The 288,358-nt window shown below is 38.2% G+C and overlaps 1 protein-coding gene across 1 annotated transcript; it reads right to left on the bottom strand.

The window, feature by feature from the left end:
• Positions 1 to 91,369: 91,369 nt before the first annotated feature.
• CHRNA7 (cholinergic receptor nicotinic alpha 7 subunit) lies at positions 91,370 to 205,347 on the bottom strand. The gene is made up of 10 exons (XM_060617888.3): positions 205,196 to 205,347; positions 204,786 to 204,925; positions 156,201 to 156,245; positions 143,462 to 143,571; positions 109,194 to 109,273; positions 103,414 to 103,581; positions 102,439 to 102,633; positions 101,353 to 101,439; positions 98,376 to 98,485; positions 91,370 to 94,064 (listed from the first exon to the last, which is right to left on the bottom strand). Exons 1-10 carry the CDS (start codon positions 205,239 to 205,241, stop codon positions 93,546 to 93,548), a joined length of 1,500 nt encoding a protein of 499 aa, XP_060473871.1. The 5' UTR covers positions 205,242 to 205,347; the 3' UTR covers positions 91,370 to 93,545.
• Between the last annotated feature and the right edge of the window lie 83,011 nt (positions 205,348 to 288,358).

Genomic DNA, 288,358 nt, shown 5'->3' with positions numbered 1-288,358 from the left:
TAATGGAAAAGAATAGAGAACCCAATAGAGAAGCCAGAAATAAACCCACAGAAATTTGCTCAACTTATCTTTGTTTTTACTGCAAAAATAATTCAATGTAGGAAATACAGCAAATGCTGTTTGAGCAACTGGGCATCTATAGACACAAAAAAATTAACCTCAATCTAAACTTCACACTTTTTAAGAAAATTAACTCAAAATGGATCATGTACTTAAATGTAAGATGCATCATTATAAAACGTTTAGAAATAGAAGTGAATCTTTAGGATGTGTGGATAGACAAAGTGTTCTCAAACGTGGTACCAAGAGCTGTGTAAAGTCATTGTGAAGGACATAGAAAAAGTTACATGTGTGGGACAAATATCTACAAACTGTATATCCAACATAGAAGTTGTTTCTAGTCTATATAAAGAACTCTCACACACCAACAGTAAAAACCACACAATTCAATTAGACAATAGACAAAAGACATATAAACATGCATATTACCAAAGAGATAAATAGGTAACATGCATATGTAAGATGTTCAACATCACTAGCCATTAGAGAAATGCAAATTGAAGGCACTGTGGTACATTATTACACACCTATCAAAGTGGCTAAAAAAATTGTGAGATCAAATGCCGGTGAGAAAGGAGAAAAAGTGGATCACTCAGACATTGCTGGTGGGAATGTAAAATGGAATAGTCATTCTGGAAAACAATTTGGCAGTTTCTTATAAAATCAAACATATGATTATTACATGACCCAACAATTCCACTCTGGGGCATTATCCCAGAGAAGTGATCATTTATACTCGCAAAAATCTTGTACAAGAATATTTATAGCAGTTTTATTTATAAACATGTAAACATATAAACATTTTATTTATAAACATTTATAATAGCTAAAAGCAGGAATCAGCCTGGATATCTTTCAATGGGTGAATGATTAAACACTATTTGCTACATTCATACCATGAAATACTATCCAGTAGTCAAAAAAGAATGAACTATTGATACACACAACAATTTAGGTGAATCCCAGGGAATTATGTTGAGTGGAAAAAAAAAAAAAAACACTCCCGAAAGGTTACATACTGTATAATTCCATTTACACAAAATTTTGAAATATCAAAATTTTAGAATAGTGTACACATTAGTGGTTATGTGAAATTAGGGATGAGGTAAAGGTGTGATTGTTGGTTGGGGAAAGGTGTGTTTATAAAATGGCAATAGGAGGGATCTTTTGGTGGTGGTGGATGGGACCGAAGTATCTTAACTGTGCTGATGGATACATAAATTTGCACTGATGATAATTTTGCAAAGCACTAAACGCACACAAACACAAAGACATGCAAATAAATAAAAGTTACACTGGGAAAATATGAATAAAATCAGTGGTGAATTGTATCAATGTAAATTCAATTAATGTAATTTTCTTTTGTTTGTTTCAAGTTTTATTTAAATTCCAGTTAGTTAACATATAGTGTAATATTACTTTCTGGATAGAATTTGGTCTTTCAGACGACACCAAGTGCTCATCACAAGTACCCTCCTTAATACCCGTCACCCATTTAACCCATTTCCCCCACACCTCCCCTCCAGCAACCTTCAGTTGGTTCTGTATAGTTAGGAGTCTGTTTTATGGTTTGCCCCCTCTCTCTCTCTTTCCCGTCCACTATGTTCACCTGTTTTATTTATTAAATTTCATATATGAATGAAATTATATGGTATTTGTCTTTCTCTGACGGACTTATTTCACTTAGCATACTACATTTTAGCTCCATGTCATTGCAAATGGTAAGATTTCATTCTTTTTTGATGGCTGAGTAATATTCTGTTGTATATATATACCAAATCTTCTTTATCCATTTATCAGTCAACAAATGTTTGGGCTCTTCTTATTATCTGGCTCTTGTTGATAATGGTGCTATAAACACTGGGGCACATGTGTCCCTTTCAATCAGTATTTGTGTATCCTTTGGGTAAATAGCTAGTAGTGCAATTGCTGGATCATATGATAGTTCTATTTTTAACTTTTTTGAGGAGTCTTATACTTTTTTCCAGAGTGACTGCTCCAGTTTGTATTCCTACCGACAGTGTAAGAGGGTTCCCTTTTCTTCTCATCCTCACCAACATGTGTTATTTCCTATTTTGCTAATTTTAGTCATTCTAACAGGTGTGAAGTGATATCTCATTGTAGTTTTGATTTGTATTTCCTTAATAATGAGTGATGTTAAGCATCTTTTCATGTGTCTGTTATCCATCTGTATATCTTCTTTGAAAAAAAAAAACTGTTCATGTCTTCTGCTCATTTCTTAATTGAATTATTTGTTTTTTGAGTGTTGAGTTTGAGAAGTTCTTTATAGATTTTGGTTACTAACACTTTATCAGATATGTCATTTACAAATATATTCTCCCATTCTGAAGGTTGCCTTTTAGTTTTATTGATTGTTTCCTTCACCAAAACTGACCACTTTCTCACACTATACACAAAAATAAATTCAAAATGGATGGAAGGCCTAAATGTGAGGCAGGAAACTATTGAAATCTTAGAGGATAACACAAGCCGCATCCTCTGACATCAGCTGTAGCAACCTCATACTAGATACATCTCTGGAGGCAAAAAGCAAAAATGAACTACTGGACTTCATCAAAATAAAAATCTGTAATGTAATTTTCAATTAAACAGCCAAAATAATATATACTTTTAAATGACATAGTTAAGAGAAGTCTTGTGAATTTACCTTTGCAGAGGAAGGGAACAGGAGTGAATTATTTCCACCTCTCTTGGGAAGATCAATAATTAACCAAGAGATCTTTTTAAGTCAGTATGCAACATTTATATCATGTATCCCAGGGGTGCTGGGGTGGTAAATGATAATGAGTTAGCTTTTACACTATTTACTTAGGACTTTTACAAGCATAATCTTAATTGAACTATATAATAGTACTGTGAGTTAAGCTGTTTAAACACCATGTTAAGAAAAACCAAGAGTGAATATGGCAAAATGCCCTCCTCATTGCCCCACAGATGGTAAGCAATAGGCAGGGAGTAAAATACAGTTCTTTATTCTTACATACCTACTACTGTCTTTGTCCTGTTCTTAACCAGAGGTTAAGAACCTATTACCTGGACTTGAAGCATTAGTGTTGGTCTTCTTTCTTCTATAGAAAAAAAATAAAAACATTTACAGTATTGCTGAAAGTGCAGAAATTTACTTTTTCATCACCTCAACGTTTAACCTTGCCATCAGCTTTTGTTGTTGATGCTGTGAAAATCAAGGATGGAGACCCTGAGCCTGAAGTTTTCCTGAGCAGATAGACCCAGTTTAGTCATGTAGGGTAAGCTTAATTGAGATTACTTCACAAAGTGAAGTGCATCTGGAAATGATAAGTAAAACTTAAACTATTTCCCAAGGTTGATAGGAGAGACCCACAGAAAACTGTAATGTTGTAACCAATCCCTGTGAAGAGTTAATAGTCACTGCTTTCTCATTCTATAAGCTGCCTTATAGCAATATATCCCTGAGCCTCATTCCATGTTCTGGTTTGAGTGCTCCTGGTTTATATATTGTCGTGTGTGTGTGTGTGTGTGTGTGTGTATGTGTGTGTGTGTGTGAATGCACAATAAACTTTTACTAATTGGTTTTATGTTGGCTATTTTTAACCTTTGACTTTTCATGGTATCAGAAGTGGACCGGTGTCATGGTGTCAAAGAGGACTGAAGACTGGTGAGTAAACAGGTGTTAGCACTCACAGGACCCACTGAACTTACTGCTTTCTTGTTAACCCTGGAGGTTGAAGGTAGGTCTCTCCTAGATCTGAGCTATGCTGTCTACATTCTCAACTTTCCAACTGTACTGTGCACACTTGGTTTCTATTTCTGTTTTGCATCTGGTTTCAGTTTCTGTTCATTGAAGCTCCTTGGTAAGTCACCCATTCTGTGCAAAATGGAGAAAACTGCGATTCCGAGTGTTTTAGGACAACCATTGGAAAACAACGGTCCCTCATACTTAAAACATTTTAGGGAATCTAAAGGCAACTTGGATTACACCTCATCCTTGGAAAACGATGTAGTGCCTTTCTGGAAAAATAAACTTACTTATAATTTGGAATCGCAATGGCCATTCTGGAGAGGCTTTGTTTTAGGTAAGTCCACCCTTAATGGCACCCTTAAAAAAGAGGATCCCAAATCTCCAGGAGACAATCAAATTCATTTTTTGATTGTTATGCAGAAGCTTCTAAAAGACAAAATGACCTCAAAAACAGTTCTAAAAATATTCATATACCATACAAATAGAAAATAAAATCTTTAGTAAAAAAATTTGGCAATCTGAGCATCTGAGCCAGTACTTTTAATTTATTCCCTCTACCAGAAACACAGTTTGGATCCAATTATTCTTTCAATTTTCGTACCTGAGACATGGCTAAAAGTTTAAAAGAAAAATATATAAAAACTTTGCATCTATCTGCATGTTCTCTCTCTGTTTCTCTGTATCTCCCTCTTTCTCTTTCTGAGAGACATGTTATAGATATATGATATTTTCTACCTCTGGATAATATAGACAAAATTAATTTGTAAAGAACTCTATTTAATTGACTTAAAGAAAATTAAGTATTTATATAAATTAAGTAGAATTTTGGGAACATACAAAATAACCCAAATGATTTTCAGTTCATGTGATCCAGCATAATCTTTGATAAATAAAAGCTAATTTAAGTTTATTGGTTTAGTAAAAGCAGGCATGCCTTCAAAACTTGTTTACAAGAAAAGTAACTTGATGATGGTTTTATCATCTAACACAAGCATAATTTTTGATGTCTAATCCAAGCATATTTTTTTAGAAACAAGTGATTTCAGTAAAGGTTGATAAGATCAGAGTTTATACTAAGTTAAATTAAATGATGGATATTTGTTGAATATCTAAATCATTTCCAGATAAGAAAAACATTAAATGCTAAACATATCTACTTTGTGCTTTTTAATTTTTACAGAGTTATATTTAAGTTATATTTAGTTATATTTATACAACTTATATATTAAGTTATATTTAATTTTTACAGACTTATATTTAAGTTTATTAATAAATATATTTATGCCACTTTGAAAAGATGTATTATGAGGAAGATTATACAGTTGGCCCTTGATCCCTGCACAGCTTAAAATCAACATATAATTTTTGACTCCCCCAAAACTTAACTACTCATAGACTACTGTTGACCAGAAGCCTTACCAATAACATAATCAATTGACACATATTTTGTATGTTTTATGTATTATATGTTGTAATTTTAAAGTATCTAGAGAAAAAAATATTATTGAGACAACCATAAGGAAAATGCATTTACAGCACTGTGCTGTATTTATCCAAAAAATCTACATATAAGTGGGCTCACAATTCAAACTCATGTTATTCAAAGGATCAAATTTACTTCTAAAAGTTTGAAATGCATTTAAGTTTGCTAATCTACAGTATGTTAATATGCGATAGTTCACAATTGCCTGTTTCCTGGTTTTCACTGGAAAGCCAAGATTACAAATAATTTTTTAAAAGTTGGAAGAAGGGCTGAAAATACAAAACAAACTGAAGAAAAAATTTCAGAGCACTTAAAGTAATAAGCATAAATTAACTCTACACAAACTGTGCAGTGAGGCTGGAAGAATGCAGGCAAAGCAGAAGGAACCCTTTTGGAAAATGAGAAGAAGTGAAGCTACCATGAAAATTTCCTCTTAATGTGAATGGATTTACTGTAACTTCTTGTTTTTCAAACTGTGGTCACAGGCCATTGGTGAGTTATGATTAACACCTATTTAAATAAAGAAAATATATATATTACCTATATACCCATGTATATATCTTCAATTTTATCAATATTTTATACATTGATTTATTATAGAGTTATTTTTAATGTTTATTGATTTATTTTGAGAGAGAGAGAGAGAACAAGCAGGTGAGCAAGGTAGGGGAAGAAACAGAGGGACCAGAGTCTCCCAAGCAGGCTCCACAATGTCAGTGTAGAGCCTGATGTGGGGCTCCAACTCACAAACTGTGAGATTTTGACATGAGCTGAAATTAAGTCAGATGTTTAACCAACTGAGCTACTCAGGCGCCCCAAGAATTATTTGCTATTTATATGTAAATAAAAGAATAATTTCAGAAAGTGCAAAATAAATTGTATGTATGGCATACGCCGAAAATAAGAAACGTGTCAGTTTATTAAACCTTTATTTCAGTTTCTTACATGGTTTTATACGTGTAGCATGTACTAAGCTATAATATATACTATTTAATATAGTATAGTATACTATAGAATGATCTAACATTGTTTTAAGTTTATTTATTTATTTTGAGAGAGACCGAGAAAAAGAGAGAGTATGAATGGGGGAGAAGCAGAGACAGAGAATCCCAAGCAGGCTCCACACTCTCAGTGATGAGCCTGACGTGGAGTTCAAATTCACAAACCGAAAGATCATGACCACAGCTGAGATCAAGAGTTGGTCACTTAAGGAGTGCCTGGGTGACTCAGCCCGTTAAGCATCCGACTTCTACCCAGGTCATGATCTCTTGGTTAATGAGTTTGAGCCCCTGCATAGAGCACTGTGCTGACAGCTCAGAGCCTGGAGCCTCCTTCAGATGCTGTGTCTCCCTCTCTCTCTGCCCCTCTCCTGTTTTCTCGCTCTCTCTCAAAAAGAAATAAACATTAAAAAAGAAAAAAAAAAAGATTTGGTCCCTTAACATACTGAGCCACCCAGGCACCCCAAATGATCTAACACATTTAAAAGGTAGTGCTCTTATACCACAGTAAATTGAGTGACAAAAGGGTCTGTGTGGTCAGCTGAAAGGGCCAATAGAAGAACATTCACCATTTCTGTCTTGTATAAACACAAGACAGTGATAACTCCTCAAGGCCAGGCTATAATCATTTTTTAATAGACTCATACTTTATTGCCTTGTCTTTTCAGATTTGCAACCAGGCAACAATCTTTGTTTAAAAGAACTTCCCCCATTTCTTCTAACTACCTGCAAGACTAGAAATTCTGGTGGCAGCTTCCCAGATATTTATAGCCGTGCCATCAGTTTAGAATATGTTATCCCATCTTTCAAATCTTTATTCTGCCTACTCAACATAGAGCAAACTTATTCAGCAAAAATGTAGGGATCCTGTTGCCTCTGCCTGTTCTATCAGTCCCAGCCTAGCAAAACAATGTCAGGATGAACTTATAAACATAAGTGAATCTCATACTGTAATTTCCAAAAGGTACATTTTTAAAAAATTATATTTTGTGGAAGGAGCTTATATCCATTTAAATATCTATTTAAGCAGCTTATATCCATTTAATGTCCAAAATTAATAGAAGCAAATATTCTGTCCTCTATGACATGCATCATTTCTTTTCTAGAAAAGGTTTATAAGATTTTGAAATTGAGAAGATAACATTTGAACTAATAAATTTGAGACTGTCAGCAAAAGAGTTTTTTTACAAACTACTAGAAATAATAGAAAATAACAGAAAACAACTGTATATAAAAAGGATCTGTGTTTTCTAGAAAAGAAGATATGAGAAATGAAAATGAATTTTTTAAAAAAATTTAATGTTTATTTATTTTTGAGATAGAGAGAAAGAGAGTATGAGTATGAGTAGGGTAGGGCAGAGAGACAGGGAGACACAGAATCCGAAGCAGGCTCCAGGCTCCGAGCTGTACCCACAGAGACCAACGCAGGGCTCAAACCCATGAACCTTGAGATCATGACCTGAACCGAAGTCAGACACTTAACTGACTGAGCCACCCAGGTGCCACAAAAAATGCATTTTTGATAAGGGAAAAAAATGAAGTGATTGTGTCATAAAGTAAAATGATTGTTTCAGAATGAGAAAAGAAAAAGATAGAACAAAACTTAAATGGATATAGAAAGTTGTAGTTGGTTTGTGGAAAAGAAATCTTAAGAAAGGAATTTTATATATGGCCAACCTGACTAAAGTTAGAATGGATGTATTTAAATTAATACAAGGAAAATAATACAAAGAAAATTTTTAATATAAAAATTACGCTGGTGCAGTTAGAATTTTATTTTCTCCCTGTTAAAAGGACAAAGGTTTCTTAGGTTATTGGTCTGCTCTTAATAAGAAATCGTAAATAAAGATTTTTCTTTTTTCAATTTTTTTAAATATTTGTTTATTTTTGAGAGAGGGAGAGACAGACAAAGAGCAAGGGGGCGGGGGGGAAGAGAGGGCAGGATACACAGAATCCAAAGCAAGTTTCATGTTCAGAGCTGACAGCAGAGAACCTGATGCAGGGCCCCAACTCACAAACTGTGAGATCATGACCTGAGCTGAAGTTGGATGCTTAACTGACTGAACCACCCAGGCGCCCCAAGGTTTTTCTTTATCTTTAATATTTTTCTGTAATCTGCCTAGTAAACAAAGATACTGTGTTTTTTCTTTGTCAGGTTTTTGATTACTTAAGGAATTGAGTCTTCTCTCTTAGAACTACTTTTTTTGTTTGTTTGTTTGTTTACAACTATGTACCTATTTGTATGTGTAAAATTTCATGAAAAACATTGTCAAATAAGAAATAATGCTAAACTTTCTTTAGGAAATATTTATATGGAAGTTATTAATATAAATGCTCCAGAAATTATATGAAGTTCCTGGAAACCTGATGTGTCCTCATACAACGTTATTATTCATAACTGCGGCTATTGTCTTAAAACATTATGTATCACAGAAATAACTCATTTCCCCTATCAACTGCATTATAATGAATTCTCATCTGATCTTGCTATTGCCACTTTAAGTTTTTTTTTTTTTTTTGTCATTCACAGATGATTATTGTTTTCCTCTGGATGCTTTTGTAAATATATTTCATCTTCAGATAAATTTATGGAAAAGACCCTTGTGAGTACTCTAGAATGAAAGTTTATGATAACTTTAAGATAATAACATTGAGCTGTGTAAGAATTTCTAAAACTTTGATGGAAAACTGACAAATGCATAAAGCTACTAACAAAAGATCAAGATCAACAAGAATTAATTACAGGATACTGATGATTGTAATTTTTATGATTTCATTTAAAGCATTGCTCACTCGTTAATATTTTGTTTTCCAGTTTTAAAAGTGCCTATATAGTCAATCACTATTCTTGCTACATTTATATAAACAATCAGGCCAAGTTTATTAAAACTAAATTTGCAGACAGATTAGTCTTGCTATGCCCTTTGATGGAAACAGAAATGATTATGGAGGAAAGATTATATTTCAGTAATACACCTTTATAGATATCAGATTCCGGTACTGGTCATTGTCTTTAAAGATTTTTTTTTTTTTTTTTTACCTGTAAACTGGATTGAATCCTAAATTCTTCTAATTTTCTCCAATATGTGGCTAGAAGTTTATAAGTAACATTTCCAATTTTCTCCCAGTATTTTGGTTTGGAATCACAATGCCACTAAAACTGCTCTTTTCCCAAAGCCAAGCAAGTTAAGCCGGACTTTTGACACACTCCTCAGAGGTGTCACAACAGCACACATATAGATGATCTTTATGGTGATTGCCATGTGACACTCAGAAAAATTGTCAGAGACATTCACAATCCTAACCAGGAAGATCTGTGTGATGCCCACTGCTTGCCCTAGAATCCAACATTAAAAAGCTTCTCAACTGGCTTGCCCTCCAAACTTAGAAAACTCAATTTGCAATTTGCTCAAACTATTAACCTTTGGTTTTCTGTTTCCGTAGAGATGCCTCTCATTAAATAACCTGATTGCTCCCATCATAAAACGGTCTAATTTCAGTGAAAGCCCACTTGCAACATTGCCTCCTGAAAAGAAGCACCCTGATATTCATTCTTTCCTATGTAATCATGAGTGTATGTCTTTGCTAATACATCATGTTGTGCCTATATAAATAACTTGAAAAGCAATTTGTAAATTGACTTAGAAAGGCAAAACCTGAATCTGGTTATAACCTACTTGATTTATTTGATTGGTTAAATCTTGGCTCCTGGGAATCTCTGTTCTGGGGAATTGTTCAATCCTTGGCTATTATGTATTCTCTTTATAGTCACCATATTGTGTTCTATACTCTCAAATGCATTAAATGTCTGTCAGCAGCTACTCACATGCAAATGGTATCCATCAGGATCAGACAACTAGACAAAACCAACAATAACCACATGAATGATGAAGATGGTGACTGCATGGCCCTCCAGCCTGATGATTCAACTAATAGAAACAGCAAATACATGAATCTTCAGCCTGATGTCATCAACAGTGGTAACTGAGAAAAACACTGTAATAGTTGGTCATGCTCTCAGCCTGCTAATAGAATGACTGAAAGGGGGGAATTGTTACAATCAAGGACAGATGGAGACCAGCCTTGAAGTTTCACTGAACAGACAGAACCGGTGTAGTCATGCAGCAAAAGCTTAACTGAGATTATTTTGCAAAACTAACTTGACCTGGATCATTTCTTGCTTGTACATCTGGAAATGATGAGTAAAACTTGAACTGTTTCCCAAGGTTGTTATGAGGGAGCCACTCATAACTGGCTCAAAACTGTAATATTGTAATCAATCATTATGAAGAATAAACAGCCATTGCTTTCTCACTATTTAAGCTGTTTTAAAACAGTATACCCCTAAGCCTCATTCTACGTTCTTGCTTGAGTACTCCCAGTTTGCAAACTGTCTTCTTGGTGTGTGTGCAATACATTTTACTAAGTACACTTTCGTGATTCATTGGTTATACTTTAGTTATTGTGAATCTTTGACAGTGCTGTGAACACTAAGCTCAAGCTATACAGTTGTGTGGACTCCAAGTGATGCCTGCTCCTGACATGGGGCTCATAAGCTGCAGAGAGAACTCCTTGTCCAGGTTTAGAAAATTCCAACAGTCAGAGCTCCATTTGTATGGAGCGAAATATTTCCTCCGTGTTATTTTGACCTGTGGGTCCTAGCCCCAGGCTCTGGAAATGCTACAACAAATGGAATTATCTTTTATATGACAGCCCTTCCAACCTTCTCACACAGTGTCCTGGGAGAAGTGGCTGGTGCTGCAAAGGCAGCTGTGAGCTGGAATGACTCTTGGGGTCATTCATCTTGGTGCACTGGGACCCAGAGGTGACAGCCTGAAGGTGCCTGGACTCTGCTAGCAGCTGTCATATGAAGATATTCAACTTGACAAGGAGGAAACAGTCATGTTTGGGGAAGGGTGGTAGAATTGCAAAAAAAAAAAAAATCAAGGAATACAGTTTCTTTATATTTGGAAAAATTACTTACATGTGTGTAAAGTATCTACTTTGAAAATATTACAAACTTATATTGATAAAGTACTTTGTTTTGAAGTACCTTTTCTCTATGTTCTTTTGTGTGATTCTGCCAACAGTAATGTGACATGAGCAGGGCAAGCTTCATGTATCTGGTCAGTGGCAGAGATGAAAATGAGACCCTAAACCCAATGCTTTTTTTTCCAGCACTTGATTCATTTCCCTTACTTAAGTTGTTCTGTCAAAATGCTGGCTGCCCTTGCAGTGTCCCAGACCTAGAGACCAGCTTAAGGCTGTCTACCTGAATGGACAGTTTAACATGTGGTCAATATCATCATTCTAGTTTTTTTTTTAATTTTTAAAAATGTTTTGATTTATTTTTGAGACAGAGAGAGACAGAGCATGAGCAGGGGAGGGGCCGAGAGAGAGGGAGACAGAGAATCTGAAGCAGGCTCTGGGTTCCCAGCCGTCAGCACAGAGCCTGACGCGGGGCTCAAACTCACCAACTGTGAGATCATGTCCTGAGCTGAAGTCAGATGCTGAGCCACCCAGGTGCCCCCATCATTCTAGTTTTAAGAATTCTGCCTAGAACCCCTTCCTTTCTCACCTCTCTGCCCACTTATCATTTCTGTATCATCCCACTTCCTTCCTTCTTTCCCTTTTTAAGCATTTGTTCTCTTCATCCTCATCCTCATTACAGAAGGACATGTCCTGGGTCCCTTTGCCTAGAATCTGTTTTCCTTTTCTGTCAGTGCTCTTTATCTTCATTCCTCTTTTTAATCTCCTCTACCCCTTCTTGCAGTTTGCTTCTCACCATGGGAGATGGAGACCTGTGGACACAGACACTGGTAGGTTTATCCAATACAGCCCAGCAAATAGCCACTTTGCTGCACATCTGGGTGTTTCTGGGTTCTTCTTGTAGCATTGGAAACATTGAGAATAAGGCTCTCCTTCATCACTCTCCTCTATTTGCTGCAAGTCAAGACTGGCACCACATACACCAGATTTCAAATGACTCAACATGAGGAACTCTCAACCCTTTTTTACATTTCTGTCACATCCCTTTCTGAAGGTAAATGTCCCTGCCCTCCCTTCTTCACCTCCTCCTCTTCAAGCCGTCCAAACACCAGCTCCCCCAAGGATTCATGTTCCAAGTTCTTAACCATGTGGAACAAGCACCAACCGCAACACTAACAGAGCAAAATGGACACCAACCAGGTCCCAGGGCTCCTTCCATACCATTGGTGTGGGGTGAGTAAGGCCAGGTTTTGAGGAAAGCCAGATTGACCAGAAGGTCCTGGGGAATCTCATTCTTTTAACAAATAGGCCACAGTAGCACCTGCTGTGTGTCAGATCTGCTTATCAGTGCTATTATCTCTTCCCCTACTTTTGTCCTTCAAAAGATAAGTTTGCAGGAGGGAATCTCTAGGCTCCCTTACTCAATTTCCCAGTCCACTCAACCACAGAACCATCTGTGACTGCCATCAGGAGGTGTCCCCACTGCAGCATCAGTCTGTAAAACCTAACCCCAACTAAGCTCTTTATCCCTAAGACTTCTGTCTACTCTTTCTAACCTAACACAGAGAGTAGTTGTCTTCCCCCTGGCTGGAGGAGGTTCTCAGAGCTACCGATGGGGCAAAACATCACAACAGGAACAAATTTCACGGAGGGCAAAGTTGCTGCAGCTTTACTGTGTTGTCTGTTCTACCTAAACATTACTATCTGTTGAAAAAAAAAAAAAACTCAAGTATTTAATTATGTTTACTTCATTTTTAAAGGATTTTTTCAAGCTTTTACTTAAATTCTAACTACTTAACATGTATGGGAAAATTGGTTTCATGTGTAGAATTTAGTGATTCGTCATTTACATATAACACCCAGTGCTCATCACAAGTGCCCTCCTTAAAACCCATCACCTGTTTTAAGAGGCTAAACTTGGGCAGAGGTGCCTCAGTCTCCAACCTCCTTTTTTTTTTTTTTGGTCCATAAAGAGCTCTAACCACTCTGAGATAAGACTTGTTGTTTTGTTTGTTTGTTTGTTTGTTTGTTTTTAATCAGTACATTCTCCTATTAGAATATATTGGGTAACCAAAATACCCTCCACATGGTATTCCTTTAAAATTCCATAAGTTTCTTAGTTTTCATGTCACCATAGGGATAGCAAATTTATTAGCAACCCACCAAAAGCACAAGATTTCCCAAAAATGTGGTATCAGAATTATAAAAATCAAGTGGATTTGGTTGGTTGATGTTGAAAAACCTGTGACTGACAGAAGTGAGAAAGAACATTTGAAGTACTATGTGGATTTTTTGAAAAGTCATATTTATAAGCTGTATTTGTGACTAGTGCGTGAAAACCCTCTTTTTTATTCTTCCATGAATTGGGTTAATTTGTCATGATGTTGATTGAGCAGATTTAAACTTGATCACAAATTATCACACTTTCATTCCTTTCTTTTCTGAATTGAGTGAAAATTTCCAGAGGTTTGTAAAGGCTTAAGAAAATTGCTGCTGACTTTACAAACTGTTTCAACCAAATTACAAGGCCCAAAGGATGAGAGCCAAGTTCTTTCCTGGGATGATCAATCATTACATTTAGAAGGGGAAGGCTGGACCCACAGCCTCACATTCACAGAGATGCTTGAAAAACATCTTTCTTGTTCAAGGTTTGGTGTTCAGCCATCTGGGAAGCATGCTATGCTGCTATTCTCACAGGTAGAATTTTCAAGATTTTGTCTCTCCTTTTTCTCTGAGAGTTTTTCCTCTCTCCTGGCTTGCACCTCACCTCTCTCTACAAAAATGACCCTCCAGTCAATCGTTCCTTTTTATACTAGTCTCTCCTAAGCTATTTCAATGACCTTATTTGAACTCTCTGCTTGCAGAGTGTTATGCATGAGAACAGTAAATAATTCTGCATACAATTGAAAGGTCTCCTTGCAGTTCTTTCTTTCTAGCTCATTCTCTTCAAAACTTTGCCCCAGTAGATCCCTAAAATGAGCCTACTATGGTGGTTTACTATGGCAACCCAGCAGTCGTGCAGCACAGCAGGGGGCTGGTATCCCATCGCAGCTGCTTCTTTGTGCAGGCCCCAGGGATCTACCTGACTTGTCTTTGAAGTGCTGACACATAAGTACTCATTGATATTTGTCAAATTATTTCCCAGCTCAAAGTTGGATCTCAAAGGTAATTTTCACTAAATTACAAAGCAATGCCTCCGACATGTCCCTGGAAACTACCAGTTTTAGCAGCCCACATGAAGGATATGACAGGAGACATCTGTAGATGTCATTAGGAAGGCAGACAGACCCAAACTTGTTGGGCCAGCCTGCATCCTCCCCTTTCCTGTTGCCATAGTCATTAGCAATCCGGACAAACTTTCCCCTTGAGATTGAAAGATCATCTTCCTGTGAACATCCTGATGACCTGTCTTCCTGTGCCTGTGTATAGATGCTCAGCCTAGCAGAGGAAAGTGCAGGCCCTTTGTGAAAACCTGCCATCAAATTTCACCACTTCCTGTAACAAGCATTAATTAAGTACTTTATGGCAGGCATTGGACAAGTCATTGCAGGTACAGGGGCCTACAGTCAGACAGTCTTTCTATAGTCTAGCTACGTGTAAAGAACATTCAATAAATAATTGCATGAATCATTAATAATTAGATTTGTGATAAGCACCAGAAAAAAGAAGTGTGTGTTGTCATAAAATATACGATAGGATGGTTTCCTGGATTGGGGTGGAGTGGAGGTGGGGTGTCCAGAAAGAATCTCTCCGGGAAGTGACATTTTAGAATATCCAGAGATAATGGACCTATGCCAGCCAGAAACTATAGGTGCTCCACACTGGACCCTGCAGTGGATCAAACCCAGAACATTGTGGGAAATGGGGGCTGGGGTGGCAGGGATAGAGGCCATGAAGGTATAAGGTTGTTGAGCTCAAGAAAGAATTCTTGAGACATTTTATGATGCAAAAAGTTGCTTTTGTTATAGCACAGGGGACAGCACCCTTGGCAGAAAGAGCAACACTTGTGATTTTGAGGTGTGACTGATTATATGTTTTAAAGTTGGGGGTGGGGGGTGGGTAGAGATAACAGAAGTCTCCAAAGGGATTTCTGTATGTTAAAGAAGGTTTATAGGATCCTGGAGGTCTGGCTATTGTCAAACTAAGGTTGCTTTTAGTCTCTAGCAAAACATTAACATCAAGGCAGCTGTAAGTTCCTTGAGGAATGTCACACTCTGCTTGTTTCAGGTATTTATCAATGGGTTGCAAGTTGTAAGGAAATTTGATTTTATCTACATTTCTCTTGCCTTTATTCTCCTCACCAAAGGGGGCAGGTAGCTGCTTGTAAGCCAGGGCTAAGGCTTTGGAGTAGGCACACATTGTTTTGGTGAAATTGAGTGAATTTGAGAATAGCAAAGGTACCAGGAATCCTTTGAGGAAAGAGAGAAAAGAGTAAATATGAGCTGCACAGGAGCCATAGCTACAAAGGTAGCCTTAGAAGGTGGACTGATTGTACTGAGCCTGGGGTGGTTGAGATTATAGAAGCTGCTGTCAGCTGAACCCTGGAGTCAGGAGCACGAAGTCCAGGGCAGATGAGAAGGGGAAAGGCCCACAGGAGGAAGATTACCAAATGAGGCCAGTGAGGAAGGTGGCTAAGTGAACTGATCAAATTTTTCCTAATTCTGTAGGCCAGGTCTCTTAAATGTTTTTTTCCTCAATTTTTTGAATATATATTATTACTGAAGTAAAATACACATTTACATGCGAAAATTAAGCACAAAATAAAGAAATGAGGTGAAAATTAAAGTGTACCCCTCATCTGCCCAACTTCTGGGACACCTGCTCAAAGGCAGCTATTATTTACTTTTTTAAAAATTTTATTCCTCTAAAGGATCTGGTTACCCCACAATTCTTGATTTAGACACTTTCTGTTACTACTCATCTATTCTCTCCCTTCACTCATTTCCAAATTTTTCATAGTTGTATTGTGATTTTTAGTTCTACTGGTAACCTTTATAACTTTGTATAAGTCTTATAAGCCTATTTCTCTTATTGCATCAATTTGACAATCTCTCTCATCTACCTCGTACCTGAGATGAGGAAATATTCATCCCTGTACCTCCCTCTCACCTCTAGCTTCTGCTGCTGTGCATGACTTTCACATTTACGATGCTTTAACACTTACACTCCTGTTTCTTAATCCTTAGTGTGTGTTTGCTCTAGATATTAACTAAGAAGCAGCTTTCACAGTGTTAGCATGATCTTAATGACTATCTTTGCAAACATGAGTAGTGTAGTCAGATGCAGAGAGAAGGAACTGGGTTTCTGAACTGATAAATCTGAGATGTATGTACCATAAAGGTCAAATCAAGTCTCAACATAATAGTAGCCTATCCAATACTCTAAAGCAGAAGATAGCAAATATTTTCTGTCAAGAACCAAATAATACATATTAGGCTTTGCAGGCCCATGTGTCAGAGCTATTACCCTCCAGTGGTGCAGCATGGAAGGAACCATAGAAACTGCATTATTTTGTAGTTAGCTGCATCCAGTAAAACTATAAACAAAAACAGCCACAGCCAACCCTTGATCTAAAGCAGTATTTTTCAAACTTTAATTTACATCAGAATCCTCTATGGGGTTTCCTAAAATCAGATGGCTGGATGCCACCTCCATAGTTTCTGATTCAGCAGATCTGGGATTGGCCTGGATATTTGGATTTCTAGCAAGTTCCCAAGTGGGAATTGCTGGTGATGCTGGTTCACACCACATGCTTGTTGCTTTGGATTAGAGCATGACCCTCTCGTACACATCTGTACATATATTCATGACATTCCTGATAGTCTTTTTTTTTTTTTTTTTTTTGTACTTGGCACCTGAATGCAACCTGTCACCAAGATTTTCCATCATCATCATACTTGTTATTTTATGAAACTTTTTTTTTCTTAAAATGTTTCCTCCCAGTACCCCTAATCATGAACTTTGGTAGACCAGCTGCTCTCTGAGTCTGTTGCTTAGCAGTAATCTGAAACTGTCCTTTATTTTCTCTAGGAGGTGCTACTTTCACACAGGTTCTGTGCCTTCTTCCTTCTGTCCTGGATTTATGTTGGTTTTGCTACAGCACATCACCAAGGATTAACTTTTTCACTGAAGATTCATGAGATGTATACTGAAACTTAGAATGACCGAAAATGTATTACTTTAGCACTCTAGTTAATAGAAATTTTTGACCAGGTATAGAATTCTAAGTTGAATTCTTCCAGGCTTTGAAGTTATTGCCTTATTGTATTCTAGCATCCAGTGTTCCTAGAGACAAATCTGATGACTCTTTGATTCTTTCTTTACAGATGTCTGGTATTATGTCCTCTCTGTTCTAAAACAGCTAGGATTAGAGGTGCCTGACTGGCTTAGTTTGTAGAGCATGTGACTCTTGATCTCAGGGTGGTGAGTTCAATACCCATGTTGGGTATAAACATTACTTAAAAAAATCTAAGAGTAGATTCTTTTTTAATTTCTTATGTTCAACTGTCAGTGTCTTTGAAAGTGTAGAAGTATTCACAATCCTCCCCCAGGCTCCTGAAAATGTTCTCCTAATCAGACAATCTTTGGTCATTTCCTTTCCAACATTTTCTCTGTTTTCTTTCTGGAACTCCTTGGACATCTTGGATTCAAATTCGGCTATCAAACTTTTCTTCTAAGATGTCTCTTCACTTTTTCTTTTTGATCTACAGGTTGAGTGTTTTCCTTAATTTTTTCTTTTGGACATCATATCTCTTTTTACTATAACAATCATAATTATAATGTGTAGGAAAATGTTCTTGTCTGATTTCTCCATTTTTGTTGCTATATGACCTTGTTTTATGGATACAATATTGTCCTGATTTTCTCCAAGGACACAAGTTAAGATTTTTTTAAGTATATTATATTTTATTATTTTTTTTACCTTCTTCCTCCTGTGTCACCTTTTCTATATTTTTTATTAAGGCCCTTCCTTTGTAGGTAGAGTTTACCTTCAAACAATGCAAGAGTTATGAGTATTGACACATATTAAAATGCCCATATAACTTTTAATTTCCATGAAACTTAACTACTGATATCTTACTGTTGACTAGAAACCTTACCAATAAATAAACAGTATTTGTATGTTGTATGTATTATATATTGAATTCTTACAATAAAGATGGTGAAATGAAAGTATTATTGAGAAAATCATAAGAGAAAATATATTTACAGTTCTGTACTGTATTTATAAAAAAAATCCTTATATAATTGGCCCATGCAGTTCAAACCTGTGTTGTTCAAGTGTCAACTGCAATCAGGTTTATTTAACATAGCATGTATTTTTTACTGATCCACAAGTTTATTCCCTCACCCTTGAATGACAGACTGCTGCCCAATGCAAATGTAAGAATGTATGTGTACAAGTCAATGATCATGTACAGAGCTCTAACACCTCCCTGCAGTCTATTCAGTGATGAATATATTGACTGCCACTGAATGCCAAAGTCAGTATATGCTCAAGTGACACCTATCAGACATTTGCCTGCAGAATGGATGTGCCACAAAGTATGTAGAATTACTAAAAATTATTTGGCAATGTGTTTTGGGAAAATAGTGTTGCATTTTCTTGAGCAAAACCTCAGCACAGGATCTGGGGTCACATCTTGGAAGATGGCCTAATGCAGATGGAAAGTCTGATTAAGCCTCTTAGCACTGTGATTAAACAAGTTCTTTGTGCTGGATGGGAGTTCATGGTTCACACTCCCCAAAGGGCTTGCAATAACATTTGGAAAACCACATAAAGTATATCTTCCCACTCATCCAACCTTTGGAGACATAGGCTATAACAAATTTTGCATGAAATAAATTTTACTTTGTTTAATGCATCATTTCATAAAAGTTCTTGGTTTCCTTTATAGAATCTATTTATAAACAACAAAAATAATATTCTGTGAAACTTTATAAAACAATATTTCAGTGCTGTTATTGGTGGAAAGTCACCAAAAGACCAAAAGAACCAAAGCTCATAATGTAGAAGGAAGTGAGAAGATAGGTCCAAGTGGAATCATGTTTCAGAAGGCACTAGACATTTACCTACAAACTGGAGAAAACTACCAAGTTTTCCTTCTCCTAATCTAGAGCCAGGGGAAGAATTCAACATGGGCCTGGAAGCCAAAGCATGGCTGTGGGTGCAAACTGAACAGAGGATACCCCTAATGGACAATCAGAAATTTCATATGTAGCACCCCAAGTAAAAGAAACCGGGAACCCTCATGGCTGAGGAAAGATATAAAGGCAATCCTGGGTGTTAAGGGATGATTGCATCCCTTCTAAATTTATGTTGAAGTTCTATCCCCTAGTAACTTAGAATGTGACTGTATTTGGATGCGGAGTCTTGAAGAGGTAATTAAGTAAGGTGTTCTCTAATCCAATATGACTGGTATCTATAGAAGAAGAGGAGATTAGGACACAGGAACACACACAGAAGGAAGATGATATGAAGATACATGAAGAAGATGGACATCTTTAGCCAAGAAAATGGCTTCAGTAGAAATCAACTTTGCTGACACCTGATCTTGGACTTGAGCCTCCAGAACAGTGAGAAAATAAATTTCTGTTCTTGAAACCACCCAGTCTGTGGTACTTTGTTATGGTAGCCTGAGCTAACACACAAAGGGAGCAGAACAGATTGGGGAAGCTAGATGGGATTAAAAAGCATCCAATAGCCAAAGAAACTAGGTTCAAAAAGCAAGCCATGGTTAGAGCCTATGACAGCTTAAATATGATTTTAACCCAACTGGCCAAGGGACAACATGACAACCAAGACAAGAATTTGGCAGATATTGGGCATTCCAGAACTAAGAGATTGGACAAAGCCTCAGCCTACATAAAACAGGGAAGGATCAGAGACTTACAGCCACAAGGAGTTCTTCAATGCTGGAGTTACAGCCATATCAAGGTAGGAATCCATGTGAGTAAATGTGGGACAAATAAGCTGATCAAAAAGTTATTCTGATAGGGTCTTGGATATAAGACACCTATAACATGAGGAGATCCTAAGTATTTCAAACAACTTGAATCTATTGTTATTAAACATATATTTGTGTTCATCAAAGAATTTGGAAATCAGGGGCAATATAAAGAAATTACTGGGGCGCCTGGGTGGCTCAGTCGGTTAAGCGTCCCACTTCAGCTCAGGTCACGATCTCACGGTCCGTGAGTTCGAGCCCCGCGTCAGGCTCTGGGCTGATGGCTCAGAGCCTGGAGCCTGCTTCCGATTCTGTGTCTCCCTCTGTCTCTGCCTCTCCCATTCATGCTCTGTCTCTCTCTGTCTCAAAAATAAAATAAACGTTAAAAAAAAAAAATTACTGCCACTTGGTCTCAGGGAGTCCAAATGCAAGTTTTTATGCATAAAATAATAAGATTGAATATACATTCCAGTGTTTCCAAGAGAGAGCTAACATTATAGGCCCTTTGCCAAATGCTGTCAAGGGAAGCCCAATATAAATATGTTTTTCATCTCTTTCTCTCTCTCTCTCTCTCTCCCTCAAAATAAATAAATAAACATTTAAAAGAAAAGGGAGCCTGGGTGGCTCTGTTGGTTAAGTGTCCAGCTCTTAATTTTGTCTCAGGTCATGATCTCATGGTTCATGAGATCAAACCCTGCATTGAGCTCTGCACTGTCAGCATGGAGCCTGCTTGGGATTCTGTCCTTCTCTCTGCCCCTCCTCTCTCTCTCTTTCTTTCTCTCTTTCTTTCTTTCAAAATAAATAAATAAAATTTAAATATGTTTTTCATTATGCCAATGGAAAAGTAACAAAACACATTCTGAAAATGTTTTTTTTTAATTTTAATGTTATTTATTTATTTTTGAGAGAGAGAAAGAAAGAGAGAGAGAGAGAGAACAAGCAGAGGAACAGCAGAGAGAGAGGGAGGCAGAGAATCCCAAGCAGGTTGCAGGGCAACAGTGCAGAGCCTGACATGGGGCTTGAAGTCATGAAACATAAGATCATGACCTGAGCTGAAGCCAAGACTCGGACAGTTAACCAACTGAACCACTCAGGTGCCCCTGATTTGGGTTTTTTGAAATAGCAAAGTCTGTTGGCCAAAGACCAGTTACTCTGGTTGAGAATGGCCAAGTCTTTAACGCTTGCTTCTTCAACTCTTTTACTGCTCACTTTTTATTTCCTCATCGTTAGTTCTTCTAGAGCATAAAGAAGAAAAGAACATAGAGGGAAAATGTACTATTTTGTGAGTTTTTAGCACACCTGAAGCAAGTATAGTAGGCATAAAAGCAAGGAAACCAAAAACTTTGCAAACTTAATGAATTACAGTTTTACAGAATGGGTATGCAAAGTTACACTAAAGGAAAAGTCTGGCTTCAGGCAAGAACAAGACACAATTGCATTCCAATTGATAGTATTGATCCACTGAAGGAATAATGTATCATTTAGAAGGAAAGAGTCCAGTGTGCATTTTCTCTTTTCACCATAAAACTTTCAAATTGTCATTTGACTTCTCTTAAGTCTATATGAATATGTAGTTCTGTGATAGTTAATGCCTTTGTATTATGAAATGAATAATTATTTTGCTTTATATATTGGTTTCCTGTCTGTTATTGTGGATTCCTTTCAATGATGAGACTGAGCCTCTGCTAGGGAATGGAGAAATGTTTTCATGTGGCAAAGAAGGTGTCAGCCCTTGAAATGCCATGACACAACTCAGGACTTACAGGAAAATTGCCTGTCTGGTAAGCATGAAGGCCTGCTTCTGGTAGCATCCTTTCACCTGACCTTGGCCTGCAATTTACTACAAGTTTTGAGGAAAAAATTCATGTTTGGAAGTGACAGATAATTTGAAGGGTTTATGTTGTTTCTAATTGTGTCTGTTCCTTGATTATTTTTGGCAAGTAGGATTGAGTTGACCATAAACTTTATTGTTGGAAGGTTCCTGGGAAAGGGAATTGTTGGACATATTAAAGATGATATAAAACAATGTGATTATTGTTTGCTTTGCAAAAATGACTATCTTTTTGGCAAGTATCTCAGCTAAATATTTACAGGTGTGTTTCTTATTTCTTGTGACTACAATTTTAAGGTGGTTTTAATGAGAAATAACTAAGACATGATAGAACAATGGATTTGCGATTTATTGATGAAATGGCATTTTTTTCAAAAAAGTATTTCAGAAAAGCCAATATTCTCTAAAATTATTAAGTTGTTCAAACTTTCCATAAATCTGTTTGTATTTGAATATTTAATTACAAGGATATAATTTAGAAATAGCCAAATGGAAGAAATGCATAAGGCAGTGTATGGAGAGGTGGAGGTTAGCAAAGAGCTTCCATGATCTCTCAGAATATTGATGTGTTCACCAGTCCAAAATCTCCTCAAATCTTGCTGTTTAAGAATGTTTATTTCAGTCATATGTGGAATTTGAGAAACACAACAGATGAACACAGAAGGGAAGGAAAAATAAGATAAAAACAGAGAGGGAGGCAAACCATAGAAGACTCTTAAATACAGACAACAAACTGTGAGCTGTTGGAGGGGAGGGGGCTGGGGGATGGGCTAAATGGATGATGGGTATTAAGGAGGGTACTTTTTGGAATGAGCACTGGGTGTCTTATATAAGAGATAAATCACTGGGTTCTATTCCTGAAGCCAAGACTACACTGTATGTTAACTAACTTGAATGTAAATTAAAAAAGAATGTTTATTGTAGCCTCATTATGTAGACATAATTGATGAAATAATTGGCCACGGAATTGAGCTCAATCTCAGACCCTCTTCCCTCCTCAGAGGTCAAAGAATGATACTAATTGTTCTAGCCCTCTCATCAATTTTGTATTATTTGGGAAATTGCAAGTATTTTAGGAGCTCTGTGCCAGGAATATTAGGAATATATATATCCAACAATATGATAGGAAGTATTATATAACTACATTAATAAATACACTATGCTATTGACAGAGGAATGGACTCATAGATCAATGGAATAGAATAGATACCCCAAAATAGACTCACACAGTTAAGCCCAACTGAGTTTTGACAAAGGTGCTAAGGCAATTCAATGGAGGAAGGATAGCCTTTTCAACAATAGGGACTGTAGCAATTGGGCATCCATAGGAAAAAAAAATGACTTAAACTTAATGGATTACACAAAAATTAAGTCAAATGGGTTTCAGACATAAATGCAAAATATAATTTTAAAAAAAGACAGAAAATTTGGATATACAGCTAGGAAAACATTTTTTAGACTTGTATCAAAAGGATGATAAAAAAAAGTGATAAATGGCCTTTATCAAAACTATTGCTCTGTGAAAGCCCATGTGAAGAGGATAAGAACTAAGAGACAATGTCTGCAAACCACATATCCAACAAATGACTTATAACTATAACATAAAAAGAACCCTCAATACTCAACAGTAGAAAAAGAATCAATGAGAAAATGAGCAAAAGATATTTCACTGAAGAGGGTATCCAGATGACAAATAAACACCTAAAAAAATGTTATTATCATTAACCATTAGGAAAACATAAGTGAAACCACAGTGAAACATCACCACATACCTATCAGAGTGGCTGAAAGCAGAAACAACACAAACAAACAAACAAAAAAGGTGATAACATCAAACACTGGCAAGAATGCAGAGCAAGTGGATCACTCATACATGATGTGAAATGATACAGTGGCACAGTCACTCTTGAAAGACTGTGGTAGCTTTTTTGCAAAACACAATATGTTTATTATACAACCCAGCAATAATATTCTTGGACACTTATTCCAGAGAAATAAAAACTATATTCACACAAAAATTTGTATATGAATGTTCATAGAAGCTTAATTAGTAATCACTGAGAACTAGAAATAACTAAAATGTCCCTTACTAGTTGAGTGGTTAAATTATGGTACATCCATAGCATGGAATTATCTGATCCACAAATAGGAACAAACTATTCTCAAAGTAAACAATTTGGATGGCTCTCAAGGATATTGTGTTGAGTGAAAAAAAGGAGCCAAAAGCTCTTATATACTGTATGGGTTTATGTTTTCATATACTGTATCCAAATTTTCATATGCTGTGATTGTATTAATATAACATTACTAAAATGACAAAAAATATAGAGATTGAGGGCAGATTAGTGGTTGCCATGGGTTAGTGACAGAGAGAGGAGGCTGTGGCTACAAAGACTAGTAAAGGATTCTTATAGTGGACTTGCTCTGTATCTTGATTGTGGTAGTAGTCACATGAATCTATAAGTAAGATAAATAAGGTAAAATTGCACAGAACTAAATATCTACACATAGACCAGTAGGTGCATGTAAATAGATGAAATATGAATAAGATCAAATAATTGCATCAATGTCAATCTCTTTGCCTGTAATATTGTAACTATAGTTGAGCATTGAGTTATCATCGGGGGGGGGGGGGGGGAATGAGGTGAATGGGATCTTTACCATTTTTTAGACCTGCATGTAAATCTACAATTATTTCAAACTGAAGACTTAGAAAATATATAAACTTGACATGTCCTGGTTCCAAGTTTGCAACTAAAATTTAAGGATGACTCAGAAGTTGTCTCTGAAATCAAGATCTAAGAACATAGCTAGGATGTCTGTTAACAAAGTTAGGTTCATTCATGAGGATGAATTACCTCCTAAATTCATGTTTAGGGTACAGCTTAGCAAACGTGGGAATGAGGGAAGGGCAGAGTTGAAAGATTTTGATAGTTGATTTTTTCAATTTTTTTAAAAAATTTAATGTTTATTTATTTTTGAGAGAGAGAGAAAGAGTGCAAGTGGGGAAGGCGCAGAGAGAGAGGGAGACACAGAATCCAAAGCAGGCTCCAGACTCTGAGCTGTCAGCACAGAGCCTGATGCAGAGCTCACACTCACCAACCACGAGATCATGATGTGAGCTGAAGTTGGACGCTTAACCGACTGAGCCACCCCAAGAGTTGATATTTTAATAGACAGATTTTGGTAGTCATTATAGGTGTTGGAGATTGGGATACAGAATGAGAGAGAGAAAGACAGAGAGACAGACAGGCAGAACAAATGAACAAATTAGAAAAATCACCATCTTGTAAACTTCAATAAAATAAATGTTTCAGACAAGGATCATCAAGAGATACTAAAATGCACTAGAGGAAACGTGGTGAGGAACAGCATACTTCTACTTTCATAAAATCACCCCATAAAGTATTTGCTAATTAGGAAAAAAAAAAACTACCTTTATGATGGAGCATGTAGGCTGTTACACTTAGCTATTTGATCAAATTTGCATGACTAAAAGAGACTTCCTAACTTATCTGCCTCCTGATGTGATGTGATATGAAATACATGGAAGCTGTATTAATGCCAAAAATCTTTAGTCTAAATCCAAACAAGTTTTTGAATTTAATTTTATAGTTTCACAAAATATGGAAAAGAGAAGAATCAACCATACAAATCCAGAATATGAAATATTCCATAAACTGTTTCTTCAATAAATCGTATCATAAAAAAAGGAAAGAGAGAGAAAATGACATGAGCAAGATGTCAGAATAGTAGTAGTTCTCTGTTTTCATTTCCCCCACAGATCATCAATTTTGATAATGCCTATGGACAAGAATCTGAGAGATTGTCCAGCAGAGAAATTCTAGCACACTGATGGAGAAAAAAAAAAAACACTGAGAATAGACACACTAAGGAAGGTAAGAGGAACTGTTTCGCTTTGCCCACATCACCCTTTCCCCAAGGCAGACAACTCAGTGCCAAGAGAAGCCTCTTCAGTCAGTGATTTCTCCCACAGAGAAAATAAGGGCATATGAATGAGTGAAAAGCCATATAAGATGCTTCCCAAGAAGACCATTTTTTCTTGCCTCGCTCAGATTATTGAGGTGATCTACAAGTCTGAGGGGTTGACAGAGGCTGGGAGCACAAGAGTCAGGCTTGGAACTCAGAAGAATGCTATTAACTGTTTCATGGTTCTTCCTACTAACCAATTTGTGGACTCCATCAAGAAGGCCACCCATGAGCCACTGGGAACATCTCATTTGCAGAACCTCCCAATCCCCAATAGTTTGCACACCTCATCCCAGCCACATCATTCTCCTCATCATGGCCAGCTAACCAGCACATACTCATTGTGGATGCCAAGTGGAACCAACTGCAGACAGCTAGTGATCAAACCCAGAAAGCCAGCTCAACTCCGTGGAATTGGAGGAAGGCTTATAAACTTGAGCATTTCAGGGCACTATCCTAGGGGGAAAAAATGGAACGCTCTCAGCAACTAGCATGACTTTGTGGTATTATGAGAAAGCATATAACGTCAAGAATTTCCCAAGAAGGAACAAGATGTCTAGAGTGGGAATATCCATAGAAAAGTTCTGATAACACCCCAAAATCCTTAACTGGACTGATTTGTGAAGTTATCTCTCAAAGCCAGTCAAGAAAGACTGGAGGAGGTGACTGCTTCTCTGAACACAAAGACAATAATGCAAGACTTCAAAGAGCATAATACATGCATACATACATACATACATACAGCGTGACATCATCAGAAGAACCCAATAATTTTCCAGTAACTAACTTCAAAGAAATGGAGATCTATGAATTTTCTAAAATAATTCAAAATAATTGTTTAGGGGCGCCTGGGTGGCTTGGTTGGTTGAGCGTCCGACTTCGGCTCAGGTCATGATCTCGCAGTCTGTGAGTTCGAGCCCCGCGTCGGGCTCTGTGCTGACAGCTCAGAGCCTGGGGCCTGTTTCGGATTCTGTGTCTCCCTCTCTCTCTGCCCCTCCCCTGTTCATGCTCTGTCTCTCTCTGTCTCAAAAATAAATAAATGTTAAAAAAAATTAAAAAAAAAATAATAATAATTGTTTAAAGGAAGCTCAATGATCCACAAGAAAACATAGGCAACTCAGTGAAATCAGAAAAACAATACATGAATGAAGCAAGAGGTCAAACAGAAAGAAATTGAAAACAGAAAATCTGGAGCTAAAAATACAATGAATAAAATGAAAAATGCCATAAAAAGCATCAGCATAAGACTTGGTCAAGCAGAAGAAAGAATTTATAGACTCAAAGATAAGTCATTTAAAATTATCCAATTGAAGAGAAAAAAGAAAAACAAATTTAAAAAATGAGGAAAGCCTATGTGAAATATAGGACACTATTAAAACAAACGATATTTGAATTTTAGGGGTCCCAGAAGAAGAGAAAGAAAACGGGGCAGAAAGCTTACTTTAAAAATATTAAAAAAGTCCCCAAACTTCCTAAATCTTGGGAAAGAGATGGACATACAAGCTAATGAAGCTAATGGATACCCATACAAATTTAACACAAAAGGGACTTCACTGAGACACATATAGTCAAACTGTCAAAAACCAAAGGTAAAGACAGAATTTTTGAAGCAGCAGAGAAGAAAAGAAAACCAAAGTAAGACTATAAGTGGATATCACAGGAGAAATCTTGCAAGACAAGAAAGAATGAAATGATATATTCAAGGTGTTAAAAGAAAAAAAAATGCCAACTAAGAATACTTATTTGACAAAGCTGTCTTTCAGAAATGAAGGAGAGATAAAGGCTTCCTGAGATAAATAAAAGTGGAGAGATTTATCACCACTTGATCTTCTATACAAGAAATGTTAAAGGAAGTACTTCAAGCTGAAATGAAAGGATGCTAAATAGTAAGAGGAAAACATATGAAAGGATAAAACTCACTGATAAATGCAAGTATATGGTCAAATTCAGAATACTTGATTACTATAATTATGATATACAAATCACTTAACCATACTATATGGAAAAAATCTCTAGTAGATACACAAAGATAAAAGAAAAGATTCAATCAACCATATCACTACAGCATATCAGAAGGACAATAGCAAGAGAGAAAAAAAGGAACAAAAAACTACAAATCACCCAGAAAGCAATGAACAAAATAGCAACAGTAAGTGTTTAACTATTAATAATGGAATGGATCAAATCCCCAATCAACAGATGGAGTGGATAAATGGATGACATGATCTATACTGCCTATAAGAGACACATTTCAGCTCTAAGGACAACACAGACTGAAAGTGAAGGGATAGAAAAAGATATTCCATGCAAATGGAAACCATAAGAGAGCAAAGTAGCTAATCTTACATCAGACAAAATAGATTTTAAGTAAAAAACTGTAAGAAGAGATATAGAAGGTGATAGATAGATAGATAGATAGATATAGATAATAGATAATAGATAGATAACACATCTGAAGAAATAAATAACAATGCAGTAATATTAGGAGACGTTAATACCCTGCATTCTTACAGCATCAACACAGAAATGTTGAACTTAAATAACACTTCAAATTCTTTTTTTTTTTTTAAGTTTATTTATGGGGCACCTGAGTGGCTCAGTCAGTTGAGCATTTGACTTCAGCTTAGGTCATGATTTCACAGTTTGCAAATTCAAGCCCCACATTGGGCTCTGTCTCTTGTGCAGAGCCTACTTTGGATCCTCTGTCCCTCTCTCTCTGCCCCTGCTCCACTTGTTCTCCCTCTCTCTCTCTCTCGAAAATAAATAAACATTATTTTTTTTTGTTTATGTACTATGAGAGAGAGAAAGAGAGAGAGAGAGAGAGAGACTGGGGGAGGTGTAGAGAGAGAAAAAGAGACAGAGACAGAGAATCCCAAACAGGCTCTATGCTATCCACATGAAGCTCAATGCGGGACTCAATCCATGAACTGTGAAATCATAACCTGAGTCAAAATCAAGAGTCGGATGCTTAACTGACCGAGCCACCCAAGCACCCCTTGAACACCACTTTAAACCAAATGGACCTATCAGATGTATACAGAACATTCTATCCAATAGTAGTAGAATATATATGTTTCTCAAGTCTTAATGGAATACTCTCCAGGACCCATCATATAGTAAGCCACAAAACAGTCTTAGCTAATTTAAGATTTAAATTAAATCAAGTGTCTGGGGTGCCTGGGTGGCTCAGTCAGTTAAGCGTCCAACTTTGGCTCAGGTCGTGATCTAGCAGTCCGTGGGTTCAAGCTCCATGTCAGGCTCTGTGCTGACATGACAGCTGAAAGCCTGGAGCTTGCTTCAGATTCTGTGTCTCTGTCTTTCTCTGCCCCTCCCCCACTCTCACTCTCTCTCTCTCTCAAAAATAAATGAACATAAAAAAATAAATTATATCAAGTATTTTTTCCAACCACAATGGTGTAAAACAAAAAAAATCAGTAACAGGAGGAAAGCTGAAGAACCCACAAATATATGCAAATTAAACAACCAATGGGTAAAAATTAAAAGGATCAAAAGAGAAATAAAAATAATACCTTGAGACAAATAAAAATGAAAATGCAATGTGCCAAAATTTATGGGATGTAACAAAAACACTTCCAGGAGGGATATTTATAGTGATAAATGCCTACATTGAGAAATAAGAACAATCTCAAATAAACAACCTAACTTTACACCTCAACAAACTAGAAAAAGAAGGATGAGTGAAGCCCAAAGTTAGTAGAAGGAAATAAATAACAAAGATCACAGTGAAAACAAATGAAGTAGAGACCAAAGACAAAAAGAAAGATGATTGAAACTAAGTGCTGTTTTTTTAAACAGATAAATGCAGTTAACAAACATTTATTAAACTAAGAAATAAAAGAGATAAGATTCTAATAAACAAAATTAAAAATGAAAGAGGAGACATTACAATCGATACCACAAACATATGATAGATATAAAAGGCTACCATGAACAATGATATGTCAATAAACTGGACAACCTAGAAGAAATGGATCAATTCTTAGAAACATATAACCAAGACTGAATCATGAAGAAATACAAATCTGAATAGATCTACAATAAATAAGAAGACTGAATCAATAATCAGAATTCTTCCATCAAAGGACTAGATGGCTAGAATTAATGGTAGATTAATTCTACCAAGCATTTAATGACTAATTATTGCCGATCTTTCTCAAACACTTCAAAAAATTGAAGAGTAAGAAATATTACCAAACTCATTTTACAAGGCCAATATTACTCTGATACCAAAGCCAGACAAGGACAAGAAAATAAAATTGTAGGTCAATATTCCTGATGAACATATATGAAAAAATTATCAAAAAAAATACTAGTAAACAGAATTTAACAGTGATTGAAAGAATTATATAATATGATCAAGTTGGATATAACCCTAGGTTGCAAGGATTTCAACATATGCAAATCAATTAAAAAATGCACCACATTAAGAGATTGAAAGGTAAAAATATATTATCATCTCAACAGATGGAGAAGAAGCATGTGACAAAATCCAACATCCTTTCATGACAAAAACTCTGAATATATTAGGTATAGAAGGAATGTCCTTCAAAATAATAAAGTCTATATATGACAAACCTGCACCTAACATAATACTTAATGGTAAAACCCTGAAAACATTCCCTCCAATTAGGAAGAAGATAGGATGCTCACTTTTGCTACTTCTATCTACATAATACTGGAAACTCTAGCCAAAACAACTAACCAAGGGGAAAAAATACAAATATCCAAATTGGAAAGGAAGAAATATAATTGTCTTTGTAGATAATATAATATTATTTACAGAAAATCCTAAAGACTCCAAGAAAAAACTTTTAGAACTAATAAATGAATTCAGTAAAGTTGTGTTTCTATATACTAAAAACAAACTATCTGAAAGAGAATTAAGAAAACAATCTTATTTACAATAGCATCAAAAATAATAAAATTCTTAGGAATAGAGGTGAAAGATATGTACACTGAAAAGTGTAACACATTTATAAAAGAAATTGAAGAAAACAGAAATAAATGGATGATATCCTATATTTATGGATTGGGAGAATTAATATTGTTAAAATATCCATCATACCAAAAGTAATCTACAAATGCAATGCAATCCCTATCAAGATTCCAATGGCATTTTCACAAAAATAGAAAAAACAAACCTGAAATTCATATGGAACCACAAAAGACTCCAAATAGCCCAAGCAAACTTGAAAAAGAAGAGTAAAAGTGGATGCATCAAACTTCCTTTTAAAAACTACATTATAGAGTCAAACTGATCAAAAACAGTATGGTGCTGGCATAAAAAAGAGACACATAGATCAATGGAACAGATTAAGGAGTACAGAAATGAACTCATGCACATACAGTAAATAATCTTTGACAAAGGTGTCAAGAACACACGGTGGGGGTAGTCTTTTCAATAAAGAGTATTGGAAAATCTGGATATCTATATGCAAATGAATGACGTTGGACCCCTATTTTAGACCTAAAACCATAACACATCTAGAAGAAAACAATAGAAAAGTAATTTGACATTGGTCTTGTGAATGATTTTTTGGATACAACACCAAAAGCACTGACAATAAAAGCAAAATCAACAGAGGAAATACAACAAACTGAAAAGCTTCACAGCAAAGGAAATCATCAACAAAATGAAAAAATAACCTACAAAATGGAAGAAAATATTTGCAAGCCATATATCTGATAAGGGACCAATATCTAAAATATATAAGGAACTCATACAAATCTTAGCAAAAATAATTAGTAATTAAAAAATAATAATCAAGTAAAAATGGAGAAAGGACCTGAATAGACACGTTTCCAAAGAAGACATCCAGATGGCTAATGAACATATGAAAAGATGCCAACATCATTCATCATCAAGGAAATACAAATCAAAATCACAACGAGATATTACTTCACACCTGTTATAATGGCTATTATCAAAAGGGCAAAAAATAACAAGTGTTGGTAAAAATGGGGAGAAATGGGAACCTTTGTGTGCTATTGATAGAAACATACATTGGTGCATCCATTATGGAAAACAGTATGGAGGTTCCTCAAAAATTAAAAATAAAACTACTAAATGACCGAACCATTCTACTTCTGGGTCTATATCCGAAGGAAATAAAATCAGTATCTCAAAAAGATATCTTTACTCCCATTTTTACTACAGCATTATTCACAATAACCAGGATATGGAAACAACTTAAGTGGCTGTTGATGGATGAATGGATAAAGAAAATGAGATAAATATTGTGACATATATTGGGATATGTGCATATAAAATATAACAATTGTATATTATACAATATACTATATATATAGTATACATGCAACATATATATTGTATAACATAATATTATATTAATTATACATTTTTATATAATCATACTGTATAAATATATAATACTAATATATATATAATGAAATATTAATCAGCCATAAGAAAGAAGGAAATCCTACCATTTGACAACATAGATAAAACTGGAGGGCATTATGCTAAGTGAAATAAACCAGAGGAAGATGAATACTGAATGCTATCAGTTATATGTAAAATATATATTTTATTATATATTTATATACATATATATGATATATATATCATATATATGTATATATCAAAATGATATATATACCAAAATGATATATATCATATATACATATATCAAAATGATATATATATCATATACACATATATCAAAATGATATATATATCATATATATCATATATACATATATATGATATATATCATATATATACATGTATATATACATGTATATACATATACATATATGTATATATCAAACTCAGGAGCAGAGTGTTGAATGTTGATTACCAGGGACAGGGCAGGGGAGAGGAGATGGTGGGATGTTGGTCAAGGGATAAAAACTTTCAGAATAAGTTGAAGATCTATGTACAGCATGGTGACTGTAGTTAATGATACTGTATTATACACTTGAAATTTGCTAAGTAGATTTTAAGCATTCTCACCACACACACACACACACACACACACACACACACGTGAAGTGAGGTGACGGATGTGTTAACTTGATTGTGGTAATCATTTTATAATGTGACACAGTATGACAGTGTACACTTTAAATATATACAATTTCATTTGTCAATTATACCTCGATAAAACTACAAAAAATTAAAGACTAAAAAAAATATAAAAAGAAAAAAGGATATAAACTTCTAGATTAAAGAGACATATTAACAAAATGTATTGTATGAATATAGATTTTTTTCTGGCTTTAACAAAAGTTGTAAAAGTCATTTTTGAAGCAACTGAAAAATTTGAATATGGACTATGTATTAGATAACATTAGCAAATTACCTTGAATTTTCTTATCTTTGATTATGACATTATGTGATTATAAGATTTTCTAATAGTTCACCAACATAAAAACACAACAAGAAAATACAACAAAAATGTTTACACCTGTTAATTCCAATGCTTATCTAGTACATGGTTTATCAATGTACTATCCTTCCAACTTCTTTGCATGTTTAAAAGTTTCATAATATTAAAGCTAAAAAAGCAGAAGAATCATACATAGGTGAAAGATGCACTTTGAGAGGTGTGAGCTCTTTGTCACTGAGGCAGGGGATGAATACCTGTCAGAGAAGTCATGAGGGAATTTCTCCACTGACTATAAAAATTGACAATGCTGCTAAGGTTGTGTCCATCTCTAGGGGTCTATAATTTCAGGATAATATATCATGTTGTTATAAACCAGTTTGTTTTAAGAGAAGATTACATGAGATAGTCTGTGTCTGGCATAGGTACTTTATTTGTGGGGAAAAGATGTCCTATATTAATGGATCTGAGCTTTCCAGGTACAGAAAGATATTATACTGAGTAACAGGAATATCCACTCTGCTCTTAGTATGTGTATAGCATCATTACCACACAGAAGGGAGGATTTTATTATTTCCTGAATGTTTTTGCATAAAGGCACATGTGCCTAGTAGTTACCATATTGGACAGTTCATTTCTAGAAGATAGAAAGAAATACAATACAATGTGTGTCCTCTCAAAAAATCCTAACACTGCTGAGTTATAAGGAACTGTAACCATTTTCATTCAGGTATGACTTTAATATCAAATATCATAAATAAGAAAGGAGAATAATTTCAGTTTTTGGAAATCAGAATGACAGGGAGAAAAAAAAATCTTGGGGTCAGTCCTTACTAGAACACTGCAAACTCCAGGGGGGTTATCATGACCAGTGTTTCCAGCTAAGAAGTCAATGAGGCTAGAACTCTTCAAACTCTTCAGCAATCTCAGAATGCTTTCTAAGCCAGACCTGATTGACGTGCACTTGATGCACTGGCAGTGTGCTTTGTGAATGTGATTTCACAAGGAACAGAGTTGGACGTTTAGTAAGTGCCAGGCCTTGTACACAGCATTTTTTTTTTTCGTAGATTACATCATTGAATCCTTACAACAATCCTGAATTGAAAATGCAGGGGGTTTTCTACTAAGATTATCTGAAAGAAGAATCATCTTTATATGAAATAATGGAAAAGTGTCTTTCTTAAAAAGAGAGTGAAGATTCAAAAATTGATTCATTATGGGCCATATAACTAACTGGAGGCTTAGCCTTAATGCAGAAGGACTTTTCAGAAACTGAACCCTTCTGATGACCATATAGACTCATTTTTGCCTTTAAGAGATATTAATAGTTTAAGTGACCCTAGTGATTTTGTAAGTTTTATGACTCTCATTCTTTATACCCAAAATATGAACTTGAACAATGAAAATTTAGACAATTCCTCCTCTACATTAAGTTTGAGTTCCTTAACTTCACATTTGGGTTTTGAATGAGTAATACAAATATGTGCATAGCCTACCTGTGATGCAGAAAGGGGAAAATCAGACAGGTAGAAATAAGAGCTATAACTCCTTAAAAAGCTGAATTAATGTTGTTCCTAATGCTGTTGTAGGTCTGGAATACTATTGTAGACAAAAAATGTGAGAGACCCATGGGTGGCTCAGTCGGTTGAGTGTCTGATTTATGCTCAGGTCATGATTTCACGGTTTGTGGATTTGAGCCCTTCACCGGGCTCTGTGGTGACAGCTTGGAGCCTGGAGCCTGCTTCGAATTCTGTGTCTCCTTCTCTCTCTGCCCCTTCCCCACTTATTCTCTCTCTCTCTCTCTCTCTCTCTCTCTCTCTCTCTCTCTCTCTCTCTCCCTCAAATAAATAAACATAATTTTTTTTAAATGTGAATGAGCCACTTCCTAAAGGTTAGGCCAATCTTAACAGTTTTATATAGCATCAAGCGATCTTCCCTAGGTATCTAAAAGTTACGACCCTAAAGTCATGAATGAAATGGAGAAAATATATTGGCTACAGACACTGGAGATAATCTACAATCTTCTTTGAATAGGTTTGATGTTTTAAAGTCTGTATCAAGGGGTGCCTGGGTGGCTTAGTCAGTTAAGTGTCTGACTCTTGATTTTGGCTCAGGTCATGATCTCATGGTTCCTGGGATCGAGCCCCACACTCTGCTCAGCTCTGACAGCCTGCTTGAGATTCTCTTTCTCTCTCTCTCTCTTTCTCAAAATAAATAAATAAACTTAAAAAAAAGTCTGTACTGAGAAATACAATCTTGAATTAAATGAGGAAATTAATTTTACTAACTCTTTTGAAATAAGGAAAAATAAAAATATTCCAGAGGATTGTGTGAGATTTCAAACAAACAGAATAATTTATGAATGAAGATACACAAGAAATGGGGGAAATTCTAATTTCTAATAGTTTGGAATACTTTGTTATCTGCTGTCAGTAAAAAAAAATAATAAAAATAAAACCATCATGTTGAATCTCATGCCAGGGACGGCCAAATTTCTTATCAGAGAGTCTGGAATTGCCATTACCTGCTGAAATGGTTCTTCAGCACAATGAATTAGTTTCCCCTGTAGGTATTGATTCAGAGTCTTTCACAGTTGAAGATAACGTGGCTCATAGATCTGAGTCTAGAAAAAGTGATTCATAAAAAATTAAAAGAATCTAATGGCCTGCAGGCTTCTTTTTCTAAAGAACTCCCTTTGTGTCCATTTTGTCACCTTCACTCCAAGAAAATCTACCACATTATATGACACAATCCTGTTGAACTTTTATTGGGGAAGTGAGTTAACTTTCACCAGTTAACAGAGTGCTGATATTCCCCCCCTTCCAGATTTTTAAATTATTTCCAGACAGGCCAAATTATATGATTAATGATGGAACTTAATGTGATTGTTGATAGTTTTGAGGATAAAAACAGCTACAGTGAGTTTTCCACTCCCTATGTTAAAGACAGCAATGCTGATTTATTATTTTAGAAGTTTTTAAAAAAATCAGAAGAACTATTATAAGTGGAAAGATAATACAACAGTATCCATACTTTATAATTTTATTTATTTAGTTTTATTTATTTACTTAGGTTTACTCAGAATGATTTGTCTATAATTATACAAGGGGAAATGATTTCTAGACAAAAATAATATAAATATTTACCAATGGATATTTACCAATATTTACCTTGCTCTGCCAGTTCCCTGATCTGCACTTGTGTTTAGAGCAACAACAGAAGTGTCCTCTGACAAGTATATGCTAAATCCTCCTCTTGTTGGGCATATTGATCTTGTTAATTTTTTTTGATCTTGATAATTCTGAACAAACATCATTTCAGAGAAAAGAGAACAAAAAGTTACTGAAGATTTTAGTAGCCCTTGATATGCTACTGTTATTGGAATACTCAAACCTAGGAAGTGTCACTTAGATTGTTTTTTGTATTTTTTTTTTGTTGTTTACATGCTTGTTTTCTGTCTGTTTTATTTATGTGTTTGTTTCTTTGAACACACTGCTAGTTGCCAGAAGGTAAGTGAAGCAGGGGGGGATGAGTAAAACAAATAAAGAGTGTTAAAAGGTACAGACTTCCAGTTATACAATGAAAAAGTCATGGAGATGAAAAGTACAGCATAGGGAATATAGTCAATAATATTGTAATAATGCTATATGGTGACTACACTTATCATGGTGAGCACTGAGTAATGCATAGAACTGTTGAATAAATATGCTATACACCTGAAGCTAATGTAACACTGTATATTAATTACACTTCAATTTAAAAAAGTGTCATTCAGAAATAATGTCAGAAGAAATTGCCTTACAGGAAAAATAGGATTTGAAAAGGAAACCAATTATGCCGATAAAGGATTGTGTCACCAAACTAAAAAGAAGCAGCTCTTCAAGATATTTCCAGCCATTAACCAAAATTTTCTAGTAGACATTTTCAAGGACCATAACTATTTCTTAGGATACACAGTGAAATTTTTAAAGTGTGTTTTTGAAAGGGACTTCATAAAAAAACATTACAGCACAAGAGTTTTTCACTAAAATGTGTCACTTCTGCATAGAGTCTAAAGAGAAAAGAGGAAAGAGAAAGAAACTGAAATTATACCTACTGGATGATATCCCTGAGGAGGATGGCTACAGGGCAGTGGCTCTCCAGCACCCAGAAAAGAGGATGGGGCAGTAGAACAGCAAGGCAAAAGAAGCTCATTGAATGGAAAGTGTGGGGGGAGGTCGGAGTGCTGGCACATTTTATGTCCACCAGAAGTCCCTAGGAGCAGAAGAGTAGAGTCTTTTGCCTCCTACTGCAGAGTTCTTTGAGAAAGTCACTGCCTCATTGCTACCACACAATGTTTCAGACATCCACGGGCTGTGTGCGGACAAAGCAAGAGACCGCTGCATGTTAGTGTTGTAGCCAAAAACTGAAGAATTCAGACACAATGGTGGTAATTCTTACCTGTCTGTGATTACAGGGAGAGAAAAGCATAGCCAGTGAGTAGTCATTGGCATTGAGCCAGTCTTCAGTAAATTCCTCCCAGCCACAACTTCAGGCTCTCTAAAATTAGACCATGCTGCTAGAAAGTCATGCTCAAGTAAAAGAAATTTTCTTGATTTAGAAATGTAAACGATTTAATAGAGAAACAAGGGCAGAATACATCTGCATCTTGAAGAGCCTTTTATGACTTCATGTTATATATGACAAATTCTATTAACATTTTCCTTAACACTGAGCAATTGATTCTTATGGTCCAAATGGTGAAACTGTTTTCAATAAATGAATGTATTAACTGTGAGACTACTCATTAAAATGTAATATTGAAGCTATCAGTTGGGGAATACATTATAAAAATTTTAGCCAGTATAGGAGAAACAAAATGTTTTTAGTTGTACTATAAAGAAAAAAAAAAATCCTGCTGTCAACTCTGTACAATTTATTGATTTCTTTTATAATTTGTTTTTTTAAATTTCTTATAAAACCATTTGCAAATTATATACTTAGTTTAATAAAATACTTCAATCACCACCCCCCTCCCGTACCCCTGCCAGATGGGTATTTATGTGTATGCCAAACAGGCATTAAATTGTCCTTGAAGAGAAGTTTCCTTGATCAGCCAGTTTGCTTCTTTAGGTTCTGCTGACTTTGAGGGTTTTTTTCCACCAGGGTCTTCTATAGCCACCCCTGAAAGGGTTTAGGAGTGTGTGTTAGTTTCCTAAGTCTTTTGTAACAAAGTATCACAAACTGAGTCCTTTAACCAACAAAAATGTATTGCCTCACAGCTCTGGAGGCTAGAAGTCCAAATTCAAGGTGTCAGCAAGGTTGGCTCTTTCTGAGAGCTATGAGGGAGAATCTGTTCTATGCCTCTCTCCTTGACTGTCTTCCCTCTGTGTATCTTCACATGGTCTTCCCTCCATGTGTGCACATATCTGTGTCCAAATTTCCTCATTGTATAAGGACAAGAGTCATATTGGATTAGGGTCCTTCCAATGACCTCAGTTTTCACTTTTATATCTGAAAAAGATCACATTCTGAGGTACTAAAGTTTAGGACATTGGCATATGAAGGGGGGTGCAAAATTCAGTCTATAACAGGGTGGATTCCCCTTCTGGGAGATGTTTTACCCATACTATCTCAGGAAGGGTACCAGGGTCAGGGAGCCGAGGAATTTGTGGGTCCTTATTTGCTGGGCTTGGGTTTCTTTCTTGAATGCAATTCCCCTGAAGCCCTACCGGCTGCCAGTTGAATTCCAATTCTAATTTCTAGTGACTAAGGCCAATCTTTTTTCATGAAGATCTGTAAGTGTATGCCTGCCCTCACAATATTTCTGACTATAAGTATGTGTTTCTTTACATTCCTCATGCCCCAGATGAATGAATTCTACCCTTCCCTCTGCCTTTAACTATAGGGAATGAAGTACCAGTCTCTACTTTCTGAGTAGACACCATGTGGCAGACTGTGTGTTCCTTACAGAAAATGTTCTCCTTTAGTCTTTCTTATAAGCCTAGGAGGTAGGTAATGATATTTCTGTTTTATAGATGATAACACTAAATCATAAAGAAATTAAGTGATTTGTTCAAGGTTTGTGTTTAGCCTTTCATTAAATGAAATATCATATCCATCATATCTTTTCATTTAGTAGAGACAAAATATCACAGAACATAGAAGAGGAGGAATTCTGAGAGAAGAGAGAAGTTAGAGAGGAATTTCATGAGTCTCCAAGATTAGGACCAACACCTATGTTTAAAAATAAACAGTATTTCATGTTCACAGTAACATTATTCACAATAGTCAAAGGAGGAAGCAACTGAAGTGCCCATCAATGGATGAATGGATGAACAAAATGTGGTATGTGCACAATGGAATATTAGTCAAACTTAAACAGGAAGGAAATTCTGATACCTGCTACTACATGAATGTAACTTCTGGACATTGTATCAAGTGAAATAAGCCAGACACAAAAAGACAAATATTGTATGATTCCACTTATATGATGTTCCTAGAGTCATCAAGTTCATAGGACATGGAAAGTAGAATGATGGTTTCCAGGGACAGGAGGAGTGGGGAACTACTGTTTAATGAGTACAGAGTTTCAGTTTGAGAAGATGAAAAGGATGATGGTGATGGTTGCAAAACAATGTAATTGTACTTAATGTCACTGAATTGTACACTTAAAGATGGTTAAGGTGGTAAATTTTATGTATTTTACCACAATTAAAAACATTTTTTAAAAAGGGCACTGATTCCAACCCATAACACTTAAAATAGTTTTGAATCTATATCTCCCTGCACTGATATAATATGGTCCTTTGACTGATCACTCAGAAGATCTACAGGAAACTCAGAATTTGTATAGAAGATAATAGCCTTAAGACAAAAGCAGAGTTTCTGTATGTATCTTCAGTAAACATTTGGGTAACAAATCCATGTTTCACTTAAAGGATGGTTTTAGGATCCATTGGTTGATGTGGGTTTGGCACAAATGTGCATACTCCTGAAGAACAGCTTTAAGGTGTGGGCTCTGGGACTTCTCACTACAGTTAAGTTCATTTTTCTTTTTTTACCAGCCTCTGCGCAGATGAGTCTAAGCAAGGCAGGTGGTGATAGGTAATGGAAATGGCCAAGGAAACATCCACTGATTCAGCCCTGACTTCAAAATGATAGGGTGCTTAGATTAAGGAGATAGCTAATCCTTGAGAGATTCATTCCCTGACCAAGAGTGGCACAGAGGGATGACCTAGCCACACCTAGAAAAAGGGTCCCCATCAATGACCTCTTTCTCTCCCAGTCCCTCTGCTATGGCTACCAAAATTTGGCCCTTATAAATTTTTGTCTAGCTTATTCTTCACAAGTCTCCTCCATTCAGTCCTAAAACATTCCAGTCCTTCTATAAATTGCAGTTAGGGTGATGATTATAAAATGTAAATTGAATTATACTATCCTCCTCTTAAACTCCTCCCTATCTCCCAATTTGCTATGGGATATGATTGAAACCCAATGAATTCATGTCAAGTTTCTGGTACTTGCCCATTCACTCAGCCTCAACTCTTACCAGTCATCACCCTGACATAGACTCACATACAACTCATAGTCTGCAGCACTAGCAAATGGTGCTCTGTCAGCCTGCACCCCAGGTTCCTCCCCTTTCTCCAACCAGTCACTTTTAGCTCAGACTTTAGCTCAGCCACAGTTAAATTTCTCTGTTTACCTTAGTCCTCAAAGTTCACTGGTTGGTTATGACCTCCACTGCCCAGCTCTGGAAGGAGAGCCCCTTGAGGGCTGGTCAATTTCTTTGTTTCTGAACTTCCTGCCACTGGCATGGTTCCTGCCTCTTCATGGGATTCAGTAAACAGTGAATGTTAAAAACATTGTGCTGAGTATTTTAGCCTCTCATTTAACCATTACAAAACCCTGTAGATTTTTCATTGTGCACCAGGCTCAAATCCATCCTTCCAGGTATCTTTGCAAAGCACTACTGTGGTGCAGTGCACAGACACATCAAGGACTTTTTAACCTTCATTATATATTAGGAATCTGAATGAACCCTCCATGGGACTTTTCAGATAGGTTTTATCCCATGTTCCTCTATGTAATTGGGTAAGGAGATAATAAGGGTAAAAGTAAATTGCCAGATTGGGAGACAAATAGGAAGTATAAGTCAGGGAAGGGGCTTAGGTATAGCAGAGACAAGAGGATGATCAAATTTAGTATTTTCCCATGGCAAAATTAACAACTGCATTTATGATCTGCAATCTTTCCTTTTCCTATTTAAATTCAACAATGGCAAAAGAGAATTCTTTTTCATGATGATGATGACGACAATAATTACTGACTATTCAAACATGCAGAAGGCTAGTTTCTATCAAGCCTTGGCTCTCTCATTTGATTGAAACATAAATAAGTGGCATTAGGTTAATTCTCTGGTCCTCCAACACCAATACCTCATGAGGGATTAATCCAAAGGATGATTTGTTGTTGTTCATTTGTTTCCTATAATGAGCACAAACTCCCTGCCACATTTAAATAAAAGCCCAATTATATCTCCATAGCCACAAGTGCTATTATCTTTTTGTATGGCCATAAAAGTTAACGAGTTTCCTATTGCTTTACAAAGTTTAGAAAAAGTGCTTCTGATAGATGCGGCATAAGGTAAGGTCTGCTCTGCTTTGCTCTTTTTTGGAGGGACCCAAGACCTCAATTACTACACCCTCTTCTCGTTTGAAAATATGGTCTTTGCATTTCCCCCCCTACTTTTTGCGTGTAAACATAAAAAAGGAATTAAATATAACTAGACAGCACTGAAGAAAATTATATCAAATCAGGTGAAGAGAACTGAAGTGTGTTTCTATGGACTACATGTTTTTGGAGGAGATATGCAAGGCTGACAGCCTAATAAAAAACTTAATAGCACAGGCTCACCCACTTACTGGGTGCTCTCAAGGTCTTCTGGAACAAGGATGCTCCTGGAAATTGCCAGAACAGACTCTCAATTATTAACCACCAACTAACCTCTATATTGAGGTATCAGGTCTCATAGTCCTGGACCTGACTGGTTTTATTTCTCCCTGAGAGCTTGCTTTTTAAGAATTCAGTTATTCTAGAAAAAAAGAAAGCCAAATAAGTATCTCTAGAAATTTTTATTTTTTCCCTTCATATTTTGAGAATCATTCCAAAAACAAATGATAGAGTTTATATTTTTATCTCACTGCATTTAGTGCAGTCAATTCATCTTACGGGCAAGGAAGCTGAGACTCAAACCCAGCAGCTGATGGACAAGTGCAGTTACAGTTGTAAATGACCAGTGAACTTTAGGGACTAAGGTAAGTGGAGAAACTTAGTTCATGCTTATTTTATGGTTATAAAAATAGCCTTTAAATCTTCTTTAAAAAGGGGTAAGACTAGTTTAGCATTCTTGATTTCTTCTAATCTTATTCCTCCTCCATTACAAGTCAGGGAAACGTGAGGCTGAGCATAAGAATTTATTCATTACAAAACATAAACTGACTTCTGTTTGAAGATGACTTTTCTTACTCTCACTGTCCTTCAATGCTCATCAAAAATATGCATAAACAACAACAAAATAATAAAGAAAAACATATCTTTCCTAAATAGAGAACAATTTCCTAAATAGTCACAATTTTAAAGGAAAAGCTTTGGCACCTTGACTGGAGCAAATATAAAGGCGTTGACCTCTGCTACCTGAAACCCCAGACCAGCCTAGATATGTTTCTAAAAGGGAGAGTCCATGGTCCATCTATAAGTTCCGGGCTTCAGATGCTTTCACCATTAGAAGAGAGCCAGAGATGTACAGGACACAAAGGGGGGGCAGCAACAATTACCAATGTCAAGGTGGAGAGCCTGGGAAGGACTTGAGAGGCTAGACCTGGTGGTGGGTGTTGGAGAGAAACATCCTCAGGGTATAAATAAATAAATAAATGAATAAATAAACAAATAAATACTACTGACTGCTCTCTCCAGAGATGAGTCAGGCAGAGATAAACAGCCTGAGCCTATGGATAAAAACTGCCATCAAGCAGCCAATCAGCTGCATCCTTTGATGAAGGGGGAAAAGACAAGACAGAGGTATATAAAAAACATAGATCACAAGAGCTATTATTCAAGGAAGCAGAAAGAATTCTGACCAATAGTTATTCATTGCTGCCAAAAATATTATGTGTAGCAGACAGCATGCAGTGTCCTTGAAATAAGAGCTCATGTAAAAGTTAGGATGTTTGGATAAGAGGCCTGTGCCAATGGGAAAGGATGTGAACAAAGGTTCAGAATCCAGTAGGAAATGGAAAGGAGGAAGAACACTGCAGAAATGAAAAATTTGTACAAAGCAACAAAAAAAGATTTAAAAACAAATACAAGGTGGATGATACAATCAGGTCTCTACAAATAGACCTGGAAGAAATCTCATAAACTAAGTCTGGAGAACTAGAGAATTTTGAAAATGCTTTTAGAAAAATCATGGCAGAGAAGCAAAACATGCAAGGGTGACATAGCTCTCACTTCATTGTTTGAAGCTTCCCAACCCCATGGTCCACACCACGGGCCTTGGTGGGGCAAGCAAATGCCCAGGACTACCTTAACTGCTGTGTATCCCTTTTTGGATGAAGCTGTTTTACTGGACTTGGCCTCCCTGCTTTCTCTGCCAGATAATATCCTTTGCTTTCCAAATATTTTCTTGAATAATTTTCTCTTGAAATATTCCCTGCCAACTCTGACCCCCATGCCCTCTGCAGGGGCAGTGAAAACAGCTCATCTCAAAGTTCCCTTCCAGCTTTAAATCCTTTGGTTCAGTGACCACCAGCAGAGTTGCCTTTAACCTCCCAGTTGCCCCTAACTGACCCTGAGTGCAGAGAGTGTCATTTGCCAGGAAAGCTGGCATTTTCTGTTCTGATATTTTCTTGACATGTTTCATGTCTCTCTCCACACTGGTCAGTGCCCTGGCCATTGTGGCTCTGATCTAGAATGAAAACAAGTTCAGTTTCATTTAAGTCAAAGGAAGTTTCCTTATGATGAAAAAGGGTATAATTCTCAGTGAAGATCTACCAGTCATGAAAACCTGTATCTAATTACATAATGTCAACATTTAGAAAACAAAGGCATAGAAAATATAGGAAAGAGTTGTAGGAGACTTGAATGCTTTGCACTTGGTCCTTGAGAGGGCAGTGTTGCCACCAAAAAGACTAGAAAACATTTAAATCACACAACTGACGAGGTAAATTAATCAATGTGGAGTTTGGAATTTATATACATAGTGACACTATATACTACACATATAAGTATTAGGTGAATTATACCACATGTACATATTTATATGTACATATATATATATATAGACACACATGTATAATTAATTGATACTTACATATATAAATATATACTTATGTGAGTAAGGTGTGTGTGTATGTGTGTGTATACATAATGTACACTCAGACTATAAAGAATGTACCACCATCCTTCCACACTCAGATATAGAGTATCAGCATTATTCCAGGTGATTAAGAAACATACACAAAATTTGACTACATATTAAGCCACAAAGTAAAACTAAATAAGTTCCAAGAAGTAAAAGAAACATAGACAAATTATTTTCTGAACCATTCCTGTGAAACTAAAATCTTATGCAAAAATATCAAACACAAATATCAGAAACCGGAAATAAAATCTCTTGGATTCAAAAATAAATTAAAATCAATAATATATAATATAAAGAAAATGATAATGAAATATACATATCAGGTCCTATGGGATACAGCTAGAACAATGCTCAGGGTAAAATTCACAAAATGCAACAAAATTAATTGGAGTGGAAAGAAGTCCTTAGTAAGGATAAAGGATTTTTTAAAATTTTATTTTAGAGAGAGTGCCAGAGAGCATGAGCAGGGGAGGAGCAGGGGAGGGGGGGTGGAGAGCGAGAGAGTGAGAGAGAGAGAGAGAGAGAGAGAGAGAGAGAGAGAGAATCACAAGCAGGCTCCATGCTTTAGCATGGAGTCTGACGTGGGGCTCAATCCCAAGACCCTAGGATCATAACCTGAGCCAAAATCAAGAGTGGGTTGCTCAACTGACTGAGCCACCCTGGTCCCCTAAGATAAAGGATTTTAAAAATAATAAAATAGTAATAGAAAAATTGTAGAACCAGGGCGCCTAGGTGCCTCAGTTGGTTAATCATCCAGCTCTTGGCTTCGGCTCAGGTCATGATCTCACAACTTGTGGGTTTGAGCCCCACATCAGGCTCTGCACTGGCAGCTCAGGGCCTGCTTGGGATTCTCTGTCTCTCTGTCTCTCTGTCTCTCTCTCTTTCTCTATCTCTATCTCTCTCTCTCTGTCCCTCTGCTACTCATGCTCTCTCCCTGTCTCTCGCTCTCTCAAAAATAAGTAAATAAACATTAAAAAAAGGAAAAATTGTAGAACCAAAATTTCAGAATCATATTCTTAAGGCTAAAATTCAAAACTATTAGCTAACATAATCAAGGGGAGGAAAAAAAAATCAGTTATTTTAATACCAAAAAGAAAACATTAATAAATAAGACTATTTGGCTCAATTTTATGAAAACATTTGGAAGAATATGAATTAGGTGGATGATTTCCTAAGAAATTTTTAGAAAAACACCAAAAATGATCTCAGGGGAAATTGAAAATTCAAACAGAACAATTTGCATAGAAAATTTAGAAAAATTTGTAAGTTATTCAAATACCAGCCCCAAATGCTTACATAGAGAAAAGTTTACCAAATCTTTAAGAACTGCATAAAATGCTCTTTTTAAGTCATTCAGTGGAGAGTATAAGAAGGTAATTTTTTAAATAAACCAAACAAAATTTATAGTAATCTCAACCAGTTAGAACAAAAAGATACATATCCACCTTTATCATGACTGAATGTAAATGTCCTAGATAAAATATTAGAAGCAGAAGCCAGCAGTATAGCATTATTCCAGGATTACCAGAATGGTTTAATACTGCAAAACCCATTTATATAATTTATTATATATTCAAATGATGTATTATTTTAAATGAAAAATGAAAAAAGTCATCTCTACAAATTCCAAAAAGATATGTTAATAAATTTTGACATAAATTCTTGGTTTTAAAAAGGAACTTGTAAAAAAATTATAACTGATGAAATCTATATATCAACCTAAAATCCATTATTATTATAATGGGAGAACAGTAGAAGCATTCCCATTAAGGGCATAAATCAGATTAGTATATCAAGCAGTATCACTGCTATTGAACACTGCTATGGTGGCATTACCTGAAAATTTTAGGAAAAAAGAAGATATTTGGAAACTGGAAACGAACAGATAAAGTTATATTTGATTGCAATTAATGTGATTATATACCTGGATAACCTAAGAAAATCAACTGATATAAGACAAATAAAAGAATCTGGCAAAGGGGCTGGGAAAATAATAAAATAAAACAAAATAAAATAAAATAAAATAAAATAAAATAAAATAAAATAAAACAAGAACAACAGATAGAATTAACCAAGATTTAAATAAGAAATCTGTAAGGCTTTTATGAAAAAAGAATTGTAAAGTGCTATTGAGGGACTTAAAAAAGTCTTAAACAAATAGAAAACCATACAATTATGTTGAACTGAGACAGTAATTAGACATTAATTACATTAAGCTGTATTTGAAATCCAATAAAAGTACCAATAGAATATTTCCTTTGGAACCAGACAGGTTGATTCTAGATTTTAAAGAGAAAAACAAAAAAAGAAAGTAGTTAGGAAAATTCTGAATATGAAAAATAATGAGGATGGAAAACACATTCAGGTATTAAACTGTATTATAAATATACACTTAATAAAAAGTACACTAGTGGTACATAAATCAAGAAATCCACAGAACAGAATGAAAAGTCCACAATACAGCACAATATGTAAAGACAATTAGTCAGTTATTATGGCAACATTTTAAGTAAGAAAAAATATATTCTTCAAAATATGATGTTGACAATTTGGATCTATCTGAGGCAAAAAAAAGAGTTAAAGCCCTACTTGACATGACACACAAATAAATTGTAAATTATTTAAGTCTCAAATCCTCAGAGAAAAAACATAAAAATACTAGAAAAGCAATGACATTTTCCATTAAGAAGTAGAATAAGGAAGCCATCTTAAACTACTTCACAACACCCAACCTATAAAAATATTGATTAATTAATTATATGAGTAGATAAATTCTCCTTAAAAATAGATAATTAAAAACAGAAATGAAAAACAGAGCATGATATTTGCAACTTATAGGACTGTAAAAGAGTGGCTCTACAGTCCCATAATATATAAAGAATAACTATAAATCAATGAGAACAAAGACCAAATGCCTAATAAAAGTCAGCAAAAGATAAGAAAACATTAAAGTGCATAGTAAAAGAATACAACTGCTGTGTTTCTTTTAACATTTAAAGATGCAAACTGAAACCAATGATATAGTTTTTGCTTATCAGACTCAATAAACAATTGGAGAAGCTATGGTTTATACACTACCAGTAGGAGTACAATTTGGCACACCCACTATAAGAAACAATAACATCCTGTCTTATCACAATTTAAAAATTCACATAGTCTTGACTAACACATCTACTTTTGATAAACTCACACCTGACTAAATGAGGTATGAACATGATTACTCTTTGCAACATTGTAATAAAAATATATCACTAATGCATATATATCCATCAATAGTGAGCTTGTGGCTTAAGCGGCAGTGAATCCATGTGACTTAATATTATGAAGCAAATAAAAAGGACAAAGATCTACATATATTGCAAAGGAATGAAACAAGTAAAAAAATAGTGAGAAGGTACAAAACAATGTGTCTGGTGTGAGCACACATGCTTAGAAGTTTGAAGACCCAAGAAACCAATCTCAGATGTTGCTTCCTGAAAAAAAAAAACAACAAAAAAAAACAAAAAAAAAACATTGGGAAGCAGGGAGGATGACCTTTTCACCACAGAATTTTGTTTTAATTTTGTACCATGCAACATGTTTCCAGTTTAAAATTAACAAATAAAATGGCTATTGGAAAGCTCAGTGGAGAAAAATACAAGCACCCACAATGCTTGTGGTTTATGACCATCTTTGATTAGACCTACTGTACCTGCTACTGTTTGTTTTTCAATACACATGAGTCTGTCATAGTAATGCGTGAGAAGAAGAAAATCTGCAGCAGGAAGCCTCGAAAGAATCAGGTATATGAAGGGATAAAGGAGCATGGGAAGAAATGAAAACAGACATGAGGACAGGAGCATGAGCACAAGAGAGTGTGGCAGCTCATTCAGGGTAGCCAGCCACATCAAAAATTTTGGTATTTGTTCTGAAAGTCACTGAAGTGTTCTAAGCAGCACCACAACAAAGTAGTTTTTAAAGAATGTTCTTAATGAAAAAAAAAAAAAAAACAGACTGGGGGAAAATATTTATAATATGAGTATGAGAAAAAGAGCTGATAACCAGAAAAAAAAAAAATTAAATCCCGGAAACAATACAAATGGGAAATTCAAAGAAAAGGAAATATAACTCACTGATAAACATTGAAAAGCCTAAAATTTCATGTGCTACCTTGACATCTTTGAACTTCACAGGGCCCCAAATGTCTAACTGTGGGTTCTCCCACTCTCACTAGACATGCCCCCCACCTAGTGGGAAAGATTCCTTACCCAATGAATTCCTGTTTCAGCTGGACAGGATGCACTCCACCTGGTCCTCACCCTACTGGCCTTCACTTCCCTGCCAGCCTACGACAATTATTCAAACAAGTCAACTGCATCCTCCAAAAATCCTGTCTCCAACAGTCTGCCTGATATTCACTCTTTTCCCAAGAACTGATGTGGACCTGTGTCGTACTCAGTGTCCTCCTCCCCAAGGCCATGAGCATATGTGAATAATCAACTGCTGTAAATCTCATCAGCCCAATGTCAGGTGTCCTCAGTCTCATCCTATTTAGGACAGATGATCACTTCCTCACCAACGGAATGAATAGCAGGTGATCAGAAGCATTATTACCTTTGTAATTAGAAGAACATTAAATGAAACAACATGAAATTTTTTACCCAACAGATTCACAAATTTATGAACAATTGATAGTAATCTGTGTTGGCAGTAGTTTGGATGGGCATATGAACTTGATGTTTTTTTCTGGTGGTATCTATTAATATATGTATATATTGTGACCTCTCATTTGCCTTCTATTTAACTTGTTAAAACCTTGATAACAGAGAAAAACTGGATAGGGTTTAGAGGTGCATCAACAAGACAATAGTCAGTTGAATTTTGATACAACCACCTGTATTTAATTCTTGTGGACAGGCTCAGTCATCATCATTTCCAAACTTCTTGTATGTTTCCCTGTACTACAGAGGCTAGAAAGATCAAGACCATATTTGCTAAGCTCCTTTGGTTACAAGTATAACTTAGGTCTGCCAATTAAATGTACTTGTGTGTGATTTGACTTTGTATCTGTGTTAAGTGAGATAGAGGCAGCATGAAGAACCATTAAAAAATAATCAATTTTTAGAACAGTGTTAGATTTATAAAAACAATTGAGAACATAGAACAAAGCTCCCACAATACCCTCAGACCCAGTTTCTTACATTTGTTACAATTAATGAACCAATATTTATTATTATTATTATTATTATTATTACTAAAGTCCATAGTTTGCGCAAATTTCCTTAGTTTTTCCAGAATGTCTTTTTCTGTTTTAGAATTTTATTCAGGATCCCACATTACATTTACTTATCATATTTCCTTGGGCTTTTTTATTTTTTGGCATGTTCTCAGCCTTTCCTTGTTTTATTTTTTTTAATTTGTTTAATGTTTATTTCATTTTTGAGAGAGAGAGAGACAGAGCATGAGTGGGGAAGGGGCAGAGAGAGAGGGAGACACAGGATCCAAAGCAGGCTCCAAGCTTTGAGCTGTCAGCACAGAGCCTGATGTGGGGCTCAAACTCATAAACCTCGAGATCCTGACCTGAGCCAATGTCAGCACTCAACTGACTGAGCCACCCAGGTGCCCCAGACTTTCCTTGTTTTTATGATCTTGAAAGATTTGAGGAGCATTTGTCAAGCATGTTATAAGATGTCCCTCAAGTGGAATTTGTCTGAAATTTTTCTCATGATTTTACTGGGGTTGTAGATTTTTAAGAGGAAAACCACAGAGGTAAACTGCCGTATTCATCACTTGATATCATGTGTACATACAGTCAATATTACCTATCACTGTCAATGTTGACCTTGATGACCTGGCTGGGGTAGTTTGTCAGGTTTCTCCACTGTCAAGTTGCACTCTCTCTCCCACTTTGGTATTTGGAATGAAGTCACTGTAACTAGCTCACACTTAAGGAGTAGGGATTTAAGCACACCAGAATAGTTTCTCCACTCTAAAAATTCCCTCTGCTTCAACTATTAAACTTCACACTCCTGAGCCCCTGACAATCACTGATCTTTTTATTAACTCTATAATTTTTCATTTTACAGAATGTTACACAGATGGCATCATACAATATGAAATCTTCTCAATTTGGCTTTAAAATTTTTTTTAATGTTTTTATTTATTTTTAAGAGAGAGAGAGAGAGAGAGAGAGAGAGAGACAGAGACAGAGAGACAGAGTGTGAATGGGGGAGGAGCAGAGAGAGGGAGACACAGAATCTGAAGAAGACTCCAGGCTCTGAGCTGTCAGCACAGAGCCCAACACGTGGCTTGAACTCACGAACCATGAGATCATGACCTGAGCCAAAGTCAGATGCTTAACCGACTGAGCCACCCAGGCGCCCCTCAATTTGGCTTTTTTTTAAATATAGCAATATTCATTTCAAGTCCATCCATGTCTTTTTTTGGTTTGATAGCTCATTTCTTTTTATTGCTGAAATAATACACCGGGTTTTGATATACGGATAATATTGGCTTCATAGAATGAGTTAGAAAGTGTTATCTCTGCTTATTTTTTTGGAGATAATGTAGGAGTTGGTGTCTTCTTTCTTAAACATTTGATAGAACACCGTCGGTGAAGCATACGTGGTTCTGGCTAACTATTATATAATCCAGGCCTGTCATTCAAAGGACCCACCCAGAAGAAAAAAAAAATGATATAACCCCACACCTCGGAACTTCTGGGCCTTTGTCTCTCTTGACTGGCTGGCTACTCTTGGAGTGTACTTTTTTTTTAAATGTTTTTAAATTTATTTTTGAATGAGAGAGAGCGAGATAGAGTACCAGCAGGGGAGAGGCAGAGAGAGAGGAAGACACAGAATCTGAAACAGGCTCCAGGCTCCAAGCTGTCAGCACAGAGCCCAACACAGGGGTCGAACTTGTGAATCATGAAATCATGATCTGTGAGTTGAAGTAGGCAGCTTAACTGACTGAGCCACCCAGGTGCCCCATCCCTTGGAGTGTACTTTAATAAAATCTTTTCTCTGCTTTACTTTTGTTTTGTTGTCATGTAATTCTTTACTATGGCAGTGAAAAGACAAAGACTTCTTTTCTTTTCCATCTAACTCTTGGTAACACTTTCTTCTTCAAATATTATCTTTGCACCTTTCTCTCTCTCTCTTCTCTTGAGACTGCCTCGCCATGTATATTGATCTGCTTGATGGACCCCCACAGGTCCCTTCGGCTCTGTTCACTTTTCTTCAATTTTTTTTTCCAGAATAGATAATCTCCATTGTCCTATCTTCAAATTCACTGTTTCTCTTCTCCTGCCTGCTAAAATGTGCCTTTGAACTCCTCTAGTGACTTTTTCATTTCAGTTACTGTACTTTACAATGCAATTTCTTTTTCAGTTTTGTATCTTTTTATTAATATTTCCATTTTGTTTATACAACATTTTGTTGACTTTCCTCACATCTTCCTTCAGTTCTTTGAATATCATTGAAACAGTTGTTTTAAAGTCTATGTCTAGTACAGTTGCCATCAGGTCTTTCCCAGGAACAGTTCCTGCTGACTTATTTTGTCTTCCTTTGAATGGTCTATATGTTCCTGTTTCTTTGCCTTGTGAATTTGGGTGGGGGATGTTGAAAACTAGATATTTAAATCTAATAACATGGTAACACTGCAAATCAAATACCCTCCTTTCTAGAGTTTGCTAGAACCCTCCTTTCTAGAGTTTGCTAGTTGTTTTTTGTTATTCCTTTGTTCATTTTGTTTTTAATTGTAGCCTCTCTGTGCCAAAATCAGCTCAAGATATAAACTCAAGGTATTCTCAGGTCTTTCCTGAGCCTGAGCAGTCTCAGGTCTTTTCCCTGGGCATTTTCAATCACTTTCTCATTTTCCCTGTACATGCAGGTGCTTTTGAAGTTCTCGTCTTTAACATCTGGCTCTCCCAAGGGGAAAAAGAAAAAAAAAAATAAAGGAGAGAGAAAAGAGTGCCAGACTTGTAAGAGCCATGGAGCTCACTTCAGCCAGAAAGAGGGGGGCTTGAAACAGATGGGTTAGATGCAACAACAATGGCCACCACTTTTTTGTCTGCACTTCTGTGAGCAGAAGCAGCAATAAGAGCACTGATTCCTGGTATTTGGAATATCTCTTTTGCCTATCCTGCCTCCCATAAGCTGTATGCAAGTTACTCTACAAACACATGCACAGCTGCCTACATGAGAGTAGGGCTGTACTATGAGCTGAAATGGACTGAAATTAACTGCAATTTACCAACCAAATATTCTCCTGGAAGTTGAAAACCTCCAACTTCATTTTGTTTTGTTGTCATTTTGTTCCAAAATAGATACATCAGACAATTTCTGGAGTGCAAATGTTGTCTAGGGTGGGAGACAGATTCTTAGTGTTCCATATTCTGCCATCATCCTCCACCCCTTTTCTTTTTCTTCATATTTAAAGGGAGTATGATGTATAAAATATATAATTGGCTATTTTTTAATCCAGTTGGACAATCTTTGTCCTTTAACCTGCTTATTAAGATATTTTACATGTGATTATTGATATAGTTGGATTTAATACCTGCCATGTTTACAACAGTTTTCTGTTTATTATAGTTCTTTCTCTATGTTTTTTTTTCCTCTTCTCTGATTTTGATTTAGCATTCATTCAATTATATTTTCCTTCTCTCTTTGCATGTAAGTTATACTTTAAAACTTAAAAAAATTTAAGGGGGGGGGCACCTAGGTTGCTCAGTCAGTTGAGCATCTGACTCTTCATTTTGGCTCAGGTCATGAACTCATGGTTCATGATATTGAGCCCCACATTGGGCTACATGCTGAGCATGGAGCCTGCTTCAGATACTCTCTCTTCCTCTTCCCCTCTCCCCTGCTTTCACACTCTCAAATTATTTTTTTAATTTAGTTATTGCCACACAGTTTGCAATATACATTAATTACAACTAATATAGATCTACATAACATGATAGATACCTCTTCATGGGTAGTACAGGTAACTTATAACAGAATATTCCTAATTCCTTCCTGCCTCCTTTATAGAATTGCTGTCATTTATTTCCCTTGTCCATATTATATAATCTCATAACATACTGTTCTAGTACTGTTATGACTTTAAACATTTCTCTTATATCAATTAAGAATTAAAAAATTCACTTTACTTTCATTTATTCCTTCTTTAATATACTTTCTGGTATTTTCAAAAAGTAGATCCAAGTTTCCAGTCTACCATTTTCCTTCCCTGTGAAGAACTTCATAATTTCTTGCTGGGCATTCTATTGATGATGAATTCCTTTCACTTTTGTTCTGAAAAAGTCTGCATTTCTTCTTCTCTTTTGAAAAATTATTTTTCTGGATATAGAATCTAGATTTGCAGGACTTTTTTTCTTTCAATACATTGAGTATGATATGTCTGGGTGCAGATTCTTGGTTACTTATCCTGCTTTGTTTTCTCTGAGCTTCCTAAATTTGTGGTTTGATGCCTGCCATTAGTTCTGGAAAGCTCTTGTCAGTTATTACTTCTAATATTTATTCTACTCCATTCCTTCTCTCTTCTCCTTCTATTATTTCATTAAGCATGTTACATCTTTTGAAATTATCCCAAAGTTCTCAGATATTCTGTTCTGGGTTTTTTTTTATTCTTTTTTTTTCTCCTTGCATTTTAATTTGGGAAGTTTTTATTGACACATTTTCAGGCTCACCAATTCTTTCTTTGACTGTTTCCAGTCTACACATGAGCCCATTAAAGGCATTCTTTATTTCTGCAACTTTTATTTTTTCTAGCATTTTCTTTTGATTCTCTCTTAAATCTTCCATATCTCTTTTAACATTATTCATATGTTCTTGAATATTGTTTACTTTTTTCCATTATTATGTTTTAACTAATTATAGTTATTTTTAATTCCCTCTCTGATAAGTCCAAAGTCTGTGTCAGGTGTGAGTTTTGTTCAGATTTGCCTTTAGTATAAGGTTTTAAATTAATCTGGTTAGAAATGTTTAATGTTTGCTGTAGCTGTAGATGTCAATGGTTTTAAATTTGCCTAGTTTTCTTGTTTCTGTTTCTCTTACTGCTTGAGTTTTCCTAAGACCTTTTTAAATAGGGTCTGATCCTTGCAGCAATTTTAGTACTTTTAGCTGTAACTCACTGTTAACATATTGTAGCCCTATTAATGTAATGACATGAAGTGGAGGAGGGAAAGTGTTCCATAATCATATGATTAAATGTCAGGTTTCGTAGTGGATCTGAGTTCTTAGGCATTAACCATCACATTTTTTAAAAAAATTAATGTTTATTAATTTTTGAGAGAGAGAGAGAAAAAACATGAACAGGGGAGGAGCAGAGAGATAGGGAGATAGAATCAGAAGCAGGCTTCAGGCTCCAAGCTGTCAGCACAGAGCACTATGCAGGACTTGAACCCACAAGCTGCAAGATCATGACCTGAGCTGAAGTCAGACGCTTAACAGACTGAGCCACCCAGGCACCCCTTAACCATCACATTTTTAAGTGAGACAGAAGGCCATGAGCAATTGCATATAAGTTTTATTTGATGCCAATATCCTGGGGTCACTTAATGAATGATAACAGGAGGGACTCATTTAGCTGTTCAAAGCTATGTTAGGTCATAGAGATTGCTTTCCCAGCCTTTCATGGGTTTGAAGGCACAAAGTAAGAAACACAAGATCATCAAGAAAGAAATAAAGTAGTTGTGGAGTTTGCTCACTAGCATTTGACTTCCTTGGAGAAGAAATGGCTTGTGTAAGATGTGGCACTTTCTATCTGTCCCCAGAGACACACTGGAGAATCTCTTCAATCCTTAAAGTGCACTGTTGATAATATGAAAATGTGTTTCTGGGGAGCTTTCCCAGTGGCTACAACTTTCTCAGATGACCTGGTGCCATATTAATAAAATGTTAAACCCACAAACTCCCCACTAGTCAATAAATAATGCAAGCTGAAATCACTAAATATTATGCCTCTGAGGGCTGTTTCATTGAAATTCACTGATTCAACCCTTTTCCAAGGAAGTTCTGCCTCATTCAGCATTCTTACTATACAGTCTGCCTGCCTGAATAGCAACGTCCTTCAAGGTTCTTCTTACTGCTATCACCCTTTCTCAGGACTCAAATGATGATGATATAAGCCTGGTTCTCAGAGAACTGCAATTGTATAGAGTCTCTAAAGGCTGGTTCATTTCTACTCAGTTTCCAAGTCTGTGGAAGGAAATCAGATATGCTCTCTCTCTCTGACCAGCAGATTTTGCTTCTTTCTACTCCTACCATAAAGTTCAAAAGCACAAATTAAGAAGCTTTAAAAGGCTGACTCAAAGACTTTCCTTCTGTTAACAATCTCCTAGAGTATTATATTTGGAATACTTGGTTTCATAATTATATCAGTGTTCTTATTCTGGAATTTCCAGAGCCAATTCTTCATAAACGGCTTATCTAGGAAGCCCGTGCTAGTTGTGTGCTATCAATATGTCTATTAGCACCAAGAGTAAAAAAGTTAACAACCCTTTTCATGTTTCCTTCCAGAGTGAGGCATGAGGGTGCAGATTGGACATATTGTTGGGAAAGTAGGATAAACACAAACCTAATCGCACCCTCAGAGCAACTGCGGGTGGGAACATGAATCACACATTGGAGAAAGTACCCTGACTCTCCACTTTCAAACTCCTGCAGCATCATGTGTTTTTCAGGTGTTGTGTGTTCCCAGGCACAGAGATGCCTCATACTGCCACCTAGGCATCTGTCTCTTTCTGTTGTCCTTGAGGAGGGGGCAGGAGGAGAGTTCTAGGGCAGGTTTGTATACTCCAGGCAGTTTGGATTCCCTGCAAATCTATATGTTGGTCTGCACACTTGTTTCTTTCCATTCCAGGAGTCAATGATGATTTATAAGCATCCTTCCAAATGCATTTGTGGTGTTGGGAAAAGACATGGGACCATTGAATTTAAAAAACAAATGGAGGCCAAAGTAAGACCTGAGCCTTTCCTTGTTAGTTGTGAGTTTGGGGACAGGCAGACCACTTCACCTTCTTACCTTATACTTTCTCACCCATGAAGTGGGACTAGTGACACTTACACCAAACATGGGTGTAATCAAAGGAGAGAATGGGTATTTTCAAATAATTGTAGACATGAGGGAAAACATAATTTACATCTACTATGCCTTCCATTCCCTCTGCACTATATTTTACATTTCTTATAAATCTAGTTATGCATGCTACAAGAGACAAGACTTCCAACAAATCAATTCAAGATTGACTCCGGGTAGGAAATTTTACAGAAAATGAAGGTTAAATGGTTATAGGCATGGATGCAAGGAACAGCACAGCTTCTGAAGGCAGAAGGGGAATTTGGTTAGGGTTGTTGGCCCTTCTCAAGGCTGACAGTCAGCAGAATGAATGTGAAGCTGGCATCTAGAACAATTTTTAGTCCATCAAAATTCTTTATTAAAATGCTAAAGCATTTACCCAGAATGCTAATTTATTCCTGGGACAAGGTTTATGCATTACATCATACAAAAAGTTCTGTTCCAGATCAGTACTGGAATAAGCCTTCTTTTATAAATGTTTGCCGAGTATCTAAGGCTCTGTTAGTAACCTGCTGAAAAGAAAAAGTCTGCACCAAGCTTTTAATTTGTATTTGGCTCTGAGTCTAGAGGAAGTCATATTGCCCAAGCAAACATTTAAAAGGTTTAGAGCCACCTGATGAACAGCACCAAGCAGGCTGCAATCTAGAAAGGAACACTTGATTTCAGGAGCTCAGTGTGCTAATTTGTAAAGCAGGATAGAACTCCTTTGACCCTAGAATGATGGGAGGGCATGCCTTGGCAGGGCTCCCCACTGCCTCCTCTACATTTAACCCCTGTCTTTCAGTTCTCTGCTAATGGATCCAGAAGTGACTGGTCATTTCTAGCTAAAGGTCAGGCTATGTAGACATAATTGAGGTAGGAGACTCATCTTCATTTCTGGTTGCATGTTTTGGGGTTATTTTCTTCTTCTCCTCATGGAGGCTGTAGAGGCAAATTTTGTGTAAAAAATCTAAACATTTTATAATTTGAAATATTGGCTTCTATCATCCTTATGCTCATTCTGTGGGACGTGTTTTCTTAAAAAGGTCATAATTCAAGAGTAAAGTTGCAGGTCCTGGCTGTATTCACAGGGGCCACTCAAATCTGTCTGCAAGTAACAAACAAAATAATAAAAACTCTCCAGACAATAAAAGGTACATCATACAGATGACCAAGCCCCAAGATACCATGATCCCCAGGCCAGCGATAGAACAACAATGAAGGCAGCATGACCCTCCTCCCCAACTCATCTAGACAGAGAGGTTTGAGGTCATTGCCTCAGGCAGCATGCTTTGGCATGGTCCATATCATGAGGCCACTCACTGAGGAGTTCTTGGACCACAGACCTACAGTTTACAGCCCAGCCCTGGGCCCAAAATGTACCAATTACTCATCCTTATCCTTTGGGGGCCCCACTTGGTCTTTGAGAGAGAAGGTCCAAGAGCACAATCATCACCTTATCACAATGAGGAAACTTGAATTTGAGTAGTTGTTTCATGTTGTCTTTGGCTATAGGTTTAATCTCCCTGACCCTCAGTTGTTTATTTATCCTTGTCTTTCATTGCAAAGAATGGATTTTAAACAGTTTCTAAAGCATCAGAGTTCTATTTCCAAATGAAAATTAACCAAGAATATGCATATGTACTCAACTTACATAGGTATGCACACATGCACATATACATATATATCATATGTGTGTGTGTGTGTGTGTGTGTGTGTGTGTGTGTGTATATATATATATATATATATATATGAATACCATATCATAAGAGCACATATGTACACATAAGTAGATATACATAGGCACATGGATATATAAAAGCACAGCTGTTTTGGGTGAGACTCAGTTTCTGCCTTCCTTGCCTCCCAGGCTAGTCTTCATGGTGACCCTAGGCACTATCACAAAATTCTTGGGCTCCACCTAACTCTGGTCCAAAACTGCCAAGCTTTACAATTCAAAGTCAAAGACCTGTCCCCACAAACCAGCTTGCCAGTGAATCTGAAAATGTGGACCTTCACATGAATCAGTGCTGCCTGAGCCAAAATCTCTTGAAGGAAAAGGGACAATTCTTCTATTTTGAGGAATTACATTTGGAAAAAAACAAACTTCCTTTAAGAACCTAGAGAGTTCAGTGATTGTGGGCCTTGGACACCCCATACCTTTAGGGTCTTTAGACCTTCCAAAATATCTTTGGCGTGGACGGTATATATTTCAAGCACTTTTTGTCACAAATAAAGTGTAGTTTTCTATTCCTTGTGCTTTTAGGAAAATTGCTTAACTTCCATAAGCCTCAGTTTCCTTAGAAGTAAAATGAGAATAATGAGAGCACCTATCTCATGACGTTTTGGTGAGGATTGTAGAGCTGATGCATGGAGAAGACTTAGCACAGTGTGTAGAACACAGTAAACACTTACTGGATGTTCTCATCTTTACAGATTACTGTTCCTGCTATGGTAAAAGAACTAGTGCTAGCAGCACTGGTAAGAGAGCAGCTGGCAACAATAATAAAAACATTTTTGAAGGAGAGTAAATATGAGTTAGTGACCTATCAACTTTATTGGGAAAAAGAGAAAGAAGGAAGCCTTTCAAGCCAGATGGAAGACATCTTAAGGGATACAGAAGCATAAAGTGATGGAATAAAAGCTCATCAAATGAGTGAAGAGGCACTAAGCCTTCAGTATGTGATACTAATAGCTTGGAGCCATGTGAAGATCTCAGGGGAGGTATGGTATGTGAGCAGAACATTTAGAAACTGAGGGGGCTTTTTGGTAAGTGGAAGGTAGTATTGGAGGAGGAAAATTGTGATTAAAATCAAAGCTCCTGATTATCACAGAATTCATGGGACTTGAGGAGTTTGCACTATGAAAGGGATAGTTTGTAGTCAGATCAATGAGAAGATGAGAGATGTTTGTGAGAGCTTCATTGTTGGATGTCTGAAGGCCTGTAAGGGGCAGACCGAAGGTAGAGCCTGACCTCTGAGTAGGGCAAGAATTCTGTTAGGCTGGGTTCAGGACTGAGTGAGGGAGGGCAGTGGTCTCACCCAGATTTGCAAATCTCACCCAGATTTGAGCAAATAAGCAGCTCAAAAGAAACAATGATGACCCCCTAGTTCCCCATTGGGTGGGCACCTTCTAGCAAAATTGATGATAATTTGTGTCACTTGTACTTTAAAGTGTGCCTGAACTTATACTGCATTTCCATGCTAAATATTCACATATTCCCATCAAAAGGGTCAAATGGGTTCTCTCTCTGTCTCTCTCTCTCTCTCTCTCTCTCTCTCTCTCACACACACACACACACACACACACACACACACACACAGAAAGAAAATACCCCTAGTTGCTACAGCCCTCATTTTGGTAACTGATCACAGGGTCAAATAGACAAATAGCTAATTCCTGAAGGGTCTGAGTCCTTAGCTGTCCCATAAAATTGCCGTTGTTGTTTGCATTAGTTTCCAAGGGATGCCAGACAATTATCATAAACTGGGAGGCTTAAAACAATAGAAATTTATTCTGTCACAGAATAAATCTGGAGGCCAAAAGCCCCAAATCAATGTGTCAGCAGGGGCAATTCTTTCTGTTGTTTCTAAGCAAGAAACTATCTCATGCCTCTCTCCTAGTTTCTGGTGGTGGCTTGCAATCCTTGTTATTCCTTGGCTTGTTCCTACATAACTCCAACCTCTGCCTCCATTGGCACATGGCATTCTTCCCATGTGTGTGTCTGTGCCTCTTCTACACTTCTCTCTCTCTCTCTCTCTCTCTCTCTCTCTCTCTCTCGACAGAGAGAGAGAGAGAGAGAGAGAGAAAGCAGGAAAGAGGGCCAGAGGGAGAGAGACAAAATCCCAAGCAGGCTCCACACACGGCACAGAGCCTGTCATGGGGCACAATACTATGACCTTGGGATCATGACCTGAGCTGAAATCAAGAGTTGGATGCTCAACCAAGTTAGCCACCCAGGCGCCCCTCTTTTACACCTCTTATAAGCATACAAGTCACATTGGATCAGGGCTCACCTTAAGCCAGTATGACCTTAACTTGATTATATCTGCAAAGATCCTATTTTCAAATAGGATCACATTCACAGGTACCAGGGTTTAGGATTTCAGCTTATCTTTGTGAGGGACACAATTTAATTCACAAAATTATCCACTAATATCTACTATTGGACATGGCAGAGACATTACAGAGCATCCTATGTGTTCCAGATAGAATCCTCCCTACCTCCTTTGTATAGCAGTTCCTCCCTAGTAATCATAATCAATCACCCTGGCCACGACAGTAATTCTCTTCTTTATAGTGGGATAAAGAAACTCAAATAACAGGATACAGCTTCAACTTCAAATTCAATGGATATATCATTGTGTTCTCTGGCAGAAGCATTTCTCCATTTGGAACTAAAACTTCCAAACCAGCAAAGCACAAAGTTATAGGGGTGGGAAGCCAAAATTCTGCAGAAAGAATATTAGACATAATAGTGAGAAGAACCATTTCCAATTATGCCTCTTTAATTTCCAGATGTGCATATTCTGATTATTGGTTGCTATCTCAAAGCATATACCACTTTCAGAGTGCTGTCTTCCAATTGGTGGCATAACACAGGCCATTCTGACATTATATCCAGCCAACTGCTTCTGAGTGACAGGGAATAAAGTAGGTAAATTGGGAATGAGGCTATTGCCACACTCCTTTGATTATGAAGTGGGTTCCTTGATCAGAAGCAATGTTATATGAAATAACTGATGGTGAATGTGGCATTCTAGATCCAGAAATGATAGGTTTGGGAGAAACATTACCAATGTGGGGAAAAAATCATAATTGATATCTGGAATGAGTATTTTCTCCAACAAGAACAAGGCAGTAATTTGGGAGAAATCAATATTGTAATATGCTTGCTACCATGCAACTAAATGGTTCCCCTTAGGAAGTAAATGTTGTTGAGCCCATGCATGGCCTCTGTCACTCCTGCATTAGCCACTTTGTACATGGCCTCATGGAGCCTTCCATGACAGCCATAGAATGTGTCGACTTGCCCACCTGATTATTGAAACTTCCCTCTACAGAGAAGTTGAATCTTTGGTGAACCTTCACATAGGACACAAATATGGCACCCAGTTTCCATTCTAAGAAGTCATTTGCATACCTCTTCTCTAGTCTATTCATCACTTATCATCCAGTTCTGTTCTTTTCCCATCTTTGCCCATCTAGTCAAAGTGCTGTGCATGAATTTGTGTAGATCTCTACTTTTGGTCATTTCTTTGGCTGGATAGTCAAAGTGAAAAACTAAATGTGCTGTTCAAAATTTTGTTCACTTAGAGAATATTCCTCTCCCTTGTTATTTAGGGTTACTCTTGAGTGAGGCTGAGTAGTCTACTTATGGTTGGTGCCAACATAACAGGCAGAACCATCTGTAAACCTGACTGTCATGGGAATCCCCATGAAGTCATAAACGTAAATTGTGAGAAAGATAGAGAAGGCGCACAAGATTCAGTAGGAGTTGGAGTACCAGACCATGAAATCTACTGTACCCTCTGGACTTGCTCAAACCTATTCTCTTACAAACAACTTCCACCTTGTGGCCTGGTATGTCAGAACACAGCCTTTCATGATGAGCAGCTTAGGTCACATGTCACTGGGTGCCATACTATCTATACAAAATTTAGTAGCACAGCAAGCTAAGACCTGATTCTTAATAATAATAAACATAGGACATGGCATTGCTCCCCAACCTGGATATTTACACTGTAATTCTCTCACTTGAGCTTGCCAGAAACTCCATACAGCATCCCTGTTGGAAACAGCCATTTCAATTACCATTATGCTGGTCCATTAGTTCCAGGACACCTGCTCCAGGTCCCATTCAAAATCTGGAATTTTGAAGATTATTCAACACATTCGTTCAAGCAGCACTTTCAAATATGGTATATGTTGTCTCCAAGGAGACCCACCCCAAACTGTCCATTTTTGAGTGGAAGGCCATAGAAGTAGCAACTTTTCTTTCACTTTGGAGAGAATGTTCCAAAATATTTCAGAACATCTGGCCACTAGAAAACTTCCCACTGCCTGGGCCCCTGAGGTTTCATGGGGTTTATAGCTCATCATCTGCTACACATGTGTCTCATTAAGACATTTAAGATTCTTGCTTTTCCTGCTCATCAGATTCATCATACCAGGGGATGAGTGTGCTCTTCTATAGGATGAATATTTCTGGGGGCGCCTGGTTGGCTCAGTCGGTTAAGCGTCTGACTTCGGTTCAGGTCATGATCTCATGGTCCATGAGTTCGAGCCCCGTGTCGGGCTCTGTGCTGAGAGCCCGGAGCCTGTTTCAGATTCTGTGTCTCCCTCTCTCTCTGACCCTCCCCCATTCATGCTCTGTCTCTGTCTCAAAAATAAATAAACATTTAAAAAAAAAAGAATGAATATTGTGACTGTACCAGGTGACTATTGAATCCTAATGTCACTGCACACTGTGGGTGATTGGAATTCCATTTTCCACTCGGCATTCCATTCAAGGTAAAAGACATAACCAAATCAAAATCCTGAAATCCTATATCAGATGTTAATAACAGGCTCACACTATCTGTATTTTACATTTATAACATTGTGTGTTAACTATACTGAAATTAAAAAAAATAGTTTAAAAAAAGGCAAAGGAGGTGGGGACAGCTCTAGGGTAGGAGGCCCATTGCTTTTGGAGTTCATGATTATTTTTAAGCTTTAAAAATAAAGGTTTAAACACTACTTACTGTATAAATGTAGGGGTATGTTTTAGTTATTGTAGATTTCCTGGCTATTACTATTAGCTATATTACCATGAAGACTCATCTTTAAGTACTTAAAAGTGCCCTTTTGACTTCATCCCCACCTCAGTGTCTTTGAATAGTATGAGCTGTATTATAGGTCAGTAAACATCTGTCTTGGTAATATCTGGAGGGCTGGCTACACCGTGTACCACATCACCCCCTGGCTTGTAGCTGTATATTGGGAACCTGCCTACAGCCAGACTCCAGTACCCTTACTCAACAGCATTGGCTGGATGCAGTCTGTGGTCTTTGTGAGGTCCGAAAGGGCAAACCTGGTTGACTTGTTTATTTAGAAGGAGCAATCTTAATATTGTTAATGTGGATTGTACCAATGAGGTTATTAAAATTCAAGGACTTAATAGATTTCTCCATCTACTACATCAATGGTAATTATAGGAATTAGGTAAAATGCACTACCATTTAAATGCAATGGAAAAATATTTTGTCTTGTAGAAGAACTCCCTACTGACACCCAGTTTTTTGATACTTAAAAGACTGAGAAAAAGCTATTACATCCAGAACATTTTTATTGTGTGTGCATGTGTATATATATGTATATATGTATGTATATGTATATAATTACATATATCAAATCTGTTTTAATTATATAAATAATTGTACTACATTCATATTGTGGAATACCACCTAACCAAACCCCTATTGATGAAATATTTAAATTCTGATGTTTCCTTAAATAAAAGATGCTTCAATGAACATTTTAATATATTTATCTGCGTTCACATATAGGAATATTTAAGATAGATGCCTAATGTAAGGTTCATGAATCAAATACACACAGATTTTATACTTTGAGAAATATATCCAGTTTTTCTGAAAGATGAAAATTTTTAGTTTTTCACCAAAGATGAATAAGAACAACCACTACTCTGAATATTTTTAATTAATTCCAATCTAATATATGAGGAAATATTTTTATTATGGTTATAATTGGCTATTTCTTGATGTTGAGTAAGACTTAACATCTTTTCATATGCTTACTGGCTGTTTCAGTCTTCTGTGGGAGTCATGTTCATATTCTAAGTATTTCTATTAAAATATTTTCCTGTCTTATTGATTTTTAGATCTGTGTACATTCTGGATATTAACCTTTTATTGAGTAAATATGTTGCAAATATCTCCTACCAGTCTATCACTTACCTTTTAGCTTTATGGTGGCTTTTTTTTCCTCTAAAAAAGATTTAAGGTTTTATGAGGGCAAATATTTCATTAGATTTATTTATGAATTCTGAGTTTTACGCTTCGCTTAGAAATATTTTTACAACACTCTAACATAATGCAACAACTCCCTGTATTTTGTTTATCAAGTGCACACTTTTGATTTTTATCTAGCCATCGTAACACTTCCATATTATGAAAACTCTCTTAATATTTTTTCTAAGTTTACAATTCTTCCTTTTATCTTGAACTTTGTTGTTTTTATAATGTATGGGGACATTTTTCTTCCATATGGGTATGGAATTAACAACCAATTATTTCTTGAATGTGCTATCCACTTACCACTAACTTGAAACACCCCTTTTTTATTATCATAAGCCACTATCCTATCAAGATATTTGTTTTTAAAATAATTTAATAATTTTTTAATGGCGTGAAAAAATAACATAATTTACCTTTTTTTTTTTTTTTTTTAATTTTTTCCCAACGTTTTTTATTTATTTTTGGGACAGAGAGAGACAGAGCATGAACAGGGGAGGGGCAGAGAGAGAGGGAGACACAGAATCGGAAATAGGCTCCAGGCTCCGAGCCATCAGCCCAGAGCCTGACGCGGGGCTCGAACTCACGGACCGCGAGATCGTGACCTGGCTGAAGTCGGACGCTTAACCGACTGCGCCACCCAGGCGCCCCTAATTTACCATTTTTAAGTGTGTGGATCAGCAGTGTTAACAACAGTTGTTGTGCAACAGATCTCCAGAACTTCTTCATCTTGCAAAACTGAAACTCTGCACCCATTGAACACCACCTCCCATCCCCTCTCATTGCAGCCCCAGGCAACCACCATTCTACTTTCTGTCTCCATGAATTTGACTACTCTAGGAACCTCATATAAGTGGAATCATGCTGTATTTGTTTTGTTTTGTTTTTGTGACTGGCTTATTTCACTTAACATAAGTCATCAGATTTCATCCATGTTGTAATATGTGATAGGATTTCCTTCCTTTTAAGTTGAATAATACTAAAAATATATTTCTGGGTCCTCTAATCTGTTTATCTGTTCTATGTATCTATTTTTTTTTTTTTTACCAATACCACTATGTTTTAATTATAATAGACCTATAGTGATAATGACACTACAGTGTCCTCTTTTTTTTTATTATTTTATTTTATTTTAGAGGAGAGAGTGCAAGCAGGGGAGAGGAACAGACAGAGGGAGAGAGAGAGAGAAAATCTCAAGCAGGCTCCAGGCTCAGTGCAGAGCCCAATGTGGGGCTCAATCCCATTATACTGGGATCATGACCTGAGCCAAAATCAAGAGTTGGATGCTTGACTGAGCCATCCAGGTGCCCCTACAGTGTCCTGTTTAAAAACTTAGATATTCTCTATCATATGAAATTTAGAATCATTTTATCAGCTTCCATAGAATTCAGTTAAGATATTGACTGAGATTTCACGTGAATGCTAGATTAATATTGGGACAATTTCATTTTATACAACTATATCTTTCATATAAGAACATAATATATCTATCTCTCTTCTTATTTACTTTTTAATGTCCTTCAGCAGACTTTGAAATTTTATTCACATACACCTTGTAGATTCTTTCTTACATTTGTGGCAGAATTTGCTAGCCATTCAAAATCTAGTTGGCTTTTCTTCTTGGGCAAGCAGCTAGACTTACTGCCCAGCATCCTTTGCAATTAGGTAGGGTCATGCAACTGGTATCTTAGTCATTAGAATGTAAACACAAGTTATGGGTGTTATTTCCAAGCCAGACCCTTAAAATATGCCCACACTTTCTTCTAAGGTCCGTCCCCCTCCTTCCCACCTGGGATGGCAATCCCCAGGAGGCATTGAAAGCAATGTGTTGTTCAAAGGTCAACTGTATTTGAAAAATGTGTATAAATTTCTACCATCTGGGGGGCCTCAGCTTAGAGAAACTAATTGACTATATACATATTTTATATATATAACCTTATGTATTTATTTTTTTAACATGAGAGTCACAAGAGAAAACATCTTTTATTCCCTCTGGGCCCAACCTAAATCATACCTGTGGTCACAATTTTGGAGGCAGGCTAATTCTGCAAGCCATTCTCCCACTTTCTCTTTCCCTCCCCTACACATTTATCCTCCACCAAAGATACCTCTAACCCCCTTGCCTGCACCCCAAAACCAGTGTGTGATAGCCAACAAAAACAGGAAAGATTCCTAGCCAAGAAAAAGACTCATCAAAGAGTGGCCTTCTTGTTCTGATCATTCCAAACTGTGAGGAGCTGATGTGACCAAACAGGGGCCCCTCTGACATGCACTAACAGTGGTTACATGGCCTTATCATTTCCTTTTGAGACTTTGAACTTCCAACAACATTCTTGGTCTTCATTTATTCAACTTTAAACACTTAAATACTTCAAAGAGCATGTGCAATGAGACATTGTTAGGCTGAAAATCTAAGGCCCACCTCTCCAAAGCCAAGTTGTTTTGAGCATGACCACAATAATCAGTTTGATTCCAAGTACAGCCAGAACCAAGAAATATATATACATATATATATATATATATATATATACACACACACATATATGTGTATATATATATATATATACACACACATATATATATATGTATATATATATATATACACACACACACACACACATATATATATATATATATATATATATATATATATATTTCTCTTTGGATGTTTTATCTAGAATTTCGAAGTTTGAACTGAAAGTGAACTTCATCCACATCAGCTCCATTTATTATACAAACAAGCATCTCTTGAGCTTTTTTTTAACTGGCATACATAATTCATATGCTGTTCATATTTTTGTCCTTTTCAGTGTATATCTTGAAGACAATAGATGTGTTCTAGCTGATGCCTGGGCCATGTTCCATGGATTTGGATTTGGTGTTATCACAGCTGTATATTTCTGAATAATCTAAAATTTTGTCATGATTTCCTCCTTAATTTGAGAATTATTAAGAAGGCTGGGCTTGTTAAAGGGGGATAGATCATATTCTTTTTTGCTATCCCTTTATATGTAATTTCTAATTTCATTGTTTTATGAAAGGAGATACGGCGTGTATCATTTTTACTTTCAGAAATTTATAGGGTTTTCTTTGTGACTGGACACATCATTGATTTTTCTGCCTACCTGAATGGGGTGGGTTTCATAAATACCTGGAGGCAGGAAGAAGAATCTTTAAGTATCTTAAAACTGGGATCAGTCCAGGCTCCTCAACATCTCAGCTGTTTGGCTTCAGGCAAGGAGTTTCAGGCTGAACCCCTGGGTTAAAAAATAAGACCTCTCATGGCTTCTGTTCCACTATCCCAGAACAAGAGCTGGGGGAACTACAGGAGCCCTACATCCGCCTCCTTTCTATGCAACTGTCTCAACAGTAATTTTTTTAATTGATATATAACTACTATATAATGTTATATTAATTTCACATTTATAACACAGAGATTCATTATTTCTATACATTACTCAATGTTTACTACAATAAGTGTACTCACCATCTGTCACCATCCGAACCATTACAATATTATTGACTATATTCCCCAAGCTATACTTTGCATCTCCATAATGACTTATTTACTTTCTGAGAGTTTGCCACACTATCTTGGAGGCCAGTACAATGACTCTGCTTATAGAAGCCCACATTCCCGGCATAGTGCCTTATATGAGGAGGTAGGACAAAGGAGAGGGAGGAGGATCAAGTGCTACTTCTGGGGTATGGTGTACTTTGAGGAAAGCAAGACTTTGAGGGTGGGTTTTTAGGACTGAAGTGTGACATAAGTGTGTTAGAATTCTAGGGAAAAAGAGCAACACATGTCCAGGATAGGTCCTTCACCACTCTGTTTCCTAAATATCAAGGTGTAACTTAATGCTAGTCATATGTCCTGGACTTGCAACATACAGCTTCTACCTATGTTATAATTAAGCAGAGGTGATAACTTGTTTATGTAAAAGACAAAACTAAGGGGGGTCTCTGGCCAGTCTCAGGCAGCGGGCAGACTACGTGTACTTCAGACTGGTGATAGTTACATGTGAATTTTGCCAACACTTATGCAGAAGTGGAGAAGGTAGAGGTGCAGTAAAAGTTTAAGAAGCAGCAGAGAGACTGGGGGCAAATCCTGATATCCAAATTTGCCCTTCCTGCCCCCAACTGTTTTAAATTACCAATTATCCGTATAGAAACCTGGAGACTCTTTTAACTTTGTATTTCAATTTGTGGTCATATTTTTGTCTTAGATAATTTCCTAACATTGGATAACCTGAAGACTAATTTATTTGCTTGTCACTTTCCCATTAGAGGGTTGAATTCATTTCTGTTTTCATTACTGGTACACAGTGACTTATCCAAAATTGCTTTCACCTAAGTCCCACGTGGACGGACTTACAGCATTTTAACAAGATGGTTTTTTGCTTTGGGAAGTATTTATAATGGATAAAATAAATCTTCTTATCTTTGAAGTAGTACTTCATTTTTGCCAGCAGACATACAGGGACATAGTCATAAAAGTTGGAAGGTTAGTTTGAATGTGAGACCAAAGTAAGTCCTTTATACTTCGCTGCATGATAATACAGGATTCTTTCAGTTCAATACTGAAGTTGTTATGCAGCATTTTATTGGAAGATAAAGAGCTCCCTTTCTTCATATATATTCTATAAACTGCTGAGTTGTCAAAGTGTTCCATAAATAATGCAAGCCTCTTGCCCATCATTAACAAAAGACGCCACTAAGTGGACAGAAAATTCAATGATTCCCTTTTATGGAGATCGTAGGACACATACTTAGCACAATTTGCTGACCTTGACATCAAAAAAATAATGTCTGCATAAACTCTGGCCTGGATATTTTCATATGGGAAATGGAGAGGTGGGGATTTTAAAAAGAGACATTGAACATTGTTTAAAACTCTGACTTCGCTTTAGAAGTGGTCCACTGAGAAAAAAATGGAACTATTGCTTCTCTTCCATTCAGAGCACACTCTTCTAGCAAAGGCCCGCTAGAGTCAGGAATCTGAGCTCTTTCAAGAAATCAGCTTGTAGTAAGCCCAAGTGAACTGCAAAGTCAGATCCCAGTGTGAGAAGTTATATTATCATTCATTATAGGCCATGAATCATCATTCATGTGTCTCATTTGCATGACATCAAATACACCAGTCGAGCAGATTCACTGTATATATGTCCCTGGTAATTCAGCTAGGGAAATGCAACATAGAGAACAGGTGACTTGGTAAGTTTATAAATACAAAGAAAACAGATGCCTATAGGGCAAATTTGCCTACGACAACCAGATATCCAGGAATTTGGTCTAGGGCATACTCTCCCAGCCCTAAACATTAAGTTCTGATGCTCCATTTCTCAATATTCTAAGCAGTAACAAACCTCAAGTCTTTGCTGACATCTCTGGTGAATTCATAGCATCTGGATACTGCCCATCTACTCCCTGATTTGGAATATTCCTCAGCAGTCAGTTGATCCCATATTCTGGAAAGTACAGTTGGAAAGATTGTAATGTAGAAATTCTAGTGGCCATTCCAGATTTATTTACAGCAAATGCACAAGTTAGACCCGAGGCATCCCCAAATGTCCTGTTCCACAACTAGGAATCCACATTTCACTTGTTTCTCTTACTCAAATAAGACCCCAGACTGCCAAAATTCTTTACCTGACTAAATCTGCTAAACAATCTGAAAGCTGTTAAGAATTTTTTGCCATTTTCTAATTGTATGGCCTACCATGATTAGCTTTGGTAACAAACAAATCCATGCTCTCAGAAGAAAAGCTAATGCTACATTCTAGAAAACATGCATTATCCTCTCATCTTGGTGTCTTTCTTTTCCATCCAGTTGTATCAGGGCATATTATGGGTGTGTTAAAAATTGGATTTCTGGTCTTTACACCTGACCTTCTAGGTTAAAAATATCTAAGAATTGGGCTCAGAAACTTTTATGTTTTATAAGCCCCCCCGATAGTTCTGTATATGCTATAGTTTGACAGCACTTGGGGAGAGTTTTCATCAAGACACATTTTTGTCTTAATGTTCTGTAGTTCTGGACACATCCAAAGATGTTACTGCATACCACAGAGGAGCAGCCACAAAGTTCCCTGCAGCCATCAACCACCCCATCCTCAGACCATTGCAGGACTGTGCTAAGGAATGCTTGGAAAGTTGAAATGGGTTTGTGGAATATATGAGGGCTGGAAATTATGAATCTTCATGTCTGAACCTAATGTCTGGCTCTGCAGTCATGAGTTATTGTGCTTAACCTTTCCATTGTTAGGTTCTCTACCTATAAAATGGGAACAAACACACTAAAGAACAAAACTCCTTTCCAGATTTTAAAGTGATTGACTGAAGCAATGAAAGGACAGGACCTTGTATATAATGATATCTGATTTAATTCAGTAAGTGTTAGTTTTCCTCTCAATTTTTCATTTGCAAACTGATCATGGAAGTGACTCCTGGTTGGTGGGTAGTTTTGAAGATCACATTGGTTGTATGTGAAGGATACTCTCTACAGATAAGATAGCTCCACAGGAGCAGAGAACCCTGAATTCCTTCCCTTGTCTTGAAAGAGTGACAAGACCACCACACCAGTTCAATCTGAGGGATGTGTGGTCAGATGAATGAGCCCTCCAGATGTCCCTGTCCTAATCCCTGGAATCTGTAAATGCTTAAATGGCAAAATGACTTTGCAATGTGATGAAATTAAGGACTTTGAGATGGGGAGATTATCCAGGATTATCCAAGTGGGTCATAAATCCAATCATAGGTGGCCTTCTAAAGAGAAAGGCAGAGGGAGATTTGACAATAGAAAGGAAAAGCAATATGACAGAGAAGTAGGGGAAGAAAGGACTGGGTTCTGCAAGGAAAGTGTAAAATCCAAAGAATGCAAGTGGTTTTCAGAAGCTGGAGAAGGCAAGGAAATGGATCTTCCCTGAGATGCTCCAGAAGGAGCCAGTGCTGCAGATATCTCAGTGTGCTATCTTCATGAGACTCCTTTCAGATTTCTGACCATCAGAACAGTAGGGGAATATATTTATATTATTTTGAGCCACCAAGTTTATGGTCATTTGTTACACCAGCCATAGGAAACTAACACAGGTGGGTTTTTAAATAAAATTATTTCTAAGAAAGTAAGGGAAATATTTTAATAATCTACAGAGGAGAAGTACCTGAAACTCTAATAAGGCAGTTTGAACTCATATATATTTACTCCACCAACATTGACAAGACCCTCACTAAGTGCCTAGCACACTGCAGTTCAATATCAGCCTGACATGATCTGCAATTGTCCATTTCCCCAGTCCATTTGCCCCACCTGAATGAAGCATCTCTGGAAAAAATGCTAACTACCTCTTCAAAATTCAGATCTAGGATAGAGCCAGAGCTCTATTTATGAGCTGGCACAGTTTATGCTAGAGCTGGGCCTCAGTGTCTCCAGAATCAGCTTTTTGGAAGCTTTTTTGGAGTTTCTCAGGTCAGCTCCCGTGACCCTGTTCTTTGAGGCCTCTGTAGGTAAGGAGACCCAGGAGGGAAGAGTAGGATATTTTCTCCCCATTCCTACCATTTTTTATACTGGCTATCTTTACCTTGTTTCCTTTTTGTCCTGTTTTTCCTCATCCTATAGAAAAGGTTGATTCTGTGGTTAAAACAAAGCTGATGCAATCCATTCAATGCACAGAGGCCCCTGGGCTAAGAATAGGATGATGGTGTAATTTATCATTCACAGCAGGACACTTCTGCATTAAAAGCAGCATTGCCAACCTGAGACAATGTATCTGCTGGAATTGGCAAGCTCCAACCAGACAGTGGCATGACCAGTCCAGACTGGGACTGCAGCTGGGACAAGGAAAATAAAAACAGGTGGTCCTTCTGTCAGGCTTCTGTGTTCTCTCATTCACACTGAACACTACAGACCTGTGGCTGTCTTAGGCTTCCAGGAGAGCCTTAGACCCCCAAGGATCTGGGGTGGAGAAGCAGGACACTGTCCTCTTCATTCCCTTTAACCAAGAACACCATCTGATTAGAACCAGACAGTCAAGAAATTTGTCTCAACTTAGCAGCACATACCCCAGCGTCCCATCCTACCATTCTAGGCTCCGATGGGCAACCAGAACTTTGTAGAGATCAGGGTTCTCTAGAACCCATCAACAGGTAATCCTGTGCCACACACACTGCTCCCAAGTTCTCTTTTGGCCAATCATTGGGTTCCTACTTCCTAAAAGAGCCAGCCAAAGCCTCTGGGTCATTTGCAGAATAGTCCAGAATCACACATCTGGAATGCCATCACAGACCAGACCATTCTTAATTTAGAACACCCCAGGATGCCCGGGTGGCTCAGCTGGTTAAGCATTCGATCTCGGCTCAGGTCATGAGATCACAGTTTGTGGGTTTGAGCCCCACATCAGACTCTATGCTGACAGCTCAGAGCCTAGAACCTGTCGCATGTTCTGTGCCTCCCTCTCTCTCTGCCCCTCCCCCACTCACGCTTTGTCTCTCAAAAATGAATAAACATTAAAAAAAAAGAACATCACTTCCACTTGTCAGGTTTTTAATATTTTTTTTGTGTGTGATGAACTCCTTCCCCCTTGTGTGGGCAGAGAAAACACAGAATACCCAGTGAAATTTTAATTTCAGTTGAATAACATTTTTTTAGTGTAAAGATGTCTCATGCAGTATTTATCTCATCCTGTATTTTTATTTTCTAAATCTACTAACCCTACCTTCCCTCATTACCCTCCCCCAAACTCAAGGAGATATTTTCCAAAATCATATCATGGTTGTATAATATCAAAAATACATGTTTAAAAGCTTTATTTGCTTGTTTGTTTAGACTGGTGTGTGAAGAGGGATACAGTGGTAACTGTTTCATGCCCACACAGTGAGTTCCATGAGGGAGGGGCCATCCAGTAGTATAAACCGTACGTGTTCAGATCTCCTCTATGTCTTATACTCCTGGGAGGGGTGAAAAGAATTACTATGCACAGCTGGAGATGTCTTCTGGAAGCTTCCCTAACTCCATCATCAACTCCAGACACAGAGGACATGTAGGGGGCTCAGGCATGTGTGTCAAAGGCTCCATATGATGTACAAAGTCTCCCTGACTTTGGATATCTTCCTTTGAGCCATTTCGCTAAAAGTCTGTAGCCAGAAACTTTAAGTAAATTTTATTTGTTTTTTGTTTCTTTTTGCTAACATTTAAAATTAACAATTTTTGTGCAGTTCAGTGAGAAAACTGGTGGTGAACATCCATTTTTGTGCCTTTTGTTTTGTTTTGTTTTCTGAAAAAAATGTTCTTTGAAAGCAGATACACAGTAATTAAAAACTAATGGAGTGTGCGTCTTAGGGACAAATAGCAGGAGAGGTGGGAAGGAGAGTTTACAGGCCCCAGGTGGTTCTCATTAGTCATTAATAGAATCAGCAGATTGATAGGTGAAGAAGATATGATCTCCTCTCTCACAAAGTTACCCCTGTTATTATCCAGACACCACAAAGATATGCAAGGATATTCTTAGTTCAGAAGTTAAAATCCTGAGTGTTCCACAATCCTAGGGTTTAACAAAAGTTATACTATAATGGTATTGGTGGCCAGGTGAGGGTGGAATATATAAACTGTTTTATATATGCCAAAGACCTCATGGAAATTAGCCCATGAATGCTACCTGAATATATTGTAAATGAAAATGTCCTCCAACCGGAGACCCCCAGGAACATGGTTGCAGGTGAGCAAGGTAGGCTTATTGTCCCTTGGAGCTAGAGAAACCACACATAGTGCACCCCATGGGGAGTCACGGGGCATCTGGGTAAGAGGGTGTCAGAAAGGACTCATTACAGGACTAGGGTTTGTGTTGAATGACTCTAGAGGAGTTCAAAGAAGTGGGGCTTTCCTCTGGATCGGGTGCTGTCAGGAAGCATAATGTTGCACTCAGGTATCCTAATAAATTACATCTAGAAGGAGGGCAGACTAGAGCGAGGTGGCATTGTTCTACTTATAAAGAAGCAGCACTCTCTCACTCTATCTGGGAGAGGCGGATATTTGGCCAATTTTGTGGTTTGGACAGTGTTCCTGTTTTGTTGGTATTCAGACATGATGATGTACTGCTTTTTCTCTCATCCTGATCCATCACATGCTTGGAATGGCCTTGCCTGACTTTGTGTGTGGTATAGTTGTTTGCATTCATTGGGAGAGCACGAAGGCCCAGCTGTGAGTGCCAGGCAGGTTCCTGCCCATCAACTGGGGCTGCTTTTCTCTTTCTCAAACCCAAGCAATAATAATCAATGCAAAATATGACTACATTAGCACTCTTTTGTTTTTGTTCACTGCAGGATTATTATTATTGATGAATAAGATATCAATGTTCTTTTCTTTAGAAACACTGGAATGTTATTAAGTGGGTAGTATGATATTTGAAATTATGGGATACATAAAGGAAAAGTAATTTAAAATTCTTGGGCTAAAGACAATGCAATATCCAAAGATTCCATTGTGATGCAGCCACTGAACGAAACCCCAGGAGACTACAGAGAGGGTACATCTGTCCCTATCAGTGCAGGCACACCCTTCTCCTGAGTGTGCCTCTCTCACTGTGGTTCCCTCACTTGGGCTGCCTCTCTGCCCATAGCCCCAGGGATATCTATCCAACACCTTCACACTTCCTGGACTCCATGGAATGTTCCCCAACAGTCCTTGGCAGTGCAGCCTCCCACCTCAAGGACAGTGTATGATAAAGACATAAGATGTCCATTTCACTCCCCCCATCTACTATCTGGGCAAGATGGGTAGACCCCTTCCTGCTGCTCCAAGTACAACCAGAAGCCTAGAATAACACACAAGAGGCAATCCAAGAACTGTAAAAGGTGATCAGAGGATGGAGGGCTGGTTTGGGACCCTATGAAGGAAGGAACACTGGCAGGAAAATTGGTGTCTCTCCCATCCAACAGAAGATCCCAGCACAGTGTCTGAAGGTGGCCAGATGAGTTTGCTCTTCCTCTGATTCAACAGGGTCCTTTTGACAATACTAGCTCAACACCACTAACAAGGTGGATGGATCCTGAGACCTGCCAGTGTGAATAGCCTGCACTCTTCTTTCTCACAAGCTGAGAACTTCCTCCCCACCTAGAAATACCTGGTGGATAAATAGCACCTGCAGAAGGACCCTGCCTGGGAAGCCTCTTTGTGCAGCACAGGACACCCCGCCTCACTGAGAGACACCCAGTGCTGGACCTGGGAAAACCTCTGCCCCTCAGGCAGCATCAGCAGGGACTACGGGAGCTCCAGGGACACCAGATAAACCCAGCAGGGGAAAATAACACGGCAGAGACTATGACACTGTCACTGAAACCACAGCCCACAAAATATGCCAAGGCATGCATGCCTAAACAGGAGACTGTCTGCTAAAAGATTTTAAAAGGACCCACAGTCCCCTACATGACAGACAAAATTTCTACGACACAAGGGAAAAAAATCACTCACCACACCACAAAGCAAGAAAATCACAACTTGAATGAGAAAAGACAGTGCAGCCAACACAGAGTGAATCAGATATTGGAACTGTCTGACAAGAACTTTAAAGTAGCCATTACAAAAAATGCTTCTACAATGATACATTTCCCTGAAATAAATGAAACACTGGAAAATCTGTCCTTCCCCTCAGCTCCAGGCTGGCAGCTGCTTTCTGTGATTCCCGCCTCTCTACACCTTAGAGTCCTTGATCACTCCTTCAGTCTCAGCTGCCTGCTTTTGTCTGTTCGATGGTTCTTCCTATGAAATCTTCCATGCTCGCATTTCTGCCTCCTGTCTGCACTGACTGGCACAGGGAGCTTTGCAAAGTTTAGAAAATACCACTTAGTGAGGTGGAGAAGAGAGTTTATATCATACTTATCTAGAAAATGCCTCAAAATCCTCTTTTCACTTTGTTTTTTTGTTTTTGTTTTTGTTTTTCATCTGAGTCCTTCTGTCCTGTCTTTGATTGTAGGTTACTAATTCATCAACCTAGTTGGCTGTGATCTTCCATCCCACATCCTGCAAACCTCACACAGTATCTCACCTTAAAAACTGGGGGGACTTCAGCTCCTGCCTTCAAACTTGCTCAGATTTTCAGCATAGTCCTCAACACCTGCCCTCTGAGGTGGAAATGAGGCGGGTATGCTGTCTCCCTTTATTCTGTCTTCAAGAATCTGAAGACAAATTGGATTATACCACTGCACTGCTGACAACTTTCTTTTTTTTAATTTTTTTTAATGTTTATTTCTGAGACAGAGAGAGACAGAGAATGAGTGGGGGAGGGGCAGAGAGAGAGGAAGACAGAGAATCCAAAGCAGGCTCCAGGTTCTGAGCTGTCAGCACAGAGCCTGACACGGGGCTCGAACTCACGAACCATGAGATCATGACCTGAGCCGAAGTCGGTCGCTCAACCAACTGAGCCACCCAGGCGCCCCTGCTGATAACTTTCAATGCCCCCTACATTGCTCTGAGGAAAAGCGGTGACACCCCAATGTCACACCTCCCAGCTCTTAACCTTACTTGATTGCTTGTCTGTCTGGTGCTGCACATGGTCAGGGGCCTCTGCTGAGCTACTGCCACTCCTATCTGTCCTTCTGGGTAACTCTGCTCATTCTCCATGTGCTGCACAAGGTTGCCTCCAGAGACACTTCCCTGGCCCCTTCTTTCCACTCCACTCTCCCAGGTCTTCACCCTGTCACACATATCCTGTCTCAATCATGTCCGTGTCCATTTAGGAGTTTCCCACCCTCCCTGAAAGCCTCCCAGCTCCACATAGATTTGCTTCTCCCCCTTTCCATGTGGGAATGTGCAGAACATGTAGTATTCAAGTACTTATTCTATGAGGGGGTCTGCCGCTTTTCATGTGTAATGATCTCCCCCTGCTGACCTGCCAGCTTCTCGTGGGGTTCACTGCCAAAGCCCTTTTCTTTATTTTTGATTTGTGCTTTACAGTACTGGGGTCTTGGAAAATACCACTTGGAAGAGACGACTGACACTGTCTCTCTAAACTTTGTTTTTTCTCACCAGAAAACATGTGGCTAGAGGCCCTTGCCCATGGGGTCAAGAGCAGTTTGTTAAACTTGAAAGGGACACCTGTGACAGAACAGCTGGGAAGCTGTTTGTTATAAGCCTTTATATATTTATTTTAAAGTTTATTTATTTATTTTGATAGAAAAAGAGACAGCATGAGTGGGGGAGGAGCAGCGAGAGGGGGAGAGACTGAGAATCCCAAGCAGACTCCACACTGTCAGCACAGAGCCCAATGCAGGGTTCGAACTCATGAACTGTGAGATCATGACCTAAGCCGAAGTCAGATGCTCAACTGACTGAGCCACCAGGAGCCCCTGTTATAAGCCTTTGAAAACAAGAATGGAGTGTTCCCTGTGTGAGATGATGTTTGATCCTGGTGAAAATAAATTTAGCTGACATTTCTGAGTGTTTCCTCTGTCCTGGACTGTATCGAGACACCTGTCTCAGCAGGCTCTGCTATTAGTCATTTACTCTTTACAGATGGGGACACTGAGGTTTCAATTAGGTGCCTATACAGAGTGTGCTGGAAGTCAGTCAGTGGGAGGCAGAGTTGGGTTTGCGGGTAAGACGGGCTGACCTGGGGTGGCCATTTCTAACCACTTCACTAGAGAAATGACTGAGGGTTTGAAGGGAATGGATTTACAAGCCACAAAGTGCCTTGGAGGGGTTTTCTTAATCATTGCCAACCCAAATTTACTAGATTAGCAGTGCCTTAACACAGCCTTAGAATACTCCTGGAAAGCTCTAACTACGTGGCCTCAGGGCATTATCCTCAGCCACCCCTACTGCCCAGGCTCCAACTGAAAGCACTTTTAGGAATGACCAATGCCTCAAAAATCATGGTATTGAAGATACATCTTTTGAAGAAAAATGGTTTCAGCACCAAATTTCATTCACAGCTATTGAAGACAGCACTCACCAGTAACAAAAACAATAAATACTTTGAATGGAAATAAAGTTGAGTTGACAAAGCAGCCATAGCATCTTCACATTTCCTATAATTCCAGATATTGAAAGAGAGGACACCATTCTTTGCTGCCGTTTCCAAGGCAGGCAGACATGTTTGGGGTTAATGAGTACAATGTTGGGACATTGAGTCTCTAGTCCTAATTCAAAAACAAGCATTTGTGAGAGACTGAGAAAATTACCAGTTTTGGCCTCAGTCTTGCTGTCTGTAGCCAAGGAGCCACCTTCTCTAGGAAGTCTTCCATGATTTCCCAAGGCCGGGATACCTTACTTCTTTTCTCTTATATCTAAGTCTCTTACTGAGAAAGAGCTCTTGTTCCAGCTAAGGGACTGTTTTTTCACATGACTGTATCTACTTTGCTCCTCAGAGCCTGGCAGAGGGGACATCATGTCATACCAAGCTGTCTTTATTAGTCTGCTGGGGTTGCTGTAACAAAATGCCATGGACTAGGCATTTTGCCATGGACATCAGAAGCTTATTATCTCACACTTCTGGAGGCTAGAAGTATGAGATCAAGGTGCCAGCAGAGCTGGTGTCTTATGAGGCCTCTCCAGTTGGTTTGCAATTGACCCTCTTCTCCACATGTCCCACATGGTCTTCCCTCTGTGGGTGTCTGTGTTCTAATCATCTGTTATTAGGACAACAGTCAGATTGGATTAGGGCCCACCTATATTGTAATCTAACCAATGTGAGTTTGCTCTCTGGTGAGTCAGAAACTGCACCAGGCTGAGCTGTCACACAAAGAAAACCTTTATTTGCAGCAAATAAGGATATCACGAGGAATAAGTTCCAAAGCCTTGACTCCTCGAGCAAAGGTGGATGGGTTCCTTTTATTTAGGGTTGGGATGAATATTTAGATATAAAAGGCTTGTCATCATATGTAGAGGTGGGCTTAAGGTCACACATGCACCTTAAGGAAACATGCCTATACATATATTGCATGTTATGTAAATGAGGCTGAGGTTCCCTGGGTGGAGATTTTAGTAAGTAGCTTTTGGTCATTCTAGACATCACTCTGTGGTCCATCTGCACAGGTAAGAGTCATGGGTGACACTCAAACTGGTCTGGGTGGTCTGGGCTGGTAGGAGGTCTGGTCTGGGCAGTTGCTATCGCTTAAGGGGAAGTTTCACTGTCCATTTGCCTGAGTTAAGAGATAAGCTGGAAAGGAGAGCTTAAGGAAAAATGTGGGACAAAAGTCAATGAGTACAAGCAGGTAGGCAGTGAAGGTCAGGTCTGGGGTCTAGTTGATGACAAACTTAACCTCGTTCTACAAAGGATTTAAGACACTCCTTTCTCAAATGCACACCCATTCTTCCCTCTACATAGAAAGCATGTGGGCCTTGGCAAATGCAGATGCCTGAGGTTGTCACAGAGGAACCAGAAGGCCAAGGATGACAGGGTATAGGGAGCAGGCTGAGGCATGAACAGTGGGCAGTCATTTTCTGAGCCTTTATTATGTTTAAAGAATGTAACAACAGTTTCTACTGTATAGTAATTACCAAAATGCACAGGAGGACCCATAAGACTCATTTTATCTCTGAAATATTCATTCCTGCAAGACTGTCTGTATCTTAAAAGATAGGTCAGTATGGCATGTCTTAAAAAACAGCTATGTAGTTAGTATTAATAGAAAGATATATGACGATACATGACCAGTTCTTGGTTACTTTCATTTACCATGGGGAGAAAAATGGGCAAACACAGTGGAGGAATACTAAGCTCCACAACTGCAGATGCTCCTTCAACATAAAGATCAACAGCTTCAACATAAAGTTAAAAACACCTGTCAGGATACTCTCAAAATATTGAGAATGTAATTTTCCACTAGCTTTGGAATTTAAGTAGAACACTTACTCTCCACACTCATTTTTCTGAATATAGGTCAAGCGCCTTAAAAAGGTGTTGTGAGTGGAGGAAAGCAGGACCAGATATGCTCCCTGCTGAAACAGCAAGAATACTAAACAGCAACAGGGAGGTAAGTGAAGTGACAAAGCTGCATGCCACACTCTTCAAAATACTGCAGCCAAGACAAGAGAGACAAGAGCGGTGTGGGTCTGCAAGGCACAGACCTTGCCTCAGTGAGACGCTTCTACATACACGTCCTATTGAAACACCTCACTCCACTTTCCCTGACCCTGCCACACCAATCTTGAGTGAGGCTGACTGAGAAGGGAAATTGTAATCCAGAGGGGAACACGTCTAGAAATCCCATGAATGCAGAATGTCCTGTTGACCCCTTGCAGATCTCAGCAGAAGCAGAAAACCCACCAGAGGTCTTCACATTGTCTTTCCCAGATGGACAGAAAAAAAAAAAAAAAAAAAAAAAAGGAATGTGATATTAACCACCTACAAGGCACAATCAGATAAAAAGGGAATGTTCCCATGTCCCACCCACTGGTGGGACTAGCAGCTCCATCCATGAGTATCTTTTCTTCTCTCTGTCCTGAGCAGAGTGGGTGTAAGGATAAGGTTTGGGCAAAGCTGCTGCAGAGATGAGCTGGTGGGAGGCCCCAGGAATTCATGCTGAATTTAAGAAATAAATGAAGTCTTCTCTCAGACTTGTACCTCAAATGTTACTGGCACTTAACAGACCAACAACTGCAGCAACAAGGAAACATAAACCCTAGATCCTCTATCCTTCCTCTCAGAACCTCAGGGCAGAATAGCAGAAAAAGGGGGCGGAGTGGGCCTTCACTTCAAGCTTGAATGAGAGAATAATTAGAGATTTGGGAAAGAGGGTCTGAGACCTTCTCAATTAGAGGAAATAGAAAGCCCACCCAGAGCTGCCCAAACTAAGCAGAAGCAAGATGAAAATAAATGGCAAGGCATCCATGCAAACATGCTCTTGGAGAACAGAAAGGAAAGTGTGGCCATGGCATGTGGGAGAGGCAAAGATTCCACTCTGTAGGGACAGAGAGCCAAATGAACAGAAGGAAATGCTCCAAAATTGAATATAAGAAGTTAATGAAAAATTGATTTCAATAAAACAAGATCTAAAAGATATCAGTGAATAAAATGAAAGGCAAATTGCAGAGCTTGGGAGACAAATTGAGAATCAAACCCACCATTTCAGAACACGTGAGAAGACTGGAGACAGGTTCAGATGGATAAATCATGAAATATAGATTTAGTTATGGTATGCAAAAGTATATACGTAGCCACTTTAAACAGATAGAAAGAATAAATCTTCAATTTTAACAAAAGGAATACCCATATGCCCAAAAGAGGGGAAAGAAAACCTAAAACATAGGATGCAAAAGAAATATTAACTACAGAAATCATTTGAGGAAAATTAATATTAGAAACAAACATATCAGTTGTATTAAAATGTAAATGAACATTCAAGATAGACCTACAAAAAAGTGACTCAAAAACAGTTAAAAATAAAGTTATGAGTGAGGATATATGAGGCATTAGCTCAGGAAAGGAAATCTGGGGATCTGATTTTAAGATCAGACAATTTTGTGTATTCAAACTAGACATTTAGGATAGAACCTAAATATGATATATTAATTGTTCAATATCAGATAGGGACAGAAAAGAAAACTGAGTGAGAAGTACTGTAAATGGGGAGAGCGACTGCTCCTGCCTGACTCTAACAGGTCAGTGTCTAAGGGTAGAACTCCAAGGTCGTACTCTGGGAAGGACCCATTTATACAAACTGATTATATTAAGAAAAACTCAAACCATACCTCAATAAGTTATAATTATTACAAATAGTACAGAATGCATGGTGCTCAAAGAACAGTGTGCTACAATTATAAATTAAATTTTAACTTTTAAAAAAATCTGGGCATTTTTAAAATGCTCAAAAAACCTCAGTTCAAAGAAGATATCAAAACTGAAATTATAGAATATCTAGAAAATGAAGGTTTAAAAAAACTACATATTAAAACATGGATTGCTGTGAAAGCTTTGGTGAGAATATTCAGAGCTAAAGGTACTTAAGTAATTAAATCAGAACTAATGAAAATCAATGAACTATATATCTACTGAATAAGTTAGAACAACAACAAAGTAAGCAATAAAAATAGAAGATAAGCTGTAACTTGGATGAACCTTGAGGACATCATGATAAGTAAAATAAGTCAGTCAGAGTATGACAAATACTATATTATTTCACTTGTATAAGGTACCTAGAATAATCACATTTGTAGAGACAGTAGAATGGTGACTGCCAGGGTCTGGGGAGATGGGAGATGGGGAGTTAGCACAGAGTTGGGTGTAGAGTTTCAATTTTGCAAGATGAAAGGAATTCTGGAGATGGATGGTGGAGATGGTTGCACGACAATGTGAATGTACTTAATGCCACTGAACTGTACATTTAAAAATGGTTAAATTCCTAAATTTTATATATCCTATATAATTTTCTTAAAAAAAGAGGATCATGGGGCTCCACGGTGGTTCAGTGGTAAGCAACTAACTTCGGCTTGGGTCATGATCTCGTGGTTTGTGCGCTCAAGCCCAGTGTCGGGCTCTATGCTGACAGCTCAGAGTCTGGAGCTTGCTTCAGATTCTGTGTCTCCCTCTCTCTGCCCCTCCCCAACTCACACTATGTCTCTCTCTCTCTCAAAAATAAATAAACATTAAAATAAATAAATAGGATCAATTTCAAGACTTACTATAAAGCTATAGTAATCAAGACAGTATGGTATTAACAAAAGAACAGGACATATTGCTTTGGGTAGTACTGACATTTTAACAATATTTATTCTTCCAACCCATGAGCAGGGAATATTGTTAAAATGTCAATACTACCCAAAGCAATCTACACATTCAATGCAATCCCAATCAAAATTGCACCAATATTCTCCTCGAAACTAGAACAAGCAATCCTAAAGTTTGTATGGAACCACAAAAGACCCCAAATAGCCAAAGTAATATTGAAGAAGAAGACCAAAGCGGGAGGGCATCACAATCCCAGACTTTAGCCTCTACTACAAAGCTGTAATCATCAAGACAGCATGGTATTGGCACAAAAACAGACACATAGACCAATGGAATAGGATAGAGACTCCAGAATTGGACCCACAAAAGTATGGCCAACTAATCTTTGACAAAGCAGGAAAGAATATCCAATGGAAAAAAGTCTCTTTAAAGTGCTGGGAGAACTGGTCAGCAACATGCAGAAGAATGAAACTAAACCACTTTCTTACACCATTCACAAAAACATACTCAAAATGAAGACCTGAACGTGAGACAGGAAACCATCAAAACCCTAGGAGAAAGCAGGAAAATCCTCTCTGACCTCAGCTGCAGCAATTTCTTACTTGACGCATCTCCAAAGGCAAGGGAATTAAAAGCAAAACTGAACTATTGGGACCTCATCAAGCTAAAAATCTGCACTGCAAAGGAAACAATCAACAAAACTAAAAGGCAACGGCGGAATGGGAAAAGATATTTGCAAATGACATATCAGAGAAAGGGCTAGTATCCAAAACCTATAAAGAACTCACCAGGGACACCTGGGTGGCTCAGTCCCTTGAGCATCCAACTTCGGCTCAGCTCATGATCTCACAGTTTGTGGGTTCGAGCCCCGCATCAGGCTCTGTGCTGACCAGACTCAATCAGAGTCTGGAGCCTGCTTCAGATTCTGTGTCTCCTTCTCTCTCTGCCCCTCCCCTGCTCATGCTTTGTCTCACTCTGTTTCTCAAAAATAAATAAATGTAAAAAAAAATTTTTTTTAAAGAACTCACCAAACTCCACACCCAAAAAATAAATAATCCAGTGAAGAAATGGGCAGAAAACATGAATAGACACTTCTCTAAAGAAGACATCCAGATGGCAAACAGGCACATGAAAAGATACTGAACGTCAATCCTCATCAAGGAAATACAAATCAAAACCACACTGAGATATCACCTCATGCCAGTCAGAGTGACTAAAATGAACAAATCAGGAGACTATAGATGCTGGAAAGGATGTGGAGAAACGAGAACCCTCTTGCACTATTGGTGGGAATACAAACTGGTGTGGCCACTCTGGAAAACAGTGTGGAGGTTCCTCAAAAAATTAAAAATAGATTTACCCTATGACCCAGCAATAGCACTGCTAGGAATTTACCCAAGGGATTCAGGAGTGCTGATGCATAGGGGCACTTGTATCCCAATGTTTATAGCAGTGCTTTCAACAATAGCCAAATTATGAAAAGAGCCTAAATGTCCTTCAACTGATGAATGGTAAAGAAATTGTGGTTTATATACACAATAGAATACTACATGGCAATAAGAAAGAATGAAATATGGCCTTTTGTAGCAACATGGATGGAACTGGAGAGTGTTATGCTAAGTGAAATAAGTCAGGCAGAGAAAGACAGATACCATATATGTGGATCCTGAGAAACTCAACAGAAGACCAGGGGAGAGGATAAGGGAAAAAAAAAAAAAAAACTTACAGAGAGGGAAAGAGGCAAACCATAAGAGACTCTTAAATACTGAGAATAAACTGAGGGTTGATGGGGGCAAGGGGAAAGTAGGTGATGGGCATTGAGGAGGGCACCCGTTGGGATGAGCACTGGTATTGTATGGAAACCAATTTGACAATAAATTTCATATAAAAAAAAAAGAACAGGACAGAATAGAGAACTCAGATGGAAGCCAGTGGAACAGAATATAGAGCCCAGTAGAAGACACACATAAATATACTCAATTAATTTTTGACAAAGGACCAAAGGTAATTCAGTGGGAAAGGATAGGTTTTTTTTGTTTTTTTTTTTTGTTTTTTTTTTTTTTAAACAATGGATGCCAGAGCAACTGAATGTACATATGCAATACAATGGAGCTAACAGTCTTTTCAATAAATCGTACTGGATATGCACATGCAAAAAAAAGAGAAAAAGATACAGACTTTACACTGCTCAAAAAATTAGCTCAAGATGAACTACAGGCCTAAATGTAAAACACAGTATTACAAAACTCCTAGAAGATAATGTAGGAGAAAACCTAGATGACCTTGGGTATGGAAATGACTTTTTATATACAATAGCAAAGGCATGATCCTTGAAAGAAATAATTGATAAGCTAGATTTCATTCATATATTTACTTTTAATTTTTTTAATGTTTATTTATTTTTGAGAGAGAGAGACAGAGACAGAGTGCAAGTGAGGAGAGCAGAGAGAGAGGGAGACACAGAATTTGAAGCAGGCTCCAGGTTCTGAGCTGTCTGCACAGAGTGCAACACTGGGCTCAAACTCACAAACCAACCATGAGATCGTGACCTGAGATGAAGTGGGTCACTTAACCCACTGAGCCACCCAGGTGCTCCTAGATTTCATTTAAATCCAAAACTTCTGCTCTGTAAAAAACAATGTTAAGAGAAAGAAAGACAAATCATAGATTGGGAGAAAATATTTTGAAAAAACATTTGATAAAGGTCTGTTATCCAATATATATACACGAAGAACTCTTAAAATTCAACAGTAAGGAAGCAAATAACCTGATTTAAAAATGGGCCAGGGTGCTTGGGTGGCTCAGATGGTTAAGTGTCCAACTTAGCTCAGGTTATGATCTTGCAGTTCATGAGTTGGAACCCTGCATTGGGCTCTCTGCTGTCAGCCCAGAGCCTGCTTTGGATCCTCTGTCTCCCTCTCTCTCTGCCCCTCCCCTGCTCCTGTGCTCTCTTTATCTAAAAAATAAATAAACATTTAAATAACAATTGGCCCAAAGTCCTTAGCAAACACTTCTTCAAAGATAGACATATGACAAAGAAGCATATGGATAGATGCTCCATATCATTTGTCACCAGGGAAATGAAAATGAAAGCAACAATGAGATACCCCTACTTTCCTTTTTTTTTTTTTTAATGTTTATTCATTTTTGAGAGACAGAGAGAGATAGAGTGTGAGTATGGGAGGGACAGAGAGAGAGGGAGACACAGAATCTGAAGTAAGCTCCAGGCTTTGAGCTGTCAGCAGAGAGCCTGATGCGGGGCTCGAACCCATGAACCACAAGATCATGACCTGAGCCAAAGTCAGACACTTAACCGACTGAGCCACCCAGGCGCCGTGAGATAGCACTAATTTCCTAGATGGCCCAAATCTGGAAGACTGACAACACCAAATTCTGGAAAGGAAGGGAAGCAACAGAAACTCTCATTCATTGCTGGTAGGAATGCAAAATGCATTCTATGTATTCTATGCAAAACTAAATATATTCTCACCATATGATCCACCAATCGTACTCCTTGGAATTTACTCAAAGGTGTTGAAAAGTCATTTCCAAACAAAAATCTGCACATGGATGTTTATAGCATCTTTACACATAATTGCTAAAACTTGAAAGTAACCAAGATGTCCTTTAGTAAGTGAATGGATAAATAAACTGTGATACATCCAGACAATGGAATATTATTCACCTGTAGGAAGAAATGAGCTATCAAGCCATTAAACGACATGGAGAGACCCTAAATTCATTATTACTAAGAAGCCAATCTAAAAAGGCTATATACAGTATGATTCCAACTATATGGCATTTTGGGGTAAAAAAAGGAACAGAATTATGGAGGAAAAGATCAGTGGTTGCCAGATATTGGTGGGGATGAGGGAATAAACAGAGCACAGATTTTTAGGACAGTGAAACTATTCAGTGTGTTACTGTAATGGTGGGTACATGTCATTACACATTTGTCCAAGCCCATAGAAAGTGTAATATCAAGAGTGAACTTTAAAGTAAACAATGAACTTCTGGTGGTTATGTTGTGCCAATGTATTGGTTATAACAAATGTGCCAATCTGGTAGAGGATGTTGATACTTGGAGAGGCTATGCATGCGAGTAGGTGGGGGTATATGGGAACTCTCTGAACCTTCCCCAATTTTTCTATACTTAAAACTGCTCTAAAAATAAATCTTACATAATAAATAAATAAATAAATAAATAAATAAATAAATAAAGGAAAAGGACCGAAATATTAAAATAAAAGCAGAAATCTAAAAATTATAAAACAGCAGAATTTGTTGATGGGCAGTATTTGTTAGAAGGCAAATTCATAAAAATCCAACACAACCAGAAGTGGGACTGATAACAAGGTTTTTGGAGAAAAAAAAATTACGAGAGTGTACAATTTTAAATGAGATATTGAAGAGTCAGACAAGAAAGTCTGAAGAACTGGGCAGAATTGTGGAATATTTTGCAATCCTGTGATTCCTAAATGGGGTGTGCTGAAAATACAATGATATTTGACCCCAAGAGTTCAAAAAGGCTGAAATTGTGGACAGTACCTCCCTCCTCCCAGGTGTGAGACATCAGGACCTCCTAACCATATTATGGTAAGTTCTGATATCAGAAAATCAAACCCATATGCAAATGAAGTAAGTGGTAATTAGAAAAGGAGCCAAGAGCAGTGAAGTCAAGTGTAGGGAGAATTTCAGGAGGGTTTGGGTCAGAAAGAATGTAGTAATGAGAGAATATTAAATTATGTAGAAAGAGTTACCTCCAGAAGCATGTGCCTCAAGATGGCTTCTGGTTAATTAAAGCTTTAGGTTGGTCTGTTCTCCAAGTAACTGTGGCCATCATATCAATACAATGGCTAATCATGTCTGACATATCTGTGCTGCCTGGCCTGTTTGACCCTCTGGCTCCCTCTGCCAAGTGAAGCTCCTGTCCTGGGCCTGGAAGCCAGCGAGGGTGGCAGTTTCTCCCACCTGTGGCTCCTCCTTGCACAGTGTGTAAGCTGTTCCAGAACAGGTCAGGTCAGTGCAAATCCAACAGGGGCTGCGGCCAGTTCCCCCAAACTGATGAATAAATCTAAGGGTTCGGTGCTTGAAAATACAAACACAAAATCCTTGGTGAGTCAAATCAATAAAATCAGAAGAAAGGAGAAATGTACACAGTTAGAAATAAAAAACTAAGGAATAGCCACCAATACAGAGGAAATTAAAAAATTCTAAGTGCCTGTATTGTAAATCTATGCAAATATGTTTAAAAAAATTGATCTTAACTAGTTTTCTTAAAACAATATGTAACTAGGGGCCCCTGGGTGGCTCAGTTGGTTAAGCGTGTGATTTTGGCTCAGGTCATGATCTCACAGTTCCTGGGTTCAAGCCCCACATCAGGCTCTGTGCTGACGGCTCAGAGCCTGGAGCTTCAGATTCTGTGTCTCCCTCTCCCTCTGCTCCTACCCCACTCACACTGTCTCTCTCTCAAAATTAAATAAACATTAAAAATTTTTTTCTTTAAAAAAATATGTAACTAAAGGTGACTTCAGAAGAGCTTGAGGACCTAACTGGCCCCATGGGAGGAATTCAGAAACATACCAGGGGATGCCCAGACAGCCACTAGGTGCTTTCTTTTTCACTTACAAAAATGATTCTAAAACCAAGTATCTGGTTGCAGAATGTAGAGATTTTTGTTTAGCACACAAAAGCAAGCAGCAGAATGATTAATTTCAATTATCAACATTAGTAGGAAAAATCACAGGTAGGGATCATCTCAGGAACATAATAGTGGTTTGGTCTTAAATCTATTAATATAATACAACTACTAGAGCAAAGGAGGAAAACCTTCTGATCATCTCCATGGATACTGAGAGGCTATGACAAAAATCTAACTTCCCCAGAAAGCCTTAATAGTTTGAGAATACAAGGATACTTTTTTATTATGACAAGGAAAATACATGTCTTCATACAAGTTGAATGGTGAGACACTGAACCATCCCATTAATGTCAAGAACAAAATAGGTATGCCACATGAATCACTATTATTTGACACTGTTCCCAAATGCAATTGCCTAAAAGAAAGAAATAAGGGAAATTATTGGAAAGGACAAGGCAAAAGAAAATCTTAGAAACAGTAAGAAATTACCATTAAAGTGTTTGATTATGACATTACTATACAAAATCAACTACATTCCTACACATCCAGTTAGTAAATAAAATGGAAGAAATCATTCCACTGAAAATGGTACCCAAATGATAAAATATCTAGAAATAAACAAGAAATTCATAGGCCTGTATGAACAAGACCATAAAAATTTACCAAGTGGTATAAACTTAGACTGAATACAAGCCTAGACTGTAGCAGTCTTAAGTAGGAAGACTCAATCTATAAATTCATTGTGACCTCAATTAAAAAAAAATGTGTGTGTAGGAGAGAGGGAGTTAGAGAATACAGAGGGAGGGGGATAGAAAGAGAGCAGAAGGGAGAGGGAAGAATGGTGGAGGGGATGGTTGTTTTGAAAATATTGATATTTGAATATTTGAATATTTGATATTAACATGGATAAAGCTTCAGATTTGAAAGGAATTCTTAGACAAATCATGAGTAAAAATAGCCCCAGACACTTAGAGAAACTTAGTTTACAAATGAGGTGGCATTTTGATCAAAATGGGGAAAACACTAACTGCCTTACAGGGATACCCCATTATATATTTTGTTGGCACAACTGACCAACCATTGGGAGAGAAAACAAATGCATTTTTACCTTAATTTCCTGTAATAAATGAATTCCAGGGAGTAAGAAGGTGTAAAGGTAAACAAATGAAACCATAAGAATTTAGAAGAAAATATGAGTAAATTTATTTATAATCAGAATGGGGAAGGCCTTTTAAAACTGGAAACAAATCCCAGGATCTACCGAGGCAAATATGGATAAATTGACAACATAAAACTTAAAACTTTATATATGCTACAAAATAAATAACATCAAAACACAAATAATAAACAAATAAAAATGTTTCTAGACAAATAAAAAAATATTTTCAAGACATAAGACAGAAAAGTTCCAAAGTACACAGGCAAATTAAGAAAAAGCCAAATAACCCAACTGTAAATTGTATAAAGGACATAAATTTACAAAAACTGAAATTTACAAAAAACATCTGAAAAGATACTCCATTTATAATAAAATTAACTTAATCAGAATAACATTGCAATATAATCTGTCACCAGATTAGAAAAAAAATATTAAGTTTGATAATAGTGTTGAGAAAGCTGAGAAATTGGCCTTTTCATTACACTCTTGGTAGGTGTATCCATTGATCGGTCTTTGGGGGGTAATTTGGCAATACCTACCAAAATGTTAAATGCACATGTCCTTAAATCCAGCAATTCCATTTCCAACTTAGAATTTACACCAAGGTATAGTCACAAAAGTATGCTAAAATATAAATCAAGGATGCTAATTACAGATTTGTGTATAAAAGTAAAAACTGGAAATATTCTATATGTTCACTAATAGACTAACCAAAGAAATTATATCCACTGAGACAATGGTATGCCAAGCAGCTATTAAGAAGAATGAGGTAGATCTTTATATGTTGTTATGTAAAGATAAAACACTAAGTGCAGAAAGCAAAGTGCAGAGTGCTGTGTGCATACCATGAGTGGTTAAAAAAAAAAAAAAAAAAAAGGAGTCTCTTTCCACACCCCATTTCTCCCTCTCCTGGCCTCCTTCCCTTTCTTTTTCTTCCCTTCTGGAAATGCCTCCTAGTCCTCAGAAGCTCACTCATAGGTGGTCCCTGTGGCCATTCATGCTTTTCTTTTCTTTTTCTTGCTCGTTCTTTCTTTCTCTCTCTCTCTCTCTCTCTCTTTTTTTTTTTTTTTTTACTACATGTGCATCTTTTCCTTATTATTACTTTTTAAAATGGCAGAGCATTATTTTAGTGGTCAACATACTTTTATTTGCCTTTTTATGTTTTTTTTGTATAAAATACAAAACCAAAAAAAGTTTTTTCCAAGGAAAAATGTTGTAGACATTAATTTTCAGATAGCAGTAACAAATGAAGCATTCTCTTAGATATCAAAACACCTCTACTGATTTCTAAAATAGAAAAAAAAATAAACACAAAAAGAAAAGATTGTGCATTGTTCATCTATCCCATGTAGAATGGGTAAACTCTGAGAACAGCCATACTCCCAATGGTGTGATGCTGGAATGCTTTTATTTAGCAACCGCCTTATAAACAAGGTATCCTCTCTGCAGCTGCACTCAGTGCTCACGCGCCCACATGCACAAGCCTCCACAGAGCTTACGTGCCCACAGAGCATGCACCAAGCCTCCATATTCCTCAGTGCAAACCAATCCATGCTCATTACCCAGAAATGAGTGAAATAAATGGCTGGAGAAAGGTATGCAATCTCTTTTCCTCTGAAAATCTAATCTTCCCTCATAATATATACCCATCTCAGGGGTTAGAAGCAAATTAAAGATCCCCAGGAGCTCAAAGCCTTCTGTAGTTTTGAGCTCCGAGCAGTTACTATATGAAACAATAGAACAGGAGAGGTTCTGTTGTGTTTCCCTCCGCTGTCATTAAAAAATAAGGAGAATGGGAAAAGGCAAAGTGACTTTTGTCAGCTGGATTATGTTAAGTGGTGAACCATGTCACCACGTAGGTTTAAAATTAAAGTTTCCCTGGCTTTCAAAACACTTATCTCCAGGGACTCTACCTGCTCAAGCCACTTTTCTGGGCTAACATTGGGGTAGATGAGCTGTGGGTAAGCAGATCCCTAAAAATCAGAGACTGGAGTTACTGGTTGTATAGCCATTTTTAGCCTGCCAGCCCCTTCTGTTGACTTCCATTGGCCTTTCATCCAGGAAAGCCAGTGGCCACATCATTCCCTTCCCAGTTCCTGCCACACAAGGGAACGAGAAGATGTCCCAGACCCTGCCCCTGGCCTTGACACATAAAGAAAAGCTTGGCATATTTTCATTTTATGTTGTGCACTTGTATGGACCCACAAGTTTCTAACACTAATCAACTCTAGTACATGTGAAATATCTAATATATTATTTAAAAAAAAGAAATACATAGCTGGTTTAATTTAACCTCTAGCTATTACACTGGGCTGGTAATTCTAATAGAACTCTATTTGTCCTTTGGGTGTTTCAGAATAGAGCAGACTCAAGTCCCCAGTGTCTGGGGGCAGCACAGGAAATGTGAGTCACTAGGAGCTATAGCAATCCCTCTGACTTGCCTGGGTCTAGTCCTAGTTCAGAATCAACACACATCTGTGTCTGTCCTAATTCCCTCCACAGGGCAGACTGGCAGGACTCAGGCTGGTAAAAGCATAATTTATAAGATCAACTGTGTGTGTGTGTGTGTGTGTGTGTGTGTGTGTGTGTGTTTGTGTGTGTGTTTTAAAATGTAGGAACAGCATAAAACTGTTTCTTTCTACCGTCTATGGTAGAGAAAAATAAAACCTGAATTGCAGAAAACACCAGCAGTTAGGTTTTTAGTTTTAGTTTTGTTTCCTTTGACCAATAATTTGAATGGATCTAGTGACTGCGGCTTATTATTATTATTATTATTATTATTATTATTATTATTTTCAATCTAGGTTTGTAAACAGGCAAAAGCATATGTTGAATTTTCATGTAGGCCTTCTTGGCAAGTGACATGCAGGCATGCAAACCAGGTGTACAGGCTTCCCTTGGCAGTCCTGAGCCACTCTGACCTCTCTAAAGGGCTCACCAGGCACTGGGGAATGGGCAAAATGACCTCTCAGTGGTTCTGGGGACCCTAAGGATGTTCCAAGGATATCAAGGAGCCCCTCTGAGAGGATGAAACAAAAACGTGCTGAGATCCTATTACTGAAAGGAACAAGGAGACTGTAACGACATGACTGACAGCTACGGGTACATCAGTGTCCTCACGTTTAGTGTGGCTGTGGGATTAGCACCCCAAATTATCCCCAAGCTAATGACATCACCTGTCTGTGCGTTTTCCTACATGCTGGGGACCAGAACCAGATTAAGCAAAGTCTTTGGACACAGCCTCCACGAAGTTTGGGGCGGACATCAGGATGCCAATGGTGCAGATGATGGTGAAGACGGAGAAGGCCATGAGACACAGGCGGTCCACCACGCAGGCGGCAAACTTCCACTCACTGCAGATGGCCTCGCTCTCGTCCTGGCAGCGGAAGCGATTGGCAATGTAGCGGACCTCCTCCAGGATCTTGGCCAGGTCGGGATCCCCCTCGGGGGGCTGCCCGCCATGTAGGAGCTGCTCGTCGTGCGTGGGGGAGCAGGCCATGCGGCCACACACGACGCCCGAGTCAGGGGTGGGGGCGCAGTGCACACCGTCCAGGCCGCGGAAGCCGATGTAGAGCAGGTTGCCGTTGGTGGTCGGTGGCCCTGCCACCGCGCTCATCTCCACGCTGGCCAGGCTGCAGCGGCGCGGCTTGTGCTGGCAGGCTGGCCGCACCTTGTCCTCCCCGGGCCTCTTCATGCGCAGGAACCATGCGCACCAGTTCAGAAGGATGACTCTGGTCTGGGGAGACAACGGGGCAGTTAGCAGGGTGGGTGGTGAGCCTCAGCTGATCCTAACAGCAAGGTGATCCTAGGACCTCAGCCCTACTTAGTGGACCCCAAGGGTGACATGCCCCTGCTCCTTCGGGTTAAGTTTCCACAGGCAGGCAGTGCCAACGCCTTACAATGGTTGAGTCAAATGTGAGCTACGCAGATGAAGGCAATGCAGAAAGGCCCCCCAGGATGGAGTGAATTCTCAGTGGCAGACACACAGCAATCTCTGGACAGATAAGCAGGTGGGAGGCGAGGGTTATCTTAGGAGAGCCCTGCCTGAGCTGTGTGAATAAGACCAGTCATTTTCCCTCTCCAATCTTTCCTCAACTGTAACTAACAGCCATCATACCTAACTGCCTGTGAGGCACCCCAGTGTCCCATGGCACACCCTTGGAGATTTAAAGATTTTCAAGGGTGACCCTGTGACACCTATCAGATGCTGCATGAACGCCTAACTTGAAGCAGTCCAGACTGAGACACCAGATCCCTTAGCGGTGATGACATATCATTACAAAGCAGTTTTTGTTGTCCTGATGAAAAGCAAGTGCCAAGAAAGTCAACATGGGACAGGAAATTAGGGTAGTGTACTCCTAAGATTTGAGAGGTTGTGCTGTACCAACAGGTGCTAAGTGGTCAGGACATAAATACTTATTAAGTTGTTTTGACCAATGTAATAGAGTCATTAGGTTGTTTGTTTGTTTGTTTTGCTCCGGGGGCTGTGAAAAAAATCCCTGGGACACTAAAGGTGCTGTGAACCAGGGAAGTTTAGGAATCTCTAACCTAATTCATCAGGACACAGTGAAGACTGAGTAACATGGTATGTGGGAAAATACTTGGAAAAATCTAAAGCAGGGGTTGGCAGACTTTATCTTTAAAGGGCCACACAATAAAGTCCATAAGGTCTCCATTGCAACTACTCGGCTTTGCTAATCAAGTACAAAATAGTCATAGAAAGCATGTAAAGAAGCAAACGTGGCTTTTTTCTCATAACATTTTATTTGCAAAAACAATTGGTGGGCCAGATTTGACCATCAGGGCCATAGTTTGTCAATTTCTGGTTTAAAGTGTTTTATCAACATATATCGCCCACATGCATACAAGATGCTCAAGAGAAATCACTGATCTTTGTTTTTCCCTTTAATGAAAAGAAGGGAGCCATGTGAAGACTCAATCCAGATTAAAAAAAAAAAAAAATTCTTGGAAGCCTATTTAGACAAGTGTGTGAAAAGTAGGCTCTTTCCCTGAAATTATCCAGATATTGATTTTAACTTTGGTTTATGATTGTGGGCAAACTCCATCAGCAACATAGCAGGTATGTTTCACATCTATAAGTTTAGGCAGTAAGTTGTAAAGTTCATGCCTGCAGCACTTTCTTGGTAATTGTTTTTATAACATCTTATCAGAGATAACTGCAATAGACCGGTCTGGAGAAAGGTAATGAAAGAACAAGAAGGCATAAGAGCAGGTTCACTTAAGCTGTAAAGATAACCTTTCGTTCATAGCAGATGGCAGTCTATATATCCTGCCCACACTCTATGGACAAACCTCCAGAGCCTGGAAAGGGCTTTTTGCAGACCCTGGAGGTTTTTCTGTGATCATTAAGGGGCAGGGCCACATGGCCCCACATGTGTCCCTCCACAGGAGGCTCCTAAGGCACGTCATTTCACTTGGGCCTCTCAGAGGTTCTGTGAAGTGAGTATAATCTCCCCACTTTACAGACAAAGAAACAGAGGCTTCAAAGAGGCTAATAAATTGGCTCAAGGTCACATAGTAAGCAAGTTACTTATGTGTTTAGACTTCCACAGCCTCATCTGTAAAAGGGTCTACAATGTCTTCCTCAAAACACCTGTGACTTCAGCCCACCCCCTACCCGCACTTCGAAGGCACAGGGAAGACTGAACCAGAGCTCAAGGGAGTGCAGTGGGCAATGAATGCGTCCAAACCCAGAGGCAACTGTGCACATGGAGAGCTAAGGCCAGGCGTGTCTGTGGTGGTGGTGGGGGGGGGTGGGGGACAGGGGGTGTTTGTGCATACCCTGGGGCACATTTCAAACTAATATTATCCATGCTGCCAGGTCTATTTTGAATTCCATGGCCTGAATCATTAGCTTTCAAGGCTAAAGCATCTCAAAAGATGAAATTATCCTCTTGGCACTTATCAAACTGTGCTCATGACCTCTTCTATTAGGTTATGGTTTTGTGTCTGGCTGTGCAAATGTCACATAATGCCGCTGCACCGGCAGTATCTTCTTCATAGCAACACATCATAATAAAAGTTCCTTGGAGACTGTTTATGTTTCAAATACACACAGAAAGAGAAAAATGCAGTAGGGTATATAAATTGAAAGCGAGACATACAAGCTTCATGTTTCATTTGCAGCCATTGGTTTGGACACATCTGTGCTGAGAGGTGAATAATTAGCATATCGTCTTAATTAAGATTTTCTTTCTGGGGGCGCCTGGGTGGCTCAGTTGGTTAGGCGTCCAACTTCAGCTCAGGTCATGATCTTGTTGTTCATGAGTTCAAGCCCCATGTTGGGCTCTGTGCTGACAGCTTGGAGCCTGGAGCCTGCTTCAGATTCTGTGTCTCCTCTCTCTGCCCTTCCCCTGCTTGTGCTCTCTCTCTGTCTCTCAAAATTTAAATTTAAAATTAAAAACAATTTTAAAAAAATATTTTTTTCTGGATACTAAAGTACTACCAGGTTGGTAAAATTGTTTTTTCTTCATGTCTTAAACATAAGAAATAATAATATATATTTTTAGCTTTACATTTGCATAAATAAACACTTGAAGGATAATGGAAGAATTAATTGAAATGGCCATCAATATTGGTGGTGGAAGCAGAGTGATGGGCAGGGATGAGAGCTGATATCCTTCCTTATAATTTTACTTTTATTTTGACTTTGGGAACACGTAACTGTATTACTTATTTCAAATGGAAGGATGGGTAGACAGAAAGTGTGTCAGGGTTATAAAAGTCAGATGAGAATGCAGGTGAATGTGGACACATGTGTCCAAGCTTTTAATGAGGGCACCTTCTGAAAACAAGCCAATGGACTGCAGTGATTAGACGTGTGTGGGAGATAACACCATTTCTGGGAGCTCACTCTACTGCTGATGCAATGAGCTATGAGGAAAGTTTTTGTTAAGTGTAAGAATTTCCTATGGAAGAGAATCTAAGAGGACACAGTAACTTGGTAAAGCCATTTTTTTTAAGTAGTTTTTCTTAAGTTCACTTTTGGGTAACTGTAAATTATTGCACAATGAATATTTTTAGAAGGCCTGGAAACTCCCTGTTGCTGGAGGTTCACAAAATGCATCTTGCTTCTTGCAGCTTCATTTTAGCAAGTTGGTGAGTCCTAGACTCCTTTCTGAACTTGGATGCAAGGTTACAGATCTCCAAAGAAAAACAATCTTGTTTTCACATAAGAGGCTCCTTTAGCTCCTACTGCCCTTAGGCTATGCTCTCTGGGGAAGAAGACTGGAAGGATTGCAGGGTCCAAGTAAGTATCTTGGGTGGGGGGCATCCCTCCCCTGCCTTGGGTGTGAGGTGACGAAAGCCCAGGACCCATGTGGCCTTAATCAAGGTTTCCTGAGTGTCAGGTGAGCATCAGATACTGGACTCCTAAGGAGCACAGCATGTGAGTAGGTAAGCATCAGCCTGCATGCCAGTGCTAAGCAGGTGCTGGGAAGGTGTGGCATGCTCTGGGCTGACACAATAGGCTGTTGTATTCAATCATTTGGTTTTCATCCTTTAGCTTTCATCCTATACTCCCTTCCCCACTGGTAACTACTAACCTTTATTTTATAGGCCTGTGGTAAGTTTACATTCCTACATATATTGACTACACAGGTTATTACATGGCTCACTCTTTCTTACCCTTTTACTCCTCATTCTGTTTGGAAGATCCAATCACATGGCTGTGTGCTTATCTTGTCTGTTGCTTCCAACCACTGCACAGTTCTCTGTGGTGTACATGCAAAAAGTAGTTTCACAAACACTATAGTAGCAAAATGTACAGAGCAGTCTGTGTGTGAGCCCTCTTCTGGAACGTCTGATTGTAAGAACAATGCCATGGGAGCCTAAGAGCATGCTCACCAGAACTGTCCTCTACATACAGATCATGCAATAATGTAGATGGGTGGGGTGCTATGAGAAATATGGTTCTGTTTAGGAATGCTGGGCTGTGTGTGGGATTTTTCAGATAGATAAATCATTCCTAGAGCCTCCCTTGGGGAGGAGCACTGACTCCCTGTGGTGAAGCACAGGAGGAACGCACCCACTTGGGCATCTTGCCGCCATCGGGGTCGTGGTGGTGATACTGCAGCACAATCACTGTCACGACCACAGAGAGGCCCACGATGATCATGGTGCTGGCAAAGTACTGGGCTGCAGAGACAAGAGACACAGGGTGAGACCCGGGGCCTCCATGGCACAATTATCACAGGGTGGCAGGCAGACCCAGATGGCGGTGACTGATTGCCTGGGGCTGGATGGTGAAGCCAAGAGCAGGGCAGGGCCACCTCCAGGCCTGCAGACTCCTGTCCACATTCCTGGCAGGCAGAGGCCAGCCCAGAGCACAGAGACCTGGTTTCCTATCCACGAAAGCAGCCTGGCCTACCTAACTACACTGTTTTGAACTCCGTCCATTGCCTCCTTCATTGAGGGTTAACAGCGACTCACCAGATGCTGAAATGATTGTTCCCAGGATAAAGGATGTGGACTGTCATGGAACTGAAAACACTTGGGTGGTGAGGGTGTGGTCACCACAGGGATGACTACAGGCTGTGAACGTGCTGGGGGTGGGGATGGAACAAGGGCAAACCTGGGCATCACCGGCTGTCTTATGAGGCCTGGATAGCTAGTATTAGGGAGAAAACGAGGCTGGGGCACCCGGTAGCTCAGTCGGTTAAGCGTCTGACTCTTGATTTCAGCTCATTTAATGATTCGTGAGTTCAAGACCCACATCAGGCTCTGCACTGACAGTGGGGAGCCTGCCTGGGATTCTGTCTCTCCCTCTGTCTCTGCCCCTCCCCTGCTCATTCTCTCTCTCTCTCAAAATAAATAAATAAACATTTAAAAACAAAAAAGTTAAGAAAATGAGTCTGGCCCCATCTAATGAGAGATAGGAGGAGGTGCCAGTTGTGTGAGGAAGATGTGGAAGGCAGTGACTTTCCAGGAGAACATTAGCTTCAGCTCTAATGGGCAACAATGGGTTTCTCCATCTTGGCCCCAAGGAGAAGCAGCATGCAGCATCCAAAACAGCCGTCCCCCAACCCCCTGCCCCCATCCAGTGGCTGCCATCTGTGAGTTTACATAGGCTACTCAGCCTGTTTGGGCTTTTGGTTATTCACCAGTATAACAGGGATAGCAAGCAGTGCATTCTTTGCAGGGTTGGTGCAAGAATTAGCAATTATATGAGCCCAGGATCTAGGAAAAAGTCTGACACAAGGAAGACATTCCTTGATCAGCAACTCTGATTATTAGAACTTTGGTGTGGCTTTCAGCTCAAGGGGGGTGAGGTTTAAGCAGAAGACATTCTGGTGCGGAGGCTAAGTGTGTGACCACACACCTGGTTAAGAACACTTCCTTCTCTCCAGGCAGGAAGGAACTAACTACCCCACTGTGGAGACCAAGAGGTACCTTGGTGAGGAGTTGCCAGAGATGGACATTTGAGGTTTAAAGTTAGCATCAGGGATTTCTAAGAAAGGGAAGGGTAGTAAACAAAACTCTTACTGGTATGGGCTGAACTGTGGCCTCCTTAAATTTATATGCGGAAGCTCTAACCCGTGGTACTTCAGATTGTGACTGTATTTGAAGACCATCCTTTTAAAGAGGTGATTAAGTTAAAATGGGGTCCTTAGAGTGGGATCTGATTCATTATGACTGGTGTCCTTATAAGAACGGGAAATTTGGACATACAAAGGGGTACCAAGGATGCACCCAGCAAGACCAATGTGAGGACACAGCAAGAAGGGGGTCATCTGCAAGTAAAGCAGAGAGGCTTCAGAAGATCTCAAACCTTCTGGCATCTTGATCTTGAACTCCCAAACCCCCAGAACTGTAAGCAAATATATTTATGTTGTGTAGGCCACCCAGTCTGTGAAATTTTATTGTGGTCTCCCTAGAAGACTAATACAATGACTTGTGGAGGTGTCCATGGTCAAAGGATCCCACAGCTGAAGTCTCAACAACAGAGGTCAGAGGCCAACAGCATCACATCTTTCTAGAAATAGGCTATGCATCAACCATGCTTTTTCCCCATTGGTTCATCAGTCAAGGCAGTTTCTGCCAACTGCCCCACAGGGAGTGCTTTCTGCTGAAAGTCTCTATTGAAAGTATTGCGTTGGAAGGTAGAAATAATGGGGTCAGACCCTCAAGTTGAAACATGGTTCCTTGCTCTCTGGATGGTACTGAGAGAACTAGGAACACCCACAAAGGCTTTTCATACCAACAATTACTCTCTCTGGCCAAACTATTACACATTAAGGGAACTCCACAAAGATGAGCCTTGGCTTCTTAGTTTGTGAAGCCTGGGAGTATCCATATAAGCTCCCCTACTCCTGTCCTCCCTAATTAACCACATATGGCAGCCCTCAGGTGGCATGGGTCAACAGGAATAATCATAGACTCCTTTCCTGTTTCTGATCTCCATCACCAAACTAGAGTAGGGATTCTTATATTAAACCTAATATCCACTGTCAGAACGTTTGCTTCCCATTCTCAAAACTGGCTGGAGGTCTGATTCCCTAACCAGGAATGGAACCCTGGCTATTGGTGAGAGTACCAATCCTAACCACTAGACAACTGAGCACCCCTTTGCATGTTCCTGCTTATTCCAATCCAGAAAGGGGTATAGCAACAAGTGATGCTGTCTTCTATTTCTGCTATCCTGCCCTGGGCAGAAAGTCATGCCTTACATCTGTCTTGGCCAAAATATATTTGTCCTGTTTACATTTCCTCACAAGCTTTAACTTTATACAGAGACATTGAGGTATCTCAGGAAACAACGGCTAAGAGTTAAAATGTGAGATCCTTACATTTTGACAAAGAATTTGTGGAAAAACAATGACTCAAGGTATAGTTATAGTCACTATAGGTATATAGTCACTATAGGTATAGTCACTCCTTATGGCAAAGAGAGGATTGGGGGCTCTTCAGGGCACGGAGGACAGATTTATGCTCTGTTTCCATGCTAGGAAATCCTGGGTACTCTCTAAGTCTGTGTCTTCAAGAGAGGCCCAACACTTGCTTACCTATCAAGGGCACTGAGTCAGATGTCGCAGGCATGATCTCAGCCACCAGCAACATGAAGACAGTAAGAGAGAGTAAAACTGTTATCCCTGAAACATAAACACAAAGGTGCCTGAGATAGAACAGATTATAGGGACTCAATTCCACTTAACTGTGCCTAACCTGACATTCAAATAACTACAGAGGTATGGGGGAGGGGTCAGTGACATCCTGAAACCAGATGCAGAATTCTCTGTACATATAGGCATGGCTATTTTTTCTGGGGACTTCTCATCATTTACCAGAGTCCTAGATAGAGATAAGTTTAGGAGCCAGAATTTTAGAACAACAATACAAAATGAATTACGGAACTCAACACAAGTATGTCTCATTTTCTTTATTACACTAGGATCTAGAGGTAGTTTCATATAGCATGACAAAACAAAACAAAAACAAAAAAAAAAAACATGCTATCCAAAGACCTGGCTTTTGGTCTTGACTTTGCTATTTACTTTGATAAGTCACTTAACGTGTCTGAGCCTTGCACTTAAGATAGGGGTTTGAGGATGATTTCTACATGTACTAAATATGATCTTGGTAACTCTTTAAGATGTTGAGAAATTCATCTCACCATTCCAAATCTTAGTTTTCTTATCTTTGTATTGGATCTTAAGGAATCACCCTGTGGACAGCAATATACAGATGCAAACTGGTACTAGACTAAACTGTTCCCTGTCCATAACAAATGCTGGTCAGTTGCTACCAAGGAACAGGATTGGGTGGCAGGAGAGGAGAAAGCAAGGCCCCTCAGGACAGAACTCAGTAGTCTCTCCCTGGGCATTTTTATATTCTATGTAGGATCACAGGATCCTTCAGATTCTCAGGAGGGCATGGACATCCAGCATGGAGCCTAGATCAGGAGCCTGTGGTGTCAGGAAGATGCCCTGGGCTGGCAGGTCAGTGTGTGATGCACCAAGAAGGCTCTGCAACATCTTTGCACTCAGAGCCATGACAAGTCCTGCACTGTCCACAGTGATCCCTACAGCACTGACCTGGAGGCAAGGCCTCCTGTCCTGTTGCAGACTCCCACCCAAGATCAGGACACTTACCCAGAGATATTTTCTCCCCAGAATCTGCAGGGAGCAAGAAGACGAGGAGGGCCAGCGCAGAGATGAGCACACAGGGGATGAGCAGGTTGAGGCCATAGTAGAGGGTCCTGCGGCGAATGGTCACTGTGAAGGTGACGTCTGGGTATGGCTCTTTGCAGCACTCATAGAACTTCTCACTCCGCTTGCCTGGGATTCCTCCATTAGCAGGGGGTGGGAAGGAACCATTGTCTGAATAAAAGTACCCTGCTTGTTTATTTTAATGAGCATATCACACAAATAACCATGGGGTTTGTTGAGTGCTAAAAACCTGGATAATCAGTGTTTGAATAAACTATTTGTTTATTCAAAGAGGCCCAGAAAACTCCCTAGTCTTTTCTATGTAAGAACACAGCCAGAAGACAGCCATCTATGAATCAGGAAGCAGGCCCTCAGCAGACACCAGATCTTCCAGTGCCTTGATCTTGAACTTCTAGCCTTCAGAACTGTGAGAAATAAATTTCTATTGTTTATAAGCCACCCAGTCTATGGTATTCCATTATAGCAGCCTGAAGGGACTAAGACACCAGGATTATAAATAATACATTATAAGCTTTACACCATTATAAATGTAATTATTGTTTTTCTATTTAAAATCATCAAATATAGTTTCCCACGAATTGCAATTTACTGTCCAGCCTGATTTTAGGAATGGAGCAGATTCTAATATAAAGATGCCGATACTAGTACTGACTTGTTTAACTACACACTTTTCATGGAAAGCATTGAATTTTCTAATTGTTTTTTTTTTTTTTTTTTTTTTTTTTTTTTGGTTGTTGTTCTCATTGTATAGCTCTCAGTAAATTACAGAGATTGCTGCAGGGTTCAATAAATGTTCACACTGAAAAGCAGAGTGGAAAATCCCAAACTTTTAAAGTCAGCACAGGAATAAAGTGGCTTTCTACAAGGCCACTGGTCTCATGTCTTTGCTAGACTTACCCACAAGGTCCCATTCTCCATTTGGGATATAGCCGCTGATATCTGCCTCTTGCATCTGTAGATCCAAGGACCACCCTCCATAGGACCAGGACCCAAACTTGAGTTTGCACTGCTGCACATCAAAGGGGAACCAGCGCACATCAATGTAACAGGAGCTCTTGAATATGCCTACATGGACAATGAAAATGGCCAGAAAAACTGAAATGGAAGGTGACTAAAATGGAAGGTGACTGCTTTAAATACACAGCATCTCACACTGTTGGTGGAAATGTAAACTGGTGCAGTCATTAAGAAAACTGTATGGAGATTCTTAAAAAAATTAAAAATAGAACTACTATATGATCCAGTGACCCCACTTTTGGGTATATATCTGAAGGAAACAAAATAATTACTTGGAAGAGATATCTTCACTCCCATGTTCATCATGTTTATTACAGCATCATTTGCAATAGCCAAGACACAGAATCAACCTAAGTATTCATTGATGGACAAATAAATAAAAGCAAAGATTATCAGATCTCTCTCTCTCTCTCTCACGCGCACATACACACACACACACACAATGGATAATACTATTCAGCCTTAAAATAAGATGGAAATCCTGTCATTTGCAATAACATGGGTGAAGATGGAGAGCACTGTGCCAAGTGAAATAAACCAAAGACAAATACTATGTGATCTCATATGTAGATTTTGAAAAAAAAAAAAAAAAAAAAAAAAAAAAAGGAAACAACTGAACTCACAGAAGTGTTGAAATGCCAGGAGCTGGGGGTGGTGGGGAAATGGAGAGGGGTTGGTCAAAGGGGACAATCTTTCAGTTACAAGATGAGTAAGTTCTAAGGCTCAAATGTACTACATGCTGACTCTAGTTAAAAATATCATATACTTGAAATTTGCTAAGAGAGTGGATCTTAAACATTCTCATGGAAAGCAAAACCAAACTCAGCCATGTGAGGGGATAGATATGTTAACTTGATTGTGGAAATCATTTTACAATGTATATGTACATTGTCATCATGTTGTACACCTCATTACATTTTCATTTGCCAACTGTACTTCAATGAAGCTGGAAAAAAATTAAAATATAATTAATATATTTTAAAATACAAAAAAATACAGGGGCGCCTGGATGGCTCAGTCAGTTAAGTGTCTGACTTCAACTCAGGTCATGAACTCGTGGTTCATGAGTTCAAACCCTTGCATTGAGCTCTGTGCTGACAGTTCAGAGTCTGGAGCTTGTTTCGGATTCTGTGTCTCCCTCTCTCTCTGCCCCTCCCCCACAATGCTCTCTCTCTCCTTCAAAAATAAATATATTAATGTTTAAAAATTTTTAAATATAAAAAATATATTTTTAAATTTAAAATATAAATAATTCAAATAAATAAATACATACATACAGAACAATCCCTTGATTTCGATCCTCAATATGCTGTTCATAATATGCAGTGCCTATTCTTCATGGCCTAGGAAAGGGCTGACGAGTTATACAATACATTACTTATGATTTCAGCACGTCTTTTTAAGGAGGGCCTCATGCACACATTGTTCTGACCCACCTGTGTTCCCTTCGAGAGGAGGTGACGTAGGCTTCTGGGCATCTAGACTAGGGGTGAGTAGAGAAGCATTCAGCCCCTGCTCCTCCAAATTACAGCTAGCCTGTCCAGAATAAGCTTGGAAATTTTTGGGAGATGTCTAGAAAGAAAGCTTGGGTGAAGCTTTCTTGTTTTTTTTAAAATTCAAACACAACACCTTTATGCTCCATCGAAGACTGTTCTGAGGGATTTCTGTGCAAAGAATTAGAAGTTCTGTAAAATTTCCATGCCTGTGTATCTTCAATCTCTAAATAATAAGAAAGAAGAATAGAAAAAAATCCCAGAGAAATTGATAGAAATGACAAAGGGTTTAGAAGCAGAATATGAAAGGGACGTATGTGTGTGTCTGTGTCTGTGTGTGTTTGTGTGTCTCTGTTTGGTGGGGGGGGGGGGGGCGCAGCGTGGGCATTTTCCTTATGTTAAAAATTGAGAAAATACTTGGTTATCTAGAAATGTATGTAGGGAATAATTTTAACTAGTTTAAATTCTAGATTAAGAACAGAACAAAGACTGGTAAGTTTAAATTGAAGGCATAGCGCTTTGGCACAAGTGACAGTTTCCATTGAAAAGAGTGATTCCAGGGGCACCTGGGTGGCTCAGTTGGTTGGGCATTTGACTTCGGCTCAGGTCATGATCTCACTGTTTGTGAGTTCGAGCCCCACGTCGGGCTCTGGGCTGACAGCTCAGAGCCTGGAGCCTGGTTCAGATTCTGTGTCTCCTTCTCTCTCTGCCCCTTACCTACTTGTGCTCTGTCTCTCTCTATCAAAAATAAATAAATGTAAAAAAAAAAAATTAAAAAAAAAAAAAGAAAAAGAGTAAGTCCAAGCTAAGACAAGTTGGGAGTGAATTTCTTCCAGGTCAGAGAGGAGACCAGATAAACCCTTCTAGGAATTTATATGCCCATGTACTCCTCCCTGCCCAGAGAAAGGCCAGAAGGCAAGAGAAGGCACAAAGAGCTAACTAAGGGTGCCTCTATTCCTGCGGACAGAGTCAGCTCTGTACATTTCTGCTACTAAATTTAAAAAAGAATGAATGGAGGAAGGGATGTAACAGCTTTGCAAACACAACCCTCACCCCACAACCAAGTTAGGAGAGGGTAATAACTTCCTATCCCCTCAAGTCCCTTTATTTATTTTTTTTAAAATTTTTTAACATTTATTTATTTTTGAGATAGGGAGAGACAGAGCATGAACGGGGGAGGGTCAGAGAGAGAGGGAGACACAGAATCTGAAACAGGCTCCAGGCTCTGAGCAGTCAGCACAGAGCCCGACGCGGGGCTCGAACTCCCGGACCGCGAGATCGTGACCTGAGCTGAAGTCGGACGCTTAACCGACTGAGCCACCCAGGCGCCCCCCCTCAAGTCCCTTTAAATATGATGTTCAGTGTTACACCCAATGTTCATGGGCATCTGGAAGTCAATACAGACACTGCCCTCCCATTAATGGGCTAGATCCCTTCAAACCTACATTGCCTGTAGAAAATGTAACTCTATAACTGAATTATTCCATTTCTATGAAATGGCCAGAGAAAGAGAATCTCTAGTGACAGAAAGCAGATCAATGGTGGCCTGAGGCTGGCAGTGAGTATGGGGATTAACTGCAGACCAGCACAAAGCATCTTTTCAGGGTGATAAAAAATGTTCTAGGAGCGCCTGGGTGGGTTAGTCAGTTAAGCGTCTGACTCTTGGTTGCAGCTCAGGTCATGATCTCATGGTTCGTAAGATGGACCCTCATATTGGCTCTACACGCTGATAGCTCGGGGTCTGTGTGGGAGTGTCTCTCTCCCTCTCTCTCTGCCCCTCCCTTGCTTGCACTTTCACTCTCAAAATAAATAACCTTAAAAAAAAATGTCCTAACACTAGATTGTGGTAATGGCTGTACAACTCTGTGAATTCACTAAAAATCATTGAATCATGCAGTTAAAAGCAGTGAATTGTATGATATGTAAATTATACTTCAATAAAGCTGTTATAAAAATATGAAATAGAAAAGAAGGTAATTTCATAACCAAGTCTCTATTTCAAATCTTGTACCCAAAACATTTTTTTTTTTTTTTTGCCTGTGCTTCGTTACATGAACAGAACATCATCCCAGATCTGTTCTACATGACCCCCAGGGCACAGTCTTGCTGCCCCAGGCCAGAAAGCTCCAAACTTCTCCTGCCAATGTATGGAAGACTCCCACACTCACAGCACAACATGCCTGTCCTTACCAGGCTCCTGGGGCCATGGAGGCTGGGACACAGGAATGAAGCCTCAGAGGGGGCTATTGCACACAGGCAGCTTGGGGCTCAGGAGTACTGCTTCTTGTAGCTGAAAATAGCTTCAGCCTTCAAAACAATCTGCAACACCATATTCTTGTATACTGATGACTACTGGAGATCGTTTTTTAAAATAGCCCTCATAATAAAAGCTGCAACTCACAGCCTGGTGAAAAAGAATGTCTGTGCATGTGATGGAAGGCTCATCCCATAGCTTCAGTCTCCAAGGGGCCTACTGTTAGGTGGAAAGCCTGCTTGGGCTGGGGGAGGGGTGAAGGAACTGGGGAAAGTAAAATGGAAGCACGTGCTTTAAGACAGAAAACCTGAAAATCTATAGCTCTTCAGTCTGTACAAACATTATTGAGAGTTACCTGCCTTTGATGGATTTAATCACTTACACATTCATTTATGGAGAGGTACCTGGTTGATTAGTGGTGATTCTAAGGTGTATAAACATGGAATCTGCCCATGGGATGCTTATCCTCCACTAAGGAGGAAGAGCATTTAAGCAACAACTCAGGAGGCAAGGCCAGCTTTGCTGTGCTGTGAAATGAATAAGAAGGTATACGTGTGGTGTACAGTGTGTGTATGTGGGGGGGTGTGTTATTGGTGTGTGAATGTGTGTGGGTATGTGTGAGGGAGGTATGTGTGTGGGGTGTATATGTGGGGTTTGTGGTATGTGTATGGTGTATAATGTATGTGTGTGTGTGTGTGTGTGTGTGTGTGGTGTGTGTTGTGTTGGGGGTGGTAGGTATGTGGGTATAGTGTGGCATGTGTGTATGTGGGGGGTGGTGTGGTGTGTGTAGGTGTGTGTGTGGTGTAGGTGTGTGTGTGTATGTGGGGGGTGGTGTGGTGCGTGTATGTGTATGGGGGAGGTATATATGTGCGGTGTTTTGTGTGCCTGATGTTCTATAAATTTAATCCACAGTGAATGCAAGTCCCCCTTGTCAGGTCATTTCCCATTCTCCTTAAAACCTGGAAGCTGGGCAACCCTGGACATTTTCTGGTAGGTGGTGTGTAATGTGTATTCATGTATGTGTTGTGCAGGGGGTGGTAGGTGTGTGGGTGTGGTGTGGTGTGTGTGTGTGTGTTGGTGGTGAGGTGGGAGGTGGTTGCAGATTGCCTGGGAGCAGGAAGTTAAATGGTTGCAGTGGGGAAATAATCCTGGAAAGAACATGTAAAAAATCATCTCAAAGATTTCTAAAACTCTGTTAATACCTATATGCCTCAAAGCATTAAAACCCAGGTTCCTCATGCTCTATATTATTCAGTGAACAGCCCAGGGCCCAGTGAATTGACAGAAATGATGGGCTTTTGGGAAAAAAAAAATCAATTCCAGGAAGCAGTTAACCATCAACTGGTTGGGAAGGAGAAGAGAAGCTCAGTTAGGAATAAGTCATTGATGAGCCCCACTTTGAAATCACTTGCTCTTATACCCAACACCCAAGTCCTCTGTAACACACACACTCAAGAAGCCAGCAAGTCCACCATCTTGCCCCAACACCTGAAGAGCAGCACCTGCCAAGATATGCAGTCTGGTGGGAGGGGAAATGGCGAGCTGAAATGGGTAGAGAGAATGGCCAGGGTTGCCCAGCTTGCAGGTTTTAAGGAGAACTGAAAATGACCTGACAAGGGGGACTTGCATTCACTGTGGATTCAATTTAAAGAACATGAGGCACACAATAAGAACATACGACACATGCCACCAAAGACAGTTTGAGCCATGACCCCAAGACAAAAAAAAAAAGGGAAAGATGGCATCATCAAGTTCAGGAAATACACGCAAGCACACAGGGAAGAAAACAGGAAGGGGTGGTTGTGAATGAGGCAAAGGAGGCCCACCACTAGTGTGAGCAACCATTGGGGGATTAGCACCCCAAACATGCTGAAATTGTCTAACTACAGGAGGACAAAGGAAGTGGATCTTACCTGGAGGGAGGTACTGGCAATGCCCAGAAGAATTAACTAACACGTTGGTGTGGAATGTGGCATCAAATCGCTCATCAGCACTAGAAACACAAAAAGGATTTCATGAGTCAGCACTGCCAGGCAGTGGGTTTCCCATGCCCTTAGGTCTGTCGTGACTGTGCTGGAATAGCTCTGGCAGGTGCTACTCTTCGCGCTTGGGTCATGCCACCATTCACAGCCTGCCTGGGAGATCTCAGAGCAGAGGTTGGTAGAGGTCAATGTCCACCACCACCCCCTCATTTCATATGAACTGTGATTTTCATATGCATATAAAACAAAGTTCTTAGCAAAAGTCAATCCTGAAGACAATTTCATGGGACAGGAGCAGATGAGAAATTTCTATCTATCTGTAGGGTAGAAGCTCTCTGCCATTGACAGCCCCATGCAGGCATGGATTTTGATCCACTGTCCTCAAAGCTCCAGTTCCAGTCTCCTGAATGTGCCCAATGCTTGGTTGATGCTTATCCAATACATCTTGAATGACTGAAGCTGCAAGCGCAGGAGGTTGCCAGGCATAGGCAGAGCCCAGAGGCATACTGGGCACCATGAATAGCAATGACGGGAATGTGGGCAGGTGAAGAGAGAAGAATTAGGTATAAGTTTTAGATAGATCCTCCCCAGGCCCCTCCCGGCCCATGTTCAGAAACTCCTGCAGCCAGCAGTTAACAAATTCTATAAAGGGGATGGGAAGAAGACACAAAACAGGAAGAAAGAACAACAATTAAAGCCAACAGCACTTATTATCCATGACTTTTATTTTCTGTATTATGATGCTTTGCTGACCCTGGATGAAGTGTGCCCCCCTTCCACTCCCAGGTTAGCCAGTTCCCAGAGATAGCAGACAACTTGTTCACCAGTGTATCTCTCAAATGCAAACCATCAAATCCAGAGCCCACACCCCAGCCACCTCCTTTATCAGGGTTTCATATTCTAGGCCTCTATCCCTCTGCCCTAATAACCAGAGGGCCAGGTACCAGACAGCTAGGGACAGCCCCTATCACCCAGAGCCCACTGAAATTATTCACACTGGCCAATCTTAACTCTGCTCATCCTGCCTCACCAGTTCCATTCCACAGAAACCACAACAAAGGCTCTTGCCCGTGTTCCCCCTTCACTCCGTCTGCCTCCTGACCCACCCCGGTGTTTTCTTGTGTGGGTCTGCATGGTGTGCTATGCCTCCTGTTTCTAGGGAACTGTGAGTAAAAACTGCTTCCTCCATGACAGCTACTTCTGTGTCTGCATCTCTTAGCATACCTCATTAAAACAAATCCTGGCTATCCTTAAATAAAAAGAAACAGAATTCCCTCAAGAAAATACAGGCAGCCGGGTCAAAACGCTAGCACCAAGGAGTTAAATTCCTCTCCTTTTAGCATCTGGGGACCTGTAGTAAGGCTGCATACTTCTGCAGAGGCTGGGGCAGCCTTTTCTAATCCTGAGGTCCTCTGAAAGGGAAACTCAGAGTCACAAGATATTTGAGGACAGCACTCAGCATGAGAGACACAATTAAAGACACAGAAAAGATCCAAGAAGAAGAAGTGAATGAAAGGAACAAAAAAAATTTGCTCCTTAAAAAATATCCTCACAGAAATTCAAGAGGATATTGCATTTAGTAAAACACAGCAATACGAAAATTAAATTTTGGCTTATGAAATAAATGTTTATAGACAGGTAGGAGGTCTGGCTGATAAGAATTACAAAGATGAAATGTGAGACATTGATGAAGAGGGCCTTCAGAGTACAAGGCCAGGGGAACTCAACAGCTGCTGGAGAAACAACAGGGGCAATGGGTGGGAGGGAAGGGTCAAAGAAATCACACAGAGAAATTCTAGGGCTGAAAGAAACCAGTCAAGCATGAAGGCAAAGAGAGGCACCTTCAAGAACATTAAAGGCCTTACAGAGCTTGTGTCCCACGTGCTAGATTTGAGGATGAGCTCTAGGAAAATGAGGGTGAATACTGAAAAAGAAGAAATAAACTTTTGAACTAAAACTAAGTATCAGGGCAGGTGGGTGGTTCAAAGGGTTAAGTGTCCAATTCTGGATTTCAGCTCAGGTCCTGATATCATGGCTCAAGATTTAGCACCTGCATGGGGCTCTGCGCCGACAGAGAGGAGCCTGCTTGGGATTTTCTCACCCTCTTTCTGACCCTCCCCTGCTTGTGTATACGCTCTCTCTCTCTCAAAATAAATAAATAAACATTTAAATAAATAAATAAATTGGGGTGCCTGGGTGGCTCAGTTGGTTGAGTGTCTGACTTCAGCTCAGGTCATGATCTCATGGTTTGTGAGTTCGAACCCCACATCAGTCTCTGTGCTGACAGCTCAGATCCTGGACCCTGCTTCAGTTTCGGTGTCTCCCCCTCTCTCTGCCCCTTCCCTCTCTCAAAAATAAACATTAATTTTTTTTAAATAAAAAATTATAAATAAATAAATAAATAAATAAATAAATAAATAAATAAAACTAGGGATCAAGAAAATGGATTTCCATGATGAGCTGTGCAGTAGACCTAGAAAAGGCACAGAGGGGGTGTGTTTACACATTACAGCAAGATATGAGGTGTCTCTGAAGAGACTGAAGTAGATTCAGAGCAATGGAGAGAAGAAATAAGCTGGAAAACACCACAGATTCTATTAAAGACACATTAAAAAAATCACTGTAATAAGAAAAAGAAATGTCAACCACAAACTGCGGAAAACACTGTACAAAAAAAGTCAGGGTTTGAATATGAAACAAAAATGTGATGATGTGCAGAGGAAGAAGGAAGAGAGAGAGACTAAGCCACCACAAAAGGATAATCCTTTGAGATGAAGGACACACCCACCTCCTTAACTCTGAGCACACACAGGGAGAAGGAGGAGGGGGCAGGCTCAAGGTGCAAATATTCTTTGCTTGACTGTGGTCTGTACCCCACTGTCTCAATGAATCACATGATAAACAGGGACTAGGCACAAAATAGCTGAAAATGTGGACCTTCACAAAATCACTTTATATCATATCATGATTTTCAAACTGAGTTCTCAGGAACCGTGAGATTCTGTGGATGTGCTTTGGAGTTTCTGTAAATGTTTATTCCAACATCTCATTTCCTTGTATTTAAAAATGCTAATAAAAGTCCAAACCCACTCAAATTTTTACAAAATTTTAACTCTTCAGAATAGACTACCTACCAGTGGATTAATGCATGTGGCCCATTTAACTCCTTTTTTGGTGGAAGTTTAAGCTAAAACTTCTCTTGGCATGGTTATGCTGCATTTATAAACCTCTTGTGAATGAGTTACCCAGTAAGACTTCAGTTTTGCACTGCTCTTTTTCAAACTTCACATTTGAGCCTACAATTCCAACTCAGAACCAGCACGTTTCCACCTCTGTAGCTACAACTGAGAGCACTGTGCGATTCATGACAGAGGATACATAGTTTTGCTTATTTTAAGCTTGGGTTTCTTCTCTGATTTTTACATTTATAACAAAGACTGTGAGCATCTGTTAGATCAGTGACTCAGTTCTGGAAGGAAAAAAAAAAATTCCTCCAAGCTCTTCCTCCATACATTTGGATCAATTTAATTGAAGACTCTTGAGATCACAAGACAAATGAGTAAAATCAAGATAAAAATCTGTTTCCATTAGCCAACAGTTTACCTATGTGACTCACTGATTTTTAAATGCGGTCCAACCAAAATAGAATATTGAAGACAAACAGAATTGTAACTCTGTCATCATTATCAAAATTCAAATCTTAATATTTTTTTGGCAGTTTTAGAATTCTTTTCCATTTTATACATAAATGATATAAAAGTAAACTCCTGTAATAATTGTATGTTAATACCACTTATCTGTTTTGGCCATGATAACTGGAGATAAAGTTTGAAAAAGGGCCCTATTGCTAAAAACTGAGTCTGAAAACAGCTCTCCAAGGCAAGTAATGAAGTTCCTATGAAACATGAGTAGCCGAAACCACTGCAGTGACACAGGAGGTGACAGTGTCAGTGCTGTTTGGCTTCCGGCCCAGCACTATGTGCATTCAGTGATGTACAATGGGGGGGGCAGCAGATAGTGACCATGAGGCCATGTGGTAACACAGCCTTGCAGCCAGCAGAAACTGATAACCATGGGTTGGGATGGGTCCAAGGACTCAGTTCATTCCTCTTTCTGCTCTGTTGTGCATGTGAACCTTTCTGTATTAAACAGTTTGAATATATATACTAATATATACTAGAACACGATGTGCTCACAGAGTTCTTGACAACTTAGGCACATGGCCCCTTCATTACCTTCGAGGGCTCCTCTCTCTAGCTGCCTGGGTCCTTGTCCAGCCAGCGAAGGGCAGACAGGCTCCCACCCCCACCACTGATGGGGCAACAAGGGCAATGGGCCTTGGCCATTGAAAAGTGACCATGGACAGGAGGGATATTTAACCTAAATATTCAGGGTTGAGGCCCTATGTCCTTAGTGGGGTGGTCAGGAAGAAAGGGCATCTGGATATGCTCTAAAGATGGGCAGAGCTCCAGCAGGTGGAAAGGAAAGTTGCTATATCCCCAACAGAAGGCATGATCTGATCACATATCTGGAGGTTAACTAGACAGAGGGAAACTTCATGAAGGTGTGGTTCGTCTAGACCCTGAGGTGAGTGAGGTATTGCCCCAACACCTTATCTTAGCACTTGCCTCAGCAGCAAGGCTAGCATGGAGGCTTGAGAGCAAACTGTGGGTGGCTATGACTGCAGGATCCAGGAGTCAATCAATGCTTATGGAATTAATTACAAGCTGTGCTTTCAGAAGCCATTGAAGGCACGGGCCAGCAGAGGTGAACCCTGGAGGTATGGGATTAGATTCCTTCCTGTTTTCCATTCCTTAGGGCTTGCTCTGTGCCTAGTTCCACCCCTGACTCCTGGCCTGGGAAGCAGAGCCTCTGAACCCAGCTCAGTGCAGCCTCCTGCTTAGCCTGCCCTACAGCAGTGACCCCCACTGAGGAGCATGGAGGAGCTCAGCCTCAAGCCGGGGAAAAGAAACTGAACATGCCACCCCCAGAATCCTTTGGTCCTGGAGTCTGGCTGTCAGTGCCCTGAGAGAGAAGAACAGGGTGACCAGCCATCAAGAAAGCCCAGAAAGTCAACTCCCAACAGGCCACATACTCACTAAACTATGATTCTACATACAGGTAATTCTGAAAGAAAGAGGAAAAAAAAATCCAGGGTCACCCTGCTGTACCAAAGAGGGTAGGCACTAGGTATGTGGGCTCATGAAGACTCTAATGAATAAGGATTCATGTACAATCCGCCCTATTCCCTCTGAGCTCACATTGTCCTTGAAAGAAGGATGGAAAAGCAGAAGAGATGAAAAATGATCTCAACTGTTCTTACCACAAAATGAAATAATGATTATGTGATGTGATAGAAGTATTAGCTAATGTTACAGTGGTAATTAAATTGCAATATATATTTGTATCAATACATTGCACACAGTAAACTTACATATGGTTATAGGTCAATTATATCTCAATAAATTTTTTTAAAAAATAAATAAAAACATTGGAAGGAAAAAAAGTAAAGGGGGAAGAAACAGAGAGCCAATCTATCTCAAAAGACAGTGGATCAAGGTATCATTTATTTTAAATCTCTTTTTTAAAAAAGCTATCAATTACATGTTAAGACATCTCTGATATAAAGTATGTTTAGATTTCAGAGGGGAAAACAGTCTGTTTAGAATAGATGAATTTTGTTTCAAAAGAGAGTAATATGAGACTCTTAAATACAGGAAACAAACTGAGGGGTGATGGGGAGGTAGGGGAGAGGGAAAAATGGGTGATGGGCATTGAGGAGGGCACTTGTTGGGATGAACACTGGGTGTTGTATGTAAGCGATGAATCATTGGAATCTACCCCCAAAACCAAGAGCACACTGCATACATTGTATGTTAGCCAACTTGACAATAAATTATATTGAAAAAAAAGAAAAGTAGTAAGTCCTTTTTCGGGATACTTTTAGTTCTGTATTTTACTCTAAAATGTTAACGGTCTACTACCAGCAATGTGGCCAGTCACAGTCTGTGAACAAAAAGTCTTGAGCAGAACTGAAATTTTATGGCCATTTCTACCTGTCAGAGATCCCAGGGGACAGATATCTGGGCATCAGCTGGAAGCTTCCAGAGCAATATATTCAATCCGTTCTTTATCCGCCAATTTACATGTTAAGTGGCATGTAACATGGATGTTATTATAATAATTGAATGTAACATTGGATGGATTATAACCATGTTATAAATAAGAAAATGTTATTACAGTATGTATCAAGTTTCTGAGCTCCCTATTTTGTTCCTTGAATTATATGACTATGTCTGACCTAGTACAATATCATCTTAATCACTACAACATAATGAAATGTTGGTATTTGGCAGAGTAAGTCCCCCAACTTTGTTCTTTTAAACATTGTATCACTGGAGCACCTGGGTGGCTCAGTCTATTAAGTATCTGACTTCAGCTCAGGTCATGATCTCATGGTTATTGGGTTTGAGCCCTGCATCCTCTGTACTGCCTGCTTGGGATTCTCTCTCCCTTCCTCCCTGCCCCTCCACAACTCACTATCTCTCTTTCTCAAAATAAATAAACTTAAAAAAAATTTTTTTAAATGTTGCATCACCTACCCTTTACTCATCATTGTAAATTACAGGATCCACTTGTCCACTCCCACTAAGACCTTGTTGAGACTTCAGTTGCAATCACATTAAATTTATAGAATAGTTTGGGAAAATTGGGCATCTTTGCAATATTCAATTTTCATATAAATATGATATAACTCATCATTTATTTTGGTCTTTCTTATATTTATTTTTATTGGTACTTATAAACACTTGCAGATATTGGAAATAAAATTTGTTAAATTACATTTTCTAATTGTCACATGGGTAAAGAAATACATTCAATATTTTTACACTTGTCTTATATCCAATATATTTTGTCTAGGTAGTCTCTAAAAGTTTTTTTTTTATGTAAAGAAATTGCATATTCTATGAATGATGATAATTTAGTTTATTCCTTTCTAATACTTGATGTTTTATTCCTTTGTTTTCATTACTACTTAAATTCATACCATTGTTAAGATATGTGATGACAATGATTATCCTTATTTGTTCCACATACAGAAACTTCTAAATGTTTGAACTTTAAATGGGTAAAGACCTTAAATCAAGTGAAATTAAGTTTTATTCTATTTCAGGGTGCCTGGTGGCTCAGTTGATTAAGTGTCTGACTTTTGATCTCAGCTCAGGTCATGATCTCATGGTTTGTGTGTTCGAGCTCCTCGCTGATAGTGAGGAGTCTGCTTTGGATTCTCTCTCTCTGCCTCTCTCTCTGCCAATAGCCAGCTTGCCCATGTATGCTCTCTCTCTCAAAAAAAAAAACTTAAAACAAAAGTTTTATTCTATTTCACAAGTGGATATTAAACACTGTCAGTTTATTTTTCTGCACTTACCAAGATGATCACATAATTTTTCTCCATTCTGTAAATAGGATGAGTCATATAAATGGATTTTTCTAAAGTTAAACAAAACTTATATTTCTAACAGAAAACTAAATTTGATAGGATTTATTTTTAATTATTGCTAGATTTGGTGAGCTAATATTGTAGTTAAGATTTATACATGTATATTCATAATTGACATTATACACTAGATGGAACTTGCCTATAAAACCCACCTTTTCCTTTCTTTTTCAAAACATATTAACCAAGAAAATGAAATTGCAGGCTTCAGATGTGGAGAAAATGTTTGAAAAAGACATACCTGATAAAGAATATAATCTAAAATACACAAAGAACTCTTGAAACTCAACAATAAGGGGGAAAAAAAAAACAACCTAATTAAAAAATGAGCCAGAAACCTGAACAGAGACATCAACAAAGATATACAGATGTCAAATAAGCATAAGAAAAGATTCTCCACATCATATGTCATTAGGGAAATGCAAATTAAAATGAGAAACATTTCTTAGATGGCCAAAACCCAGAACACTGACACCAAACGCTGACAAGGATATGGAGCAAGAAAAACTCTGATTCATTAATAGTGGGAATACAAAATGGTACAGACACTTGGGGCTATAGTTTGGTAGTTTTTTTACAAAACTAAACATACTCTTACCACACAATCCAATAATCATACTCCTTGGTATTTACCCAAAGGAGCTGAAAGCTTATGTATGTAATACACAAAAATCTGCACATGGATGTTTGTAGTAGCTTTATCCATAATTCCCCAAATTTGGAAGCAACCAAGATGTCTTTCAGTAGGTGATTGGATAAATCAACTGTGTTACATCCAGACAATGGGAAATTATTCAGCAAAAAAAAGAAATGAGCTAACAAGCCATGAAAAGACATGTAGGAACCTTAAATGCTTATTACTAGGCCAATTTGAAAAGGCTACATATGTAGGATTCCAACTATAAGACATTCCAGAAAAGGCAAAACTGCCAGGGGTTGTGGTGAGGGAGGGATAAATAGGTGGGGTAGAAAATGTTTAGGGCAGTGAAACTACTCTGTGTGATATCACAATGGTGGATATATGTTATTATACATTTGTCCAAACCCAGAGAATGTATATGAAGAGTGAACCCTAAATGAAACTATAGACTTAGGTAATAATGACGTGTTAATGTAAGTTCATCAATTGTATCAAATGTACCACTCTGATGTGAGACGTCGATAATGGAGGAGGTTATGCAAATGTGGGGGCAGAGAATATAGGGGAAATCTCTGTATTTTCCATTCAATTATCCTGTGAACCTAAAACTGCTCTAAAAAATAAAGTCTAATTATTTTTAAAAGTTGATTTATTTTTGACAGAGAGACCACAAGCAGGGGAGGGGCAGAAAGAGAGAGGGAAGCAGAATCTGAAACAGGCTGCAGTCCCTGAGCTGTCAGCACAGAGTCTGACAGAGGACTCAGACCCACAAGCTGTGAAATCATGACCTGAGCTTAAGTCTGACGCTTAACCTACGGAGCCACCCAGGAACCCCAATAAAGTCTATTTTTAAGAAATATATATTGATTCAATTTTCTTGTCTATTTTTTTCTATTTTGTCTAGAACCAGCTTCTATTTTTCTAGAAAAAGTTAATTCTGGCTAAATTTCCAAATTTATTGGCATAAAGTTGTCTATATTAATCTCACTTGTTTTTGTTTTTGTTTTTAATATATATTAAATTTATTGTCAAATTGGTTTCCATACAACACCCAGTGCTCATCCCAACAGGTGCCCTCCTCAATGCCCATTATCCCTCCCAACCCCCATCAACCCTCAGTTTATTCTCAGTCTTTAAGAGTCTCTTATGGTTTGGCTCCCTCCCTAACTTTTTTTTTTCTTCCCTTCCCCTCCCCCATGGTCTTCTGTAAAGTCTCACTTGTTTTAAAATGCCTGTTGGAGGTTATAAACCCTTTACATACCTAATAAACATTTGTTTGTATCTTCTTTATTTCCTAAATAATTACTCTGAGGTGTGTTCATTTTATTAGTTTTTAATTATCTTTATTTTTTTATTTTATTATTATTATTTTTTATTTTAGAGAGAGACAGCGAGCATGAGCAGGTGAGGGGGACAGAGGGACAGAGAGTCTTAAGCAAGTTCCACACTCAACATGGAGCACAACTTGAGGCTCGATCCCACAACCCTAGCATCATGACCTGAGCTGAATTCAAGGGTCAGACGCTCAACTGACTGAGCCACCCAGGCATCCCTATTAGTTCTTTTTAAAAAAAGTTTATTTCTTGATTTCTATCTTACTTATTTAATGTATTTCTACTCTTTGTTGTCCCTTCTATTTACTTAATATTAATATTTTTCTAACTTCTTGAGATTGGTGATTAACTCACAAATTTCCTTTTAAAATGTTTTCTTTTTGTTTTTTTTATTTTTATTTTTTATTTTTTAAAATTTACATCCAAGTTAGTTAGCATACAGTGCAACACTGATTTCAGGAGTAGATTCCTTAGTGCCCCTTACCCATTTAGCCCATCCCCCCCTCCCATAACCCCTCCAGTAACCCTCAGTTTGTTCCCCATATTTATAAGTCTCTTCTGTTTTGTTCCCCTCCCTGTTTTTATATTATTTTTGTTGCCCTTCCCTTATGTCAATCTGTTTTGTCTCTTAAAGCCCTCATATGAGTTAAGTCATATGATTTTTGTCTTTCTGTGACTAATTTCACTTGGCATAATACCCTCCAGTTCCATTCACCTAGTTGCAAATGGCAAGATTTCATTCTTTTTGATTGCCAAGCAATACTCCATAAAACCTTTTCTAATGTAAATATTTAAGGTTACATATTCCCCCTACATACACACAGAAACAAAGACACATAGACACACGCATACACTCTCACACTAAAGATATTTAGTTCTCCAGATATTTACTTTTAGTAAAACAAGGATAAATCTATTCCTATATCTGTGTCTATGTATATCTCTATTAACTATTATATTTATATATTGGGTAAGTCTTGTTAACTGTGTAGTTAAAAACTTAGATATCCTTGGTTTTTTTTCCTCTTCTTAAACTATCAATTACTGAAAGAAGTACATCAAAATCTTCTGCCATAATTATGGCTTTGTCTGTCAATTGTCTTTATTTGTTTCAAAGATATTTTGTGTTTATTGCATACATACATGTGAGATTTGTTATATAGTCCTTTTTTAAATGTTTATTTATTTTGAGAGAGAGAGAGAGAGAGAGAGAGAGAGAGAGAGGGAGAAGCGGAAGAGAGAATCTTAATCAGGCTCTGCACTGTCTGCATAGAGCCTGATGTGAGGCTCAATCCCATGAACCATGAGCCAAAATCAAGAGTCAGACACTCAACTAATTAAGCCACCCAGGTGCCTCATGATTTGTTAGAAACTGTTTCTCTTTTATCACTGACTTTACCTTGAATTTTAGTTGTTCTTTTTTCTTACAGTGTGTGTTGTGTTTTTTTGTTTTCTTTTTTTTTTTTTTTTTTTGGGGGGGGGGTTGTTTTGTTTGTTGCTGTTGTTTTCCTGTTGTAAATACAGCCATTCTCATTCCTGGTTCCTGTTTGTCAGGTATCATCTTTTCATTTTTTACTTTTTATTTTAATTAGTGTGTTTATTTTTGTCTCATGTACTTAAGTGCTTTAGTTCCATCCAAACAGCCAATAGCTGGATTTTTAAAAGTATATATAGTTGGGAAACTCGGTACTTTTACCTAGCTACCTAATCCATTTACTTTTATCTTCTATGTTGCTAATGCTTGGTTTTATTTCTACTACTTACTTAATTTTGTGCTTTCAGTTTCTCTCTCCTTTGATTGTCTCCTTTCTTTGGGTTTCTTGTGTTTTCCTTATTTTTCTCCCCACTTGCTCTCTACCTGTTTGAAAGTTCACTATATTCTTACGCTTCTGATGGTTATTCTTATATTTTTAATGTGTCTTACTCAAAAATGACAACTCTATGCCCTGCCAGAGCAACTTAAGTACAACAGTGTTTTACCTGCACTTGCTCTCCAAGTACTGCCTTCCACATAATTATTTCCAGCATTTAATCTCTTTGCTTTTAATACCTCCAAGTTCATCATTATTATTTTATATATTCTAATTTGTTTGTATTTACCTGACTTTTTAACCAACTTCTTTGCTTACCATTCCTTTTCAAACCTTGTTCCTAAGTGTTTATTCTGGTAGTTTCCTTAGTAGTATTTCTGGCAGTTTCCCACTGCATGGGAAACTTTTTTAGTCTTTGTTTTCCTGAAAATGTCTGATTTTGCCCCTCATGTAAAAAATGATTTGGCTGGGGAAAGACTTCTAGGTGGATAATTATTTTCTTTCAGTACTTAGACAATATTCTCTCTCTCTTGTTTTTATTAATGGATTCTACTGTGGCTTCTAAAAGATCTGCAGTCTAATTGTCACATCTTTGTTAGTAAGCTGCCCTTTTTTCTTTCATTGTTCCCAGGATCTCCTTAGCTTTGAATGATCTGCAGCTTTTAGAAATGGTATGTCTAGGGGCTCATTTCCTACTATCTACCTTTCCTCAGACTTGTATGTCCTGAATCTGAGGATTTATGTTTTTCATCAATATTATTAAATTTTCAGCCACTCTTTTGGAACACGGCTTATGTTGAAAAAAAGTGTTGTTTCAATGAAAAACTGTATCCTTGCTAACACACGGTTCTGAGTTACCCTGTCATTGTGTTTGAGCTATTTAGCAGTGCTTTGTAAGCTCCAAGCAATTGATAGATGTATAAATTATATGCTGTCTGGTAGTGATTTAACTGGTGGTGATTTTACTTTCTGTGCGTTGTAGATAAACAAGTTTTGTGTCCACCTACAATTTCTCTCAATATTCCCCTCCTCCATATAAATCTTCCTGATGTAACTTCTCCTTTGAACTGGCTCTAACATCTGTCAGTTATATAAGTAAAATAAATTCTTTAACATGTGTTCATTTTTTATGTCTATATACAAGTCACAATTTTACCTTTCTTCTGATTATTTTCAGAATAATCTCATGAAACTTCTCCCACATTCTATTATTTCCTTCTATTTTACTAGCAAACATGTGTGGGAACACTAATCCTACATATGAGAGGGACCCATACTCCATGTCTTGCAGAATTAAGTACATGGTATCCCTTAGATTCATGCTTGCATATCTGCTTTCTGCATGACCTCAGACACACTGTGCTTTAATATGATTATGATCATGATTATTTATTCCTATTTTACTCTATTTGCAAAATAGGAATAATAATAATACCTTTCTCATAAGGTTGTTAATATATGTAAGACATCTGGACTAGGACCTGGCACACAGAAACATCACAGAAGTGTTAGATTTTTTTGCAATTATTCACTATTCTTTTCATATTTTCCATCTATTTAGCTTGCTATAATTCATTCAGCAAATAGCCTCTTCTTCGACTATGTCTCATGATACCCAATGCCTCCACTGAGTTTTTAATTTTGATGGTTAAATTTCTCACCTCTATTAATTCTGCTTGACCTTTTAAAAAACGTTTTTAATGTTTATTTATTTTTGAGACAGAGAGAGACAGAGCATGAACGAGGGAGGGTCAGAGAGAGAGGGAGACACAGAATCTGAAGCAGGCTCCAGGCTCTGAGCTGTCAGCACAGAGCCCGACGCGGGGCTTGAACTCACGGATTGTGAGATAATGACCTGAGCCGAAGTCGGACGCTTAACCGACTGAGCCACCCAGGTGCCCCTTGCTTGACTTTTTAAAGCTGCTTTAAAAAAAAAAAAAAAATTCTTTAATGTTTATTTATTTTTGAGACAGAGAGACAGAGCATGAACAGGGGAGGGTCAGAGAGAGAGGGAGACACAGAATCTGAAGCAGGCTCCAGGCTCTGAGCTGTCAGCACAGAGCCTGACACAGGGCTCGAACTTGTGGACCATGATATCATGACCTGAGCCAAAGTCAGACGCTTAACTGACTGAGCCACCCAGGTGCCCCTTAAAGCTGCTTTTTAAATGGTACATTCCTCTTTTCTTGTGTTTTCAATTCTTAATCATGTTTAATTCTCTTAAAAATATTTGTTAGTTTCAATTATCTAAAGTTTAGATCTAAATCTATTTGCTGTGTTTTCCATTTGTTCCAAGTGAGTGGTTTCTTTGTTTTATAATTTTAATTTTCAATTCCTCTTTAGCAGGGTTTTTGTTTTTGTGTATGTGTATACTTTTTAAGTGAGTTCCATCTTACTTTCTCTGCTGTTTCATTCCTTATAGAGTCTTTGTACCATTTTCTGTAAGAACAAGAGCTCATGTTGGTGTTGATGCAGAAACAGCATTGGTGGGAGAGGAGGGCAGGGAAGTGAGGGGACAGTGGGAGGAAAGAACAGAGTCCTGTGGCTTTCCTGTCACAGCTGTACAGCCCTTGTCCATGGACACTTCTCCTTGTCCTGCCTTGTACTATTTGTCAGACTGCAGAAGTCACATGGCTCAAACACAGATTTACCACCTATGGAGCTTGAAGAGGGCACATAGAAGCTTCCTAATGGGACAGACTGGAATGAACCTTCAGCCCACTAGACCCAGAAGGCAGCTTCCCCCAGCACAGCCTGAAACAGGCAAACTTCTTTTTTCATTTTCCTGCACTGAAAAGTAAGTGCTTTCTTAGTCCACTTCTCACTGACAGCAGCATTTCCACACCATGCCAGCTTTCTCAGTTTCACCCCACCTCTTAGGGGGCAAGTGAGAGGAAGCACATGTATTACTCCTGCCTCGGTGGGTGATTAGTTTTGTGACACAGAACAGCTCGTTGAACTCTCCAGGGCCCCATGTGGGAAAGAGAGAGATGATCTCCGTTTTCCAAGGTCTGCTTGTGGCCTGGGCATTCCTTCTAACACAGTGTTTTAGGTAGCCTATATAAATTGATGTGAAGAAGTCAATGAAAGAAGAAGTGATTTTTCATTCCTGAACTATGTAGCCCATGACACCTTTTCTGACTCTAGATCTATGAAACAAAGAGAAAATTGGAAAAAATTAATCACCCTTGTCAGTGGAAGACAAAGTGTTCTGCCATTGGTATGACCATGTATTAAAAGACTATAAATTATATGCAGAAATTCGCATATGTGTGTGTGCAGGGTGACTAGAAAACACGATGGTAAAGGTAACAATATCCAACTCTGCCCACCTGTACTCCAGAGATCTCTATGAGCTTGGGAACCCCCTAAATAAAAGGGGGCCTGAGTCCTTACTAACGTAACTGGCTAAAAAGTGACCACATTAATTTTTTAAGGGAGCTTTTCTCTTCAGATTGAAGATAGTAAAGAAACTGATCAACATTAATCTGAATGATTAAGATGCCTAAATAAACTAAGCATATGTTTTCAAAAACTGCCACTTGCTATGACATATTAAAAAAAAGATAAAAAACATTATTTTTGCCTTCAAGAAGTCAATCTAAAGATTTCCTGCCCATAATGATACTATTTCTACCAAAACACTGAAGCAAAAAGGTTTATAATGAATTATAAAAACCAAACTTGGTTTACATTAAGTGGAATATAATACAGGGGCCTAATTTCTTTTCTTTTTCCTTTTCCTTTTCCTTTATTTTCCCCTTTCCTTTCCTTTCTTTTTTTTTTTGAAAGTGTGCAAAGTTTAGGCCAAAGAGGTAAAATAAAAACAGCTGTTGGGAATGAAGTGAACCTAATTTTCTTTAGAAGTAAACCAAGTTGGTATAACATGCTTGGAAAAAAATTTCACAAAATACAATAAGAGCATTTAATAGCCTTAAAAATTCCATGTTTGGTCTGGAAAGTTATCTAAGATTAAAACAATTATAGTCACAAATGCATTTATTACCATTTTGATAGAATAAAAAATAGAGCTCAGACTTTCAGTTATAGAAAGACATACTTTTAACTATTTTCTATCGACTGATTTTTGTCCCCCTCCACCCCTCACCAATCCACATATTGAATCCCTAACTCCCAATGTGACTGTACTTGAAGATAGGGCTTAAAGGTTGAAAGGAGGTCATTAAGGTTAAATGAAGGCATAAGGATGAGGCTCTGATCCAATAGGACTGGTAACCTTATAAGAAGATATCTCTCTTTCCATCTTCCTTCCCCCCACCCCGACTCCTATTTATATGCCATATGAGGACACAGTGAGAAGGCAGCAATCTACAAGCCAGGAAGAAAGCTATCAACAGGAACGGAATTGGCTTGCTCCTTGATCTTGGACTTCCAGCCTCCAGAACTGTGAGAAATAAGTGTCTCCATTTTTATGTATCCATTAAGATCACTTTGAATTATTCTTGGGAGCAGCACTGTATATAAATAAATAAGAAATAAAATTTAATAGCTTCAGGATTCAGTCTAAAATATCTACTTTAGTACAAAAAAGAAAAAAAAAAAACAAAACACCCGATATATAGTACGTTGTTATGGCAGCTCAAGTTGACTAATCCACTATTCCTTCCATGATTTATGACTAAAAACTCTGAATATAATAAATAAATATAAGGAGACACGAAAAGTGCATAGAAGAAGGCAGAAGGAATGACATGAGGTCCCTATGTGTTCCATTTGCCTCCTATATTCCAAACTGGGTACTTGAGAAGCACAAATGGGCATAGACCAAAACCAAACCAAAACAAAACAATAAAGCCCTGAGAAAAAGCCTTCTCTGTGTAGCCCAGTGATCAGAAGGGCAGCCAGTCACACAGAAAACTTTTAGACAATATTTATGTCTCAGCTAAACACCAAAGAAAATCACGTTCCACTACTACCCCATCAACAACAGCCAAGTGAGGACTCTAGACTTCCAACCAAATTATATATACCAAGAAAATATTATCCAAAAAAACAAGAACAACTACATTATCATCAGATAAAGTAGACATTAGAGGAGAGATCATTACAAAGGGTAGGCATAAATTTACACATTGATAAAGTCTCAGTCCACCAAAAAGACATAGTAATCATACATTCTTTCCACAAAGAAGCTGCAGAATATGTGAACCAAAACCATATGGAAGTGAAAAAAAAGGAACAGACAAATCCACAGTTACAGTTGGAGACTTCAACACTCCTCCCTCAACAACTGACAACAGGACAAATAGAAAATCTGCAAGGATACAAAAGAACTTAACACATCCTCAACCAATAGGACCTAATGGACAGAAAATCCTTTCCCTAACAACAGCAAAAACACATTATTTTCAAGACCCCATGGGACATATAATAAGACCATATCCTGAGCCATAAGACAAATCTTGACAACATTTGTTAGAACTGAAACTATACAGAGTGTGACATGTGCCCACAAGAAAATCAAATTAGAAACAAATAACAGGAAGTTAACAGCAAAGTCTCAAAACACTTGGAATCAAAACACCAAATTTCTAAATAATCTCTGAGTCAAAGAGGAAGTCTAGAGGGAATTCAAGACATACACTGATTTGAATGAAAATAAAAAATGCATATCAAAACCTATAAGATGTAGGTAAGGTGCCCACAAGGAAATTTATGGTAGCAAATGCTTACATTAGAAAAAAGTCTCAATTCTATAATCTGTGATCACCCCCCAAGGAACTGGAAAAAGAAGAGAAAAATAAATCTATAGTAAGTAGATGGAAGGAAATAATAAAGATAGGAACAAAAGTCAAACAAAGTGAGAAGAGAAAAAAAAATAGGGAAAATCAATGAAACAAAAATTTACTTCTGTGAAAAGATCAATAAAATTGACAAACCAGTATTAGGAATGAATCTGAGTATAGCACTATATGCCCTGTAGACAACAAAAGAATGATAAGGGAATGCTATAAACAACTCCTTATACATAAATTTGACTGGCTAGGTGAAATACACAAATTCCTCAGAAAGCACAAACTGCTAAAATTTAACCAAGAGTAAACAAGTAAGATGAATAGTCCTAAAACTATTAAAACAAATTAAATTAATAAACACCAAAAACTCTTTAATTAGTTCTCTAGATCCTGATGGCTTTACTAGAGTATTTTATCCTATGATTAAAGAAGAATTAATACTAACTCTATAACTCTCTCCCAGGAAGTAGAGGATGAGAGAATGTCTATCAACTAATATTAAGAGGCTAAAATTATTCTGAAATGAAAACCACAAAGATAGTATCAAAAAAAACAAAAAAGCAAAACAATAAAAGAAGAAAGAAAGAAAGAGAAGCGGGGGGAGGGGGGGAAGAAAGCTACAAACTACATTCCCTCATAAATAGACACAAAAACCCTTAACAAAATGTTAGGAAATATAATTCAGCAGCATGTATAAGTAATCACACATATATAACCAAGAGGGGTTTAGTCTATGGGTACAAAGCTGGTTTAGTATTTTAAAACTGATCAGTGGCATCAATCATATTTAAGAGCCTAAAGAAGAAAAAGAACATGACTATCTCAATTGATATGGAAAAGAGAGTGGTAATATTCAATACTCATCCATTAAAAAAAAAAGTTCAGAAAACTGGAATATAAAGGAACTTCCTCAGTCTAATAAAGAACATTTACAGAAAAAACTAAGCTAGCATTATACTTAATGGTAAAAGGACTGAATGCTTTTCCTCTAAGATCAGGGACAAGGCAAAGATACCTTTTTCGACACTCTTAGTCAACATAATACTGTATGTCCTCACAAGGAAAATAAAGGAAATAAAAGGCATAAAGATATTGTGTATGTGTGTGTGTGTGGTGTATATATATATATATATATATATATATATATATATATATATATATATACATACCACATCTTAGACACTTCTCCAAGGAAAACATCCAGATGGCCAACAGACACATGAAAAAATGCTCAACATCACTCATCATCAGGGAAATATAAATCAAAACCACAATGAGATACCACATGACACCTGTCAGAATGGCTAACATTAACAACTCAGGCAACAACAGATGTTGGCGAGGTGTGGAGAAAGAGGATCTCTTTTGCATTGTTGGTGGCAATGCAAGCTGGTGCAGCCACTCTGGAAAACAGTATGGAGGTTCCTCAAAAAACTAAAAATAGAACTACCCTAAGACCCAGCAATTGCACTACTAGGCATTTATCCACAGGATACAGGTGTGCTGTTTCAAAGGGACACATGCACCCCCATGTTTACAGCAGCACTATCAACAATAGCCAAAGTATGGAAAGAGCCCAAATGTATATTTTTGAGAGAGAGAGAGAGAGAGAGAGAGAGAGAGTCAGAGAGACACACTGTGAGTGGAGGAGGACAGAGAGAGAGAGGGAGACACAGAATCTGAAGCAGGCTCCAGGCTCTGAGCTGTGCACATGGAACCCAATGGGGGGCTTGAACTCACAAAACATGAGATCATGACCTAAGCCAAAGTTGGACACTTAACCGACAGTCACCCGGGTGCCCCAAGGTAGGATTATTTTTTTTCTAATGTTTATTTATTTTTGAAAGAAAGAGAGAGACAGAGCATGAGTGAGTGAGGGGCAGAGAGAGAGAGAGAGGGAGACACAGAATCTGAAGCAGGCTCCAGGCTCCAAGCTATCAGCACAGAGCCCGATGTAGGGCTCGAACCCACGAACCAGGACATCATAACCCGAGCTGAAGTCAGACACTTAACCAACTGAGCCACCCAGGCGCCCCAAGGTAGGATTATTTTTTTAAAAAATTAGAAACTTTACCAAATATCCAACAATGGTCAATTAAAATACATCTTCTCAATGGACTATTATGTCACCATTAAAATGATGATCACGAAAAATCCATGGAAACATGGAAAATGTTTATGATGACTGAAAGATGAAGTCATTACAATCACCTAAAAATGTATTAAGTGGATGGACTCAAGGAAGACATATAAAATGAAATTTAGCTGTTTAGGGAAGGGGGGACAGAAATTAAGCATTTTGACTTTGTCATGGCCATTAATGATAGTATTTTGAAATATGAAGATGTCTGTCTTTAATTTGCCTTCAATATGAAGTTAGCTTTCATAATAAATAAGGGTCAACAAAGACAAGATAAAAAGTGACAACATGTATTGGAAGTTGAGAGAGAACTGCAACCTTCACACCTAGATGCTACTGCCACAGATCTTCCATAAGCCTTTTATTTATTTATTTATTTTTTTTTTCTTTAAGAGAGAGAGAGAGCAAGTGAGCATTAAGGGGAGAGTGGCAGAGGGGGGAGAGAGAGAGAGAGAGAGAGAGAGCGAGAGAGAGAGAGAGAGAGAGAGAGAGAGAAAGAAAGAATCCTAAGGAGGATCTGTGCTAGGTGTGGAGCTGAGCTTGGACATGGACTCAATCCCATGACCCTGGAGTCATGACCTGAGCCAAAATCAAGAGTTGGATGCTCAACTGACTGAGCCACCCAGGAGTCCCTTCAGTAAACTTTTTAGAGGAACCATCTGGAAGACCATAAAATGGAATCCACACTATGTTCTGCTTACCAAGAACATCAAAGGACTATGTTATAATCATAACACATCTTACCTGTTGATTACAAAAATGAGTAAGGAATCCTGTAATGAGTCACTAAAATTGTCTAGCATTAATGCATCCCTGGGAAAAATAAGAAGCACTAAGTAAGTAAGTACCAGAAAGAAACATTCAGATGGTTAAAATCAAGTTCTCATTGGTTCTTTTGCCATAGTCTCCAATGGCATGAGCACAATTTACCATTCAGTTGGTCTTTTTCTCAACAGCAATAGGGAGACAAGAATAAAATTGAGGTTAGTGTATGGGCTGAAATTCATAACTTCCAGCCACCAAATCCCTGCTGGCTTCCATCTAATTAAAGGAATGCAAGCTGGTATTAGTGCTCAGCAGGCAGGGTCTTCCAAAGTTTGGCTTGGGGACCATATGTGGCAGATTCTTGAGCTGTACTTCACATTGCTATATTTGACCCTGAGGAGGTAGAGATGATGTCTCCATTGTTAACAAGTACTCAAGGAGCTTCTTAAGTCAGAGCAGAAGTCAGAGAATCAAAACAGAAGAGTCAAAGTGGGCAGCAGAATGTAGAATGCTCTTAGGATTCAGAGGGCCACCAAAGGAACCACTGAACAATCTGAGAAGTTTCAAAGCTAATCTACTGTCTCATCATGGACCCTTTGACCGGGTGCAAAAAGACTGCAGACATGGTTCTAGAGCCTGACCTAGGAACCTTCCATAGCAGTCCTGCTACTGCATCCTGCTTTCAATGTCTGGGTGGCCACGTTGGAAAGAGGGTTGGGAAGAACACACATGCCATTTCACTCTCTTTGAGATGCTTTGGTGAATTTTATAGTTTTCCTCACAATGGTATGGCACATTTTTACCAGGTTTTTTCCCTCAGTATCTCACAGTTATCTTTACTATTGTAAATGAGGTCTTTTTACTATCTGCTGATATGTAACTCAGCTGCTATCTCTCTTCCTTGTTGAATTCTCTTATTAGCTCAAAGTTTGTCAGCTAATTCTATATTTACACAAATAACCAACTAGTAGCAATGACAGTGTTATGTCTTGCTCTGTAATATCTAGATCTCTTATTTTTAATTTGCTCTGGCTAGGGCCTTCCAACAGACCGCTGGCAGCAGGAATATCTGGCATCTTTGCTTTATCTCTGACTAGAATGTGGATCTGTCTAACTTTTCAACAGTTAACTTTATGTTTGTTGGAGTTTTCTTGTGGATAATATTTATACAATTATAAAAGTTTTCTTCTAGTCTTAGTTTATAATGTGTTTGGATCAAGAATTTAGCTGAACTTAATATATTTTTCTGTCAGTTGAGATTTTTTTCTTTGTTTCCTTGTTTAACATGGATATGTAGTGAATTCCATTAGCAAGCCTATCACGTTAATCCATCTTTGCATACCTGGGATAAAATTTATTTGGTCTTTTTCACTTAATGCACTGCTTGATTTTATCTGCTAGTGTTTCATTTAGAATATCTGCATTCCATATTCACATGCAAGATTTGTTGATAGTTCTCTTCTATTGAGATGTCTTTGCCATGTTAATTTATAACAGTGGTATAAATTTTCCATCTTTTATCCATGTTCTAGAATAATTTATATAATGTAGATTTACCTATTCTTTGAATATTTAAAATTCAAATGTAAAAATGTATTTTTTAAAATGTAAATATTTGCCTATCTTTTACATTTTTAAAATGTATTTTTAAATCTATTCTGATTTTCTACTTTTTAGGTATACTCAGTAATTTGTATTCCCCTAGAAAATCACCCATTTAAATGAGATATTCTGTGTGTGTGTGTGTGTGTGTGTTCTTTCATTTAGTCATTTAGGTTTTTTTATGTTTTTAAAGAACTAGATTTTAGTTCTGACTTTCTTGTTTCTAAATGTGTGTTTGTTTTGTGTCTTTAAATTTTTTTTCTGCTTATCTCTTCATTAATTCCCTCCTTCTGCTTTCTTCAGGTTTTTTGGTATGCATTTTCTAACTTTTTGAGGTACAGGCTTATTAACCAAATTTCAAACTTCCTTGTTTCCTATTTTGTAGGCATTACTTTTACATATCTCCCTGGTCTTGCTATGTTTGCTCTCATTATCATTCATTCCTTAAAAGATATTTCTTGAAAGGTTCTATATACTGAGACTAATCTGAGAGTTTCTTTAAAAAAATTAGGTACAAATTATAGATACATATACAAAAATAATACTATATCATAATCCCCTTGTTGTTATTTCTACTTTTATGGCATTTGATCACAGAATATGAGCTGTAGGAGATCTGTTTTAGAATATACACTAGATATTATTTATAACTCAAAAATAATTTTTATAAATATTTCAAGGGTATTTAAAAATGATTTTTGTTTAGGGGCGCCTGGGTGGCTCAGTCGGTTAGGCGTCTGACTTCGGCTCAGGTCATGATCTCATGGTTTGTGAGTTCGAGCCCCGCATTGGGATCTGTGCTGACAGCTCAGGGCCTGGAGCCTGCTTCTGATTCTGTGTCTCCCTCCCCTCAGCTCCTCCCCTGCTCACACTCTGTCTCTCTCCCAAAATAAATAAAGGTAAAAATTTTTTTTTAATATTTTTTGTTTATTGGGTACAAATATATTTCTTGGTTCAGTCTTATCAATTATTTTATTTAATCCTATTAACCATACTTATTTCCTAAAATTCTGGTTTTCTCCATTTCTCCTATATATTTTATCAGTATTAGTTGCAAATATCTTGAAGCTAGATTGTTTGCCATGTAATTGTTCATAACCACTTTGTTTACTCAGTAAATTTTCCTTTAATCAATATAAAAAGATTAATTTTGTCCCTGTTCATGCCTTTTTTTTAATTTAAATTTTAGTTATGTTGTTCTTTTCATGCCTTTTATGTTTTATTTTTTATTTGTTGAATAAGAACACTGCTAAATCAGGTGTCTTTTTTTGGCATTTTTAATACAAACCTTTTTCAATCCCTTTAATTCTGCTAGATCATTTTTATTAAAATCTGTCTTCTGAATATAGCACACCATTGGGTTTTTGTTGTTTTTTTTTTCTTTTTTTAATTTTATTTATTTTAGAGAGAGAGAGAGCATGAGTGGGGGAGAGGGGCAGAGGGAAAGGGAGAGAGAATCTTAAGCAGGCTTCAAGCTCAGCACAGAGGCTAACCCTGGGCTTGATCCTACGATCCTGGGATCATGACCTGAGTCAAAATCAAGAATTGGATGCTCAACTGACTGAGCCACACCAGCACCCCTGTATGCCAACTCAATCAGAGGGTCTATTTTACTTTAGGGACTGTTATGGGATTTAAAACTATTTGCATTTTTGTGATTAGTGACTACATTAACTTATTTCTGCTTTTCTATTGTCATTTTACCATACTTTCTTATATTATTTCTTATTTTTCTATTCCTGAATTTTGGTGTACTAGTCAATTTCTTCTCATTATTTGTTTTATGTCTAGTGGTTTGGAAGTTATAATACCAGTTCTTCTCTAATATATCTACTCAAATATGCAACACACAAATTGTACTTTTTTTTTTTTGCCATTTTGTACATTTAACAGGGGTATCTTTACCATACACAAACCACAGAACAGCAAATTTCCATGCCACACTCCTCTGTATCTCAATCTCCTACTGACCCAAACCTCTTAGTTATTATTTTATTTAAACATATTATCATTTTATTTAAACTTAACTATGACTTTTAGTATTTCCTTGATAACAATTCATGAATATGTTCCATGCTCGCTCCTTTTTTTGGGTTTCATCCCATTTTGCTAAGTATATCCTTGAGTATGTAAATCACTCAAGTATTCACAAATTTGAAACTACGTTAGTTTTTGCCTGGGTAGTTCAGTTCAGTAAAATATTTTCTTTTGAAAAGAATTTCTCTCTAATACTAGAAAGTAATGCTCTATTAACTTGGGCAAATTTGTTTCTTGTTACAATGATTTTTCACTTTGAGAGCTTTGATTTTTCTCTCATCCTCAATGTTTTTAAATTTCAGTGTGATATTCAAGATATATGTTTCTTTTTTGTTTACCCTGCTTAGTATTCAGTATGCTATTGGCACATGAAGAGACAAATACAACCATCCTATTTTAATTCACTGAGGAAAAGATGAAATGCTCATTAAATCATGTTCAATCATTTCCTAGTCTTGAACGTGAAATAAAGGGAGACTCTTACCTCATACCATTTATGAAAATTTAAAGAAAAAAACCCCACAAAATACAAAGGAACCTCTTTGGTTTACCTTAGTAGTTTAGTTTCATATAAACTTTTTAAAGTATTAAATGGATGCATATATAATCTTCTAGTATGGGATCCCAAAGCCATAGAGGATACATAAATAAAATAACGAAATAGATTTCATTCACTAAGAATGCAAAATTTGTTTTAAATAAAAGACCATGAACCATACTAAAAGACAACTTAAGCAATTATCATTGAATAATCCTTCATGAAATTTTGGTATGGAAAGTGAAGGACAAAGAAGAATGATAATCTCTAGGCTAATTTGTTTCTCAGGCTAAAATCCATGTATATCTTAATGACTCATACCCAACATTCCCACCCCAAACAACCAGAATGTATGTATGTATGTATGTATGTATGTATGTATGTATATATGTATGTGTAATGTATGTATGTACTTGGTGTTGGGAAGAATAATCAATCCAGTGTAAGTTCCTAGCGCTATTACCCGAGTTCTAACCTCCAGAAATTCCCTACTGGGGACCCAGGTAATGTCCCCAATAGTGTACCTGTTCACTGTAATTTGATGTTCTCCATGTGCTATTTGCCACACTAACTTTGGGGGATAAAGCATGCATACAGCACATGGTCTCTCTGACAGAGATCACTAGCCAGCAGGGAGGGAGGAGAATGTTAAACCTGATTTTTCCATGTGGCATGCTACTTAGAAACACCAAGTCCCCATGGCACACAGTGGCCCAGGTAGGGACAGCCCCTGAAGAGAAGCCTGGCCAGACTGAACTGAATTCCTGATTATAGTTCATCCTGACCTTATCCTATTCTTCATCCCCTTCCTTGCATTCAAAGCACATATCTGCAACATTTGATCTCTTGTAGGATTCTTCCCCACCACTTCTTTTAAAGAGGTATGTGTTATGGCCTAACTTCATTTTTTTCTCACGAAAATGCCCTCTCTTGGCACCCATGTCTTAATCTAACTGTTCTCTCTAGATAGCCACTGTCCCAAAATGAGGATACCACATATATTATTGTCTAAACTGAGTCACTCTTAGAAGTTAAAGGAGCACTATTCACAGCTGTGCCAGGACAGCAGACTAAAAACCCATGACTGTCTCAGGAAGACAGTCCCGGCCACCATCCCATAAACAACTACTCCCCTCTGCCTTCTGGATGAGGATCTCCCTCTTCCAGATCTTTCTAAGATGCCAGATCACTGACACACATCATTTCTCCCCTGTAAAATGATCTTCTGAGCCTTCGTCAATATCCACGAAGAAGGTGTTAAGCACTGGGAAAAGTGAAAAGGCCTGGAGTCAAGGCTGTGGTTCTGCGTGCAGGTCATTTAGTCTCAGAAACAGATGAACTGGGGATCTTAATTCCCAGCCATCAAATCAAATCATATGAGGCCACCCAGGGTAAAGTGATTTTTTAATGATTACAAGTGCCTCCAGGACACTGAATATGTGTCCTCTTAGAAGCACAGCATCTCACACATAGTAGGTCCTCAGAAAATTCTCCTGAGCTGAACTGACAGCATCAACCACATCACACCTGTGGCACTGCCCTGCAAGTTAAAGTACCCATTTCTCCAGGCTTTCATACTCTCCATGGGGCATGTTCTGCTGGGGCAGTGCATTCTGTAGGTCAGCCTCCCAGGGCTTGCTGGGGAGAGCCAGTTTCTCTTTCTTGCATCTCTTCCTGTGAATAACAAACTCCTATGTGCTCCTCCATGCAGGTGGCTTTGAATACAGCCCTGGGTGGGCAGTGGAAATTTGCAGGGACCCCCACAGCAGTCTGAGAAGTGCAGGCAAGGGTTGATCTTGGCCCCCACCACTGTGCTACCTGTCCAGTCCTCTCTCAGGCAGCTCATGATGATGACTGAACTTTCCATTGAATTCCTGTCTCACATATTTATTACACAGACCCTTACAATCATGTTGGCTCTGTGTCCGATGCCACTAAGATCAATAAGCTCATCTCCAAAAGCCACGCTCTTGGACTCAATCAGTCTCACAAGGCCCTCAGGGTGCAGGGAGGGAGCGGGCACTCAGTGGACTGGCCCCATGCCATAGGCAGAAAGACAGTTTGCCTGGGCCATCTGGATGCAAAGCCGTCCGTAGAAAACTCTGCTTGCTGCAGCACCTGGCCCTCTGTTTGAAATTCTGCTCAAACCCTTGCACAGTGGTTTGCATTTTGTCATCCCACTCTGGCTGGCAAAGGATTTGGTGAAAGAAAAGTTGGATGTCAGATGCTCTGAAACCGGGAAGAGACAGACTCACCTTTCCAGAATGAAAGACAAAAGAGATGCCCAGAGAAGGTCTAAAAGCAGAGTCAACTCAGAGGGAGTGAGAGAGGAATTATTTTGCTTTTTCTAAGTTACAGAAAAATAAAAGAGCTCTAAAAAGTATGACCACAGTCAGGCCAGCCTAGGGACATGAGACTCTGGAGTCAGGCACACCCTGCTGGGTGACCTTGGGCAAGTGGCTGGACCTCTCTGAGCACCAGTTTCCAGCCCTGAGAAATGTGGATGTAAAGACGGACTCTGGAGCCATCCAGCCCTTTGCAGAAAGAGTGGAACCAGGCAGAGGTGCTAAAGGTTCACTAGGGACAGTCCATGCTGTCCAGTGCAGACAGGCTGGGCCCTGAGTCAGCCTGGGGCAGACAAGTATCTGGGCTGACAGTGGCTGAATGACGACATGTGTTCGTGTGCCCACCCTCCATCAACGTTTCCAAGAAGCTAGAGGAAATAACAAAAACAAAACACATCTACCACCATCATCTTGGAGAAGTGTACAAGCAGAGAAGAACAGATAACTTCTGAACAAAATAACCATGGAATGTGAATCAGTTGATAGCAGAAGAAGAAGTCAGATGAAGAATATGAATAAGTATTTTGACAATTATTCAGAGCAAAAAAAGAAATGGAATTCTACCAAAGGATGAGAGCCTCTCTCATGTCATTCATAGTAAAAGCCAAGACCTCCAACACTTGGGCCACACCCTGTTGTTTCTCTAACCTTCTCCACCCTCGCACTCCAGCCACATCACCCCCTTGTGTTCCTCGGCAGACCCAGATGGCATGTTTCCATCTCAGGGTGGTCAAAAAAGATCAATTTGTTTCAAAGATAAAAGCATGACGCACAAATATAAAATGAACATGTGTCAAAGTTTTTTCTTAAGTCATTAGTTAATGAGGGAACAAGCAAGGTGTCAAAAACCAATTCCAAGAAGCATCCAAAAAGCTGACACATACAAAGGCAACCAAAACATGGATGAGATATGTTAACAGGAATCAGTCCACCAAACAAAATCCATTTGCTTCTCTATGGACTGGAGTCCTTTGCATTACTATTGGTTTCCTAGAACTTACAGAGTTGGAAAGTAGTTCAAAGACCATGACATAGACCGAGATAGTTTCTGATAACCTGGAAGGTGTGTGAAACCACACATAACATGCCATAGGCTACTGGGGCATCTTTCTCTTGTCTGTTTTGTTCTCACATTTCAAGCCTTTTCACAACCTTCCCTGAAAGGCCTGTGCCCTTGTTATTCTTTCCATCAAGAACGTTTACCTCGTTGATGCTCTATGACTTGTTCCTCCACCTCCTTCTGGCTCTTCTGTTGGGCTCACTTCCTACCCTAGGCTCTACCACTCCCTACATGCTCTCCATGCTTTCTTTTTCTTGGAGCCCCAGATATCTGGCATGTGTGCTCCCCTCTTCTATTTGTCTACAGCACAGGGATTTTTGTCTGGCTTGGTCACTTCTGTGTCCTCAGATCCTAGGACAGTGTGTGATAACAGCACATAAGCCTTCACTAAATATTGGTTCAGTGAATGAACAAATTAAAAACAAACATCAAAGGGGCAGGGGTGAGAAAGGGGAGGGTTGGACAGACAGTTCAGAGGATGATTTTGGAGATGCACACGTAGGTTGGCCGCTTCCACTCACTACTTAAAAACAGGTAACTGCTCCACTCTTTTCCCACCACACCTTGTTAGAAACAGCCTCCCTCCAGATTAGGTCTGAATATTTGATAATGCATATCATGCTATAACAGCACATCATAAAACCTCATTCTCTGGGAGGTCCAAAGCTGCAAAATTATCTTTGCTTAACTGAAGATTCATGCCACATCCAAGAGCTGCTAACTCATATTCTTTTGGTAATGGCCTCCTGTTCCCATCCCCAGCCCCAGCCCAGACATGATTGAACTTTGGGCCCTTGAACACCAACTGGTTAACCTTCTTCAAGAGGCATTAAATTGAATAAGAGACTTGCTCCCTAAGATCCCATTCTTTATGTGGACTGATGTGATACCATGATAAGACATGAAGCCCACAATAGGGCTACAGCCACTCACAAGGATGCAGGTCCCGGCTCTTCTCCATTATCTTTGCTACCTGTCTGTCTCCTCTCTGCTTTGGCTGAGAAACCCCCTAAGTCCTTATGATGTTCTCCTTCCTACTCACTTCATTGCTGTCCTCCCCATCAGGAGTCAGGATTGGAACTTCAATCAGGCAAAGGTGACAACAACTGAAACTTGAGTGTGAAACCCATGTGTGCTGTAGCTAACCATGTGTGCTGTAGCTGTCCTTATCAGACCCAAGGCCCTGACAGCTGCCTTTTCCAACCATCAGCAGCCCAGCTTGAGGCTTGAGGTTCTGGCCACCAGCACACATTCGGTCCATGCATGGGGCAGGCAAGCAGAGCCGGTGTCAGGGAGCTGCCATTCCTGGAAGCAACTGTCAATCTATGACAGAAGGCAATTAACAGACAAACACCACAGAGGTCTCCAGCAGGAATGGGTCCCCACTGCCCAGAGCAGCAGCTTGCTTTTTAGTGCATTTTTAATGCATATACTATCTTCCCTCCCTTCTCTGAGTCACTTCCTGTCCCAAATAAACCATGCGCTGAGAGGCACCTGGGTGGCTCAGTTAAGCATCAGACTCTTGGTATCAGCTCAAGTCATGATCTCATCATTTGTGAGTTCAAGCCCTGCATCGGGCTCTGTGCTGACAGCGTGGAACCTGCTTGGGGTTCTCTCTCCCTCTCTTTCTCTGCCCCTCCAGCACTCACAGTGCTCTCTCTCTCTCTCTCTCTAAAATAAAAAATAAAATCCATAAACCATATGCTGAAGTACTTGTAGACTGACTTCTGGGTGAACCAGATCAAGCCCCTCATCGGGCTCTGTGCTGACAGCGTGGAACCTGCTTGGGGTTCTCTCTCTCTCTCTTTCTCTGCCCCTCCAGCACTCACAGTGCTCTCTCTCTCTCTAAAATAAAAAATAAAATCCATAAACCATATGCTGAAGTACTTGTTGTAGGCTGACTTCTGGGTGAACCAAATCAGTGAGTCACTGATCAGCACACAATCATTAACCCTTATCAGCTGGATCACCACGTTCCACCCAGGTGTGTCCTGCATACATCACCCCCTCTCCAGGCTCTGCTGTCAGCCACAGGGTCATGGGAATCTGTGACAGAAAGAGGGTTACAGCCAGAGGACTCTAATCTCAGAGGCAAACATGAGTCTGCAGATGTGCAAATGCAGCTTTGCACAGGCTATAAGAAAGGGGTGGTTGATACCTCATGTCCTACCAATACAGAGCCAACAAAAACATCTTCAAATACACTCATCAACAAAGATTCCACTATTATTACGGGATTTTCTGACTGAGCAGCTTAAGAATGGAGAAGACCAGAGAGGCTGAGGTAGCTGCCTGCAGTTTCACAGGGCAGGCAGGGTGGCCAAGGTGTCACTGCAGTTCAGGCTTTCTTCTGCAAGCTGACTGCTGATAAGAGTGAGGCCTTTCATTCCGTCCAAATGGGAAAATCATGAAAAGCTATCCACAACTGCTACTCACTTTGAGCAAGACTGTGTTCAGAAAAATCCTTGAACTGCAGGCTTAAAGTAAAGCAGAATAAAGCAACCAAGAAAGTACTGGGATCAGCATCTGGCAGGGATGCTTTTATCAGCGCCTGTCCTCTCCTCAGAGCAACCCGGCCAGCTGGCTGGCAGCACTGTAACTTGTTCACCATCCATCAGGGAAATAAAGCAGCCCATCCCAGAAATGATGCCGAGATGGCTGCTTTGCAATGACCCAACCTCTTCAAAGCACAGAAAAATGTATTATATCCCCAAAACCATTAGTGGCTCAAGCTTGGACTCCAATATCAAACCAGAATAGAGCAAGAAACGTGATGGACATGTTTGTGATGCTTCCCCTAACCTGAATCAATGCTCCCTTCAAAATCATGGCTTATGCAGAATGATGGCATGCTCCCCTCCTGAAGGAAAAGCTCCCCCTGCAAACACAACAATTTAATGAACCATCACACAAGCCTACTGAGAGAACATACTATTTGGAGTGCCTGGAAGCTGGCAGAAAGTATTAAGCTCAACATCTCTCAAAATCTCCAATAACAGAATATCAGAAGGTCAGGATCCTATTAAATTCAAGCCTGTTTTTGCTACTTTCTCTGTCAATTTTTTGGCTCAGGCCCAGGTTCATATTTTCCAGCTTGCCAATATGATTTCCTTCCTTCCTTCTCTTGTTGTTCTTAGCAGTGCTCATGTCACAGAGACCCATCCCCTTCCCCCTTTCTCTTAATTCCTGCATCCCTGCTTCCTCCTTCCATCCTGTCTGTGCACATATATTTATTAAGCACTCTCTAGACCCCCAGGGGGGTGGCAGAGCCCATGTGCCACAGGGGACAGGAATGCCTTTTCTGTAAGGCATGGCAAAAAGACACAACAGGGACTCAGTGGAACAGGGAGTCAAGCTGAGGTCTGAGGGATGAAAGAAGGGTAAGCATTCCACACCAAGAGGGGAGCTCACAGAAATGTCCTGTAGTGAAAAAGAGTCCAGACACACCAAGGAGTTGAAAGACAAACATCTAGCCAGGAAGCAGGAGGTGTAAGAGGCAGCTGCAGGGGTGGGCTGGACCACTCATCCCTGCCAGCCAGGCCACATGACTTGTGTCCAGACAGTAGAGGGAAGCCAGCGAATAGAGGCAAGGGATAAGGAGATCACTCTGTGTTTGGAAACTCTGTCTGCTTGCCTACCTACCCTCTGTCTCCTTCCTACCAGTCCCTCCAGCATGCACTTAACTGAGTGCTCCTTCATTACAAATGTTTGTTTTGGTCCTTCATTCCCCCCTCAACTCTAATCTGGCCTTCCTGTTTCACCTCTTCCCTTCCATAGAGCACACCTTCATCTTCCTTCCTCCCCCCCAACCTGTGTGCCCTAGAAACGTGAGGCTGACTTCTGCTTCCCTGATCAAGGCTGAGCTCCTGCCTACTCTGTCCAACAGAGTGCAGTGAAGGGGCTGTTCTAGGATTCATATGCTCAGTTCATAAGGAGCCTGGTGGCTGCCACTTCCTTCCTCTCTGAACACTTCTTGCCACACACTGGGGGTTGCCTGCATCCTGTGGAAAAGGCTCATGGAGGAAGCTAAGGTGGCACAGGTAACTGTCCCAGCTGTGCTCCCACCAATGGCTGGGGGGTGTGGCTCTCCACATTCCAGCCCATCAGAGCCTCAGCCCCCTGCTTTTTGCCAACAACTGACTTAAACAGACAGGCCACCACATGGGTCAGTCAGCCCACAGTGTGGTGAGAAGTCATATGCATACATTTTTTTTAAGACACTAAGTTCAGGATAGTCTCTCAAACAGCAAAAAATAACTGACACTGTGTCTATGACTGGCTTACATGTATTCTGTAACCTGCTTATCCTACATCATGTCTGTGTGGACATGCAAGCCATATATTTAACAGTTATTTCAGAAAGGAAGTTCTATATCCCATTTTTCAGAAAAACTAAAGCAGAAGAGGAGGCAGCCTGTACAGATTCCATGATAGAAGCTGGTGGATGTGGTCAATGGGGAGATGAGGAAAAGAGGAAAGAGAAAAATAGTTATTTAGAGCTCAAGGGGAAACATGAGAGGAAAGGGGCTCTGGGACCATCAGCTGGGTCAGATGTGTGTGTGGGGGGGTGGGTACCATTATTTCTGAGATCCCGCTCCCTGGTGACAGCAGGTGGAGACTGCATCTTTGCTCCTTGAAATTCAGTTTGCATAGAATACATGGTAACTCTTCCTTAGCCAGAACATTAAAAGCATCAAACATTTTATTTATTAGGTTTTGAGGTGCTACATATAAGTGATAAGAAGCACCTCTATAACCTCATGAAGTTTCTACCACATTGTAATATCTATTCTTGATTTCAAATGAAAAAGAACTAAATTAGGCACAATGTAAAAACATTATTGACATTTCTTTTTGAATTACTCTGAGCAGAAATCCTCATCACCATGTCTATAAATGCACAACCACCATCACTGAGCATTCAATCTTTGCCAAGTACCACACTAAGCATGCTAGGTGCATCTGCAGAGTTATCCCTTCCAAACTCTGAAGCTGGCATCTCCCCCATTTTTCAAAGGAGGAATCTGAGACTTAATGTTTATAACATACTAAATATTACAGCTACAATTTATACCCAGACTTCTCCAATGCTGACTCTTTGTCCTTAAGAAGTCAACTGCAATGCCCCTGTTATGGGCTGAATTGTGTTCCCCACCCCCCCACTCCCGCCAAATTCACATGCTGAAGTCCTAGTTCGTATGTTGAAGTTCCACAGTATGTGAGTGTATTTGGAGGTTTTAAAGAGGTAGCTAAGTTAAAATGAGGTTGTTATAGTGGTCCCTAATCCAATGTGATGGTAGTTGGCACAAGAGTAGATCAGAGAACACAGACATGTGCAGAGGGAAGGCCATGTGAAGACACAGAGAGAAGATGGACATCTACAAGTTGTAAGAGAGGAGACTCAGAAGAAACAAAACCTGCAGACACCTTAATCTTGTATTTCCAGCCTCCAAAATAAAATGTATTTCTGTGGTCTTTTGATGTCAGTGGCTGGGAAACTAATGATCCAAAGATGAGCCATGGGGTTCCATGTGCTTCACCTACTCCATTGGGGACCACTTACTCTAACTTTAGACATGTTTCAGAGCTCAGGTGTCTGAACTAATTTAAGAAACTGAAGAGTGGCAGCAAATCAGAAGGGAATACTATTCTTCTAGAAACAAGCCCAATTATTCAAATGAAATGTAACTGCCAGCAGGAAAGACAGAATTAAAAGTTGACACAAGAAATGAAATCACCCAGCCTCCTAGAAGCAGTCAGTGTAGGACAAACACATCAGCTGGTGACAACCAAGGACAGTAGCCAATGGTCACACTGTTTTCTAAGTCAGGAAGGCATGGGACTTCCTTCTCTTCCTGGTAGGACCAAATGCAGCAGTTGTAATTAGGAAGTTATCTTTCTTTAATATTAAGCTTGTTATCACATTCTAAACCTTACTGGGAAGAGATGTTCTGGATCCCCTTATTTTGATTATGTAGCTTAGCAGAAAAAGATTTAGTGCTTCTAGAAATTTACCTTGCCTGAATACCTTTTAGGCATCTGGTTTACAAATCAGACTGTCCTGGTTCACAATGAATCCCTCATTTCTTGACCTCAGGAGCAGGATTCCTGTTCCTAATCCATATTAGAATATGACTATTATCTGTCTTTCTTCTATCAAGTACTCCACCTGCATCACAAGCTTCTGAGCACAGCTAGAGGTGATGGTCTTCATGCACTCAGCTATAGGCAGCAGGACTCTCCCAATGCACAATGGGAATACATCAGATGAGGACCTGGGTCCAAACAGTGGACTCCAGTCATGCATGTCAAGGGCCAGCAACTTATGCTGTGACCATAATTGCTGCCATTCAGGTGTAAAGGTAATTCCACATGTAAAAAATGCCTCAGTGCCAATATGCACAAAAGTATATATGTACCTATAATGCACAGCCCTATAGACATGTGCTCAGGCAGAGTGCTGGGTAATGCAAGTCTTCATGCCAAGGCAGAGAACATGGGAGAGGGGGACAGAATGTTTCTCAAAGGCCTGGCCATTTACAAAGCATCATGGGCAGCAATGGTCCCAAATTACAGATCATGGGTCTGGCATTTCGATGAAATATTCAAATATGCTTGGTTGTTATATATATGCAAAACTAAAATCATTTCTCCTTTTGTCCAGTGTGCTTACCTGTTATAGAGAAGAATGTCTGGCTTCCAAATCAGGCCATCTGGGAAACGAACAGTCTTCACCCCCGGATATTCTGACATATTCCATTGTAAATAGTGATCTGTCCAAGACTAACACACAGACAATGACATTAGCAGCACTTTGCTTCCTTGCCTACTAATATTTCTTATAAGGGATTATTAGATACATTCAAAGCCAAAAAGAGTTCCAGATACTATTTACATAATTGAATTGTTATCTATAAAATATAAGGAAACTGAGAATTAAGTAATCTCTTGCAAAATGACCATGAACAGCATAAAAATCACATTTAAGATCCTGCTGTCACCATGACCACATTCAAACAGTAGCATTAAAGTTAATTCCAGTCCACTGCATGCCCCGAAGGCTTCCCCTCCCACAGCAGATGGGTTTTTTTCCTAGCCAAATGAGTAACTGTTTTGCTTTCAAAGTTCTCCACTGAAAGGACACTTTGGAAAAATAAATTCACTTATTTCAATTGGAATATGAACTAAGCTAGAAAAATTAAGAATATTTATTTCCATGAAACAACTTTTTGCAGCTGCTGGGGAACCTCTCAGAAGCTTCTAAGGAGGATGTGTTTTTGGACTGGAGTTCTTATTTTCATGCAGGAACAGTGCTTCTGATGCCACAACCCCAAAATGCAAACACATGGCCTTGGTGGTAAAACACTGAATCAGGACAAGGGTGAAGATGGGGACTCAGGAAATAGTCATAAACACACCAACACAGGTGCATCTGCTTGACGTCAGGTCCAAAATTGGTTCTTGAGTGACCTTTGCCAGAGGAAGGCCCATGCCTGGGGTCCCTTGTCCAAGGACCACATAGCTCAGCCCTACCTAGGGTCCACTAGCTCTGTAAAGACTGCTCGGGTAAGATCCCACCTACAGCTGCTATACAAACAGCTCCACCAAGCCAGGGTTTCAGGGTTTGGACTCAGCACCTCCTACAAATGTGCCATAATCAGGGCAGACCCCCAGTAAAGGCCCCATCCTGTACCCAGTCTCCCTGGGGCCACCCATGATCTGGAGCTCAGACCTCAGATTTAGAAAGGTATGTGATGCAACACTTCCAGCTGGGATCTAGGCAACTCCCCATAATCAAACATATCATTATTTCTGCAGCAAAACGTGCATACTGATACTAAGTAAGAAAAAATAAATGCCTCCACTGCACATCTATTTCGGTTTGATTTTAGACTCAGTGAGTTTGATGCAAAGTTACAAAAACAACATCAAGGGGGACAAAAACCCTTTAATTTTCAAAGCTATTGAGATTTGGGAATTGTAGCCAAGGGGTTGTGGATCACAGAGCACGTCCCAGAGATCCCACCATCCTCTGGAGAGGACAGGCAAGCATCCAAAAAGGCTGTTCCAGTTCTGGGACCATATGAAGTCAGATGAGAGGGAATAGCCAGGTGAGTAATGTGACTTTATAGCCATGGGCCTCTGAGAATGAAGATCCGTCAATGTATAATGTGGTGAAAAATCACTTGGAACATTTAGGATAGAGCCACCCTACTGATGTTTCTAATTGATGTGGGTAGTTAGTAGAGGGGAAGGGAGGAGGGGAGAAGAGCAGGAAGGATACGCAAGGGGAGGAGAAGGACAGTGCCCAGAAGGGCCAGTCTTGTTGAAGCTGGTTTGCAGGAATGCCTAGGCATGAACCAAACTGTGTTTGCTCCAGCCTGCTCTGTCTCTGTACCATTTGCCCAGTGCTCCCTTCTTTTCTCTCCCTTGTCAGGGGGATAAGCCCTTCCACACTCAACACCTGTGCCTTCCTTACCAGGATCTCATATCTCACCCTGGGATGCCTGTCACTGTCACTATTGCCACCATGCTAATCATGGTCATAGGGCTCCCAGAGCGAAGGTGGGCATGGCAGGCAAATGCCCATCTCCCCCACCTGCTGAAATGATGGGCAGAGCAGGGAGGAAAAGCAGGGAAGTAGAAACCCTCGGTTGGTCAAACCGCAACCTCTTCAGATGGCACGTGTGAGCTGCACAATACTTCCCCAGCAATTTCACATCTCCTCAACCCAACCCATCATCTTAGCTGCATGTGTCCCATGAGTATATATCCTGACCATTTGGTTTGTTCAGAGTCACATGTATACCTTGCTTGCCATGATCCAGGGATGCCAGCATGATTACTATTCCTATTTATAAGAGGAGACCGGGGCACAGAGAAGCAACATCCTTTCAGTCAGACACTGGGTCAGGACTCAGAACTGCATTATTTGACTTCAAGAAGAGTGATCAGTAGGCTCTACCATTGATGTTTCTTCCAACCCAATCTCTCTGCACTGGCAGTTAGGGGCTGTTCATCCTCTCTGAAGGAGCCCCCCATCTGCTCACTCAAAAGCCAACCTGGGTCTCCCCCACCCTCAGGAAAGAAAAGGGGGGCTGCAGAGAGCTGTGGAACTCAGGCACATCTGGGTTTACACCAAGGCTGTGGCAGAGACCAGCTGTGTGAGCTCAAGCAGATTGTTCAATTTTTTTTTAACGTTTATTTATTTTTGAGACAGAGAGAGACAGAGCATGAACGGGGGAGGGTCAGAGAGAGAGGGAGACACAGAATCTGAAACAGGCTCCAGGCTCTGAGCCATCAGCACAGAGCCTGATGCGGGGCTTGAACTCACGAACCGCGAGATCATGACCTGAGCTGAAGTCGGACACTTAACCGACTGAGCCACCCAGGCACCCCTCAAGAAGATTGTGAAAAACAAACAACCCAGGGCACCTGGGTGGCTCAGTCGGTCAAGTGTCGGACTTCTGCTAAGGTCATGATCTCAGGGTTCAGGAGTTCAAGCCTCACATCAGGCCTTCTGTTGTCAGTGTAGAGATTGTTTCGGATCCTCTGTCTCCCTCTCTCTCTGTCCCTCCCCAGCTCACGCTCTCCCTCGCCCATCTCTCTCAAAAATAAATAAACATTAAAAACAAACAAACAAACAACAACAACAAAAACATGGGCCCAAAATTACTTAGGCCAAGTCACCAAACTGAGGCTTAATACTTAACTGTATTTTCAACCTCTCACAGAAACCTAAGTCTTAAAGGGCCAATCAGGAATTTTCTGATCAGCCTCTGTGAAGTCATCTGTCGCCACAGGGCCCTCTCCATCCCTCAATGGAAGATGAGATATAATCTGCTTGATAAAACCCCCTGCCCCTCCCCCAAAGATAAGGTTACCTTGCCTGAAACAATCCTTTCTTTTCCCTTGCTTATAACTTTCTTGCCCCACCCTCCTTCCTATAAAAACTTTCCATTTTGTACAACTTGTGTGAGCTCTCTCTACTTGCTAGATAGGGTGCTGCCCAACTCACAAATCCTTTAATTAAGCCAGTTAGATCTTCAAGTTTACTTGGTTGCATTTTGTTTTTTAACAAGGTAAATACCCACTCTGGGAGCTGCAGCTTCCTCACAGGTGTCTGCCTCACAGGGCAGGACGGCACTGGAAGGATGAAATGTGTGCAGCAGCAGGTAAGTCATGTGGCCCTGGTAGGCCCATGACAAATGATGGCTTAAAAAAAAAAAAAAAGAGGGATTCCTCCATTTCATAAGATACTATAGGACAGGAGAGCTGTAACAACCAAGCTACAGCTAAAGGTGCAGAAGCCTCATCAACTGGGCACTGGGAGCCGGAGCAGGAATGTTGGGGCTGTGTGCCCTGGGAGCAGGAGAGCCCAGGACGCCACAGGTTTCCATGAGCATTTCTGAAGAATGGATGTGTAAAGGGGCTTGTGAATAATAATGTTCCAGAAGGAGCTTTTGTATCCTCTTAAAGCACTCACTCCCCACTCAGATCCCTGGAGGGCAAGAGGCCCTGCACAAAATCTTCCTACAGACAGTGTGTGGCAGGTTGGGCAGCTGATAGTGTCAGTCTAGAAACGCCAATACTCCCAGACCATCTGGAAGAGTCTGTGATTTTCCTTCTCTCCCTATTTCTGTGGGATCCCTTCTCATTTAATCTTCAAGATATGACTATGTGGGGTTCTTAAGGGGACATACAAGGGAGGAAGGGGCCCTTGATCTGAGATGTACCATAAGAACCCTAATCCTTCCATGGGTCTCAGAACTGGCCCCCATTAACATCTACCTTGAGGCCATAGGAAACTTTAAGTTTGTGTGCATGTACATGCATGGAAATATTTATAGCAGGATAATGAGAGAGAAGAAAGGGAACATTTTCTTTGTTTAAAAAAAAAAGTACATTATGGTATAATAAGAAACATATTTGGTCTATGTCCCAGGTTCTTGGCACATGGTTTCTAAAACCTTGGGAACTTCCTGAGGATAGGAGTGTCTCTTATTATTCATATAGAGCACCTTCTGAGCCCACCAGAGGTTATTCTATTGAGGTGAGGTGACTTAGGGTGGGGGCCCGAGATCACCTCAGGTTGCCAGCATGCAGCCGGTCATCAGAAAGATCAAGCTTTGATTACAGGGTGGGAACCTTCAGCCCCACCCAACCTCAGTCTCCAGGGAGAGGAGAGAGAATGGGGACTGGGTTATAAAAACTCTTGAACCACAAGATTCGGGAAGCTTCCAGATTGGTGAATACATCCAAGTGCCAGGACAGTAGCCCACAGAAGGCATGAAAGTTCTGGGCCTCCCTCACACCTTGCCCTATGCATCTCTTCCATTCAGCTGTTCCTGATCAGGATTCTTTATAATAAATTGGTAAATATAAGTGTTTTCTTGAATTCCATGAGCTGTTCAGCATTCAAACTCAGCTGGATAGAAGTGTGGGCAGCCTGGACACCCCTTTTGCACCTGGCATCGGATGGGGTAGTCTTGTGGGATTGAGTCCTTAACTTGTAGGATCTGATGTTAACTCCAAATAGAGAGGATCTACCCAGTTGGTATCCAGAGAATCAGAGAATCAGTTGCTGGTGTGAAAGACAGCATGTACTTGGTGTTGGAAAACTCCATATAAACATGTTTTGGAAATTCTTCCAGTCAACCATTTTGATCTCAGATGAAGAAAGTGGGCCTCCTTCTTCCTCCTGCCCCCAACACTTTTTCTCTCATTGTGACAGAATGATTGAAATCACCATTAACTATGGGTCATCATGAGGGCCCTAAGCAAGCCACTGGCTAGCCTGTGTGTGAACCTAAGGTGTGGCATTCTCAGAGATGAAGTGGTAGAAAATGCAGCAATTAAGTATTTTAGAAATAAACATGGTTTACAACCTAGCATTCTATAGTGTGAATGCTATTCATTCCATAATTAGAATCCATAATCAGGAAACAAAAAATAGGGAATAAACATAAGAAGGATGGAAAATGTAGTCAGAAGAATGGTTAAAATTCCATAAGAGAAGCCAGATTCTTTTGAAAAGCACAGGCAAGTCTTTGGATGGCTCAACCGTCTCTTCAGAAACTGAAATGCTGCTGCCACTTCTTCTTATAGATTAAATCAGATCATATCTGACAGGCCTCCCAAAATGATAAAACTAATCTACAGAGAAACTACCCCAATTGCTTCCTGCTAGGAATAAGAAGAGGTATATAGAACAGCAACCTTCTCTTCCTTCGGGTTATTTAAATAACCAGAAAGTCCTACAAAATCAAGGGGAAGTGAAAGAAAGGAAAACAAAATAACAAACTGTAAGTCAAAAGAGAATTTAATTTATTTTACTTTTCTGCCCTTCTATTCTGACTGTATAGAAAATCTCTAATTTGCAGAATATTGACCTCAGAGTTTAAATACCCTGGGAAAAAGATTATTCAGATTCAGATTTTCAGAACAGCAATTCAGCAACATGAAGCTCTGGGGAAGAAAAGTGGTTGAAGGCAATCTCCTTGATTTTCTGTCCTCTCCTGTCCATATTTCTGCCTCCCTTGGGTCTTCTGCCTTGTTGGTCTTCAATATGGAGCTTCACTTCTTATTCATACCGTTTATTCAGGCTAGGTCAGGCTAGGCTGGTCACCAGCTGGAGAACATAACAAGCAGGAATCTAGGTGATGGTGGCTTTATAAATGGCCCCGGTGCAACTTCCAAGGCCTGCCATGGTGACATTCAAGTTCCTTATTTCCATGCTGTGGCCTCAGAGGAATTCCAAGGCTTTCCAGGGGGAAAGAGCTTCGATTAGGTACCTGTTAAGGTCTGTTCTAAACCCAAGATGCCCATGATTCCTTAAAATTCATTCAGAAGCCAGTGTTAAAGCTGCTACATGAGCTACAGATGCCACCTTCCAGATAAATATGTCACCCCTGCTTTGTAAGGACACATGCTAAAAAGGCACCCAGCATGTTTCCAGGTGGTGGGCATGTGGAAACAAGTATTAATTAATGATGCAACACCTACACACACCAATGCTTCCTGATCTTCACATTTATAAGGGTCTATGCCTTTCCTTCTCTCCCTTCCATTTCTGTAAAGCAGAGATTTTTTCCACCTCTGAACTCCACTGTCCACACCACCAGCTGGCCTCCTGCCATACTTCAAGGGAGTCACTTGTTCACAATATTTTAACCTTTTTGTTAGGCTGTAAATTGCACAGCCTGATTGTAAATGGCTTAAGAGAAGAAATTGGGTCTCATCCATTTCTGGGTTCCCCCTCATGTGACCTACTTCAATGTCTTCCCCGTAGCAGGCATTCAAAAAGATAAGGTGAATAGGTAAGTGAGATAAAAAGGTGATTTTTAAAACAAATGAAGCTGTGGACGTTTTTGCAAGTGCAATAATGAATTAGAAATAAGCTGTGCTTGAAAGAAATTTAGAGGTCTCCAGTGACATCCTCCAAAGCAAGCATGCTTATTTATGGAGCACCTGAACTCAATGCAATAAGTAATAATCTAGTTACTTTTTTCCTAGAAAACAACACTCTTTGAAAAAAAAATGCCAAATCATATATGTTATTAACGATCATTTGCTTACTGAGGGATAAGGATATAGGCATCAGGAAGACAGACCTGTCTCTGACCTAATATGTAGTGAGCATATTAGGTGTTTCTCTCTTTATAAGAAAAATGTCAACAGCAGCTCTGTACCATAGAAAACATGGGAAATGCCTGGTTTTATATAAAAAAGGAAACATTTGTACTATCTCCCAGAATTCCCAGAGCTTACACTACAGTGTTTAAATGTGAGGTGGAGTTGGCTTTATTTTGTATCATAATATCTTAGCCCTTCCTAGGTTCACCTTGAGTTTTTTGTTTCATTCATTCATTCTACAAAACTTACTCATGCCTGCTGGGGGTAGAGTAGTGAATACAACGGGAGTCCTGCCCTCCCAGAGGACACATTCCAGGTGGGGGATGAGAACTCAGAGCCAGAGAACAAATAAACAATACAAAGTATGGGACAAGGGCTTTAAAAACAAAATGAAGTAGACTTAGGGAATACATGTTGTGTTCCCCCAAATTCCTATGTTGAACTCTAATCTCAGTGTGAGGGATATCAGAGGTGGGGCCTTTAGTAGGTAATCAGATCATGAGGAGAGAGCCCTCCCAAATGAGATTAGCACCCTTATACAATGGGACAGATCCCTCCCTAAGAGATTAGCACTCCCATTTCACCTAGTGAGGACACAACAAAAATGCAACTCAAAAAAGAGCTCTGAATAGAACGCAACCATGGTGGCACCTTGGACTTCCAGCCTTCAAAACTGTGAGAAATAAATATCTGTTGTTGATAAGTCACCCTGTTTATGGTATTTTGTTATAGCAGCCAGAAAGACTAAGATACTGAGGTGAAGAGAATGGTATGGGCTGGGGGTAGGCAATGAGGGTTTGAGATAGTAGGGTTTGAGAGGAACTCAGAGAAGACCTCACTGAAAAGGTGATCTTCAGGTAGATACTACTAAGCAGTGAGAAAGAAAAGCAAGTGGTTCTTGGGGAAAGAGGCTTCCAGGCAGGGGGAGCAAATGCAAAGGCCCTGAGGGAGATGATGTGTGTAGGGCAACAAGCAGGGCAAGGAGCACAGCAAGAAGAAGAGGGCTGGGGAGCATGTAGAAGAAGTGAAGGCCTGGCATGCAAAGTCACAGACCACCTCAAGGACCTCAGCTTGCTACTGGGTGAGACAGGAGCCCCTGGAAGGATCTGGGTCAATGAGGCTTGTGGCTAAGCCTTCTTCTTCTCTTACTTGGATCACGCTGACTGCTATATTGAGAACAGACATCACTAGTGGAGGTAAGGGCTGAAACACAAGGCCCAGCTATGAATCTCCATAGTAACATAGGTGAGAAATGATGCTGGTTTAGACCAAGGTGGAAGCAATGGGGTTGATGTGCAGTAGTTAGAGCTTGGCTCTATTTTGAAGGTTGAGATCGGAGGTAGGTGTGAGAGACTAGAGCTAAGGGTGACTCTGAGGCTTCTGATCTGAGCAAATGAATACATGGAGTTACCATTTATCCAAATGGAGACAGCAATTGTAGGGGCCAAGGGCAGGCTGCCCAAAACGTGCCACTTTGTCATACTGATTATTTTAAATAAAAGTTAATTACGATACAGCTTGTTCAAGAGGGACACTCAGACCCTCCACTGTCCCCCTGAAAGCAGGAAATAAATCTACCATGTGAGAGGTGTCCTCCCTCAATTAGGATGTAGAGACATCCTTATCACCAGAGATAGGGAATTTAGAGCCAAGAAGACTATATAAACAATCCCTGTGACTTTTTACTAATTTACCACCCCAGCCCAAGTTCCTCTTAGAATTCCTTACTAATTAAAGCTCCCAAAGTTAAGGCTTTTTGTCCTGTTAACTCCTCACAGATTTATCGTGTCTTTGTCTGAAAAGTTTAAAAACTATCTGCCTTTGTCATTTCTTTAGGTGTCAAAGTTGTCAAAGTCATTATTTGGCCTCGGTGTGCACATAATAAAACTCTGTAGTTTTTTTTTTTTCTCCTGTTAATCAGTCTCATGTAAATTCAATCTTAGTCCAAGTGGAAGACCCCAAAGGGTAGAGAAGAATTTTTCCTTCCCTTCACTATAGAGGGAACAAGTGAGAAAGGGAAAGAAAGGACACACTGGATTTAAGAGCCTACTGGGTGCCCATGTAGGGGCACCAGGAAGGCAGTTGGGTTGGTGCTTTAAGCCAGGATACTGGGTGCTCCAACTCCTGGGACAAGGAATGACTGCACAGAGATGAAGAGACTAGCAGGGGGAACTCAGGAGTCACTAGAGAATTAGGAGGAAAACCTAAGGACAGGTAGCCAAACACTAAATGTAGAAGAATTTCCAGTAAGAGGGACCAATCCACTCTGCCAAATGTTCCTGAGAGACCCAAGGTAAGAGGGAAAAAATCGATCCCTGGAAAAACCAGAATAAAGGTGTTCTATCCTTGGTGGAGAGTGGAAAGATAGGACAGGTATTGACAGGTAAGGGACATCAGGTATCACCTGGGGTGATGGCGAAGTTCTGCTTCCTGATGGGGGTGGGACTGAGGAATTGAAAGCATTCCTGGCTATTCATTGACTGATACACTTAGGATCTATACATCACATTGTATACAAAATTTTTACCTTGAAAGAAACCCTGGTCAAAGAGCTGCCTGAAACATGCAGGTGAAAATGCACCACTGTCTGCTATTCCTCTTTGAAATGAACTAAAAAAATAAGCTAGGCTGATAGAAAGATGGATAAATAGCCAAATGGGATAAAGTAAGAATTAAAAAAAAAAATGCTAATTACAGAATCTAAGAGGTGAGGCTATAGACTCCCCATAAATTCAAATGTTAGGTATGTTTGAAAATTTTCATCAAAAAATTAGGGAAGGGGCACCTGGGTGGCTCAATCAGTTAAGTGTCTGACTCTTGATTTTGGCTTAGGTCAATGATCTCAGAGTTAAGAGTTTGGGCTCTGTGCTGGGCATGGAGCCTGCTTAAGATTCTCTCTACCTCTTCCTCTTCCTCTGTCCATCTCCCACTCAGGCATGAACTCTCTCATTCTCTCAAAAAAAAAAAAAAAAAAGAAGAAGAAGAAGAAGACGAAGAGAAAAGAAAAAAGAAAAGAAAGAAAAACGGGGGGAAAACATTATTTAGAGTATAGCATTCACAACCTGGGGGTTAGTGGTTTGCTCACCCCAAGTCAGCTAAGGGTGAGTTTAACTGAGAATTCATGGGAAGAGAGTGGGGATGTCTGGGGAGGATGCTGCTTGAAGGAACATTGCTGTAAAGGTAAGAAGGAAAGGAGAGTCACTGGGGAAAGTTAATGGAGACAAACAAACTGCAGTTTGTATGCTAATGAGGCCAACCTCTAGACGCTATTAGGACATGACTTTAGAAGCAACAGGGACAACTGTGACAGTAAGACTCTCAGCAGGCCCCAGAAGAGGGAACCTCTTCCCAGGAGGGAGGCGCCATCTCCAAGGGGAGAACAGACCCAAGCCCACGTGCCCAGACAAAAGGAGGGAAGCTAGAGCAGATGTGCACAGGATGAAGATAGGATGTGCTTACTAAAGAATGTTGTTTTACTGGAGAATGTTATGCTAAGTGAAATAAGTCATACAGAGAAAGACAGATACCATATGTTTTCACTCTTTGTGGATCCTGAGAAACTTACCAAAGGACCATGGGGGAGGGGAAGGAAAAAAAAAGAAAGAAAGAAAGGTTAGACAGGGAGGGAGCCAAAACATAAGAGACTCTTAAAAACTGAGAACAAACTAAGGGTTGATGGAGGGGGGGTGGGGTTGGAGGGAGGGGAGGGTGGGTGATGGGTATTGAGGAGGGCACCTGTTGGGATGAGCACTGGGTGTTGTATGGAAACCAATTTGACAATAAATTTCATATTAAAAAAAAGAGACAGAAAGGGGATGTGGGAGCAGGGGGTAAATGGGAATTCTCCACACCTTTCTTTCAATTTTGTTATGAACCTAAAACGACTCTAAAAAGATCAAGTCTTTTAAAAAAGGGAAAGTAGTATATACATTTCAAAGGAAAACTTAAAAAAAAAAAAAAAGGAATGTTGCTTTAAATCCTGCAGGGAAATTCTGCAAAGGTTCTACTTTATTCATTACAGGCAGGTTCTGTGAGGCATCTCTTGTATAGCAAAGCCTGCTCCGGGGACATACAGCAGATGGCTTTAAGTGAATCTGTTTTCTATTCCCGAACTTCCACTTGCATTCCCACCAAAACTCACCTGCCCAACAACCACCTGGCAATATTCCTTTCCCCACATTTACTACTCTGATTTCTGCCTTACAAAGAAAGGGAATTTCCCTCACCTCAACTCCTATCTTGGGACATTGACCCAAGAAGCAAACAACAAAAGGCAGATTCAAAATACCAGTGTCTGTGTAAATTGTGTTAAAAATCAGGTGACAAAAACTTTCAAAGATCAGGCACGTTTTAATTCCTTGTTTTCAACAAAATTGAATGAGAAACTAAGCAAGCTGTCAGCTAATACATTCCAATGAAACTATATTATTTTTGTCATGTAATCTGGAAGAAGTTCAAGGAATTGACTAATGTTTTAACAAAATGTCTTTCATAATGAACGATACACTACTACATCTATTTTAAAAAGTCATAGAGGGGCGCCTGGGTGGCTCAGTCGGTTAAGCGTCCGACTTCAGCTCAGGTCATGATCTCACGGTCCGTGAGTTCGAGCCCCGCGTCGGGCTCTGGGCTGATGGCTCAGAACCTGGAGCCTGCTTCCGATTCTGTGTCTCCCTCTCTCTCTGCCCCTCCCCCATTCATGCTCTGTCTCTCTCTGTCTCAAAAATAAAAAAAAATAAAAAAATAAAAAAAAAGTCATAGAATTGATGGTGAAATCTGCATTAGTGTCTCATTTCGTAATAAAAAAAATCATCGTCTACAAACATATGAATTAATTTAAAACAAAGCCCCATCTTTGGTAGAGACATGAATGCCACCGTGATGAATTAAGAACCAATAATCATTGTAATCCTAAATCAATCCAAAAGAAAAAAAATTAACACTTATTGTCTAAAAGAATGACTTTATGTAAATATCTACATTTCAGAGAACCAAGACAGAGTGATTGATAACCTGCAAACATGAAATTACAGAACATTAGGATAAGTTCTGTGTGAAAAGTGGCATAGCAATACAAGTGCAATAATAAAAGGAAGGGACTGTGCAAGACATCTGCAGCTAGAAGGCCTTCTTTATATAGGAAGGCCTTCCTAAATGAATGAGACGGGCATCAAATCATTATGGTATTTAGTTTCCACTTAAAATAGAGACTAACAGTTTTACTTTTAAATGCCAATATTTACAATTTGCTGGAAAAGACATCATTTGCAATTCATTAAATTTAGGTGAGGATTTTACATGTCAAGCTAAAAATCCATGAATGGAATACAGCATTTCAGAATTCTTGCATTCTTAGTGCTCTTGCAGAGCACTAAGCATGACTGTGACAGCCTCTGGCTTAGGCAACTCTCTAGGATTCCCATTATGCGCATCTAGAAGGCATAGAGAGTGAGGCGGCTGCCCCTAAACCCTGGGGACCAGTTAAGGTGCAGGTTACAAACAGGTTACCAACAATGTAGATCTTCATCTTATTACTTGTTTTGCATGAGTGCTTTTAAAATTTCCCCAAATCACCCTGTAGGAAATACACGCATTCACTGAGCCCTGTAGGACGCAATGAGAAATACCCAAAAGTGGATGTTCTACTTCACATAAGTTGGCATGTGTGGAGTTAGGGAGGACAATCCTGACTCTTCTCAGGGTCATTTCAAGCAGGAGCATCTGAGAAACCACAGCAGGAAGACCCATGGGAGAGGACTGCCCTTGTCTCAACTTACCATTTGCAGCCAAATGTTGGTAGTTAGAACTTGGTTCTTCTCATCCTTCAAAGAAAAAGAAAGAACCATAAATATTGCTTATATGGTTTACAAAAGAGGGACTGATGCCATTATTCATGCAGGAATCATACTACTGGGGCTGTGGGAATGCGTGGAAACTAGGAGGAACCAAGCACTTCCAAACACACTCAAGCAGCATTTCCCCAGAGCTAAGCTTGTTCTCTTTATTCTGAAGTAACAGACATTTATTATAGAGCACTTACAAAATGCAAAGTATAAAGAAGAAAATTAAAACCCACAGCCCCACCACCCAGAGATGACACTTCCTAATGATTTAGCTTACTTTCCTTTGTACTCTTTAAAATAATTTATATGCTTAAAAAATAAAGTTGGGTACAAATTCCAATTTTTTAAAGTCAAGTTTATTACCAGAAAGTATAGAGTTTTAAACAAATATAAATATCTCATCCTTCCCTCCCCCAGGAAAGGGAGCATGACCTATGACAGCTGTTGTACCATATGCCAATGGTAGTGTGTGGGCCACATTTCTCCCTGGTCCCTGTGGATCTGCCTACCTTTTCTCTCACCTTTTATCTACCAGGAAGTATTCCTGGCCCTTGACACACACTTGCAAGGTAAATTCTGTCCTAATGAGCAAACCAAGTTTCAGAAAGGTGAGGTGACTTTGTGAAGGAGCTATTCAAACTTGGATCTTTCTGACCCAAAGCCCCTTTTTCCACATTTCTGAACCACCTACGGGTGGCATCCAGAAGAGTGCCAAGTCTGTGCTTTAATCAGAGCTTGGGATAGTGTACTAACCATGACTTTGTTCCAGCACAGGACACCTAAAGAAAATTCTAGTCAACAACAGCCTTTCCAACTGGGATGCAAGCAGTGTTTTACCACAGCTGGTTGAGCCCAACATGGCCTAGCAAAAACCAGTGTGCACACACCAACGACCAAGTTCCATGCAATACTTATACTGAGATAGTGGTATTCACTACTTAGCACTCAATTCCCACCCAAAGGACTCTACAAATTGACAACTGCCATTCTCTCTAAGAGAAAGTATTTATTAATGCCCTCAAGCAGAGTGCCTAGAAGCTGAGACTGTGAGCTCCTCCAGCAGGAATTACCTGGTCCTGTTATGGCATACACAAAAACAATCCCAATGGCAGAGAGAACATGGCATCTGCTGGGGCGTGGTCATAGGGAGGGATGCAAACGAGAAACAAATGCTGCTTCTCATTAAAATAAAAAATGTATTGAACATGTAAGGAGTTGGCAAAGATTACTTGATGCATCAATGGCCCTGGCCCAGCAACTCACACTCTGAGCACCTTTGAAAGGTGAAACTAGGAGGTAGGGAGGTATCTGAATCCTGAAGAAAGAACAGGGCTACTTGAGGAGGGACAGGGAAGAATGTCCTAGTAGGGTCTCAGGACACAGCTGAATCCAGAAGTAGATGTCAGTTTGGTTACAGGAAAAATACATTCTATTTTCCAAAATAAAACATGGCAGAGTCTTCTGGGTGGAAAAAGTTATGGAGCTAACATTTCTCTGTACTCTGTACTAAGCGAATGGTTCCCGACGGAGCCATATATTTGAACTGCATGAGTACTCTAGTTCCGGTTCAATCTCCAATATTATTTGAAAGCATCAGTGAACTCTTTTAGGACATACATCCGTTGTGTCAACTTATTAAGGAGTTGTTGTTTTTAATGGACTTAAAATTAGCTGGTGTTCCACTTGGGTGGCTTTCCTTCTTTTAATTGCATCTGTGTCTTCAGCTTCTGAGAAAAAGGCTTCTGTGGTTTGGGAGCTCAATTACTACCAATCTAATTAAAAGGCTTTCTTCTTTCCAACATTTGAACTGAAACCTCATTAGAGTGAAACGGAATTTCTGTGGTGTGTAGCAGCATGGGACTAAAGTGCCAGCATTTCAAACTGTAATCAACACTGAGCAGCAGCCAGCCACTGCTGGAGAGCACAACGATGCCAGGTAAGGGAGCCTTCCGTGGAGATTTGAGAGGACCAGCCTGCAGATCAGCAAGGAGGCTGCTGTTGGCATTCCCAGAGTAGGTCTCTTTCCTCCCAGCTTCTGTCCCAGGGCCACCGGCTGGCTGAGGCTCTCAGCTCTCTCAGTCCGCACAGAGACAAGGTGTCCTACCTCTTCACCACCCCTGAGATGCAGCGTCCTCTCCACACTACACATTGAATGTTAGCATTCCCCTGAAATTCACATGTTCAAACTCAACCCCACTGGGACAGTATCTGGAGGTGACCTTTGGAAGGAGATTAAGTCATGAGAGCAGAGCCCCCAGGAATAGGATTAGTGCCTTATAAAAGAGACTCCAGAAAGCTCCCTCACCCCTTCTGCCACATGAGGACAGAGGGAGAAGATGGTTCTCTATGAACCAAGAAGCAGGTTCTCACTAGATACCAGATCTACCAGTGCACGGATCTTGGATTTACAAACAGCATCACAACTGTACGGAAGAAATGCATGTTGTTTAAGCCACCCGGTCTGTGGTATTTAAGTTATGGTAGCCCAAGCTGATGAAGACCACACACAGTCTGACCTCCACTAAGCTCCAGATGGAGCTCTCTGCCCTCCTTCAGCTGCACTGATCAAAGAATTAAGACCAAGGTTCTCAGTGTAGCACACAGCCTTTTCTACAAGCCATAGTCCAGCCATGTGCTCATTCATTCATTCATTTATTCATTTATTCACTCATTCAACAAATGTTTGCAGAATACTTCCTGTCTCACGCATTATGCTATCCAGACATGTAGAGTAGGAATTGAACATTGTTCTTGAGCTCATGGAATACAAAATGTGAGTGGGGGGGTGGGATTACACAACTCAACAATGATATAATTTCAAAAGGTGATAGTAAAGGAATGAGACACCTTCAGAGAGGATGACAGGGGTAGAGTCCCAAGGATGAGCCTTCACTTTTACACCCTATGATATTGGAATACTGAAAAACACAGATCCCTCATGCCATCACCTGCACCACTTGCCCTTTAAGAACTCACTCCTCCTCATCTCCCAGGGCCTGCCCTGTCCCACACCTTCCTCCTTTCTCCTGCTCCAGGCCAGGCCCCCCCAGCAGGCAGCCCTGGACTGAAGTTGCCTCCTGGATCACCAGGGATTCCAGCACAGAGCCAGCAACCCAGACAGACCTTGGCTTTGCATAGGAGAATGAAAGTCAGTGAGGAGAGGCAGATTTCAGTTCAACATGAGGAAGAACCTCCCTGGCCTAGAACAGTTCAGCCTACTTCAGAAAGGATGTGGCAACCAGCTCCTGGAGTTATAAACACAGAGGACAGCCACCTACCTGGAAAGGACACTTTCATCCTTCGGTGGCCCTCTGAAGGTGTAGTCCTGGTGACCTAGGGCCTGTGCAGTCTACAGTGGCCAGGTCTCCTACACACCCCAGTGCCCACACTTACACCCCCTACACCAGCCACTTGGCCTTCCTTCCTGCCACCCTGAGGATAGCCAGTGTCCTGCTTCCTGAGCCTTCTGCAAGAGGGCCCAAGGCACAACTTCAGCCTGCATTCAACTGCCATGCCTCAGGGTTTACACATCGCTGTGCATGATGAGGTGATGTGGAGAACTGGGCATGGAGACTGAGCCTTTGGTTTAGAAAGCTGGCAGATGGATCTGCAGTTCCCAGATGTCTCTCTGGCTTCAGGCATTAGGATGTTCCTGGAAGAACATACAGGGGCTCCACTCCCTCTCCCAAAATCTACTTATTCTACCCAGGAGGGAAACTTCCTTCCCTCTTATCTAAACATCCTCCACTGACAGCAAAGCCACCAGCCTCCTGTACTGCGCTTGAGCTTGTTTAAATCCTGAATCAGCTGATGAAACTGCATTTAGTAGTCTCTTTCCTCATGAGTTGGATGTCACACTGGTCAAACACTGGGGTTCCTGTGGGAAGGAATCCAAACCCCAGCCCAAGGGCCTCTGAATAAATAACCAGCAAGCAGAACAGAATCTGAATATGGTTTCAGTGATGACCCTGCCTGGCAGGACAGCATGGTGGAGCAGACCCCATGCAGAGGAAGACCCTCCAGACTCCAATCTCAGCCCTCTAATCTCAGGCACTCAGTTTCTGTGGGTTTCAATTTTCTCTCCCAGAAAATAAGGAGACAACAGCTTTCCTGACCACCGCCCAGAGTGGGAGAGGCGAGGGCAGCCTCATACAAGCTGTGACATGTGACTCAGTGCCAGTGGCTGTTCCTGTGGGGCTGCCCTCACACATACGATTCTCTTGCAAGACCCACACTCCTTCCTACCCCTGGGACCACACAAGAGGAGACACGACCGACGGTCGCCATGGAATCACAGGATGCCCTTGTGACAAAGCACCCCCATAGCCAACTATTCTAATGCCTCATTTAAAAAAAAAAAAAATCTGAGCACTTCAGAATATAATTCAGCCTTAAAAAAAGATGGAAATTCTGCTATTTGTGATAGCATAGATGAGCCTGGAGGACACTATCCTAAGTGAAATAAGCCAGACATAGAAAAACAGGTACTACCTGATTACACTCACATGAGGAATCTAAATTAGTTGAACTCACAGAAGCTCAGTGTAGAAAGGTGGCTACCAGAGGCTAGGGGAGGGGGAGAGGGAAGGTCTTAGTCCATTGGGACAAATGTTCAGCTCTGTAAGATAAATAATTCCTAGAGATCTGTGCAGCATGGAGCCTATACTTAACAATGCCATATTACATATTTAAAAAAATTTCTAAAAGGGTAGATCTAATGTTAAACTTTATCACAGAAATTAATAACGATAATAAATAAATAAAGAGGGCTGGAGGGAATTTTTGAAGTGATGGCTATGTTTATGATACAGATTTTAGGGAGGGTTTCACAGGTATATGCTTGTCTCCAAACCTGTCAAATTGTGTACATCAAATATGTACAGTTTTTGTACATCAATCATACTTCAATAATGTTAGTGTTTTTTTTTTTAAAGTACACTTTGATTTAAGTAGCTATGCTTTTTTGAATCAATCTCCCAGAATAATCATGTATCTGTTTTGAGTACAATGGTTCTGATAATGTGTAATGTGCTACCTTTCATTTCATATAGCAATTATTCTTCTGGAAGTTATACAGAAACATTATTCAAAATTATTTTTCATAGTTCCCAACACTTTCTTTTTGCTTTTGTGTAGACACTGAGAAAAGGAGATAACAATACATCTCACTTTGTCTAAGTTCTTGTTTGCAGAGAAAATTGCTGGATAACATAAATTCCTATTCATGTAGTCTTTGTAGTTTATAGCAAGGATTACTTCTTTTATCAAATTTAATTTTACACCAACCATATTTTTGCCCTAGTTTTACAGAATAATAAACCGAGAGTCCGTGACTTCCCCTAAGTCAGCGAGATCGTAGGTCTGACAAAAAACTCATACCCAGAATAAGAAATAAACTCCTACATATCAATAAGAAAAAGGCAGACAATCCAAGAGAAAAATGGGCAAAAGATGAACAAGCACATGATTTTCACCACAAAGTATATCAGTAATTACATAGCTAGGGTACCTGGGTGGCTCAGTCAGTTGAGCATCTGACTTTGCCTCAGGTCATGATCTTGCAGTTCATGAGTTTAAGCCCCATGTCAGGCTCTGTACTGACAGCTTGGAGCCTGGAATCTGCTTCAGATTCTGTGTCTCCCTCTCTCTCTGCCCTTCCCCAGCTAGTGTTCGTTCTTTCTCTCTTTCTCAAAAATAAACATTAATTTTTTTTTTTTGAAAAAAAAACATAGCTAAACCTTCAGTAGACATTTGGATTCTTGCAAATGTCATGCGTGGATGTGTGCATGCACGTGCACACACACACACACACACACACACACACTTTTTTTAAACTATATCAGTCTTGTGACAACAACCCAGGAAAATCAGTACTATTATTATTCTCATTTACCAATTGAGATAATGGGAAGGCTCCCAAATTTAACCTAATATGTCTCCGTTCTGCTCCAATGTTTTGCAGTGAGCATATATAACCTTTATAATCAAGAGAGAAGGGGTGAATAAAGATAGCATCTGTAAACAAAGTAAGTTCCTAGCCCTAGGTCACACAGCTCAGTGTAGAATCTGAGATCCAACCCCTTATCTTTACCTGTTTATCTCAACACCTGTATTTGAGGCACCATGAGACTCCTCCGAATATCACAACAGTGAGCACCTTGGTGATGCTAATAAAAAAATGGTCCCCTTTGGTATCTGTATAGCAGAGAAATTCTCAATTACTGTATGGAAACCTCTGAGGTTCTGAGATGCTTTAGAGGATCAGTGAAGTCAAAACTTTTTCCATAATCATTAGAAGTTTTTAGGCTGTTTCCCCCTCATTTCCTCATGAGCAGTGGGGAGAGCTTTGCAGAGACCATATGGCACATGATGTCAGCAGCAGACTGAATGCAGAGGCAGATAAGAGAATCCAGCTGTCTTCTATTAATCTTGGTATTTAGGAGATTTACAAAATATAAAACAATGCCACCATTCTCAGTAAAATTGTTTTGCTTGGGAAAAATGGTTAATTTCCACAAAATATTAGTTACGTTAACAATTTGTAATTGTTTATTACAATTTAAAAATGAGTTAATGAACTTGAAACATTTTCTTAGTTTTCATTTCTAACATGGTAAATATTGATAGATATAATCCACATAAAAATGGGGGGAATTCTCAATAGCTTTTATGAGAGCAAAGGGGTTCTGAAGCTTAAAAGTTTGAGAGCCACTGGTATAGGGCTAGGCATTCGTAAGACACCCTGTTTCTTGTACCTAAAGACCTGGCCCTCTCAGGGTGCAGACCCCTATTCCATCTTTGTTTTCATTTGGGGTTGCTCATGATCTTTGTCTTGGGAGTGCAAATCAAAAATCTAGGTATCTATCACAAGCAGACCTGGTTGGGTCACCATCAAGCTGTGTAGACTTGGAGTAGTCATTGAGCTTTTCTGAGACTCGGTTTCCTATATGTAAAAATAGGAAACTGAGGGGCACCTGGGTAGCTCAGTTGGCTTAAACATAGAACTCTTGGTTTCGGCTCAGGTCATGATGTTGCAGTTCACAAGACTGAGCCCTGCACTGGGCTCTGTGCTAGCAGATTCCCTCTCTCTGCCCCTCCCCAGTTTGTGTTGGCTCTCTCTCTCTGTCTCTGTAAATAAATAAATTAATAAATAAATAAATAAAAACAAAAAATAGGAAACTGATTGCCACATCTCCAGCAAGTTGCAAGGATTAAATGAGTACCACACCAAAAGTGACGAAAACATAGGAAAACTTTCCAACTTTCAATTATCAGAAATAAGTTCTTCCAACACAAAGGTACTGGAGAGGCTTAGAAAGTTTGGCCCAAATAGGTAACATCTCTCTACCTCCAACTGCCTACCTTTCAGTGTGGTGTATCATTACATTAGTTTTATTCTCACTGAAATCTGGGCCTATGAGGTTAATGTCTCAATGTCAGCATTTAATTTTTGTAAGTTTATTTATTTTGAGAGAGAGAGGCAGAAAATGAGGGAGAGTGAGAATACTAAGCAGGCTCCACACTGTCAGTGACGAGCCCAATTCGGGGCTTGATCTCACAAACTGTCAGATCATGACCTGAGCCAAAAATCAAGAGTAGGACATTCAACCGACTAAGCCACCCAGGCACCTCTCAACACTTAATTTTCTTAATGGGTTAAGGATTATTCTGTGATGTATGCATGTTCAGATATGAATCTTTTCAAAAAGAATGTATGCAACACAGTTTCCTTCAAGCATTGGATCTAACGTCCCTCCACCAGCTACCCAGCCTCACAGCAGGCTTGGCCAAGGAATCTCACTATTTTCCTACCCAGGTTCTGGAACCCCTTAATCATCACTTACCTGTTTAGAGATATACACTTATTTCTAGCAGTATTTTTAAGTACTAACAAATAAAGGAAATGTGTGTGCTCTGTCCCTTTAAAACACAGCACTCTGAAGAGCGTGATACCGTAAATACTGCTCCAAAGAACTCCACAGAGACAGGCTATAGTCCTTGGAAAATTGTCTCTAGAACTCCCCAAAGTGATTTAGGACCCTTTTATTCTATTTTTAGCTACCAAAGTTAATCCTCCATGTCTCTAGAACACTGTTTTCAGGAGCAATTCAGAAAAAGACTTGAGGAAATCTCTAAAATCATGCCAGAGTATATAACAGATACACATTTTTTTCCTCCCAATAGGTCAGTGTGTAATTCTTTACTGACTTAATCCCAGGTAAGACACATCATAATGAAGGGTACAAAACTGACCCCATCAGGCTGACTCCTTTGGGAAGTATGCATGCCAGGTGAACTAGTGACAAGCGTGTCTCAGGCACTTAGGTCCTTGCACCTATGGTAACTGATTTTCTTTCCCCCATAAAACCCACTGCCCAGTGCAATATTGAAGGGACTAGGGCCCATCACTGAGCCACTCCAGCTGTTTGTGTGTGAAGGTATGAGAGGGATATTCTAGGGGAGTGACCCACCCTGACGGTGTAGCCATTTGGTTCCCGCTGGGTGGACCCCATACCCAGCATTGCCCAGGTTCCCCAAGGGAGGCATGGAGTTTCAAGTGTACTTTTAACTGGGACTAAAAGGTCTTCTTTCCACTTCTGTAAAAGGAAGGGCCTCCTTATCTCCCCCAGAAGACCCAAATCTGGAGGAACAAAGCTGTGAAAGGGGATTGTAAGAGTGAAACCTAACAAAGACACAGCACCTTGAGTTAGAAGAGCTGAGAGGTGGAGGGGGTGGTGGAAGGAGGAAGCAGGAGCGTGGGAAGAAGATTATGGAGTGCAGGAGAGGCAGAAGGGCTCCAGATGCACTCAGTGACCCCAGAATGAAGATTTATCTCAACTCTCCTTGAACAGACACAATAAATTTCCCTTTTACACTTAAACCATCATTGTAACTGAATTAGTGTCCAAGCATTGCCTTCACTGTTTACAACAAATGCAACACACATAACACATTATCTCCTACAGGGCTAAGAGTAAACAACTGCACCCACTGCCAGACCCCACAAATGCCTGAGAAATTACAGAAATGTGTGCAGCTTCAACACCAGGCTTTTCCAATGAAAAGCAGGAACTGGTCCTGGCACATCTTATCACAATTGGGGTCCTCTAAAGACATGAACTATAGATACAGGGATCCCAACATAACACTCCATGTGGAACTGGTGCAAAGGTGTGTTCAAAAGGCCGAAGGGAAGGGGATGATGTACGTGAAGGGAAGGAGCAGGATGTAAAAACAGTAACATTTTTCTTTGTTGTTATTTGACATTTTTATTACATTTTTTAATGTTTACTTATTTTTGAGAGAGAAAGAGAGAGAGAGAGAGAGAGAGAGAGAGAGAGAGAGAGAGAGAGAGAGAATATGAGCAGGGGAGGGGCAGAGAGAGAGGGAAACACAGAATCCGAAGCAGGCTCCAGGCTCTGAGATGTCAGCACAGAGCCTGATGCAGGGCTTGAACTCACAGACCACAAGAGCAAGACCTGAGCCAAAGTTGAACACTCAGCCAACTGAGCCACCCAGGTGCAATTTTTATTAAACTTTTTAATTTTTATTTATTTTTGAAGGAGAGAGAGAGAGACAGAGACAGAGACAGAGAGAGAGAGAAAGAAAGTGCCAGCAGGAGAGAGGCAGAGAGAAAGGTAGACAGAGAATCTGTAGCAGGCTCCACACTGTCTGTATACAGCCTGACGCAGGGCTTGAACTCACAAACTGTGAGATCATAACCTGAGTTGAAATCAAGAGTTGGACACTTAGGGCACCTGGGTGGCTCAGTTGGTTAAGCATCCAACTTCAGCTCAGGTCATGATCTCACAGTTCGTAGGTTCAAGCCCCATGTCGGGCTCTGTGCTGACAGCACAGAGGCTGGAGCCTGCTTTGGATTCTGTGTCTCTCTCTCTGTTCCTCCTCCGCTCATGCTCTCTCTCTTAAAAATAAATATAAAAAAAAAATTTAAGTTGGACGCTTAACCAAGTCATCCAGTGCCCAGTTATTTGGCATTTCTAATATTTCTACAAGTAATGTAGATTAATTGGTTTAATGAATTAAGGTAAAATAAATAAGACCAAAAATAAGGAAAATGATATAAAAAATAGCTCGCCACCATTATAATACAGATTATTAAAAATTATGGGTATACATATCATGAGGGTAAGTCCTGGGCAAGTTGAAAAAAAATCTGGAATGACAGCTGCATAAACAAAATATAGCAGTATATGAATGAATGGATGGATACACTTTTTTTAAAATAGCAAATACAAGGAAGAAAGGAAGGCAAGCAGATAGGCACAAATAAAATATAAAATATAGTCTGGAAAAAAAAGCCCAAACAAGGACATGCTTCCCATGAGTTCTTTATACAATATAACTTAATAAAGCCTTGAATCAAATTAAACATGATTTCAAAGACAAGATCATTAAATAACCAAATGAAATGAAAGGGAAACTGCAGAGTTAAATAAATAAACTTAGAACCAAAACAACATGATTACATAGCTAGTAAATTAGACACAGAAAGGGACAAAACAGAGCAAGCTAAAAATTGAGTTATTGGCATGAAAGCAAGGCATGAGATAATCACAGTTTGTGCAGAGGAAAAACACAAAGAGATTAAGTCAATTAAAGAAGAGGTCGGAGATGGAGGTGACACAGGAAGACAGGACTAGAGCTGAAATGGAGAACAGACACATGAGAAATAGTAAGGGTTCTGGGATAATGCACAGAAGACATACTCCTGGTCCTGGTGAAATGGTAGACTCCATAACCTTAACACCATTGTGCCATAAAACACCTAGAAATTCTGAAATCTCTTAAAATACAAATCTAAGCTCATAAAAAAAAGCACAAGAAATCCCCCAAAACAAAAAATTCAAGAGGGACGTAAAAAGCACATTGTGAGTGCACAAGTTGATGCTGGCAGAGCTCTGTGACTACTTACAGTCACAGAGTGAATGTGAATGGTGACTACTTATGTTCACAGAGAGTTTGAGCAGTGCCTTGTTGGTACTGAGGACAAACTTTGATTCCACAGGTAGAGGGGAGCTGAACCAAACCCCCACACCTCATTCATCCACGTGACACAGGCCACAATCCTATGGACACCCCTACACTTTCATGGATTTTATCTCCAGGAGCCCCCCGCGTCAACCAAGTTCTCATGAAAACTATGCAAGAAAAATCATCTTGAAACTCTGACATGGGGAGGGAAGGAGCAACTTTAGGGAAATAGGCCATCCAGCACCTTCTCAGCACAGGCCTATCCTCCAGACTTTGTGAGAGGTTTATTCCTGCTGGGAAGAGGACATCCTGCCCACATCAGTACCCTGTAGTCTTTCTGTCTCACCAGAGTGGGAGAGGGAAGAACTGTATCACCAGGAAATACCTGAGAAGTTCAAGCCCAGGAGCACAGGCCTACCAAAAGACTGAGATTTTATCATAAGATTACAGAATGCTTCCTCTCCCCACCTTTTCACCACACCAGAAGGCTCCAGTAGGACACCAGTGGGTACAACTGAAAGAGTTACAGACTCTCTGCCCAGGAGTGCCAAGGGAAGGCCAAGGTTCGGGGAGGGGAGACAAAAATATGGACACTAGAAGAATGTACAGCTACAGCAAACAGTAAAGTGTAACCGTAGTCAAACAAACATAAATTCTCATGCTAAAGGTGTATTTACTTCAATTCCTATTACCTTAAAGGTCATTTCTAGCTTGTGACAGAAAAACCAAAAGGCAACTAAAAGATAAGAAAAAAATAATCCAAAAGAGACAAAGCAAGGATCACAACAAGGCTCTGACATCAAATTTCAAACGCCACTCAACTGTAAGACATATATATTTTCCAAAAATGTTAAAACGTGAAAAAAATAAACATCTCATAACTGATGGACTATGGTGTAAAATGTTATTTTTACAAATAATGAAAGATAAAGAATGAAAAGTAGCAGAGACTTCTCTAATCCATCTCAACATCATTCACTCCAATGTTCGAAAAACAAGTGGGGGCAAAGAGCCTACATGGGAGTTCCTTCCAGAATCAACATGGAGATTTTTATACATTATCTGAAAGGCAGAGAAATTTCTAAGTTTGCAGATATTCTTAAACTCATTCAAGCAGAGAAGGCTAATTGGGAATAACCTATAGGAATATGTTGCTAAACTATAGGAATTACAAAAACAATGAATTTCATTGTGGTGATGTCAGAGAAATAAACAACTGCAACTCAGGAAAAGAAGTTGAGAATCCTTGTCACCCATTCCCCAGTAGCATGTTACCCTGCACACCTCAATCAAGGATTATAAAGGCACGCCTGTGTGGCTTGGTTAGGCGTCTGACTTCAGCTCAGGTCATGATCTCATGGTTCAGGAGTTCGAGCCCCACGTCAGTCTCTGTGCTGACAGTTCAGATCCTGGAGTGTGCTTCAGATTCTGTGTCTCCCTCTTTCTCTACCCCTCCCCTGCTCATGCTCTGTGTGTGTCTCTCTCTCTCAAAAATAAATAAACATTAAAAAATGTTTTAAATAAAAAAAGGATTATAAGAAGCAAAATGGGAATACTTCCCTCTTCTAAAGATTTCAACAAAATACAACAGGAACAGAAAAGATGGACATTTAAAGCAAGCAAAGATCTAGTAAGAGAGAGGCAAGATAGTGGGGGCTTCTGTAAAAAGAGAAGCCGATATCTACTCCGAGACCCCTTCAGAGGAGTCAGAGGTCAGGTGGTATCTGAGAGCAGGGGTGGGTACAGTCTGTACAGTGGGTCCCTGACACATGAGCATGGGGGAGTGAACACCATTGAAGTAGCAGGTCCCTCCCACAGCAGTTGACTCAAAATGTCTTCCTCTTCAAGCTAATTATGGGACTAAATGCCCAGTCCTGGTGATGCACTTTTATTAAGTTCCTACTCTCTGCCATATAGATACCTGAGGGAGTAGCAGGAGCACTGAGCATTATATGGCAACACTTTACCCTCTATAGAGGCTCCACAGGCCCCACACTGACCTAAAGGTGGCCCAACCCGCCTGTTCTGAGTTTTTAATGTTCTCATTAATGTTGCTACTGAGGCAGCCCCCAGTGCCAACTCTGAGCCTAGGAACACAGTAGCAGAGGACTTTGCATTTGAGGTTCCACCCTTTAAGGAAACTGGGCTGGAGTTGATGAGGGAAACAAAGGCAAGAGAAATGTAGCTTAAATTAAATCTCCCTACAGCTTGCAGCCCACTGATAGACACCTGAGGCATACAGAGCATGACCTTCCTCAAGGAACTCATGGCTGCCTTAGTGCCTTAATGATTTTGTTTTATTAAAGACTAAAAGTCTTTATCTTAACAGCAGCTACCCCTTAAGGTATTCAAAGCCTTGCTTCAAAATTCCTTGGAAACTTACTTTATCTCTATTGGCTCTCCCTCCACAAACTTAAAAGTATATAATCAGTCACTCCTCACAATTCCAGTGCAGCTCTTTCTGCCCACAGGTCCTGTCCCTGTGCTATAATAAAACCACCTTTTAGCACCAAAAATGTCTCAAGAATTCTTTCTTAGCCATTTGCTCATGAGCCACATTTCAAATTTCATCAGGGTCACCGTGGAAACCTGAGGGCTAAAGAGTACTACTCAAAAGATGTACATCAATGAAGAGAAAGCACTACAGTGCTCTCTCACAGATTCCTGGTTCACACTGTTACCACAAGGATTTTGAGAAGTCTCGAAGAACTTGTGGTTTACAATGGAACTATAGGATCCTATACAATCTATAAATAATGAGTCCTCTACAGATCTTTAGGCCCTAATCCTTTTCTTACAGACTTGTATGTAGAAAGCTAATAAATTACCAGTGCCCAGAAATAACTTGGCAATTCATTCTAACTAATCACTGCAGAGTTCTAACACTAAGAAAGGAAATTCTATACCTCTTCCCCAGCCCAAAAGTCCATTTCTCCTAATACACAGCATATTCAGATGTCCTATTCTATAAGGAACAATGAGGAGCTAAATAAGCCAAATTCAGACTATTCACAGACCTCATTTCTTCTTCTGGGAAGTACAATGAAGTGATTCATGCCATAAAGCACACTATACCAATTACCAAGAAAAATGTTCCTATCACAAAATCAGGAACAGAATGACTTTGGAACTTTTTTGTAATTCCAGTGATTAAATAGTTTGCATGAAGTTCCAAAGTGTGCCCTTCCTTAATAAATGACCTTTTGTTATGTGTAAGCCACTTAATATGTCAGGGAAATTTTTTTCATTATAAACCCTGAATTAGCTAGATAGAAAATGCTCAGTGCAGGGGATGCTTGAGTTTGAATCTACAATTACAGCTGAATCTCTATTCCACAATTTCCCACCTCCTCACCTCTATCTACAATCATGCCTTAACCTGTAGATCAGAATAAACTTGCACCTATTTTGTACTCATTGTAATCTAGAACAACAATTGGTTTCTCTTCAATATAACAAGGGAATGCATTTACCCTAACTTAGATTTCATAGACAAATTATTAAAAAGGATTAGGTTATAAAATAAGAAGAGATCCCCAGGGAAGTGCCCCTTTGACATTTCTTAAGAACTTTCAGTAACTTCTGAAAGTTCTCTATAGTCTTCCTAGTTCACAAAGACACATCTTACCCTCCCCTGACCAACCACATGACTCAACACTCACTTCCTCCTCTGCCCCCAGAAGGACCTTCCCAAGATGCAACCGGAATTGTTTTACCAGGAGTTTAAAGGCACTCCTCTGTTCTCCTGTGTTTCTACAGTCTCTGATGGTGGTCAACTCCATCAGAAAGGCCTAGGGGAATGATGGTTAAGATAATTAGTACACACCTTCTCTTTCTGCTTTTGAAAACTGAATAAACACACTAATAAGACAGAAAATCTTGCCCAATAAACTCACAAATAAAGAGGGAAAGAATAAAATCACAAACATTATGAATATGCATTGCTGTTTTGGCTGAGGGGTAAAATGAGGCTTCCCAAAATATACAAATGGGGAAACAAGTGGCAGGTTGCCATTGAATATGCTTGTTTTCTCCCATTGTATTGGATTAATTCTAACATCAAATTTATAAATAGTGCACAAAACTTTGAAATATTGCTACATGTTCACATCCTGGACTCGTCCTCCTCTGGGTGTGGGCTCATGGATTTTTCACTGTAGATAGTAAGATATGATCCTGAGAAAGAAAGAATTATTGGTTTCCACAACTGTAGACCATTTTCTTAAATCTGTACTAATGCAAAGGTGTATGTATATAAAATAAACCAAATCTCCTTTTAAGTATTTTAAAATGATGAGATGTAAAAGCTGATGACAGTATAGTGAAACTGGCAGTTTCCAGCACTGTGAGTCAGTTTGTAAACTGTTATGTACTTTCTTCAAAGAAACCTTTAAATTTGCCTTTATGTCAAAAGATTTAAAAAAACAAAACTATTAACTTTTTGGGCTAATTCCACATCTAAGAAATAACCTTAAAGAAATAGCTGGGAATCATAATAAACAAGTAAGTCCAAAGGTATTGATTATGTAATGGATAGTGCCAACAATATTATAAACAAGTTAAATGCCCATAATAAATTGTAGCACATCCATAAAAGGGAAGAATATTTAATTAATTATTAAAATGTTTTTAAAAGAATGTAATCAGGGTGCCTGGGTGGCTCAGTCAGTTGAGCACTGGACTCTTGATCTTGGTTTAGGTCATGATCTCATGGTTCCTGGGATTGAGCCCCACTTCAGGGCTCCCCACTGTTAGTGCAGAGCTGCTTGGAATTCTCTCTCTCTTCCTTCTCTGACCCTTTCCTGCTCACACACATGTGGGCGTGCTTTCTCTCTCAAAATAAATAAATTTTTAAAAAGTTAAAAAAAAAGAATGTAATCATATGAAAAACACATTAAAATATAAAATGGGAGAAAAGCACCCTATAAATTGTACTTATAACATTTTCCATTGTTTAAATTCTATTCTGTGATCCTCATATTTCTCGCTCCCTGTTTAGTCATGAATATGATCTGATCATTTCAATATTGAACTGATCTCTTAAATCTTTCTTTACATCCAACCTGCTTTACTAAGAATTACTTGACCTCTCCAAATAAAATATATGCAGGATGTGATACTGACCTTACATATACAAAACTACAGGAGTTATGATTTTTATCTGATTTTTTGATAGTATATATTTTGACTTATTATAGAATTTTTAAATGCTTATAGCAAGAGCAATAAAAATGCTTAAGTTCCAGAAAGATGGAATAGATATACTTGTTCCCATTATTACCACTAAATAAAACTAAAAGCAACTAAAAATTCTGGATATTACATGTAAAGTAAACACAAGAAAACTCTTAAAAGTATACAGGAGAAAGTAGACTGCCTATAAGCTTTAGTACCCATGGAACAATACTGCAGTGACTTTCCTGGGTTTTATTTTTGATTCTTACATCCCATAAAGATAATTTGGAAGCCATGAGTTTCATTTCCACTAGTCAGTAAGCCGGGGTGGGGGTGGGGGGGCAGAGTAGGAACTCCGTATCTGTCCAGGAGTAAGGAGGAGTTTATCCTTTTTGCCTCCCCTCATGTCAACAGAAGCCAAGCAGGAAATCTCAACTTCCACCCTCACCTAGCAGTTAGACAATGCCCCTTCTTCCTCTGCTAGAATGGTGTCAGAGAAAGCCAGGTAGCTAGAAAGTTTAAATAAGACCCAGAGTCTCACAACATAATAACAAATTGTCTAGGTTCCTATTGAAAACCGCTTATCATACAAAGGACCAGGAAGATCTCAAAGTGAATTTAAAAAGGCAATCAAATGTTGCCAACAACAAGATGACAAGCAAAATATGTCAGAATTATCTGCTAAAAATTTTAAAGCAAACATCATAAAAGTACTTCAATGATCAATTACAAACATGACAGTAATAAATGAAAAGATATTCTCAGCAAAGAGATGGAAGATGTAAGTAAGAATCATAAGAACTTCAGAGCTTAAAAATAAAATAACCTAAATAAATGGATAGGCTCAACACCAGAATGATTGAAGAATGAATGAACTGGAGGATAGACCAATGGAAATTACCCAATTTGAAAAAAAAAAAAAAAAAGAGAAAAATTAAACTAAGAAAAAGAAAACATAAAGCCTCAGGGACCTATGGGACTACAACAAAGATATAATAATTGTACTACTGGAGTCGTGAATCAAAAAGAAGGTGTAACTGAAAAAGCACATGAAGAAATAATGTCGGACACTTCCTAAATTTGACAAAAGAAACAAATCTATAGATTCAAGAAGTGAGTAAACTCCAAACAAGGTAAATCTAAAGAAATCTCCACCAAGATACATCATAATCAAAAACTAAAGACAATAAAAAAACTTTAAAAACAGCAAGATAAAAACAATAACTTACCTATAGGGCAAAAGTAATTTAAATGATAGTGTATTATTTACCCTAAACCATACTGACGAGAAGGAAGTGGCATAACACTTTGATATGTTAAAATAAAGGTGAATTCAGAATCCCATATCAAGTGAAATACATTGGTCAGGAATAAAGGAGAACTCAAGACATTTTCAGATGAAAGCAACTAAAAGAATTTGTTGCCTATTATCCTACCTTAAATGAATGGATAAATAAAGTTCATTAAACAAAGGAGACACTGAAAGAAGAAAACTTGGACATAAAGGAGAAAAAAACAGAGCAAGTAATACAATACAGCTTTATTTCTCCTGTTAAGTTTTCTACATTGTGTTTAATGGTTGAAACAAAAATTATACAATTGTCTGAGATGGCTCTAAATGTATGAAGAAGAAATAGTAGAGATGATTATATTATTTTTTTACACTAGTCAATTTATTTTATTTATTTTTTTTTCATTTTTAAAAATTTATATATATATTTTTTCAATATATGAAGTTTATTGTCAAATTGGTTTCCATACAACACCCAGTGCTCATCCCAAAAGGTGCCCTCCTCAATACCCATCACCCACCCTCCCCTCCCTCCCACCCCCCATCAACCCTCAGTTTGTTCTCAGTTTTTAACAATCTCTTATGCTTTGGCTCTCTCCCACTCTAACCTCTTTTTTTTTTTTTTCCTTCCCCTCCCCCATGGGTTTCTGTTAAGTTTCTCAGGATCCACATAAGAGTGAAAACATATGGTATTTGTCTTTCTCTGTATGGCTTATTTCACTTAGCATCACACTCTCCAGTTCCATCCATGTTGCTACAAAAGGCCATATTTCATTCTTTGAGATGATTATATTATAAACAAGCGATGGTAAAGGATGCAAACAGAGGTAAGACTTCTATGCTGTACTGAAGCAGGTAAAATGACCACATCAGTAACCAATAAGCTATTTCTACATAACATAATCCTAGACACCCACTAGAAATTTATACAAATAATTTTGCTCAAAAATACTATTGATATGGGGTGCCTGGGTGGCTCCATCAGTTGAGCACATGACTCTGCATTTTGGCTCAGGTCATGATCCCAGGGTCATGGCATCAAGTCCTGCAACAGTCTCCATAATGAGCAGGGAGCCTGCTTGGGATTCTCCCTCTGCCCCCCCCCACCCCTCTTCCCTGCTCTTGTGCTGTCTACCTCTATCAAAACAAAACAAAACAAACAACAACAAAAAAACACTTTTGATAAATCAAGATGAAATTCCAAGAAAACGTTTAAATAACCTATAGAAAGTCGGTAAAACAAAACAGAAAAATGAAAAAAAGAGAGAAACAGAAAACAAAAACAAAGTGACAGACTTAGGCACTAACATATCATTAATTATATTAAATGTAAACAGCCTAAATACAGCAATTTAAAGACAGAGACTGGCAAAGTAGATTTAAAAAAGTGACCTAACTATGCTGTCTACAAGAAACTTACATCAAAATAACAATACAGGAAAGTTGAAAGTAAAAAGAAAGAAAAATAAATAGCACGTAAACCTTATCCAGATATATCAGAACTGGCTACATTAGTGTCAGATAAAATAGCCTTCAGGGCAAAGAAAATTGTTAGAGACAGATAAGGGCATTACATAATGATAAAAGAGTAAATTCACCAAGAAGACATAGCAATCCTATATGTGTGTGCACAAAACAACAGAACTGCAAAACACATAGAAGAAAAAAACTGAAAAAAAAAAAAATCAGAGGAGAAACAGAAACACCCACTATTATAGTTGGAGCTCTCCATACTTCTCTCAGTACTTGAAAGAACAAGCAGAAAAAAAATCAGCAAGCTTACAGAAGAACTTAACAACAATACCTATGAACAGGCTTTAATCAACATTTATATAACACTTCAACCAACAATAGCAGAATACTCTCTTTTCAAGTGTCCATTGAATGTATACCAAGATAAATCATATTCTGGTCCATAAACAAACCTTAAAAATTTTAATATAATTGAAATCATACAAAGTGTGTGTTCTCCAACAACAATGAAATTAAACTAGAAATCTATAATAGTAGGACAATAAGAAATTATTCAAAGGCTAAAATGCTGAAAAACATATTTCTTTTTTTTTCAATTTTGTAATGTTTATTTATTTTTGAGAGAGACAGAAAGAGAGTGTGAGTGTTGGGTGGGACAGAGAGAGAGAGAGAGGCAGAGAGAGACAGAATCCAAAGCAGGCTCCAGGCCCCAAGCTGCCAGCACAGAGCTACCAGAACAGGGCCTGACACGGGGCTCAAACCCACAGAGTGTGAGATCATGACCTGAGCTGAAGTCAGACACTCAACCAACTGAGCCACCCAGGCACCCCCTGCAAAACATATTTCTAAATAATGAGTGGGTCAAAGAGGAAGATACGAGAGAAATTTTAAAAAATACATTGAAAATGAAAATATAACATCAAAATTTGTAGAAGAGAAATGAAGCAGTGCTGAGAGAGAAACTTACAGCATTTGAATGCATACATGAGAAAAGAGGAGAAGTCTCAAATTAATAATCTATATTACCACCTGAAGAATCTATCAAAAGAAGAGAAAAAACACCCAAAGCAAAGATAATAAAAAAATAAAGAGCAGAAACCAATACATTTTAAAACAGAGAAAATCAATGAAACAAAGATAATTTTTTTGAAAGATCAATAAAAGTAACATACACTTAGCAAGACCAACAAAGAAAAGAAAGAAGACAAACATCAAGAATAAAACAGGATATGAAAAGATCCTTCAGACAACCAATAGATAATAAGATAGTATATTACAAAGAACTCAATTCACGTAAGTTTGAAAGTTTAGAAGAAATAGACCAATTCTTCCTCCCACCTCCCTCAAAAAAGAAAAAGAAACTATCACAATGCATCCAATACAAAATAACATAAAAAGCCCAATAACTAATAAATAAATTGAATTTGTAATTTTAGAACTGTCAAAAATGAAATCTCAAAGCTGAGATGATTTCACTAAATTATACCAAACATTTGAAGAAGAATTAACAGCAATTATATGCTACTGCTTCCAGAATTAGAAGAGGAAGACATACCAACATATTTATGAAACTAGTATTACCCTGAAAACAAAATAAAAGTACAAAAGATAAAACATATGACAATATCTCTCATGAACATAGACAGAAAAATCAGTAACAGAACGTGAACAAATGGAATTCAGCAATATAAAAAAAGAATGATGTGTCCTGACCATGCACAGTTTATTCCAAGGATTTGATGCTTATTTAACATTTAAAAATCAGTCAATATAAAAATCAAAATATTAACAGGCAAACAAGAAAAATCATCCAATCATATCTACTGCATCAAAATAAGCACTAAACTCTAAAAAAATAATAATAAATTTAGAAATAAAAGGAGTAGAGGGGAATGCCTTCAACTTCTTAAGGAACATCTATAAGAAATCTACAGCTAACATTATATTTAGTGGCAAAAAAAAAAAAACAAAACAATTTTTCCTCCAGATCAGAAATAAGGCAAAGAAGTCTGCTGTCAATACTCTTATTCAACATAGTGCTGGAAGTTCTAGCCAGGACAGTGAGTTCAAGATAAAAAAAAAAAAAAAAAAAAAAAAAAAAAAAAAAAAAAAAAAAAAAAAAAATTAAAGGCATACATATGGAGAAGGGTGAAATAAAGTGTTACTATTTGCAGAAAACATAACTGTCTGCACAGAAAACTCCAAGGAATCTACAATAATAGCTCCAATAATAAATGAGTTTAGCAATGTGGTAGGATACAAAATGAATACACCAAAATCAATTCTATTTATACACACTAGCAGTGAACAAAACATGAACAAAATTTAAAAAATACATTACTACTTATATTTGTTTACAAAAAGAAAGGAAAGAATAAATGAAAGGAAGGGAAAGGAAGAAGGAAGGAAGGGAGGGAGGTAGGAGGGAGGAAGTAAATCTTATAAAATATCTGCTGGACATATATGCTATAAACTACAAATATGGGTGATAAAAGTCAAAGATATAAATAAATATGTAGTCATAACATATTCATGAATTAGAAGACTCAATACTCTCTAAATTTATACATAGATTTGATGCAATTTATATCAAAATCTCTGAAAGATAGTTGTAGATATTCACAATATTATTTAAAATATATATGGAAAGATAATAAGAAACAAGAATAACTAAAACAACTTTGAAAAAATGTGAAGAATTATCCTCTACTATATTTCAGTTCTTATTAAACAGATTCATTAATAAAGACTGTGTGGTATTTAGCAGAGGGCTTACCACACAGATCAATGGAACAAAATAAAGAACATATTTGTAGACCCACAGTAGTGTGGTCAATTGATTTTTACAAGAATGCAAAAATTCAAGAGATAAAGGATAATCTTCTTGACAAGTAGGGCTGTAGCAATTAGATATCATATTTTAAAAATTAAACGTAAATATCATAACTTATAAAAAAAGTAAATTGGATCACAGATTTAAATGTAAAATGTAAAACTTTAAACTTTTAATTTTTTTTTATTTATTTATTTTTTTTTTTTTATTTTTGGGACAGAGAGAGACAGAGCATGAACGGGGGAGGGGCAGAGAGAGAGGGAGACACAGAATCGGAAAGAGGCTCCAGGCTCCGAGCTGTCAGCCCAGAGCCCGACGCGGGGCTCGAACTCACGGACCGCGAGATCGTGACCTGGCTGAAGTCGGACGCTCAACCGACTGCGCCACCCAGGCGCCCCAAAACTTTAAACTTTTAAAGAAAACATAGGAGAAAATCTTTAGGACCTTGGGCTTGCCTTTTCACTTTCTTATAGTAACTTCTCATGTTTTTAATTTTGACAATATCCAATGTATTTTTGGTTTTATTACTTGTGCTTTAGACGTTAAGAAACCATTGCCTAATCCAAGGTCATGAAGAGAAACTACTGCCCAATCCAAGGTCACAAAGATAGACCCCATTTTTTTTTTCCAGAGCTACATAGTTTTTAGCAATTACATTTAGTTTTTTGATACATTTTGAGCTAATATTAGTATATGGTATGAGGTAGAGGTCCAATTTTATTTTTTTAACATGATATCCAATTGTCTCAGAATTGTTTATTGAAAACTATTCTTTTTTAAAGCTACATATTTTTTTTATTATTATTTGATTTTGATAGAGAGAGAGCAAGCATGAGCAGGGGAGTGAAAGAGAGAGGGCTGACAGCACAGAGCCCAACACTGGGTTTGATCTCATAAACTATGAGATCATGACCTGAGCCAAAATCAAGAGTTGGACACCCAATGGACTGAGCCACCTAGAAACCCCTATTAAAAAATTCTTACTCATATTATCTTGGCACACTCATCAAAAAGCAATTAGCCAATAATTTATAGATTTCAAGATCCTCAACTCTAATCCTTGGATCTTCATGTCTAATTTTATGTAAGTATCATACAGTCTTGATTACTGGAGCAAGTCCTCCAACATTTTTTTCAAGATTCTTTTGTCCAAAAAGAGTCAGCTAGGAATTTGATACAAATTGCAATGAATCTGCAGATTAATTTGAAGAGTATTCCCATTTTAACAATACTAAATCCACAGATATGGGATATCTTTCCAATTATTCAGTTATTCTTCATTTTTTATTGAGGTATAATTGCATATATTAGTTTCAGGTATACAACATAATGATTCAATATTTGCATATATTGTAAAATGATCACCACAATAAGTCTAGTTAACATCCATCACCATATATAGTTACAAAATGATGTGGAATTTTGAAATCTGAAAATATATTAATTTCTTCTTCATTTTGGAAAGATAATTTTGAGAGATATACAATTCTTAGTTGAGTCTTTTTTCTTTCAGCATTTTGAATATTTCATCCTACTGCCTTCTAGCCTTCATGATTTGTATAGATAAATCAGCTGTTAATCTGAGGATACTTTGCATTCTACTGTTTTCAAGATTCTTTCTGAATTTGGCATTCAATAGTTTGATTATGAAGGTTTTTTTTTAAGTTTTTATTTTAATTCAAGTTAGTTAACATACAGTGTTAGTTAGTTTCAGGTGTACTATATAGTGATCCAACAATTCCATACTGGTGTTCATCATGACAAGTGCACTCCTTAATCTCCATCACCTAATTAACTCATTCCCCTCACCCACCTCCCCTCTGGTAACCATCAGTTTGTTCTCTATAATTACAAGTTAGTTTCTTGGTCTCTCTCTCTCTCTCTCTCCCTCCCACCCTCCCTCTCTTCTGTTCATTTGTTTTGTTTCTTAAATTCCATATATGAGTGAAATCACATGATATTTGTCTTTCTCTGATTTAATTCACTTAGCATTATACTCTCTAGATCCATCCATGTTGTTCCAAATGGAAAGATTTCATTCTTTTTTATGGCTAAATATCATTCCATTGCATATATCACATATTCTGTATCCATTCATTTATCAGTTATGAAGTGTTGATCTTGTAGTTCACTGAGCTTTTTGGATGTATAGATGCATGTTTTTCATCAAATTTGGAGCATTTTCATCCATTATATTTTTAAATATTATCTCTTTCCCTTTATCTTCCCTCATAGGACTCCCATTTTACATACATTGATACATTTGTTGGTGTCTCACAGGTCTTTGAAGTTTAGTTCATTTATCTTCATTTGTTTTTTTCTTTTTAAGTTCTTCAGACTGGATAGTCTCATTAGTTTACATTCAGATTCCTAGTTATATTCTACCACTTGCTCAAATCTGCTGTTGAAACTCCCTGGTGAGTTTATCATTTCAGTTACTGTGATTTTCAACTCCAGAATTTATATTTGGCTCCTTTTAATAATTTATATCTCTTTATCCTGTATGTGGTGAAACATCATTCTTATTCTTATACTTTCCTTAAGTTCTTTAGACATAATTCTCTTTAGTTCATTGGACATATGTAAAACAGCTAATTTAAAGTCTTTGTTTAGCATATCCAATAAGTGGGCTTCCTCAGAGTAGTTTCTATTGATTGCTTTGTTTCTGTATATGGGCCATACTCTCTTCTTTTGCTGCACATCTTGTATATTTTTGTTGAAAAGTGGACACTTTATATAATATAATGTCACAACTCTAGAAATCATTTTTCCCTCCCCCAGGTTTGATCTTGTTGTTGTTTATTTATTTGTTTAGTCTGTATCCTTGTGTGTGGCCACTGAAGTATCTGTTCTAGTTAATAATGGAATAGAGATTTCCTTAAACACCTGTAACAAGTAAGTCTCCTAATCTTTGTCAACAGGCTCTGTGTATGTGTTGAAGTAAATTTTCAACAGTCAGGCAGGCAGCTGACTACTTTTCTTTGACATTTACTTCCTGCTTGCACACAGCCTCAAGGTCAATCAAAGGTGAAAAGTTAGGGCTTCTCAGGTCTTTGCTTAGCATGTGCATAGCCTTACATATGCTTTTTGGAGATTTTCAAAGACCCTATCGGCATCTAATTCCCTAGCTTTTACTATTAGTCTTTTGGTTAGATTGGTATTTTCCCCACATGCCATCCATTGACTCAGGCAATTCTAAGCTTAAGCAAATGCTTCTAAAATTTTCAAACTGGAAAACGCAACTCAATAGCAAAAAAAAAAAAAAAAAAAAAAAAATCCAACTTAAAAAATGAGAAGATTTGAATAGACATTTTTCAAAGACATATAGATGGACAACACGTACATTATAAGATGCTCAAAATGGTCAACCATAGGGAAATGTAAATCAAAACCACAATATCACCTCATACCTGTGGGAATAACTCTTACCAAATCAATCAAACAAACAAAAAAACAAAAAAACCACAAGAAATAAGAAATGGTAGCAAGGATGTGGAGAAAAGGAAACCTTTATTCACTTTTGGTGGGAACATAATTTGGTGCGGCCACTATGGAAAATAGTCTGGAGATTCCTCAAAAAATTAAAAATAGCACTACCATATGATCCAGCAATTCAATGTTTGAGTATCCAAAGAAAATGAAAAACCTAACTCAAAAAGGTATCTGCATTTCCATGTTCATGGCAGCATTGTTTACAATAGCCAAGATATGTTTACAATAGCCAATAGCATCCTAAGTAACTGTCCATCAATATATGAATGGATAGGGATATTGTGGGATACATATATACAATGGTATATTATTCAGCCATAAAAAAGTGAGATCTTGCCATTTGTGTCAACATGGATAGACCTAGAGGATATTATACAAAGTGAAACAAGTCAGACACAGAAAAACAAATACCATATGATCTCTCTTATATGTGGAATCTAAAAGGAAAACAAAAAACAAGCTCATGAATACAGAGAATATGTGGGGTTGGAGTGGGGGGAGAAATGGGCAAAAGGAGTCAATAGGTAAAAAGAAAAAAAAATACAAAAACAAAGAAATTATGATGGTACCGAAGGAATATAGAAATGAAAGTCAGAGGAAAAAAAAATTTTTTTCAACAAATGCTCCCATGGAAAAGGTCTTATGGACTGTAAAGATCTGGATTAGGTCTGTTAAAGATAGCCTTGAAAGTAGTGTTTACTAAAGAATCACCAGACGGATCAAATAATGGCCATTCTCTGACAATGAGACTTTTAAGGAACCCTAATGCTGTTCTGTTCCCTTCAGTGCTGGTAAGCTGATGGCTTTGAGCATGATTGCAGACTGTCGGTTTCAAGGCTCCTGGACAGCTGGAAATATGGGGAGGGAAACAGGGCAAGTTACAAAGCTCACTCTTCCTAACAAGATTCAGTTGACTTTCTCTTTTTTTTTTTAATTTTTTTAACGTTTATTTATTTTTGAGACAGAGAGAGACAGAGTATAAATGGGGGAGGGTCAGAGAGAGAGGGAGACACAGAATCTGAAACAGGCTCCAGGCTCTGAGCCGTCAGCCCAGAGCCCGACGCGGGGCTCAAACTCACGGACCGCGAGATCGTGACCTGAGCTGAAGTCGGACGCTTAACCGACTGAGCCACCCAGGTGCCCCACAGTTGACTTTCTTTAATAAATGCTCCGCCAGACTTCTACAAGCCTTTGGTTAATTTCCAAAGCTTTTAAGAAGTTTCTTTTTTTAATTTTTTTAATGTTTTTTTTTTTAATTTATTTTTGAGATACAGAGAAAGAGCACAAGCAGGGGAGGAATAGAGAGAAAGAGGGAGATACAATCTGAAGCAGGCTCCAGGTTCCGAGCTGTCAGCACAGAGCCTGACATGGGACCCAGACTTGTGAACTGGGAGATCATGACCTGAGCCGAAGTCAGACATCCAAATGACTGAACTACCTAGGTGCCCCAAGAAGTTGTTTTTATAAAAAAAATTTCACTTTTCTTCTTGATTTTCTGGAGGAGAGAATTCTCAGGGGTTCCTTACTCTACATTTTCACTTATACCCTTAAGGCACTCATATTTGACCAAGTTCTTCATAGGGCTCTGGCACATAGTCCTGGTTCAATACCACCATTCAGAAAATTCTTATTAAAAATGAAATTGGGATATAAGCATGCATTCTCTTCTTCCCAAATTAAAAAAAAAAGTTAACAAACTGGAGCAAAGTATTTATAAGAATCATTTAAATGTCCCAATATACTCACATTCACATCTGGCAATTGCTCCTCCCTGTCCTGGTAGAATTTTAGAACTTTACTCTCTGGGCTTTGTATGAGACACATAGGTTCAACAGAGATAACACACTGAAAATAGCTGTGGGGTTAAGAGTACTTGACTTCCCTAGCCCCTGTCCCTTCCTGGCTCCCAGAACTCTGTCAGGCTCATACTGTCCAGGTTGCATAATAGAAATATTTTCTCGTGGCAAACTGAAAAGCTCCAAAGAAAAGATCTAAAAGTACTAAGGTCCACAAAATATCTTCCCAGCCAGACCATGCTATAGTGAAATCCACTCCCCCACCATCACCAAGATATTCATGGATACATACAACACCACTCTTACCGAAGATCACCTCACTATAAGAAAGCCTCTAACATGAAAAACAGAGACCAAAATAAGCAAGGAATAAGGAGACTCTGAAGAAACAGACAATATGAGGAGCAGATGAAAACTTTCAAAACTTTAAAAAAATAACTTCAGAGATGGAAGAGAAGCTATGGCATCAATGCAAGAAGAACAAGTTTCAACAAGAAGCAGACACTACCAACAAGAAACATTCAGAATGCAAAACAGAGCTCTTGAAAACTGGAACATTGGAAGATAGAGGACAAAGAAACAACAAAATTCTGAGGAAACATTATTTAGCTTATTCCCAGCTAAACTATCCATCAAGTATAACAAAAAATAAAGTCACAAAAAGACCTTGCTTCATATAAGCATATTCCTCTATGCTCCCTTTCTCGAACTGCTACTGATGGTCACCATCCATCAGAATGAGAACAGAAACATAGAAATACATCATGGGTTCCTGAAAAGGACATAACTAGAGAATGAGCAACAGAAATTCTGTACTTGATAGTTGTGGCATAGTAAAAAAATAACACACACACACACACACACACACACACAATCTTTGTTCCATGTTCCTGAAATTAGTTTTAAAACTTATTAGAATTTCCTGAATGATAAGAATGATTTCATTATGCTAATGAAGCACTTAAGGCAAAAGCAGGGGATTCCCTAAAAGGATTCAGGATGGAGGGTGATCATCAGAAAAACCCTAGATGAGAGTAAAGGGCTGGAACTTTCAGCTCAGCCTTCAAGGAGGAGGAGGATGAGATGCTGGAAATCGAGTTCAATAATGAGGCTAATAATTTAATTAAGGGTGCCTACAAAATGGAATTTCATTACAAATTCTAGACAACAGAGGTTGGAAGAATTTGCTGGTTGGTGTACAGGGAGGGTGACATGATCTGGTTTCTGTGTTTGGGACCCTCCTAGACCTTGCCCTACATACTGCTTTATTTGGCTACTCCTTTATATTCTTTATAATAAAACAATAATTGCAAGCGTAGCATTTTCCTGAGTTGTGTGCATTGTTCTAGGAAATTATCAAACCTGAGGGGTTTTGGAAAGCCCTGGCAGAAGTGCTGATAGCCTGGAGACCCCACTTGTGGCTGGTATCTGAAGGAAGAACAGTCTGGCTGGGTTCTATGCCTTTATCTTGTCAGATCTGATGCTAACTCTGGGTAGTTGGGATGAGAATTGAATTGAATTGTAGGACACCCCATTGGTATTTGAGATTTGTTGACAGAACCCAATAGTTAAAGAAAATACCAGTGTGACAGCTATGCAGCAGACCTAGGGAACAACCAATTTAGTTTCAAACAGGAAGACAAAATGCTTCAAAAGATATGTCTCTAAGAACCTGAAAAATAAAAAACAACGTGTCTGAACATAAGAAGTACAATTTATACTTCTACTAAAACGTTTAGGGATGAAACAGTGCTTTTTACACGAGAAATTCAATGACTGGAAAAAGATAATAACATTAGCTTTGAGGAAAATAAAAAATTATGCTAGAAAATAAATACAATCACAGTCTACTACATGGCTCAGATGTAAATAGTAATTTCATAATTATATTTCATACTGTATATTAACTTAACCAAAAATGATGATATAATTCCATTGAGAGAAAATGGGAAGAAAGGGGGAAGTGTATTACTTGTTTGGGGGTGGGGAGTGAATGGAGAAATAAATCTTCACTTCAGCATTGGGAAGGACTTAGATAGTGAACATAACTCTAAACCAAAAGGTAGTGGTTATTGCAAGCATTTCATTTAAAGATATAGATGTGAATCTCAAAGAAACAGCTAAGAAATGAAAGTAGTTGCTTCTGGGAAATGTAAATGGAGGCAGATATATAAATAAGCCACAGAGATTTATTTCAGTGCTTAATTTATGTGCAAGAATTATATTAACAAAAATACAAATTTTTAAAAGTATCACCACCTACAACAGTACTGTGACATTATCACAGCAAGTATTATTATTTTAAGGGACAGTATCCAAGAGGTGTGGCAGCATTCCCGAGCTCACACAACTTAGGAGGGTTTGAGCTCAGACTGACTGATTGATTTTCAGGGAGGGGAGGAAGGCCTGAGGGAAAAGAATCTCAGTCAGGCTCCAGTCCCAGCGTGGAGCTGAAGGTGGCTCCATCTCACAACTGTGAGATCATGACCTGAGCCAAAATCAAGAGGTAGACACTTAACTGAGCCACCCAGGCACCCCTGAGCTCAGTTTTAAACTCTCTTCTTATGATGTCAAATCTTGTGTATCTGTCTGAATCTACCTAGCAGCAACTTATAAATAAGTGAAGTGTTTTGATATCACCAAAGGGAAAAAGATTAATTCTGACTAGAAGAGACCAGGAAATCTCTTTATAGAAATGTCATTTGAACTAGGCCAGGAACCATTTCAGACTGCTCTTTACAGGCAGGGTAAGTGCCTAGACAATGTTCCTCCCTTCTCTCTTGCCTTGACTTGGCTTCTGGTCTGGGCTGGGTGAAGGATGCAGTAAGTACAGTCCACTGCATGACTCCTGATGCAAGGGCTGCTGAGCTCTCAATAGTTTTTAAGCCATTTGTAGTTTCTCAACACATGGCAGCTCCACTTTTACAATTACCATGAACTCACACCAACTTTGGTGTCCAATTAACAAAATACAGTGAATAGCAGTTCATTTGCAGGGCTGCAGCAAGGAATAAATGCAGAGCCAGGTACTGACATTGGTTACTGCTGTCATCCCTCTGATCTTATAATTCACAGTGAGCATCCAGAGCCCTCAAGGCCCACAATGCTCCTCAGGGTACACAATTCTGCCATCACCCCTTGACTTGTATGCTCTGTCCTCCCAGTGGACTTTGAATACTTGCTTCAATGCCTTCCCACCTCACTGAAGCCACCTTCCCTCCCAGGCCAATTGCAGATGGCCTCCCTTGATGAGTGCATTAGTCAGCATTCCCCTAAAAAAACCAGTAACTATAGGACACACACACACACACACACACACACACACACGAAATTTATTATAGGAATTGGCTTACACAATTACAAAGGCCAAAAAGTCCCATGACCTGCTGTCTGCAAGCTGGAGAACAAGGAAAGATCTTGGTATAATCCAGTCTGAGTCTGAGTCTGAGTTCAAAAGCCCAAGAACTAGGGGCCAACGGCATAAGTCCTTCCAGAACTGTGAAGTTGGAAAACCCATGAACCAGGAGCACTGATGTCCATGGGCAGAAAGTGGATGTCCCAGTTTAAATATGGAGAACAAATTCACCCTTCATCTGCCTATTTGTTCTATTAGGGCCCTCAATGAATTGGTTGATGCCCAGCAGCATGGATGAAAGTAATATTCTTTACTCAATCTCAAATGCTAATCTCTTCAAGAAACACCCTCACATACATCCCTGTAAATAATGTTTTACCAGCTATCTAAGCATCCCTTACCCAGTCAAGTTGACATAAAATTAACCATCACAGTGAGCCTCCAATAGAGGAAGATACAATAGTGAGTCCACTGTTAATATCTCCCTGTTGCAGCATTTTCCCATCTAATATTTATCTATGTCTTTTTATCCACTAGTACCTGAGTAGTTTTAATTTAAAAGTGGCATAATTTGATTAATTTGAAATTAATTTGGAAGTGGCATTTAGCTGGAATTTTGAAAAATGAATCTGGGCTTCCTGTTTTTAAAGGTGCATCTACCCATCTCACAGTAGTGATTATGGATTAAGACTGGCCTTGTTTCTGTCATCAAAATTCTGTCATCAAAATTTCCCCACAGTGTTTTTGGTGTGTTTCTTGAAACCATCTGTATATATTACTGGAATATTCAAGTTTCTTTGCTTCATTTTTCCCATTCAAGGTTGAAAATTTTATAATTTTCTTATAGTGCTTATTTAAATTTTTGAAAAAAATATTTTCATTCATATATACATTGAGAGAGTAAAAGAGAGATCTGGGTTATAGACTGCTATTAAAATTGCAGGGATTGTTGTTGCCTGACACTTTAATTAGGTTTAATGAGATTATTTTTTTTTTATCTCTGACTACGTGTATTTCTTATACCCCACCTATAAAGGTTTGATTAGGGTTTGCTTTTTGTTTTTGCATAACTAGAATGCATTGGATAGCAATTCTTTTAAATAATTTGTGGGTGGTAAACCTTGAATCCTTACATATTTGAAACTTTTTTTTTTCTTTTCTACTTGACTTTGTAGAGATTTGGGGGATAACAATAATCAGTTTCTCATCTAAGCTTTGGCATTATAGCCCATTGTCTTCTCAAATCCAAGGTTTCCTCCTAAGATGACAGATGTCATTTTGGCAATCATCCTCTGGCAAAATGATTTTTGCCTGTTCTGCACGAATTAAAGATTTTCTTTTCCTTTACTTGGCGTGTTAAAATTGAAGTATTCAGTGTGACTTTTTCATCTAAGTTTTCATGTTTTCCTTGAACTCTAGAAGGTTTTTTTTTAATCATTTCTTTATTACTCTTACTTCCCATTTTCTCAGTTATCTCTTTCTGAGATATATAGTAGACTCAAGTCAGAATTTATTCTATTACCTACTGTCAATCAGTGATTTCCAAACACAATTTCCCACTGACAGGCTTCTTGATAAAAGGGGATCTAGGTCTAGAGTGGGAGATACACAATGAACTTGTGACACCTCATTTTATTTTGTGCTAGAAACAGAGAAAATATCCATGGTCACAGAAACCATGCCAAAAAGACACAGGAGGTAACCCGACATTTTGAGCATTTAGAAACATTCACTGCAATGAAATAAAACATATCAAACATCCCCCAGAATAATTCAAAATGATAACAAAATCTCATTGGTCACCCATTTAAAATCTTGAATATTGCATAATATATTATTTAAAAATCCCCAAATTAAAAAAAAAAAAAAAAAAAGGAGAAGACCTGGGCTCGAACCCCAGTTTCTCTGCGTAAACAAGAATGACCATAATAATATAACATGTAGTTCACATGATTACTGAAGAGACAAAAATAAGGTGTGTGACAGTGTTTGAAACTTTAAAGTTATATACGTACAGATGATGACATTTTAAAGATCTTTTCAAATACAGACATTGAGCTATACACCCAAAGTCAAACCATCAAAGCTACTTATAGGTAGGGGAACCAGACCCTGAATCCTACCCACCTCAGGTCTTACCCACCTACCCACAGCCTTTTCCAGATTTCCTGGCAGATACAATGATAATGTCAGAAGGACACTCATTTTCAAAAAAAATAGATTTCTGAAATCAGTGCAATCTTTCCCATCTACACAATGCTACACCATGTATTCCATCTTGCTATTCATTTCCTCTGAGATTAAGTTTCAAGCACTTTATAAGCATTTCTCTCTAATCTGGTATGCTATTTGGAAAAATGCAGGAAGCCAGTGGAAAGATTGTTTGTGAAGAGACTTCTGTGACCAGCTGCTCCCTACTGGTACAAACCACTACTGGAAAGGAAACGCATTTCCTATCATGAATATTCCCTTGCAGTTTTTCATGTAATCCACTGCCCCTAATTTTCTCTGTCATAAGCAATGAAGGTGCCATCTGTATGTTGCTGTTTTAATACACACCCAATGGTTACTGACAAAGGATCATCCAAGGCCATGCCTGTTACATTAATTGCTCCATACATGGGAAGAAGATGAAGGGTCCAACTGTCCTGACTCCCTCTGAGGGAAATAAGATAAGGAGAAACTCCCTGTGGCTATGGACTGTATTCCAGTTCTGTTCCAGCTTCCAGAGAGCTGCTTTAAAATCCTCTCTCATTCCTGGGACCCTAAGTCAGAAAATACAAATCCTTGGCCTAATGACTTTGAGAAAAAAGCCCTTGATGCAATATTCTGGAACAATAAAACACATGACTACTAATATAAAGAACAGGGAAGCCTCAAAGACAAATTTAGATAAATTCTCCTGCTTTAGCTATCTACATGGCTGGCTCTTTATGTCACTTAAAAAAAACAAACAAAACAAAACAAACAAACAAAAAACAACAACAACAACAAAAAACCAAAAACCTATCTCCTGACTTCCAATTGCCTCTAGGATATGCCCCTGAAAAATAACCAGAAATATCTGAATGTTCACAAATACCAAGATTCTATGGACTTTGCCCATTTTTAATCAACATACCTGTTATTCTTTAGTTTTCATCAATCAGAATTGTATTGATCCTCAATCTACAGATATTTGAGGCAAATATAAAATACTGTTGTAAGTGATTCAGGAACAATTTGCTGAGTATAACTATAACATTTAATGAAAAATCTAAGAGTTACATTTTAGTTTTAAAAAGAAAACCTTTTAAAGAAGTTTTTAAATGTTGAGGATTTTACTAAGTATTTGTAAAGGTTTTGCCAATTCATAGAAATAGACACATAGATCATTGGAACAGAATAGAAAACCCAGAAATAAACCCATGATTATATGGTCAATTAATCTTCGACAAAATAGGAAAAAACATCCAATGGAAAAAAGACAGTCTCTTCAACAAATGCTGTTGGGAAAACTGGATAGTGATACACAGAAGATGAAATTGGACCACTTTCTTATACCATACACAAAAATAAATTCAAAATGGATGAAAAACCTAAATGTGAGACAGGAAACCATCAAAATCCTAGGGGAGAACACAGGCAGCAATCTCTTTGACCTTAGTTGGAGCAACATCTTACTAGATATGTCTTCAGAGGCAAGGGAAAGAAAAGAAAAAATAAATTATTGGGACTTCATCAAAATAAAAAGGTTTTGCACAGTGAAGGAATCAACAAAACTAAAAGGCAACCAAAAGAATGGAAGAAGATATTTGCAAATGGCATATCTGATAAAGGGTTAGTATCCAAAATATATAAAGAACTCAAACCTAAAAAAAAAAATAATCCAATTAAAAAATGGACAGAAGACATGAATAGACACTTTTACAAAGAAGACATCCAGATGGCCAACAGACATATGAAAAGATGTTCAACATTACTGATCGTCAGGGAAATGCAAATCAAAACTACAATGAGATATCACCTCATTAACAGTCAGAATGGCTAAACTCAAGAATACAAGAAAGAAACATCAAGAAGCATCAGGTATTATAAAGGATGCGAGAAAGGGGAACCTTCTTGCCCTGTTGGTGGGAATGCAAACTGAAAAAACTGATGCAGCCACTCTGGAAAACAGTATAGAGGCTCCTCAAAATGTTAAAAATAGAACTACCCTAGGGGGCGCCTGGGTGGCTCAGTCGGTTGAGCGTCCGACTTCAGCTCAGGTCATGATCTCACAGTCTGTGAGTTCGAGCCCCGCGTTGGGCTCTGTGCTGACAGCTCAGAGCCTGGGGCCTGTTTCCGATTCTGTGTCTCCCTCTCTCTAATCCTCCCCTGTTCATGCTCTGTCTCTCTCTGTCTCAAAAATAAATAAACGTTAAAAAAAATTAAAAAAAAAATATCTTTAGAACTACCCTCAATCCACCAATTGCACTACTAGGTATTTATCCAAAGGATACAAAAGTACTAATTCAAAAGGATACAGGCACCCTAATATTTATAGCAGCACTATTTACAATAGTCATTTTATGGAAACAGCTCAACTGTCCATCAAATGATGAATGGATAAAGAAAAGTGGTGTATATATGCAATGGAATGTTATTCAGCCATAAAAATAATAAGATCTTGCCATTTACAATGACATGGATGAAACTAGAGATTATTATGCTGAGCAAAATCAGTCAGAGAAAGTCAAATACCATATGATTCCATTCATATGTGGAATTTAAGATACAAAACAAATGAGCAAAGGGAAAAAAGAGAGAGAGGAAAACCAAGAAGCAAACTCTTAACTATAGAGAACAAACTAAGGGTTACCAGAGAGGAGTTGGGTTGGGGATGGGTTAAGTAGGTGATGAGGACTAAGGAGTACACTTGTAGTGATGAGCACTGGGTGCTATATGGAATTGTTGAATCACTATATTGTATACCTGAAAGTAATATTAACACTGTATATTAACTGGAATATAAATAAAAACTTTTTTTAAAAAAAGCTTTAACCATTTAATTTTTAAATTAATTAATTTAATTTTTAAAACCCACAAAACATTTCATTTAATATATAAGGTATGAATATAAACTAAAGATTTTTCAAGCTTACGTACCAGTAAGTTCATTATCTCATTACAGGCTCTCTTTGAAAATAGTATAGAAAGATTTTAAGTTGCTTAGGACACTTTGGGGAACTTTATTTTGATTTTTCTTCGTATCAGATTATAAGCATCCAAAAGAAAGAGAACAGAAAATCCATTTCCATCTCATTTAGGAGCCATGAATCTTCATCATGAGACCCCACGTTAAGGAACACCCTGTCATTCATCATAAACAAACTTATCCTGAAACTAAAAATTCCCTACTGAAAATTTTCAAATAATAGTGCTTTAACCCTAACAGGAGTCCAAAAGTATTCGATAATATAGTAGTTCGTTAGAGTAAATGTATCACTTTCTACAGTGGCTACTTTAAAAGAAAACATTTATTTACATTTAAATAAACTGTATATGTAATACATATGTGAAAATGCTTATTATCTCATTCTTGGTAAATTCAAGGGTGTTGCCAAGGACGAGGAAATTATAACTTCTACCTGTATTTTTTAGACAATACCTTTTAAGCATACATTCAACAGGTCACAGAACGCCATCTGAAGGGCATGGTCATACAGCATTCCAAGGAACTGCACTAATATAAGAAAATGACAGAAACAACTGTGCCCAAGTGTTCACTGCCCAATCAGTTTAAAGGATCCCTTTAAATATCAAAATGTATTACAGAAGTATCAACATGGACATGTGAATCAAACAATGGATTAAAAATACAAAACAACATATTTATGCCATTGGCTAAGTTGCTGATAAGAATATCCTGTAAGTTTCCAGTTTGAGATGTCAGCCTAAACACACCCATTTATTTCCCCTTTCCCTCTGAGACCACTGAAATTAAAATAAAGGAGGGGGGCGCCTGGGTGGCGCAGTCGGTTGAGCGTCCGACTTCAGCCAGGTCACGATCTCGCGGTCCGTGAGTTCGAGCCCCGCGTCAGGCTCTGGGCTGATGGCTCGGAGCCTGGAGCCTGCTTCCGATTCTGTGTCTCCCTCTCTCTCTGCCCCTCCCCCGTTCATGCTCTGCCTCTCTCTGTCCCAAAAATAAATTAAAAAAAATGTTGAAAAAAAAAAAAATAAAGGAGGGAAGTGGTATAAAAACCCCCAAACAAAGAGAATGGGAATTAAATCATAAATGGAATCATAAATAAAAATATTTCAATACATTACAGGAAAACAGCATGTGCATGGAGCCTTGGCGACTGCAAAGGTAGAGTGAAGGTAGCCGCTGCTAAATACTGGAGAGGGGACTGACTGCAGGGTGGGAGGAGCAGGTTTGCTGAGTGGAGCCTCACTGAGTTCAGAAGTGAACTGAAGGAGGCAAGGTGGATGGAGTGGAGCTGACACAGGTGAATGACAGAGAGCTCTGGAAAAGAGAGCTACCAGCTCCCTTCTAAGAATAACCATTAGCCAGGGTTCCTTCTCAATACAGTCAAAACCCAAACAAGTGGATTGGTTAGAGCTGTGGAGTCTAATATGGTAGCCACTAGGAAAAGGTGGCTACTGAGTCCTTGATAAGTGACCACTGCTGAAATGTGCTGAGTGCAACATACACATGTGATTTCTAAGACTCAGCTCTGCCCTCCCCCAGAAGTATAAACCATCTTATTAACAATGTTTCTGCATTTGCTATGTGTTGAAATGTTAATAATTTTGATACATTAGGTTAAGTAAAATATATTATTAAAATTAATTTCACCTATATGTTTTTAAGTGTGGCCACTAGGAAATCTAAAATTACATCTGTAGCCAACATTATACTTCTATTGGATAGTAATGAATCAGAGAATAAAGAAGTTAATGTGAGAAGAGATGCCCCTGAGGCAAACCATCCAGCTCTTTGGCATGTAGGGGCTTCAAAAATTTTAACAGTCCTCACTCAGGCCCTAAAACCAGAGCTGAAAGACACTAAATCCTACTCTCAAATATAGCACTTCCACCAATGCTTCTCTTCCCTAATTTTAAAATACAAAAAGATGGGGCGCCTGGGTGGCTCAGTCGGTTAAGCGGCCGACTTCGGCTCAGGTCATGATCTCGCGGTCCGTTGGTTCAAGCCCCACATCGAGCTCTGTGCTGACCGCTCAGAGCCTGGAGCCTGTTTCAGATTCTGTGTCTCCCCCTCTCTCTGACCCTCCCCCATTCATGCTCTGTCTCTGTCTCAAAAAAAAAAAAAAAAAAAAAAAGTTAAAAAATTTTAAAAAATAAAAATAAAAAATAAAATACAAAAAGAATTCTAAGAATCAAAAGTCATTTTAGGAAAGCTTGCCAAACAAACAAACCGTAAAAATAAACAGAAAGACAAATAAATAAATGAGTAAAATTAAAAGAAAAGGAATAAATTACCTTAGAAGAAATAATATAATCCAGTTTAAAACACATAAACTAAAGAAATGAACAATAATCTTCAACTGATATCATTTGAGAAAGGTGATCAACTGTATAATGAACAGAGAGAATAATAAAAGGAGGATCCACAGAATAAACTGCATGACTAAAGATTTAGAAAAAGAAAGGTATGATATGATTTGGTAAAGAGTATAAAAAAAGACAAATAGGGGCGCCTGGGTGGCTCAGTCAGTTGAGCATCTGACTTCGACTCAGGTCATGATTTCGTGGTTCAGGAGTTTGAGCCCCACATCAGACTCTGAGCTGACAGGTCAGAGCCTGGAGCCTGCTTTGGATTCTGTGTCTCTCTCTCTCTGCCCCTCCCCTGCTCATGTGCGCTCTCTCACACGTGTGCGCTCTCTCTCACTCTCTCTCAAAAATAAAAATAAATAAAACATTTAAAAAGAGAAGAACATTTGAATCAGTAGACAACAGATACACTCCACCCCACTGAATGGCACAGAAGCCACAGCATTGGACCCATACAGAAGGAAGTATAGGCTCAGAAAAATGGCTTTGCAGACAATACAGTTTACATTGTCACAAAATCATAAAGACTGCTTTAAAAAAACAGAATCAAATTGCAGAGAAATTAAATATGATTAAAAGAGAGAATGTAAAGGTTACCAACATGGAGACAGAAGGAGTTAAAGAAAAGTAGGGACAGAACTAGAGTGCTTACAGAGAGGGAAACCCAATTATGGATAACAGAAATGAAAAAAAGCCTTAAGAATTATCTTTTGAAGGTATAAAAGTGATCAGTGAAAATGACAACAGTGGTATGAGAGTAGAAGGGGGGAGCTGTGGTGAGTGAGCCAAGTTCATATCCTGTCATAACAAGAAGTCAATAGCAAGTGGATACAGTTGATCAATCAAGGAATAATAAATGGAGTATTAAAACAGGAGTCATAACCAGAAACAGATCACTGGAGGTCTCTGAGGAATGAACAGCAATGGGAAATGTGGGGTTAGGGGTTAGGGCTTCTTATAAATCCTTTACTGTTGGCTCTGTAACTGCTGTATGTCATATCGACATGTTTAAGTACTTAAAAATGTCACAGCCTATACATTTTATCCATATTATACACACATTAAATAACTGAAACATCTATCTGAAGGCAGACACAGTGGATACACAATGTCCAAGTGTGATATAGTTCAACATTCACACAGCAAATACACTACAATCCTTTATCTTTTAAAAAACAAAAGAAATTAATCATCAGTCAAGATTTCCACGAAACTACTTTAAAAGTGATACCCTTTAAACTGTACTAAATTAAGAGACACCTGGGCAGCATCTGACTCTTGATTTCAGCTCAGGTCATGATCTCATGGATCATGGGATGGAGTTCCGCATCGGGCTCTGCGCTGACAGTGTAGAGCCCGCTTAGGATTCTCTCTCCCTCACTCTGCTAGTCCCCTGTTCCTGCTCTCTCTCTTTCTCTCTCTCGCTCTCGCTCTCTCTCTCTCAAAATAAAATAAATAAACATTAAAAAAATAAACTATGCTCAACTAAAAATCAATTCTAGGTAGATGGTACATAAAATATGAAAGGTAAAACAAGAACAACAAAACGCCTCTATGGGAAAATATCTTCATGATGTTGAGAAAAAGAAAGAGTTTTTAAATAGGACACAATAAGCATTAAACATAGAAAATAAGGTTTCATGAGTTGGGCCACATTATAATGAATTGCTGTTCATCAAGACAGCATCTCTCTAGAAGTATATTATACTTTGATTAAAGATTTACAAAAGACAGAAAGAACAAACATTAAAAGACCAAAAAGACAAGCCAAGAGTCTGAGGGAATATCTGCAAAAGCATATAAGTGCCTAAGGACTCATATCCATAATACAGAATAACTCATACAAATCAAAAAGGAAAAACAACACAAAACAAAAAAAATAGAAATGATAAAAACAGGCAAGAGACATGAATAGACACTTTTCAAAAGAAAATAATCAAGCTGAAAATTAGGAAATAAAAATGTCCTTGACTTCACTGGTAATCTAGGAAGTACTAATTAAAATCACAAAGAAGGTCTGCCAGGGTGACTCAGTCTGTTAAGCACCTGACTCTTGATTTCAGCTCAGGTCATGACCTCTCGGTTTGTGAGTTCGAGCCCTACATTGGGCTCTGCACTGACATTGTGGAGCCTGCTTGGGATTCTCTCCCTCTCTCTCAAACCCTCCCCTGCTCTCTCTGTCTCTGTCTTTCTCTCTCTCTCTCTCTCTCTCAAAAATAAACAAACTAAAATCACAAAGAAGGGGGCCTGAGTGGCTCAGCTGGTTAAGGATTGGCTCTTGATCTCAGCTCCAGTCATTATCTCAAGTTTCATGGTGTTGAGCCCCACTGAGCCTGCTTGGGATTCTCTCTCTCTCTCTCTCTCTCTCTCTCTCTCTCTCTCTCTCTCCCCTGCTCATGCTGTCTCCTCTCTCTCTCAGAATAAATAAACATGTAAATAAATAAATAAATAATAAAATCCCCACCCACCAGAATGGTGAATAAAAAAGATTGAAAATACCAAGAGTTGGTGAGTATGTAGAGCAATAAGAATTTTTCATACACTTCTGGTGAGAATATTAATTGGTATATAACCATTTTTTAAAACATTTGGGGGCACTTAGCCCAGTGGGCTAAGCAGCCAGCTCTTGATTTCAGCTCTGGTCATGATGTCACGGTTCATGAGTTCAAGCCCTACATCGGGCTCTGCACTTAACAGCGTGGACCCTGCTTGGGATTCTCTCTCTCTCTCTCTGCCCCTCTCTGCTCTCTCTCTCTCTCTCTACATCTCTCTCTCAAAATAAATAAAATAAACACTTACAAATAAATAAATAAAACAATTTGGCTTCATTTGGAAAACTTAAAGATATTGCCACTTTATGACTTAGTCCATTTCTATACATATATGCATGTGATAGGCAGAAATGCATACACATGTGCATCAAAATATATGTACAATAGGAATATTCATGGCAGAGTTCTTATTAATAGACAAAAGCTGGAATCTGAATATCCATCAACAGAATAGCAATAAAGATGAATAAATTATAATAGGCAACAACTTGAATGCACTCTCACAAAAATAAAATTGAGCAAAAATAACCAGACCCAAAAGAATACACACCATGTGCTTGCATTATTCCACCTGCATAAACTTCCAGAGAAGGGAAAAACTAAATCATGGTGCTCAGTGTCATACTTTTCAGTGAGAAATAAATGCAATTTTCTTACTTTATCGATATGCCTTCTCCCTGGAATATAGACACTACCTCTTTTACCCCAAGTCAGGAATCTTTACAATGATCTGGGAGTAAATTCCCCACTTTGAGAATCATCTCACACAAATGGCATTTGTTAACTATGACAGTTACAATTCCCTCCCCCTTTACCAACTTCTACCTGTCACTGGGACAGATCAGCTCCTTCATCTACTACCTGACTTGGGGCCTGGAGTCAGCACATGTCCAACACTCTCCCACAGCCCATTCTCCTTCAGTGACTTTTAACCCAGAATGTGGGTTTTTGTACAATTCCTTATTTAATATCATGTTAGTTTTATCCAATTATTTTGGCAATCTGAGAGCTGTGATTCCTTAGCTTTTTCTGTAACTTCTAGCTTTTTTTTCATGGAAACTTAAGCATACTATATGATATCTCATTTAGAGGTACCCAAAGAAAATATTCGACAAGGAGAGATAAGAACGTGTGTGTGTGTGTGTGTGTGTGTTTATATACACATAAATAGGTACACAGACCCACTATTTTTATAATAGTTTTAGTTTAGGGGAGTTGTTTGTTTTTGGTTTTTGCTAAAATGATTTATAGCTAATGTTGACTGTCAATAAATTACTGAAATAAATACCATGGGAATTGCTATTAGAAGGTTCCAAATGACTCTCCTTTTCTCTGAGGAGTAAAACACTACCTAATCCTAATAAATCAATAAGAGAACAGAGATTTTGGTTGGCATCCCTCCATAACAAGACTATTTCTCTTCCTTTAACAGCATGTCAAGGATGAATCAGGAACTCTGAGAAAACTGAACCCTTTGGGGAATACCTTCAGTGGTAGACCTGAAAAGCAACATTTACAAGAAAGATTCCTTTAGTAAAAGTGTCCATACTTCTCAGTTTATAAAGCTAAAAAATTTGTATGTTTATTTATGTCCCAAAGCCATAAAGAGGTTTGAGAGGGATAAAATCTCCACCATAATAAATTTGGATCAATTATAAGGACGCATTATAAACATGCCTTAATTTAGAATTTCAATTCTGCTACTATCAATGATGAACAAAGTGGTTCTCACGAATCCTCCAGTTAGAACAATTAGGATGGAAAATGCAATGATCACATGCATAAAAACACCAGAGAAATTAATAGAGCAATGAGAAATTGCAGCACCAAGATCCAGAAGGAGAGGGAAGCCCTGGGTAGATAACAGAGTTTGGGGCACCTTTTGGGAACCATTTGATGATTCCTGAAACAATGCCTAAGAGACCAAAAAATTAAGCACATCTTGACAGACTTGAGAGCTAGGGGAACCAAATAGGAGTTCAAGTTCCACTGAAAAGAAAGAAGACTCTAGCAAATTCTTTATATTTATATCTAGGTATGTATAAGCAAAAATCAACAGCAGAGCAGCCCTTACAGGGATGGAAGTCCAGGCCCTCATCATCTCAATGATTAACTGGATTAAGGCAGTTTGTGCTTGTGCTGGTGCCATGACCCAGATGTCGGCCAGAAACAAACATGAAAGTTGATAAAGATAGTATCCTCAAGACCCTCAAATTATACCTACAATTCTTCATATGCACTGGGACAAAATAAAAAGGCAACCAGGTTTAGAAACAACATCATGAATCATTTCATGTAACTTAAAAGTCACATCATGAATCATTTCAATATACACTTTTTAAACGATTTCTAAAATAAAAAGAGGGACAGAGATTGAACATGCACTAATGTGAGAAATGCAGGATAGTGGAAAATGAATTTGATTTTATTTTAAAACTCATATTTGTTTACTACATGGCATATTTGGGGGGAGGAGTTAATATGGCAGAGAAGTTGGGGGACCCTGGGCTTTCTTTGCATCACTTTAAAATTAATGCCTGTTAATATGGTTTAAGGTGTTGTAATGGGGTTATACACTTTTTTTAAGTTTATTTTTGAAAGGGGGGAGGAGAAGAGTTAGATGATTAACCAACTGAGCCACCCAGGAGCCCCCACTTTTTTTTTTTGATAGAGAGAGAGAGCATGTGTGCAGTGCATTCACAAGCAGGGGAGGGGCAGAGGGACAGGGGGAGAGAGGTTACCTTAAGCAGATTCTATCCCCAGCACTAAGCCTGATGTGGGGCTCATACTCATGAATGATGAGATCATGACATAAGCTGAAATTGAGAGTCTGATGTTTCACCAAATGAGTTACCTAGGAACCCCTAAACTTTTAATTTTTAAATATTTCTCTACACACTCTATAGAGAAAAGAGACCATGAACTACACCAGAATGGCTTGAGTAATGGTAATTTGGGTGATGATTTTCCCCTCGGGCCTTTTTGTTTGTTTGTTTCCTACACAAAATATATATTACCTTTGTAGTTTTAAGAAATATGTATACAAACATTAGGATACTTAATTGAACATTGGGTTTTCTTCACACATGATGTTCAAGATGTACAATTTTTACAGTTAATATTTGATAACATTAAGTTAGAGTTATAGCATTTTACATAGTGGCTGGTAGATGAAAAATTCTAAGCCTGGCAAAAGCAAAGGCCCCGTGAGGATGTGTCAGGTAATACACAAGCCCTTAGGATATCAGGCTCCACAACCATGCCCACCACTGGTAGCAGCAAACCCCAAATGCATGACCACTTAGTTCAACTGTCTTGTGACTAACGCTTCTAAAAGGCTGAATCTAAAAGTAAAATCTATAAAACACCAAAAATCATTTGTGCATAATTATGTGTTTTACATTGTATAATAATTATGTGTTGATTCACATTACTCATTTTAAATACTTTGCCTTCTGGACAGGCTTTCATAACTGTGCACATTTATTTTATGCAAATCAACACTTAGAATGGCCTTAAGATGTATGCATACAGGTGAATGACTAAATGGCACAAATAAAGGAGAAATATTATGGAAACTGTTGGCAGTTTAGAACCCTGCATTTGCAACACTTCAAAATGATTTCTTGTGTCTTATCTCATTCGCAGCCCAGTTACAAACCCACGAAGTAAATTAATAAACTCTGTGAGTCAGAGTATGCATTTAGGAATAACTCAGGCACTTTTACGTAACAAATTTATCTATGTAGCTACATGAAGTTTATGTAAACAGTTATACATCACAGATTAGCTATGCAAAGTGTCTTTGGAATCTGTCCACTTTTCACTTTCCCACAACGTGGGAAGTTTCGACCTCTTCATCCCTTGCCTACATACACTTCACCTCCTCTCCAAACAATTCCGTAGACATACTGCCCTCAACATCCTCTATCTAAATAAACACAGATCTGGTTACATCCCTCCTCTCCTTAAAAATCCACCAGACCTTCCCACTCTACACCTAGCACTTCACCAAGGAGCCTATTAAATAGCTAGAACAGACCAAAGCAGGTAAAACAATCCCTTTGAAAACACATGCTTTGTCTTTAAAATGTATGCATCTTTTTTTTTTTCATCCTAATCTATAATTTATACTTGTTGGATTTAATACAAATATCACAGTTTGGATTGTTTCCATTTCTAGGAAAATATGCTATGGCAAGCTGATCTTACAGCTTCACAAATCCCCTGGCACACTGCCTCCTCATGCCCTCTGAGATACCCAGACGAGGGCAAAAGCTCAACTCTGCAAAAGCATACACGACACATTACACTCTATTCCCCTCCTGTCTCTGAACTCAACTCATAATCCTACCAAAAAAATAATCCTATCCTTCACCCTGCAAGGTGTGTTTCTAGAACATAATTCTTACAAAAGAGTCTGTAAAGAAAAATTAGTGGTTTGGTCAATGCTATATCCCTCTTTTAGAAATTCTCAATAAACATAAGGACATTCAATATTCTAAGAAGTCTTGCAGTAAAACTTGTAGTGAAGGTTAACCAGGAGACAGTGCTTCATAGAACCCATCTTGCTGAAGATATGCTGCCCTCCACCAAAATCTGTCTTTCCTCACCCTGCCCCCATCACCTGGAAAGTCTCTCCTACTTTATCCAACTGTCAAATTCCTACTCATTTTTAGAAATCTAACTACCTCCGCTTTGAAACCATTCCCAGCCATGCTAGCTGGAAATAAATGTTTTCTCCTATGTGTATTTGTAGCACTTTGTATAGGCATGTATGTTAAATTACACACGTCGTAGTCTTGGATCTCCATGTCGGTCTCCCCAGCCAGATTGTGAGGAGTTTTAAAAGTAGAAACCATCTCTTATTCATTTATGAATCCTCTGAATCAAGCAATGTTCACAAAAACAAGTTCAGTAAATATGTGTGGAATAAATTGGTGAAAGAGAAATGATCTTTCATGAAAATAAGATATGCAACATCATATGCCAACTCTCCATCATTCCATCCAGGAAACCTCTGCTGGCAAAAAGGGGAACAATAACAAGACTTAGGGGGAGGGATAATGGTCTCTAGAACAGCTCAGTCAGAGTGCATAAATGACCCCTGTTACCAGATTTATAAAGAGAATTTTGCACCAGTCAAGACTGTCACATGAATCCTTTATAAGAGCCACTGTGTCTCTGTCCAGGGTGCTAAGATTCCAGCTGGAAAGCCCTGCTTCAAAACCAGGCAGAGTCAATTCCAACTGGAATACAAATGTTTGCATATTTCATTACTTCTGATACAGAGACTTCCTTTTCACCTAGTATCTCAGGACAGTCACACTCAATCAGTTACAGTTCAGCCAGTTTAAATAAATCAAGCTAACTATTCTGCAAAAGTAGTTATCAATTCTAAAGGAGGCAAGAGATGCAAAGAACTTGCAAGTCAGATGTGGGTTTTCCTTGCAGCCCTGCCTCTAACCAATGAGCAACTTTGGGCAAGTGACCACAGCTTTCTAGGCATCAACTTCCCAATCTCTGAGTTGAGTAGCTACATAATTAAGATTGAGCAAACCTTCAGTGAATCACTAGCGTATGTCAAGCACTTTTTCTTATTTAATCCTCTTGAAACCTGGTGAAGTGGGTATTACCATTCTCATTATACACATGAAGAAACAGGGATTAAAGAGGTAAAGAAATCTGTTCAAGGCCACACCATGAGCTAGCAGCATTGCCTGCCTAGGAAGTTCAATGGGGTCATGGCTGGACAGCCAAGGTGAGATCAAGGCTTTTTCCCCTCCCACCTTCCCATTACCTCACGCTGCTAATGGCTGTCTTCACGTGTTTCTCTAATACTGTAATGATGATGATATCCAGTATTCATGATTTTTGTTTTTTTTTTAAACTTCCTAACTTGACACAAGTTTGTGTTTTATTATTTGTCACATTGTGTAACTCAAGTTTATGCCTAAACTTCTCATAAGACCCCCAAATCCCTTATAGAACCTGATTCCTTAAGGGTCTCTTAAAGAGTCAAAAGCACTCAGAAAGGCTTGCAGCTGCTCAGTGAGTGGTCTCCTCTCCAAAAGAGATGGCCAGCCTTAGGAGGACAGCTTCACTTGCTCACTGTTCCTACTCCTTGGCTAAGTAGCCACTGTAACTTCACATACCATCCAGCCAGCACAAGGACCACTCAAGAGAGGCAACTGTGTAGCATACCCATGGTAAGGCCGTCTTGCTGGCTGGAGCCAATCCTAGGCAAATGGGACAGTGGGAGGTGGGTTTCACCTTCCCAGCCTATCATGCACCAACTGTGGAGTGTGTTGACTGGTCCTTTATCGTGTGTGTAGGGGATGGGGTGGGGAGTGCTGTTTGGTTTGGTATGTTTTACTGAAAATGACCACAGTCATGTGCTAACTTTGTGGTCTCTCAAAGTGCATTCACATATTTAGCTCATCAGTGACCAATGAAATGCTATCATGCACAGTACGGACTCTGATCACTTATAAAACTTACCTAATAGCAATCATCCACAAACTGTCAAATCCAGAAACCATCAAGGCTCCCAAGTACAAATCGTGAACCTCTTGAAGTAACAGAGAAGTTGCTCTGTAAAGTACTTGCCTCTCCAAACACCCAGAGACTTTTGCCCCTCCCAAGACCTCTGCACTTGCATTTCTCTGACCTGGCTTCATTCAATGCTACAGCTTCTTTTTCAGTCTCTCTTCCCCTAACTCCAACTCTTCATCCTTTCCCCTCTCCTGTAATCCAAGCTCTGTAAACAGCAATTTTTGCAAACTGTATGATGGCACTTGTCTTTCTTTACAGCCCTCCTTTCATGATAAGTTGACCATGTCATCACATATGCATTGAATATTTTAAAGCATAGTTCTGTCTGTAGGAGAAAGTACACATTTAACACAGGTGTAGTATGGGAGAGGAAGGCTTTCATTGTGGCAATTCTAACTAGGTTAAGTGATGCAACATGCATCAGTGTGGTAGTGTGGGTACTCTTTGTAAAATTATGAAATATCACATGTCTTCTTACACCACTTATCTGAACCTCTCTGGTGGCTCTTAGCACTTTCTGTGTGGAACTTAGGCCATTCGCACACCTCTTTCCTCCCTGAACACCACCATCCCTGTGTCCCACTCTTACCCTCATGTGCCCCAGAACAGAATCTGATGCCTTGTACAGACACCGCACAGAAACCCATTTTTAACAATGAAATGCTTTTGTAAAATATTTGTATTGTATGAAGGATATGACAATGAAAACTGAACCTTCAGAGCAGTCTAGAAGAGCAAGAAAGAACTTGTCATACATATGATACAGATTTGTCAACTGAAATGAGCACTAGCAAGTCCACAAAGAAAAAACCCCATGGGGCTGAGAGCAGCTGCCTGAAGGAACAGACAAGTGCATCTCGGGTGTGGACCCAAAGCTGGACTACCAGCACTACTCTCACCAGTAAGGGGCCGGGGAAAGTCCATTACTGGTATTGTGGTGAGGGGCGTGTAAATGCTCACAGCTGGCCAACTGCCTGGACACATTAACCAACTACAAAGCCCAAGGCCAAGCCCCTACCCAAAGAAATTACATACCTCAGGCACCAGCAAAGTCTAGAGATGGCTAAATTGGCACGGACTGCATGCTAACGCTTAGCACATAAGGAGCACTAAAATGTGATCATTTGGACCTTATTCTTGCTGATTCTGGCTCAGGTTGGGGATACTTTCATCCTGAGTTTCTAAGCTGAGGGAAAGGTGGGACTGAAGTACCCATGCACAAGTAGCTGGGGCAGTGGAACATGCTTCACGGGGTTCCTCCTCGATTGGTGGGGAAACCGAGGCACGCAGCAGATGGGGAAACTGAGGTAGGAAGCAGAGGGCAGGCCCAGGTCGGGAACAGAGCGCGGGCCCGCCTCACCCTGAGCCAACTAGCGCGTCCAAGCCAAGCCACCCCGCCTGATCCTTCTGCGACCCCTCAGAGCCCAAGGCGGGGAGAGGGCAGCCCTGTGGCCGGGGCCAGGACTCACCACGTCCATGATCTGCAGGAGGCTGAGGGAGAAGTAGACGGTGAGCGGCTGCGAGTCGTTGGCCACGGGCCTCTCCAAGGGGTTGTAGTTCTTGACCAGCTCCTTGTAGAGCTTCCTCTGGAACTCGCCTTGCAGGGACACTTAAAGAGAGGAGAGCCCAGCGGGCTGCTCAGGGAAGGCCACCGGGGGTGCACCCCACGCCCCCTGCCCGCGGACCCCCACCGCCCAAAGCAAGCACCCCAAACGAAAGGGGCTCTCATTCCCAGGACAGCCCCCGGCAGCGCCGCCCACTGTCCCTCGCTGGCGCGAGCCCCCAAACCTGGCCCGGGCGCGGGGCGCACGGAGCAGCCAGGATGCGCCCGGGATCCCGCGGAGGAGGAGTAGAGGACTGGGAGATCCGGCGGCTTTACCGTGCAAGAGCGACGCGGCCAGCGCCAGCCACACCGACCGGCGCATGTTGGGACTCTGAGCTGCCGCGGCCGGCGCGCCCAGCGTCTTGCTAGTCGGCCCGGGCCTGCGCCTGCGGCCGCGGAGCCGCCTCTCCCGGCTCGGCTCGCGCGCCTTTAAAGAGCCGAGCGCGCGCCCCCGCCCCGCCCGCCTCCGCGCGCTTCTCCACGTGACGAGCCCCGCCCCCGCCCCCGCCCCCACCCCAGCCAGCCAGCGGGGCCCTTGGCGGCTCGGCGGCCGCCCAGGGAACTGCAGCCCGCTGGTATAAGTGGGAAGTGCGCTCCGGAGTACTGGTTACAGCCAGGGCACCCCGCCCCGCCTCCGTCTCCACCGTTGTCCCGGTCCCTCTGCATCACACCTCCGGCCGAGCCAGGGGCTGTCCGAGGCCAGGTTCTGTCTCTCCCTTTTGTCCTTGGTCCCCACTCCGCTCCCTCCTGCTCTCAGACAGAAGCTGCACCGGTCCTTGAGAGAGAGCGGGACAATTCTGGGGTCCAGTCCTCCAGGGTCCTCCCCTCCCTTACGACAGTGGCTGGGTGACAGCGACTAGGAACCAGGCTCCCACAGGTTGGGACGTCTCTCCAACCAGACAAAACAGACATGAGAGGAAGCCCCCCTCCTACCTCCCGCCAGGGTGTTCTGTCAGCAACCATTTGCTGGGCATCACCAGTCCGATTCTCATCTAGGTTCTCATCTAGGTGCTGGGAGAAGAGGGGAAATCTCTGCCTGGGAGACATTCTATACGGGAGGAGAAACGCCGCAGAAGTGTGTGATGGCAATCCCAGTGGACACCCTCTTTATGCCTCGTTCTCTTTTAAAGGAGATTTAAAATTGAAAAGTTACTTCCCACCCCTTTCTGGAAGGACAACCAAAACTTGGTGGTGTGATTTAGGCTTTTATCCTTTTCCTTCTCCTTCTCCTTTTTAACTCGGGAGAGAGTTAATTGACATGGGGAGGCTCAGAGTAAACATCAGTCAAATGGTCAGAGGCTAAGTCGAGTCCTAGACCTTAAGGAGGGGGCTTGGATTTGGAAGAGGAAGGAGGTGAGGATAGGGAGGCGGAAAGCTCTGTCCCACTAGCTCTCTTGCAAGAAGGTTGCAGAAAGCTGAGTGCAGCAGGTTCCCTGAGCCCACGTAGGGGGCGCTGCCCCAAAGTGATCTACACCAAGAACTCAGGCAGGTTGGACCGGCAGAGGCAAAACCCACATTTGGGCACTGCATAAGACACGGGATTTTTGGATGACATTAAAAACAAACAAACAAACAGAACACTAGAAAAGCTCACCAAAACGTGACTGCCTTTGAATTTACCGGAGCGGCAGGAATGGGTGACTGAGCCAGTTATTTGATTTGGGAAAAAAACAAAGAAATGTGACAGCCTTGCAATGAAGTGTCTGATAGCAAATTCACACCTGTTAACTGATGCATGTATAAGTAAATAATGAGTGTAAACTTTGAACTAAGAGAAGGTCCTAGAGGAAAGAAAGATTGATTCTTTCTGGGGAAGAGTTCATAGACATGACAGCCAACCAGGGCTTGCCACAAAGGAAGGGTCCAGCCAGGAGAAGGGAACACCAGAATAGAATTTCCTGGTGAGCAGACAGGTATGCTCTTAGCTTTAATCGAGCTCCTGAGTTCTGCAATCTGGCAGTCTGGATACACACAGAACTGGCACTGGTGAAGAAATGAACTAAAGGGTTTCAGCTGCTGGCAAAAAGGGAGTCAGAGAAAGAAAATAATATATCAGAATAGAGGGGGCATAGGACACAACAGGGAGATTCTCACCGGCATGCCATCCCCACTGGTCATCTGAATGCAACACTAGCTCTCAAACACATTTCCTGAAAGTGTCTAAAAGCCCAGCCTTCCATTCTAGAGAGACATGAGCCTAGAGGGGCCAAGGGAATTCATATACCTTGAGTTTGGCCATTAGGATCACCTTCCTAAAAGCATAAAAACTTCTTTTGTCCCTTGTACCCATAATATCAGAAACCTAGAATTAAACTTTTCTCTAGTGGGACAACCAGTCAATGAGTTTTTATTTATGTCCTATGTTCTTTTAGATGCCTGTAGGACCTACCAGCACAATCCACTCACACAGTTTACAATTTAGAGCTAACATGAGTGTGGATAAATAAATTTCAGTCTGTGCTGTGCCAGTAAATAGGTCTGTGAGTGTGGCTGTGTTCATCCCCATATAAGACTCAGTTTTTTCATTTGTAAAATAAAGAAAGGAGTGGGACTTTCTGGGATTGAGCTGACAGAACTGCAGGTACCCCTTTCACTCCCATTCCCAACATGAATGGTAAGTAAAACGTAAGAGAAAATTAATACATACTTGTGCTTAGAAAGGCAGGGACCAGAAACAAACCCAGAATAGTTACTCACAAGCTGGTGCTATTATCATAGTCCAGGAGAGGGGCATATCTAGACGCGGGCTCCAAGGATAAGAGTCTTAAATTTTAACAAACCTCAATGAAGCAAACTGGTCTTGAGTCTATGAGAGGTGGGGGACTGGAACAAAAATATCCAGATAAATCTAGAGCCTGCAAAAATCTCCCCTTTCATGTAAAAATAGACCAGCAAACCCTAAACATGACCAAGGGTAATGGGAGGAAGCATGTTTTCTGCTTTGAGTCTGGATAGGCGGAAAAGGTAACTATACATTTATAAAACCAAAATTGCAGGGGCGCCTGGGTGGCTCAGTCAGTTGAACGTCTGACACTTTATTTAGGCTCAGGTCATGATCTCGTGATTCATGGGTTCGAGACCCACATTGGGTTCATCTGTGCTGTCAGCGCAGAGCCTGCTTGGGATTCTCTGTATTCCTCTCTCTCTGCCCCTTCCCTGCTCCCTCTCTCTCTCTCTCTCTTTCTCTCTCTCAAAATAAGTAAATACAAACTTCGAAAAAAATGCATAGTGCTTAGGTGTGTGCCCAAATATATACAACTCACATGGTTTAGAATTCAAGAATCCCTCTGGGAACAGCTTTTATAAATTTACACACATGGAGCTCAAAAAAAACTATGACTTTCATGAAAATGAACTCCAACTAAAAAATATAAAACCCACTCCCAAATAAACTACATCCCCTATGAGGCAATAGCCAATAGTAAGTGAAAGTACATAGACCACAGGCAAAAAAAGTTAGTACCCCACAATTTGAGATAAGAGGATGATTTGGGGGAAAAAAAACTATAAAATAAGTATGTTTACAATGCCAAAGTTATTGAGTAATATCGGCTGCAATAATAATCCACAAATCCTGTTGGCATAACACTATAAAGTTTATTTCTCTCTCATACCATAATCAAAAAGTTCCAGTGACTTCCCTAGGTGGCTAAGCTCCTCAAGTCTTTTAAAGATACAAGATCCTTTCAACAACTGGATTGACTGTGTTCTGGGGACCAGAGGAATGTGCTCATTGAAGTCTGCTGGAGCCTCAACCTTTACACAGCCTGCAAACAAGTAGAGGCGTACCTGGACCAGGACTGAAGTTGCTTGTATCATCTCTGCCCACATTTTCTGGCCAGAGCCAAGTCTCTTGATCACAACTTCAAGCAAGAGAAGCTGGAAAGCAATCTTTTTATCTGTGCCTGGGCAGAGAGGACAAAGGTAAGCAGTATCAGTAATATGGCATACAGGGGATAAAATAGGAATTAATAGCATAAGGAGAGAACAAACCACAGAGGAAAAGAAACAAACAGAAAATAAAACATGAGCATCTAGGAAAAAACCCATAACAATTAAAATTGAAAATCTAGCAAATGTGTTAAAGAGGAGACTGACTAATGATGAAGAAAGCATTGGTACTCTGGGAGCAAGAGCTGAAAAATGTACCCAGAAAATCACCTGGATAAGAAAGGTTAAGGGATAAGAAGGATAGAATAAGAACTCATCTACTAGGAGTCCTAAAAAATATTAATAAAAAGAATACGTGAGAAATTATTTAAAGAAAAAATGACTAAGAGATGCCTCAGTGGCTCAGCCGGGTAAGTGTCCAACTTTGTCTCAGGTCGTGATCTCTCAGTTCACAGGTTCGAGCCCTGCATTGGGCTCTGTGCTGACCGCTGGGATCCTGGAGTCTGCTTTGGATTCTCTGTCCCCGTCTCTCTCTGCCCCTCCCCCCTCATGCTGTCTCTCTCTCTCTCATTCTCTCTTTCTCTCTCTCTTTCAAAAATGAATAAACATTAAAAACAAATTTAAAGATAAAATGACTAAGAAGTTTCAGTTCTGAAAAAAATATAAATATCAAATTGAGGAAGTACAATAAGCAATGATCTGGCACTAGGCTGGCTTTGTTGGTAGAACACGTGACTCTTGATCTTGGGGTCATGAGTTCAGACATCATGTTGGGAGTAGAGATTATTTAAAAATAAAATCTAAAAAAAAAAAGTGGTGATCATGTTAAGTAAACAAAAGATTCATCATTAGATAGTGAAGCTGGTGAAACTATTAAACAGCAAAAAAATAAAACACAGATTTTAAAGGAGACAAAGAGCATTAACTTAAATGCAAATCTAAATAATCAATGACTGTTAAGTAGTAAGAACACTTTGGAAGCGAAAGGGTATAATTGAAGAGGACATTTCTGGCCCTTGTAAGACAGCAAATTCAGGTAACAGGCAAAATCTGCTGAAAAAAAAAATGCAACCAGCCAAAATGACAAAGTATATTGGAGATTGACAAACATTAAGAAATTAAGAAATTTGGTTTGGTGGGCATTTATAAAAGCATGCACACCCAACAATTAGTGAAAACACGTTCTTCTTAAATAAATGAAATATATATGCATGTATATATATACATATATATATGTGTGTATATATGTGTATATATATATATGTGTGTGTATATATATATATATATATATATATATATATATACATGGTTCCTACTCTTCATTCTTGATATTATTTTGGTACATTATTTATTTTCTTAACTACTCTATTTTAGTCTTTTAGTTTTTAAAATAACTATTATGCACTTGATTATTTTTTCATTAATTCATATCTTTTTAAATTCCTTCATGCCTATAAGTTTCTAGTTTATTTCTATCATAACTTCTTAGTTAAATGATTACATCATTAATGTTTAATTTTTTCTTGTCTAATAGAAAAACAAACCAAACTACTAAAGCTAGTTAAGTACTATGAAAAGAAAGAAATTTGGGACAGTACAGCTTATAGAATTAGAAATAGAAACCACATTGCAAATAGCAAACCAAATTAAAAAAACATAAAAATTAATAATCATCAAATAGGATTGTGTTAGTCAGCTCAGGCTACCATAACAAAACACTCCAGTATTGATGGCTTAAGCAACAAATTTATTTTCTCATAGTTCTAGGGGCTGGAGTCTAAGATCAAGGAGGTATTAGGGTGAGTTTCTGGTTAGGCCTCTTCCTGGCTTGTAGATGGCTGCCTTTCCCCTGTGCACACACAGAGAGAAAGTGAAACAGGTCTGATGTTTCTTTCTCTTCTTCTAAGGACACAGTCCTATCAGATTAGGGTCCTGCCTTTATGACCCCATTTAACCTTAATTATCATCTTATAGGCCCTATATCCGAATACAGTCATAGTAGGGAGTTATGACTTAAACATATGAATCTGGGAGAACACAATAAAGTTCGTAAGAAGGGTGTATCCCAGGAAAGCGAAATATAGGCAGACTTAGGAGATATATCATATTTGATTCCAGACTACAACAGTAAAGTGAATATCCCAATAAAGCAGATATTATAATAAAGCAAGACAAATGAATCTTTTGGTTTCCCAGTGCATGTAAAAGTTATGTTTACAATATACTGTAGTATATTAAGTATGCAGTAGCACTATTCAAAAAAAAAAAGAAACTAGTGTACACACCTTAGTTTAAAAATTGTTTAATGTTTATTTTATTTTTGAGACAGAGAGAGACAGAGCATGATCCGGGGAGGGGCAGAGAGAGAGACACAGAATCCGAATCAGGCTCCAGGCTCTGAGCTGTCAGCACAGGACCTGATGCAGGGCTCAAACTCATCAACTGCAAGATCATGACCTGAGCCAAAGTTGGATGTTCAACTGACTCAGCAAACCAGGCACCCCTCACATCTTAATTTAAGAAAAACATGATTGCTAAAACTTGCTAACCATCATCTGACCTTTCAGCAAATGTAATCATTTTTCTGGTGAAGGATTTTGCTTCAATGTTTGTGGCTAATGATTGTTCATGGCGGTGGTTATTGAAGTTGGGGTGACTGGTAATTTCCTAAAATAACAATGAAGTTTGACACATTGACTCTCGTTTCACGAACAATTTCTCCATAACATGTGGTGTTATTTGATAGCACTTTACCCACAGTAGAACTTTCAAACTTGGAGTCAGTCATCTCAAACACTGCTGCTGCTTTATCAATTAACTTTATGTGATATTCTAAATCCTTTGTTGTCATTTCAATAATCTTCACAACATCTTCACCAGGAGTAGATTCCATCTCAAGAAATCACTTTCTTTGCTCATCCATAAGCAGCAACTCCTCATCCATTAAAGTTTTATCATGAGATTGCAGCAATTAAAATAAAATAGCAATTAAAAAAAGTTTAGCATGTTGTGAGAATTACCAAAATGTAACACAGAAACACAAAGTGAGGAAATGCTTTTGGAAAAATGGTTCCAATAGACTTGCACTGCATGTACAATGTAGGGTTGCCACAAACCTTCAGTGTATAAGAAAAAAAAATGTGCAAAGCACAATAAAATGAGGTATCCCTGTACTCATTACTATGTTAACAGGCCAACAAAAATATCATCATGTCAACATATATTGAATAAAATTCAATTCTTATTTATCATTGAAAAATAACCAACCTAGGATTAAAGGAAGCTACTTTAATCTAATTTCATCTTCTAAATCTAAGTTCATCTTCTAAAAGGCTATAGCAAATATTATGTTTTTGTTTTTGTGTTTTAGTAAACTTTTAAATTTAGAAAAATTTTAGCTTTTAAGAAGATTGTGGAGATAGTACAGAGAATTCTCATACTCAACACCCAGTATCCACTATTGTTAACATCCAACATCAGTAAATGTTTTTCCAACTAATGAAAGAATACTGACACATTATTATTAACTAAAGACCATACTTTATTTTTTAAGTTTATTAAATTATTTTGAGTGAGACAGAGAGAGAGAAAAAGAGGGAGAGAGAAGAAGAAGAAGAAGAAGAAGAAGAAGAAGAAGAAGAAGAAGAAGAAAAAGAAGGAGAAGGAGGGGGAGGGGAGGGGGATAGAGAGAGGGAGAGAGAGAATCCCAAGCAGGCTCCACACTGTCAGCATGGAGCCTGATGCAGGGCTTGATCCCATGAACCATGAGATCATGACCTGAACTAAAACTAAGAGTCGGGCACTTAACCAACTGAGCCACCCAGGCGCCCCAGGACCATACTTTAAATATTAAGATTTTCTTAGTTTTTACCTACTGTCTTTATGTTCCAAAATTTTATGTGAGACACAGCATCACATTGAGATATCATGTCTTCTTGAGCTTCTTTTGGTCAGGATAGTTTTTCAGTCATGTCTGGTTTTCACTGAGCTTGATAGTTTTGAGGAGTACTGTTCTGCTATTTTGCAGACTGCCCTTCCATTAGGGTTTGTTGATGTTTTTATTGTGATTAAACTGAGGTTGTGGGTTTGGAGAGGAAGACTACATAGATAAGGTGCCATTCTCATCAGATCATATCAAGGATACATACTATCAACATGACCTACCAATGTTGATGTTGACCTTGATCACCTGGGTTGACACACTGTCAGATTTCTCTACTGTAAGGTTACTCTTTTTTACCTCCCTCTCTATACTGTGCTCTTTAACTGAAGAATGTCAGTATTCACAGCCCACACGTAAGGAATGAGGAGTTATGATCAACCTCCTTAAAGTGTTCTCATAAATTTTAAGTACTCCGTAAAGTATTTACACAAATATTTTAAATCCTTCTGCATGATTTATCTCTCCTCCCTCACTTATTTATTTATTCAACCACTTATTTATATCAGTGTACTCAATGATATTTATTTCATACCTTGAGTTATAATCCAGTATGACTTTATTTATATTCTTGCTCAAAGTGTTTAAGCTTTGATCAATAGGAGTTCTTACAGTTGATTCCTGTGACTCTTTCATACATTCCCTTGTGGAGTCTTTCATACATTCCCATATTTTCTAACACTACAAGATGCTCCAGACTCATAATATTTCTGGCCCCAGTCCTAGAATCAGCCATTTCTCCAAGGATCCCTTGATTCTTTTGATTGAAAATGGTATTAGAATTAAAGATCTGAGGACTGGACATGCTTGTTGCTACTTGGTGAGGTTGCTTCTAGGCCTCGTGAAACTGTCAGAGGAAGGAGATAGGTGTTTATCTAACCCATGTATACACACATACCTATCTGTATCTATTGAAAACCACACATAAGTTCACACTAACATCTCCAACTCTAACCTAATACCACATGGATCATTCTAACCTTATCCCCCATTGTCTATGGACAACCTCCAACTCTAATAGTGAGAAATGACTCCAACCATTGTCATCTGCTTACTTACTGGTTGAATTCCAGTACATGTATAGAAAGGTTTCAGATGTGTGCATTATTAACTGGAGTACAGTGCTTATGTAGTCATTTTTGCCTTTTGTCTTAAAGTCTTCACTCATTTCCAATGTTACCTATGTCAGTACTTTTCCCCCCAACCTTTTCACTGAGGTTATTTCAAATATTTTTAATACCATTAGATATTTTTGTCATAGTCACCATTCCATCATGGGATCCCTGAATTCCTAAACGTTTTTTTTTTTTTCAGTTTGCATCAATTTAGGTTCATTCATTTTGCATAAAGTCCTATGGATTTTGAAAAAATTCATAGCATCATGTCTCTAACATTAAAGTGTTATACCAAATAATTTCACTGTCCTATAAAATTTTCCATGACTCCTTTGTTAATATCTTACCTCTTTCCAAATGCCTGGCAACCACTGATCCATTTATCATCCTTATAGTTTTGCCTTTTCCACAATGTCATATAAATGGAATCATACCATATGTAGCCTTTTAAGACTGATTTCTTTCATTTAGCAATGTATATTTAAGATTCATCCATATTTTTGCAGGGCTTAGTAGCTTAATTCTTTTTATTGCTGAATACTGTTCCATTATGTGAGTGTAACATAGTTTGTTTACTCATTCACCTACTGAAGAACATCTTGGTTGCTTCCAGTTTGGGGCAATTATGAATAAAGCCATAATTACCAGTCAAGTCCAGATTTTTAGGTATGTGTGGACATAATGTTTCAACTCATTAGATAAATAATCATAAATGTAATTGAGTATCATCTGATCAGTCTATGTTCACTGTAGTAGTTTCTTAACACTACCATAATAAAAAAGCACAAACTGAGGGGCTTAAACAATGAACATTTTTTGTGTCATAATTATGAAGCTAAAAGTCTGATTATTAAGGTGTTGCTTGGGTTGGTTTCTTCTGAGAGCTATGAGGGGGAGTCTATTGCATATTTCTCTCATATCTGCTGGTGGTTTGTTGGCAATCTTTGGCATTTAGAAGCATGATATGATCTTTTTCTCCATCTCTGCCTGGTGCTCTCAATGTGCTGTATATGTCTCCAAATTTCCTTTTTATAAGGATACTGGTGGGCATTGAGGAGGGCACCTGTTGGGATGATCACTGGGTGTTGTATGGAAACAAATTTAACAATAAATTTCATTGAAAAAAAAGATAATGGTCACATTAGATTAAGGACCTACTCTAGTATAACTAATTAAGTCTGCAATGACTCTATTTCCAAACATATTCTGAGGTATTGGAATTTAGGATTTCAGCATATGGAGGGGAGGGGTACAATTCAATCCATAATGTTTAGTTTTTCAAGAAATTGTCAAATTATCTTCCCAAGTGGCCATACTACTTTGCATTCCCATCAGGAATTAGAAAAGTCCTAGTTGCATTATATTCTTGCCAGTAATTAGTATTACCTTTTTTTTTTTTTTTTTTGGTAATTTTCCCATTATAATAGGTGTGTAGTGGTAACTCATTGTTTTAATTTGTCTTTCTCTAGTGAAAAATGATCATGAGCCTCTTTTCATATACTTATTTGCTATCTATATATCGTATCTGATGAGGTAGCTGTTTACGTCTTTTGCCCATTTTTAAATTATGTTGTTTGTTTTCTTATTGTTGAGTTTTAAGTAGTCTTTGTATATTTTAGAAGTCCTTTATCAAGTATGTGATTAGTGTTTTCCACTTATGAATTGTCTTTTCATTGCCTTAACAATGTACTTGCAGAACAAGTTTTAAAGTTTAATTTTAACAAATTCGAATATTTTGTTTTGTTTTGTTTATGGGTTATGCTTTTGGTGTTGTATGTAAAAACTTCTCAACAAACCCAAGGTCACATGGATTTTTTCCTACAGTTTTATAGTTTTATAATTTTCTCCTATACCTTCCTGGGAATTTACTCTGAATTTTGTTGAATCTATAGATTCAACAATTCAATTGGGAAGAACTGGTATCTTAAAAATAGTAATTCTTCTAATTCACAAGCAAGGAATATTTATCCATTTATTTATATCTTCTTTGGTTTCTCTCACTGATATTTTGTAGTTTTCTGTATATCTTGTACATATTTTGTAAGATTTATTTTAAAGCACCTCATTTTTTTTTTTTTTTTTTTTTTTTTTTTTGGTGGTATCATAAATGGTACCACTCTGAATTTCAAATTCCAGTTTCTGGTATATAGGAAGGCAGTTTACTTCGGTATATTGAATTTATATCCTGCATGCTTGCTACACTCATCAAATTAGTTCCACAGGTTTGTGTGTGTGTGTGTGGGGGGGGGTAGATTCTTTGGTGTTTTTCACATAATCATATTGTCTGAGAATAAGAATAGTTTTATTTTATCCTTTCCACAATTTATTTCTTTTTCTTGTCTTCCAGGATGATAATGAATAGAAGTGGTGAGAGAGGACTTCCTTGCCGTTTTCCTAATCTTAGAGGGAAAGAGTTTAGCTCTTAGCATCAAATATTTTGTAGGTTGTTTTCCATATATTCACTTGAGTGAGTAAAGCCATTCTCTTTCCCTCCTAGTTGTTGCTGTTTGGTTGTGTTTATGTTTTTGAGAACTGTGCTATGAATTGGCATATAATTTCATCAAACACTTTTAATGCATCTACTTGTATGATATATTTTTAAAAATTAAATTTTTATTTACCAAACATTGAAGGTATTCCATTTAAAATAAGGAACAGTATAAAATTTCTCACTATTATAATTTCTATTCAATATTAATTGAAGTTATTTTATACATTTCAACAACTATGTACAAATTTTTTTAAGTAGCTTATTCATAATACCAACAGCCTACTACCTAGAAGTCAATCAAGCAAAAGATTGCCTGACTTTTATTTTGAGAATGTTTTAAGACATTGTTTAGTTTCAACTTAGTTTAATAAATGGAAAGATGATGGTTTTATAGCTAGGAAGATTCAGTATATTAAAGATGTCAATGGTCTCCAAATTAGACTATAAGTTTAATGTCATAAGTCAAAATCCTGAAATGTTATTTTGTGAAGATTTATTAGCTAATCCTAAAACTCATATTCCAAGAGTAAAGGAACAAGGAACTTCCAATTTCTGTAATGGCAGATTTGATAATTCAGAAAAAAAAAACTTAGAACAATTAGAAGTATTGGTCCAAATGTACTTTAAAAATCTGTTTGGCATTATGCTTAAAGGAAGAAGCCAGGAACCAGAGTAGGTATACCATATGATTCCATTTTTATGAAGTTCTAGAAAAGGCAAAGCTAAACTATGGTGATAAGACAGATTAGTATTGCTTGGGGCCAGAGGCGAGAGGTTGATGAGTACAGAGGAACATGTGGGAAGTTTTTGTTATGATGATAATGTTTCATAGCTTGATTATGATGGTTTATATACAAGTAAGTATATATATTTGTTATAACTAATCCAACTAGACAGCATCTTATTATTTATAAATTATCCCTCACTAAAGCTGGTTTTTAAAAATCTACCTGAAGATATCAGAGGGCTAACAAGTCAGTGAGCAACAAGACAATGTCCACTAAAGACAAGGGTCTTGAGAAAGGCAGAGACACAGGAAGTTAACGCTGCATTTGGAGAAACTTCTTCTAAAATGGCAATTGCCGGGGCGCCTGGGTGGCTCAGTCAGTTGAGCGTCGGACTTCGGCTCAGGTCATGACCTCGCAGTTCCTGAGTTTGAGCCCCACATTGGCCTGTGTGCTGACAGCTCAAAGCCTGGAGCCTGCTTCAGATTCTGTGTCTCCCTCTCTCTCTCTGCCCCTTCCCTGCTCATACTCTGTCTCTCTCTGTCTCTCAAAAATGAATAAACATTAAAAAAATATATAAAAAATAAAATGGCAATTGCCATTTCCAGATGATGAAACTGGAAGATGAACTGACAGCGTCATGAAGCTTAGCCTTCTTTCTAAGACAAGAACTGATAGAAGAGCCAAAAGGAGAAGAGATCCAGTAAACCTCTTTTTCTTGGTATTAGTACCTGTATTGGTTATATCATATACATAAGTATGAATCAGAAGTAGACAAGACCTTTCTGTGGATGCAGCCCAACTTTGAACCATATTAGTCCTGGGAATTACTCTGAGGTGAGCCCAGATTGCACTCCCAGGTACTTGGGGTGAATGTGAATCTTCTATGGTGGGAGATATTATTGTAAACCTCAAGCTATTTTTAGTAAGAAGTTTGCAAATGCCATGACCAACACACAATAAATAGTAATCAAGCAACCTTCTAAAATTCTCAAAGTCATCAAAAATGGAAAGTCTAAGAGACTACCACACACCAGAAGAAGCTAAGGAAACATAGTAACTATATGCAATTTGGCATTCTGGGTAGGATCCTGAAACAGAAAACAAATACTATGGTAAAACTGTTGATACAGAAATTGAATGTGGAGTTTAGCTAATGGTTAGGTACCAATGTCGGTTCATTTTGTCACAAAAGTACCGTAGTAATATAAGACAATAGCAATAGAAAAACAGTGAGAGATAGATATAAGGGAACTTTATATACTAATTTAGCAATTTTTCTGTAAATCTAAAACTATTTAAACTAAAAAGTTTATGGAAAAAAAAGGAAACCAGTCACACAAGGAGACAAGACCAGTTAGAAAGAAATAGGAAAAATGATTACTCAATAGAAATAGACTAACAGGCTCAGAAAATTGAAATGAACAGTAATAGACTTTAAAATTACTATACTCAATATGTTCAAAGGAGATTAAAAAAAACTGGATGTTGGCAGAAAATAAGCACTATTTTTTTTAAACAGACAAAAATCTATATATAAAAAAATTTAAACACTTGAACTCAAAACTTAAAATTATAATTTCAATGGATGGGAATTTTTTTTTTAAATATCTGACATGTAAAGAGCTTGGTAGTCACACTTCCGTCCTTACAGCAAGAAAATGCAGGCAAACTGCCACACCAAAATCTGGAGTCATGTACAGCCAGAGAGATACAACCCCTGAAACTTGTTTGCGTAGAACAGAAACTGCTGGAGACCCTAAATTAATAGTATCACTTATTTAATTACCAGTTTAATGAATTTCTAGAGGCTGAATGAAGACTAGCTTGAGAGCAAGAAACTCCTAGGGGTTACAGTCATAGAAAGATTCCCCATACACTTGCACACTCTTTCCCTCCAGCAATCATATCAGGTTGTCAAAGTGAGGATATGAGAAAGATTCCTTTGTGGTCATGGCAAAAGGAATGGAAGAGCAGCCATTGATAATCCCTTCCAGACCCTTCTTCCTGACAGAGACTTACTTCCCAGGGGAAAGGTCTTCACCAGAGGGTAATGCTAAAACCTCATTCCAGCTACAGCAGGAAGAATCCAATTCACTCTAGTCTACTCCAGGATTTCTTTCTCATCTATAAAAAAAAAAAAAAAAAAACACTCAACATGTGACACAACTTCATGAAAATAGACTGGAAATGCCGCAGCCATGGAAAGAAGTAGGGGACAGGGAGGGAAAATCTACACCCCTAAAGGAGGGATAGGAACACTTGTGGAGGCCACACTCCAAAGACGGAAAAAATACTTGAAGGATATATCTAGGATCTTTCCAAAATTAATGACAGATGACAAACCACAGATTGAGTAATATCTCTGAGAGCCCAAGCAAGACAAATACAATAAATAAATAACAACAACTAAGCAAATTGTATTCAAACTGCAGAAAACTAAAGACAAAGAAAATCTTGAAGATTTTAAAGAAAATATTCAATGGATGGATTTAACAGCAGATTAGGCATGGTTAAAGAATGAATTAGTGATCTGAAAGATAGGGCAAAAATAGGCTGAAGCCTATGGAAGGACAAAAGGATGGAAAATACCAAAGAGAAAAAAAAGAAACAAAGGTTCAAGATCTAGCTTTTGTGATAGACATGGGACAAAAATAATATTAAAAAAGTAAATTGTGAGAACTTTTCAATACAGATAAAAGATATCAAACCACAGACTCACTTGATCATGAATTTGATTAATACTGAATTTTATTAATTAATAAATTTTAAAAGAATTTTCTATCTATATCCAGAAGACATATTCCTCTGTAATTTTCATTTCTTGTAATGCCATTGTCCAATTTTGGTAGAAGAACTACTATGGCCTCAAAATAAATTGGGAAATGTTTTTCCTCCTATATTTTCTGCAAGAGTTTGTGCAAGATTTTATTTCTTCTTGAAGTGTTTAATAAGACTAACTAGTAAAGCTATCTGCTTGGAATTTTCTTTGTAGATAGTTTTATTTTTTTAAATATAAACTCAAGTTGTCATAGATATCATGCAATTCAGAATTTCTTCTTGTGAAAATTTTACTAAGTTGCATTTTTCAAAAAATGTCTATTTTCTTTGTTATTGGATAAATTGGCATAAGGTTATTATATTCCTGTATTACCATATTTATGTCTGTAAAGCAGGAAGTGATACCTTCTCTTCATTCCTGTTTTCAATAATTTGTGTTTTCTCCTTTTTTGTTCTTGATTAATTTTGCCAGGGTTTACCAATATTATTAATTTCTCTAGAGAAACGACTTTTTTGCTTTGTTAATTTTCTCAACTTTAATTTCTTAAAAAATTTCATTGATTTCTACTCTTAGGTTGGTTGTTTACTTCTACCAATTTGGGGGTTAACTTACTGATCTTTAAACATTTCTTAAGGTATAAACTGAGATCATTGATTTTAGACTTCCTCTCAAATGTAAAAATTTGAAGACATAAATTCCCATTTGAGTACTGCCTTAGTCGCTCCTACTAACATTGATGTGTTCTATACCCACTACCTGCAGTTCAATAGATTTTCCAATTTTTTTTTGGTAATTTCTTCTTTGAGCAATAGTTCATTTCAGAGTGTGCTATTTTATTTCCCAATATTCATGTCTCTTCTAGATACATAATTTTTATTTAATTCACTTGTGGTGAGAATAAATGTTTTATGATTTCAACCCTTTAAACTATATTAAGACTTACTATTGGCCCAGCATATGATAAATGTTCCTCCATGGTGAACCTCCCATGTGTACTTGAATGTGTTTTCTGAAGTTGCCTATAAATGTCAATTAGACAAGTGAGTTTATACAGTTGTTCATATATTCTGTATCCTTACTGATTTTTTTTTAATTTTTAAGAGACTATATTTGATGATTATTCTAATCTCCCTTTAGTTTTGCCAGTTCTGCTTCATGTATTTTGAATTTTTTACTATGCATATAGGCATTAATAACTATTAGGTTGATAGATTGAATCTTTTAGCATTATGAAATATTGCTCTTTAATTCTGATAATTCTTTTGGTGTATTTTGATATAAATATGGTTATGCCAGCTTTCTGTGCTTACTGTTTGCATTTCAAATTATCTCTTATTTCAATTTCTGTCTTCATATATAAAATATGTCTTGAAGATAACATACAGTTGTGTGATGCTTTCTTACAGTATAAATACCTCAGATATTACTTAAAGTGTTGGTCCATCTATATTCAATACAATTATTGCTTTGGTTAGGTTAAGTCTATCATTTTTATATATATTTTCGAGTTAACCAATCTATCATTTGCACCTCTCTTCCCACTTTCCTGCCTTATTTTTGATAACCAAATTTTTATGTACTATTGCATTTTAATTTCTTTGTTGCATTTCTTAATTATACCATTTTGCATTTACCATTTGCTCTAGGAATTTCAATATGCATCATTAACTTATGACTGTCTATTATGGTTACTATTGTACTACTTCCTATAAAGTGTAAAATCTAATATTAGTAAAATTCTATTTACCTCTCTTGTCTTTTGTACAACCATTATCATATATTTTACAACTACATGGGTAATAAAACTCTCATTACAATGTTATTACTTTTTTATTTAAATAGTGAGTTGAGGCGTGCGTGGCTGGCTCAGTCAGCAGAACATGTGACTCTTGATCTTGGAGTTGCACGTTTGAGCTATACATTGGGTGTAGAGATTACCTAACAATATAATCTTTAAAAAAATAGTAAATTGAGTTTTCACAAACTAAAGAAAAAGAAATAATCCTTCATAATTATTAATAATAACTATTTGTGGAACTTTTCTTGTTTTCCATCTCATTTTCCTGTGGAATTTCCTTTTGGTATTTCTTGTAGTATAGGTCTGCTGGAAACATATATGCACTGCTATTATTTACCTTGATTTCATCTTCATTTTTTTTTACATTTGTTTATTTTTTAGAGACAGAGAGAGAGACAGAGTATGATCAGGGGAGGGGTCAGAGAGAGAGAGAGGGAGACATAGAATCAGAAGCAGGCTCCAGGCTCCTAGCTGTCAGCACAGAACCTGATGCTGGTCTTGAACCCACGAACCGTGAGATTATGACCTGAGCTGAAGTCGGACACTTAACCGACTGAGCCACCCAGGCAGCCCTCATCTTCATTTTTAAGAACATTTTTAGTGGTTACAGAATTCTGGGTTGACAGGATACCAGTTTCCCAATATGATCATTCTTTATGAATATATTTTTATTTATGTTTTAGAAGAAACTGAAAAGAGTTGATTTAATGTCATTGTCTGTTATTTCCAACATTTGGGTCACCTTAGGTTTTGTTTGTATTGACTGTCTTCTTTCTTCCTGATTATGGGCCACATTTTTATCTGATTCTTTCTGTGTCTAGTCATGTTTTAATTATGCCAGAGATTATAGATGATTGTAGGGAGTGCTTTAAAGAGTATTGTGTTTTGTTCTGGCTGGAAGTTATTAATAGGGTATTCTTCTATTCCAGTTTTTATTGGTTTCATTCTTTGTTTAGGTGTATTATTCCACCTAAATTATAAACTTAGTCCAGAGCCTAGCCCTTACTCTAAGGTGTGGTTCTTAATCCTAGGCCTTGGCTTTTTTTAGGGATCACAACTTGAATGGCCAAGGTATTCAGCAATATGTCTCTACTTATGACCAGTACAAAATGCCAATATCACTCAGCAGATATCTGCCATGTCTGTTCAGGTTTTGTCCCCGTAACAGGAAATCTCTCCTAGGTTTTATGGAGTTCCTTCTGTGCATGGCATGTGCAGCCATGTTCTTGGCCAAACACTCATGGTTAGCTCATTCACAAGTTTCTGAACCACCACTCTCTGCATTATGCCTTTTTCTTTAGGTATGCTAACATACAAATGCCAGCCACTTTCTGCAGCTTAGAAATCCCATCTTTGCCTCCTCAGCTCAGTAACACCACTGTGTTCTGCTTAGATTCCACCTCTCCATTTCAGGGTCCCAAAAGTTCTCCCAGGCAGAAAGCAGGGCTTGCTTTTTTCTTTCCATTCTGAAATCACAGTCCTGTACTGCCTATTATCCACCATCAAAAAACCATTGTCAGATAATTTTGTAGTTGTTTATGGTGGCAGTTACTCCTTCATGGCTTGAAGCAGATAGCTTCTCTACTCATAATATTTAAAAGTAAATATCTAGTATTCTACAGTTTAAATCGGCATTATTTGCCTTCCTCCAACACAAGGAACTTAGAACACTTAAATTTTTTTAATGTTTATTATTTGAGAGAGAAAGAGAGAGAGAGAGAGAGAGAGAGAGAGAGAGAGAGCAGAAGTGGGGAGAGGCAGACACAGAGAAAGACACAGAATCTGGAGCAGGTTCCAGGTTCTGAGCTGTCAGCACAGAGCCTGACTCAGGGCTTGAACCCATGAACCATGAGATCATGACCTCAGCCGAAGTTGGACACTTAACCAACTGAGCCACCAAAGCACCCTGGGACTTAGAGCACTTTAAATGTTATTGCAACAATTTGAGTATTATATGCAATTATCACTAGAAGTTTCATTTCTTTCTTGCTTTTTACCCATGAACATATGCATAGTTGTTGTTGTTTAGTTATTGTTTTTATTGTTATTATTTTAATCAGTAAATATTTGCCTATATTTCTCCCATGTTTACCTTGTATTTTAACCATGCCATTTCTTTTTACATCTCAGCTATGATTGTTTTACTTTTTCAGAAACACTTCCTTGTGATATTACCACACTTAAAATCTAATGATTTTAAAATCATTCGAGTTTTGGGGCGCCTGGGTGGCTCAGTCGATTAAGCATCCAACTTCGGCCTAGGTCATATTCTTGCAGTTCCCGAGTTTAAGCCCCATGTCAGGCTCTGTACTGACATCTCAGAGCCCTCAGCCTGCTTCAGATTCTGTGTCTCCTTCTCTCTCTGCCCTCCCTCACTCACACTCTCTCAAAAACAAATAAAAATTTAAAAACTTTAAAAAATAAAAAAATAAAATCATTCAAGTTTTGTTTTCTAAATGTGCTTTATTTTGACTCTACTTTAAGATAAACTTTTTGTTGAAGGGACACATAATAGAGAATGGCACAAATCTTAAAAGTACAGCTCAATGAATTCACAAAACTACAATACCTTGTAATAAGTGCCTAGATAAAGACACAAGATATTAGCTGCAAAACCGGAAAAGTCCTTTTCAGTTTCTAGCCTTCCCCGCAAAGTAACGATTAACCTGATTTCTAATACTAGAGCATGGGTTTGAATGTTTTTGTATTCATATAAATTGAATCTTACAGTTTGCATTCTTTTGGGTCTGGTTTCTTTTACTCAACATTGTTTTTGAGATCCATCCATGTTGTTGGATGTAGTTTAATTTCTTCATCCTTTTTAAGTTTTTTTTAATGTTTATTTATTTTTAAGAGAAAGAGAATGCACAAGCAGGGAGGGGCAGAGAGATGGGGAGAGAGAAAATCTCAAGCAGGTTCCAGACCATCAGCACAGAGCCTGATGTGGGGCTTGAACTCACAGACTATGAGATCATGACCTGAGCAGAAATCAAGAGTCAGACATTTAATCGACTGAGCCACCCAGACTCCCCTAGTTTCTTCATCCTAATTGTTATATAGTATCTGATGATAGTAATATACCCCAGTATCTGCTATTGATGGAAATCTGTTGTGTCTAGTGTAAAGCTATTACAAATAATGTTGCAGTGAACATTCTTGAACATGTCTTTTAGGGAACATGTGTACATATTTCCATTGGATACTGTGATATTGTGCATAATTATGTGTTAACTTGACCAGGGCCATGGGAACTAAGAGTTTTGATACATTTTGAGGTTGCTTCTATGAGGGTGAGGGTGACATTTAAATTGGTAAACCGAGTGAAGCAGATCGCCTGCCATAATGTGAGTGACCATCATTTAATCAGGTGAAAGCTTTAACAGAACCAAAAGGTTGACCTTCTCTCAAGTGAGAGAGAATTCCTCCTGTCTGTGTACTTTCAAACTGAGACACTGGCTTTTTCCTACCTTTGAAATGGAACTACATCATTGGCTTTCCTTAATTTCCATCTTTCTGGCTCACCCTGCAGATCTTGGGACTTGTTGGCCTTCATAATTATGTGAGCCAATTTCTTACAATCCATCTCTCTCTTTCTCTCTGTGCACATACATATACATATATATGTACATATATATACATTTCTCTGGAGAGCCCTGCTGTTCTTAGAACTTGCAAATGTTCAGGTTTAGAAGATAGTCAATTTCCCAAAGTACTTGCTCTAATTACACTCCTACCACAGTGTATGAGTGATCTAGTTGCTTTGCATACTTATCCACTTGTCTTTGATTTAATTTCAGACATTCTGGTTTATGGATAATTTGATCTCATTGTGGCTTTTAATTTGCATTTCCTTGTTGAGCAGCTTTTCATATGTTTATTGATACTTTTAATATCCTCTTTTGTGAAGTGACTTTTTAAGATTTTTGCCCATTTTTCTATTAGGTTATCTGCCTTTTTCTTGTTATTTGTAGGAATTCATTATTTCTTCAGGATATGAGTCCTTTGTAAGACACATATATTGCAGACATTTTTTTTTACTTTTTTAATGGTATCTTTTGAGTAACAGATGTTTTTACTCTTAGCATAGTCTAATTTCTCAACATTTCCAATCACAATTTGCATTTTTTTGTATCTTGCTTTAGATTTCTTTGCCTATCCCAGTCATGAAGATATCACCTTATGTTTTTTCCTAAGAGCATTGTTTTTACCTTTCACACTGAGACTTTTCATCCATCTGGAACTAAAACCTTGTGTGTGCTATGAAGTATGGTAAGAAGAGAGATTTATTATTTTATATGGATATTCAATTGACCCAATACCATTTAATGAAAAGGTAATCTTTTTCTCCCTCTATTACCATATCACCTTTGTGCATCAGATGACAATACCTATGCAGGTCTGTCATGTTTGTTTACCCTTATAGCAACACCAGACTCTTTGAACTACTATAGGATTTTAATAAGTCTTCATATGCCTGGTAGTGTGAATATTCTTTTTTCTATTTCTTCAATCTTGCCCTGGGTATTCTTGACCCTTTTTATCTTAAAATAATTATTATTCATTTTATAATTTGCGGGGGGATTCTGTAGAATTTTTAGATCAATTTGGGAAGAATTGACATCTTTACCATATTGAATTTTCTAATCTTTGAATATGATGAGCATCATATTTCTTCTGTTTATTTAGATCTTCTCTAATTTCTCTCAATCATATTTTGCAATTTTCAGTGTAGATATTTTGAGAAACTTCCATAAGAATTATTCATAGACGTTTGATATGTTTATGCTGTTAAAATAATATGTAAATTTTTTCATTTTATAACTGTTGCAGATATAGAAATATATTTGACATTTGCATATTGGTCTTATATTCTGAAATTTTAAACTCATTTATTAATTCTAAAAGTTTTTCTATAGATATTTTTTTTAAGTTAGTCATAACAACCGCCAAACCCAATAGTTTTAAACTGTTTTTTTCCAATTCTTATTCTTTTGTTTCTTTTTCTTGACTTACTTGACTAGCTAGGAGCATCAAGTTCAATATTTAATAGAAGTGATATTATACTGTTTAGTTGCACTACTGATCTCAGGCAGAAGACATTCAATAATTCACCTGGGTCTTCCATAACAAAACATCAAAACTTAAGTGATTTTAAGCATAGGAATTTGTTGTCTTCAGTTCTGGAAGCTATGAGTCTGAAATGCAATGGCATTTGATTGTCTCTTAGTTCTTATATTCTGGCAACTCAGGTAGCCCTGTTTGTGTGACTAACCTATTGTTTAATATAGATGCAGCCCATAAATCACAGATTTATTTACAATAAATATTATAGAAAATCCAGGCATGTCATGCTAAAAGTGATCCTGGAGGGGTAATCACTATCAACCAACCCCTGCTGAATCCTTATTTGTTTTACAGCTCATACATTCTATCATAGCAACCATTCTTTGCTAGGAGTTTTGAGTCAGGATTAAAACTGCCTCAGAAGTAGGAGATGCAATGTTGTCCTGCTCCTACCTACCTTCTAGTCCTGAAAAATAACCACTTGATCTTAGTTATTATTATTTATTAAAATACTGTTGAATTTATTTTGTGAATATTTTCTTTAGAACTGTGCATCTGTGCTTCTCAGTGAAACATACCTGAGATTTTCTTTTTTAAGTAATAAGCCTGTAACGTTTTGGTATCTAGATTATGCTGGCCTCATAAAATGAGTTGGAAATTATTCCTAATTTCCTATATTCTAAAAGAGTTTGTGTAAACTTTGTGTTATTTCCTCCCCACGTCATTAGAACAATTAGCTGGTGAAGTCACCTTTCTCATTTTGTCATTTGTTATGGAATCATTACATACACAGAGAAAGTTTAATTTTGTCATTTTTTATGGAATCATAACATACACACAGAAAAAGTCACAAGTTAGTGAAACTTGCATTGAGATGAAAAAAAAAAAAAAAAAAAAGGAATATTGCCAGCACTCCATTCTTCTCCTACATTACAGTTTTTATCCTTCAAAGGGTGGTATTATCTTGACTTCTAACATTATAGATAGTTTTACCTACTAATGAGTTGAACAATGCATTCTCTTTTATCCAACTCTTTTTGATCAAATTTGTATTTGTAATATTTATCCATATTTTTAACTTGTAGTCCATTGATTCTTTTCACTAAATAGCATTTTATCATATAAATAGACCACAACCCTTTCTGTTGTTGATGGGCATCTGGGTATTTTCCAGTTTGGAGCTATTAAATGTAGTGCTGCTATGATCATTTCTTATAAATGTTCTTTTAATACATGGGTGTATCTCTGATGAATATGGTTACTCCACATTCTTATGAATACTTGATCATTTCCCTTTTATTATAAGCATTTTGGATGGTATTAATGGTATTAGTTATCAGTTTCCTTGTTAATTTTTTAATCTCAGGACATTTCATATATTTCTTCACTATTTAAATATCCTCTTTTGTGAAGTCCTTTTTCAGAGCTTTTTGCCTATTTTTTTTGCCTACTTTTTTTTATTGGATACACTTTCTTTTTCCTATTCATTTGTAGGAATTCTATAGTCTAGATATGAGTCCTTTGTCAGAAAAATGTGCTATAATTATTTTGTTCTACTTTGTGGCTTCTCTTTCACTCTTGGAAGACATATTTTGACACATACAATTTATTAACCTTAGTATAGTTCAACTTATATTGTTATTTATGGTCAGCGTTTTTTTGTGTCCTGTTCAAGAAATATTTTCCTGCTCTAAAGTCAGAAAGATATTTTTCTATGTTTTATTCCAAAAGGTTTATTACTTTGTCTTTCACATTTAGAGCTGCATTTCATCTGTAATTAATGTTTGTCTACACTCTGAGGTAAGGTAGGATTCAAGATTTCTTTTTATTCTGTATGGATATGTAGTTGTCTTGAAACAACTACATATTTTTTTCTGAGGTTCTACCTGCCCTTGCACCTCCATCTTGGCTATCCTTGCCTTTATATATAAATTTTAAAATCAACTGTATATTCCCCCCCCCAAATCTACTTGTCTATTATTTTGTTCTATTTCTTGTATTTTAAATTAAGAAAGAAGTTGCATATGGCAAACTATACACGTCTTAAACGGAAACTATAAGAGAGGACTCAACTGCAGTCTCCTGAAATATAGTAACTATAATCTAGGAATCCTGTATACAGCAAAGACATAACTCACCTTCAGGATAAAAGGAAGCCATTTGTTGTCATGTATTTATTTTCAAAAAATATTTTCATTAGATACAGAATTCTAGGTTAACAATTCTTTCCTTTCAGTACTATGAAAACATTGTGCCACTTCCTGGCCTCTGATGAGAAAACTGCTGTCATTCAAATCAATGTTCTTTACAGGGATATGTCACTTTTCTACGGCTGCTTTCAAGATTATTTTCTTTTTCTTTAGTTTTCAGAAGTATGATTATAATGTGTCTGGGTATGAATTTCCTTGAGTTTATCCTGTTTGGGATTTCTTGAACTTCTTGAATCTTAGGTTTATAGTTTTGTTTTATTTTGCTTTGCTTTGCTTTTTGTTTTTGCCAAGCTGAGATTGTTTTCAGCCATGATTTCTTCAAATACTTTTTTTAGGCATCACACCTTTTCTCCTCCTTCCATTTTTAGTCTTTGAGGATATAAATTTGGGCCTATTGTTGCCCTACTGTTCCCTTAGGCTCTGTTCATTTTTTTTTTTTTTTACTGTGTGTTATTCAAATTAGATAATTTCTATTGATCATGTGCCTTGATTATTTCCTTTATCATCTCCATTCTTTTTTGTTTGTTTGTTTTAGAGATAGGGTGAGAAAGAGAGTGTGTGTGCATGCACAGAAGCTGGGAAGGGGTGGAGGGGGAGAGAAAGAGAGAGAGAATCTGTAGCAGGCTCAGGGCCTAGCATGGAGCCCAATGCTAGGCTGGATCTCAAGACTGTGAGATCATGACCATGAGATCATGACCTGAACCAAAATTAAGAGTTGGACACTTAAACGACTGAGCCGCCCAGGCACCCCTATCATCTCCATTCTGCTATGGAGTCATTACAGTAAGTTTATTTCAGTTGTTGGATTTTTTGTTATAAAATTTTCATTTGACTCTTCTTTTTATCTTCTATTTATTTGCTGAAACTTTCTATTTTAACTTGTTTCAAGAAGGCCCACCATTGCTTATCTGAGCATTTTTTAATACCTACTTCAGAGACTTATCGTAGAATGTTAACATCTCATCACTGATGTCTGGAGATTGTTTTTCTTAATGCAAGTTGAAGTTTTTTGTTTTGTTACGTTTTGTTTTGGTTTTTTGGTTCTTCATATGCTGAGTAATTTTGGATTTTATCCTGCATATTGTGAATATTATGAGATCCTGGGACTTGTTTAAATCCTATGAAGAATGATGATATTTGCATTTTAGCCTTCTGTAGGCTGTGCTTCCAGTACCCATTGTTTTCCATGCCTTTCAGTGTGGTTCAAGCAGTCCTGTATCTGTGCCATCCAGCTTTCAGTCAAGGACCTGGGCACAGGTGAATTGGTTATCTCAACTTTTAAAGTCTTTAAGATACTAATTAAAATCAGATCTATGAAGGTACAGGTTAGAGAGTATTTTGTGTTTCCTGCCATTCCCCTTTTCAGGTTCCTGGCCAGGAACTGCCCAGTTCCATCATTGTACCATATGTAAAGACCAATCCTATGGAGGACAGAGAGAAAAAAAAAAAAACACCTGAGATTGAGCCTGCCTTCTTGGATCTGTAGCTACAACAAATGCTAGAGGAATCTTCCTTCCCCCAGAGATTTAGTTCCCACAGTTTTCTGTTCTTGGCTACTTTTGTTGCTACTGCTCCCTTATCACACAACTATCTGGGCACTAGGGTGCAAAAACTGAGAAGTTGGAAAGAAAGCATGGGGGATTTCCCTCACTCTTTCTCATTTCTCTTCCCTAGCCTTTTAGCCCAGCTAGAGGGCTTCAGCTGGAGCTCTTTCTGTCTGCACCACAGTGCTCCATTCTGGTTTTCCAGCTTCATTGATTTTAGGCTGGGGAATATACAAGGAAAGTAAGGCAAATGCACTGCCAATTCATTGATATTTTGAATTCTGATGGTTTCCTTTGATCTGACAGCTGATATTTACTTTTCAGAGTTTTCAGATTGCTGTCTATGCATTCAGTTCAGCCTGTATAATTGGAGTTCAGTGAGATAGGAAGATTAGCATGTGTTTGTTCCATCTTTCTGGAACTGGATCTAGAAAGTTACTTTTTGCACCTACCAAACTATTAACTAAAGTTAAGGATAGCAGTATAATTTATATAGGTGATATTTAGTTAATTTACCAATGTATTGTTTCTTCATTCACTTCCCTCTAGGTTAAGTATTCATATGACTATACATCTTTTTTTTTTTTTTATAATTGTGTTTACAAGTTTATTTATTTTTGAGAGAGAGAGAGAGAGAGTACAAGAAGGAGAAGGGCAGAAAGAGAGAGAGAAAGAGCGAGAATCCCAAGCAGGCTCTGCACTGTTAGTACAGAGCCAGGTGTGGGGCTTGAATTCACAAACCATGAGATCATGACTTGAGCCTAAATCAAGAGCCAGACACTTAACCAACTGAGCCAATCGAGTACCCCTAGCTATACATCTTAAATATTTATTTCAGTGAGCGTCTTTATAGGGTAAGTTCTTTTTGTTATATGTCTATATATGTCTCTGTTCTCCCAACAAATTTTGAATATTTTAATGACAAAAGCTACAAGTACAGAAAACTGCCTAAAGCAAATGTATCACTTACAGAGCTATTATACAATGAATATCCTTTTAACCCCATTCAAGAGATTGGCAGCAACCCCTGAAGCCTCATGCCCCTTCCTCAAGACAAGCACCTTTCTCCCATAGCATGAAATCTGCTGTTCTAGATTTTATGGAAATCCCCTTATCACTTTTATTTATAGTTTTATTATCTAGCTGAACAGCCCCAACCACTATAATTTAGCTTAGCCTGATTTTTTAAAATATATCTGTTACCTGTCTGTATCTTCTTGCCTTGAAAATTTTTGTTTAAAAAAAACAATTCTAAAAAAAAAAAAAAACAATTCTGCAATTTTTCCTACAAAGTAGTGATTGAGTCTATAAACTTAATCCGATTCACATTTTATTTTTGGAGGAAAATTACTTCAACGGTGTTGCTGATTTCATTGTCAAGGGGCATATAAGGGTCTAATTATCACTTTTCTGTGGTTAGCAGCCATATATTCTTAGTTGGCAGTGCTTAGATCTTTAATTTATACATGTTGCACAATAGTGATGCTCCAGCTCTTTCCTTCTTCATTTAAATATATCTCCACATCTGCCATTTGTTTCCCAGTGGTAGTTTGCATAAGTAAAGCAAGATAGATGTTTGAGACTTCCCTTTTATTTATGAGATTGCAAAACAAATAACTGGTCCCTTAGTATCCTATAAATGTAACTAAACGTGTGTGTGTGTGTGTGTGTGTGTGTGTGTGTGCGCGCGTGCGTGTGTCCCCATGCAGACCTCCAACTTCAGGTAACACCAAGGGTCCCAGTTATAAGAGCTATGAAATCCATCTCCTTGCCTGTGCTGAGGACACGCCTTTAATAAGTTGTTCCTTGTACCTGGGAGACACTGAACTCCTCTGATAACCACCTTTGTTTGGAGGTATCCCTTGCTGAACCTCCCTGAATTACAGTGTAGGCTTTCCACCCAAACTCTCCCCTCTCCTCCCTTCACTTGGGGTCAAACTTAACACTGAAGTTTGATAGTCAACAACTCTGTTTCACTCCCCATTTTCTCTCACACTGTTATTTTCTCCAATGCAATCCTTGCACATTTCCTCCCACCTTGGCATCTGCTTTTTGGAGGAGCTGGATGAATGCCCTACATCATTATGAGCTCACAGATTGATACTTCTTCAGTGTGTTTCAACCTATTACAGCCATTATCCGTATAGCTCAAATTGTCCTATCTTTGGTGAGTGGGAGGTTCTTCAGGTTGACCCCCAAATTCTTTTAACACAACCCTACTAGTCTTTGATAATGGCCTTGCAATCTGTTACAAGATATTCTGAGCTTGTCTTCTCATCTTGTACTTTTCCCCAAGACCAGAAATCAGCTATGTCAACTGTGTCTCTAAATCCTGGGTATTTTTTTAGTTGTAAGTGTTATTTTTAGGCCTCTCAAATGGACAAATTTAGGATATCTATCTATCTATCTATTATCTATCTATTATCTATTTGTCTATGATCTATCTATCATCCATCAACTCTATATTTTATCTTATCTATCATTATCTATCTATCTGTCTATCTATCTATCTATCATCTATCTACCTTTCTATCTATCATCTATTTCTATCATCTGTAATAAAATGCCTAATAAGGTCAAATTCAGGATTACAGAGTGCTTACTTAAGGTCTTCTATCTTACATTTGCATCTCCTAAAAATTCTGGTTCTCAAAAGTGCTGGGGATAATCAGATTAGAATAACACCACATATTCATTTGTTTTATCTCACAGTACAAACAAAGCAAATTCAAAACAGCAATACCAACATTGTCACCAACATCATGACTAAAAAAAAAACATTTTAAAAAATTGTTTTTTTGTGTGTATGATTTCCCCATTTTTTTCCTCTTTTTAAAAAGTTCACTACTGTATGTACATTGTCAAAGCCTATAGTTATGAAATGCTATACTCTCCCTTGTATCTCATATTTAATCTTGGTTCTGCATATAATAATACTAATGATCACCAGTGGTCTTTATCCCAGTGTCTCTTCAGTTACATTTACTATCTAAAATTCATTCTCCAGTACAGTTTTAAGAAAGGACTCATGGAAAATATTGCTTATGTTTTTGCGTATTAATGACTGTTTCCTCCCTATAATAGAAAGTCTATTTGCTTATATGTAAAATCCTTGGCTCAATTTTTAAATTTTTGAAAAGTATCTTTAAATATGTAATTTTTTCCCTTTGGCATAAGGTGCTACTCTTGAAAAGTCTGAGGGTAGTCTAATTTTCTTTCTGTTTTATGTGACTTTTATCTGTTCTTTTTTTCCCCTGGATAGCCAGAGAACATTTATCTTTTTATTCAAAGTTCAATACTTTATAACTTCGTATTGGTTGCTCTGGGTTGACTTTCCCAGATATGCACTGTATGCTTTCATTCCATAGTTTTAAATACTTGTTTTTAAAAGACTTTTTAAAAAATTCAGCCTCCAGACTTCAGCTCAGTCAGTTAAGTATCCAATTCTTGATTTCCACTCTGGTCATGATCTCACAGTTTGTGGGTTTGAGCCCCTCCTTGGGCTCTGCACTGACACAGGAAAGCCTGCTTGCCTGCTTGGGATTCTGTCTTCTCTCTTTGCCCCTTCCCCTTTCTCTAAAAAATAAACAAACAAACAAACTTTAATAAAAACACAGCCCTTAGTGTTTATCTTATTCTCATTTTGTTTTTCATTCTTTGATCTGTATATTGTTTTGTGTTTGTGTGTATGTGTATGGTGGTGATGGTGGTAGTGATAATTTTCTATGTTATTCTTTTCATTCTAATACTTTCCATATCTTAAAAAAATAGCTATCCTTTCCTTCCTCCATTTCTCTTAAGACATAACCTGTTGTAATTATTTGTGCTGTGTTTATATATTAAGTGGAGTTCTTTTAAAAATATTTCCCCTGGTGCACCCGGGTGGCTCAGTTGGTTAAGCGTCCAGCTCTTGCTTTCAGCTCAGATTGTGATCTGACAGTTCCTGAGTTTGAGCCCCGAGTCTGGCTCTATGCTGACAACACGGAGCCTGCTTGGAATTCTCTCTCTCTCCTTCTCTCTCTGTCTCTCCCTTGTTTCTCTCTCTCTCTCTCTCAAAATAAATAAACTTAAAAATTTTTAAATAATAATTCAAAAAATATTTTCCCCTTAGTTCTATTAATTAATGTTCTCTCATCACTATAAATGATAATTTTCTTAATCAAGTATTTTAAAATATCAGGATATACATTTCATCTCTTTGTATATTTTTTATTTTATTTTATTTTAATGTTTATTTTATTATTTATTTGTTTTAAATATAATTTATTGTCAAGTTAGCTAACATACAGTGTATACAGTGTGCTTTTGCCTTTGGGAGTAGATTCCCATGATTCATTGCTTACATACAGTACTCAGTGTTCATCCCAACAAGTTCCCTCCTCAATGCCCATCACCCCTCTTCCCCTCTCCCCCACACTCCCCAACAACCCTCAGTTTGTTCTCTGTATTTAAGAGTCTCTCATGGTTTATCTCCCTCTCTGTTTGAAACTTTTTCCCCTTCCCTTCCCCCATGGTCTTCTGTTAAGTTTCTCAAATTCCACATATGAGTGAAAACATATATCTGTCTGTATCTGACTGATTTATTTCACTTAGCATAATACCCTCCAGTTCCACCTACGTTTTTGCATATGGCAAGATTTCATTCTTTCTCATTGCCAAGTAGTATTCCATTGTATGTATATACCACATCTTCTTTACCCATTCATCAGTTGATGGACATTTGGGCTCTTTCCATAATTTGGCTATTGTTGATAGCACTGTTAAAAACATTGGGGTACATGCGCCCTTATGTATCAGCACTCCTGTGTCCTTTGGATAAATTCCTAGTAGTGCTATTGCTGGGTCATAGGGTAATTCTATTCTTAATTTTTTGAGGAAACTCCACACTGGTTTCCAGAGTGGCTGCACCAGTTTCCATTCCCACCAACAGTGCAAGAGGGTTCCCATTTCTCTACATCTTCACGAACATCTGTTGTTGCCTGAGTTGTTAATTTTAGCCACTCTGACAAATATATGGCCATTTAATCTTTGAAAAGCAGGAAAGAGTATCCAATGGAAAAAAGACAGTTTCTTTAGAAAATAGTGCTGGGAGAACTGGACAGCAACATGCAGAAGAATGAAACCAGACCACTGTCTTATAGCATACCCAAAAATAAACTCAAAATTGATGAAAGATCTAAATGTGAGACAGGAAACCATCAAAACCCTGGAGGAGAAAACAGGCAACAACCTCTTTGTCCTCCATTGCAGCAACTTCTTACTCAATACGTCTCTGAAGTCAAGGGAAATAAAAACAAAAATGAGCTACTAGGACTTCATCAGATAAAAAGCTTCCACACTATAAAGGAATCAATCAACAAAACTAAAAGACAACCAACAGAATGGTAGAAGATATTTGAAAATGACATATTGAATAAAGGGTTAGTATCAAAAATCTATAAAGAACTTACCAAACTCAACACCCAAGAAAACAAATAATCCAGTGAAAAAATGGGCAGAAGACATGAATAGACACTTTTCCAAAGAAGACATCCAGATGGCCAACAGATACATGAAAAGATGTTCAATGTCACTCATCATTAGAGTAATACAAGTCTTTGTGTATTTTAAATTCATTTTATCAAAATGTCTTTCTGACATGCTTTTAATTTCTGTTTTCTATAAAAAGCTTTGTATGACTTCAATTTTTTCCTGTAACTGAAATGTGGTTCTTTACATGAAATTTGGTTCATCTAAACTTACAGAATGGAGTCATGATTTAGAATGGTTTCTCACATCATAGCTCTCAAATACTGTGGTGGCTTTTGATGTGTCTACTTGACAAAACCAAATTGTATTTCCTAGAATTCTCTTCATTGCATTTTTCTTGTTAGGGCAGAGAGATTCTCATAGGTGATTTGGAAGGAAGAAGTAAAACAGCAACCCATTTGTAGCTCACATACATTGTTGGTGATCTGCTGAACTCACCTTGTCAGTATGAAGCACAGGCCTGTCTCTACTTTTGCTGGATCGTCCTTCAGCTTCTCCAACTCTTGGGACAGGTATACGTTTAGCTCCATGATAAAGAGGTTTTGCAGGATGCCCATACCACCAGTTTCAAAGGCAACTAAATCTAACACAGGGTTCAGTCCATTCTTATGAGGTTCCAGCCCATGCTTGTTAAGTTCGGCTAGTTCTTGCTTTCTCCTTCTATACATGCATCTTCCAGTCCTGACCATCTGCCCTGAGAACTTCAGATTCCAGCATCAGGTGCAAGAACACCAGCCTTATAATGTCTGCTTAACTAGCGCCAAGAATCTGTCCTTATGCAAGTCCCCCTACGCCCCCCCCCCGCCCACACACACATCAATGGTTCTGCTTCTCTGATTGAATCTTAAGTTCTGATACAAGTAACTTCTTTGGTTGCTTTCGAGAAGTGTTGGAAAATGTGGCATCTTGCTTTCTGAAAGAATCTGTTTTTCTACCCTATTCATAATCTGTAGGCTCTTTTTTCTTTGTTTTTATCATCTTTTTCCAGCTCATTTTGGACTCTTTTCTTAACAGTTTCCTTTCTGTGTGGGGCTTTGTCGTGGAAGGGAGATGTGCTTATTATTATTGAGACTTTGCAAGACCTAGTCCATGCTGGTCCTTTCAGACCTTACTGAAATTCTTGTGCCCTCATTTACTTTAAGAGTGAGCAAACCCCTCCTAATTCAGCTGCTTTCAAAAGCTGGCCTGCTGGGATTTCTAGAAAGTAATCATTGGCAAGGCTTGCCATATAATTTATGTAATGCCACTTATTCAAAGACCAAATAAAAAGGCTTTTTCTTTTTTCTTGTGCTCTCTCTCCCACCTCGTAATGGTGGTTTTTATTTGCTAGTTCATGTAGTATTTGCTTGAGCACAGGGATACTTGTAGGGTGAGTGAAACCCTCACAGGCACCTGGACACCTAGTCTATAATTCACCTCACAGACTGCAGGCATCCTGTACCAGGTCCCAGCTGAGGTGGAGGGTGGCTGTGATCTTTGGGCATTGGTGGGGAATAGACTGCTGAGAACCCATCCCAGGGAGACAGAGAGCCTTCAGGAAGCAGGACCACATGTGAGCTAAGACTCCAACCCACCCCCCCCCCCCCATGTGTGCTCCATTGTCCCATTAGATAAATCCAAAGATTATTAAGACAGCAACTGCAGATCATCAACCTCCAAGCTGGCATCCTTCTAACTGTGATGTCCTGTGCAACTGCACTGGTCAAGTTGCCCTGCTTGGTGGTAATATTGAAGGCCTCAGATCCATCAAACTATTTCCCTCAGCTGATGCTATGCTTGCCTTTTGGAAGACAATGGTTCACTTCATACTCTTGTGTTCTGGGATTCTGTGGAATACATGGCTGTCTAGCTCTATTGCAGAGGTTGTTTACAGAATTTGGGTTTTGCTATGCTCATTTATGTGTGTTTACAGGGGTTTGGAGAGATTAAAAACAAATAGTGCTGCTTATACCATCTTCCCAGAGTCCTTTAAAAAATATCTTAATTGCCTATATTTTTTTTTATTTTTAATTGTTATTTACATTCTGCTATTTTGGAGATATTATTCCACAAGGTTCTGGCAATTGTTTTCACAAAATCCACCACTATTCTCTCTCATTTTAGGTAGTTACTTACTTTTATCTTTTCTCTTCAGAAGGTTTTAGGATTTTTAGATATAATCTTCAGTTTCACTAGAAGATGCCTTGTGTATTTTCATTTATTCTGCATAGTATTCTGAGCAAATTTTAATTTGAGAGCTCTTTGCCTTAGAGAACATTCTCTGATATTACCTCTTCTTTTTTTTTTAAATTTTTTAAAAATGTTTATTTATTTTTGAGAGAGAGGGAGAGAGCATGAGCAGGGAAGAGGCAGAGAGAGAGGGAGACACAGAATCCGAAGCAGGCTTCAGGCTCTGTGCTGATAGCTCAGAGCCTGACACAGGGCTTAAACTCCTGAACAATAAGATCATGACTTGAACCAAAGTCAGACGCTTAACCGACTGAGCCACCCAGGCACCCATAACATTACCTCTTCTAAAATTGCTTTTCTGGGGCGCCTGGGTGGCTCACTTTGTTGAGCGTCCTACTTCGGCTCTGGTCATGATCTAGTGGTCTGTGAGTTCAGGCCGCACGTTGGGCTCTGTGCTGACAGCTCAGAGCCTGGAGCCTGCTTCAGATTCTGTGTCTCCCTCTCTCTCTACGCCCCCCCCCCCCCCCCCCCGCTCATGCTCTGTCTCTCTCTCTCTCTGTCAAAAATAAATAAACATTTTTTTAAAATTTAAAAATTGCTTTTCTACCATTTTTCTCTGGTCTTTTTTCAGAAACTCCAACCAGAGTTATGTTGGAGATTTTCATTATCTCCTCTCTTCTACAGCTTGTCTTTTCATTAACTTTTCTTCCCTCTATGACTCCAAGGTGAATTATGGGTAGGTGGACTGTATTCCTCAATTTGCTTGAGACCACTGGGGCAAAGGATTGACTCTTAGCTTTAAAACGGCTCATACGTGTTGTCCCCTTTCACTTTCCAAAGTGCTTCTTTTTGAATGGTAAATCCTGTGATCCTTGGTTTTAACTTCTAATTCATTCTTTGTCTAGATGTGTTTCGTCTGTTGAGGCTCTGTAAATGTCATTGTTATTTGGGCATTGGTGGGGAATAGACTGCTGAGAACCCATCCCAGGGAGACAGAGAGCCTTCAGGAAGCTCATTTCATTATTTTTCATTGTGTTCACTTGAATTTGTTTCATAATTTCTTGTTATTTTTATAATCCCATTCCTTTCTTTATCTCTGAGGATACTAAACATACTTATATTTAAAATATTTTAAACTTTTTCATTATGAATAAACATACATATTGAAAAATGCATGACACACAGTCGTACAAAGTTATTGTAAATACCCTAGGAACCACATTCAATTCAAGGGGCTACTGCATTGCCAAGTGGGAATGAAAATCCAGGTTCCCCAATGGGCCTTCTTGGGAGGTTTGCCTTACTTTTGTTGAACAGAGGTGGGATGCAGGCCCCATCCTGGCTTGGAACAGAGACATTTCTGGCACTGGTGGAGTATGTGTGTGGGATCCTCCTTACCACTGGGTGGTGGTAGAAGTTGAGGGCCCCTATATGCCCCCAGTAACACTGTGAAAAGGGGAGTTATTAGTTCTGTGTGTGGAAGCAAAAGTTCCCACTGCCTACCCCTTCTCTGATGGGATGGGGAGAAGGGGCAATAGACTCCAACCATGCCCACTTACAGTCAGGGGCAATGGAGGTCTAGGCTCCCCACTGGGCCTTTGCTGATGAAGGTGGGTGTGCGTGTACTTTCTAAATGTTTTCTGTCTTGCTGGTTTGCTTCTTTCCTGGTCCATTGGCTAGAGAGAGCAAGCTTTTGTTAAGATTTATTTTTGTCTGCTCTCATTTGGTATTCTCTGATGCTGACTTCTCCGGTATCCAGTCTGGGATCTGTGAGGCAAAAAGAAAACTAGGGAACTCACTGCTCTGTTCTTCCTCTGTCCCCAGGTCCCTAGCTGGTTTTTGTTTTTGTTTTTTTTTTAATTTTTATTTAAATTCCAGTTGGTTAACATATAGTGCTATATTAGTTTCAGATGTACAATATAATGATTCAGCACTTCTGTGCAATTGCCGGTGCTCATCACGACAAGGGTACTCCTTAATCCCCATCACCTATTTCACCCATCCCCCCTCCAACTCCCTCTGGTATTCATCAGTTTGTTCTCTATAGTTAAGAGTCTATTTCTTCGTTTGCCTCTGTTTTTTTTCTTTCCTTTACTCGTTTGTTTTATATCTTAAATTCCACATATGAGTGAAATGATATGGTATTTGTCTTTCTCTAACTTACTTATTTCCCTGGCTGGTTTATCTTTTTTCCCTCCACTTTTCAGAATCTTATTTTGCTTATATAATGTTTAGGGTTTTAGCTGTACTTACCTGCAGGAAGAGGGAGAAGTGTATCTATTCTATTTTTGTCCTGAACTAATTAGTTGTTTCTCCTGATTATTTTTATGATGCTATTATTTTAATTATTTTCTTCAGTGAATATACGTTCAAAATATTTGATGATATTTTGTGGGAGGAGGGTTGATTTTCTTAGCTTTAGAATTCCTTATGTGTTTTGGAATTTTGTTACACAGGCTCTTTTCTCTCTCTCTGTTTCTGTCTGTCTCTCCTTATCCTGCTGTGTATAACAATTTTGCTATTGAAAATACCTATCTCCTTGGAACCCTCGATTCCAAGTGTCATTTTCTTACTGAGTCTCAGTTCATGTTTCTCAGTGAAACCGAGAATATTGCACAGAGCTTTTTGCACAGCTCCAAGCTAGACCTAGGTCAGCATCCTCCAGCTGGGCCTATGCCCCCCACTATCCTTGGTAGCACCTTCTCCCCACATCCTTCATGAGCAAGGAAGCTGGAGGAAGATTCTCATTTTAAGCACTGAGATAGATCACTTCCTGCTTTCCCTGAGAGGCAGAGGCTTCCATCAGCAACCCAGCTTCTGCTTTTCTGGGTTTCTCAGCCACAGATACAATTTTTCTGTCTTGAAGCATAGCTGCACATTTTTAGGTTTTTATTCCCTAGTATATTTTATCTATATGATTGGATAAGAGAAAGACTTCAAAACATGATCTTTCAATGATGAATTGAAGTTGAGATTCCACATTTAGCCTGTCAAATCTGTGAAGATCAAGAATTCTTATAAATTCCAAAGCCTGAGGAGGTTTAAGAAAAGATGTACTGCCATCACTGTTGTTGGGAGTATACATGAGTACATCTGCTAGGAAAGAAATTTGGGGATATCTATCCAAGTTTTAATTAGCATCCTATTTAATGCAATAATTCATAATTTATCCCAGGATACAGCACACAATATATACACTTAACATTTATGCTTAGAATGTTTATTACTATAGCATATATTAACAAAAAGAACTACAAACTCCATAAACCCATCATTAAGGGACAAGTTGAACAAAGGATGGCATATCCATAAACTATGAGGCATCCTTAAAAGAATAGGATCAACATGTGCTTGCAGGTAAGAAAATATGTATGATAAGATACATGATAAAAGCTACTAGCAGATATAATATAACCTCATTTCGGGAAGACAGTTCTGGAAGCCAGTCAAGTAACTGTCAGCAGACATTAGTTGTAGTCATTAGAGATGAAATAAAAGAGACTTTCACATTTGTCTCCTTTCATACCATTTATAGTTTTGCTAACATACCCTTACTTGTGCTTCTTTTTATTTGAAAAATTTGCCCTTATTTATAGTAGACATGTAAAATGGTACAGCTACCCTGGAAAGTGGTTTGGCAGTTCCTTATAAAAGTAAACATATGACTATGATATGATCCAGCAATTGCACTTTTGGTCATTTATCCCAGAGAAATTAAAACTCATAATTACACAAAAATCTGTACATGTATGTTCATAGTAACTATTTTTTTAATATTAAATTTATTTTCAAATTGGTTTCCATACAACACTCAGTGCTCATCCCAACAGGTGCCCTCCTCAATGCTCATCACCCACTCTCCCCTCCCTCCCACCCCCCATCAACTGATGAATGGATAAAGAAATTGTGGTTTATATACACAATGGAATACTACTTGGCAATGAGAAAGAGTGAAATATGGCCTTTTGTAGCAACATGGATGGAACTGGAGAGTGTTGTGCTAAGTGAAATAAGTCATATAGAGAAAGATAGATAACATATGTTTTCACTCATTTGTAACTCTATTTTTAACAGCCTCAAATGGGAAGTGACCCAGATATCTTTTAGTAGATAAATGGTCAAATAAACTGTGGTAAACCATACCATGGGTGATGAACAACCTATTGATAAATATGCAGCAAACTGGATAGATCACAAAGGAATTATGCTGAGTTTAAAACAGCCAATCCCAAAAGGATACAGAATTATTATTCCATTTATGTCTCATCCTTTACATGACAAATTTGTAGAAATGAAGAACAGATTGGTGGGTGCCAGGAGTTAGGGATCAGGAAATAGTGTGGGAGGTGGTGGGTATGGCTCTAAAAAGGGAACTCAAATGACCTCTGTGGTGAGGGCACTGTTTTGTGTCTTGACTGTGGTGGTGGATACATTATACTACACGTCATAAAATCGCATAGCACTAAGTACACACACACACACATATAAATGAGTACATCCATGTAAAATTGGGGAAATCTGAACCCCAGATAGGTGGATTGTATCAATGACTCCCAGTTGTGATGTAATAACCTTTCAACGTGTTGCCATTGGGGGGAGCTGGGCAAAGGATACATAGAGTCTATTATTTCTAACAATTGCATATGAATATGCAATGATCTCAAAATTAAAGGTTTAGTTTTTTAAAAGCCAATCCTTAAAAGAGTGATTCTTTTTCTCAATACAAATCTAATGATTTTTTTTGGTTGAGTTATCCTAAATATTTTACAGATTTTGTTTCTGTTGTAAATTGAATCTTACCATGACATTTTCTTAATAGTTATTACTGATTAGAGGAATTAAATTCATTTTTAATGTTTATTTTGAGAGACAGAGAGAGAGAGAGAGAGAGAGAGATAGAGAGAGAGAGAAGGAGAGGGAGAGAGAGAGAGAAAGAGAGAGAGAGAGAGAGAAATCCCAAGTAGGTTCCCCACTGTCGGCATGGAGCCTGACATGAGGCCTGGTCCCACAGCTGCGAAATCATGACCGGAACCGAAATCAAGAGTTGGAACCTTCACTAACTGTGCCACTCAGGTGTCTCTGAAATTCATTTTTATGTGCTGATCTATCTGGCAATTTTACTATATTCTTTTATTTATTCTTATATTCCATCTGTTGAGTCTCTTTTTCTATGAGTTTCCAATGTAAATAGACATTGAACTTTTAAAAATGCTTTTTAATAATGTATTGAGAAAGCTATGTGATTTTCTTCTTATTGCATCCACACAGTAAATTGCACTGGTAGATTTACTGATAACGAAATAATCAGATGTTGAATCTGTTTTGATAGTCACCTTGCTTTCTTGGTGTAAATTCTACATACCATTTTGTTTTGTTAATTTAAAAATACACTGTTGAGTTTAATTAGCTAGCATTCCATTTCTCATTTCTGAATGTATGTTCACCCGTGAAATCGGTCTGTCATTTTCTTTCCTTGTAATTTACTTGCTCTGTTTTGGTACCAAGGCTATTAACTTGACTTCATATAATGAGTTTGGAAGCTTATCTTCAAATTCTATTTCGTTCCACAAATTGTGTAAAATAAGGGTTATGTATTCTTTGAGAGTTTTGTAGAATTTACTTATGTAATACTGTCTCAGTTGACAAGGGGTGAATTTGAACACCATTTCAATGTGTTTATTAGTTATTGATCTCTATATTTTTTCTCTTTCTCTGGCATAAAATTTAGTATTTTAAGTTTTTCTCAAAAAAATTTCCATTTCACCTAGGTTTTTATATTTAGTCCTCTATAGTTCATAATATTTTTTGTCAGTGAATCTTAAATTAAACTGCTTTTTAAATTTGTATCAAATAAATACTTTGCTCTCCAATAAAATCTCTCAATACTTCCAAATCAGTAATAATTTTCTATTTTCCACAGAGACTCTTCCCATCGAATCTTCCATCTGTTTGAATCATGTCTAATTGTCATCCTAGAGATTTCCACTATCATCACCCTAGAAATTCTTTTTGCTTATTTTCTGAATAGTTGATTTTTATTTTTAGATCTCATGATTTACTCTTCCTTTTATTATTATCACATTCCAGTAGAGCAAATTCTTCTAGTAAAAGATGCATGGCCGTCACACTTTGAGACCTTACTTTCTGAAAGTACCTTCACTACCTCCTTATATGAGACTGATTGACTAGTTTGTAGAGAAGTCTGGATTGGAAATAATTTTTCTTCAGAAATATGAAGGTATTGTTTATTGTGTGAATCATTTTAGTTTTGTAGTAAATGAGGTCATGAGGTCATTTGGTCATTTTGTAGTCATCATTTTTCTTTTCTTTTCTTTTCTTTTGTCCATATTGATTCCCCCTTGCCACAGTGCTCTGAAATGTCAGGGGCTGATTTCTTGTGATTCCATTTCCAACATTGTATCAAGTGCTCAGTGGGACCTTTCAATCTGGAGACTTATTGCCCTGAAATTCTGAGAAACTTTCTAGTATTATTTCATCGTTATTTTTCTATCTGTCCTCATTAAAAAAAATTATTTGGATGTTGGCCCTCCCAGGTTGATTTCTTACACCTCATTTGCTATTTTGCTCTACTTTCTTGAAGAGTAATGTCACTTTATCTTCCACACCTTCTATTGCATATATTATTTTTTCCATTATATTTTTAATTTTTAAGCACTTTTGTTCTCTGTTCTTTAAATGCATCCTGTTTTTATTCCATGGAAGCAATATCCTCTATTATATTTATTGGCCTTACTCTCCATATACACTTAGCTTTCTCTGAACTGACAATTCAGACACCACTTATCAATCTACTTTATCACTTTTTAAAATCTTTTAATGGTTCTTAATTGATGTCATCTTAGTTGCTTTGTCATTCTGCACTGATGCTATGTTTTTCTTCTTTATTCTTTAAATTTTTTTTTTCAACGTTTTTTATTTATTTTTGGGACAGAGAGAGACAGAGCATGAACGGGGGAGGGGCAGAGAGAGAGGGAGACACAGAATCGGAAACAGGCTCCAGGCTCCGAGCCATCAGCCCAGAGCCCGACGCGGGGCTCGAACTCACGGACCGCGAGATCGTGACCTGGCTGAAGTCGGACGCTTAACCGACTGCGCCACCCAGGCGCCCCTTTCTTCTTTATTCTTATTTCAGTGGGATTCTGAATATAGGTTCCGTCTCTCATGTTCAAAAGAAAAATCCTTTATTGACTTTTTAAAATTTGTTTTACATTCTATTTATTTACTTTTTAAAATTTGTTTTACATTCTTATTTTAATTCCAGTTAGTTAACATACAGTGTTATATTAGTTTCAGGTGTACAATGTAGTGATTCAACAATTCTATACATTACTCAGTCCTCATCTAGGTAAATATGCTCTTAATACCCTTCACCTATTTCAGCCATCCCCTCCACCAACCTGTCCTCTGGCAACCAAAAATTTGTTGTCTATATTTAACAGTTTGGTTTTTTGTTTGTCTCTTTTTTCCTTGTTTGTTTGTTTTGTTTTTAAAATTCCACACGAGTGAAATCATATGGTATTTGTCTTTCTTCAAGTGACTTACTCTGCTTAGCATAATACCCTCTAGTTCCATCCATGTCATTGAACATGGCAAGGTTCCATTTTTTTCTGGCAGTGTGTGTGTGTGTGTGTGTGTGTGTGTATCATATATTCTCTATCCATTCATCAATTTATGGATACCTGGGTTGCTTCTCTATCTTGGCTACTATAAATAACAATTCAATAAACATAGAAGTGCATATATTTTTTGAAATAGTGTTTTTGTTTGTTTTCTTTCAAATTAGTTTCTTTCATTTTTGTTTTCAATTTCTACTTGTATATACCCAATAGTGGAATTACTGGATTATATGGTAATTTTATTTTTAATATTTTGGGGAACCTCTGTACTGTTTTCCACAGTGACTGCACCAGTTTTCATTCTCACCAACAGTGTATAAAATTCCTTTTTCTCCACATCCTCACCAACACGTTGTTTCTTATGTTTTTGATTGTATCCATTCTGACAGGTACAAGGTGATATCTTGCTATGGTTTTAATTTGCATTTCCCTGATGATGAGTGAGGTTGAGAATCTTTTCTTGTGTCTGTTGACCATCTCTATGTCTTCTTTGGAGAAATGTATGTTCATGTCTTCTGCCCACTTTTAATTAGATTATTTGATTTTTTTGGTGTTGAGTTGTGAGATCTTTATACATTTTGGATATTAATTCCTTATCAGATATGTTACTTGCAAATATCCTCTCCCATTTAGTGGGTGCCTGGTTGTTTTCTTGTTTTGTAATCGGTTTCCTTCACTGTGCAAAAGCATTTAATTTTGGTATAATCTACATATTTAATGCAATCCCTATCAAAACACCAAGAGCATTTTTCACAGAACTAAAACAAATAATAATAAAATTTGCATGGAACCACAAAGACCCCAGACGGCCAAAGCAATCTTGAAAAAGAACAAAACTGGAAGTATCACAATCCCAGATTTCAAGATATACTACAAAGCTGCATTAATAAAAACAGTTTGGTACTGGCACAAAAATAGATACATAGGTAAGTATAACAGAAGAGAAAGCCCAGAAATAAACCTACGATTATATGGTCAATTAATATGATGAAGTAGACAATATGCAATGGGACAAAAGTATCTTCAACAAAAGGTGTTGGGAAAACTGAAATATACACAAAAATGAACTCACAATAGAGACCTAAATGTGAGGTCTGAAACCATAAAATGCCTAGAAGAAAACATAAGCAATAATCTCTTTGACATTAGCCATAGAAACATTTCTCTAGATGTGTCTCTTTGGCAAGAGAAACAAAGGAGAAATGAAACTATTAGGACCACACCAAGATAAAAGATAAATCCTTTAATTATAAAAACCTCATGGGGTGCCTAGGTGGCTCAGTCAGTTAAGCCTCCAACTTCGGCTCAGGTCATGATCTCGCGGTTCTGGTGAAGTCAATCCCAGCATTGGGCTTTGTGCTAACAGCTCAGAGCCTGGAGCCTGCTTCAGATTCTGTGTCTCCTGCTCTCTCTGCCCCTCCCACACTCATGTTCTGTCTGTCTCTGTTTCTCAATAATAAATAAACGTTAAAAAAGAAATTAAAAAGAAAACCTCCAATAATTTCATGTTAATTTCCCTTCATTTGATATTTTATTTATTTGCATGTTTATTTTGGGCGAATATCTTTGCTATATATTAGTCTACATAATCAGCTTCTTTCTAATAACCAGGCTTCATTTTTGTAATTATCTTCTTGTAGGGGAAAACTGAAAAAGTAATTCTAGGAATCCATAAATTACTAAGCAAATCCTGAAAATTAAATGCAAGAAGGGGGTAATTATACCATAAAATAACACATTATATAAAACCCCTCTGACACAAGAGCAGTAGTATAACACAGACAGTGCAGACGGAGCCATGTATGTGTTTGGGGATATTGTATTTGGTAGTGGTTAAAATAGCCATCAGTGGAAATGAATGTATTTATTACTCAATAAATTGTGTTGGGGAAAGAGCATGACTACCAACAGAAAGAAATAAAGATGTATTCCTATGTTACACCAGGCACCAAATATATATATATATATTTGCCTGGTGTAAGCTATCTTATATATATGGTAAAAATAAATGTGAATATATATTTATATAATATATAAATATAATATATAAATATATAATATGCATTTAATATTAAATTATAAACATACATAAATATATTATTTATATCTATTATAAAAATTTTATTATATAATTATTATATATAATAATTATCTATTATAATAATACATATTATAAATGTAAATATATTATTAAATATACAATTAAATATATAAAATAATATAAATTATGTATTTATATATATCATATATTTATATAATATAAATTTACTATTATTAAAATATAAATTCATAAAAATCTATTATTTGTATATTATATATAAAATACATATTTATATACAAACTATATAAATATATTTTATATTATATATTTATTATTATAATTATATAAATATATCATTAAATATAAACTAAATGTATAATATAATATTAATTATATATTTATATATTCATAAATATAGCAATGAATAGGCTAAAGTTCTATACAGAAAGTAAGCCTATTAAGTGAATAGTAGATTCAGAATGCCTTTGTGGACTCAAGTGGAGACGTCTTTTTTAACTAAGATCCAAAAGTCACACACACTAAAGGGAAAGATTTATGGAGTTGACCCATTCAGAATTTGTAATTTCTGTTTAGCAAAAATAAAATTAACATATTAATAGCAGATTAAGCTCTACTCTTCCCAATATCTAGAATATACAAAGACCTCCTGAAAATCAAGGTAAAGACCAGCAATCCAGTACAAAAATAATAATAATAATAATAATAATAATAAGCAAGAGACACGAAAAAGCTTTTCAGATGGACACCTAGACAGAATACAGACTAACTGAATGAGTATATGTTTAACCTCACTAGTAATCTGAGACATACAAATTTAAACATCATATTACCATACTGACATCAGATGGGTGAAAATTAGAAAATTTGCTAATGTTAAATGCTAATGAGCATTTAGGGAAATGGGAACCTTTGTTTACTTTGGAAACTGAAAACTGGTTGACCCATTATGTAAAATTATATATGGTGTATCTTCTGACATGACCATTTTCCACTGGGGCTTATACCCTGAAGAAAGTGTCAATGATACACACAGAGACCAATACAAAGACATTCAGCTTTGGCTATGTGAGTGAGGAGCTATAAATAACATGGGTAGCCTTCCTTTTTAGAAATGGGTAATGATGTGCTTGTGCACGGTACAGATCTTGGAAGCAGTAACATAGCAATGAATTAGGTTTATGCATATCTATCTATCTATCTATCTATATGGCTAACAAAACAAAGCAATATTTGTATTCATGACATGCACACAAAATAACTCAATTTCATACATGTATGTAAGTGAATGTATAAAAATGGTTTGAAAGGATTTTCTTTAGGTACAATGTGTATACATTGTGATGCTCAGGGTAGGGAGTGGAATTGGAATGAGGATGATGGATGAAGGGGGATATTAATGGCTCATATAAATAGAATGAATAAATGAATGAATGGAATAACACAAACGGGGCTTTGCAGAGAAGACTGATGGAGCGTGTACCAAACAAAGACTGAGCACTGTGATCAGGTTTGTTTTTTTCTTCTGTGCTCCTAAAAAGTAAAACCAGTTAAAAATTAGAGGCTAGTAATTAAAAGGCCATTTCTAGAGAAACTCAGAGCCCAGTTGGAGAATTGGGTAAAATACCTACAGAGATGACTGTTATTCTCAGGAGGACAGTAATCTTGCCACCCAACTGAACATTACTATACAAAATGACAGAAAATCTATTAGAGGCAAACAAGACTTTGACCTTTTAGTGATCTTCCAGGGAAGAACGTTTTTCTAAATCCCATTACCACTGAGATTGATGATTCAGGTTTAAGGTCCAAGATCTCTGATCATGTGCTTGTGTTACATAAGAGACTTGAGATTGATGGAGGACTGCTAGGTGCCCAAATCCAAACAGCTTGCACTCCATCTAAAACAGAACCTATTGTTGACTGAACAGCCCTTATTGTGCTGTGTCACGTTACAGTGTGATGGCTAAGGACAAAGAAGCAAGAGAGTGAAGTTCCTGAGTTGATGTTGGAAACAAATAGTTATGAAGGTCCTGCTGTATGCCAGGGGATTAAGTAAGCTACGTAAATTAACCTTTATGACAAATACAATAGTCAAATATTCTTTTCTCACATATTACAGATTAGATAAAGAGAAATAATGTAAATTACATAAGGTCAACTGGTAAAAAAACAAGCTGTGGTTCAAACAAAACTATTTCTGACTTCAATATATAATATTTTAGTTTCATCTCTAAAAGGCTAGAGTTGCATTTCATTTTCCACGTTGGACTCATCCAACGCTAAGATTTTATCAATTTTTAGGCATGCATCATATCATTGCTTCCATGATAAACTAACTGCATCCATAGTCCCTAATGAAAGAACAGCTTAGGTAGTATGTCATGATCCCCATTCTCAGTGCACAGCTGATGGACTATGGACCTGTGAAGACCTGAGGTAACCGCTCTGAAAGTCAGCGCCCTAAAGTGAAAAGATTTTCCTTGTCAGGTATTATAAAAATCAATTGAAGAAGGTAGAGTCTTCTTCTTTGTAATTTGAAGTGATTTGACAATGATAGTAGGGGGTTTGCCTTGGTAGACAAAGGAAAGCTGATCCACATGGAGAGGAGTGTACAAATAGCATCTAGCTGAGTGGTCATCAGTGGAACCCTGGGGTGGTGACCTCTAGATTCCTGCTGCTGAGGGTTGGAGCTGTCTTAGAGTCAAGATGCCTTTCCATTCAAGTCTTCCTGGTGGGCAAGTTGGAGTTCCTGATCTTGAGGTGAGACATGGTTGTTTGGTGTTCTCTGTGTTCTTTTATAGAACCCACCCTATAGCTAAGATTCCTGTTTTCTATTTTCTTAAAGGAATTCTTAAGATGTACTATCATTTACATGAGGTGATGTGAGAAAATCAGTTCCATGAAGAGAAACAGCCCAAATGAATTATTATTTTGCTTTCTTAACTTTATAGAACATGACATTAAACTTTGAATAAAGAGATCCAAGTGTAAGAAGAGAGAGCTAGAGAGTACACTTCACATTTCAGTTTTGAATGGGAGGTACTGAAGGCTGAGATGACATCTCAGGATATATGTGGGAAATGTATGCAGAGATCCATGTGGTTGCCATAAATCATGGTGGTGGTTTGTTTATGGGCCCTGGTTAAGAGGATGAAGAGAAGTCATTCCAGGCAACATTCAGAAGGAAAATGAATTAGTCAGAATGCTTTGATTATGGGGCGCCTGGGTGGCTCAGTTGGTTAAGTGTCAGACTCTTGATTTTGACTCAGGTCATGATCTCCTAGTTTGTGAGTTCAAGACCCTAGTCAGGCTCTGTGCTGACAGCATGGAGCCTGCTTGGGATTCTCTCCCTCTCTTTCTGCCCCTCCCCCACCTGTGCTCACTCTCTTATCTCTCAAAAATAAAGAAATAAACTTAAAATAAATACTTCGGTTGCAAGTGGAGTGACCAGGCATACTGGTTTGCCTATGATTGCAAGATTTCCTAGGATGTGGGATTTTCAGTGCTAAAACTGGAAGAGTCCTGGGCAAATAGGGATGCTTGGTCAACTCTAGAACTTGCAAGTGACCAAAATTCACAACTTTAGCAAAAATCTGTGATTTGTTTACTGATAGGTGAAACCATGGAGAGGAAAACACTACCACCCAGTATGAAAAGTTGCAGAAAAGGATTATGCAGTTCCAGGAGTCATGAGAAGCTCATCCCTTAAGCTTCCAGGGATGCTCCCTCTATCAGCATGAGAAGCTCTTATAAATCACCCAGGCTAGGCTTCTCCCAGATATTCTTATGAGGATCTCCCAGAGATCTCATTGGTCTGGATTTGAGATTTGGCTTCAGTAATTTTTAAAAATGGGATTATTTATTTCTTATTTGAAACCACTGCTGTTCATGAATAACAGAATAAACCCATGGTTTCCAAATTCACTTCCCATTGCAATCATCTGGAACGTTAAAAACAAAAAGCCAACGCCAGTGTTCCATCCCTCAGAGACAGTGGTTTAACTGGTTTGGGAGTGGCCAGGGCTTTAGGACATCTTAAAGATCAGCAGGTGATTATAATATGCAGACAAATTTGGGATCCATTCCTATATCTTCTCCCAGGACAGCCCTGGGATTTGAGCAAGAGAAGAGTAAGGATATGTAGGTACACTAGTCTTAGATAAATCAACATGGGAACTTTTACAAACCCTGTGAGTTTGTTGAACATCTGCTCTTGTTACTCTGCTAGGACAGAGAGGGAAATTAAGAAGGTGCAAGTGATAAAGAGTTTTTGCCCACAGCTGGGAGGGGACTCTGACCAGATAGAGGCTGACTGCTCAGGGATCCTCAAACTTCCTCCATGCTGTCCTGCCCAAGGCTTCAGACTGATATGCCATGAAAGTCTTGGCTCTGGCATGTATCAGCTGATCTTTGACATGAAATTATCTTCAGCTTTGGTTTCCTCACACACTTTAGACAGTGACCTGTATAAAGCAACTGATGTGTGGTAAATGTACAATAAAGCATTTGTATTTCCCTCCCTCTCACAGTTTGAATATTTGGGTTGCACCAGAGACTTCCTTTCATAATGGTATTTCTGCTGTTGCAGACAAATATTCTCAATCTGCAAGCTCATTCACAGCTTGCATGAGCACTGCTCCAGTATTCCCAGATGCATCTTCGACGCATTATGACTCTCCATGACTCAATTTCTCAAGATTTGTGAATTTGCCATAACAGAGTGTTTGAACAAAAGCTGAGGTTTTCAAATAGAACAAATGTGCGATTCCACAGTTGTGATTCTAATATTCTATTACTGCAAATCCAAACTGCATTCAAATGTAGTTTTTAAGTATCATGACTCAGCAGACTTCAGATTCCATGATTCACAGATGTTCAAAACCCATGGCTCACTGATTCTCTGATATTATGACACTGATTTTTCTATTTCAGTGATCCATACACAGAAAACGTAAATCTAAATCTATAGCAACTATGTGAAGAATATTCATCCTAAAGTGAGTCTCAAATTGGCTTATCAAAAAGAAAATAGGAAGGACCCAAATAAATAAAATTATGGATGAGAGAGGAGAAATCACAACCAACACCACATAAATATGAACAATTATATTGGAATATTATGAAAAATTATATGCCGACAAATTGGACAATCTGGAAGAAATGGATAAATTCCTAGAAACATATAAACTACCAGAATGGAAACAGGAATATATACAAAATTTGAACAGACCAATAACCAACAAAGGAATTGAATCAGTAATCAAAAATCTCCCAGAAAACAGAAGTCCAGGGCCATATGGTTTCCCAGGGGAAGTCTACCAAACATTTTAGAAGAGTTAATACCTATTCTCCTCAAACTGTTACAACAATTAGAAATGGAAGGAAAACTTTCAAACTCATTCAACGAAGCTAGTATTAGTTTAATTCCAAAACCAGACAAAGACCCCACTAAAAAGGAGAATTACAGGCCAATATATCTGATGAAAGTGGATGCAAAAATTCTCAACAAGATCCTAGCAAATTGAATCCAACAATACATTAAAACAATTATTCACCACAACCAAGTGGAATTTATTGCTGTACTTTAGGGGCGGTTCACTATTCACAAATCAACCAACATGATACACCACATTAATAAAAGAAATGATAAGAACCATTCTATCTTCTCAATAGATGAAGAAAAAGCATTTAACAGAATACAGCATTCATTATTGATAAAATATTGATATTTTATCCCCCAACAAAGTAGGGAAAGAGGAAACATACTTCAACATCATAAAGGCCATATAAGAAAGACCCACAGCTAATACCATCCTCAATGGGATAAAACAGAGCTTCTCCTCATAGTCAGGAACAAGACAGGATGTCCACTCTCACCATTGTTATTTAACATAGTACTGGACCAGTCCTAGCCTCAGCAATCATACAACAAAAAGAAATAAAAGGCATTCAAATCGGCAAGGAATAAGTCAAACTTTCACTATTCACAGAAGACATGGTATACTATGTAGAAAACCCGAAAGACAGAAAAAATTTCTAGAACTGATACATTAATTCAGTAAAGTTGCAGGATATGAAATCAGCATGTAGAAATCTGTTGATTTCTAAATGCCAATAATGAAGCAGGAGAAAGAAAAATCAAGGAATCAATCCCATTTACAATTGCACCAAAAATCATAAGATATCTAGGAATAAACCTAACCAAAGAGTACTCTGGAAACTACAGAATACTTATGCAAGAAAGTAAAGATGACACAAAGAAATGGAAAAATATTTCATGTTCATGGATTAGAAGTACGAATATTGTGAAAATGTCTATACTACCCAAAGCGATCTGCACATTTAAAGGAACTCCTATCAAAATACCAACATTTTCCCCAGAGCTAGAACAAACAGTCCTAAAATTTGTATGGAACCACAAAAGACCCCAAATAGCCAAAGCCATCTTGAAAAAGAAAAGCAAAGCTGGAGACATCACAATTCCTGACTTCAAGCTATATTACAAAACTATAGTCATCAAGATAGTATGGCACTGGCATAAAAACAGACATATAGATCAATGAAACACAATAGAAAACCCAGTAATAGACCCCCAATGCTATGGTCAACTAATCTTCAACAAAGTAGAAAAGAATTTCCAATGGAAAAAAGACAGTTTTTTCAACAAATGATGTTGAGAAAACCGAACTGTAACAAGCGAAAAAATGAGACTGGGCCACTTTCTTATACCATACACAAAAATAAATTCAAAATGGATGAAAGAACTAAATGTAAGACAGGAAACCATCAGAATCCTAGAGGAGAACATAGGCAGCAAATTCTTTGACCTTGGCCATAGCAAGTTCTTACTAAGCATGTCTCTGAGGCAAGGAAACAAAAGCAAAAACAAACTATTGGGATTTCATTAAAAAAAAAAAAAAAACCCTTCTGCACAGCAAAGGAAACAATCAACAAAACTAAAAGGCAGCCTTCATAATGGGAGAAAATATTTGCAAATGACATATCTGATAAAGGATTAGTATCCAAAATCTATAAAGAAGTTATCAAACTCAACCCCCCAAAAAAAAATAATCCAGTTAAGACTTAAGCAGAAGACATGAACAGATATTTTTTCCAAGACATCCTGATGGCTAACAGACACATTGAAAGATGGTCAGCGTCACTCATTATCAAAGAAATACAAATCAACGCTACAATGAGATGTCACCTCACACTTGTCAGAATGGCTAAAATTAACAACACAGGAAGCAACAGATGTTGGTGAGAATGCAAAGGAAGAGGATCCTCTTACACTGTTGATGGGAAAATAAACGGTGTAGCCACTCTGGAAAACAGTATGGAGTTTCCTCAAAGTTAAAAATAGAACTACCCTATGATCTAGCCATTGCACTATTAGGTATTTACCCACAAGATACAAAAATACCGATTTGCTGATTTGAGGTGGCACATGCATCTTGATGTTTATAGCAGCATTATCAACAATAGTCAAGTGATGGAAAGAGCTCATAGACTGATCAATGAATAAATAATATGTTACATACATATACATAATGTAACATTACTCAGCCATTAAAAGAGTAAAATCTAGCCATTTGCAATGACATGTATCGAGCTAGAGTGTATTATGCTAAGCAAAATAAGTCAGAGAAAGATACATGCCATATGATTTCACTCACATGTGGAATTTAAAAAACAAAAAAGATGAACATAGGGGAAAGAAAAAAAGGAAGAAAGAGAGAGAAGCAAACTATAAAATAGACTCGACTATGGAGAACAAGGTGAGGGTTGCTTAAGAGGAGGTGGGTGGGTGGATGAGCTAAATGGGTAATGGGTATTAAGAAGGGCATTTGTTGTGATGAGTACTGGGTGTAATAGATAAGTGATGAATCACTAAACTCTACTCCCGAAATTAATATCACACTGTATGTTAACTAACTAGAATTTAAATAAAAACTTGAAATAAAAAAATAAAAGTTTGGCCACAAAAGAATGGAGCTGTTTCATGGCTGTAAGACTCCTATAGTTGAGACTTCCACAGATGGATCTTTTGCAGAGGATTCAACTCTGGAATGCCAACTCATTGAAGAAATGACAACTACCAGAATAGTTGAAATTTCAAATTGAGATTAATTTTTCCTTGCCCTTTTTAAAGAGAAAGATACTGCTTAGGTAATCATTGGTATAGCCAAGTATTTGGACAGTTAACACAGAATAAAACAAGATCAAAGTGTTTCTCAGATTGACTTAGGGATCTTTAGATTTTATGATTTGATGGTTTTTAAGACTGCTTGACTTGGCAATTCTTATGCACAAATAATTGATACAAATTTTTAGATCATTTATTCTATTTCTGTGAAAAATACCATTGGATTCTTTATAGGGATTGCATTGAATTTCTAGATTGCTTTGGACAGTATGGACATTTTAAAAATATTAGTACTTCCAGTCCATGAGCATGGAATACCTCCATTTATGTGTGCCTACTTCAATTTCTTTCATAAATATCCTTCATTTCAAGATGTAATGTTTTAAAAATAATTTTAATTAATCATTAAATTAAGTTGATTACTTAATTAATATTTAATTATTATAATTGTATAATATATTATAATGTATAACTTTAATTCAATTATTTAATCAATTGCTTAATTCATTCAATTATATTGACTTAAATATTTTAAAAACTATTTTAAGAATGTGTTTTTATTTTAAGGCAAAACAGAAAACCAGACCAAAAGCACATGTAGAGGTTAATGAATTATTATCATAAAAGAAATATCCTTGTAACAACCACCGAGGTCAAGAAATAAACTTTTACAGTAACCCCAAAATCCATTCCTCATGCCTCAAACAAACCACAACCCCTCCTTTCCTCTAAATGTAACTATGCTGGTTTTTGTAGTAGGACTCTCCTTGTGTTTCTTCATGACTTTACTATCCAAATGTGTATTCTTAGTGAAGTATCACCATGTCTATTTTGCCAACTTGTTATGTTATTTAACTCTCTTTCAACCTGGAGATGACTTTTCTCTCCATGTCCGTCTGTCTGTCTGTCTTTCCTTTCTTTTCCTTTGCTTTGCTTTCCTTTCCTTTTCTTTACAATTTGTTTACTGAAGAATCTGAGTTCTTTTACCTGTAGAGTTTCTTATTACCTGGATTTCAAACTCATTGTGCAGCTCAGCATGTTTCCCTGCCCTATTTTCTGCAAACTAGCAGCTGGATCCACAGACTTAGTCAGACTCAGGTTCAATCCTTTTGACAAAACTATAGGTTGTGTTGTGACCTTTCACCAAGAAGTGCATTGTGGCTGGCTTTCACTTTTTTGATCTCACCAAGTAATGATACTAAGCGCCTAGATCCCTGAATTGCTTGAGTGTTATAAAAAGCTAATATACTTATTTTGTCAATTTGTTTTCATTTATTCTTTTAAATTTATTAAGGTGTTTTTTATGGCTCAAAATATGGTTTATCTTGATGGATGTCCTATGTAAGCTTATGGAGACTGTATATTCTGCCATAGTTAGATGAAGTATTCTAAAAATGTCAATTAGATCCAGTTGATTGATGCTGCTATTCAGTTTAACTATGTCCTTACTGATGTTCTGCCTGATGGATCTCCAATTACCTACAGAGGGATGTTTAATCTCCAAGTGGATTCATCTATTTCTCCTTGGAGCCCTATCGGTTTTTGCCTCATATATTTTGACATTGTTGTTAGACACATCCTAAGGATTGTAATGTCTTCTAGGTGAATTAATCACTTTATCATGATGTAATGCCTCTTTTTATTCCTAGTAATTGTCCTTTCTCTGAAATCTGATTTGTCTGAAATTAATATAGCTACTCCAGCTTCCTTGTGATTAGCAGCATATTATGGTATATCTTCCTCTACCCCATTATATTTGTCCTATGTCTTTATATTCAAAATGGGTTGCTTGTAAACAGCATACAATTGGATCTTGTTTTTAGACCCACTCTGATACTCTGTCTTTGGACAGAGTATTTTGACCACTGAAGTCTATTTATTTATTTATTTATTTATTTATTTATTTTAGTATTAAGTACATTTTATTCGTTTATAATATTTTATTTTTTATGAATATAATTAATGTCAAATTGGCTTACATACAACACTAAGTTTAAAGTGATCATTAATAGGGGTACCTTGGTGGCTCATTTGGTTAAGTATCCAACTTTGGCTCAGGTTCATGGGTTCAAGCCCCTCATTGGGCTCTGTGCTGACAGTTCAGAGTCTGGAGCTTGCTTCAGATTCTCTGTCTCTCTCTGTCTCTCAAAAATAAACATTTAAAAATTTTTAAATAAATAAATGAAATAAGGTGATCATTAATATAGTTGAATTAATATGTTTTGTTTTCTATTTATTGCTCTTGTTTTTATTTTTGTTCTTGTCTGCCACTTTTTCTAGCTCCTCTGGTTTTAACTGAAAATTTTATAGAATTCAATTCTTCTTTCTTAGCATATTAATTATATTTTTTAAATGTTTTCTGGCTGTCCTAAAGTTTGTAATTAACATTTACAACTAATCCAAGTCTACCTTCTAATACACTATACCTCTTCAAGGATTTTAAAGCATTCACATCTCTCCCTCCCATCCCTTATAAATTTCTGTTATTAATTTACTTATCTCTATAATAAGACAATTGTTACTATAACTACTTTGAGAAAAACTGTTATTAATAACAAGAAAAATAAAATGTTTTATTTTACCCTTATCTTTTCTTTCCCTAATGTTCTTTCTTTCTTTATGTAGATCCAAGTTTCTGATCTATATCATTTTTCTTCTCTCTAAAGAACCTCTTTTAACATTTCTTGCAAGACAGATTCCCTCAATTTTTATTTTTCTGAAAAAGCCTTTATTTCTCCTTACTTTTGAAAGATAATTATTCTGGGAACAGAATTCTTTTTTTTTTTTTTTCAATATATGAAATTTATTGTCAAACTGGTTTCCATACAACACCCAGTGCTCATCCCAAAAGGTGCCCTCCTCAATACCCATCACCCACCCTCCCCTCCCTCCCACCCCCCATCAACCCTCAGTTTGTTCTCAGTTTTTAACAGTCTCTTATGCTTTGGCTCTCTCCCACTCTAACCTCTTTTTTTTTCCTGCCCCTCCCCCATGGGTTTCTGTTAAGTTTCTCAGGACCCACATAAGAGTGAAAACATATGGTATCTGTCTTTCTCTGTATGGCTTATTTCACTTAGCATCACACTTTCCAGTTCCATCCACGTTGCTAAAAAGGGCCATATTTCATTCTTTCTCATTGCCATGTAGTACTCCATTGTGTACATAAACCACAATTTCTTTATCCGTTCATCAGTTGATGGACATTTAGGCTCTTTCCATAATTTGGCTATTGTTGAAAGCACTGCTATAAACATTGGGGTACAAGTGCCCCTATGCATCAGTACTCCTGTATCCCTTGGGTAAATTCCTAGCAGTGCTATTGCTGGGTCATAGGGTAGGTCTCTTTTTAATTTTCTGAGGAACCTCCCCACTGCTTTCCAGAGTGGCTGCACCAATTTGCATTCCCACCAACAGTGCAAGAGGGTTCCCGTTTCTCCACATCCTCTCCAGCATCTATAGTCTCCTGATTGGTTCATTTTGGCCACTCTGACTGGCGTGAGGTGATATCTGAGCGTGGTTTTGATTTGTATTTCCCTGATGAGGAGTGACGTTGAGCATCTCTTCATGTGCCTGTTGGCCATCCGGATGTCTTCTTGAGAGAAGTGTCTATTCATGTTTTCTGCCCATTTCTTCACTGGGTTATTTGTTTTTCGGGTGTGGAGTTCGGTGAGCTCTTTATAGATTTTGGATACTAGCCCTTTGTCCGATATGTCATTTGCAAATATCTTTTCCCATTCCGTTGGTTGCCTTTTCGTTTTGTTGGTTGTTTCCTTTGCTGTGCAGAAGCTTTTTATCTTCATAAGGTCCCAGTAATTCATTTTTCCTTTTAATTCCCTTGCCTTTGGGGATATGTTGAGTAAGAGATTGCTACAGCTGAGGTCAGAGAGGTATTTTCCTGCTTTCTCCTCTAGGGTTTGGATGGTTTCCTGTCTTTCATTCAGGTCCTTTATCCATTTTGAGTTTATTTTTGTGAATGGTGTGAGAAAGTGGTCTAGTTTCAACCTTGTGCATGTTGCTGTCCAGTTCTCCCAGAACCATTTGTTAAAGAGACTGTCTTTTTTCCATTGGATGTTCTTTCCTGCTTTGTCAAAGATTAGTTGGCCATATGTTTGTGGGTCTAGTTCTGGGGTTTCCATTCTATTCCATTGGTCTATGTGTCTGTTTTTGTGCCAATACCATGCTGTCTTGATGATGACAGCTTTGTAGTAGAGGCTAAAGTCTGGGATTGTGATGCCTCCTGCTTTGGTCTTCTTCTTCAAAATTACTTTGGCTATTGGGGGCCTTTTGTGGTTCCATATGAATTTTAGAATTGTTTGTTCTAGTTTTGAGAAGAACGCCGGTGCAATTTTGATTAGGATTGCACTGAATGTGTAGATAGCTTTGGGTAGTATTGACATTTTAACAATATTTATTCTTCCAATCCATGAGCAGGGAATGTCTTTCCATTTCTTTATATCTTCTTCAATTTCCTTCATAAGCTTTTTATAGTTTTCAGCATACAGATCTTTTACATCTTTGGTTAGATTTATTCCTAGGTATTTTATGCTTCTTGGTGCAATTATGAATGGGATCAGCTTCTTTATTTGTCTTTCTGTTGCTTCATTGTTAGTGTATAAGAATGCAACTGATTTCTGTACATTGATTTTATATCCTGCAACTTTGCTGAATTCATGTATCAGTTCTAGCAGACTTCTGGTGGAGTCTATCGGATTTTCCATGTATAGTATCATGTCATCTGCAAAAAGCGAAAGCTTGACTTCATCTTTGCCAATTTTGATGCCTTTGATTTGCTTTTGTTGTCTGATTACTTATGCTAGAACTTCCAACACTATGTTAACAACAGCGGTTAGAGTGGGCATCCCTGTCGTGTTCCTGATCTCAGGGAAAAAGCTCTGTTTTTCCCCATTGAGGATGATGTTAGCTGTGGGCTTTTCATAAATGGCTTTTATGATGTTTAAGTATGTTCCTTCTATCCCGACTTTCTCAAGGGTTTTTATTAAGAAAGGGTGCTGGATTTTGTCAAAGGCCTTTTCTGCATCAATTGACAGGATCATATGGTTCTTATCTTTTCTTTTATTAATATGATGTATCATGTTGATTGATTTGCGAATGTTGAATGAGCCCTGCATCCCAGGAATGAATCACACTTGATCATGGTGAATAATTCTTTTTATATGCTGTTGAATTCGATTTGCTAGTATCTTATTGAGAATATTTGCATCCATATTCATCAGGGATATTGGCCTGTAGTTCTCTTTTTTTACTGGGTCTCTGTCTGGTTTAGGAATCAAAGTAATACTGGCTTCATAGAATGAGTCTGGAAGTTTTCCTTCCCTTTCTATTTCTTGGAATAGCTTGAGAAGGATAGGTATTATTTCTGCTTTAAATGTCTGGTAGAACTCCCCTGGGAAGCCATTTGGTCCTGGACTCTTATTTGTTGGGAGATTTTTGATAACTGATTCAATTTCTTCTCTGGTTATGGGTCTGTTCAAGCTTTCTATTTCCTCCTGATTGAGTTTTGGAAGAGTGTGGGTGTTTAGGAATTTGTCCATTTCTTCCTGGTTGTCCAATTTGATGGCATATAATTTTTCATAGTATTCCCTGATAATTGTCTGTATCTCTGAGGGATTGGTTGTAATAATTCCATTTTCATTCATGATTTTATCTATTTGGGTCATCTCCCTTTTCTTTTTGAGAAGCCTGGCTAGAGGTGTGTCAATTTTGTTTATTTTTTCAAAAAACCAACTCTTGGTTTCGTTGATCTGCTCTACAGTTTTTTTAGATTCTATATTGTTTATTTCTGCTCTGATCTTTATTATTTCTCTTCTTCTGCTGGGTTTAGGCTGCCTTTGCTCTTCTGCTTCTATTTCCTTTAGGTGTGCTCTTAGATTTTGTATTTGGGATTTTTCCTGTTTCTTGAGATAGGCCTGGATTGCAATGTATTTTCCTCTCAGGACTGCCTTCGCTGCATCCCAAAGCGTTTGGATTGTTGTATTTTCATTTTCATTTGTTTCCATATATTTTTAAATTTCTTCTCTAATTGCCTGGTTGACCCACTCATTCTTTGGTAGGGTGTTCTTTAACCTCCATGCTTTTGGAGTTGATTTCAAGCTTCATAGCATTGTGGTCTGAAAGTATGTATGGTATAATTTCAATTCTTGTATACTTATGAAGGGCTGTTTTGTGACCCAGTATATGATCTATCTTGGAGAATGTTCCATGTGCACTCAAGAAGAAAGTATATTCTGTTGCTTTGGGATGCAGAGTTCTAAATATATCTGTCAAGTCCATCTGATCCAATGTATCATTCAGGGCCCTTGTTTCTTTATTGACCGTGTGTCTAGATGATCTATCCATATCTGTAAGTGGAGTGTTAAAGTCCCCTGCAATGACCACATTCTTATCAATAAGGTTGCTTATGTTTATGAGTAATTGTTTTATATATTTGGGGGCTCCGGTATTCGGCGCATAGACATTTATAACTGTCAGCTCTTCCTGATGGATAGACCCTGTAAGTATTATATAATGCCCTTCTTCATCTCTTGTTACAGCCTTTAATTTAAAGTCTAGTTTGTCTGATATAAGTATGGCTACTCCAGCTTTCTTTTGGCTTCCAGGAGCATGATAAATAGTTCTCCATCCCCTCACTCTCAATCTAAAGGTGTCCTCAGGTCTAAAATGAGTCTCTTGTAGGCAGCAAACAGATGGGTCTTTTTTTTTATCCATTCTGATACCCTATGTCTTTTGGTTGGCGCATTTAATCCATTTACATTCAGTGTTATTATAGAAAGATACGTGTTTAGAGTTATTGTGATGTCTGTATGTTTTATGCTTGTAGCGATGTCTCTGGTTCTGTCTCACAGGATCCCCCTTAGGATCTCTTGTAGGGCTGGTTTAGTGGTGACAAATTCCTTCAGTTTTTGTTTGTTTGGGAAGACCTTTATCTCTCCTTCTATTCTAAATGACAGACTTGCTGGATAAAGGATTCTCGGCTGCATATTTTTTTCTGTTCAACACATTGACGATCTCGTGCCAATCCTTTCTGGCCTGCCAAGTTTCAAAAGAGAGATCAGTCACGAGTCTTATAGGTCTCCCTTTATATGTTAGGGCACGTTTATCCCTTGCTGCTTTCAGAATTTTCTCTTTATCCTTGTATTTTGCCAGTTTCAATATGATATGTCATGCAGAAGATCGATTCAAGTTACATCTGAAGGGAGTTCTCTGTGCCTCTTGGATTTCAATGCCTTTTTCCTTCCCCAGTTCAGGGAAGTTCTCAGCTATTATTTCTTCAAGTACACCTTCAGCACCTTTCCCTCTCTCTTCCTCCTCTGGGATACCAATTATGTGTATATTATTTCTTTTTAGTGTATCACTTAGTTCTCTAATTTTCCCCTCATACTCCTGGATTTTTTATCTCTCTTTTTCTCAGCTTCCTCTTTTTCCATAATTCTATCTTCTAGTTCACCTATTCTCTCTTCTGCCTCTTCAATCCGAGCCGTCGTCATTTCCATTTTATTTTGCATCTTGTTTAAAGCATTTTTCAGCTCCTCCTGACTGTTCCTTAGTCCCTTGATCTCTGTAGCAATAGATTCTCTGCTGTCCTGTATACTGTTTTCAAGCCCAGCGATTAATTTTATGACTATTATTCTAAATTCACTTTCTGTTATATTATTTAAATCCTTTTTGATCAGTTCATTGGCTGTTGTTATTTCCTGGAGGTTCTTTTGAGGGGAATTCTTCCTTTTGGTCATTTTGGATAGTCCCTGGAGTGGTGTGGACCTGCATGGCACTTCCCCTGTGCTGTGGTGTATAACTGGAGTTGGTGGGCGGGGCCGCAGTCAGACCTGATGTCTGCCCCCAGCCCACCACTGGGGCCACAGTCAGACTGGTGTGTGCCTTCTCTTCCCCTCTCCTAGGGGCGGGATTCACTGTGGGGTGGCGTGGCCCATCTGGGCTACTTGCACACTGCCAGGCTTGTGGTGCTGGGGATCTGGTGTATTAGCTGGGGTGGGTAGGCAAGGTGCACGGGGGCAGGAGGGCAGGCTTAGCTCACTTCTCCTTAGGTGATCCACTTCAGGAGGGGCCCTGTGGCAGCGGGAGGGAGTCAGACCCGCTGCCGGAGGGGTGGCCCTGCAGAAGCACAGCGTTGGGTGTTTGTGAGGAGCAAGCAAGTTCCCTGGCAGGAACTGGTTCCCTTTGGGATTTTGGCTGTGGGATGGGCGGGGGAGATGATGCTCGCTAGCACCTTTGTTCCCCACTAAACTGAGCTCTGTCATCCCGGGGCTCAGCAACTCTCCCTCCCTTTGTCCTCCAGCCTTCCCGCTTTCTGAGCAGAGCTGTTAACTTATGACCTCCCAGATGCTAAGTCACGCTTGCTGTCGGAACACACTCCGTCCGGCCCCTCCGCTTTTGCCAGCCAGACTCCGGGGCTCTGCTTGGCCAGCGGCCCCCCCTCCGCCCCGGCTCCCTCCCGCCAGTCCATGCAGCGCTCACAACTCTCCGCCCTTCCTACCCTCTTCCGTGGGCCTCTCGTCTGCGCTTGGTTCCGGAGACTCCATTCTGCTAGTCTTCTGGCGGTTTTCTGGGTTATTTAGGCAGGTGTAGGTGGAATCTAAGTGATCAGCAGGATGCGCGGTGAGCCCAGCGTCCTCCTACGCCACCATCTTCCTCCAACCCTGGGCACTGAATTCTAGTTTGATGCATTTTTTTTCCTCAATACTTTAAATATTTTATTCCACTCTCTTCTTGTTTGCATATTTTCTAAAGAGAAGTTGGATGTAATTCTTATCTCAGCTCTTCCATAGCTAAGGGTGTTTTTGTTTGCTTGCTTGCTTTTATCTTTGGCTTCTTTCAAAATTTCTCTTTGTCTTTGAATTTCTGAAGTTTGATTATAATATGCCTAGGTGTAAATTTTTTGGTATTCATCTGCTTAGCATTCTGGATCTGTGTTTTAATGTCTATCTTTAATTTTGGGGACTTCTCAGCCATTATTACTTGTATCTTGTGTTTCTTTGTTCTTTCCTTCCTCCTGACATTCCTGCAATGCGTATGTTATACTTTTTGTAATTGTCTAGGAACTGTTGTTCCTAGACAATCTGTTGTGCTTTTTAAAATTCCTTTTTTTCTCTTTGCATTTCAGTTTTGGAAGTTTCTATTGACATATTTTTTAAACTTACCGATTCTTTCCTCAATCATGTCCATTTTATTGATGAGCCCAAAGTCTTCTTCATTTCTATAAGGTCCTTTTTATTTTTTGTATTTACTTTCAAATCTGTCTTAGAATTTCCATTTTTCTGACTATATTACCCATCTGTTCTGGGGCACCTGGGTGGCTCAGTCAGTTGAGCACCCGACTCTTGATTTTGTCTCAAGTCATGATCCCAGGATCATGGGATCACGTCCTGTGTCAGGCTCTGCACTGAGCGTGGAGCCTACTAAAGATTCTCTCTCTCTCCATCTGCCTCTCTTCCCTGCTATCACATTCTCTCTCTCTAAAAAATAAAAAATAATAATAATAATAAATAAAAGATATTACCTGTCTATTCTTTTATATTGTTTACTTTTTTCATTAGAGGCCTTAGTATATTAATCATAGGTGTTTTACATTTTGGGTCTCTTTGTTCCAAAATTTGTGCCATATTTGAGTCTGGTTCTAATGCTTGCTCTGTCTCTTCAAACAGTTTGTTTTGTCTTTCAGCGTGTCTTTTAATTTGTTTTTGTTGTTGTTGTTGTTGTTGTTGAAAGCCAGACATGATGTATTAGGTAAAATGAACTGAAGTAAGTAGGCTTTTGTGGGGGTTTTTATGTTCACTAAGCTATAAGTTAGCTTTTTTTGTTGTCTGCTGTAAGATTCAGAGGCTATAATTTCCTCCAGTCTCCTTGTTTTTGCCTTTCCTGTTGTTTTTTGGTATCCCTAGAGACTTCTTAAGTAAGCCCTGTGATAGACTGTTCTTACACTTGTAATCCTCTGTTATTATACAAGAACTCTATCAATGCAGTGGCAAGGTATGAAGTAAGCATTCCAGAATCCTACAATTACATCTTAGTCTTTTGGTGAGCTTGTGCCCCTGAACTGTGATCTTCATAAGTGCTTCTCCATCATTCCAATATTATGTGAGACAGGAAAGATAGAGTACACTGGATTGATAATTTCCTTTCCCTCAAATCAGTTAGGTTCTGGTAAAATAGTTTCTCTTAAGGGAAAGTCTTGTAAGAAGAACAGAATGCTCTGGTCATATTTAAAAGTTCCTACCTTCCCTTCCCTCTGCTGGAACTACAGGGGGATTTTTTTTTTTCAATTTTCACTGTTAGAACCTGGTATGTCTCTTGGAAGTCAAACTCATGAAGGTATATCCTCTCCATCATAAAACTAGGCCTTTCTGAAGAGTTTTTTTCATGAGGTATAATTGACATAGTGTTATGTTAGTTTCAGATGTACAACACAGTGATTTGACATTTTTATGCATTGCAAAATGAGCACCTAGGTTTAGCTAACATTTGTCATTATATAAAATTAATAAAACATTATTTATTATGTTAATGTTGTATATTACATGGTCATGATTTATTTCATAACTGGGAGTTTGTACTTCTTGATCTCCTTCATCGATTTTACACCCCCCAAAATTCCCTTCCTTCTGGGAACCACCAATCTATTCTTTGTGAGACTAGGTTTTGTTTATTTTGTTTATTTACTTTGTTTTTTAGATTCCACATGAGTGAGACCATGTGACATTTATCTTTCTTTGTCCAACTTATTTCTCTTAGCATTATACCTTCAAGGTCCATTCATGTTATCACAAATGGGAAGATTTCATTCTTTCTTATGGCTGAGTAATATTCCATTTTAAATATGTACAACATCTTCTTTTTTTCATTTATCCATCAATGAACACATAGGTTGTTTCCTTATTTTGGGTATTGTAAATAATGCTTCATGGAACATAGCTTTTAAAATTAGTGGTTTTGTTTCCTTTGGAGAGATATCCAGTAGTGGTATTGCTGAATCATAGGGTAGTTTTATTTTTACTTTGTTGAGGAGCATCCATACTATTTTCTGTAGTGGCTGCACCAATTTAAATTCCTGCCATCATTACACAAGGGTTCCCTTTTCTTCACATCCTCAACAACATTGTTATTTCTTACCTTTTTAGTAGTCACTATTCTGATAGGTGTAAGGTAATATCTCATTGTGGTTTTTATTTGCATTTTCCTGATAATTAATGAGGTTGAGCATCTTTTCACGTGACAGTTGGCCTTCTGTATGTCTTCTTTGGAAAAATGTCTGTTCCAAATGTCTTTGCCCATTTTGTAATTGGATTGTTTTCCTATTTGTATGTTATTGAGTTGAATTAGTTCTTTATATATTTTGGATATTAACATCTTGTTAGATGTATAATTTGCAAATATCTTCTGCATTTAGTAGGTTGCCTCTTCATTTTGTTGATGGGTTCCTTCTCTGTGTAGAAGTTGTTAGTTCAATGTAGTCTTGTTTGTTTATGTGTGCTTTTGTTTACCTTGCTTTTGGAGTCATATGCCTCCCCCTGCAAAAAAAGATGCTAAGACTTATGTCAGGAAGATTATCATGTATGTTTTCTTCTAGAAATTTTATGGTTTCATGTCTTACATTTAAGAATTAAATTCATTTGGAGTTATTTTTGTATATGATTTAAGGTAGTTGTCCAGTTTCATTCTTTTGCGTGTTGCTACCCACCAATATTTATTAAATACACTGTCCTTTCCCCCACCATATATTCATAGCTCCTTTATTATAAATTGACCATTGCTTTGTCTTCCAACTAGCTGATCAGGTCTGCTTCATCCAGTTTGCTGTTGAACCCCTCTAGTTTATTTTTCAGATTAGTTATATTATTCAGCTCTGTGACTTTTATTTGGTACTTGCTTACATTTTCTATTTCTGTTGAAGTTCCCACTGTGTTCATACATTATTCCTCTGAGTTTGACGAACATCCCTATGATGATTACTTTGAATTCTTTACCAGGTACATTATTTATCCATCATTAAGGAATTTTTTTTTCTCAAATCCTTTCCTGTTCTCTAATTTGGAACATATTTCTCCATTTCTTCATTTGTTTGACTTTCTGTGTTTGTTTCTATGTATTAGGCAAATAGCTATTTTTTTTTTTTTTTTTAGTCTTGAAGGAGTTTTGGCTTTGTGTAGGTGATGAAACTTCTTGTTCAAACTTACTCTAGTTCTTTGTTGTCTCTTGAAACTTTATGATTGTGTAAACCCTCAGATTTATTCCTGATATGTCCCTATTACTGAGGTTGTGCCAAGACCTGTACATGTTCCAAAGGGAGCAATCTCATTGACACCTCATTTTAATAAGGAGCTTTTAAGGTATGCAAATGTATACAGTCCTATAGGGCCATAATCCCTGCTGACCTCCAAAGAATTCTGGAGGTGTCCCCTGGGTGATAGTTGCAAAAACTGAGGCCCCAGATGAGTGTATAAGTTCATTTCTGGGAGGTTTCATTGAGTTGTAGCAAGGCCAAGGTGGTGCACAAGGAGGTGGCCCCCCACTTACATTCCCTGGGAGTGCCTACTCTAGCCTCTAGATGTGTGGGAAACTTGAAGCCCCTGTCCCTCAGGCTGAAGCTCCAGGCTAAGTAAATAAGCCTTTTTCACAGGTAGACTCGGGTTGTGTTTCAATCTGCTGTTTGTGCCATGCCCTGGTGGTGGTGGCCTTCCAACAACTGTCTTTATGATTAATACATAACTGTAGAGCTAAGGAATGCCAAGCCCCTTGGTCATTATGGCCAGGCAATTAAGGGGTGTCCTCTGTGTGAATTGCACATGCTCACTGGCTTTAGCGAGGCAGCTGGAGAGTGTATGGAGCAGGGCACACTCACTGGCTGCGGCAGAAAGGCAGCAACGAAATGTCTTGACAGTGCATGCTCACAGGCTTTGGAAATGCTGAACAGGAGGAGTAACTTGTCTGTGCGCATAAGCCGGTCATAGGTGGGGAGTGGGAGAATACCACATTGCTCATGTTTGTCAGCTCCAGCCAGGGAGTAGTGAAATGTCAGAATAACATGTGCTCACTGCCTTTAGGGAGCAGGAAAGTGCCATGACGGTTTGTGCTCACCTGCCTCAGCCAGGAAGCAAGAGGCTATAGCAACCATCATGATTCATGGCTTCAGCAAGGCAGTAGGATAGTGCTATGACTACTTGCCCCTATAGGTCTTAACAAGGCAGCAGGGCAGGGGGTGCTACAACCAAACTCACCTGCCAGGGCTAGCAGGGTAGGTTAGGAGTGCAAAAATAGTATATGCCAGCATTCCCCTCTCTGGGGAAAGTTTCAACTATTTCCTGCTCCTCCATCATATGCTTTTAGATTAGCAAATGAATCCGCTTCACATGTAGTCTAGGCACTTTCCAAATGTCTGTTTCTTTTATGGGTTTTAAGGTGAGTTAAAAAGGAATCTCAGGGGCGCCTGGGTGCCTCAGTCAGTTAAGTGTCCGACTTTGGCTCAGGTCATGATCTCACCAGTTGTGAGTTTGAGCCCCGCATTGGGCTCTGTGCTGACAGCTCAGAGCCTGAAGCCTGCTTCAGATTCTGTGTCTCCCTCTCTCTCTGCCCCTCTCCTGCTCATGCTCTCTCTCTCTCTGTCTCTTAATAATAAACGCTAAAAAAAAGGAATCTGTTTTCTAGAGCACTTTGGGTCCCTTGTACATCAGCCTCATAGGTTTTCTAAGGTAGATGTTTTGGGGGCTCATCTCTCCAGTATAGTTCCCCAGAGTTGGCATTTGATGTAGGGCACCAACCTTTGCTCCTCTGGTAAAAATGCTGAATTGGTGAGATCTCTCCTTATTGTGTGTCCCCATGTCAGGAGTGGAGCTTTGAGGAGCTGTATTTCTGCTTCCCCTAGCCTTCTTAAGGTGGTCATTTTATCCTTTGATGTGGAGAAGCAGTTCATCTAGTTTCACGATGTTTTTCAGGCAGAAATGATTTCTATGTAGCTGTAGATTTGATGTGTCTGTGAGAAGTGAGTCCAGGATCCTTCTACACTACCATCTTGTAGAAGTCCTCCCCGCCAGACAGTGTAGACCCCCAACCCTGTCTATACTGAGCTTCCAACAATTCATCAATTACCATTTATTTATTTATACCCTGGCTTTGGCTCCAGTGGCAGTTTCTGCCCGTGGGTTTCTGCTCTGTCATAGTGTGATTCTATATATTGGCCTGTCTCTGCAGTTTTGGGGGTAACAGTTCTCCTTGTGTCCTTATCCTCTAGTGAATCTAATAAGAGCTATTGATTTTCAGTTTGTTCAGTATTTTTTCTTGTGAAGATGGAAGTGATGACTTCCAAGCTCCTTTCATGCCACATTGACCAGAAACTAGGAGTGTTGTTTTCATTCATTAGAAAACTTCTATAAGGAGACATTTCATCCATATGCTTATTTAGTTACTCAAGGAGTATAGTTGATATAAGAAAGACAGAACAAACAAATTTTTAAATTTTTACTTAGGTTTCCAGGTAATTAGTTGTTTCCCTATCACCCACAAAAAGTGACCTAATAGTGGTAGTATTGAGATAATTTAAGACTCAGAGAAGTGTTGCAAAATTAGTAGAAAGTTACCGTACAGCCATCATCCACTTTCCTTTTGTGTTAACAAGTTACATAACCATAAAAATTTATCAAAACAGAAATTAATATTGGCAAAAACTAGTAATTGAAGTAAATTTGATTGGATTTCACTGGTTTTTCCACTGTCTTTTTCTGTTCCAGATGTACCCATGATATCATATTGCATTTAGTTGTCATGCCTCTTTAGTCTTCTCTAATTTGTGATAATTTGTCCCTTTTTTCCTTGCCCTTTAGAACCTAGAACATTGACACTGTTTTTAAAAGTACTGAGCAGGGGCATCTGGCTGGCTCAGTCAGTGGAGTGTGAGATTCTTGATCTCAGAGTTGTCAGTTTGAACCCCAAGTTGGGTGTAGATATTACTTAAAAATAATATCTTTTAAAAAAAGTACTGAACATATATTTTGTAGAGTGTACCTCAATTTTTACTTTTCTTATGTCTTCTCATAATTATATTGAGCTTGTTAATTATTGGGAAGGATACCACCACCTGGTGTGCTTTTCTAATACACGGAGTCAGTGGATACATGATGTCAATTATTTATTACTGGTTGTGTTAACCTTTATCACATGGCTAAGATGGCATGAAGGACGTCCAGTGCAAACTTACCATTTTCTTCATTGTAGTTACTAGATATTTGGAGATAGATATTTAGAAAATTATTTACTTTCTGTTTAAAATTTGTGCATTATTTAGCATTTATCAATGGATCCTGCCTGTGGTAATTATACTTCTAGTATTATAATGGTGATTTTTCTCATTTCTTTTTTTTCACTTCTGCATTTACTAATTGAAATTCTTATGTAGGTAAGAGTTATCTCTTCTCCCCTATTTATTTATTCATTCAATTATACATTTACATCAATATGGACTCATAAGTATTTGCTTAATTTTGGGGGTTATATTTCAGTATATATGATAGTATATATACTATCATTATTTATTTTTTAGCTAAAGTTGTTAATTGAGAGTTCTTTGGCCATTGTTCTTTGGACATTGAGAGCTCTTTTAGATTAACTTTTGTACTGTTTTGATATGCCCTCATCTTTCATTGTTTTTGTCTTCTCGTTTTGCTTTATTTTAGCACCTCCTTAGTTATTGGCACTACAAAATGTTCCAGGTTCATTATGTATTTTCTATGCTTGGAGTCAACTGCATCTCCAAAGAGCTACATTACCCTATTGTTGTAGAATGAAAGTTATCTAGAAACCAAACGTGGACACAAAGTATGTTAATGCTATTGGTGTGACATAGCATCTAATTCATTTCAGTGGATAAAAAAATAAATGGATGTATACTAACTCATATATATGTACACCGATATATCTATATTTATTATTAAATTCGTTTACCTGTATATGTGTATATAAATGTAACATGTATATGGTATATTTAAATATAACATAGGTATATATTTACCTATATAAATATAAATATATATAAATATAAATATGTTTATAAATAATATAAATATATATAAACATGTTCATATTTTATATGTATTCATATTTATATATATTTATATTTATATGCCCATATTGAGTCTCCAACTTCAATGCAGCATCATAGAATTCATTCTAGACTTCCTTCTTGCCTTATTTATGACTTCTTTCCCTCACAGTGAGAAAGTTGGCTGTCATTCTGTATAATATATTTACTCATTTGTTCAACATTAGTAAACAAAGTAGTTTCAGAATATTTAATCCAGTCCTTCTGGAAAACAAATATACCAACAAGAGTACAGTGGGGTTTTTATGCATTCTTTCTGTCTTTAGCCATACAGTACTCAGTCAAAACACTGCGTCTTTTTTTTTTTTTTTTTAACTTACTTAGGTATGCTCTTTTCTTCCTTTACCCCTCAGTGTGCTTATGTACTTCATTGATAACATAGTTTAATTCATTCATCACAGTCCGGAGTCAACTTTTCCCCTACATCCTGGTTGATTTTTTTTAATGAATTTATTGTCAAGTTGGGTAACATACATCCTGGGTGATTTTTAAATATTACATAAAATAAAATTCACTTTTTATGGTAAATAGTTCTAAGGATTTTGACAAATGAATAGTCTTGTTCCAACCACCAGAATTTCCTAACATTTGTTTCATATAAATTTCCTCATCTCAAAAGCTCTCCTGTGCTATCCTCATGTATACAATCCCTCTTCCAATACAAGACAATTTCTGATATGCTTTAATTTTCTATAGTTTTATATAGTTTGTATAGTTTTCTATAGTTTTGCTTTTTCCAACATTATATAAATTGAATTACACAATAGGTCATTTCTTGGATCTTTCTTACTTCACTTAGCAAAATCCATTTAAGAATCAGCCACAATTCTGTATGCATGAATGGTTTGTTTCTTTTCGTTGCTAAAAGTATTACACTAGATGGATTTATCATAGATTAATTATGCATTCACCATTTCAAGGACAATCACGTACAAGCTTTTGTGTGAAGAGAAACTTTCATTTCTCTTGAATACATGAGAGTAAGACTTTGGGTCATGGAGTACATGTATGATTAATTTTATATAAAATTGCCCAATTAGCCTCTCCAATTCAAGCACAGGGATAGACAGGTAGGAAAAGTAAATAGAGCCCAGTCACAGAAGCTATCTGGCCTTGGCAGCCTCTTTGTCTCTGTGGGGCCAAGAGTGTCTTACCCCAGAGATACCAGGGAAGGGAAGGGACCATCTGAAAAAGGATTTTCCTTCCCTTGCCATAGACACCTGACTTCCCTACCTGGAGAAATATCTTCTACCCCTCAGACACCACGACAAGACAACAGTAGAACCCTCAGAACACTAGATAAACCAAGCAGAAGAAAATAACACTGTGAAGTCCCTGAACATTAAACTGCTATTGGAACTACAACCCATAAAAGTAGACTCATCCTCACATGCTAAACCTACATAGGGTGATGGCATGCTAACTAAAATAAAAGATTTAAATAGAACTCAGTGCCTCCTAATCTAAAAGTCAAAATAGCCAGAATACAGTTGAAGGTCACCTATCATACCAAGAACCACCTTGAATGAAAAAAGATAATCAACTGACTACAACAGTAAAATGAATCAGATGTTGGAATTATTTGACAAGGATTTTTAAAGTAGTTATAAAAACACTTCAACAATTAATCCCAGTTTCTATTGAAGCAAAGGAAAGAAAAAGAAATTTTCAACAAAGAAACCAAAGCTATAAAAATAACCAAATGGAGATTATAGAACCGAAAAATACAGTTAAGGGGGGAAAAAAACCTCACTGTATAAACTCAGTAGTAAAACAGAGAATAGAATAAGTGAACTTGAAAACATATCAATAAAATTCACCAAATCTGAATAACAGAGAGAAAAATATGCTGAAAGGAAATAAACAGAGCCACAGAGATCTATAGGAAAACTAAAAAGGATACAACAATTGTACCATCAAGGTCCCAGAGGAGAGGAGAAAGATAGTGGGGCAGAAAGAGCATTTGAAAAAAAAAAAATGACTGAAAATTTCTCCAACTTGGCAAAAGTAATATAAACCTACAGTTCCAAAAAGTGTATAAGTAAATAAACCCAAGACACATTTTATTTATTTTTTATTTTTATGAATATAATTTACATCCAAGACACATTTTAATGAAGCTCCAAAAATTAAAGAGAAAGGTACAAATTTTGAAAGCAGCCAAAGAAAAACAATGTATTACCAATAAGAAAACACTGATCAATGGAATTCTCATCAGAACCCAAACCATAGAGGCAAAGGAAGCAGCAAAATATTTTTCAAGTGCTAAAAGAAAAGAACTGTCAACCAAGAAGTCTATATCTGATGAAACTTACAGGAGTGAGGAGAAAATTAAAACCTTCAGATGAGGGGAAAAAATAAGAAACTGGTACTTTCAGACCTACCCATAAAGAGTAACTACAGTTCTTCAAACAGAAGGGAATGATAAATGAAGGTATTTTGGAGCATCAGTAAAGAAGAAATAACAAGGGAAAAAAGCAAAAATATACATATGTAGATTAGACTATTCTTTTGCTGGTGTGTTTTATACACTTAATTTAATGATGGAAACAAAAATGACAGCATCATCAGACTCCCCATACAATGATATTTAAAAGTGGAGCATATAAAAGGACCTAAATGCAGTTGAGGTTTCCAAACCTAACACTAAGTGGTAACATGTTGAAAACCAGTAGACTGTGATAAGTCATGTATACATATTATACCACCCAGAGCAACTAGAATGAAAAATATACAAAAGGATACACTCAAAAGCACTATAAGTAAATTAAGAAAGAATCCTAAAAAGGATTCAAATAATCCACAGGAAAGCAAGGAAAGACAGAAAGCAATGGGAACCAGAAGAAATAAACAGAAAACGAATTTTTTAAATGGAGGACTTGATCCAATAATTACCTTGCGAATGATATAAATATTCCAAAAAAAGACAGAAATTTTCAGTGAAGTTTTAAAAAAGCATCCAACTATAAACTTAATACAATAAACTTACTTCAAATTCAATGACAGAGAAATTTCAAATGAAAGGAGAGAAAAAAATATAACATGTAAGCATTAGTATTCTTTTAAAAGAAAATCAGTATTAGGTTATTAATATCTAATAAAGTAAATTTCAAAGCAAAGAAAATTGCCATAGAGAAGGATACTACACAATGATCAAAGGATCAATTCACAAGGGAGACATAATGATTTTAAATGTGTCCATACCAAACCACAGAGCCTTCCAATACATGAAGCAAAACTGATAGAGCTGACAGAAGAGATAGACAAAGCCAAAATAACAGGTGGAGATTTCAAAACCCATACTTTAACAACTGTTATAACTAGACATAAAACAGTGAGAATATACAAGATCTGAACAACACAGTTAACCAACAAGATGTAATTGACACACAGAACACTCCACCAAACAACACTACAATACGTTTGTTCTTTTTTTGTTATTATTTTTATTTTTTTCCAACAGCCTTTGGAAGAAAAGGGTTTCAACAAGAAGAACGATATCCTGGATCAAAAACTTAACCATAACAAATATGAAATAATTAAAATGATACAGAGTGTGTATTCTACAACCATAATAGACTCAGACTAGAAGTCAATAATAGAAAGACAACAAGAAAAATCTCCATACATGTGGAAGGTAAACAACACACTAATCCATGAATCAAAGAGGAGGTCTCAAAAACATTTGAAGATACACATAATTGAAGGAGATCAAAACACATATTATCTGGGGTGTCTTGGTGGTTCAGTCAGTTAAGCATCTGACTGTTGATTTTGGCTAAGGTCATGATTTCACAGTTGGTGAGATAGAGCCTCATGTCCATTAACATCACAGAGTCTGCTTGAGATTCTCTCCTCTCTCTCTGCCCCTCCTCTACTCATTCTCTCTCTCTCACTGTCTCTTTCTCTTTCTCAATAAATAAGTAAATGTTAAAAAATACATCATATCAAAATATGCAGGATGCAGTTAAAGCAATGCTGAGATCTAAAATCTTTCATTGAGGAGGGCACCTGTTGGGATGAGAACTTGGTGTTGTATGGAAACCAAATTGACAATAAATTTCATATTTTAAAAAATTACAAAAATAAAATCTTTTGCTGCATCTACAGATTGTTTCTTTTATTTTATTCTGGAAGATTTGTACTTTTATGATTTATATTTAGATCTATGGTTAATTTTTCTTTAAGATGTTAGATAACAGTCAAGATGCATTTTTCTGCATAGGACAAAATAATTTTCTAAAAAGCATGTATGGATGACAATCTTTTCTACATTAATTTGCCTTTTCATTTTTTTAAAAACAACAGCAACAACATGCTGGAGAAGATAGCTGACTAGGAGGACCGTAAGCTCACCTCATCCCATGGATACAACTGGATAACACTGACATCAGTGTAAATAACCCAGAAAATGATCTGAACACCAACAGAACAAACTCCACAATTAAATGTAGAGAAGAGGCTATATTGAAGAGTGTAGGGAGGGCAGAGATGTGGTAAGAAAGTAAGAGGGACTCCCAGAACTGTCCACAGGATGGAGGGATGCCAAGGGAGCAGAGAGGACAGAGAAATACAACCTCACACCAGGGAGCCAACACTGTAAAGAGAAATTCCCATAACATTTGGCTTTGACAATCAGAAGGGCCAAATTTTTGAGTTCTTACAGTGGGACTTAAAACCTGGAACTTTAAAAATCAGTGGACTCAGCTCTGGGAGAGCCAGGAGGGCAAGAGGAAACTGAGTCCCTGCCCTTAAAAAGGCAGCACCAAAACAAACAAACAAATAAGCAACAGCCAATGGATATACAGCATGGATATATACATGGTTAGAAGCAGCAGTTTGAAAACCACCTGGGGCATATGAAAGAAAGATATACTTATTCATCTCAGAGTGTGTGCTGGAGGGACAGAGATCATTGAAAGATTTGTCCAGGAACAAAGGAGCTAGCAGGTGCCATTTCCCTCCCCTGCCCCCCCAGCATAAACACATAGTCACCTATGGAAACTAGTGCAGCACTGACACTCACTATCTAACTTGTTAACATTGCACACACTCACCCCAAAACTCCCCATGCCTTAGCAGATCCACCCCCTCCAGCCAGGGCTACCTCATTCTCAGCAGCAGCAGGTCCACTCCTGCAGAGGAGAGGCACACAAACGTTGCTAACACCACGGTCCTGCCCCTGAACACATAGCAAATGTGTCCCTTCCAATACACTCATGGCTGGAGACCATTCAAAGTACTGCCACAAACCACACAGTGTGCAAGCTGCCCCAACAGTGTCCAGCACCACTCCAAAGTGACTCCTGCCCCAGGGAGAAGGAAAGATAACCACACATGCCAATCAGACCATGTCCCCAGCAATGGGCTGGGAGCAGACTGCTGGCTTAACTGCAGGCCTCACCAATCAACAAAATCTTCTCAGGGGTCAACACATAGAAAGCATTCTGGAGTATGGCGCTACTGAATTTCTGGCAAATGCTTGTATGATTTGACTCAACCCCAAGGAGTCTCCATACTGGCCTGATAAACCACAGGGACAAAATCTGCCCACAACAGGCAAAGAGAGCCATTCCAGATGAATGGACTGAAGGAAAAAACACTGAGCCACAACAGTAAGGCACACACATAACACATAGGAGACACCCCTGGTGAACAGGGGATACTGCACTTAGGGTTCTACAGGATCTATTCTTCATAAGGCTACTACTTTCAAAAGCAGAAAACATAGCTGACTTGCCTAGCACACAGAAACAGACACAGAGTATTAAACAAAATGAGGGGACAGAGAAATATGCCCCAAATGAAAGAACAGGGCAAAATCATAGCAAGAGAGATAAATGAAATGGAGTTAACTAACATGCTTGATAGAGAATTTAATGTAATAAGCATAAAGATATTGAACTTGAGAAGAGTGGAGGACCTCAGTGAGACCCTCAACAAAGAGATAGAAAACTTAAAAACGAACCAATCAGATGAAGAACTCAATACATGAAATTTAAAATATATTAGATGGAATAAATAATAGACTAGAGGAAACAGAACACTGGATCAATGACCTGGAGGGCAAAGTAAAAGAAAGCAATCAAGCTGAGCAGGTGAGAGAAGAAAATATAATACAAAATGAAAATATACTAAGAGACTCAGTGTCACTATTAAGCACAGTAATATTCACATTATAGCAATCCCAGAAGGAAAATAGAGAGAAAAGGGGGCAGAAAATTTAACTGAAGAAACAATAGCTGAGAACTTCCCAAATCTGGGAAAGGAAACAGAAATCTAGATCCAGGGGACACAGAGAGCCCCTAACAAAATCAACCCAAAAAGGTCCACACGGAGACACATAGTAATTAAAATGATAAAAAGTAGTGATAAAGAGAGAATTTTAAAAGCAGCAAAAGAAACGAAACCATTAAATACAATAGGAATATCATAAGACATTTAGCAGATTTTCAGCAGAAACTTTACAAGCCAGAAGAGAGTGGCATGATATATTTAATGTGCTAAATGGAAAAAAATTGCAGCCAAGAAATACCCTATCCAGCAAGACTATCATTCAAAATAGAAGGAGAGATAAGTAGTTTCTTAGACAAACAACAGTTAAAGGAATTCATTACCACTAAACAAATCCTAGAAGAAATGTTAAAGGGGACTCTTTGAGTGGAAAGGAAAAATCATAAGTAGGAGTAAGAAAAGTAGGAAGCCCAAAAGCAGTAAAAATAAGTATATCTGTAAAATTAATTCAAGAGACTTACAAAATAAAAATATGTAAAATATGACAACATGTACCTAAAATGTGTGGTTATGGGAAGAAGAGTAAAGAATGGGTTTCAGGTGACTGGGTGGCTCAGTTGGTTAAGCATCTAACTCTTGATTTTGGCTCAGGTCATGATCTCTTGGTTCATGAGTTCGAGCCCCACTTCAGGCTCTGCATTGACAGCACGGTATTTGCTTGGGATTCTCTCTCTTTCCTCTCTCTCTCTCTCTCTCTCTTTCTCACTCTCTGTCTCTCTTTATTGAAATACATAAATAAACTCTAAAAACAAAGAATGGGTTCAAAATTAAGCAACCATCAATGTAATATAGACTGCTAATGCATAAGATGTTAAATATAAACCTAATGGCAACCTCAAATCAAAAACTGGTAATAGATGTGCAAAAAAATAGAAAGAAAGGAATCCAAGTATACCACCAAAGAAAGTCAGCAAACCAGAAGAGAAGATAGCAATAGAAGAAAGGAACAGAAAAGAACTACCAGAAAAAGTAATAAAATGGTGATAAATACATATCTATCAATAATTACTTTTAATGTAAATATATTAAATACTCCAATCAAAAGTCACAGGATGATGGCAATGTATTAAAAAAAAAAGAACAATACCCATCTATGTGGGCTGTCTATTCATTTTAGAATGAAAGATACCTGCAGATTGAAAGTGAAGGGATGGAAAGCATTTATCATGCAAATGGATGTGAAAAGAAAGTCAGGATAGCAATAAATGTATCAGACAAAGTACACTTTTAAACAAAGACTGTAATAAGAGACAAAGAAGGACAATATATAGTCATAAAAGGGACAATCCAACAAGAAGATATAATAATTATAAATATTCATGCATCAAACATGGAGCACCATGTTTGCATAAAGCAGTTAATGCATAAAACAGCTAATATCAAACATAAAAGAAATAATTGATAGTAATACAATAATAGTAGGGGACTTTAGCACTCCATTTACATTAATGAGCAGATGATCAAAACAGAAAATCAATAAGGAAACTTAGATCACAATAGGCCACAAAACAAATCTCAACAAATTAAAAAAGATGAAAGTCATACCATCCATCTTTTATGACCACTAGAAACTACAAATCAACCACAAGAAAAATCCTACAAAGAGTACAAATCCATGGATGTTAAATAACATGCTACCAACAATGAATGCATCAACCAACAAATCAAACAGGAAATCAACAAATACATAGATACAAATGGAAATGAAAACACAACAATTCATAGTCTTTGGGATGCAGCAAAAGTGGTTCTAAGAGGGAAGTTTAAAACCATACAGGCCTACCTCAAGAAGCAAGAAAATCTCAAATAAGCTAAATAACCTTACACGTAGAAGAGCTAGAAGAACAACAACAAACAAAACCCAAAACCAGTAGAAGGAAGGAAGTAATGATAATAGAGCAGAAATAAATAAAATAGAAACTCAAGCACCAATATAACAGAGTAATTAAACCAGGAGCTGGTTTTTTGAAAAGATTAACAAACTTGATAAACCTTTAGCCACACTCATCAAAAAGAGACAGAGAGACAGAGAGAAAGAGAGAGGAATCAAAGAAAATCAAAAATGAAAAAGGAGAGATAAAAACTGACACAGAAACACAAAGGGATATGAGAGAATATTATGAAAAATTGTATGCCTACAAAGTGGACAACTAGAAGAAATGGATAAATTCCTAGAAAAATATAACTTCTTAAAACTGAATCTGGAAGAAATAAAAAATTTGAACAAACAACCAGCAATGAAATTGAATCAATAATCCAAAACTTGCAGCAAACAAAAGTCCAAGACAAAGATTCACAGGTGCAAACATTTAAAGAAGAGTTAATACGTATTCTTCTCAAACTATTCAAAAAATAAAAGAGGAAAGAAAACTTCCAAATTCATTCTATGAGGCCAGTATTACCCAGATACCAAAACTATATAGAGGCACTACAAGAGAAAAAAGAGAACTACAGACCAATATCTGTAATAAACAGATGAAAAAATTCCTCAACAAAATTCTAGCAAACCAAATCAAAGAATACATTAAAAAGACCATTCACCAGGATTAAGTGGGATTCATTCCGGAGATGCAAGTATGATTCAATATTCTCAAATCAATCAATGTGATATATCACATTAATAAGAAAAAGGATAAGAACTACATGATCATTTCAATAGATACAGAAAGAGCATTTGATAAAGTACAACATCCATTCATGATAAAAGCCCTCAAAAAGCAGGTTTACAGAGAACATACTTCAAAACTGAGAGCTTTTCTCCTTAAGTCAGGAACCAGACAGGGATGTCCACTCTTACCACTTTAATTCAATCTAGTACTGAAAGTATTAGCCATAACAATCAGATAAGCAAAAGGAATAAAAGTCACAGAAGTTGTTAAGGAAGAAGTAATACTTTCACTATTTACAGATGACATGATAGTATATATACAGATAATCCTAAAGACCACCAAAAGGTACTAGAATTGATTAATGAATTCAGTAAGGTTGCCAGATTAAAAATATATATATACAGACTTGTTGCATTTCTATACACTAATCATGAAGCAGCAGAAAGAGAAATTAAGAAAACAGTTTCTTTTACAATAAATATACCTAGTAATAAACTTAACAAAGGAGATGAAAGACCTATACTCTGAAAACTGTAAAACATTGATGAAAGAAGTTGAAGACAATACAAACAAATGGGAAGATACTCCATGTTCATGGATCAGAAAAATATTGTTAAAATGTCCATACTACCTAAAGTAATCTACAGATTTAATGCAATATCTATCAAAATATCAATAGCATTTTTTACAGAACAAGAACAAATAATCCTTAAATTTGTATACAGCCACAAAAACTCTGTAAAACCTAAGCAATATAAAAAAAATAAAAACAAAATTGGAGGTATCACAATTCAAGATTTCAAGGTATATTGCAAAGCTGTAGTAATTAAAGCAGTATGGTACTGGCACAAAAATAGATACATAGATCAATAGAACAGAATAGAAAGACAGGAAATAAACCTACAATTACATGGGTTAATATAATATATAATAAACTCACAATTATATGGGTTAATATAATACAGGTTAATTAATCTTTGACAAAAGAGGCAAGAATATGAAAATAGGAAAAAGACTGTCCCTTTAACAGATGGTTTTGGGAAAAGTGGACAGCAAAATACAAAAAAATGAAACTGGACCACTTTCTTTCACCATATACCAAAATAAACTCAAATGGATTGAAGACCTAAATGTGAGACCTGAAATCATAAAAGTCCTAAAAGAAAGCACAGGCAGCAATTTCTCTAACATCAGCTATAGCAACATTTTTTCTAGATATATGGCCTGAGGCAAGGGAAGTAAAAGCAAAAGTAAATAATTGGCACTACATCAAAATAAAAAGCTTCTGCACAGCAATAGAAATAATCAACAAAACAAAAAGACAACCTATTGAATGGAAGAAGATATTTGCAAATGACATTATCTGATAAATGGTTAGTGTCCAAACTAAATGAACTTTTTTGCTACTGAACACCAAAAAACAACGCAATTTAAAAATAGGCAGAATACATGAACAAACATTCATCCAAAATAAGGCATACAGATGACTAACAGGCACATGAAAGATGCTCAACATCATTCATCATCAGGGAGTTGCAAATCTAGGCCTCAATGAGATATCACCTCACACCTGTCAGAATAGGTAAAGTCAAAAACAATAAATGTTAGTGAGGATGTGGAGAAAAAGTAACTCTTGTGCATTGTTGGTGGAAATGCAAACTGGTACAGTCACCATGGAAAACAGTATGAAGCTTCCTCAAAAAATTAAAAATAGAATTACCATATGACCCAGCAATTTTACTACTGAGGATTTATCCAAACACTACAAAAACATTAATTTGAAAAGATATATGCATTCCTATTTTTTGCAGCATTATTTACAGTAGCCAAATTATGGAAGCCACCCATGTGTTCATCGATAGATAAATGGACAAAAAAGATGTGGTATAGAGGAGGATGGTGGCATAGGAGGATGCTGGGGTCACCTCGTCCTGCTGATCACTTAGATTCCACCCACATCTGCCTAAATAATCCAGAAAACCGCCAGAAGACTAGCAAAAGGGATTCTCTGGAGCCAAGCATAGACAAGAGGCCCACCGAAGAGGGTAGGAAGGGCGGAGAGGCGGTGTGTGCTACGTGGACAGGGGCCACACCACTCCAGGGTAGTGGAGGGGGAGCCCACCAAGCAAGGCAGAGCCCCCAAAGTCTAGCTTGCAAAAGTGGAGGGGCCAGACTCCGTGAGTTCTGACAGCCAGCAGGACTTACCATCTGGAATGTTAAAAGTCAACAGCTCTGGGGCGCCTGGGTGGCACAGTCGGTTAAGCGTCCGACTTCAGCCAGGTCACGATCTCGCGGTCCGTGGGTTCGAGCCCCGCGTCAGGCTCTGGGCTGATGGCTCAGAGCCTGGAGCCTGTTTCCGATTCTGTGTCTCCCTCTCTCTCTGCCCCTCCCCCGTTCATGCTCTGTCTCTCTCTGTCCCAAAAATAAATAAAAAATGTTAAAAAAAAAAAAAAAAAAAGTCAACAGCTCTGCTCTCGGAGAGCAGGGAGGGTGAGAGGACACTGGGAGGGAGAATTATTGAGCCCCAGAAGACAGAGCTCAGCTCAGCATGGGAACAAAAGCACTAGCAAGTGCCATTTCCCTCTCCCATCCCTGAGCCAAAATTCCAAAGGGAACCAGTTCCCTTCACCGAACTTGCTTGCACCATGCAAATGCCTAACACTGTTCTTCTGTGGATCCATCCCTCTGACAAGCCTGCCTCCCTCCCAGTGCTGCAGGGACACTCCTGCAGGGGACAACCCACAGCAAAGCTAGCTAAGCCTGCCCCTCCCGCCCCTGTGCACCCCCCTCCCGCCCCTGTGCACCCTGTGGATCCACCCCTGCTAACACGCCCTTAGCCAGATCCCATGGAAGCAGCACCACAAGCCTGGCAGTGTGCAAGTAGCCTAGACAGGGGCCACACCACTCCACAGTGAGTCCTGAACCTGGGAGAGGGAAAGATAAGGTACACACTAGTCTGACTGTGGCCCCAGCAGTGAGTTGGAGCAGACATCCAGAGTGACTGCAGCCCCTCTGTGGGGGGCCGGCCCCGGTGCCAGGCTGAGACCGGGTCGAGCAACGTTCCCTGTTGACTCAGCCAACCCGGTGGTTCTCCCTCCCATTCCCCCACTTTCAAGGGCATACGAAAGCCTTGTCAAGGCTGAGAAAGTTAATTCCTGAAGCCTGTGGTCTGCAGGTGTTGGCAGTAATGCTACCTCCCTTTTTCTACCCCGAGTCAGATAGAAACAAACATGGGAACTGTGTTTTGCTAGCAATCTATCAACAAGGTCTTGTGACCCGTTCAGAAAGTTCGCAAGGTACACAGAACTAAATGTTTTGGCTGGCAGTGATCATGTGAAACCTGTTTATTCTTAGAATGACCTGATCCATAAGAGTCTTATATTATAAAAGATTGTGTACAGCAACAATAAAGCCGTCACTTGGGCCATCAGCCCAGGGGACCCTCCTGTTCCCAAACTTTCTCTTCTCTCTTTTTTTCTTGCATTCCCCTACCCTCAGGACCCTGACCTCGGTGTTTGTCATGCCGGTCATGACAAGTGGCGCCCGAACACAATTTTCCTCAAAAAATTAAAAAGAGACCTCCCTATGACCCAGCAATAGCAGTGCTAGGAATTTACCAAAGGGAGACAAAAGTGCTGATGCATAGGGGCACTTGTACCCCAATGTTTACAGCAGAACTTTCAACAATAGCCAAACTATGAAAAGAGCCTAAATGTCCATCAACTGACAAATGGATAAAGAAGATGTGGTTTACATATACAATGTAATACTACTTGGCAATGAGAAGGAATGAAATCATGTCATTTGCAGTAATGTGGATAGAACTGGTGGGTATTATGCTAAGTGAAATAAGCCAGGCAGAGAAAGACAAATATCATATGTGTTCACTCATATGTGAATCCAGAGAAACTTAACAGAAGACCATGGGGGAGGGGAAGTGAAAAAAAAAAGTTAGAGAGGGAGGGAGGCAAACCATAAGAGACTTTTAAAAACTGAGAATAAGCTGAGGGTTGATGGGAGTTGGGAGGTAGGGGAAAGTGGGTGATGGGCATTGAGGAGAGCACCTGTGGGGATGAGCACTGGGTGTTGTATGGAAACCAATTTGACAATAAATGTCATATTTTTTTTAAAAAGATGTATATATATATATATACAATGAAATGTTATTCAGCCATAAAAAAGAATTAAATCTTGCCAAAAGTGTATTTTTAAATATATCTTCATTATTACATTTCTATAATTCTTAATTTCTTTTTATAAATTCATATTTAAGTATAATACCACATTCTTATGAAGGAGAGTTCTCCTTAGTAATTTTGTAGTGTAATTATGCTGGTAATAAAACCTCTAAATTTTACTTTGTTTGAGAAAGTATTTATTTTCCTTCATTTATGAAATATTTTCACTGTATAGAATTCTGAGTTGACAGTACTTTTTCCCAGCAGTTTAATAATGTCATTCTATAACCTTTTAGTTTGCATTGTTTCTAATGAGAAGTTTACTGTAATTCTTATTTTTGTTCCAATTCTCTACTTTGTTCCTTATATTTAATGTTTATTTTTTGTAGTCTACATTTTAAAACTTCTCTTTTTGTTTTGTTTTTAGCAGTTTGAGTGTGATGTGCATAGGGATATATTTATGCATTTTTGAGTGTGTATATGTGTGTATGCACATTGGTGTTTGTCTTGCGGTTCTCTGAGCTTCTTGTGTCAATGTTTTTGTGTCTAATTTTAGGAAAAAAATGTTTAATATTTAATTACTTATATGTTCTTCTCCATTCTATCTCTCTTTTTCTGAGATTCCAATTATACATATTTCATTATATTTGTCCCATGCCTCATGGATAGTTTCTTCTTTTTCCTACTATTTTATTTTCTATCTGTCTCTGTCTCTCTGTTTGTCTGTCTCTGTGTCTTTCTCATTTTTGTAATTTCTGTTAACCTATCTAGAAGCTCATGATTATTTTCCTCAGCTTCATCTATGGATTAAAGGCATTCCTTATCCTGTTAATTGGCTGTTCATTTTAAGCATGTCCATTAATTCTTTTTAATAGTGTCATATTCCTGATTGAATAACCCATGTGATCTTGCACATTGTCCACCTCTTTATATATTAACCATAATTATCCTAAATTATCTATCAGATAGTTCCAATATCTTTGCCATAGCTTACTTTAGTTTTAAACATTTCTTTTTGTCTTCTGAGTGTTATTTTCTTGAATTTTCCTTACCTTAAACATTTTTGAATGTTAACAAGAAAGAATCTAAAAACTCCTAAGGAGCCAGGTAGAAAATCAAGTTTTCTACACAGGAATGAAATTCAGACTCACCTAAGTGCTAGCTGATCTCAGAGGGCACCTGAGGCGTCTGCAGAGCTTTGGGAGGAAGAGGTAGGGATTAGAGAACATAAAATTCAAACAAGCTATGGATCACAAAGAATGGTAACATTACAATTTCCCAGAAAATACACCACTTGCATATACTTCACAAGGGGTGAAAAAAAATCTTAGAAAGTATACTCCAGCACAGTGAGAGAAACATGAAAATATAGAGTTAAAAAATAATAAAATAATTGGAATTTAAACATTGAAACATTTTGGACATATGTATTTGGGTATAAATAAGTGCCATAAATATGGTAACAAAGCTGCATGAAAAATTTAACATTCTTTTTTAAGGAACATTTAAATATTTACCGTCAATTATATAATGTTAAAAAGAGGGTTGAAAGAGCAAAAGAAGCAAAGAAAAATTCTTCAAGGAATATGGGAAAAATCAAGCATTTTCTTCATGACTTTGCTAGAAAATTTTGATGAAATATAGATTTAAGCATACTCTGTCATCTGTTCAAGAAATATATTGAGTGTCTAAAATTTTGAGTGAGAATAAATAATGTCTGCTTTCTCAGACTAAAACTGGTAGGTAGATAAATAAACAAGACAATAACAATAAATGGGGAAATTATAAAGTATACAGAGTACTGCATATATGTAGCACATGGGATGGTTAGGACAGAGAAACATAGCAGACAATCTCCTGTGCATGGCTTGGTCAGCAAGGTTCTTTGTGAGTGGCATGTATGTAGCACTCTGAAACTTGAGAAGACCCAGCTGTGCAAGGATAGGGGCAACATGCATTTCAGGCAGGGCCTGATTTCCTGGAAGGGTCTGAGGTTGGCAAGAAACTGAACACTGCTGAAGTTTCTGAGCAGTTAAGGGGAGGCCCATCCAATAGGATGGTGGAGAAGCTGATTACACAGCTTCCCCAGCCTATGCTAAGGTCTGCGAATTCCCAATAGATTAAGAGAAAGTCATTGAAGTGTGTGTGTGTGTGTGTGTGTGTGTGTGTGAATAATATATTCAACAAGGTTCAAAAATCACATCATAACACTTTAATAAATTTCACAATGAGAAGTTCCACTTTTACTGCTGTTCTTGTCTATCTCACCACTCTCATTTTCAAGCAAATGTAAATTCTTATTTCTTTCTCTTTCTTATATAAAAGATGACAAGTTATGAAATATTTTCAACTTGGTTTTTTTTATGAACAGTATTTTCTGGAGATATTTTCATATCAGGATATGAGAATCTTCTTCAATTTGCTTTTCTACTTCAAAGTATTCTGTTGTATGATATACCATAGCTTCTTTATCTGGTTTCTTCTTGGCTGGCTTTTGAATTGTTCACAATATTCTGTGTTTCCAAGGCTGCTGAGAATAAGCATGTACATACATAATTTTGTATGTGTAAAAACACATGCAGAAGGCAAACTCGCAGAGACATCAATGTGTTAAAGGATAGGTGCATTTAATATTTTCATGGAAATTCCCATTTGCTTTGCATTATGTTCTGTAACATTTTGCACTCCCATTGGCAATGGCTGAAGCATCTGTTTTCTGAAGCAAAAAAGTGACATAATTTGACTTACAATTATAAAAGTCACTTCACCCTCTGAATTAAGGGTGCTTTGTGAAGTAGATGAGATCACTTCAGCTTTTGCAATTGTTTGAAGAGCTATTGGTGGATGACAGGGGAATCAGGGAGAAGATTATACATTTTGTTTGTTTGAATCTACAGAATTTGTTGATGGTTGGTTATGGGATGAAGAAAAGAAGTAAAAAAAAATTGCTACATGGGGTGTGGGCCAGGAGACCAGTGAAGACCCTCAATGCAGTTATGAATCTGTTAGGTTCAGGTCCCCTGTGGCATATCAAGGCTATGCTTTCCAGGTTCAGTCATATATACAAGTTGGAAGCTCAGAAAAGAAATCTCAACTGGAAATGAAGATTGGGGATGGAAATTAGAGTAATAA

This window comes from Panthera onca, chromosome B3 (assembly GCF_046562875.1).
Source record: "Panthera onca isolate mPanOnc1 chromosome B3, mPanOnc1 haplotype 2, whole genome shotgun sequence".
NCBI classification, from domain to species: domain Eukaryota; kingdom Metazoa; phylum Chordata; class Mammalia; order Carnivora; family Felidae; genus Panthera; species Panthera onca.
This window is presented reverse-complemented; position numbering and strand designations above follow the sequence as displayed.

What these genes read in the sequence shown, in the direction of transcription:
- CHRNA7 (XM_060617888.3), bottom strand. Translation starts at nt 205,241, where the DNA reads ATGCGCCGGTCGGTGTGGCTGGCGCTGGCCGCGTCGCTCTTGCACG. An exon ending in CCAACATTTGGCTGCAAATG is followed by an intron (nt 143,572 to 156,200) that starts GTAAGTTGAGAC and finishes TCTGTGTGTTAG; the next exon opens with TCTTGGACAGATCACTATTT. An exon ending in TGGGGAGAAAATATCTCTGG is followed by an intron (nt 101,440 to 102,438) that starts GTAAGTGTCCTG and finishes TTTATGTTTCAG; the next exon opens with GGATAACAGTTTTACTCTCT.